We start from the raw sequence: 263,168 nt of genomic DNA, 5'->3' as shown, positions 1-263,168 counted from the left end.
TATATATATATGTTGCCATTTAAGTTAAGAAAGTTTGAGTTCTGGAAAAAAATAATAAAGAATGTAAATTGACATAACCTAAACTAAAGTAAACTACAAAATTTCAATTATTTTTAGGGAAAACGAGTGTCTTATCAACCACCTTAATGAATCACGCTGTAGAAATCTAAGAGCATGCCATTTTTGCTATGTTATGTACGGGTGAAATCACCTATGGATGTGCGACTATAACTCAAATTGTTTTTTAATTTACAAGTTTAAAGTACACATAATTAGAATTTTAACTGTGCAGGTTTCATGTCTCTACCACTATTGGCGGTTAAATTACAGAGTAGGGAACATGATGTGTTTTTTTAAAACAAATTTATCATTAAGGACTTATAAAGAATGTATGATAAACATTTTTTGAACTATAGTCGCTTACTCATTAGGACTACACGTGGAATGACCCGTGCGCAACACAGCAAAAATGACACGCTCTTAGGTAGGTGTGTGTACTAATAATGAACGAAGGCGGTAATAACTAATTATGACCGTGGTACCGTTGTTATTAAATAGGAATAGTTATAATTGAATGGCGCTTAAACTAACCATTGTGCGTACCACGTCGTAAGTGATAATAAAGTTTGAGCTTACTCGCGTGTGTAATGATGTGTTTACCTGTTATTTCACTCTAGAAAATTACCCCAAAGTTCAAAAACTTACCGAGTTTGGAGTTTAACCGCAGTAGGGAGGTTGAAGATCAAGTCGGGGAACTTTATCGTTTGCACAGTACCTGGGCAGCCCGGTCGACCGAAAATCCCTTCAATCCTTCTCGCCCACCAGAAACACAAACTTTAGATATAGCCATATAATATCGTCCGAATCCAGCAGCAATTGATTTTGTTTTGTGTTGTAAATTGAATTGGTAAAATCGGGGTGCATTAAACCTAGCCTAGATAAATCATATCGACTCATAAAGAAATATGTTAAGTATTGCGTTTCAATTATTTATTGAGTGCTTTAAAAACAGTTTCACAGGAGAGAAAAATAAAAATTATATTTTCAAAATGATAATCATTGGCTTTTTATTTTATATCTCTAAAAATGTTTGAAAAATTGTAAAACGAGTACAGATAGAAAGATTAAGAAACACTTAATTGGAAAACCTTGATACTTGATTCTCCTAACTTCGATTATACAAGTTATCCTAACAGTAGTTGTAATATTTTTCTAAACTTATTCATCAGTCAAAATACTTTTCAAGTAGGTACCTATGTTTAAGCAATCCATATGATAATAAACTTCTTTGAGAAGTACAAGTGTGGTAAAATAGTAACGTATAAAGTAACTTACCAACTAAATGAAGAATAATTTGTTGAACATTTTGACTGATCGACACGATTTATAATAATTGTATTATTCAGTTGCATAGCTTCAATTTCCACATGGACATGTTTTCTTTCATCTCGCCGTTCAACGGACAAATTAGTATGTTGTGTATACTTACAATAAACTTGGTTTCTCATTATAACTACGTGTGTCTGCTGACATTCGGTTAATTACCGTCAATCGTCGACTTGTCAACTACACACACGCGTTTATGGTCTCATCCATCTTGGCCATAAATATAACCAGCGAAAGTTCGTAAGTAACATTAGTAGGCTATGAAAAGCATGCAGTCCATATACTATGTAAAAGTAATTATAGTATATAAATAATTGATATAATATTATAATAGATATTGGTGCGTTTTCGTCGAATCGATACGATACTAGGTTATATCTTCATCTTACTAATGACTGTTATCAGTCAACCACACAAATCGAAAGTAAATGAATATTTTAAAGTTTTCAACTTTTTTCCTTTCGTTTCCCGTGGAAGTCATATTTTTTGTTTACTTTATAAATCATTTTTTATTTACTTTTTCTTTTACCAAATATTTGTTTGTCAAGTTTTTTCATTAAACCGCCCGAAAAAGAGTATAATACCATATTTATATCTTTTGTATTTATTATACAAAAGACTTCCGTCATTTAAAAATTATAATGATAAAAAAATTCATCTTTTTTAAAATATGTTCATATAGGATGTATAAGAATTGTCCGGTACCATTTTACGCATCTCTACCATACAAATAATTAGGGGTAGTTTATAATGTGTAGTGAATAACGTCGCTACTGACAAATTTTAATAGTGATAAACTGGATACGATGCCTAGTGGAAATATTTTAGAACAGTGACAAACAACAAATGCACGCCGTTACCATGTTAACTATACTGATAAATAAAGAAATAATCACTGCGTTATATCTAATTGTATACATTTGTTCTTGAATGCACCCAAGTTTGCTCTTAGATGACCTACGGCCTACCTAATATATTTTCCGTTCTATGTGTGCGAATAAAGTTTTTTAGTTGAATACGTCGTTTAGTCACATATATTATTTAAACTCTTATAGCTAAAAATACATATTATAGATAACAGACTTTTTAGTATAACAGAGAGACTGAATATTTATTAAAAAATATGGACGAAGCTTTATAATGAAAATGTCCAATAATTCCAATGAAATAATGGTAAAAAAAAATTACTTTTTCCGAAAGACAATTTAATATTAGGCCGTAGGACAAAGGAATATGTACAAAACTGTGCATACTTATATAAAACAATTACAATTTTAGTAGATGTAATTAACAGTATTGTTTGATAGAAATTGCATTATTAACGATAGAAATCAATCAATAGTCTGCTATATCTGTTATAGGTTAATATCTCTGTTGCTATATTATAATTTATACTGTTTGGTTAGTATTATAATTGAACGCGACAGCCGTTTAACTATATATTATATTCGACCAATTATCGTTGTATCTTCGAATCTGTTATTTGGCATCGGTGCTCGCTGTAACGACTATTACTTATTAATTATACAATGTAACCGTAGTGTAGCGTGTAAAATAACACACAACAGCGGGTTTGTGCTCAATACATTATTTACAATAATTGATTGATTAATCAGATAATTTATTCTCCCCCTAACACGCGATCGCATAGCCCGGGTACCTACTAAGCTGCGGTGTACTTTATGCCAGAATAACATTATGGGTACATTTGAATCTTGATTAACATAATACATAAGTAATTGAGAAGCATTTAAGGCGTGCGGGTAGATGCAAGGAATTATACATACTTAATTTTATATTTTATATTTAAGAAATACACATAATTTTCTATATTTAAAGGTTTCACGTTGTAAGAGATGTCTTTTTATGGTATAATAAACAATTAGATATATATAATATATACTTTCAGACGTACTACAAAATCGGCCTATGTTGCTCGCAACTTCGGTATAACTTGGTAATTTTTTTAATGAACGTCAATAATTATAATCGATACTTAAATTTCAGATTTCTGCGTAGTTGTAAAAATATAGCTTAAAATTTACTTTCTAAAATTTCAGCCGGGTTTAATTTATACACTATTATCTAACATTATTGCAGTATATTTTAAAGCGTTTGTTATTTCGGTCTGGTGGAATTTTTATGTAAGAAAAAATTGTTAACATTTAAAAGAAAAATCCCTAAATTTGCTTATATTTTTATCTTTATCCATGGCTCTTGAAATTTGCTATTTAAAGTACATAAGTATTTTTTGGGTATTTTATTATCTCACATTTCTTATGGTCTAAAAAAATCTAAGCCTATGCGATTCTTTTTCAAATAGGAAGGTAAATATGAAGGAATTTGTAAGTACATTTTTATTCGATCTCTAATGTGAAAATTGCATTGATAATTTTAGCCGCTATTACGTTTTTCAGGGAAAAAACGATGTGAAATTGCCAATAGAATTTATATGGTTAAACCACATACAAAACATTTTTATCTAACTTTACAGCTCGAGCAAAAATGTGCCTTCGAATATATTCCTACTTAAAAGCGATTCGTAGAGATTCAGATTTTTTTTCATGTAAAGGCATGCGAAACAATACAAACCAAAATTAAAAAAAAAAACTCCCTTGTATTTTTATTGGAAAATGTTAAGAGCCGTGGGGAGATAAGAGGAAGATAAAAATGGGAAAGTACTAAGGGATTATTTTAAAAATATTTTCTAATCAGTTTTTCCTATATAGAACTTAAAATTCCATTAGACCCAAAATAACGAAGTACGAACATCCTAATACACAGATTTGTTTGAAAAATATAAATATTCATTGATTCACGAACATTCGTTCAACTTTTACAACAGTAGCACAACAGTTTCTCATTAAATAATAATATTGACCTCGTCGATAACACTGTCACCGTCAGGCGTCACTGTGTTTGAATAGATAGATAAGGTACAGTGTCCAGTTGTCTTTCATTATCTTAAAATATTTCATTGTGTCTGGTTATTGGTGTTCTCACCTATCGGACAATGCGAACATAAACATGAATTTTATGGGCTACAAGAATTTGGAAAACCGAAGACATATGATAATATTATAAGGTGAAGTGTAATATCTTTGCAAAGTCTTAGCAACCGAACAGGTTGATGAAAATTAAAAATTACAAGACCAACATTTTTTAAAAAAATATTGTCTACATATTAATGGATTAAGAACATATTAATTATTATGCTCTTATTAAAAAAAAACGAAATCTATACTTGTTTTACGTTTAAGGGATGAAGATAAAAATGTCAACGTATTATAAATATAGTAAAATATATACCTACAAGAACACGATAAAAATTATTTTCAAAAAATATTCATTAACAATATTCATATTTCCTGAGAAAATGAGTGTCTTACTTCAAATGGATCACCCTGAATATAATAGTGTATTGTTTATACACGACTGCTAATTTTTGTGCTTGTATATACTCTATTCAACATAAGATCAGTACCGGGCGGCTTACGAAGACTTGTTAGAGTTTAGATTGCCATCGGGGGTATTTTATTTGACCTAAGGATTCAGTAGATGTTTAGTTTTTGAAATATTTATTACGGCATAAGCTCAAAATTGACATATTTTTAATAAAAAGCGTTCTTCTTATTATTATTTTGTATTCGTGAAAAAAATATGAATCGGCTAGTATGGGAGAAATGGAGCTTATCGGCTTACTAACGTTATGTAAATGTTTTGCTGCGAACGAGAGGATTTGGTTTTGAAAACATACAATATATTATAATAAAGATAACCGTCAAAAAACAAATATGTACTCAACACTCTGTACATATTTTCATGGTAATTTATTCGTGCACAAATAGCGGAGTTAATAATAATGTTACAAATAAAAATAATTTGTTGTTGTTAAACTGTTGGTATCTTGGAAAACCCATTTCAATGCAACCTATTATTACCAATTTTTTAAAATTTAATATGCTTTTAAAAATAAATTATATACAAAACATTACATAATTCGGTTAATAATTCCTAATTATGAAGTTTGATGCCAAGCTTAAAGCTCTATTGGTAGATATATATTTTAAGACGTTGTGCAAAGCTAAGAAAATAGGATGGTGATGATGTAGTTTGTTTTTGTGTGTGTAAACACTAAACACAATACATTTTCCCCTATGGACTGATTTACTTGAGTGGCAACTCTGTCGATCTGCAATTGAATCCGATTAGTACTTAAGTGGATAAAAAGTAGAAAAGTTCACCCCTCCCCTTTAAAATCAAGAAAAACGCCCAACAAATTTACATACATTTCAACTTAAAGATACGGCACGCTATAACTTTTTATATATAGACGAATTAGTTCTAAATTTGTATGGAATATTCTTTAAACATATTACTACCGATAAACTTCATTAAAACAAAAAAATATCATAAATGATCATAATTTTTTTATTCTCCTAGAAGGGATAGACATGTTTTCTTTATTTGATATTTCACTTATTCAAACAAAGTTTTAGGGATTTAGGTCTCAAAATTAGGCCGAAGGAAGATCTAGAATGGAACTATAATATATACAATTTTATCATCCACAGATTCTACAAAAATTTGTATCCCTCCTTATACTAAAAATAAAACTGTGATGTGTAATTTAGTTTAGTAATCAGGTCTATTTTATAATAGTTAATTTATTTTTTCGGACTATCACAGCATCCTTGGTAGCAATTAAAAAAAAATCATCTAAACATAGCAACGCAGAATGCGTTTTACTCGGTTCATATAGTAGCTTTAGAGCTACAACACCTATTATAAAATCGAAAGATAGTAACATTTTTGAGACAATGTCATAACCAATTTTCATAATAATAATAACGTAAAAAAGTAGTTTGAGTTATTTAATAAAAAATAAAGTCAGTCCAGGTCAATCCAACCAGTTATATTTATTTTATTGGACTAGATCGGTCCGGGCTGGGTAGAGTCAGACTGAAAATATTTTCAAGTACTACCTTAACACTCCTCTACATCGATAAATTTAGGAATTTCAATCTAATTAGAAATGCATATAATTTTAAAACTAATCGAATATTCGAAGATTCAAATTTAAATTACAACCCTACTATAAAGTCAAAAACAAAACAAGCGTAAGAGTTCTGACGCTTTAACCTCACTCTTGCCTTTTTATGACATCATTTATCACCAATGACATTTATGATAGTATCCTATGGAATTAATAAGAAATCAAAAATCAATATTTTAGGTATCGGCTTATGCTGTTTCTAGGGTTAAAACGGTTTCTCTTATTTTAGTAACGCAATGTAAGACGGACACATCCATGCTTTTATATCTGTAAAAAATTTCTAATTTTAAATGTTATTAGTTCATTAAATTTCCCAATAAATTAAGCCACTTAAATATAATACTTTATGTAGCCCGGTTAAAAATATTTGCATGCAACGTACAATTATTTATTGATATTTTAATCATCGCTTATGATAAGCTGTCAGGTATCAATAATTAAAATACAATAGAGACAAATGGATTTTATGTATACATTTTAAATTTGATTTTAGGGATAGAAACTTTAACAATGAATTGTTTTTGTTTACCGGCATTAGACATCGTTTTATATTTTATTAATTATTATGAAATTTAAAACGATATAGTTTATTGAAAATTCAACAATATGCATAATAATCAAACATATTTGACAAACAAATGTTTATTTTCCTATAATGTAATAAATAATAAAAAATTTTCTATTTCATAATCACATTCTTCACACAAATGGCCCATGCAAAAACGTGACAGTGTTTGAAATATCGTTTTTCTTAGGTTAATGTTAGAGGAATAAAGTGAGCTGACGAACCAGAAATAATCCCATTCATCACGAATTTCAGGATAGCAAAGTAAGAAGTTTGTTATCCACAGATTCGCATCGAAGCGTTGCCTTGAAAGTTATTTTTTAATTACTTCCAAAGTATCAGCCACATCTGACTTATCTGAAGATTTTGACTTGTTTAAATTTATATTTTATTATAATCTTATAATTCTAAAATATTGAAAGTGCTTTACATTTTACAATACAACTACTTTATTAGCAGTTAAACAAATTACTGTGTCGCGTTCATGTCATGCTATATTGGGCTTAACAATTTAAGTGTAGGAATAAACAGCTTAATTATTTTTAACATATTGGTAGATTTATATACATCGAAATTTCGGCCTTAAAACTTTATCAAAAAAATGGTCAAAATGTATAAATCGAAATAAAATTCTTAAATTTCTTAAATTATCTGTTTTACTATAATTATTTTCTTTGAGTTAATAGGGTCAATTGTTTTATTTTTTTTTTAGAGAAAGCTCAGTAAGTTAAGAATGATTTGTCGTTTTCTAAAATAAATTAATCTTGAAACTCTATTAAAAATTAAAATTTTAACATTGTTATTTTGTTACAAATTTCTCGCAACATCATGTCGACCTGATCATTATTATTTTTAAAATATTGAATGCCGTACATTGATATTCTGCAAGGAAATATATTTTTCTTAATGCTATACCTGTGTCAGAGCGCTTTTTTTATAGTCTCCATTTTGTTAAAAGCTTTCATCCATTTGGTTGGTATTAGTTATTTTTTCAAAAAGACATAAAGAGAATTCCCATTGGGTATTAAAATATAGCTATGCGAAATTATTAACCACGAATATTCAATGGTGCGAAATTGTATATAATAATCACCGATATGTGTATAAAACACTCTTTTGTTCTTTATTATTACATTAGATGTAAATTCAGTATAGCTTTGGCAATTTTTTTTTTTTTTTTGAAATTGAATCTTTATTTAAGACATTTTTACAGAACCTATATAATTTTGTGCTATATTTATATATATATATAGGTGAAAATATCATTATATTAATATTTAATAGCACGTACCTATATCGGTTTAATAAGAAAGTTTAAAGTTAAATATTAAGAAAATATAAATATAATAATACAATTTTCAAATAGTAAATTATAAATATAAAAATATTAATGAGTAATAATTTATATGAAGTAATAATATTGGAAGATTTTTCATATGTAAATTGTAATATTAAGTCTCGTTTCTCAGCCTCTCCTAATATTTATAATTATGCGTTAGTCTTCCTTTTCTTCTTCTTATGACATACAAATAGGTTCGACATTTTATCACTTTAAAGTTCAACTATCAAATATTTAATCATTCATAATATTTTAATAAACATTTTTAGTAGGTTTATAAAACACATATTATGTATCTTTGATTAAAATTTAGACTCTTTGATATTTTTGGGAAAAAACGAAAATCGTGTTTGCATTTCAAATCGTTTCTTCAACGATAATATATTTCGTATTGTGCCGCCTCAATATTCTGTAGACTAATAGATGGATTTCTTAAGTTCAGTTCGCTTTATAGAATTTTAAGTAATGACAGTCATCCAGAAATAAAAATTATTTTATAGCTTAACGCACAAACTTTCAAATTGCTGCAACAGTTCAACGTTGTATATTTCGGATGTTTTTAAAGACAAACGAACAAAACTCTCAAAAAAGGCGTTGTCGATAAGTGATGAAGAATAAAATTGAACCTTTTTTCCAGTGCAACGTCGGTAGGTTAAACTGTATTGGATCATTGGTTAAATTCATTTTTAAATTACGGACCAATATTTAAAAAAAACACACAAACTGGAGAATAGGAAGCAAAACAAGCGTACGAGCTAAAATGAGAACGTGTTAGTTTCCTGCATCCTAAATTGAAAAGGTATTGATTTTACAATGATATGTTTTTTTGTACCTGTAAACATTATTTCGCCCTACTTCTTTGAAACAATTATTTTTTATAAACCTTCTATCAATTAGAATTTGTATTAGAATACAGAAGAGAAAATAAGAAAATGTATAAAAAAAAAACGGTCTACTTCCATTAAAATATGCAACAATCCCTAACAAATGAATAAGTTTATTATTAAATTGCTACGTAAACAAATATTATTTCTAATAAAAAGATACAACAACCAATCAAAATATATTTTATGCCAATTTTTTTAAAAATATTTTTTGATGGGACATCTTAACGGTAAAATAACATAAGTTTCCTCCTAAGGAATATTTTTTAGGATTTGTGTAGACAAATCCCTAAAACAATTATACATAAAATCGTATATCAATCAGATATCAAAATTAAGATATTATTTAAAGCCAAAAGAAAACTAACATAAACATTTGAAAACGACCATTTTTTTAACATTTTTGTCTATGTACTTAAATTTGGATTTTATTACCTTTACTCCGGATAGATTAGATTAGATAATTTTACTAGGTACACTTTGGTTCTGTAATATTTTATTGACACAATAAATCTGTCAATTTTTATACCAAAAAACATGTTAATAAGAACGCTATTTTTTAACAAATATAGTAACAATAAAAATGTATTCTAATTATTTTTTTATTTATTTTTTTTTAATTAAAATATGGCTTTGAAAACTAGGTCATTGGCCTTTAGTTTACATTTACATTTACATTTTTTAGTACAATATTGAATTTTACAGTTTATTACATAAGTTAATTAATTTAATGAATTTTAAAATGTTTTCTTCGTTGTTTTCTTTTAGTGCGTTTTGAATGTTGTTTGGCTGGTTGAGTATGTGACGTTCGTTGTTGTAGTTGTTGCATTCTATGATGATGTGTTTCATGGAGATTGGTTTATTGCAGGTAGAACATATTGGCTGAGGTTCGTAGCTGAGTAGGTGTGCGTGGATGAAGTGGCTGTGTCCAATTCGGGTTCTTGTAAGTATTATGTCCTGTCTTCTTGTCAGTGATACGTTTGAAAACCATTTTTTGGTTGTTTTAATTTCTCTTAGTTTATTACTGGATGGAGTGTCTTTCCATATATTTTGCTATTTTTGGTGAAATCTTTATTCTAATTATTGTAACTACTATTTTTAGTACTTTAGATTCGATGCGTTAAATTTATAATAATGTGTTTGTTTTAATCTTTTTTCTTATTGAAGATAATTTATTTTTAAACTGATCAGTTTAATTTAGATTATTATTAACGTCTTATCAACTAAAATATGTCAATAAAATGACGCCATGAAAAGTTATGCAAATAATAAGATTGTTTTGTATGCCATAATTAAGTGGTGAATTTAAAAAAATTACCTATTTTGGCCAGGCTTTTATAATTTAGAAACACTGTGGCAGTTGCTACGAGATGGCCACCGCCGATATGAAGGGACGTTTTTTAAAATTCTTATATTTTATTTAATTCGCTTTCAAAATACATTGTGCCTAAAAATATTTTCAATATTTTAAATTGAAGTTTTTACCTACAATATTTTTTAATAATTATAACATTAAGTACATAATTTTCCTAATTTTTAAAGGAGGCGCCTCACAGTGGTCTAAAAATAAAATGTTTTCACAGTTCATTCCCTAATATTGTAAAATCATTATCTAAAGACTAAATTAATGATTATTGTGATGTTCAATAAGAAAAACTACAAATTGCAATTATTTTTGGAGATAATAAGTGTCTTTATGAATCACCCTGTACATAAAACAAAATTAATTTTATTTAGTAATTTCTGAAACTGTAAAATTAACTATCTAAATAAAACTAAGGTCCTTTCATAGTTTAATTACCATTATTAATAATACATGGCAAAAAAAAGCGCGGTCTTTGAACTTAACAGCCTATTAGAGGCTAATCAAATTATTATTTGGTAATATTTTAGGCTTCAGTCTTTGACTCTAGTTGTTCATACTTAGAAGTTCATAGTGTACAAAATTATATATTCTTGAACACTTTTAGTAGCCTATTTTTGCCACCTAAATTTCATTCTCAGACTACTGTGGCGCTCCCCTCCCCCCTAAAATTAAATTTTTTCAATATTTTTTTACTACGTTGCCTTAAAACTACACATCATAACAAATCAAATCATGAAAACTAGATCATTCTTAGTTATTTATTTTGAATAAGAATTATGATATTATTATATTGAATTTTGTGATCTTTTTCACGGCAGATGTATAAGCCAACTACTTTCGAACCGGACGACCAAAATAATTTTTCGTCCAAGTATCTGCAAATATTTGCTTTATACAAACAATAAAAATATTGAACCAATAAAAGGTAAGGGGTTACTTTGTTGTTAATAATGAAATACCCCTTATTTTTGTTTGTTTTTAACACACAGCACAAAATAAAAAAAATAGTAAATTTATGGGTAGTTAATAACTTACCGTTTAAACTAGATCGAGGTTTTTTTTGTGTGGAAAAAAAATGTCGTTATGGATCGAGAAGTTGGTTTTAATTTTCTTTTCTTACTGTTATCCAGATGTCTTTGCCAATTTGTACAATTTAAATGTCCACGATTTTTGCCACAAACACACATTTTTTCCATACTATCCGACATTACACAATTAAAAATACAAATTTAACCATGAACCACCAAATGACAATTGAAAGCTAACAGTTTAGCTTTAAGCTTGTTTCATTGTTGATCTATTTTGTACATAGGCACCCAATAGAACTGAAAACTCATTCAAACCCCACTCCCCAGTATCCGCCAATGCTTGTTTGCGCCGCCGCAAACATTTCCCCCCAATATCAGTGTGGCCATATATTTTAAGAAATATACCGAATGCATATTACGTATGATAATGATTTAAATTTGATAAACCAATGTAAAATTTTCAGTGTAGACATCAATTCAGAATAATGCTATTTTGATTCCTTGATTTGGGAAACACTGTTATTGGGAGGGGAGGGGGAAATTTCTGAGTCAATACAAATTAACATTGATCCTCCGGTATTGTCATTTATAGTCATAGATATATATTTTAAACTAGATTGCTAACTGTACATGCCACCAATAGAGAAGATTGAAGCAGCCACTTTCGGCCATCTTGGTGGGAACCTTATCACGCGAGAATAATATATGTTTATAACAATCACATATATATATATTTATATATAATATTGATATAATAATGTATACAGATATTTATATTATATGCATTGATTACACACATAAATCCCACCAGAATGGCGGACCGTCGGTTTCAATTCTTATCGCTACTTAGCAATCTAGTTTATTATATATATCTGTGTTTATAGTATTTTATTTGCGCCATTGTTAATATGATAATGTCCTAATTCCCACAAAGATGGCGGAAAATGGCAACTTCAATTTTCTCTATTGGCTGCATGTACAGTTAGTAATCTAGTTTATTATATTATGTATCCGTGGGGATATGATTGACAAATTAAATTTTTTTTAAATAGCAGTATATCATCTACAATCGTACATCATGTACGACTAATTTTAAAGTTGAATGAAAAAAATGCCCAACAAGTTTTAGTTGTGTTTTCTAGAATTCCGAATTTAATCGAATACAGCAAATAAATTGTTTCTTATTTACTATGTGTACAGGTTATAGCTCGTTAGTTTTATGCCATACCTGTAGATAAGTAGCAAAGCGTGTATAAAACGACAAAAAGTTAATGCGGTTCAAAGTTATCAAACGGGTTGAACAAGACGTTGTGTATCGTTACAGCGCTACTGTTGAAAAACAATTATACTAAAATTATTTTTTGGAAAATCGAATATTGTATCGAGCCCACCTTGTAGTGATATTATTGTTACGGAAAAACTTTCTTTCGGATTAGGTTTAAAGTTTTTCTACTTTCGTCCCATTATCGTGCGATAACAATGGTTGGCCATTAAAACGAGCCAGTTTGACGGGCTTAGGTCGGTAAACAAATTTAATTGGACGTATGGGCAAAAAACTACCGTTTGTTCATACCTACGTGTGTGTGGTTTTTCTACATTTTTCCGTCTCCTCTTCGGGTCCTTTTTTTTTGTGATCAAAATGCAATGCCCGCACATGAGCCGTCGCCTCGTTACAGTATTACACAATATTGATGGCGAGAAGTCGTAGTAGAGAACGTATTTTTACAACCACCACAATATAATGAGAACGACAACCGAAAATCGTTTGTTTATTGAGAAATATATTCTGTACACATAATATTATGCAGGGTGTACCAGAAAAAAATGTCGCGGTCAACAGAATGATTCTGTATAAGATGCCTTAAGAACAGAGTTTTTGGGTTTATTTGTAAAATTTCTGTCGAAAATAAAAATAAACCGTAACGTGGAATTTCCCAAAAAAATCTTTTATGAAAAAAACACTTTTTGTTTCTGTTTTGTGAGAAATTTCCAATTATCAATTAACCCTTGAAAATGTCTTAAGATAATTATGGTTGGTAAAAATATTCTAGAACCATGCTCATTTTCTTGTTTTTTACCTGTGTCTTATTTTTTTATGCAGCATATTATCCAGAGAGCCAAGGTTTTGAATCATATTTAAAACCTGTACAATTAGGGTTTTAACACATTTTTTTGTCAGCTTTGAAATGAGCTATGTAATAAAGCTTCAGTGTTAAACTTTAAGAGGTATGCGCACTTGAACACAAGTAGTGGCCTTGTCGCATACCCTGTGTTGTTTAAATTGGGAATAAACAATGTCTTTCAAAAGTCGTAAAAATATATTTTGTTTTTAATTATTTATATTTTGAGTAGGAAGAAAATATTTTTGAAAGTTTTGTTTTGTACTTCGTCTATTATTTTTACTTTTTTCATTTTTAAGTAGACGTTACATGTTTCTTAGTACGGTTAGTGTATTACAAGAAAAATCAACTTTACATAAAGATCATGTTCTGTCAATTTTTGGTGTTTAATTTTGTATTCTTTGTTAGTACTAACTGATAACAAAAATATCAAAACGTAATGGTTTTAGTTAGTACTCTGATATCTCAATAAAGTGTTGGTACATGAATAGTGTACATACAGTAAAGTTATTTTAGCTAAAACTACAAGGTAAATCCTCAGTATATGAATTGGAAAATCAGTTTACTAAGAAAATATGCATCATCGTTGTGCATACTGCTTTATTCTTTTGGACAAGCTACTGTGTTTGTTCCTAGTATTTGACAATATTTTTGTCAAGTCACATTTTATAATCATTCTTAAAGATATTTCAATGGACTTACTGCGTTTCACCTTAGAAAAACAAAACATGTAATTATCCAGTTACTACCCGGTTTATGAATAAACTTACATTTTTTAAATTTGGCGTTTACTGCTTGTCCATACTGTCTATAATGTGACAAATTGAAACAGCGTACTTTAACCTCTAAGAACAACAACTACTTAGGATGTTTCAAATCGATAGTAAAATATAAAATTTTTTTTTGTACATGTATTAGATTTTGATTTTAGAGTTAGGGGAAGATATTTCCTATTTTCGTGGTATTAGACCCCTTACAATAAATATTATTCTGTTTGATATCTTGATAATTCGAAAACGAAATAGCTTGATTTATGTTATGTATACATATTATAAATACATATAGGGGACGTCGACATTGTCGATTTATTAATAATGGCTAGAGAGCTGCTGATCACAATGCCATGTATGTTTTACGTTATACATAGATGTATACTTAAATATATATGAAGGGCACAGGGGAAAACGGTAGTAAACACATTATGACAATTTTTTTTTCAAATAGTTTTTTTCAATTTATGCCATTAATTTTTTTTTATGTCAATAGATTGTTTAAATAAATTATTATTAGAGTAGCATTTAATGTGTTTTTTTTGTTCTTATGTAAGAGGGAGAGTAATTCGCGAACTTTGTTTTTGCTTTACTCTAAAATTTTCATAATGTGACTACTACCTTTTTCCCCCTGTGCCCTTCATATTCTATATAATGCCATTATGCCCTCGTGGGATGGGTTTAAAGGTATCGAAGGAGAGGAAAGGAACGGGTGAGCGAGAGACAAATGGAAGGAAAATGGCCAAGATGACATTTTTAACAAGAGAACTCGAAAAGCTGGTAAAACACACACACACATCACATCTGAGTTCATGTATGTAATATCTGTGTAATAGGCGTGTGTGCGGTGTATATTAAATATATTATCGATACACACATTAGCGATAACTGAGCCCGGTAAAATCCGCTTTTATAGCTGAGCCAGCATTTTCTTTTTTGTCGCTTATGTCAACCCTTAACCCGGCCTTCGCCACCCGGCATCCGCTCAAAAATAAATAAAATAATATAATACAAACAACTATAATCTACCCTTAGTTAAAACCACCGCGCAAAGGTCGGTGTCGGTTTAATCTAAATAGTCTATAACTAGTTAATAGTTGAACTAAGATGGGTGAAAAAAAGAAGTATATTACATAACTTATGAAGAATTCAAATTAAACCTGATATACAGTTTTATTTCAGTACTTCAACATCATGCACAGTTTTGAGATTTGATGCGAAACTGAGATATTAATTTTACAACGTTATATTTTTTCGGTTAGTACGATATTTCTAAAATAGTCTCACTGCCAACTGGTCTCATACATCATAATCTAATCGATCAGAATTGGTAGCCAAAAAGTACTTTTGGGATGAAAATGTATAAATGTAATGTTCAATCTTCACCCTCTCAAAAACGGAAAACTTCACTAATACAATGTTTTTCATACATTAAAAAAAAAAATATATATATATATATTGTAATTTTAAAAAATAATATATACAATTATCTATTATTGTGAAAAACCAAATTATAAAATCTCGTTTTCCTAGTAGATATTAGTAAATTTTTGTAGGACATCTTGTTTATGCTACGTCCAGGTCATACTTTACTTGCTAGTATTTTATACAACGATGTAAAATTTAATTGGTTTTAAAATACAAATTCGCTTCATGTATCCTAAATAAACAACCCTTATATCCTCTGTTTAGGACATTTGATAAGGACCAGTAACAAATGGGTAATAGAGGTTATTAATGGGAATCCAGGGAAGGGGAGATCAAGATAACTCCACATGAAACAAATAGAGTCGGACATCAGAAAAATGTTCTAAGAAGAATTACTGAAAAAGTAAATAGTAATAAAGATCAATTCACAATTGAGAAACATGTATCCATCACCAGTCTGATTATTAGAAGAAAATACACTCTAAACAACAAAAATATACCTATCATATTTTAACACACATTGTTTTGAATCTTATCCTCGAGTTTCAGTTATGAAAAAATGTATGTACATACTATTTTTTAAATAAACGATTAAATTTACCGGTTTGTTTCTATTGATTTTATTTATTTTAAAGTTAGTTATCAAGCAAAACAGCATTTAGCGATAAAATCAAATTTCTCATAACGAAGAAAATTAATAAGACAGTGAAAATAAGGCTGATAAAAACATACATTTGGAGCATTATTACCTATGGATATGAAACATGGATTATAACAAAGGGAGGAGAAAGCATTGGACGCTATGGAAATGTGGTGCTGAAGACGAATGGAGAGGTCGGATGTATACAACTGTAAACCAACCTATGGGTTGAATACACGAAGAAGGTATACGATTTTTCTTTAATTTTTAATACAATTAAAGCACTTGCTAGGTATTTATTATTATGATAAACATAAGTTATTTTCGTTTTCTGATAATACAGAAAAAATTCAAGTTAATTTTCAGTTTTTATTCTGGTTTTTATAGAACGGCCAGACAATGGATTTAAGAATTTTCTTAAATTGCGGTTTGAGATAATATTGTTGTGATAGCTAAATATTAAGTAATGAGTTTTTTTGAAATCGTATCACAAAATCATGAAAGTAAAAGAAACACGAGAAAAAATGCTTTATAAACCAGCGTTTTTTTAAGTAAAACTATTTTTGGGAGCAATTTATATTTTATAGATTATAGTATTATACTAAAATAAATAATAATAATACACAGAGGTTATTGTTATGGAGAGAGAAACGATATGGGCGAGATAGTACTTGATCTTACGCAGCGATAGAGTTGGCAGTTGCGAATATTTTTTATAGGAAGAGAGAAGAACATTATATAATTTACAAGAGTGGATGGAATAGATTACAAATAGATTGTTTAATATGGAGGAAAGAGAGTAGGTATATGTACTTAGGACCGGTGGTACAAAAAAATGGTAGGTACGAGGAGGACGTGAAAAAAAGAACGAATTGTGGATAGATGAAGTGGAGGAGTGTGTCGGGTATTTTGTGTGACAGGAGGATGCCTATGAGATTGAAAGATGAATTGTATAGGTCGGTAGTGAGACCAGAAATGTTGTATGGGTCGGAATGTTGGGCAGTAGATAAGAAAACTGAACAGAGAATAAGTGTAGCGGAGATGAGAATGTTAAGATTAAAATGTTGGGCCATAGTATATCATTCAGGTACGATTTATGATCCATAGAGTTGCCACATAAAGAAATCGGTTTTGCGGTTTAATAGATATCGTGAGTCGGCGCACAAAAGTAAATAAATAAAAACCCATTTTTGTAAAAAGTTTCTACTAAAAGCAATATCATCTCAGTTTCGCATGGGTGCTTAAAGTAGTTTTAACAAAGACAGTGAGATTTTTTACAAGAGGGGTCTTGTGAAAATGTATGTTACGTCTAGCCTGAACAATGTATAATAACACATAAATACATATTTAAAAAAAAAATGAGATTATAAACGACCATTTTATGTACTACATAAAAATTAAAAATATTAGTTATTACAACAATGTATAATTTTTAATAGTAAAATGAGTAAGGTACAATAATTATTATAAATCGTATATTGTGCTAATCACTATAAAAAAAATCAACGCTGTAATGTATTATATTATTACAGAATTGTATTTGCCTCGCTTATTGAAATATACATGTCAATCCATGAATTAAATTTTTCTTCCATGAAAGTACTGGAGGTACAGTTTCAACGACAGCGCATCTGAACGAAACGTTGCGCTGTTTCGTTTTAGGCGTTGCGTCGTCGAAATCGCCTATTGGACGGACGCATATTATATTTTTTAGCTAAGCAATCGGAAACCGATGATAAGACATGGCATTGAATTTCAGCTATGCCTATTGTTTACATCGCTATGTAAATAATGTAATATCCGCGAACCGTTTTTCCTCGTTCAATTGTTATTGTTGGTGACGGAATCCGAATTATCGTGACCCAACAGCCGAGTTCCAGTTGTGAGTGTACCCACCTACTTGATTGTTTTATGATCATATTATTAATATACTGAGGATTTCGCCATGTATTCTGAAAGTTATGGGTGAGTACCAAAAAATTCAGTACACAAAAAAAAAAGTGTGTACGACGCCCAGTTGATGAAGTAGTGTTCGGTGGTATTGTGGTAAAACCGTTGTGATCATTCGTTTTTGACATACATGTTGTAGAACAACCTTCTGATCAAGATAAAACAATGGTTGCTAGTCTGCAGTTGAGACGCAAGGCTCTGGAAGCCAAAATCATCGAGAAAAACCGTGAACTCAAGCGGTTATGTATACAAGAGGCAGAGTTGACAGGCACTCTACCCCCGGAAATCCCCTTGGATCCTGGGGAAACGCCACCTACGTTTCGTAGACGCATTGGCACTTCATTTACTTATCCTGAAAATTTGATAAACAAATTAAAATTTAAAGATGTGAGTTGTTGCCCGTACAGTCATTAAGTTATTGACACATGTTTGTGTACTTACAATATATTTATGCTCATATTTAGGAAGAGACGTTGGCATCGCTTGAACTTGAGTTCAAAATTCAAAAAGGCATTGCAGAAGCGGCCTTGGGGTTAGCTAATGATGAGACGGCTAACAAATCGGTTAGACGTAAACATCGCATGATGTACCAGCAAAGTCAGCAGAGATTAACAGAACTTGAGATGAGAATTAATTTATGTCATAATCAAAAAGTAAAAAAGAAACCTCGTCCAGAGAGCAGTTATATACCAGGTATTATTTTACTAAATATAGTTTTCGTTTAATGAATTAATTGAGTTGTCATAATAAAAAAAGTATAATTGCCTTAGAAATCAAAACGACTATTCATTTTCAAAAATAATATCTAAAATAAAATAGTAAAAATTCTTTAGTTTAACTTTTCTATGAAATGGAATGTTTGTTTTTTAAAATTGCATAAAGTAAAATTCAAGTGGTTTTCATTGTTTTTGGTTTTGTGTCACGCTAGTATATATATACATATTTTTTAAATAATAGTATTTTTATTATTAATTTTTAAATCAAATTTACGTTATGGTAAATACTGTATCGAGTGATAACAATTTTTTCACAAAATTCACAAAATAAACTTCGATTTATGAAAATAAATTAAATAAAATTTTTAAAATGTATTGTAATTGGAAAAAAATAATTTTCTTTTAAAATAATCTTTTATATACTACATTGTTTTATTCTACGTTTCTTAATTATCTACTTTATTAGTACATATAATTTTAAATGCATGTAAATTAATTTAAAGTGTTATTCATTTTTTGTTTAAAGTCATATTTAGAGTGCTTTTACTGTGTTATATGTTTTTTTGCAATTTTTATTATTATTAGTGAATGCTAGTTATATTTATATATTTTTTATCTTAATTTTATAATAAACATTTCTATTTTAAATTAAAAGCTATAGCTATAATTTTGACATTACATTCAAATCATAGACGCTAAACCTATAGATACATAAACTAAAGCTTTGTAAAATAATAGTTGTGAGTGAAACGTTATCAAGAAAAACAATATTATTAAAGTCTATAACTTAAGAAGAATAAAAAGAAGTTTTGGAGCTAGGGGTTGTTAAATTATTAAAATTTGTATCACTTAAAATTATGATACCTACTCAAAGCTACTGTTCAAAAATGTATTTTAGTTACTTACTTTATTTGTTACAACATTCGCTGTAATCTCACTCCCAAGTCTCTTTAAAAATATCAAGTTAAATAACAGAATATAAGTTTTTTTTTAAATTTGCTATTTTTTGTATTTAATATTAAACACATTAATGCTTTAGATACAGAAAACCATTGTGATTTGTTTTGTAATGTATAATTATAGTTTGTGTTGTGTGTGTTTTTGAACTAGATTTTACAAACAATCATAGTGTATCTGATGGTAATTTTGTTGTGCCTAAGGACCCCAATGTTCAGTCCATAAAAATGTTATCTCACAAACCTAATTTAAGGCAGTCTCACAGTTACAATAAATTTCCAAGTCAAAGAAATTCACATGATCCAAGGTAAATTAAGTAATAATAATAATAATAATACATTTTATAATAATATGTGAGGAGGAGTGGCCGAGTGGGTAAGGAGGCAGTGTATTAGCTCTCACTGTTCGACACTCGGTCACGGGCGCTCTGTTTGCCAGGCGAGCAATCGCTTGGTGAAAAGGAACTGTCATTCCTCTCTCCCGCGACGGACTTACGACCCGTCCCGGATAGCAAACTCATCAAGAAACCATCTCATGATAGCAGCGTTGGCCTTCAAGGCCCGTTCAGCTACTAGTTGATGGTAATATTATGTAATCCACAATAATACCGGATTCTTTCACATTTTATTAGTAAACTATTGTCATTTTTTTTTTTTTTAAATAAACCTACTAATAACATGTTATTAAAGTATAAAGAGTTAGCATATTCTTTTAATTTTAATAGTTTGAAAAATTACAGCTATGAAATTATGATGTTGCATGTTTTAATTTTTTAAACAAAGTGTATGCATTTTTATAAGTACTTAAATTTGTATATGAGCAGTTTATTATTGATTATTTGTTGTATAATAGTTTTATTAAATATGCATGTATATGTATTTATATATATAAAATAATGCATTTTGCTGAAATGTTTTGTAGTTAATCTCAATATTTAATATTAGTATAATATAAAACTTTTTCAATATTTTAGAATTGGAAATGGTATACATAACACATGGAATTCGCACGAACCCATCACAACATCTAGTATTCAACCTATATTATTACCAAGATCTACTATTAGTATGGATAAAGACCATGGTAATATCTTTAAATATCAGCTGTTGACTATAATATCAAATATGATAAAAATAATTTTGTATTCAAACATTTTTAGGGAATTATCCAAAAGACAATGGTGTAATTTATAATAACAATTCTGCTCACGTATCAACCATCCACGACATGCCATGTAAAATGCCTGAACAAGATTTTACTTCAAAATATAGAGACAGGTTAGTGTAATTGATAACAAGAGTAATGAGTTTCTTTTTGTTATAATAATTGTTTTTATACTTTTTTGCATTAAGATTTGGCAGTTTGGATAGAAGACACACAAGAAGTTCTAGTTCACGAAGTAACAGTAGTGTTGATCACGTTGACAGCAATGTGCTATCAATGCCACGATATTCAAACTCGCAACATTTTACAAGTACAATATTATTACCCAATCAAACATACCCAGAAAATAGTTTAATGAGAACACACTCTTTGGGAAACATTAAAAATGAGAATCAACCACAATCGGAAAAGGTGTTACCCGAGGTTACCCCTCCAGATAACAGAAAAGTATCGGAAAAGAAATGGCTCGAAACTTCACTTGACAGCAGTAGTGTGGATTCAATACCACCACCAGCAAAGCATGAATTGCCACCTCCTCCAAGGAAAATGGCTACACCCCCAGTAATAACTCAACAACTTGAAGTGAAGTCCTCAACGTTTGATACACAAGTCAATCAGTTTGATACTGTAAATAAAATTTGACATTTAATTTCATATGATAATTTTCAGTTAATCAATTGTTATTTAATTAGGTACCATTCGAGTCTCCTAAAAATCATACAGTAGTCCAAGTCGGGAAGTGGCAACCGTATCGTGAAGTGACTAAACCGTTTGAAATGTCAGATTTCTATAAATACAGTACAAGATATAGAAAAACATCTGGCAATTCCAATAGCACTTCTTCAGATGTATCTCAGACTCCTAATGTTGCTGAACCTGCTATGCCACCGCCTCCTCCCCCTCCACCTTTACAGAACAAAGGAATATATCAGCCTCTTAAACCGCTTAATTGCCAACCTCTGGCAAACCAGTAAATATACAATTTGTTTTAATAACACACTATTTTGTAAGAACTATATTAGAAACTAGGCGATTAGTAACTAAATATGATTATCACTTAAATCATTAGTAAACCGATCATTTAGCAAGCTCTTAATTTAGTTTTTAATTTTCAGTTAGTCATTTTGAGCCCATATCAAGTATTCAACAAATCCATTAAGTGTTTTAACTGTATATAATTGTTTTTTTTAGAACTATGTCATTGATGGAAGAAACTGTTTGTCCTATGGATAATTTTGAACCTAATAATGGAGTTTTGGACGACAGCGTGTTTGCTAACGAAATGTTATCTTGGTACCAAGACGACGCTACTCCTCAGACTAGAACAGCGACTCTGGTTTAAAGAATGTAAATAGGTAGGATGTTCATACCTAAAGCTTACTTATCATGTATTATCATTGTAATTATATTATATTATAATGAGCAACTTATAAGTTGCCTAACCTAACCTTGGGTACTATAACTGTAGATACTTTGTTGTAATTATTAAAGCTTGCCCTTTAGTTATAGTTATATTATATAAGCATGTAGAGTTATGTAAATGGATTTATCGGGTTTAATATTGAAGATTAATTGTGAATAAACTTTTTAACATTTCTTATACAAGTCCATGTAAAATGATAGACCAAAGATTGACACCAGTGATTTATTGTATTGGTTAATCTGTGAAAACCATTATTATTTATAATTGCCGTCTTTAGAACACAAGTAAATGTTACAATGTTATCGTTTTTGATTTTCATTTTGTAATATCCTTTTTAACTTTTTATTGTATTTTGTATTAAAAAAATAATATTCATTTAAAATTAATTTTAGGATTATAATTTCTGGTATTAATAATATAATGTTATATTTTATACTTTTTTTAGATGTGTACAACTAATTATTGTGTACTCGGTATTTCTTTGCTAAATTACATTTTATTATCAAACACATAAAATGAATTCCTGTTAAATGCTATTAATTGTATTTTTAATGATTTACTTAAGTATTTTACACGCGTTTGAGATCATTTTGTGTAATTAGAAATTAATTTACGAGTTTACCAAAATAAAATTTTAATTAAAATTAACATAATTAGAATATTTAAACTAAATTTTTTATTTTATAGATATTCTTTAATTATACAAGATTAAATTAATTAAGTAAGTTATTGTAATTACTTACATTTATACAACTGTATCCATCTTATATAAATAGTTACAATCAATTACGCATGCTATTTGCATTATATAAGACTGATTTTGTTGTGCAATTAAATTAAGTGGGTTTTTTCTTAAATAATTAAGTTTAATTGATTTTAAGTACACATTGGAAATAAATTTTAACTTAGTTAGTTTTTAGATTTTATGTTGATCAAATTATTTTTCCTTTATAGAAATTGTGTATCCATGAATTATAGGTTTTTAAGAAACACCTATTTCTATTAAATATATATGAGTGTTGTGTAATTAGTTGTATGCTAGTAGTATGCTTATGTCAGAGAGTATAGATTTAATTTTTGTATGAAGAATATTTTAAGTTGTATTTTCTTTATTTCAGAATTAATATACGAGTATAGTATATACAGTGATTGTAATATTATTGTTGTACTTTGTAACATGTATATAGTATATTACGTTTGTTTATTCTAGTTATATATATATATATATATATAAGTATCTTAACATATGATTTTAAATTATAAATTGTAGTTTACTACATCACATTAGCTAGCATAATATTATAATTTCAATAATATTAAAGCGTTTTATCGCACATGTCTTTTTATTTTAAAAATGTATTTAAAAATAATCGTTAACCACTAAAAAAATATATAATACATTTGATATCTAATTGTGTAATTTGATAAATAAATTTTCACTTCAACAAGATTAAGGAGATTTTGTGATGTACACACACGAAGCCAATTATATAACATAGGATGAATATAATACTTATAAAAAGCTATTTGGCCGTCATACACGGTGGTTGTGGGTTGTGGCGAGTATATTTTTACTCGTTTAGTCGTGGGCGTAAAAAAGAGGGGTTGCTTGAACACCGATAGTATAATAAAATGTTAGCTCTTGTATACATTGATATAATATGTAACGTAGATAATTGCTACTGTTCTACTTTCGAAACTAGGGGTGCCGAACACACACACAAGTTCCTTTTACTGTGCACTTTGTTGACTATCGTTATAATTTTTATTTTATTGATATGAATGTCTTATGGCTGTAGACAATAATTGCATCATGAGTTTGACCTAATCTATTTTAACCTAAATATTTGACAGGACGGGGAGGGTAGGGGAAGGTTAAGAGTGGAGGGCGGAAAGGGATAAGGGGTCGAGTAGAGAGAAGATAATAAGACAATTGGCTGATAAGAGATATGTTTTTCCTTCAAGGGAAATATTTTTAATTACCGGCGGCGCGTACGGTGTGATGTAATGAAATTTTTTTGGGGGGAAACGATAGAAGGACCTATGCATACCGTCTTACTGTTGGCGGACGGTCAACGAAAAACACTTGGTTATTTTTAAACGGCCATAAGTATAAATAACCGTGGTTGGCGGCGATGCTCCTCGCCATAGTGTCACATCACGACGGCTCATTGATAGTTAAAGCGTTCGGATAATATGATCGACGGGTCCGACCGGGGAATCCGATGCCCTAAGACCCTTCTCGGTCCGGTTACCGTGAGGGGTGGGCGATGGCGACGGAGAAGACATTTGTACTGATTTTCTTTCGCACCTAACCGCCGCCAGCCGGCACATTAACGCCGAGCACACAACAAGTACACACGACAATATATTATATTTATTGTTCAGGAAAAAAAAAAAACAAATTATAATCGCGAAAATCGGCGCAAGCGCGACCCGGCAACCGCGACTAAAAATATACGGCCGATGCGTATAGAGTTACGCGGGCCATCGTCCGGTGGACCGGGGCCAACTTTCGGTCGACGGGACTAACCATATTTGTACGGCTCTCGATAATGAAAATGACAATATTATTTTTATAGAATAAAAGCCGTTATAGAAACGTCTCGTCGAGCATTTACGGTTTGGATAGCGAGTCGGTCAGGACACCGGTTCCCTATATAGGAGGGGCAGCGTTGGCCCTACATGGACCGCTAGGCTGTTTCCGTTGATTTTAACTTGTGGTAACGAAATCACCTTTCCATAGGTATCGAAAAACAAAAGAGACAATGATATAGTATAAGTATAAGCATAAGTTTTAACTATTACCTATACCCTACGCCTCATCTACCAGGGATTGTTATATCCTATTGTACCTAATCTATCCTATGTGTGTGTGTTAGGCGCCATTAACGAAGTTTCGTCGTGAAATAATATAATAAATAAATAATACATAAATTTCTTTATAGGTCTATGGGTAATGGCGTTCATTTGCAATTAAAAACAAATTAACTTAGTTTTAAAAACATCAAACTTATATACATAATACCTAACAAGTTTATTGTTCGATTTCAAGAAATAACGAAATTTCTAAACTTTCAGTTCCAAAGATATTTCAATTCTCGCTCAGTGGCCGCAATTCCTTCCCCTACTTCGCCAAAAACATTGTGGGCTGTGGCTTATTTAACTTTAACGTGTTGACTTGACTAAAAAGTCTCATTAATAGAAAATCTTTCAAAACAAATTTTATAAGCTCTTATAAATACTATAAGTTTAAAATTAGTCAAAATGTATTATACAAATGAAAGAACTAGATATGAATATCATTTAGAAAAAATTAATTTGCAGTATGATTGTTTAGCTAGTTTAATCATTTTACTGAAATTTCTTAAATTGTAGCCTCGATATGAGGTCAAAAAGGTTAATAGCTTTAGAATATTTTTTTCTATCTATAAACACGACAACTTGTTTTCTCTAGAACCCGATTACAGTTTATTGAAATTGCATTTCTATCAATCAGAACCTTACGTCATTTGTGTATTAGTAGATCAAAACTTTTAAAAAATATTTCATAACACGTTTGTTTTTCACATAATATTATGTACAATTATAACAACCAATGCTTTTATATTCGATGAGAGAAAATATTTTAGCAAAGGATAAAAAATGTATTGCCCACCCAGATCATCTTGAGCTTGAGCGGCGGTTATTTTTCTAAATTAATAAAACTATCAACAAAGAAACAATTTTTCCAACCTTATAGTCTTTTAAATGCCTTTTTTAAAATTTATTTCAAGCTTGCAAACATTTGCTCGTTTTACGTATAACATTTCTATTATAAGATCAACAATTATGCACGAGTTTTAGCTTTACGGCCCCATACTTTGAATCAACCTAAGTCCACGTTGATAGGGTTTTATAGCCGAGTATATATTATGAGGGAATGACGGTGATCATCGGGAATAATATTTTACTGCAGTTGTACTGCATTAACCCGGATACACTAGCTAGTGTATAAATATTTACAAGATGCTACATAGGTACTTCGTAACATGACAACAGCTATTTATATTTTCTATGCTAAGTAAAAAACGATATTGTTATTATTGTAATAAGTGACACTTGGGCACGCGTGTTTTCTATCATTCGGACTTTTGAACACCTGTCATTTGTCAAACGTCCGACATTTGAACAAGGACCTTCACCCATATTAGCGTTTAGGAAAATGTCAACAGATTGTCGAAAACAACAATCGGACTGTTTCAAATATGCCGACAAGTCCTTTCAAAATTAAAACTTAAGCCTACCAAAAATTATTTGTAAATGTTTATTAAATACCTAAAATAATAATTAAACAAATTGTGCGTGTCTTTATTTTAATTATAAGACTCGGATAAAATCAAAATATGAAATTAACTCTACATTAAAAAAAAACAGGTTTAGCTAATAATCTATTAGCTGTATATTAACATTTTATCAAGTTATAAAATTATTGAATTTTTTTTAAATGAAAGACGATTAAAATTAATTTTGGTGTTCCTCATTCAAACATATAATTAGTCACTATTTTATATTTTGTTTACCTAAAATAACTCCTATGTATATTAATGTTGAAAACAAAAATAACTGCCAAATATATTTCTAATTTGCTTACTTTCTTGTTGATAGAACATTTGTAGCAAAATATATGCATATTACCGTCTATGCAAGTTATTTTATACTATTCATGATTTGACGACTTTTTGGATTTATTATGTAAACATAGGCCAAAAGTAATAATCATAATGATTATATTTCAGTTTAAAACAAAACAAAACGGGTATACAATATAATAGTATAAAAACACTAGATTGAAATAAGACAGTTGGCGATGTTAGTTTAGTTTATACCACACAAAAATGACAGGATGGTCAGAACCGGTCACAATTTTTCGATCCGTCGCCAATTAAATAGGCGGAGAATTAGTGTTAGGTATCATTGTATAAAGAGTTGCTGCCATTAAAAATGTATAAAACAACTACCTACTGTTTTAGAGAACTTGATACATTTAGAACGTTAGCTGTAAACACTGACTTGTCATAGCTGTTATAAAGATGTTTTACTCTATAGGTAGCAGAATATAAACTAGGCATTGACATTGTACCAAGAAACAATTTTCGTACTACAGTCTACAGTATTTCTTATCATGAGTCATAATTAAAACATGAATGTTTTTGAAATATACGTGGACATATCGATCTACATAGAGATTTTTTTAAAGTGATCCACTCAGTATTTCAAATGGTTTAATTAGTAATTACAGTTCTCTTTTTCACAGTGTTTCTATACAATGCGATCACAATTTCTCACAAATTTACATAAATTTAACCCCACCCTAAACAAAGTATTTTTATATTAACTTTTGAAACTTAACTAGTAACGTATATTATATTTAATTAACTTTTTAAACTAAGAATAAGGTACTACAAATTTTGACTGGTCAATATCCGGTTTTGGATAATTATTTTTAAAGTTATTAAAGCTTGAAGATTAGGACAAAAGGAAAGTTGGAGTATAGCGTTATTTTTGTCTGCGCGTAGGTACTACTCGACCGCCTTTCCCCTCCCGCCCTAACTTTTGAACTCTAATTACTTTAAAAATAGTAGCTCAAAACTGGTTATCGACTAGTCAATATTACTAGTGAAATATTCTTTATTTAAAAATTTAATGAAATATATACGTTAACGTTTAAGTTTTAAAAGTTGATATAACAAATATTAGTTGCGAAGGGGGTTAAAAATACAAGTCTGTGAGTAATTGAGATTACAAACACCATGAAAAAGAAAAATTAAATAGCTAATTAAACCCTAAGAGATATTAAGTGGATCACTTATAAAAAACAAATTGTATACTGAAACTGTTGGCTTTATATATATATATGTTTACGCCGTTGTTTTGTTTTGTTTACATAGTTGGTGTTGCCACGGCCGCACAACATTCTCGGTATATACTATTGTTACCTACAGCAGACTTCAGTTAACTTCAGGTGTCCACTTATATTAAGAAATACGCAACATTCGCCACTGACGAAAACATTGGTAGCAGAGTGTGGTTTCGGTAAACACAAAATATGAATTCCAACGAAGGAAAACTAGCAAGAGCACGAATAATCCGTTCTTGGGCACAGGCCCAAGCTTAAGGCACTCGAGTCATTCCTCACGGAATACCTACTACTCCCTCAACTAACTTCTATGGTCACTCGAGAATTGGAAGTACGTCTGGATGACTTAGACAGACAACATACGCATCACCTTCCAAGATGCTCATCTACAAATTGAAATGCTGGCCCCTGATGTTCTGAATCCGAAAATTCAAGAAGGTTTCGACAACCTATATTTTTGTTTATACGCAAAGGGCCGGGAATTAATTGCAGCCTCAACCCTAGACAAACATTCAGTAGGAAGTGAACAGGGAACGCACACTAATTCACGATGACTTACAGCTGTGAACTTGCCCCATTTTAGTGGGAAATATGAGGATTGGCTATCTTTTCGAGACCTATTCAACTCACTAGTACATGAAGACCAGCGTTTAAATAGCGTCGAAAAGCTGCATTACCTTAAGACGTATTTATCAGGTACATCAAGTGGCATTGTGCAACCTTTGTCTGTCACATCGGACAATTGCGAAGTTGCGAGATCACTGTTGAAAAACCAGTTCGAAAACACGCGCAGACTGGTGAACCACCACATGAACGAGCTGTTTACATTAGAACAAGCGCAAAGGGAATCGTCCTTTGCGATAAGGAAATTGATGGCTGGCTTTAACCTACATTGGCAATCACTCAAAAAATTAAACGTTCCAGTGGAATCTTGGGACATGGTCGGCATTCATTTTCTCGTCATGAAACTCCCTGACCGGTCAAGGCAGGAATGGGAGAAATCATGCACTTCCAATTCGCTACCGTCCCTTTCCCAACTTATATGCTTTCTCGATATGCGAAGCACCTCACTAGAATCCATTGAAACGAGCAAACTTGGCAGTCACAGCAACACAAAGAAAGAATTTGGTAGAGGGATTAAACGCAGGGTAACATCAGCCACAGCTGAAGTACACAAAAGACAAAAACCTATCCGAAACAAAAATGGAGGTTGTCCTGTCTGTCTTGGTGAGGCTCACAAAATTAATCGGTGCTCGAAATTCCTGGCCGCAAAGCCAAAGACACGTTATAAAATTGCAAAACGGCACGGTTTATGTATTAACTGCTTGGGAATTGATCATCAATCAAAGGATTGCAGGTCGGGCAATTGTCAACAGTGTCAAGGCAAACACAACACGAAACTACATTTTGACCCACCATCTTCATCAACATGCTATGTGGCTATGTTGAGGGATTTTTTTTCAATCCAGACTTTATGTAAGAACTTTATGCAGAATTCATGTAAGAAATTGACGAGGAAGACTTAGATGAGATTTGATTACAACAGGACAGCGCTACGGCCCACACGATCAATGGGATTGGTGCGCGAGCTCTGATCGGGTGGTATTTGTTTTCTATAAAATAAAAAAAAACTACACATTATATCAAACACGTTTAAAAGTTCTCATGATGTTTTTGCGTGGAATATAATGTTTCACAAATGTTTTGTACATAATATACATTGTTGAAAATAATTTGCTGTTTGGAATTGTAATAATATATTTATAATTATTTACCTACTTAACCTATATAACAAACACTTTTTAGATTTAGAAGCGCTATAGGTACCAAAAAAATTATATATTAATATCGTGGAAAAATAATTGAATGTATTAATAAAAAACTATTTTAAAATTATCAGTAGATAGTAACCCTAATGTATATTTTACATGTTACCTTATACGTTCTACGTGCACCTATGCCCTGTGGTACATACATTTAATATAATTAGATGAACTCAACTTTATCATTTAAACCAAGCAATAATTTAAAAAACAAAGAAAAACAATGCTAAAACTTAAAAATCAGGACACTTCACTTGGTTGTATTTATTATTTACTGTACTTGTAAATTATGCTACAAGTCACACGAATCAAACTGTACATTCCTATAAAATAACGGTTTTAAATTTTAGTACCTAAAACCATTAAAATAGGTAGTTCAATATTTTAATAAAATAATAACCATTGAATAATAACTGCACATTGTATCCCCACTAGTGGGACTGACCACTGACCAGCCTAATTGATAATGTTGAAATCTTAATGATTAACGTAGGTACCCGTTTATACGTATGTATGCATAATATATATTATGTTTTAAGTATTATTTATTCGTATTGTTTTTATAAAGACTGCAATTCAATTGACAAATCAATTGAATTAATAAGTCTTAACCCGTAACTAGAACAGTAATAAGATGCCTATACATTTAAAAAAAAAAAAAATGTTTTTGGTTAAAAACATATTGAAAAGATCCGTGTTTCATTTTGTAAAATACGACAATGCTGGTTTAGAAGCACAACTTATAACAATATTTACAATAATACGGAAATGATTCATAGACAACCAATACAATTGCACATGTTCGAAAATCGCTCGAATAGGTAAGTATAACATTTAGTAGTTAGTGAGTACGCGATTTTTACAGTGGGCTCTTACCGTTTAACTAGGTCAAAACAAGTTTGAGTATCGACCGAAAATGTATCCGAAACTGTTTATCTATTTTGTTGGGCTATGTGCGGTAAATCAGTTGGTTGTGGCCACGGACGAACGAGTAGATCAGATGGAAGCACTTCTAAACTTTCCCGGATGGACCGCGTTGTATAATCAAGAAATCGTAGAGGACGGACGACGTTATAGCGTCAACAGTTTGCTTGCACGGATCCCGAACAGCCATAAAGTAGTAAGTTCCGAAAACTTAGAAAAGAAACTTCAACGAACACACCAGTTATTGAGCTGTTCTTACGCCAGATTGTTAATTAATTACGACGATAATTTAAAAGAACTGGGCGTTTTGTGTAGGAAGATGAAAAATCCTCCCGAAACGTTAAATTGTCTGAACTATTTGGTTTCGTGTATAAAACGCAGCAACACAATGGTTGTTGTGATGATCAGTGCACTAGAGTATTTCTATCAGCTGTCCCAGCAAACCCTATACAAGCGGTACGTTACCAACATCTTGTATTTTCGTATGCGCTTCTTTGAAAACAAAGAATTCGTTAGAGAGGCATACGTCGATGAAAACAACGTGATCGTCAAAACCCTGGTCTACGCGGAATGTATATTTATTAAAGACATATTATCATTGGTCGCCAATCTTCTGAGGGATTTTTTAAAAACTAATTGTTGGTTGTGTCCGTCGCACTCGCAAAATCAAGCAGATACGATAAACTCAACGCCAATTCCTGAAAATGCCAGTTCCAATGCAACAATAGAGGCAATCACTAAGATAAAAAATAACCTTAAACACATTATTGAAAAATTCGGCCAAGTATATTATACAAAACTTGGATTAAAATTTGATATTACAACCAGAATAACCAGTATCAAGCAATAAAATATATATTATTTAAAGATAATCAAAGGTATATTTATTTAATTTTTCATTAATTAATGTTTTAAAAATGTTACTGATATTTGTTCGTTAACGAAACGAACGTTATTGTTTATTCAATTATTTTGTTTGCATACAACCTAAATTATGGAATGATTTATTTAAACAATTTTAATTAAACTTTTAAGTTGTAATAAGTTTTTTTTTTGTGAGGGGGGGATAAATATTTAGTTTATTTTTAAGCTTTACATATCATAGATTTGTTTGAACACACTTATTTTGACTTCTTATACCGCCCTAAATAACAAGATTTTTTGCGAGGTGGACTAAGTCTGTTTCGCAATATTATGTAAACACAAAAGTTGAAATGGATACATATAGGCAAAGAGCTGCCAGACGTCGTACGCTGCCATTTTGAATCTTATTAGACTGTATTGTTGATTTTATACGTATGGCGTAAATTTACTTAAGACTAAAGTAAATCGAATGCACGTACACAAACATATTTTAAAAAAATATGTACAAATTTAAAAACAATATCGAAAAAATAGGATTCCAATAGAATTTTCGAAAGATTTAATTTTATTGTTACAAAAAATAACCTTTGAAAATATTAATACAAGAAAATAGATGCTAGAAAATCTTAGAAAATTTTAAATTGATTTATTTAAACTTGTAAATTTTTGCTTGTAGAGTTGTATAAACTTGTATAAAGTTCTAAGCAACACATAAAATACACAATACAAATTTTGTAATTCTGCTAACCAGTTCTGAACTCAAGAAAAATAACTTGATTTGAAATATATTTTAGAAAATGATTAAAACGTGCAGAATACGTTGAATGTACAACAAAGAATTTTTTTATTTAAATCTGGAGGCGGCTTAAAAATAAAGCCAGTTTAGAAATATCCAAAATAAATGAGTATAAATTGAATAAACACTCAAAAAAACTTATGTGTTGAAAATCGTGGAAGTTATTTAGTATAATTTTATAGTAAAAAAAAGGCTTTTAACATTTAAGGCGTATATAATTTTCTTTAAAATTTATTTTTTTAATTAATTTGTAATGAAAAAAATAATTATGGTTATTTAATAGGTTATGACATAAAATTATTAAAAATAAATATTTTAAATTATAATTTTTTTTCATCGAAACATAATTTATCGAAAACTTAATTTGTATCTAAACAACTAAATATTTATTTTTGTTTAACATCTTTTATGAGATTTTGCAAGACAACATATCGTTAAAGTCTTGTTATTTTCCATTCGATCCATATTAATTAATATAATTCTAGAACTGTAAATTTGTAAATACTAAGATATATTATATGTTTAACAAATAATTTCACAATTTAACAACAGCTATACTAGTCATCATATTTTGACTCTAGAACCACATTATTTGTCGAAAAAAATCATAAAATATTAAATAAAACATATAAAAATTGAAAAATTAATTTTTAAATTCGGGAGTTGATCTACCAACAGCGTCGCCAAAAACTGGCTAAGTACGTGTAATGTATTAATTAACCATTAATAAATTATGTGATTTCGACTAATAATAATGCTTATGGTTAAATATTTAATCAATAATAATATCATTAATGTATGAATTAGCTCAATCGAGTGGTTGTTCAACATAATTATCAAATCAAAAAACAAACATAATTATCAAACAAAAATCAAATCTCAGGTAAGTCGCAAAGAAGTAATATTTTGATCTGCGTAGTTACAAAAAAAATAATTTATATTCCGATGCTTCTGGTAAATGGTAATGCTAATGCCAGGCCGCCAGATGTTACAATTGTGATGGTCAAATGTAACATTGATAAGCTATCACACACTAATTTCTTTAGGAACGTTATGTGAAGTGTTGTAACTTCTCATGGGTGTTTAAAAAAGACTATACTAAGAATATATATGTATATATATAATTAAACTTCAAATAGAGTTAGTTTTTAAAATACACAAAACAACATTTTTTAACATACTTTCCTATTAAATATAATAATTTTTAAAAATAATAATCACACAATTAAATAAAATACTATTAAAAAAAACATAATTTAGATTGATGTGAAACATTAACATAATAATTAGTTGGTTTCTAAAATGTACATCGAACAAAATAAAAAATGAATAAAATATAACTCAATTTTAAATTAGATGACATACAAAATTATGATTCCTAAATCTTTTGGCTGCATGTATAATAAAGTATAGCTTTGTCTAACTATATATTCAAATGTATTTAATACTTTTATACTAGTAACTTACTTTACCAGTATACACAACAAAATAAGTACTTATAATACATAAACAATAGGGTGGTCCCAATTTAGGTTTCTTGTTTTTTTAATTTTAATACACATTCATATGAATAATGTAAATTGTGTTTAAATAATTGTGAATAATTTTAATTGTGTGACTATTATCATCTTTAGTCACTATTTTATTAACTAATAATATAATATACTAAACTATCGTCTACCACCTTTTTAATTCACAATTATATAATTCGTTTTAAAGTCTCGTTTTTTATATATTATATTTATTAAGATCACGAAAAATAATATGGATTTTTTTATGATTGAACCATTGAAAAAGCGGCAAATAAAATATTCGATGAGACATAAAATAACATGACCACCCAATTTTAATGGTATATCGACGGATTCATCTTTAGTATGGGATAGCCGCCACTGATTATAATAATAAATTAAAATTTATTGTTACATTTTTTAATTTTTATATAACAAAATAAAAGATAACTAAAATATCGTTATCTTATAAATCATGTACAGTAAAAATTAACTAGCTACAAATAAGTATTTATCAGACAGTATTTATCAACGTAATCTGAGCATAGTAGAGGCTAAAGCATAAACAAGCACAATAGATATCAGGTACTATATGAAGTAAGGTAAGAAGAGTATGACAATTATTAATCTGGAAGTATTTTAATCCGATAAAACGTTTCGACGCGAATATGTGCACATTAAAAAAAAACAAGCCTGGTCAGTCCAAACCAATCATATTCTGCATTTAGTACAGTATAAATCAGAATAGTCCAAACCAAGCACAGTTCAAACCAGCACAGTAAGAAATTACCAAAGTGGGGTCCAGTATTCACAGATTCACATCGAAGCGTTTTTTTGAATTTACTTTTACTACTACGTCTAAATCACAGGTCTAAAAGAACGAAATAATATACCTCAAATAGTTCTACATAATTTAGCATATGACAGAAGTTTCTATAAATATGCACCAGTCTTTAACCTTGTAGCTCGTATACAAACTAACATAATAACAGGTTAGTATAATGGAGTTGGAACACCATTCGACACCATCTGGTTATCTGGTTATAAGACAACTGCCCTTATAGTATAATCTATCTAACAAAAGTAGTCAATAAATGCAACTACCAAAAAACCACCCTCAAGAAAACGCTCCGATGCGAATCTGTGGATATTGGACCGCACTTTGGTAATTTCTTACTGTGCTGGTTTATACCGTGCTTGGTTAAGACTGTGTTGGTTTTTTTTTAAATGGACATAAATATTTTTGTTTTGAAAGAAAATTGTTGAAGATTAGCATCCAGTATTCATTAAAAAAAAAAATTAAGCTTATGGTTTTCGACTTGTAGATTAGTTTCTAAATATAACGTACTTCAATGACGGCCAATTAAAATCCACAAGTTATGCTTATTTATAGTAGGAACTGTTTTTTAATTGGTTGTACCGACTAACCGCATGATGATTATTATTGCTTTGAATTATCGGTAATGGTGTTGATAATAATTTAATGACATAAATAATTGTGTTCGTTGATTTTGCTACAATATTGATTCAATTTTATGACGTAGTTGTTTGTTGATCATACATAATAATATTTCTACTTTCTAGTACAATTTGTTATCGTTATACTTTTTTAAATATTTAATTGATTTTTTAAAAAGAAATGATAAAATTAGAGATAATAACCAGTTATGAGCATAACTGTTATGACAAATACTGAATTTAATAAAACTTTACAGTTGTTATTGCCAACACATAAAAAATTAAAAGACTGAAATATAGAACTAATTATAATGCATTGAAATAAAGTAATACATTTTTAAGCGTAATTGGAAACTTGTTCTTTTTAAGGATTTAAAGATATAGCAACATAAATCTAAAAGCGGTAATTTTGTAATTTGTTCCTTCTCAATCAGTCAAAGTTTTAACTAGAAAAAAAAATTATATTTCAAGGATTTAACACAAGTGAGACACTTTCTACCTTGTTGACATCAACTATAATTTATAACCTGCGTTATTCTATTTTCAATTAGCTATCTTCTCTGGACTGTTTAGCTGTTAAATACTCACCAACTTGTGATTTATCGATATTAAAATTATAATGTATTGTATTGTGCTGTAACTTTCAACTAAAATTATTGTTAGATCGTTTTCAGTAATTAAACAATAAATCGTATTTTTAATTTCTATGATCTAATTATTTGGCTATTGTCTCAAATTACTAAATTTGATCTAAAAATTATTATTTATTATCATTTCTAAATTTTAACGAATTTGCATAATATTATATTAAAATTGATTCTATTATATTATTTACACATATTTATTTTATAAACTAAATTTTTATTTTACTATAGTCAATAATCAGAATAGTTAATGATAGTCTTGATCCTTTATAATATTTAAATAGCCCTTTCAAAACGTTTTAAATATCTTCTAACGACTTTTAAATACTTTTTTTTTGTTGGCTTTTGTGTTCCCTGCACTTTTTTATTTCGCCAATGATTCCAAAAACTATAATTTGCTTAAAAATGATATAATTTTGTTTTAAACAAAATTGAATAATTATAGATACCACGGTCTGCACTATATAACATCAAAACGTTTGTATTTTTAGATTACATTATTTACAACTTGCCTTATTTTACACAGCTAAAAAAACAACATGCTGTTCAAGCAATTTAAAATTATATTGGCTTCTTAAAAATCCGTTCTGGCTTACTAATCACATCATTTCCTCTGAATAACAATTTTAGTTTTGTATGATTATTTATTGTGGTCTATCATCAAGTGCGCAGCTGTCAAAGCTTGACTAATTCTTTAACAAAAAATACCAACATAGTAAATTAGTAACACACTTTAGTTCCATTCGAAAGCAATGTGTTCTAAAGAAATAATGAAAACAAGTTATATGACTAGTTTTTAAATGTAAGCAATGCCTACTGCTGGCATATTTAATTTGAACGATGCATTGCCAGCGGTTATGTAAGCAACGATGATTTTAGACGCTATATAAAGGGTTTTAGCATTTAAAAAGGTCGCCATTTTATTTTTGACAGAATTGTTTTTTTGTGATTTTTGTTATCTGTTATTGAGATTTTGTATTGAGAGGGATTTTGTTGTCTTTAGTGGTTTTATGTGTTTTATCGCCATTGGAAGGTACAGCAAAAAATAGCAAGTTTCGATTGTGAAAATTTACTCATGAATACCTTCGTTATTTCTTGTTATTTTTAGAAACGTCTTTATTGCTTACTTTCAGGTGTTACAAGATACAAATTACAACTTAGATAACAAGGTGGGCGTTATGTATAGCATGTAGAATAAAGATGTTTAATTCGCTTGTTTTAAAAATGTTGTCTCAGGTTATCTTATATTTTGTACTCTGAACACTAATTCTCATGGTCGTAGATAAGTATTCATAATTACCTACCCTAAAAACTTAGCAAATTACTCTATGGGTGCTTTAATAAGAAATCCCATACATTCTAAAGTATATTATACCATCAAAAGTACTGGGTGTTTTTTTGTGATGATATACCTATATTTATCTATACTATATTAATTTTTATTATTTCAACTCGGTGTACTATTAATAAGTATTAGAAACGTGGTTTTCATTTACTATTATAACTTTAATTATAACATATATATTTTATAAAATGTTCAATTATATTATTTAATATTATTGTTATTTATTTATTATATTATTATTAATTATATAAATTCAACTATTTTAATATAACTATTAATTTTACAACTCGTTCATTACAACATTTTTTAAATGACATTTTTACAGATATGGTATTTTTAATGTTACAATTATAAAAAAAAAAAAAACCAAGCACAATAAAAATCATGAAAAAAAACGAAGTACTTAGTTAAGAAGTGGGCTTGAATCAGTAATTTTGAAAATTATTGAAGTATAGTCAAAACAACAATGCAAAATTTTTAAATTTATAAACACAATTTTTTTTTTTAATTTGTAATTTTTTATCAAAAACTATATCCTTATACGTCAAAGCATTCAATAGTATATTTTATAGAATGGTAAAACATTTTATTGACAACATTAATTTTCAAAATGTCTTGTCTATTAAAACTTTATAATTTTATTATTTGATTTTAGACGCTACGTTAATGCAACATTTTGAATATTATACTTTACTCCAGTAGAAAACCAATTAGGCAGTGTCCAAAATAAATACCAAACATTTACATAAATAACTAAAATAATATTTTGTTACAATGTGCAATGTTGTGCAATAACAGAAAACATAATATAGGCCGTTCGACGGCCATCTTTCTCCACTTTGGCGAGAGTTTAATTCTTATATTGCACAAATTATGAAATACTAATAAATTTACACGCTGCTTGGCCCACAGTTATCATTCATTGATAGAATATTTTTGATTAATTATTTCTTGTTCTCAATCCAACAGCTGTCTATCAAATCCCATTGTTTATGTTAGTTGGTCATTGCGCCTGTATAAATTTGGCTCGATCGATTTATTTAAATAAAATATATAACTATGTATGTATATATATTTATAGGTATAGAAAAACGTCTAGGCAGTCGATTGGTAAAAAAAAAACTATTATTACTTAAGGAGTGTCAAATTCGAGATTCTATCGCCTTAGCTATTTAGTTAATACATCTGACGTCAGAAAAATGTGTCCTATTCTTTGGTTTTTTTTTAATTTTTGTGCCCGACTCACGTTTCTCTCGGTAGATTCACATGCTAAAAATATCTCTCTCGAAGAACCGAGCAATGGACTGCCGTTAGTGCTAGCTGAGTTGTGGTCATGTGCTGTGTTAGTGATTTTTTTTATACATATTATGGAGCTGCTTATTCGAAGGTAAAATTCTATTGGTGTTTTGCAATTTAACGCTTATTATACAATACAAAAACTTCATCAGCATTTATTGATTTTTATTTGATTAACAAAAATCAGTTTTTTAAAATTATTCACATGACGGCCATTATTATATCAATTTATTTTACTATTTAATCCGTTTCTATTAATGTTTGACAAACTCGCAGTATAAATATTACACGTTAACAGTCAGTGATATCTGTTTGGATAAATTATATGAAATGCCACAAGGGTAATTATTATTTTATATCACATCCAAAAAAATATCCCATCCAACATTCCCAATATTTTTTGGAAATTTCTAACTTATAAGTAATCGTGTTCAAATTAATAATATTTGTCGTTGTCAAGGTACCTATTCATTAGATACCTAATAGTTTTAATGATAATTTTGAGATCTATCGATATTTTAATCAGCAATAATATTATTCCGTTTGTTACGTTAAACATAATAACAAAAATAATCGATTTTTTTTTAAGAAAATAATTACCATTGCTAAACCAAGCGAGTAATCGCATGAGAATACAGTTAAAAATATGCATTTATTTAAAATTTTAATGCCGTTTTGCTAAACTTATTAATAATGCTCTAATTTTTACCAATGCGCTAAACGATTTGTCCGTGTCCCTGACAAGTTAAGTAGGTAGTGCCTAATGTTGAAAACCTATTCGAAGACATTTATATTGAAATTTTTATAAAACGGAAATTGGAACGATTTTTCGTCTTTCAATATTACTGGTAAAAAATACACAAATTAAACTTTGCGGACGTGTTATTATATTTTTTATTTTTCTATGCTCCCAGTCTTGTTGTTTGGCACTTGGCTTATCCGATTCACTTAAAAATAAAAGCAGCATACGCAGGCTTTATCAATGTCCTTTAATAGTCTATCCGGGACGACCGTGCGCCGGCGAAGGGTGAGTCACAGCTGCACACTGGCATTATAATGCGTTAATTGCGATATGATCAATTTTCAATTAATAGTTTTAAAGCCATAATTGCACCGAGTGTACGATTGCATGACATAAACTATTTTGGACAGTGTCCACGCCCTAAATTAGTGTAAATATTATTAGTCATCTTTATTTTTATGCTCACTCTCGCTACATTGGTTTTGGTCCAATTCTCACATGTAGACGTTCTATTTTAGATAACTTAGTAATAGTAACACTCGGCAATTTCAAAAATTGCACTTAAAAAAAAAAAATCTCATTCGCCCGTCTTGTCCAGCACTCCTGCGTGAAAACTAGTAAGTCCACTATAGGTCCTAGACAAAATCATAAATGACAGTTGTACTAGCAAGAACCTAATTTTACACATGAGGTGAATTTTTTGTTGTAACTGTAGTTCTGACAAAATTATGTCGACTCACACGACGAAATTCAATCCACAACCATACTAATTTGTAAACTATGTACAGTGTTGAATTTTTTTTGTGTATTTCAAGTATTTTCATCAGACCAGATTTGCATTTGAAATGCATAAAAAATATTATGACAACATTATTTTAATAATAATATAATATATTATATTATAATTTGTAAATTAAGTAGCTCCATATTACCTAATAGCTAGATACAATATGTATAACCGATTACGATATCGAAAATATTATACAAGTATTATTGTATTTTACATTGTTTAATATATTGCACGTTTGTTAGATAAATAGATAGATCTTCTTCGCCTTATCTCTTACAAATATGGTCATTTAGCGAAGTACGCGCTCTCTCCCATTCTCTCTACTGATTTGTATTCGTCAAAATTTCTTTATTCAATCCAAACATGTCTTTATTTATTAATTATTATATTCTCCCACTCTTATTTTGTTTACCTTTACCTCTAAATCCTTTATCGTGATCTCTCTTATTTATTTTACAATTTCTCATTCCTTCTTTCAACTCAATCTGTTTTCTTTTATTCTCCTTGCTGTTAGAGCAACATTGAAATATCTTCCTACAATATACTCATTCCTTATTTTGTATCACCTAGTCATTTTATACATCCATCACAATATTCTCACTCTATATGTATTTATAATATAATTAATATTAATATTAATTATGGTCATTTTAAATTTTCCTTGTACATTAAACAGTTAGAAATATTGGCGATTGGTGAATAACAGGTTTATTTTTCAACTACGACTGATAACTTCACAGTGTTTTTCAATGTAACGTAAATGTTTGAATGTAATTTATACAGAGTATATAATAATTGGATTAGGGGAGAACAGAAAAAAAAATTCTACTCAAAGTTATTATCTAAATTTACAAGTACAATTTTATTAAAAGTAACCAAACCTCACACTAAAAAAATGAGGCACCGAACTATAAACACAACGTACCTATAATTAACATTAAGATATTATTATGTATTGATCGATAAACAGAAATATTTTAAAGAATTAACAGTAAATTCAAAACCCTAATGTAATTTTTTAACCTTCCCTGTGGTTGTGCCACTTAGTCTAGTCTATATTTTGGAAGTTATTAACTTGATTAATATAGTTGACACCAATCGACTAAATATTGAGTTCGTTTCTTTCATTAATGAAACTTACAATTTTCTTATTATGAAAAAATACGCATTATAATTATAGCAAGGTGAAATTTAAGTTGTAGTTATACTAATGTAGTTTTATAGCAGACATGTAGTCAAAATAAGAAAATTATATGAGTAATTAAAATCTGATCAGAAAAATAATGTTTCAACAAAATAATAACCTTCTGATCATTAAAACAAATGGTGCAAAAATCTTACATTAACAATAAGAAAAAAAAATGATATTAAAAATAAAAATAATTAAATGTTTAATTTTATCTGGAAAGTTTCTTAGTTGGACTGTTGCATCAAAACCCTGTATTATGAGCTAATATAATAGTGTAAGTAGCATGTAAAATAACAAATCTAAAAATAATATCAAATTCTAGTATTGTGTTTCAGTTTTAAAATTAAGTTTTTAGCAAAATAGTTATGTATACTTAAACTTATCCAAAAAAGTCGTTCTCGTTATTCTATTTAAATTTTTCTATATGTTATAATTACTACATAATTCTATAATGTTTAGATATTATTTCATTTTCAGTGTTTCAAATTGTATGTTAAATCAAATATATACCTAATAGTAAATGTCACGCACTGACAATTCTTAATTAGTTAGTAAATAGTCTAAACATAAATTAATCGTAGTGCGTGGCAATTGAGATTTTACTATAGCATTTGTGTCATCTTTTAGCTACAATAATACTATTTATGGATGGATATAATACATTTTTATAATAAAAGTAAATTTGGGGGAATTAATTTTATTGGCTATTAAGAGTTGTCATTTATAGTCAGTTCAAAATATAATTTTTTTCTTCCATATCATTTTCAAATCCAAAATAGAAATACATATAATTTAAATAAATTTAATATGATTAAATCAAGTTTTTTTTATGATATTTTATTTTCCACTTTGCATAAGCGAATAAGTATAATTTTCTTATATTTTAAATTTTATAAAATTCATCAAACACATAAGCGGTTGTTTATTGTCTTGCCAACGAAATAGTTGTTTTTTATTGGCCGTTATAAAATTATGACCGAGACGTGTTCTCTCGATCACACAAACAAGCCTTTAACAAGATTACACGTATTCGTTTTAAATATAACACGAACTTGCGTTGGTTTAAAATAGATTTTAATAAATACTATACACTGTGGTGTACGAGGCGTTAAAAAAAAATCTAAAAATATCATGTCGCGGTCTAGGCTTTACTCGACCAGTGTGGCCCACATTTTTCATATTTCGATACCGATGACCATAAAAGTAAGATTGCTCTTTAATAATAATTGTATTGTAAACAAGTGGCACCGCTAAGAGCAACTGTGTTTATTGACGAAAATAAAAACTTTGAAACTACCCGAATTTTTTATGAAATCAAATTAACAAGTTTGCATTTGTCTAGCTAATCTATATGTCTATATCTATCTACATGAGCCTGATACGAGAGAACTATTTCATATACCACAAGTTAGATAAACTATTATTATCATATCCAGATGTTGTTTGTAATGCCTGTGACGCTTAAGTTTTCCAAATTTTGATGTTGACATCTGTGTCCGCCTAGCAAAAAATAGTAAATATCATCGATCAATGTGTTGGCCAGTTTTCTAATGGAAAGGCTATCGAAAAAGTGAGAGATTTTTTTTAATCGATTTAAAACAAGTTGAAATATAAGAATCAGTCCACTAGCCAAAATGCTTTCAATTCTAAAAAATCTAAATTATAACGCTTGTCATATTGGAGTGTGAATCCTGTTTATCGCTGAATCCGTTTTAGAAATTTTTCGTTTATTAATAACATAACGTTAACATAGTGTTGCATGTAATACTCATATATTATATTCACATCCTAGTATCAATCAGTTAAAGTTTTAAGTAGTTTTAATCATTGCATGATTGGTGATCAGTATATCCTAACCCCTAATTAAGCATAATTATTTATAGGCAGAAAAATTACAATACATCCTATCAAAACACAAATACAAACAAAACATTAGTTGAAAATTCATAGTATTTGAAATCAGTTTTATTTTGATCATTAAGTAATAATATAATAATTTCCGACTAAATTTTCCTTTAATATTTTACTCTCAATAGATTTTTTTTAATAAATAAGTTTTAAATCATAGTGTATTTATATATTACTTTACAATTACTTATCTCCATTACTTATTCAAAAAAAAAAAAACTACATAATTCCAACTGTTTATTTTTTTTTAAGAAATGTAGTATCTTACGTTAAATATTTTCTTTCGGTGTTACCGACCATTGCAAGTTCTTAACGCCTAATAAATAACCTGATAAATTCGATTATTTTTGTTTCATGAATATTTTTGGTTTATTCACAAGTGATCAGATTACTTCGTATAAAAAGAATAATGTCATTCGTATCAAAAATCTTTGCCCCGAAATGAGGTTTTACATTAAAATTACTAACGCTAACTTAAAGAAAAATCTCACATAAAACTACTAGACATGAATTTACCTTTGAAACCAATGAACTTGTGTTGTTTACTCGTTGAGACCGGCTGTGAGTGGGAAGCTCAGTCTTTCGGGTAGCACCGTGTACTCCAAATATAGACTTGGGCAAAAACATAATTTGTTTTTCTAATTATAAAGAATGAGTAAATTTCACAACTTAATTCTAGACAAGTATTTTTTTCACAAGTAGTATTTTCTCATTACATTACTGAATTATACACTCAAATCTTTATCACACAACATGACAGTATACAAGAGTTATACGGTGTTGTATTGAATTTAATATATTATTTATATCATCAAAGGTATATATCATTGTAACTTATTATTTCCACTCCTTTTTTAATTAGATTTTTTAGATTAAATAAGTACCATTTAACTGAAAAAAAAAATATACGCATTGCGTATACTGTATATAGAAGAACGCCTATTTAAACCTTCTACGCTACCAAATTAATTTTGAAACAACGCTAAACTAATTTAGTAAATATAAATAAAAAACAAATTGTTTCATCAAAATCTTGTTAAAGGGTAAAAACAAAAAAAAAAACAATATAAAAAATTGAGGTCCCATTGTACAGAAACAACATAAAAAAAATGTAATTTCTTATTAAAACCCTATGAGATAAAATGATTTATTTATTTATTACGATAAAAAGTAAGAAACATAATCATAGTTACGTTAGCCTAATAGTTTTACATACAAAATAACTAAGCCGAACCTACCAGTTATGTATTGTAGTTGGTTATGCAGTTAACCAGGGGCAAACAAAATATATGTGTATCTCACGGAACGATAGAAATGATTTAAGTTTACAAGTAGATTCTTATGTTTTTGAAAAAGTAGAAGCGTTTAAATATTTAGGGATAAATATAAACAACAAAAATAAATTACACGAAGAAATAAAAAAACGAGTATCTAGCGCGAACAGATGTTATTACAGTTGATTAAAACTATTCAAACCGAAGTTATTATCGAGAGAATAGAAGGTAACTTTATATACAAGTTACTTGAGACCAGTGTTGACATATGGGTGTGAGACGTGGGCTACTACAAAAGGCGACTACTCTAAATTAAGTACAACAGAAAGAAAAGTGCTCAGAAAAATATTTGGCCCAGTTTTTAATATAGAAACGAGAACGTACGAAAAAAGACATAAGAATGACTTACAAAATTTATATGGAAGACCAAATATACTATCGTACAGCAAAAGCAAGAGGGTAGAATGGGCTGGACATGTTTGGAGGGCAGAGGCAAAAACAATAAAACGAGTTACAGAATGAAGAATTGTGGGAAAAAGATCTTTAGAAAGACCCCGAACAAGATGGAAGGATGAAGTAGAAAAAGATTTAAAAATGATCCATGAAAACGTAAAAATAAAGGATGCGAATGATAGGGCCTGATAGAATGAAATAGTGTGGCTGCGATGGATCTACATGGTCCGCTAAGCTGTTAAGAAGAAGAAGAAGAAGTTGGTTATGCACTAACATAAATAAAACTTTATTAATTTACAACATTTCTTTGAATACTTTATCAAAAATCAGTAAACAATTCACACTTTTCCAGAATTGTCACTGTTCTATTAAGTTACCGAAAAAAGAAATATTAATCCTAGGAAAAAGATTCTCCTAAAAATGTTATCCCATTATTGTAAAACCAAGGTATGAATAATCTAGGCAAGCAAAATCATCCCTAAACGCCTAATAAATTGTTTATTTTTTACATTTTTAAAATTAAATCAATGTTATAGTTATACTAATGTAATATAATTATAATTAATGTAACATTTATTTATTATAATAAAATCAAATTTTTATCTTTTCCTTGAGAGGTTTTGATAGGCACTTAACATATTTGATGAGAAAAAAAAATTGTAATTAAATTTAAAATAAAATACTGAAAACAACGCCAAAACATAAAAAAAAAAATTATACAATTAGTGGAAAAGCTAAGCATATACTTTTATAGTTAATTATTATTTTTATACTAATTGAAATCGTTTTATTTCAGTTAAGTGGTAAATATATGAATTTTAAATAGAATATGTTCCAAGTTGGAACTTTACATCCCTAATAAACTGTTATTATCATAAAACTACTAAAAACATAATCATTATAGAAATGTTTTTTAACAATTTTTATTTTTATTACTAAACTACTTATTATATTTTTATTGCAATGTTTTTTTCTATGTAAAAGGAGTATTTCTCATGTTTTTTTTATATGCGGATTAGTTTTATAGTATTCAATATTATCAAATCAATTGTTTACGCCGAATTTAAATAACTTACGAACTCTCAAAATCTCATATTTTTTACCATATTATTAATTTATATTTATTTGTTATTACTATTTATTATTATCTTTCTACTAAATATCAATACTATACTTATATTATACTGAGTACTATATAAGTAATCTGTGTACATAGGCAACCAACCATTGGTCAATAGAAAGCTCGCCCAACTGACTGTAAATAAAAATATCATCACCATAAACAAATTTTAGTTTAGATTTTATATGTAAAGTAAAAACAAAAATGTTTTGAAAATCATATGATTTTTAATTATACGCCGTTTTAATTTTAACACTACTATAGAATAGTATTTCATTAACTAAGTCTATATCTTATTAATTAAAAATGCATATAAAAATGTTTGAATTCAGTAATATAAGAGTTATTATTATGTGTTTTTTGCAGACTTTTATAATAACATATTTTTTAAATTTATTTTGACTGGGCTCCAAGTTTTTATAAATACATTTACAATAATTAATAAACGTTTAGAATATTAAATCTCGTAAAAATGCAGTAAAAATAATGTCACTCGAGTACTTGCCAAAAATGTGATATATTGTTATAATTAATATAGACAAAAATAATTAACTGTATTTTTAATTATCTTTCCTACATGGTATATAGATACTAAATTGATTTCTTTAGATTTGTATTATACTACTGTCTATGAAATCTACTTGTCAGTTGTCTGACAATAAATTACACTATTGTTACAACAAACATCAAAACTATGCTATATGGGAATTCGAATTACCTCTATCCAGTATACATTCGTAATACCATTACACATGGATATTAATTTTTATAATCGGTCAAGTTAGAACCGAGTTGTCACTTATAGCCTTTTGTCCATAAATTATTTTATTTAAACTACTACCAAAATATGTTTACATAGAATTATGTTGTATGATGGTAACATTTATACAATTTTTTTATGAAATAAAATCACTGTAACAAATATAATATGTATGATACTCGTGTGGCTGCATTACCGATTAAAATATTATAATATATATTTTTGTAAAATTATGTTTGGTTTTTTAATTAAATAGAAAAATAAATTAGATTAATATATTTGTACAGCATATTGTCCTTCAATAATAATATTATAATGAAAATACTTGTATGTAATACTTTTAAATGTAAACATTTAAAAAATTCAATATACCTCATAATTTACATCCAGTTGTCAGATGTCACTGATATAATGTTTTATATACGTTTAAAACATACACCCTATTTATACTTATAATTTATAAATATATTTGATTAAAATCACTGAAATCTAATGCTTAAAATTATTTCGGTGCGTTTGCATTTTTCATAATTTTTTTGATTTTGAAGATGTTAAACTATTTTTTTTATGACAAAGTTTCTCTCTTTTTGACCTGATAAGACGGTCAGGTTAAATTCAAAAGTTTAATTATTCACAATTCTCTATATTTTTCTTGGTGTTGCTAGAGTTAAAATAGTATGACTGCATGCAACAAAATTAAATTTTGACGTACGCTGTGATCGTAAATTTAGTGAATTTTTTTCAATTAAAATGTGATTGCCTTCAAATATTTATCTGTAGAGTTTATTTTACTGACGATTTTCTATATGTATTCAATAGACAATTATATGAATGAGATTATAGATTTGTAATGTATTGTCTTTTTAATATTATTTCTTCGTTAGGAAATACTTTTTAAGAATTTAGATGGTCAACGTATAAATTCTATTTGAATCTACCTCTGTTTAGAGTTTAATCGAGTTCCCAAAAGTTGTTGGTTGTACTTACACTATTCCACCCCACTGTAGCATGTGGGTTTAACTAATTCGTTTGTGTGTTTTTTGTTGTTAGAATGTTATTATGTAGGAATCTTCACAAAGGACCGAGCATGAATTTCACGTGTTAAACGAAATTCACCCAAATACCTCTTCTTCTCTGCGGTAATAATAGGATAGAATTGTATTACCAATAACGAGCGGCGGCCATGGGCGTTGCCGAAGATTTTGCCCCGAGTTTCACGCAGAAACCGCAGCTGCGACAGGAAGACGAGGGCAACCGATTGATATTCGAGTGCCGACTGCTAGGATGTCCCAAACCGGAAATATCGTGGTTCCGAGGGGAAACCCAGCTGGCCGAAGACCACAGGACAGTAATGAAAATCCAGGCGGTGGCCACCAACACTTATGTGGTCATCCTGGAACTGGACGACGTGGTCGAAATGGATGCCGGCTTATACAAGGTTAAGGCCAAAAATAAGATGGGCGAGGTGGCGGCTTCGATTAATTTGAATTTCAGCCGTAAGTATTTCATTTTTTTTTAAACTGTATAGCTATAGTTGAGTGGTTATCCAACATTTTTGTTTATACCTGTATCTACCTAAATTGATATCTTGAGCATTTTTAAGATTTTTAAAAGTTGCAACAAGAGCGTAAACAATTGCTATTGTTATCTGTTTATAACGTTTAAAAAGACCAATATTTTTATTATGTCTTGTCTAGTGGTACTATGGAAATATTATGGAACCTTCCATAATAAAAATTATATTGTAGATATGTCATTCTTAAATATTGTCACTAAAAACAAGTTTAAATTTATAAAGATATAAGCTGTCCATATCCGGTGTTGCCCGGGGTTTAGTTTTCCAGGGCTGAGTAAAATAATAACAAATAAGATAAAATAAAGTCAGTAGTTCCAATCGTGAAAATGTTTAATAGCGTCCCCAGAATCGCGGTATATGGAATCGGTCTGTTCCTTTAATCATCACCTACCATTCGCTCGAGTACCTTGGTCACCATGGTTACAAACCAAGTGTTTATTTTGGGTTAGAGTTTTCGAAAAGTACTATGCCAGTTACCTTCGCGGGAGTGTACTCAACAACTTCCCAAAGTTTCATGGCAATCGGATGAATGGTGTACTAATGCATAAAGAACAGACAGACAAACAATCAGACATACATTCATTTTTATATATATAGATTAGTATTATGGTAACTATTAATTTGAATGAATATTTCGCTGAGATTTCAGCTCGATTTTTGGGTTCCCGAGAAATAAGTATTTTTTGTTATTACTACGTTGGTCACATATACACATAGGGAATATGATCATAAACAATGAACAACTCTCTGTCAGTGCCAAATTTTATGTTTATACATACTTCACATAAATACATCTTAAGTACTTCACATACTTCCATATGTTTTCGGTAAAGAAGGCTTAGTAGTATTGATGTTTGCAGATGGTATATGACTATAACAATGTTAAAAAAAAATATCTATTAAAAAAAAACCTTTATACTTAGCACATTGTTTTCATCGCAATCATGAAACTAAGACGTGTCCAGCGTTTGATGTGGCTCAGACAAGGTAGCGGCCACTAGGGCTGCGCCAAATTCACTTCTAGACATGGGTCTGTTCAGCCGGAGATCAAACGATATTCGGCCTTCGGTCAGTTTCTTAGCTTTCTGCCCCACCATCTGCGGATACAAAGGGCAATACTGGAAAACTGAACCGTCCACGGCCACCACGGTTCGTTCGACGGGTTCTAGGCGCCGGAGAACGCTGGCTAGGCCGGCGGCTACTAGGTAGGCGGATCGTTTGGTGACACACTCGCAAATGTGCCGGAACAGCGCGCAGTCTATGTCAGAGGGGTTTTGCACTCCTAACACAGACTCCAACAGATAACGAACGCCCTTAAACGAATTTGGTTTGTCCGATACCGCTATGGCCATGTGACGGGCCTTCAGTCTGTACGCTAACAGCATTTTCGGCGTGACTCTGCCGTAGAAAATTGCGCCCTTCTGGACCAAGTCCAATAACAGTAACCGAACCAATTCTCCCATATACATGCCTAAAGCGGCAGAAGTGTTTTTATCAAAACGAGGGACAGTCTTCGTCAACTCAAATTCACTTACCCGATACCATTTTTTCGAAAGTCTGCGTTCCAGGATGAGACGAATGGTCGTCTAAATAGTGATCGTGTGCGGTCAGATACCACTGGAGGGCAGCGTCTTCGCCAAAAGCTCCCCACTCCGTGTTGATCACCGTCTTACCGGTGTTGGACGTGCCCGTGTACGTGCCAACGTTGCTTACGTTCTCCACGTAACAGCAATTGCATCCGTCGCCCACGGTCACCGCCACCCGCGTGGCCGGTTCGTCGACCACACTGGCCACAAGCGTGCCACTGGTATTGTTCACCGCGGCTACCACGTCTGCAACCATGCCGGTCCGTTCTATGGCTTCGCGTAACATGGTCACTACGTCGCGGCCAACCACGCCGGAGCAATTAAACCCTTTCGTCCACCTGACCAGCTTAGCCTCGTCCGGAGCGGTGTGTTCCGTTGGAAAGCCAAAGGCTAAGGCCATGGGTAGTCGATCGTTGTACACGCCAAACTGTTTGCTAAAATCAGCCAGTCGCCGGGCCGCGTGATCGAAAAGCTCGGGTCCCGAGACGGTCTTCAGACGTTTATCGATGTACGTGTGTGAAGACCACTTCGAACTGTTATCCAATTGTCCAGTCAATGACACTAACAAAACTCGGAGCTTGGAACTGTCCAAGTCCAACGCAAGGAACCGACCTGCTACGTTGCTTTTTGGCATTTGGTTGATGCACGTATTCCAGCACTTGACCGACGCCAGGTTTTGTTTGCTTTTAGAAAGGCCCATGTCCATTGCTTTGGTCATCTCGTGCATCACATCAGTCAAGTCATCATCCGATAGGTTGAAACGGCGACATGTCTCTTCTGTGACCAACCTTTTATGTAATAGTTCTTTTTCGTTGAACGTAGACCCGCTCAACCAACGAGCGTTTTGAAATGGCCTCAGAATTCTAAAGCCATTGATAAGTGTTCTTTTCAACATAAATCCTTGTGTATGTGTATTGGTAGTGTGGTTTGTGTGAGGTTTAAAAAAATGTGTTATTATTCACTAAAACCTGATTGTTGATTATAGAAAAATTGCCAAAGACAATAATTATTCTATCTAGCCAACAATTAAATAATTTCAGTTAGCAGACACCAATTACCTATCAAAAGTCGTTATCAATGAATCTGCAGTCTGATATTAATGGGTGCGGAATGTAAATTCGAGAAATTAATAAACGGTGATTACTACGTTGCCAATATTTGTTATCATAAGTCTCAATTCTTTACTTGAACAAATATTTAACCCTCGGTTATTAAAACATGTCGTACGTCGAAGAACCAGTAGAAATAGGATTTTTGTTAATGATTCTAAATGTAAATTCAAGTATAGATGTTTTTTTACAAAATTAAATTATGATACTGTACTTATTTGGTGGTTATTTGTTAGGGCATTTTTTAAAAATAATTTCTGATAGAGGACTATGGTAAATGGTTAATGTTCATTGATTGTTTGGATATAAATTTCTAACACTTCATGGGTCGTTCGATATGTTGAGTCGTTTGAAACTTTAGTGTGATATTCAATAAAAAAAAAAATGAATACAGTTATTGGTAACCTTTTTTACATTTTCTTTTAAAACTAAAATAATTTAAAATTAATATTTTTTTGGGAAGTTGTGTATAATTAGAAACATTATTAATTGTTTACGTATTTTTTATGGTATTATAATGTCATAATAGTTGAAATTATGAAAATACTTCATTATTTGAACTATGACAATTTGAAATAAATTAATATATTTAACAATGCTAAATATTTCATTTATTAGACATAAAATAAACTTTATAAGTTTAAGCCACGTCCAGCGTTTTTATTTTTCTGATTTTTAATATGATTTTTTAATGGTATACTTTATTTGAATGTTAGTAAGAATTATTGTGATTTTATTTTATAGCCTTTTTATTTGTTGTCCTTCTCAATACTAGCTATTATTAAATTTTATGAGGTCTTTCTCTCAAAATTAATGACATAGACTATATTATGGCTAAGCTAGACGTTGGCGAATTTCGTATGCGTTCACCTATGACTGGCTAAAAATTTGCCGCCAAATTATTTTAGTTAAGTATTTTAAATCTACGCAAGTGTGGAATAAATCGTTGTTTATTGTTATGACTCTTTTTTAAACCATAGATTTTGATTTTACGTGGGTCGTCACAAAAAAATCACTACTATTAAACACTATTTTTTTTATATCTTTGTTTTATTTTTACAATACTATAAAATCATTTTTTTTTCAGCTTCTGATGAACCACATGATAAGTAAGTAGAGTATTATTATCTACTCATTAATTTACAGCAGTATATTTGTACGAAATAATTTATTAGTTTAAAATGTTAGAAGAGCGTGATTCAGCTTGCATTATCGGGAGGGATAGATTAAAACAAAATTATGTATAAAAACGATTTTCTTATTTAATATTAATAGTGAATTCGATTCTTTTTTAAAAATACTTTTCTAAGTGCTCTTTTTTAGGTATATTTTTTCAATATAACCATATTTTTATTTTTTATCAAGAAAAATGATTATTATTATTATTATTTGGGGATCTTCAGTGGTATTCAAACAGCTGTTAATTAGCAAAATAATTCATTTTTAAATTTAAATTTAAAAATAATGTTATTTTCGTCGATTTTGGATTAGAGCTAAATTTTTTTAATTGACTATCAATAATTGTTTCTATAAACTCACAGCTTAAAGGTTAAAAATTGTTTTTCATTTATAGTAGTCAATAACATTACAAATATGGCTTTGCTCATTGCTTACCAAAGTCTTCTTCTCGAAATAAAATAACAACCCGATTTTCGTTAATAAAATATTTTTATTTACTATTAGACAAATTGACGGTTTAGCACCGACGTTTTCTAAAAAACCGTCCATCAGACAAGAAGACGAAGGCAAGAGGCTTTTATTCGAGTGCACTATACAGTCTGATCCGCGACCTACAATATCGTGGATTCATGGCGGAAAACCAGTGATCGATTCGCCTAGACACAAGGTACATTACAGCCCATGTATAGCTTTTCCAATTATTAAACTATATATTATTATGATTATTATAAGTGAAACTACTAGTTATTCCAAGTATGCCTAATAAACCACGTAAAATACTTAAATTATGTAAATTGTAGAATCTGAAATCAGTTTCTTTTATTTTGCTATGAATTTCATAGTATAAAATTTAAAAGACAAACCCGTAAGCGTATCAGTAACCTAAACGCTATAAACTTAAAGTTCTGCCACACAAACAGGCTTACTCCCAGTCATAAAATCCCTATACGATATAATTTACTAAATGACCCTGCATACCCTGCTGTAATACAATGCTATACTATACTATACTATGCTCTATACCTTTGTAATATTAAATATTTCATTTTCACAGCAATATGTAGATAAAGATGGACATTCCTATTTAGCAACTCTAGAAATAAGAAACGTCACTGTCGAGGATGCCGGCAAGTATAAAGTCACGGCAAAAAACGAATTGGGCGAGAGCAACGCAACTATCAGTCTCAATTTTGACAGTTAGTATATGTTATGTAATTTAAATTTTATGCATTACGGATAGTTTAATTTTTGATTGGTCACGTAGTAATTTTATAAAAGTTTTGCTGCCTAGTGCGTACCGCTTATACTTATCGTAGAAGCTAATAAAAATAATTTAAAAAAAATACAAAAATCTCATTAAATACCGTTTAGAACGGATTTTTGTTGAGATAACATAAACGAACATCCTACATTTTCGTTTAACCACCTTCAGCCAGTAGTCTAAAGCAAATTGCCCTTCATAAAATATACGTCAACGCTCTTTGAAAAGTATTATTAATTTTATGAATAGTATTGATTGACACGTATAAATGTATCTATTGAGTTGTTATATGATTGAGTTTTTGTGTAAGTTGTATGTATGTACGTACTTTGGTAAAGTATTGCGTTGATGTTTTGTTTGTTTGTAAGATTATGCGTGTAGTACACATTATAGTAGTTAGATTTGCAAACTGTATAGTTGTAATTACCTGTTGAAATCTATTCTTCTTCGCCTCTTGTAAATAATATTACACTTTGCGTGTACTCGTGAATGTATAATGATTTTTGATAGAATTCTATCGAAATCCAATAAGTGTTTCAAGTCTTTAATTCATTTATTGTTTTTTTGTTGAAACATTTTGAAACACATTAATACTCTGTTTTGGTGGTTTTATCGACAGCGTCCAGTCGGTAGTGTCCAATATAGTGCTATAAGCTAAAAACTCTATAGATTGTGTAACGGATGTCAATTCGAATACGACACGGAAATCTCATTGAAAATGTATTTTCAAATATTACAATTTGTCAATTGGTTATTATTACTCTGTTGAATATGGGCACTCATGATCGTGTAATAATAGCATAGCCCCGTAACGCTCAAGTGTGTGTTTGTGGGGCAAAACAAGAATGTAGTTCTAACTATTCGAGTGCATTTGGCCACCTCAACGAAACGGTCATTGCATAAGTCTCTCAGTCTCCAAACTAAGTATAGAATTTCAATAATCATTACTCTGATTAATGATCACCAGAAAAATTTATATTATTCAAATGTACAACAAAATTTCACATAATGTTTTTACGGTTTTTCATTTTTCCTGATAATTTGATAATTAAACATTTTTAGTTGACTTGAATATCTATAAGAACAACTTTTTTAACGTATCAACTTAACAAAGTTGACATGGCGTAGATCGTCTCGCTGACGGGGAAAAATTTTATAGAGATAATATACTAACACAATAATAACTTAAAAAAACGGTAGTTTTTTTTTTGTAGTGGTTATAATAGAATGTATCTTATTTCTCGTGGACCGCTACTAATGCCAAGAATAGCACTACTGGCAATTGGCGTTCATAAGCAGACTATAAATGTTATTTTTAAAACACTATTGGATTTTGTGTAGAACGTCTATCAAAAATAGAAAGTCAAAATGATAATAATAATCCCGTTAATTTTCTTTAAAAACAACACTAATAATTTATAAATAAATTATTTAACCTAATAATATTATTACTCACTTATTTAGAAAAGTTTTGACGTAGATTTGTAATTTTTTTTTTTGAGTTTATATTTGAATTAGTTGTGTGTGTGTGATTTTTGAAGTTGTCTCGAAGTCTGAATTTAATTTTAAATATTATAAATGTGAATGATCGTTTACCATAATATGTAATAAATATCACAAAAATGAATAGAACAAACGCGCGACTCTCCATTTGGTTAAGGACCCATTCACCCACTTTTTATTTAATATTATCAAAATGACATTTATTAATGTTACAAAAAAAAAAAATAATAATGATAATAATAGTACTAAGACTATTGATGTTATAAACCTAATCTACGATACTACTATACAATTTTAAATATAGCGACGTACTGTGTAAAATTTAAGTACAACAGTGACGAACCGTAGGTTTTTAGTAAGTTTTCACTTTAGGTGACGAAGCCCCTGTACCTGAAGATGGGATTAAACCCACGTTTACCGAAAGGCCCATAATTACACAGACTGAAGATAGTAATAATGTTATAATAGAATGTCGTTTGGTGGGAGACCCTAAGCCGACAGTCCAGTGGTGAGTACGACCGAAACAGGTCGTTTTTCTTTTCCAACCGACAGTTATGCTTTAATTCTTTCGTATTTTTTTTTTTTTTTTACATTTAGGTACCACGGTAAAAAACCGATATCGGGTAGTAAGTATTCCTCGTCACTGGATATAGACCAAAAACTGTACTATCTGGCCAGGCTACAGATAAAAAACACCGAGGTGGCCGACGGTGGAGAGTACAAAGCCGAAGCAAACAATAAGCACGGAAAGTGCGTTGCTGCAGTCATATTGAACTTACACGACGAAACGGGCCAGCTCAAGTAAGTACAAACGAATTGATTGGCATTTCAAAGACGTAGAGATATCTACTGTCTTCTGTTTTATTTACTTATTTACTTACATACTTACAATAATAACATCGTTGATAGGCAGAGAAATGTTGACAGAAAAACAAAGGGTTGTTAATCTAGTATATAATTTGCATTACAATTATAATTTTTGCAACAATAACTATGTGCATTGTTTGTGTTTCTTTAATTTAACCCCCCCCCCCTCCAGGATTAATTATATTTAATAACGCGAGTTTGTTGCGAAAAATTGTCCTCAACAAAACTTATCCTCAAATTTGTATTGTACATTACTTTTCATTTTTATTTTAAATAACTTCTTGTACTTCAAAGTTATAATGATCTAAAATTCTACTTACTAACGTTCTTATAGCTAAGTATTTTAATGTATGTGTATGACTATTTCAATGTGATATCAAGTTGCATGTATACTAACGGTTAGTACCTACTGTTAAACTATGTTCAATGTGTAATATATTTAGACTCAGAAAATGGTGTTTATATATGTTTAGAATACCGGAAGAAAAGCAACCGAGATTCCCGAAGAAACCTGTAATACACCAAGAAGGCGATGTTCTGGTTATGGAATGCGAACTCGAAGCCAACCCTATTCCTGAAATCAACTGGTATCAAGCGTCCAAACTTTTATTGGATACCGGACGCATTAAAATGTCGAAAAAGACTATCGGCAAAGACGTATACTTACTTAGATTAGAAATAACCAATCCTACCAAAGAGGATGGTGGAAATTACCGCTGTAACGCTTGCAACGTATACGGCGAAAGCAATGCAAACATATCATTAAACTTCCAAGGTATTTATATCCCCCCGAAAATATTGTGTTTGTGACGAGCACCCGTAGGATTTAACTGTAAACAACACATCACTGTTTCACCCATTAACTCCACCCGAACACCCTGCGCATGCTATCCTAAACTATACCTTAGACACGTCGTATAACATAATTCAGGTATAATAAAACGATGTTGTGACCATTTTTTAGTGGTAGGTAGAGACAAACGATGACGATTTTCGAATGATATCCGAACCGCTCGGGTCCGAGTTGTTTGACACGTTTGTTTTGATTTTTTGTTTACAGGTGGTGATGCTGGTTCTGGGATGGCGCCATCGTTTATCGAGAAACCTAGAATTATTCCCAACGAGTCCGGTACACTGATCACGCTCAGATGCAAGTGCCAGGCGAATCCTAAACCAGAAGTAACGTGGTACAAAGGCACAAAAGTGGTAACGGAGACGTCCAAAATCACAATGAAAGTAAACGGAGAAGACAACACATACGAAGTGCTTTTGCTCATACAGGTGAAGTCAAAACACCCATGTGGATTTTACAAATCAATAAATAACATTACCGTGTTACAATTTGTTCAGGACCCGATTGGCCCTGATAGCGGTACCTACAGGTGTCATGTTCAAAACGAACACGGCGAGAGCAACGCCAACTTAAACTTGAACATCGAAACCGAACCGGAACAGGAGGGCGATCCTCCTACATTCTTGGTGAAACCAAGGATTCAGTCAAAGGAGAACGGTAAACTTATCGTAATGGATTGCACGGTGAAGGCTAATCCCAAACCTGAAGTTGTATGGTACCACGACGGAAAGGTACTCAGCCAGACCTCAAAGATTTCTTGGAGAGTCGAGGATAGAGCGGATTCGTATTACATTTGTTTAGAGTTAAAGGTATTATCGCTTTTGCAAACGTGATATAGTTGTTATTGAGTTTGTTTTTAAATGGCGAAAATCGATTTGTATTTCCTAGAACCCGGGTAAAGAGGATACTGGTTTATACAAGTGTAGTATAAAAAACGGGAATGGTGAACTGAATGCGAATTTAACACTCAATATTGAAAGTAAGTGAAAGATGATTATGTGGCACGACGGTCGTCTCTTTGCTGTATATCTACTTGGATTAAATATTGTCTCATTTAATATTGTTCCCTAGTAATACCTGTGATCAAAGAAGTCCCACGTGTTGTCACAATATCAAGAACCAAAAACGTTGTCATTGAGTGTCGCATCCAGTCCATTTTCGAGCCCCAATGCACTTGGAAGAAAGACAACACCGTGATCAGAGACAACGTTTCAAGGCAAACGATAATCGAACGTGTTAAGGACGTAATAACGATGACTAAATACTTCCAAGCGTTAAATGTATTTTAAACACAATTCGTTTTTTATTTTTTTTAACAGGGAGAGTACGTGGTCAAATTGGAAGTGAAAAACGCTTCTACCACCGACAAAGGTGTATACAATTTGATCGCTAAAAACGAGAAGGGCGAGGCAGTATCCACGCCTATCGAAGTCAAAGAAGTCGCTGAAGACAAAGAAGAAAAACCGACTATTGGTCAAAAACTCCAGCCCATTGTAAGTCTATTCATTTCTTCGCATGTTTGTGGCTCTGTTAACGTACTTAAAATAACACAATGTGTAACGTCCAAAACCATTTGCCAAATATATACCCTAAAATCTAAATCTGCACTCTATTTCCTCAAAACCTAACATTGAACACATCAACGTTAATAATATTTCCATTCAAACCCCTACAGGAACGTCAGGATGCTATCAGGTAAAATATTAAAATCATTTTTTCTCTTATGTTTCTCTGGAAACATAGATGGATTTCAGGATGGATATTATGGGCATTATCCTTCAACACGGGATTGAATTGGATAGGTCTTTTTCGGGCTCGTACAAATTTAATATTACAGAGACTATACTTCACCCAAGAATCAAGTGCGGTTCTGGCTGGAAGATGAAATAGAAGATTAGAGTATATGGTAGAAATGTCCTGCGCACACTCGGCGAACGAACTAGGCCCTAATAGAGCCTACCTCGGTCAAAACGCCCTACGATAAAAAAATAAAATAAAAAAAGAGCGTTATTAAGGAGATGACATTTTTAATTTATTATTGTTTTCGTTGATGAATTTTGCATTTCTCTATTCGTTTTTGTCTTTTGGCGTTTTATTTCTGTAGAACATAAACGGGCCTACACGAGGATATTGACCATCGTACATAGACCAATCGTCCACTTCCGGGTTTCTCTCTTGGTCTTTTTCCAGTTCGTCTTGAAACATCATCCACTTGAAATCTGCATCTTTGTTCGGTACACGCCTCATATTTTTCACATTCCTTAGAGTTTCCTCTCTAGAATTCAAATCATCTGCTACGTCCTTTTCCATTACTATTTAGTTTTGATACTATTTAAGAGGATACGGCACGGTTCAAAATATATTCATGAGCATTTTTCAAGGCATATTGCGAGTCTGCTGCTCTAACGTTATTTATAACATGTTATTTAAGAAACCGTAGTAACGCGGTTGTGGCGTGAACAAATGTTATACAATCGTACAGATGTGATAAGCACCACTATCAATAAATATTAGGTATATGTCATTATCGTTCTTTAATAGTGTATTTATTATGATAAAATATTATTATCTGCTACAATTTTGGGATACATTCGTTATTCAATATCAATAATTTAACTACTCCTTTTCCAAACGTATCTCCTAAATAATATATTTTGCAAATGGCTCTTTCTCAGGTATAAGGTACTAAAATATTGCCGCCAATAAACGATTAATGCAGTAAATAATTGTTGCATTACTTGTAATTTGTTTGTAGTGTTTCTATCTACAACTGTCAATAAATGGCAATGCAATGTTTTGCCATGACTTAAATTTAAAAAAGTCATATTAAATTATTATATTATTTAACGCTTAATTTAGTTAAACTAGTTCCGTTATATTTTTAATAATAGTATTGTGAGTCAAATTGTTCGCTGTACGCCATTTTATTTCTGTGAGCGGTAAATTAGGTCGTACAAAATGTGTATGTACAAAATGCTTATTGAAGAAAAAAGTTGTTTTTTAGCTATAATAACTACTCACATTTATCGCTGTTCTAATGCTATATTTTGGAGCTATTTTCGAGTGAGTATCTAATGATTAAAATATTATACTGTTATAAGCGTCGAACGTTAATTTTGACAAGAAATTTTTTTTTACAAAGACTGCTGTATTAGGAGATAGAATTGAATTCGTTTCCACATTAACGAAAATTGACAAAAAGGTCACTGTCACGTGGTACAAGTAAGTAAACTAATGACTAAACTAAATAACCTTATTGTAAACACCATGTGTTCAAAAACTTAATACAATTGTTTTTTGATAACTAGAAATTCGGTCGTAGTCAGAGAATCAACGGATACAGTTATTAGCTTTGATGGCAAACGAGCGAGCTTGGTAATTACCAACACGAAATTATCACATAGTGGCAGGTACAAAATTTTATTCAGAAACTATCTGGGAAGTGATGAATCGTATGCTGAACTTGATGTCTCAGGTATATAAAATAGAAATTTTCATCATTTTTCATTCGATATGTTAGCATTTGACTACTATACTGTTCGTTGTTTCTTATATTTCTTTAGAAAAAATGGAAGTGGACAAAGAAGAAGAAGAAGAGGTAATATAAAATTAAAACTAAATAATAATCTTATTGGCATTTCTAAAATCCGTATTCGTATTTCTAAAATTATAGAAAGAAGAAACCAAAGAAAAGACTATCAAGCGAAAATCTTCTATCGCGGCATCTAAGGTAATACAAATATTATGCATTGTACTTCTTATAGATGATTAGGGCACTTGCAGTTTTGTATAATACACCAAATTCATCGGACGAATTCACGATTTGATATTTATTGTTTTGTTAGAAAACGTTGGAGACTGAAGAGAGTGAAGATGCACCACCAGAAGAGAAACGTAGAGCTTCTATATTAAAGGTAACATTTTTATAAAAAAAAAATGACTACTTGAAAGCAACTCAGCTATCTGCCATTGTAGGCAACTTCATTAACTATAATTAATTAATAGTTACAGTTAACTATGGTCAATTAATTGCATGTGTTATCGAATCTTTTTTAACAAAAAAATATCTTATCCCGGCATCTCGTCAGGAACCTAACCTAGAGACTATTAGAGACTACTTGTCTACTAGATTCAAGAGTTACAATCCTGGGGAAGTGGTTATGGTGCGGTGGTTTCCCGTTGCTCTAGTCGGGTGGTCATTTCTCTCCCTTGACGGTTGTCCCACCCAGCTATAAAAACGGCCAGCAACCGAGATTCGAACCACGGCTAGAGCGTAGAAACACTGCCGCGGTACCCTCTCGGCCACGACGTCTTGTCAGGAAATCACTTGATAAATTATTAGATTAAAAGTATTATATTTTTGAAATATTATTGATATTCCATTACATTTTCAGAAAATTAATGAGACTTCTTCGACAACAGAAGTAACGGAGACAAGAAGACGCTCTTCGATTTTAAAGGTACAAAATAATTAATACTATCTATTATTTATTTATTAGTATAAAAATATATCCACTAGACAGATTTAACTAAACAAAATTTAAATCTTGTTTTTTCAAAGAAAATGGAAAAAAAGGAAAGTGAAACCTCTATTACGGAAGACACTGAGAACAAACTTCAAGAAAGACGTCGGTCGTCAGTGTTAAAAGTAAGTCAGTTCATTGATATATCTAACTACAATATGCGAGTTACACAAATGTATTGCAAAATAAAATGTTGAGTGGGTATAATGTGGGTTTCCAAACTCTTTCAAAAAATTGGAATTTCAGCACTCCTTGAACAATATATAGTTAACTGTATCAACTGTTTTTATGTGTAGAAATCGGTTAAAGATAAATCGGAGAATAAAACAGGCGAAAAGAAGAAAATATTAAAAGTAAGTACAAACCGTTTATTTGTGAATCAAGTAGGTTATTAGTTTTTTGTGTTTCCTCTGTACATACTCGGATATTTCTTGTATCCAAACCCTACTGTACATATGTATGAATATTTTGTGTATATATCTTTTTTTTTTTGTGCTATTCTAATCTGTATATAGAAAAAAACTGACGACGATAGTATTGCTTCACCCGAAAAAGAAATACAAATAGGATCACGTCGCTCATCTGTTTTAAAAGTGAGTGTCAACTTAAAAATACCCAATAAAATGACTTCGAATTGTATATATTATGATTTTTATAAAACATTAAGTTTCGGTATTCTAGTGAAAGTAGAATTTTGTAAATATTTATTTGTTTGTACCCGGCGTGTCATTTTTAGAAAACAACCGATGGCGAAACGGTCGAACCAGTTGAAGAAGAACAGACATCAGGTCATCGTCGGACCTCAGTTTTAAAAGTAAGTACAGTCATAACTTTTGTCTTTAGAAATTTTCCACTTTTTTTTTATTAGTTAATTTGTTTTTTTCATTCCTATCATGTAGAAAAGTTCTTATCCTAACATTCGCTCTCCGTTGTGTTTAACATTTAAGCAAATTTTGATTTTATTTAGTAGTTAGTTGACATCCGATAGAAAGTAGATAATTATACATATTTCACAAAATAAGGAAAAACTTATAGTTAGCATGTAAAACCATAAAAAGTAACCGTTTATCATCGTGTAATAGTATTCTCAATATCTAAATCAATAGTCCCGCCATGTTGTTTAAAAGTTAGATCATTTTTATATACTTAATTTATTTTTAATAACATAATAGAAAACTTCTAAAGAAAATACTATTAATAACCACGACGAAGTTATGGAAGTAGACGATGATGATGATAACAGTTCCTCCTCTCCCGAATCGAGTATTAACGAAACTCCGTTGAGGAGAAGAAACTCTTCGATGAAAGTATGTTTAGATTCCAATTCTTAACGTCCTTGTAAATAAGTAAACTATAAACTACAGAAATATGTATGTGTGTATTTAGACGACCTCCGAAACTATTGAAACGTTTGAAACTAACAAGTCAGATATTAAGAGACAACCGTCGGTAAAAGTAAGTTGCTGTTTTGCATGAGTTTATACATGAGTTAATAGCAAATTGTTAGCATTGAATTTCCAGTACAATATCAACATAACACTGTAAAAGCGGATAGCTGATTTCCGATTTTTCTGATAAACAATCACTTTAATGCATATTTGGTCATGATTACTAGGAATATTTTTATCTGGATCATATTAGACTCATCATAGCTAAAGATTAATATAATAGAATAATAATAACAGTTAAGACATGATCAAGCTTTTACTTTCCTATTCTAGCACCTATTACTCTCTAAGAGTTTTTACCGCCATCACTCCAGGTTCCTCTATTCTTGATCTATTACCTACCAATCTTGCACTCCTAGCGTTTAAGATATTTTTCTACTACATATCGTGGCCTCTTTTCTTTGGGTTTCCATTCCATTACTATACTTATTATCTCATACTTAGTTACCATCTTTACATGTCCCTCGAAGTCATCTTATTTGTCATATGGCATTTTATGTAGCTAGTTACTGGCGCTAATCCCATTTCTTTGTGTAGTTATTTGTGAACTTCCTTCTCAATTCATTTTTTCTATTATCAATGACTGGTCAAAAAATGTTGTTCTGTAGTCTTCTTTATGTTACTTTTGTCGTTTTCATATTTCACATCTATAAGTGAGAGTTATAATTGCTGGTTACATCTTATTCAAGATTATTATATTTTAGTCCACGTAATACCAAACTCTAAAAATGAGTTATAATAGTTAAAAATTAGAGATTAATAAAACACTAATGACAATTAGAGTATCAGTCATAATCTTTTTAAAAAATATGAATTAGATAACGTTTGTGTAAGGAAATCCATTTTATTCTTACGAGTATGTGCTTAAATTTTTTTTCTGTAAATATTGTTGATGTTTAACTTTGCATACTTATATTTAGAAACCCAGTGATATACTTGGCTCAGTCGATGACGAAAATCAAGAAGTTAAACGCCGAACATCGATCAAAGTAAGTTTGCAATTACCTTCAACAAATGTAGATATGTAGTATTGATATAATTTGTATATCATTAGAAAACCAGCGACACGTTTGGAACGGTTGAGGACGAAAAGCTCGAGGTTAGACGACGATCATCTGTGAAGGTAAGTAAACAATTTACTTATTTTACGTACAAAGTAGTCTATACATTGCATGTGTCTTTAGAAAACCGCTGATGCACTAGATAATATAGAAGACGAGGCGGTAGAAACTAGGCGACGTCCATCGGTAAAAGTAAGCACTAACATTACCTAATAAAAAATGTGTACATACAATATATATATATATATACAAAATATATATCAACCCCGTTGATGCAAGCCCAAAATCGTCATTTTCGAAAATGAGAGTTTAAAAATGAATAACTTAAACATTTTCCTTTATGAAATAACTTTTTTCTTCATCTTAAATTGCTATTTCGTTTAATTGCAATTCAAATTTCTTGAACATAATTTTTACAACAACATTGATACTATATGGTGATATCTACTTGTAGTACTTGTCTGTGGTTATTTATTGTACTCTAATAATCTTGAAAACGACGACTTTGGACTTAATGTGTTTTGCATGAACTGGGTCGATTTATCTCATAACAAAGTACCTAGTCTAAAATGTAAAAATGTATATAATACAGAAACCTAGTGATACCCTAAAATCTGTCGACGAGGATAAACCCAATACTAAACAGCTGTCGTCAGTAAGTATAACCAACCTCTTGAGCACGCTATTTAATAGATTTGATATAATTATAAATTATGTATATATTTAGAAAACTACTGACACCTTAGACACCACAGAAGACGATGTACCGGAAACTAAGAGACGACTATCGGTAAAGGTATGCTGTTATACGTTTTTAGTATTAAGTGGCATATATAGTACAGTAGAGTATAGTTAAAATATGTGTGTTTAGAGACCTAGTGATACTCTGGGACTGGTTGGCGATAAGGAACCTGAAGTAAGAAGGCGAACTTCAGTAAAAGTAAGTTAACAAACCGTTTACGTGCACTTGTACTCAGTAGTTCTTATACCTTTGTGTACCTTTAGACAACCAGTGAAACACTGAAATCAAATGATGAAGAATTAGCAGAGACTAAGAGACGTGCTTCAGTTCAAGTAAATATTAATCTTTACTTATTTCTATACAGTAGTCAGTAGTATATAGATCGCTTGTATATTATATATTTAGAAACCTACTGATACCCTTGAATCGGTCGACGAGGAATCATTTGTAAGACGACGAACATCAGTAAAAGTATATATATTTATTTAGCTTACTCTCTGTAAATTAAGTAGGTAGTCTATAGTTTGGATATATGTATTTAGAAACCCAGTGATATACTGGAACCGGTCGATGATGAGAAACCTGATGTTAACCGTCGAACATCAGTAAAGGTATGTACTTTGTATATTGTTCTGTGTATCCAGTAGCTTATAGATACAATGTATTTATAGACATCTCGTGAAACTTCAGAGACATTGAAAGACAAATCTCCGGAAACTACGAGACGTCCGTCGGTTAAAGTAAGTAGTATTATTTAGTTAAATCCTGTGCACAGTAGTCTATAGCTAACATGAATGTATCTAGAAACCTAGCGATACACTGGAGCCGGTTGATGATGATAAACCAGATGTGAAACGAGGATCATTGGAACACCAAAGGCGTTGGTCGAATGCAGTAAGTATTACAATAAATCGTTGAGTATGCATGTACAGTAGTTTATAGATAGCATGTATATATCTAGAAACCCAGCGATACTCTGGGACCAGTTGGCGATGAGAAACGACGAGCTTCAGTAAAAGTAAGTACTGGACATGTTTGTTATTCAATTCCTTAGTGCACAGCAGTATAGCTTTCCTGTATGTTTAGACGACCAGTGACACATTAGGAAAGGTCGATGACGATACACTAGAATCTAAGAGACGTCCGTCATTTATAGTAAGTAATGAATCTATTCACACATATAGAGTAGTTTATAGTTAGAATTACTTCGTTTATAGAAACCCAGCTATACACTGGGACCGGTTAATAATGAGAAACTAGAAATTAAGCGACAAATTCTGGTCAAAGTGAGCTTATAGTCTGCAGGACTCGTTTTATAACGCTATTAATAGTAAAGATGGAAAATAGATTTTGTTGAAATGAAAGTCATTATTATTAAATTTAATTAAAAAAACAATATGTCTAAAAAGTAATATACCTATTAATAAAATTATGAACTTGGCTTTTGATTCCAACTTGGTTGTAATAAAACATCTGTACAAATATTCAAAAATGATAATGCAAAATCTGTGTTGTTCCATAACATTACTGACCAATTTGCAGTAGTATACAGTTTTGGTGTATTTTGTAGAAACCCAACGATGACGTAAGATCGGTCGGAGACGAAACACCGGATATAAAACGACGTTCATTGATAAAAGTAAGGTTATAACTCATGTACTTAGTAGTACAGTAGATTATAGTTTGTGTGTGTGCCTTTAGAAAAATACTGATACAGTAGAAACAGTCGGAGCTGACCAAACATACCTGACGACGTCGCCATCGGTTAAAGTGAGTATGAAAAGTTATTCGGTATCATTAAGTAGTCTATAGTTGGCATTTATGTGTTTAGAAACCTACCGACTCCCTAGAACCGGCCGTTAGCGATAAGCCAGAAGTTAATCGACGACAATCTGTTAAAGTAAGCTATGGCAAGAAATCATTGTTAGTATATCATGTAGAATACGCTAGACTATACCTTCAATGTGTGTATTTAGGAATCCAGTGACATTCTGGAAAATATTGACACTGATAAAACCGATAGTAGGCGAAGATCATCTGTAAGAGTAAGTGTAGTATTTAGTAGTCATTAGTGATGGGAATATTTCGATTAGACAAATTTATATATTTTTTTAAAATCTTACATAAATAATAACATTGCTGTTTTAAATAAGCGTTATAAAAGTAACAATAGTTGTATTACTTATTTAGGACTAACCTGCATGTGATATACTGCATGTAGGTAGAAGTATTGAATTTTTTGTGTTTTTAGAAGGCCAGTGATGCAACACTAGGGTCTGCTGACGATGAAAGACCAGCAAACAAAAAACAGCCATTAGTCAAAGTAAGATTTCGTTTAAAGATGCTTAACAAAATCACAACTTTCAAATTATATTTATCAATCTATTATTCTAAAAGTATTTTAGTACTAATTCTCAATCTAGTATTCTAATATGCTAATTATTCATGTTAAAATAAATTTTAGAATAACTATTGTAAACTATAACGTACAATAGCTTATCATTTTAAAAAGCCCTAATATTTAAACAATATTTAAAATGTCTGATGCAATGGTGGTTAGAAGTCGATAAGCCTGCAGTAAAGTAAGTTTTCTATGTAGCTAGTTGTAATTTGTAATTTGAAGATTTGTAGGTAGTTTAATATGCAATAAATCTTTACTTATGACAAAGATATAATACAGTATCTACCATTAGTGTAATTGTATAGTAGAAATATTTCGTGTGATATTATGTAGTTTAACCAGTTGTTACAATGTATTTAGAATGCCAAAAATGAAATACTAATACCACACAGAGACATGGTAAAACTTCGGCCGGTTTTAAGAGTAAGTAATAGATTTTAAACTGTCAACGTTATTAATATGTTTACATGCATAATAGATAATGTAACTATTTATACTGAGCGTGTGCTAGAGTAAAATTGTAGTTAGAAAAAATGCATTTATAACATATATGTGTATATATATATTTAGAAACAACCTGAAGCTAAGCCAGTAGAGATTGTTGAAATCGGCGGACCTCGACGTTTGTCTGTCTTAAATGTAAGTTTATTGTAGCTATTTTTGTATATAAAAAAACAAATACAATAAGAAGATATATTTTTAAAAATAAAATGTATATGTGTATAAAATATAATCATAACATGTTTTTCTAATAACCTATATTCGTGTTATTGCTAACTACGCATTTTCTTATAATTATTTAGAAATCAACCGCAGAAAACAAAACTTTAAAAACAGATGAGAAGAATGTTGAGGCAAAAAGACCTTCTATTAAAGTAATTATTATACTATCATGTAACCGAAACGTAAATAGAAACAGTAAATAACTGTTTAAATGATTTTATATATTTTCAGAAGAAAGTACCGACACCAAAAGAAAATGTTGAACCTGTTCAACCAGAGAAGAAAATGCGTCCGTCAATAACAAATGTGAGTACTCTTACCTCTGAGCTAACTGATTATGTTAAATTAACATGTGTAATATTGTGCTCTAAATAAAATAATACAAATCTAAAAATAATGTAACTTGAATATTCTGTCGATTGTATAAAATATTCGTTTTTCTCAGGGAACAAGGTTGACAACTCCGCAGGATTCGTTCGACGATACAAAATCTATCGACGACCGAACGCCGGTAAGTACCTACCATAAAAAAAACAGCACTAATTGCATCTGTATAACGAATAATTTGTTCAGGAGGTGAGTGTCGCCGACTATTCCGTTATGTCTGAAGATGAAAGTTCAATTCAAGAACAGCCGAGCATCACTTTTGATGCTCCGGACGACAAACCGAAAACTAGAGTAAGTTACAAACAAAATCATTCTTTCTTCCTATTTCTAATCACAGGCGTCAAGACGGGGACCGAATTCAATTATGTATCGAATAGAAATATTGTGTGGTAGTAATCAAAATAGGTGTCGAGCTTTTAAGGGATAATATTGTTAATTTCATATTTTTTACTACGACTCGACTGCCGATTCGAGTATTCGAGTACAGCTCAGGTAATAGGCATGGCTTTTCCAGTTACAGCCCAACATCCAATACTTCCATCACCCGTGACCAGCACTTATATTCGATGTCTCACATGATTTTATTAAACATGGAAAACCATTCGGTTATCGTTGAGCAATTAAAAATATCATCTATTTTTTATGTTTAGCACGGTCGTGTACCGGAAATCAAGGCGCCGGAAGCGCCTAAGATTGAAGTGATTCGAGACAAATCGCCAGGCGATTCCCGAAAGAGTTCTTTGGGACTCTCTGGATCGACGAGTGGTCGTCGTGGATCTCTGATTCCTCCACCTGAGGACAAGGGACGTCGTCCCAGTTTGATTATCAGCGACGAAGTAAGTATGGGCTGTCCGGCAATTCCAGTCACCCAGGAAAATACATTTATTTCTCTATTTCAAACACAAACTCTTTATTTCACGACATCTCGCCCTTTGTTTTCTTTCTTTACCACTCTAAATCTATTAGTATAAAATGAATTGTGAAATTATTATAATATAATGAACGAAACATTTTTCATTTTGTTTTCCAAATCGTAATGGTGCTCTAATGAACGAATTGCGCCAACGATTAGGTATCGCAAAAGCTTTTTATGCATACTACATTTATTTTTTTCATTATTAGTATAACAATCAATAATCTAGTGTTGAATCTTCGTAATTGCAACCTTAGAGTAGATAGAAATATGTAGTATAATATAGTTCACTGTAGCCGAGTTACCTATACCGAATACATAAAAGAATTACACAACGAATGTAATGCTACTACGATTAAATCAAAACCAAACGATAAAATATAAATGTGTAAAAAAATTTAAACAATGGAAACTGTATTTGCAATATATAAGACTATAATAATTGTCGCATCTACAGTGAAAAGAAAAACTGGTATAGAATAATAATTTTCACGCGCTATTTGAGGATTCCTTAGAATTGTTTGTGAATTTGTAAGAAAACCGAATTTGGGATTAGAAAAATACATGTTGAATATTGTCTAATTTTAGGAAAATAGAAAATTACGGCCCGGAGAGGTCCTGGAAGAAAAAAAGGTGAGGGTGTTGAAAATCCAATTTGTCTTTTCGCATTGCGTCTCTTTGGTGGTATTTTAATTAATAAAACTGAAACATAACAATGGTTTTCTACCCTCATCGGCTGTTTTGGCATTTGTTCACCACGGGTGTTATTGGCGATGTCAAAAACAAACAATAACAATAATATCATATAATTACAATAATGTTATCGAACTTCGATTGAAATTCCAAATATAATTTTTGTGTCTCGTTGTCTTTGTGTCGTCTCCCCCGGTTACTTCTGGTTAACCGCAATTGTTGTTTAAAGTGCTTTCAATTACATTATGTTTATGCAGGTTGGAAAATTGCGGCCGGGTCAGGTTATTGATGAAAAGGTGAGGTTTCATTCACACTGTTTCCTCATCACAGTTTTATCACTATATCCGAAATTGTTATTTGTTTTTTGTACCGTCTAAACCTTTTTGTTTTTATTTTTTGTGTCGTCGAGTTTGGATTTATTTTTTTGTCCGTCTTTGGTAAGTCGTGTTGGTCCTGTGCTCGTTTGTTTGGTTATTACCGGTTAATCCGCAAAATCCCTAACGACACTACTAATGAAACTAAAAACATTAAAATCATAATTATATTATATGTAATTGTTACTGAAGTATAAATATTATCTATTATATGAACTATAGAATAAAAAATATAGTGTTCTATTTTGTAAAACATATAAACTGTATCATCTTTATTTTACAAATTTTTATCAACCTTGTCTTTTGATGTATATGTATAATATCTAATATTATCTTTGTATTACCTACGACAAAAATCAGTTACCAACGTTAATGATGAAACCCAAAATACATTTATCTAAACATGGAAAATAAAGATACAATAATATTATAAAAATTAAGATTTAACAGCTATCATCTCGTTCGCTGATAATATAGAAATTAGACATGCAAGTGTGCAATAGTTTGTAGTAAATAGTAATGATAATAATAATTAGGCACAAATGTGTGATTCTTAAATTGTGTACCTAACTAAGATTATAACTTTGAAAATAACACTTGTCTCTAAACTACATTATATTTCAAAACAATTAAAGGATACATATTTGTAAGTTATCTACTAAAATTCAAGTAGTTAGTTTATATTCTAGAGTATTACATTTTACATTATTTATATAAATATGTAATTTATACATTTTAAGCTTGCAATGTTTTAGTGAATATAGTTTTTTTTAAATTTTCAGCATATTATAGATATTAACTCATTATTTATTTTATTTATGTACATTATAAGCTATCTTTTTACACACATGTATGCAATTCTATCCTATTAGTAGATTAGTTAATCAAAAGACCGTTGTACATAATAATAAACGCGCACCTACTTGATTGCTTGATAGTATTCATTTATTAGTTAGAACGCATTAACATTTCGTCCAAACGAATTGTATATATATACAAATTGTACATAATAATCATATTAATAATACTTTATGTTATACTATTTTATTGTATTAGTCTTTAAACACAACATTAATTTTTGTACATAATGACATAGCCGTAGTTAAATAATTTTTTATTAGCTTAGCATTATCTTCTAAGGTGTCTTGAACATGTAACATTGTGCTGAGAAAACGGATGTAGTGGGTATACAATGTGAAAAGCACCACGTGAATGGCAATAAATTGGCGTGACTTAAAACGTTTGTTTTTCTAACTTGTTTTTTCTTTACATTTAAACTTACAGCGTCGTCGACCTAGCACGGAAATGCGACGTCCTAGCATTGCGGAGCTCGAAGAAAAAATCGACAAACCTTCGACTCCTCTAAAGGACGTGGGCCCCGTTGGACCGCCAATGATTGTGGACGTCGCCGAAAGCTACTCGGCCATAGAAGATCAGACCGGCTACATAACCGTGCAGGTGGAAGGCACGCCAGCGCCTACGTTTAAGTTCTACAAAGTAATATATAATATTACTTTAACAAGCAACCGCGTTAATTGCTATGTGTGTGCTTAGGGCATTACCGAAATCATAGAAGGGGGACGGTTCAAGTTCCTCACTGACGGCGAAACCAACACGATTACCCTTTGCATGCGCAAAGTCAAGCCAAACGACGAAGGAAAGTACACGGTGACCGTGACCAACAAGCACGGTTCCGATACGGCCGAAATGCAATTATACGTTTCAGGTAAACGGCGATAATAATGAATTGCATTTAGAAACGTTTGTTGACACGAACGACGAATATTGTATTTTGCAGACGCCAGCGGTATGGACTTCAGGGCCATGTTGAAGAAAAGAAAGTACGCCAAATGGGACAGAGAAAAGGGAGATCCTGATTGGGGCGAACTCAAGGAAACGGAAATACCAGTGCCGGCATTAAAGAAAGTAGAACGGGTAAGGACGGAATGCCAACTAAAAATAATATTATCAGTGATTATTAAAATATAATATGCGATAATTATTTGTGTATTCGCTTGTTCAGAAACAAGAATCGTTCTTGAAGCCGCTGGTCGACCAGTACGCTAAAGAAGGCAAAGACAAAAAAGTGGTTTTCGAAGCCGTGTTCTCAAAACCTAATTCGAAACCTAGATGGTTTATACGCAAAGACGTAAGTCCAATAACGAAAAGTATATGATTTTTGAATGAAGTACACAACATTCATCGAGATTTTTTATTCTTTCAGGAAATATTTATTGGATCTAAGTACAAGTTCAAAAACGAAGGGGATGTGTACCAAATGATTATAACGGGACCCAAAGTAGATGATACTGGAAAATATACAATTGAAATAGGCGGAATAAGTTCTACCGCTTATCTCAACGTTGAAGGTACTTAAAATGTTTAGGAAGTATGTAAATTTGAATTGTTGAACCAATTGTATAACGTAATAATGAAATTATTTTTTCAACGAGTATTTGCTTAAACAAATTGCATTAGTAAATAGGTTTTAAGTTTTAAAAGCTATGGGCCAGGTTAATAAGAATTTATTCTGTATACATTAACTTTCCCAGGCTCGCAAGTTCTATAAAAGTTAAAAGTAGAATAGCTACATACAATAATTAAAATACAAATTATGTCATATCGTGAACATGTTAATCTTATAGAACCGGACCCGGTTTACACGTTTATCCGGCCATTGAATTCGACAACCGACGGTTACACTAGACACGAGACCAATATGGAATGTACGGTAAGCAGCAGTATGGCCATTGTCGGATGGTACAAAGAAAAATTGAAACTGACCGAAGGCGAAAAGTACAGTATTTCGAAGGACATGAGTGGCAATTGCCGCTTAACAATAAAGAACTGCGAACTCACCGACAGCGGCAAATATTATTGTCGCATAGAAAAACAAGACGACAAGACTTCTACTACAGCCAAAATCGTCGGTATGTATCGATTCTTACATGATAGACCACCAGGTGGTGGGTTAGGTTTTTTTTACTTAAGCCAATAAAAATTAGACCTTTTTACCCTTCTTACTGTTTTATCTGCTTCTTCATTTCCTCGATCTACCTATTCTCATACATCTCTCATTATATTTACTTTATATCATCAATCAGACTTAATAGCTTAGCTTGATCCCTCTCTACTGTCATATTATTTTGGCTCAACTCCACATTTTTTTCATTAATCTTAATGCTTTGTATAGTCTAGTAACTTCAGGCGTACATTTATCTGATATTTTTTTTAACTTAATAACTATATTTGTCTCTCTTCTCGAGAACATACATATTGAATGTTCAATGGACAGCCCCAATATCTAACACTTCCGTTGTTTTGGTAGATTATCCATATAAATTCGTCAAAGTGTTGAAACACCAGCAAGTAACGGAGAAGGATGCTGTGACGTTGATTTGTGAGCTAGACGATGCGCTTGGAGACGTTAAATGGTCCAAGAACGGACAAGATCTTAAAGCAGACAAAAGGTAAACTTATAGTAATGCTTACTGTTTTTTTTTTCGAAGATATTAAAATTTCGACTTCTTCGTGTTAGGGTCCGCATAGTAAAAGAAGGTAGAAAGAGAAAATTAGTAATCAACGAGGCAAAAATCACAGATGCAGGCTTGTACGCATGCACATCCAACGCCGACAGAACCGAAGCCGAACTCGTTGTTAAATGTAAACAGTCTTCATTTCGATTTGAGTTGACTTTTAACTTACCTGGACTATTTAATATTTACAGACCAAAACAAATTCAACAAAAAACTCAAAGATACGACAGGCATTGAGCGGGAGAAATGTATCTTCGAAGTCGAACTTCAAGATCAGACGGCTCCAGCCGAATGGTTCTTTGATGATAAACCCATTGTGCCATCGGATAGGTAAGTCTAGTAGCAGTAGTTAGTACTTATCTGTCTGTTTTTATTGACTAACTAATATGGTGTTTCGTTTAAGAATCGAAATAAAAAATCTAGGCGGTGGAAAACATCAGCTAATATTCAACAAGTTGGAGATGAAAGACGCCGGTGAGATAATGTGCAAATCCAACGACCTGACATCCATATGTTTGTTAGATGTGAAAAAGGGCGAAGAGAAGCCTGTAATATCGTTTGACGAAAATATAGAAGGACCCGTGACGCGTCCGTTAACCTTCGAGGTTCCTTACAAAGGTAATCATGAATCCCGTACTATATTCACAGTTTTTATATAAACGAACAATTCCATTTTTAGTAAACGGTACAAGACAATCGACTATAGATGCAAAACTCTTAAAGGACGGCAAACCGTTGTCACCTAAAGACGTGGAGATCATCGTGCATGACGATAAAATTATTTATAACATTAAAAAACCCGCTCACGAGCTCTCTGGAAAATATCAGATAAAACTCAAAAACGACCAAGGAGAAGATGTCAAAGATGTTAATATTAACATGCAAGGTATGAAGAAATTAGTGTTGAAAGCATTTTTGATTAGAGTTCTAAAATTAACGGACGTGATTATATTGTATTATTACAGACGTTCCCTCACCACCATTGAACTTGGAAGTATCTGATATTATGAAAAACAGCTGTAAACTCAAATGGCAGCCAGCTGCGGACAACGGCGGTTCTCCTATTGTGCATTACCTAGTCGAAAGACAGGACTTATCTGTTAAAGGTATGTAACGGCCGCCTTTTTTTATTTTCGTTGACATGCTTTTAATCGGAAAAAATGTGTTTTAGGCGGATGGCACAACGTTGCTGAAGTTAAAGCTGACTCACCGCTCACATTAGACGTAACTGACTTAACAGCGAAAAAAGAATACAAATTCCGCGTAAGAGCCGTTTCGAAAATTGGTGCTTCCGAACCAACACCGTTGGCCAAATCCATTTTGGCTAAAGACCCATGGGGTACATAGTCCTAAATTATACCTTTACTGTTGAATTTTGTATAATCGATGGTGTAAATGACTCGTGTTTCAGACGAACCCAGCAAACCGAATAACGTTGAAGTCGTTGACTGGGATAAAGACCATGCGGATTTAACTTGGACGAAACCGGAGAACGATGGAGGTGCTCCCATAACGGGATACATTATAGAATACAAAGTAAACTCGTGGTGCTTTAAAAATGATAAACAAAAATAAATCAATAATGTTTCAATTAACCAGGAAAAATTCGGAAAAGATTGGGTTAAAAGCAAAGTCTACGAAGGTGATATAACATCGGCCACGATTGAAGGCTTAAAGGAAAATACCCAGTATGAATTCCGAGTCAGAGCCATCAACAAAGCGGGTCCAGGTGAACCTAGTATTGCTACGAAGCCTATTATCGCCAAATCGCGTTTCGGTAAGTTTCGATATCTTTACTGCTGTTATAAGTGAACCACTTACATCTCCACTTTTATCATGTGCAGTTAAACCGTGGATTATTGGTGACGACTTGAAAAACATAATCGTCAAAAAGGGACAAGTGATCAAATACGATATCAAATATGGAGGTGAACCTGAACCAGAAGTAATTTGGCAAATAGGTGAAAACCAAATCAAGCACGACGGTGACAGGTGAGAGATCGTACAATACAATAGTTACAAACCTTATATTAAAAAAATAATTACAAAACTGTTTGTACTGCGTAGAAGAGTTTAAAATGTTCTATCAATGATTTAAAATCAATTTTTCTTAAAATACCCTATGAAAAATTTGGCTTTAAACTATACTAAGGCTTCAGTATCTTTTTTCGTTCTATCTAACTTGTTCTGTTTTTTTTACAGAATAACGATCGACAAATATGAACGCAATACTTTATTGACGGTCCGAAGGGCAGTGAGAGCCGATAGCGGAAAATACAAGTTGATACTGAAAAACAGTTCTGGTACAGCCGAACGGACTGCCGAAGTCATTGTTTTAGGTAAGGTTACAAACAAAGTTTACCGGTTGCGTATTAAATAACAATATTTATGTTTTTCATTACGCAGACAAGCCTTTGAGACCCAAGGGTCCATTGAAAGTCGAAGAAGTTAGGGCTGACCACGTTACCGTGTCATGGCAAAAGCCATCAGACAACGGGGGTTCAGAGATAACAGGTTACATCATCGAAAAAATGGACATAGAGACCGGTCGATGGGTGAACGCAGGAGAGGTAAGACGAACAAAGCATTAAATCTGTCAACTATTCTAATATCGGTAACCGTATTTTTAGTCTGGTCCAGATAAAGTAGAATTTAAGGTTACCAATTTGACTCCAAAAAAGAAGTACAAGATCAGAGTAAAGGCGGTAAACAAAGAAGGAGAATCCGAACCTCTCGAGACCTCTGAGGATATTGTTGCAAAGAATCCATATGGTATTTTAAGGTTATACGTATATTGTTTTCAACTCTAAACTAAATATTGTTCGGTTATAGATGAACCCGGTGAGCCCGGAAAACCAGAAATAATCGATTACGACAACAAGAGCGTAACGCTCAAGTGGAAGAAACCGGAATCGGACGGTGGTCGACCGATCACACACTATGTGGTCGAAATGAAAGACAAATTTTCGACGGACTGGAGCGAAGTGACTAAAACGGCAGACGGCACTCCGGAAGTGAAAATCGAAGGACTTAAAGAAAAAATGGTGTATCAGTTCCGCGTAAAAGCGGTAAACAAGGCGGGTCCAGGATCTCCCAGCAAGCCGACCGAGCCACACGTGTGCAAACACAGAAATCGTAAGCTGGCTAATTATTATATAAACATATATTTGCTATACACATATCCGCGTTTGACCACATTTGGTTTTTGTTTCAGTAAAACCGAGAATCGACCGAGAAGGTATGAAAAACATCACGATCAAGGCGGGCAGAAATCAAAAGTGGGTAGTAGACGTATCTGGAGAGCCGACGCCCACTCTGACGTGGCGACTGAAAGACGAAACAGTCGTCAACAACGAGAGGGTCAAGATCGAAAATGTCGACCACCAGACAACGCTGACAATAACCGGTGCCTTGCGCAAGGACACGGGTGTATACACTTTAATAGCCGAGAACGCGTCGGGCAAAGACGAGGCAACTCTTGAATTTACGGTGCTGAGCAAGCCTGGTGCACCGAAGGGGCCGCTAGAAGTAACGGAGATAACCAAAAAGAGTTGTAAAGTCAAGTGGAAGAAACCGGAAGACGACGGCGGATGCCCTATCACCGAATACGAAGTGGAGAAAATGGACACGACAACTGGCAAATGGGTGCGAGTGGCCAAGGTGCCGGCTAAGGACAGTGTTAAAGAACCCGAATGTGACGTGACCAATTTAGAACCAGGAAAGGAGTACAAATTCCGAGTGACGGCCGTCAACAAAGAAGGAGATTCGGAGCCCTTGACCACGACAAAGACCATAATAGCTAAAAATCCATTTGGTAAGTATAAATTCTAGACTATTTTGTTGAACCGGTCAATAACGACCGGTTTTTTTGCAGACGAACCGTCGAAGCCTGGAACACCAGATATCGTTGATTACGACAACCAAAGTGTAACACTTAAATGGACTGCTCCTGAAAAGGACGGCGGTGCTCCCATTGAGAAATATATAATTGAAAAAAAAGACAGGTACGCAATTTTTGAAAATAATGCCAATCAGAGATAACAAGTAATGACAATAATATCTTGTATTTTGTGCTTTTATTAGGTTCAAACAAGATTGGGAACCCGCATTAGAAGTGCCGGCTACTGAGTTAAAAGCTAAGGTGCCGGATCTAAAAGAAAAATCAGAACTTCAATTCCGAATTGTAGCCGTTAACAAAGCGGGACCATCGCCCGCATCAGAACCGACGAAACTACATATCGTTAAACACAAATCATGTAAGTATAACATACAATAATAGTATTGGTATTTGGCTAAATTGAACGTGTATATGTTTCGTTTTACAGTGAAACCTAGAATTGATCGAACAAATTTGAAAAACGTTGTGGTAAGAGGTGGAAAGACAGTTAAGTATGACGTCAACATAAAAGGCGAACCCGCTCCAACAGTCAAATGGGAGCTGATTAACAAAGAGGTTTGTGAAATTTTCGTTTTTTACACATTTGTAACAGTTATTACAAATACTGAATCAAGTTAAAATATGTATGAAAACAAAAAGTTGTAAAAAAAATTAGTTATAAAAATAAATAATATAAAACACATTATTCAAAAACAAATTTTACATTTCAGACTGAACAAGTTTTAAAGGCTGTGAGTAAATAAATATTTATTAATAAAGCTATAAGAGCTTTAATTGCGGTTTAGTAGATTTGTGAAACAAATTTTTTTTAAGACGTCGGTTTTTTTATATGATAATATATTTCTCAATAATTAAAGTACCTCGTAGTTAATCTAATATAAATTTATAAATTCCTAATTTTAGGAAATTTTAGATTACTAAATCAGTAGATTTGATTACTTTTTTAGTATTAATAAAATGTTGAAATCTTTTAGTACTTAGTGTTGTGTTTTGTATAAGTAGTTATGATTAGTGTGCGTACGGTAGATTTAATGGTAATAAAATGTAGATTTGTATTTTATTCACTACTTGAACCAAATAATGATTCAGTGAATAATAATAACACAATGTAAAATTATTGTTATGTTGTCGCTTTGATGAAACAATCTGTAATTTTGAATTGTCATTATTCAGATAGTTTTCTGACGACGAGACTTGCGTTTTCTGTAGTTAATATTGTTGTAGATAGTACGAAATCCAAAATAATAATTACTTTTTTTATTGTTTGTTAATTTGTGTAATTCTACGATCATCAGGTCGTATCAGAAAGAAACGTGCAGATCGTGAACGTTCCGTACAATACGAAAATCACATTATCGGACACGGTCCGTAAAGACTCTGGCGTATATAAAATCATTGCCGAAAACGATTTTGGAAAAGACGAAGCAACCGTGGAAGTTACGGTTCTTTGTACGTTTGTAATAGACGGTAACGTTAACAGTCCAATGAATTTTAATCAATTCACCTTTTGCTTTACTCAGGTCCACCGACCAGACCGGAAGGTCCGCTTAAAGTGAAAGAAGTAACAGCCAGCGGCGCTAAAGTAAAGTGGGACAAACCCAAGGACGATGGCGGCAAACCAGTGACGGCTTACGTGGTCGAAAAAATGGACGCACAGACAGGACGTTGGGTTCCGGTTGGCCGGGTCCAAGAACCGGAAATGGATATAAAAGGTTTACAGGAAGGTCACGAATACTCGTTCAGGGTGAAAGCCATGAACGAGGAAGGCGAGTCTGAACCTCTGGAAACGGAAAGCACCATTGTCGCCAAGAACCCTTACGGTAAGTGTCAAAAATCCGAGACCTAAGTATAACTAATAATCCGTTGGCTAATATTCTTCGTACAGAAATTCCTGGCAAGCCAGGCACGCCCAAAATTGCCGACTGGGACGTGGACAGAGTTGACCTAACATGGACCGAACCGAAAAACGACGGTGGCGCGCCCATTACCGGGTACGTGATCGAGAAAAAGGACAAGTTGTCTACCGTTTGGGATGAAATTTTAACTACTAAAGTATGTATTTATTTCACCCTGTATTCTGGTGTGTATTTAATTTTTTTCCCCGTTTTCTTAGACACCAGCGTGCCAAGCAACAGTAAAAAACCTAAAAGAAGGCCACCAGTATCAGTTCCGAGTGCGGGCAATAAATAAAGCTGGACCGTCAGAACCCAGCGACGCAACCAAAATGCACACAGCCAAGGCCAAGAACTGTAAGTCATGTGTTTTTGTGAATTGACAATAATAAATATAACTGTGGTGGTTTGATTTTGGCTAGTGAAACCATTGATAAACCGCGAGAAAATGCAAAAAGTCGTCGTGAGGGCTGGACAAGTAGTGAAATTCGACGTGGACGTCCGTGGCGAACCTCCACCGACTATGACGTGGTCATTCGGAAACAAACCACTGACGCCAGAACGTACAGTGAAAATAGAAAACGAAGACTATAACACGAAATTGGTGCTGTCCGACAACACCAGAAAGACCTCTGGAATTTACACATTACGGGCTGAAAACGCGTCCGGTTTCGACGAAGCCACAGTAGACGTAGTTGTTTTAGGTAAATAATGATTATTTTTCGAGCACGTTATTAAACAAACTGGGAAAACCTTTCTTAACTTCGCTGTTATGTTTGCGCAGACAAGCCGTCTCCGCCGGAAGGTCCTCTTGAAGTTACTGACGTGCACAAAGAGGGCTGTAAGTTACACTGGAACAAACCAAAGGACGACGGTGGACTGCCGATCACTGGGTATTTAGTCGAAAAAATGGATACGACTACAGGCAAATGGGTGCCGGCCGGCTTCGTGGATCCAACAAAGACAGAACACCAAATCAACGGTCTCGAGCCGAACAGAAAGTACAACTTCCGCGTAAAAGCAATGAACGAAGAAGGAGAATCGGCACCGTTGGAAACGGATGCTACCGTACTCGCCAAAAATCCATACGGTACGAGAGATATAAAAAAAATTTTTTTGTATGCTGTGTAGGCCTAAAACATTGTCATGATCCGCAAAAATAATTTTTTATTTACATTAATTTTTATACGATTAAAAGTAATTAAACACTTTTTTACGTTTTCTTATAAACAGATGCTCCCGCAGCTCCAGGATTACCAGAAATCGTAGATTATGACGAAAATTCAGTAGATTTAAAATGGGACGCACCGTTTAGAGACGGTGGAGCACCTATAACTGGTCAGTACACGACGCCGTTCACTAGAACCACTCATATGATAAAAATACTTTTGTAATATTTGTTTTTGTCACAATAATTTAAAAAAAATAAAAAATTTAGGATACATAATCGAAATGAAGAGTAAATATGATCCATCTTTCGTAAAAGCTGTTGAAGTGGTTGGAAATGTTTGCAAGGGCAAAGTCCCAAAATTAGAACCTGGACAACAGTACCAGTTCAGAGTGCGAGCGGTTAACAAAGCCGGACCCGGTGAACCTAGTGAAGAGTCTTTGCTACACACGGCCAAAGCGAAATTCCGTAAGGAACTCGGTCAACTAGTTATGACACAGCCATAACTTTTGTTTGTCTTTTACAGTAAAACCAAGAATAGATAGGACTAATTTACAAAATTTGGTTATGAAAGTCGGACATACAAAACTGATCGACGTCAATATTAGTGGCGAACCCGTTCCAGTTGTTACTTGGACGTTTAAGGAATCTGTAAGCAACGTTTAGTAACTACCTCCATAATTAGCGCACCGTTTTTTTAAAATTTTAATATAAATTGCGAGCTTTCCATTCAATCTAATTTAATTTTAATTACTCAAGTTACTTAGTTCTATAAGTAACAATTACTGATAACTGGCTTGAAACACTTTTAGATTTTGTCCACCGGCAATTCGCTGGAAATCACCAACATGGACTACAACACAAAGCTAATGATTGTTAAGGCAAAGCGCGCTCATAGCGGCGTTTATCTGATCACGGCTAAAAATTCTGTCGGCGAAGACACAGCAACATTCGACATAACAATATTAGGTATTATTCCAATAACCACAAATATCTAATAGGCACCGACTATTCAATTTTAGCTTGAAAAGACAAAAGAAATAATCGCTGATCTGAAAATCTGTTTATCCAGGCAAACCGACAAAACCGGGTGGACCTCTGGAGGTAACGGACGTGACCAAGAACGGTTGCAAACTCAAATGGAATAAACCCGAAGACGACGGAGGAACTCCGATCGAATACTACGAGATCGAGAAGTTAGATCCACTAACTGGGCAATGGATACCGTGCGGTAAATCCAGCGAACCCGAAGCCAACATTACCGGGTTACAAGAAGGTAAACAGTACAAATTCCGCGTACGGGCGGTCAACAAAGAAGGCGAATCAGATGATCTGGAGGCCGACAAGTTCATCGTGGCCAAGAATCCGTTTGGTAAGCAAATCGATTGGAAAGTGTTAAAGCCTTTTTGTTAACAACCGTTTTCTTGTTGTTCTCTATGTTTTCTCACAGACGAACCGACCAAGCCAGGCAAACCATTGCCGACTAATTGGGATAAATCATTCATCGATCTCGAATGGTCTCCCCCAGAATCTGATGGTGGAGCACCTATTGAGAAATACATTGTGGAAATGAGAGATAAGGATGACAACAGAAATTGGGTACCAGTTTTGACCGTCCCTAATAAGTAAGTAATTTTATATTACTCAGATTTCGCAATAATCATAAATTCTGAATATAAATTTTTTTAAGGGTACGATGGATAGTTGTGCATTGTTAAAAAAAAATCTTAAAACAAATCTTTTAACTAACACATTATATTCAAGTGAAAATTATTTAAACTATTTCAAAAATAATTATTCGGAACTTTTTAAAAATATTATTTGTTTTAAATTTGATATATGATTCTATACGTAAAATATAAATACAAAATAATATCAATAGAAAAATAAATATTTTTAAGAAAATTTTTAAAAAATCGATTTTTTTTAAAAATACCTTATTACTACAAAGTTGTGATTTTGTGTATAATACAAATATCAAATTGATACGATTAGATACGATTAATTGGCAGATTGTCTATGAAATTTAACATTTACACATTTTAAATGGTCAATTTTAGCTTTAGATTATTAATGCCACTTAACATCGACACATGACTATTTTGTTTCACTTGTGCACTGGTTATAAGGGATATAGCTTAGGTATATAACTAAAATATATGTAAATTAGATTCTAATGATACGGAAAAATAAATACTGAGTTTCAATATTATTATACCATATTTAATATTATAAAACAAATATTCATCTTATGTATTTAGAGTATTATTTGCTATTTGCTATTAATGCTATATTTGATTACACATTAGATACACTTTATAAAAATAGTTTGTTATTTTTTCCTTTTCCTATTCAATTTAGCTATGCTAGAATAGTACTAATCACTTATTATTTTTATTACAATTGTAAAAAAAAAGCCAGTTCAGCTGGGTTCGAGTCCAGGGCAGAGCATATATCAACGGAGGTCACAGATCTTTAGAATTTTTTTAACTGAAAGTGATAAAATCACTTTAAAAAAAAACGCTTCGATGCGTATCTGTAGTTATATATAAAATCATAGTCAATAATGTACTTAAAGTTGTATTTTTAATATTAGGGTGGATATGATATCGTAAATAACAAAATAATGAACATATTTTTTGGATACCCGTTGATTCACTTTAATATAGCAGCCTAGAAATATATTACCGTCAAAGTGTAATTTTTCCCGTGTTTTCAGTTTTTCCTTAATAAAAAAATGATGACTTTACATTTTTGAGAAAATTGTTTATGATACGCCTCACACTAGATCTACTTTCAGTATAATTTTCACATATAAAGACCTAAAACTAAGCTCAAAAACAAATAATTAAGTTTAGAAAAAGAGGTTTTTGTAATATTTTTTTGGTTGTCAACGTTTTTCAAAAGTATTTTTAGTTTTGGTAATGAATATTCCATTAAATTCTGTAATTTTAAGTTGAAAAATATGTACATTTTTTTGGGCTTTTTTCTAAATTTTCCTCTGATCTATAAAGTTGCTACATAAAAAATTAGGTTCAGCGGCTTAGAAGATATCGTGAGTCCAGATACAAAAAAAAATAAATAAATAAAAACGCGTCTTTGTAAAAACAATACCTTCTCAGCTACGCATTAAAGATAAAATAATTCAAATTCATTTTTTTCGAATAAGAATTTGCACAACAATGCCAATCCCATAAACATATTGTATAACCTTCCATAATGGTAACCGGTATAACCCAATACCATAAAACGACTATAACCTTTTTATTATTTATGTTTAAACTTAATTTTTAAATATGCATTATTTTTGTATGTTGCTAAAATGCTTAATGTACTTATTTTTAACAGAACTGTTGGTCGTGTGACGGACGTTGTTGAAGGCCACGAATATGAATTTAGAGTGGTGGCTGTTAATAAAGTCGGACCCAGTCCACCAAGTGACGTTTCAAAATCGGTCGTTGCCAAACCTCGATTTAGTAAGTTTTGTCATAAAGTTTTAAACTATTTAAACTTTGCTCATAACGATTTGCGTTTCTTTATTTCCAGTGGCTCCTAAAATCGACCGTAAGAATTTGAATAAGAAGGAAGTTCGTAGAGGGAAGTTCTTGAAGTTTGAGGCAGACGTTCAAGGAGAACCCGCGCCCACTATAACTTGGGCGTTCAACGGGCAACCGATACTATTCAATGATAGGTAAATACATACTTACCGTGTACAATTTATCTGTTTCTCATTATTGACCACAAATTATTTTGGCATCTAGACTGACCATTGAAAGCGAAGACTACAAGACCACATTTATACTGCAAAAAGCTAAACGCACCGACTCGGGTATTTACACAATAACGGCTAAGAACGATTCTGGTACTGACAAAGCCGAAGTCGAGATCATCGTTCTCAGTAAGTGTATTAATGACTGATAAAAAAAAACCCCATCTAACTAACTGAAGCTGTTGCAAGATTCTCATTTAACCCATGCTGTGGTTTCTAACACACCTAGACTATTATTTATTTTTCATTACGTTACAGCCGCTCCTAGCAAACCAAAAGGACCGCTTAAGGTATCCGAGGTGACCGCCGACGGATGTGAACTAAAATGGGAGAAACCGGAAGATGACGGTGGTGTTCCAATTGACCATTATGTTGTGGAGCGAATGGATACTGAAACAGGCAGATGGGTTCCGGTATGCGTGTCTAAACTGCCTGAGGCCGAGGTGACAGGCCTACACGAGGGAAAAGAGTATTTGTTCCGTGTTAAAGCCGTCAATGCTGAAGGGGATTCCGAACCATTAGAAACCGACTTTGGAATCGTGGCCAAGAACCCATACAGTACGAAATCCATAACGAATTGAATGCTGGTCCATTGAAATTCTTAATTGCATGTTTTTTTTAATTTATAGATGAACCCGACCGTCCAGGGAAACCTTACGCCAAAGACTGGAACAAAAACAGTGTGCACTTGAAATGGACACCGCCAGCTTCCGAAAACGGAGCACCAGTCACTTCATATATAATTGAAAAGAAAGACCAATACAGGTAAAACCATTGCAATGCAACAGAAAAATGCCGAGAAATTTCTTGTTCACAAATGACACTTTCTGTGTTTAGCTCAAAATGGCAAAAGGCTACGGAGTTGATTGGAAACAAATGCGATGGCCGAGTTCCCGACTTGGCAGAAAACATGAAATATACTTTCCGCGTGATCGCCGTAAATAAGGGTGGTATGAGTAAACCCAGTGAGCCTAGTGATCCAGTAGTCACTAAAGATAGAAATGGTAAGATTTTACAAGACTTATACAGTAGGACCCTAAATACAATAAAACAGTTGAAGACTGAACAATTATGTAAACAATACAATCTAGTAAAAGATATAAATTGGCAAATTAAATGGTTAGCCAACGTAGACCAAATGAGTACCGATCCCTATAGTATACAGTTATTTATACTTTATATCGTTTGAGTTAACACCACCGTACCGTGTAAGAACTAACATAATTCAATTTTTCTACTATATAGGAACTAACTTATCTAAAAAATAACCGTTTAGAAACTTACGTTCGCCGAATTACACCACTACTATTACGCTTACTATGTAATAATCTAACCTTTTACAATAATTAGAAACCCTACTGCTCAACTCTAAATACAACAAAATATTATTTACTTATTGTTAATTTCAACAAAACCAAATCAGTGGATGTCTAATATTCGAGATATTTTATGAATTATAAGAAAACAAAACAAAATATGGTGTACAGCCTCAAAGTGACATTATTATGGTTTTAATCGGTTGAGCCTATTTGACTGAATTGTTTGTAAAAATAAAAACATTTAAAATAAAATTTCATTAACGTTATTTTTATGGTTTTTTTTTGCTATTTAACGCATTTTGCATTGTCTCGTTACAGTGCCACCTGTTATCGATAGAAGTACGTTAAAAAATTTAACGTTGAAGGCTGGACAACACGTGAAAATTGATGTGAAAATCAGTGGAGAACCGCCTCCAACTAAAGTGTGGTATCATAACAAAGCGCGCTTAGATAGCAAAGATAACTTTAACGTGGAATACGAGGATTATCGGACTAAAGTATCAATATCTGTGGCGGATAGGTCTCACACCGGGTCGTATGTGATCAAAGCGGAAAACGATTCCGGCAAAGACGAAGCCACATTCGATATCACAGTGTTAGGTATGACATTTTTGTTAAGTGCACGAAAATTCGTAATGTATAGTTCGTATAAAAAAATTGAACTATAAAATTATATATTATGCTTTAAATAATGAAGTTTGTTTACATTCTATGTACAGACAAACCAGGAAAACCGGAGGGACCAATAAAAATATCAGATGTGCACAAAGAAGGATGTACGTTGAAATGGAACCCACCGGAAGATGATGGCGGAGTGCCGCTCAGTCATTACGTTGTAGAAAAAATGGACGCCGAAACCGGTATGTTTGCTGAAGAAACCGAATATCTACGATATTTTTATTTTAATTATTTTGTTCTCTTATAGGTCGTTGGGTACCGGCCGGAAGAAGCAAAGAACCAAACCTAACTGTGTCAAATTTGATACCTGGTCAAGAGTATACGTTCCGAGTATCTGCGGTCAACTCCGAGGGCGAATCTGAACCATTAACTGCCGATCACTCGATTATTGCCAAAAATCCGTTCGGTAAGCCATTCTTAGAAAGCACGTTACTTGATTTGTGCTTTATTCATTTCTATTTTTATTCATTCAGACGAACCAAACGCACCCACTGCACCGAAAATTACCGACTGGGACAAAGATTTTGTCGACTTAGAGTGGGAACCGCCCATCAACGACGGTGGAGCCCCCATTACTGGTTACGTAATCGAGAAACGAGAAAAAGGAACGTCACGCTGGATGAAAGCAGGCGAGAACAAAGAACCTGTGACCAAAGGACGAGCCGAGGACTTGGAAGAAGGAGTAGAGTATGAATTTAGAGTGAGGGCAGTAAATAAGGCCGGACAAGGAGACCCAAGTCCGCCGAGCGCATCCATAGTGCCCAAACCAAGAAAATGTACGTTTAAAGTAAATTTTACATTTGCATTATATATTTCATGCCATTTTTTTTTAGTGGCCCCAAAAATTGATCGTCGCAATCTCAAATCACTAACCATCCGTGAAGGTGAGCCAATATCTTTCGATGTAAAAGTCTCCGGAGAACCGGCGCCTGACGTTGAATGGAGATTCAACAACTCAAAGATTCGTACAAACAGTATTTACCAAATCGATAACGTGCCTTACAATACCAAGTTTTATCACGCTAATCCCACGAGAAGCGATACGGGAGTTTACAAGATTATTGCTACTAATAAATACGGAGAAGATGAGGAAGAAGTGGAAGTCACTGTTCTCGGTGAGTACAGCGAATTTAAACAAATATCACAAAAGCGTATTAATTTATTATACTTGTCATATTATTCTCAGCTAAGCCCAGCAAGCCCGAAGGTCCGTTAGAAGTGTCAGACGTAAATAAAGACGGATGCACATTGAAGTGGAAAAAACCAAAGGACGACGGTGGAGAACCGTTGGAAGGCTACTTGGTGGAGAAATTCGATCCTGAGAACGGAATATGGTTACCAGTAGGACGCACAAAAGACCCAGAAATGCAAGTTAATGGTCTTATTCCGGGACATGAATATAAATTCCGCGTCAAGGCTCTTAACGGTCAAGGCGAGTCGGAACCCCTTGAAACCTCATCTACCATCGTTGCCAAAGACCCGTTCAGTAAGTATCTCATTTCCAATTGTTGAAACAGACCATTTTATTCAATTTTTTTTTTATTTTAGCAAATCCTGAAACACCTGGTGCTCCAGAAATCAATGATTGGAGTCAAAACCACGCTGAACTAATATGGAAAAAACCGTTTAGCGATGGCGGAACTCCGATCACTCATTATATAATTGAAAAAAAAGATAAATACAGGTACTATACTTTTAAACGAAACTATACGAAATTGTTTAACGATTAAACATTTTATTTTAGTCCTGTATGGGAAAAAGCTGGAGAAACAATCAATGAAGAACCACGGGGAACTGTTAACGGATTAGTCGAAGGAAACGAGTACCAGTTCCGAGTTGTTGCTGTGAACAAAGCTGGTCAAAGTGAACCGAGCAAACCATGTGCAAACTTCATTGCGAAACCCCGATTCTGTGAGTACACATTATGAACATAACATATTATGATTAAGATGTTTATGAAAAAAAAATTTTTTTCAGTGGCTCCACATATTGATCGACGTAACTTGCAGGATGTAAAAATATCGGCAGGGTCGTCCTTAAAGTTAGATGCAGTAATTACTGGTGAACCGCCACCACATGTCGACTGGAGATGCGGAGCCATGCCGTTAAGGTAAATGTGACAAATAAAAATTGTGGTTAATAAATGAAGAAAATAATTTAACGATACGTTTTTTTGTAGATCCGAACCACACGTCCACCTAGAAATAGTGGATTATTATACAAAACTAGTAATTCGTCCTGTAAATCGGGCTAATAGCGGACAATACACGGTTTCGGCAATAAACAGTTCTGGCAAAGACACTGCTACCATTAACGTTGTAGTAACTGACAAACCAACTCCACCAATTGGACCTCTTCAAGTTTCCGACGTACACAAAGACGGTTGCCAACTAAACTGGAAGAGACCAGAAGACGACGGTGGTACTCCTATCGAGTACTATTTGGTAGAGAAATTCGATGTGCAGAAAGGTAGTTGGATACCGTGTGGTCGGTCCCCTGATACTGGTAAATATTCCAAAGAATCAACAGCAGAATCCCCATTAACAAAAGTATACTTTAACTCGATCTGTGTAGCACTTGCGGTGAACAGCTTGACGCCGGGTAAGGAGTACAAATTCCGCGTGACGGCAGTCAATGCAGAAGGTGAATCTGAGCCGTTAGTAGCAACAGAATCGATTATCGCTAAAAATCCTTACGGTAAACTACAGTTACATTTCACTAGTAAATGATAATTTAAAAATAATATATTTACACCAATTTTTTTTTTATATCAGATGAACCCGGTAAACCGGGCAATTTGGAAGTGACAGATTGGGACAAGAACTTTGTCGATCTTAAATGGATACCACCAAAGGATGACGGTGGTTCACCCATTACGGGATACGTAGTGGAGGTGAAAGACAAATCTGGAACGTGGGAGAAAGCTCTTACGGTGCCGGCTGGCCTAACTACGTGCACGATTCCTAGCCTAATGGAAGGCGAACCGTATCAGTTCCAAGTGAGAGCCGTAAACGCTGCTGGGCCTGGAGAGGCAAGTGATCCGACCCAAACTATCGTTACCAAACCACGTAACTTAGCCCCTCATATTGACCGCACAAACCTGAACGATATCAAAATTAAAGCAGGACAAACCATAAGTTTCGATATCAAAGTGAGTAAACTCAATAATATATCAGAATAGTATTGTAATTGTTTTATTTATCCATTTAGGTTACTGGCGAACCTGTTCCGAAAACCAGATGGGTTAAAAATCATAGGGACATTCGGACGGGCGATGGGGTTAAACAAACGCATGTAGACTACAATACCAAACTGATAATTCGTAATGCTACCCGAGAAGACTCTGGAACTTATACTCTAACAGCTGAAAACATAAACGGAAAAGATACCGCATACGCTGAAGTAACTGTTCTCGGTGAGGAAAAATCTTCAACATTTTCTCCACTTCATTGGAAAACATTGACCCCTAGCCCTAAAACATATCCCAGTTAAAATTATATTTATAAAATAAAAACGTGTCAGTCACTTAAACATATTATTTTGCAGACAAACCCAGCCCACCAGAAGGTCCATTAAAGGTGTCCGACGTAACCGCAGAAGGTTGCAAACTCGCGTGGAAACCACCGGAAGACAACGGCGGTCAACCTATTGAGAACTATATCGTAGAAAAAATGGACGAAGCCACAGGACGTTGGGTGCCTGCTGGAGAGACCGATGGACCAGAAACAAACTTTGACATTAAAGATTTAATACCTGGACACAAATACAAGTTTAGAGTAAAGGCTGTAAACAAACAAGGCAAATCGGATCCGTTGACTGCTAACCAAAGCATTGAAGCTAAAAACCCATTCGGTAACATTTTATTAATAGATAATTTATTGTACAATTTAAAATTCGTAACGACTACTTCACTTAAATCATTTTACTTACTATTTCAATGCTGAAATATGATTTAAGATGCACCTAGTCGTCCGTCAAACCCTGTTGTCAAAGATTTCGATAGTGATTTCGTTGAGCTTGAATGGGACAAACCAAAATCTGATGGAGGATCACCAATCACAGGCTACATCATTGAAAAGAAGGACAAATACAGGTAAAAAATTATTTGTTATTTGTAAAAACTAATTTAAGCGTACATAAGTACATTGTCATTAATAGTGTTGTAACGGTTTTTAATCCTTATAATAGCCCTAATTGGGTCAAAGCGGCTGAAGTAGTCGAAGACAAAAATAGTGGAATTGTACCCGGTTTAACAGAAGGCAACCAATACGAATTCAGAGTACGCGCAGTAAATAAAGCAGGTCCAGGAGAACCGAGTGAAGCGACTCCGACTCACACGGCAAGACTTAAAAAACGTAAGCTAAAATTTATAAAAAATGAATGATTTCTATTAACGGATATCGTTCTGACGAGATATGCACGTTTGAACAAATGAATTTTTTCAGTGGCTCCCCATATTGATCGAAACACTCTTACGGATATCAAAGTTCGGGCTGGAAACATGTTCGAATTCGACGTTAAAGTTTCTGGAGAGCCTCCCCCAACAAAAGAATGGTCGCTCAAGGGAGACGTGCTGCTAAAAACAGACAACATAAGTATAAGCAACCAAGACTATTCGACAAAACTGAAAGTACTTGATGCCAAACGATCAGACGACGGAATCTACATTTTGGTGGCCAGAAATATTCACGGAATGGATAAGGCTCAAGTCAAAGTAACCGTAATCGGTACGTTGTGAACAAATAAATGTGTTTTTAAAATACACTGTAGTATACACTGCTAAATGTTAAATCGTTACGTAGATGTACCACAACCACCAGAGGGACCACTACATCCTACTGACGTGACAAAGAACTCATGTGTTCTCAAATGGAATCCACCAAAGGACGACGGTGGATCGGAAATAACGCATTACACGGTTGAAAAAATGGACGCTGACACTGCTAGATGGGTCCCGGTAGGAGAAGCTGTTGGAACTTCATTAAGGTATATTCCTGAATAAAATTTTGGTATAAAATATTTACGACACTTGACGGTTACTGACGACGTTATCAATACTTCAGAGCCGACCACTTGATTGAAGGACACAACTACAACTTTAGAGTAAGGGCTGTCAATAAAATTGGTGAATCCTTACCACTAAACACGTTCGATGGTATAACTGCTAAAGACCCGTATGAAAAACCGGACAAACCGGGCACGCCAGTAGCCACGGGTAAGTTATTTTTAGTTGTACTTACATTTTTTTGACATTTCACAAATCTTTCGATTTAAACAGATTGGGGCAAGAGCTTTGTCGACCTTGAATGGACACCACCAAAGAAAGATGGTGGATCTGAAATAACGCAATACGTCATTGAGAAACGAGAAAAATACGGGTAAATAAATAATATAATTTGTGTATACCTACGTTTACCTTACGTCCACTCGACTATGGTCCGACTCTTACATGAGATGGCGACAGTTCATGATTGAGTATCAATAATCGATTTAATAACTTAATTGTTTCTCTCTCAGTTAAAGTTTGATTTTAAAAAAATGTAATTGTTTAATGTAGCTGATGTCTTTAATGTAGTTAACAGTGCTTTAAACACACTGAATATTAAACCGACTCTTTATTGTTTTACTCTCGTAGACCATGGGAGAAAGCCGCTACTGTGAACGGAAAGAAGACCAAGGCTTCGATACCAGATTTAAGCGAAGGTCATGAATACGAGTTCCGAGTTATTGCCGTTAACAAAGGTGGCCCCGGTGAACCCAGTGAGCCATCAGCCGTTATCACGTGTAAACCAAAATTCTGTAAGTCAATGTGACATTTTCTTGTGAATTTTTTTTTGTTATCATACCGATTTTCTTGTTTTATTTAGTGGAACCGGTTATTGACTCGACATTCTTACCTGACCTCATCGTACGGGCCGGTAACAAAATCAATTACACCGTTCCAATCGAAGCGGCTCCTAGACCATCGGTCAAATGGAGCATCAATGAATTGCAAGTGACCAATAATCCCAGGATTGACATTCAAATTTACAACGCTCAGGTCATATTCGAAATACCGTTCTCGCAACGCAGTGACACCGGACGATACACGTTAACGTTGGAAAACGATTTGGGAAAATGTTCAGCGTCTGCTAATGTCACCGTACTTGGTAATTATTTACTACACAACAATTGTCAACTGAAAATATTAACAATGTTTTATTTTGTTCTTAGACCGTCCGTCACCACCTGTAGGTCCATTGGATGTCTCCAACGTTAGGAAAGACGGATGTCGTCTGACGTGGAAACAACCGGTCGATGACGGTGGAGCACCAATTTTGCATTACGTCATCGAAAAAATGGACATTTCCAGAGGTACTTGGTCAGACGCCGGAATGACGACTTCATTATTCCACGACGTGATCAGATTGATCCACAAGCGAGAATACTTATTTAGGGTGAAAGCCGTAAATAATATCGGCGAGTCGGATGTACTCGAAACTGACAAATCTACAATAGCTCGTAACGAATTCGGTAGGTGGTTAAACTACAGTTATATAATTAAAACCCTAATAATTTGTAAGAAATCTAATGATTATTTATTTTTTATTTATACCTTCACATTCATTCTTCAATTTTAACCAGCTGAAAAACATCCTAAACTTTTAGAATTCATCATTTATTTGTTTTATGCTTCTAATAAAAATCTAATTTACTTTCGCGTATTACTCCTATTATGTTACCGTTTTAGATGAACCAGAAGCACCAGAAAAGCCAGTTGTTACGGATTGGGATGAGAACTTCGTCGAACTCCAATGGGAAAAGCCAAAGAATGACGGTGGCAGCCCCGTTACAGACTACGTAGTACAGAAAAAAGAAAAGGGTAGTCCGTATTGGGTTAATGCTCTTACGGTGCCAGGCAGGGAAACTAAGGTACGGGTAACCGTTGTTGTGATAGTTTGGTTTATTCGATTATACGGTGTTGATGGTTTTGTTGCAGGCCACCGTTCCCGATTTGTTCAAGGGACAAGAATACGAATTCAGAATTATTGCTAACAACAAGGCTGGCCCTAGTCCGCCTAGTGATCCATCCGATCCAGTTATCGTTAAGCACAGACATTGTAAGCAGTTTTTTGTCAGTACATTATCTAACACTTGATTAATAATACTATAATTATACTTTTTAGTGAAACCCAAAATTAAGACGCCGCTAAAGGACCTGTTTATAAGAGCCGGTACAGTGTTACACGTCGACATTGATTTCGTCGGCGAACCGCCTCCAGATGTAACATGGACGCTTAATGGTTCAGAACTTAAACCAGATAACCGAACTACAATCACGTCCATTGGTTATCATACGATCATGAACAGAGTGAATTCAAAACGATCAGATTCTGGAGTTTATAACCTACTGTTGAAAAACGATTCTGGTACTGATGAAGGGTCGTTTAACGTTACCGTTTTGGGTAAGATTATTCAAAATAATTAACTTCAAACCCTTGTTTTATTTACAATATTTTTGTGAACAGATCGGCCAGGACCGCCCGATGGACCCTTGGCCTACGAAGATATTACCGCCGGCTCGGTTACTTTGTCTTGGAAACCTCCAAAAGACAATGGCGGAAGTGAACTGACGTACGCAATTATTTAGCTTAATAATTCCAAACGTTTTATATTTAACTCAAGTTGTTTGTTACAGAGCTTACGTAATTGAAAAACGAGATCTAACACATGGTGGTGGATGGGTACCGGCTGTAACATACATTAACCCAGCATTCACACATGCTACCGTGCCAAGATTGATTGAAGGCACCCGGTATGAGTTCAGAGTTCGCGCAGAAAATTTACAAGGAATGTCCGAACCACTCACAACACTTGAACCGATCATCGCTAAGAACCAATTCGGTTAGTTGAGCCACGCCGAACTTTTAGTCAGTTTTCGGGCAAATTTTAAACACAACAAATTGTTTTATGTGTAGACGTTCCTGGTAAACCAAGCAAGCCTGAAGCATTAGATGTCGACCAAGAGCACATCAAAATCGTTTGGACTGCTCCAATGAGCAACGGAGGTTCGCCAATTGTTGGATACGATGTGGAAAGAAGGGAACGCTCTTCGGCCGGCCGGTGGGCTAAGATAACCAGGTCTCCGGTTAAGGTAATTGTATCTAAAAATATTATTTTACAAGCTCGTATTAATTATGAATTTTCACGCTCTTTATAGCAAACCGAATACGACGACACTCACGTGCACGAAGGCAAACAATACGAATACCGTGTTAGTGCTGTGAACGCCGCCGGTTCTGGAAAGCCTAGTGACATTTCCGATGTTTACACGGCAAAACTAACCAGAGAAAAACCAAAATTGCACTTGGACGCTTTAATGGGTGGTCGGTTGAAGGTAAGAGCCGGTGAACCGATCAACATAAGCATACCTATATCAGGTGCACCGACACCCAACATTGAATGGACCATAAACGGCGAAACACCACCCGTGACTAACCGTATACTCGTGAGTGCCTTCTGATTTGTTTATAATCTATTATACGATTTTCGACTGTAACGAGTTTTGTAATCGTTAGTCCGTAACCGGAAGCAACTTGACCAAATTAAGAGTGGACAATTCGACGCGCAAAGATGCTGGAAAGTACACAGTGACGGCTTCCAACTCGTCCGGTAAAGACTCGGCAGACATATACGTTTCAGTAGTCAGCTGTCCCACAGCACCCCAAGGACCATTGCACTACGCTGGAACAACGCATGACTCAGTCACGTTGGCTTGGAGAGCTCCTGAAGACGATGGTGGTAATGACGTTACAGGTATTGCAATCTTGTACTTGTCTACAAATAACATATGAATTATGTGTACAAATAATAAGTATCTAAAGAAATACCTCATGGAATAAAATCGGGGTAACGTTTTACAGGATATGTCGTTGAAATATCCGAATTTGGGACAGACAGTTGGAAACCAATACCCGGATTTTGTCCTAATACTACATTTACAGCGAAGGGTCTACATGAAGGAAAACGTTATGTATTCAGAGTGCGAGCAGAAAATATGTATGGTTTGTCAGAACCACTAGAAGGTCTTCCCGTTGTCGCCAAAAGTCCATTTGATCCACCCGACGCTCCTGGACAACCAGAAGTCACTCATTATACTCCGAACAGCTGTAGTTTCTGCTGGACACCACCTTTAAATAACGGTGGAAGACCAATAACAGGTAAAAATAAGTGCATTCACTCAATAATGAGTATTATTCTATACGTCAATATTTTTTTCTATAGGTTACATTGTTCAAAAACGTGAAAGAGGTGGCGACTGGGTGAAGTGCAACAATTTCCCTACTTCGAACACTAGTTTTACTGCTCAAGACCTAAGAGAAGGTAATCGCTACGAGTTCCGTGTGATGGCAGTCAACGAAGCCGGTACCGGCAAACCTAGCAAACCCAGCAATCCTATGACGGCTAAAGAACAAAAGAGTAAACATTACTTTTGCTTTATTATTCCTATAACACAACTATTAACGGAATTACTTTGCTTCTGCAGAAGTACCAGAAGCTCCCGAGGCTCCAAAACCAGACAGAATCACGAAAGATAGCGTTGTACTATCGTGGCGTCCACCAAGGTTTGACGGAGGGGCAAAAATCAAAGAGTACGTGTTGGAACAGAAAAATAAGGGGGATTCCAATTGGAAGGAAGTAGACTGCCCTACGATTTACTCCACTTTATGCACGGTAATACACTATTTTACTTTTTAAATGCACTGACCGTCGTCTGAACTTAAATTTTATTTTAGGTCGGAAACTTAAAAGAAGGTGACGAATATCAATGGCGAGTAATGGCCGTGAATGAAGAAGGCAGGTCAAAACCTAGCAGGCCTAGCGTCAACGTTCTCGTTGAAGAGCAAGCCAACAAACCCTGCTTGGATTTGTCGAGCGTTAGAGATATCACGGTGAAGGCCGGAGAAGATTTCTCAATACATATACCGTACGTTGGATTCCCTAAGCCTACCGCCGTTTGGTTTAACAACGATCAGAACATAGACGATAGCGATTCTAGAGTACACTCTCAAGTAAATATTTTAAGTTCAAAATCGTCTAAATATTAATTTTAAAACCAAATATATTTTATCTTTTATTTTATTTCTTTATAGTTGACCGACAACTCCGTTAGCTTAGTAATTAAAAATTCTAAGCGAACAGACGCGGGTCAATACAGATTGCAACTTCGCAACCAGTCCGGATTTGATACGGCCACTCTGCACGTAAAAGTCTTAGACAGACCACAACCACCAGAACACTTGTACGCCGACGAATTGAATGGTGATTCATTGACCTTGTTCTGGCGTCCACCTGCGGACAATGGAGGAGCAGCAATTTCCAACTACATTGTTGAAAAGAAAGAATTAAATTCTACTACTTGGCAAAAGGTAAAATTACCTGTTTAATAGAAAAAATTGTTTTCATGTTTATTTAAACTATCTTTTCAGGTAAGTAATTATGTTGCATCACAACAGTGCAAAGTACGAAACCTTATTGTGGGAAAAACTTATCAATTCCGCGTAATGGCTGAAAATAAATATGGAGTATCTGAGCCGGCGATCACCACTGATCCAGTAACTGCTAGACATCCATTTGGTAATTTCATTCTATTAGTTTTATACTACCGAACATTTTTTTAACTAAGCTTGTATTTTATAGACGTACCCGGAGCCCCAGGAGCGCCAAGAGGCATTGATACTTCAGAAGATTCGATTACAATACAATGGACGAAACCCCGAAACGATGGCGGATCACCGGTTACTGGGTACATGGTGGAGAAACGCCTTATCAGTGATGATAAGTGGACTAAAGCTTCTCATGCTATAATCCTTGACACAACATTGAAGTAATACATACATTTATTTGGTTCAACCAGCATTACTCAAAACATTATTTTTAACTAAATTTGTTGTGAACAGAGTACACAACTTGATTGAAAATCACGAATACGAGTTCAGAGTTGCAGCATTGAACGCAGCTGGTCAAGGTCCATGGAGTTCATCTTCAGATGCGATTAGATGTTGTGCACCAGCGTGTAAGTTTATTATATAATTCTTACTTTTTTTCAAATAATTTTCATTTGTATATGCTAACTATATTTAATATTTCCTTATAGCTGCGCCAAAGATAACTAGTGATCTGAGCATCAGAGACATGACAGTAATAGCCGGTGAAGAATTTACAATTACCGTTCCGTTTACTGGAAGCCCATTGCCGAAACCGGTATGGAGCATAAACGGAGAAGAGATCATATCTGATTCGAGGATTAAATTTGAGACATCACCTACAGAAACTGTTTTCAAAAATAAATGTGCTAAGAGAAAAACTGACACTGGTAGTTACACAATACATTTGATCAATAATATCGGTGCTGATTCTGCATCGTGTAAAGTACTTGTAGTCGGTAAGTATTAATAAAGTTAAAATCATAAATTTGTTGATTCAATTAAACAGTTAACTTTCAAATGTGTATTTCTTCGTTGTTTCGAATAGATAAACCATTACCACCGCAAGGACCACTTGAGGTATCCGACTTGACGCCAGAAGCTTGCTTGTTGTCTTGGAAACCACCATTGGATGACGGAGGCTCACCAATCACTAACTACATTGTAGAAAAGTACGAAGTTTCTTCAGGAGTAAGTTTGCCATTTTTTTACCATCGTACTCGTATAACTTGTTACCACGTAATATGTTCATGACGGTACGATTGATTTTACACAGCTATGGTCAAAACTCAGCAGTTTCGTCCGACCATGCCATTATGACGTTATAGGTCTAGAACCTAATAGGAAGTACAACTTCCGAGTCAGAGCCGAAAATCAGTACGGCGTGTCTGAACCGATCGAAATGGACTCCGTGATCACGGCAAAGTTCCCATTCACCGTGCCCGATCCACCTGGTCATCCACAAGTACTGGAATCTGACGAAATCAAGGCCACGTTAACGTGGGAACGACCTGTGCACGACGGTGGAGCCAAGATCCAGGGTTACAAGGTTGAATACAAGGACTTAACTGAAGGTGGCAACTGGAGGACGGCTAACGATTACGTAGTAAAGGAACCGCTATACGTCGTACACAATCTGTTAAATGAGCACGACTACGAGTTCCGTGTGTTGGCCAAGAACGCTGCTGGATTTAGCAAACCTTCGGTGCCTACGTCTACGTTCCGTCTAAAGGGCAAAGCCAAGCCACCTTCCAAACCGGGCACGCCTATTGTGCTCAAGGTGGGTAGAACTTATGCCGACCTTAAGTGGGAACCACCCCTATCAGATGGCGGTAGCAAGATAACCGGATACTTGATCGAAAAACGGCAGGTAGGCAGCAGTGCCGTGTGGGTTAAGTGCAATGATTATTCTATATTTGACTGCAATTTCACTGCGATGAACCTCGTGGAAGGCGCTGACTACGAGTTCAGAGTGTACGCTCTAAACGCGGTTGGCAAAAGCGAACCTAGTTCGTGCACTACTCCTGTAAAGATTTGGGAATTCGAGGGTGGCGAGAAACCCGATTTCATAGTTCCGCTGACGAACAAAGTGGTTCAATATAGCAAACCAATTACGTTAAAATGCGAAGCCGTCGGCAAACCTACGCCAAGCGCTAAATGGTTAAAAAACGGCCGAGAAATCGCATCTGGAAGTCGGTACAAGTGTGAGTCGATCAACGGTGTTTTTAAATTACACTTCCCTGAAGTTTCCGAAATCGACGATGGTGACTACACTTGTCAAGCCTACAATTCTGTTGGATTCGTTACGACATCTTCTCGCGTTAAAATAGGACGTGAGTTATAAAAATAAATCCTTTTTTGTAACTGATACTAATTACATAATTGGTTTTTGTGTTATTAGACCCACCTAAAATCGAACGTATGCCAAATGAGATCAACGTTCCCGAGGGCCAAAACACCAAAATCAAAGTATTCTACAGTGGCGACCCGTTGGAAGACGTTGATTTGGAAAAGAATGGAACTGTTGTGCCAGAAAGCGACCGCATTAAATCGACAATTTTCGACGATTATGTTATTATATTCTTGAAGGAGGTAAAAAAGAACGATGCTGCTAATTATACTGTAACTCTTAAAAACCCCAGTGGTAATGCTTCGGGGACATTTACCGTCAACATATCAGGTAATTACATACTTATAAAAATTATTAACCTCTTGAATCATATGGTCACATATGATGCCTCCATTAATATGTCAATAATTAAAGACATTGTGTATTTATCTTACTGCTTATATTTATAAATGTTTTTCTGCTTTAAATTACAAAAATTTCCTTATATAAAATTTTTACTTTATTACATAAAAAATAAACAAATCAGATCAATAAAACTTACATTGAGAGATAAAATTTAGATTAGACATTTAATTTTAATTAAATTTCAAAAAAAATGTTTGTTAATCATTGTTATTAGGATTACCGGGACCCCCGATCGGACCTCTGGCCGTATCTGAAGTTACCAAACACACATGTGCACTTTCATGGCACGCGCCTAAATTTGACGGAGGCTTAAAGATCACAAACTACATTGTAGAACGTAGAGACATCAACTCCAACCATTGGATATGCATTTCGACCACGTGCAAAGACACCAACTTCCTCGTTCAAGGCTTAACCGAAGGAAATGAATACGTGTTTAGGGTAATCGCTGTCAACGATAACGGACTCAGTCCTCCGTTAGAAGGAGTTAATCCAATCAAAGCCAAATCGCCATATGGTATAATTTATTTTATTTTATTTTTAAAGAATGTTATTTTGACATGTTTGCACTTTTAAAATAGATAAGCCATCGCCGCCAGGAATTCCCACCGTTACCGAAATTGGCGGAGACTTTGTCAACCTTAGCTGGGACAGACCATTGGACGATGGAGGTTCGAGAATTCAGGGATATCTGATCGATAAAAAGGAAATCGACTCCGAAACATGGCAGAGAGTGAACGCATCACTTTGCGCTCCCACCCAGATAAACATTTCAAATCTAATAGAAGGCCGACAATACATGTTCCGCGTGTTCGCCCAAAACGAAGCCGGACTAAGTTTGCCCAGTCAAGCTTCTAACACCGTAACGATCAAAGATCCATTGAGTAAGGATTAAAACGTGATTACACTACGATAACATGTTTATACTGATATCTAATTTTCTTCTAAAGCCGCTCAACCACCAGAAATTGTCAAACCACTGCGTAAGATTCAAGCTGTTCAAAATCAAAACGCTCAATTCCAATGCGTTATCACTGGTGTACCTAAGCCCACAATTACTTGGTAAGTATTTAATATTCTATCTTGTGTGCAATTCTTGAATTAACTTATAGTTTTGTCTTGGATTTTATACTGCAGTATTTATTACCATGTTTTCTGTTTCGTTTTATTTTTCGTATTCAATTTTGATTTATGGTTTTTAATTATAGGTACAAAGGTGCTCGAGAAATTACTCCCAGTGCTCGTCACCACATGTTCCATGAAGGAGACACCTACACTCTTATCATTAACGGAGTCTATGGTGCGGACTCTGATGAGTACGTGTGCAGAGCAAGTAATAAGGGTGGTATAAAATCAACTCGTGGAGAACTATTGATAATGAGTGAGTAGATGTTTCTACCTATATATTTTTAATTGAAAAAACAGGTATTATTAATGGAGCATATTGGGCAAATATAAAATAAAGAAGAGTTTCTACTACTTCTAGGGGAAACGATTTTTTATATTTTTTAAATTGTTGTCAAGTTTTAGTACTTTATCTAAAAAACATTCCATACAAATTTAGAAAATAATTTCACTTTTTTTTAAAAAGTAATAGCACCTTATGGTTTTAAGTTGAAAGATATTATGTAACATTTTTGGCGTTCAATACTTAATATTGAAGGAATGGGTTCTACGGGTTGGAAGATATCGTAGTCCAAACAAAAATATATATTAACACATTATTATAAAAAAACTGATTTATTTTTATTTTTTAGCACCACCGAAACTGAACGTTCCACCGAGGTTTAGAGACACTGCGTTCTTTGACAAAGGTGAAAACGTCGTTATAAAAATACCTTTCACCGGATTTCCCAAGCCAAAAATCACTTGGTACCGTGAAAACGAGGTGATCGAATCGGGAAGTCATTTCGCCGTAGAAGTGTCAGAAAGACACGCAATATTAACTATAAGAGACGTAAGCAAGTATGACACTTCACCGTACCGCGTTCTAGCAGAGAACGACTTGGGCGTGGACAGTGCAATCATCAAGATACAAATTAGTGGTGGGTAAAACAAAGCATTATTGTGTTTTTTAGTCACAAAAGTGTATGAGGCCTTCTCAGTTATCATCTTTTCCTCTGCAGTTATCGTCACTAACAACTTTTTGTGTCTTCATTATGTTCAATTTAATTATTCACTCGAATATGTCCTCCTCGCTTTCTTATCACAATGATCTATTTTCTAAACATTTTTGTTATTTCATTTTACTCGCTTCGTGTAATTTCATACCATCTCATTGGGCTTTGAATTCCTTCTTATATATTCGATTTCCATTATAGAGCTTCATTTATCAATAGTTTCGTCACGACTTATGTGTTTTATTTATCTAGACCACCCCGATCCACCGACCAATTTATCTATCGAGGACATTGGCCAAGACTCCCTGGTGCTAAGCTGGTCACCTCCAATGTGGGATGGTGGATCCAACATCACCAATTATCTAATAGAAAAACGCGAGATTCCAATGAGCAGTTGGATACGTGTGGGCAACACGCGATTCACTTCGACTGCTGTGACCGGTTTGAGCCCCGGACACGAATATGAGTTTAGGGTGTACGCAGAAAACGTGTACGGCAGGAGCAAACCTAGCGACGTATCAATCATGATCAGAACCAAAGAGTTGTTGAAGAAACCGCCGAAAACTCAACGCTACGAAAGTAAATACAACTTTTCTTAATACGTATAATTTAGTAATAAAACATTTGTTGAGAAAAACTTGATAGTCAATATTTGTGTACTACGCCTAATGATAATTTCAATTATGTTCTAGTCGATGAAAATGGCAAAAAAGTACGAGGCAAAGCCGACGGACATATTAAAGACTACGATCAATATGGTAAGTAGTGGATATATTGTATACTCTCAATAAAACTATGTTCTATGGATAATGTTACGGTCTGTTGTTTCCACAGTGTTCGATATTTATTCGAAGTACATACCACAGCCAGTAGATATAAAATCGCAGTCCGTCTACGACGACTATGACATCTTAGAGGAAATCGGTACTGGAGCTTTCGGCGTGGTGCATCGGTGCCGCGAACGCAAAACGGGCAACATATTTGCCGCCAAGTTCATACCTATAGCACACAACGTAGAAAGAGAACTCATCAGGCGCGAGATCGACATCATGAATCAACTACACCATCCCAAGTTGATCAATCTGCACGATGCATTTGAGGACGAGGACGAGATGGTTTTGATTTATGAATTGTAAGTGGTGTGCGCCTTCCAAATACCTAATGTAAAATTAGTACTTAGTGAAAAAGACCTACTAAAACTTGACATACCCAATTGCGCAAAACAAGTATTTTATTTTTATTTCCAATTGTCTAATCGATTTTGATTAGCAAGAAACCACGTTTTAAAACACACGTTCGTTTACTATAAGCTCTGAGTTTGGATTTAAGCGAAATAACGCTATTTTTTTTTTTACTAGTTTGTCCGGCGGTGAGCTATTTGAGAGAATTACTTCAGAGGGATATAGCATGTCTGAGGCGGAAGTAATTAACTACATGAGACAGATATGCGAAGCCATTAAACATATGCACGAGAAAAATATCATTCACTTGGATATCAAGCCCGAAAACATTATGTGCCAGACCAAGAGGAGTTCAAACGTGAAATTAATCGACTTTGGTTTAGCCACCAAATTGGACCCCAACGAAATTGTCAAAATATCCACAGGAACGGCAGAGTTTGCTGCACCCGAAATCGTTGAGAGGGAACCTGTGGGCTTCTACACGGATATGTGGGCCTGCGGTGTGCTTGCATACGTTCTGTAAGTATTCTGTGCATTTAATTGTAATTCATTAACTTCGAGATAAAGAATACATACGATTTGATTATTCAATGGCCTATAATAAAAATATGAATAACTAAGTAAAAGCCTCTTTAGTCTATTGGTGTTTATCAAATGAGGCACGACCGTTTGGAAGCATTTTGACATAAAAATGTCGTTTTTTCAGCCTAAGTGGTTTGTCTCCATTTGCCGGCGAAAATGATGTGGAAACGCTGAAAAACGTCAAGGCGTGCGATTGGGACTTTGACGAAGAGACGTTCGCCCATATTTCCGGCGAAGGAAAGGATTTCATAAGACGACTTTTGATTAAAAACAAAGAGTTAGTTATAATATGTATTCCTTTTATTGATAATTTATCTAAACGTTTTCTAATCTTATATGGTATTTGAATCGGTTCAGAAAGAGAATGACCGCCCACGAGTGTCTGATGCATCCGTGGTTGATGGGAGACCATTCAGACCGAACCAGTATCATCGATAAATCCAACTACATCAAGATGCGAGACCAGATCCGACAGAAGTATAAGGACTGGGATTCATACGCCCTTCCGCTGGGTAGAATCGCCGAGTACAGCGCACTCAGGAAACTTATGGTGGAGAAATACAAAATATTCGAGACCTCATTTGGTGAGTCTACTAGGAATATTTACACAATGGTCACTTTGTTAAGTTTTTGTTAAATCATATTGTGTTTGTTAATTGCATCAGACCGACGACAAGCTGCGCCTCGTTTCGTCATCAAACCGCAGAGCGCTTTCTGTTACGAAGGACAAAGTGTAAAGTTCACGTGCCGCGTAATCGCCGTCGCCCAGCCCACACTGTCGTGGTACCACAACAATGACGAGCTAAGACAAAGCGTCAAATTTATGAAACGATACGCCGGAGACGATTACACGTTCATCATCAACAGAGTGAAATTGGACGACAGAGGCGAATACATAATCAGAGCAGAAAACACTTACGGATACAGAGAAGAAGTTGTGTTCCTCAACGTACAACGTGCGTGTGCTCATAAAATCACGATTTTTATTAATTTATACATTTTACAATTTTATTCTTAACTTTAATTTAATCTATTATTACAGCCATGCCCAAAGCAGCTCCGACTTACAGGCCAGAAGTGACACAAGTCAGGAGACGCGAACCACTAACTCAAACGTATTACATAGAAGAGAAAGAGAGCGCGCCAAACTTCACGTTCTTGTTACGTCCTCGTGTTATACAAATACATCAAACTTGCAAATTGCTGTGCTGTCTCAGTGGAGCGCCCATACCGACCGTAAGTGTATTTACAACACGAGTTCTCGATTATACTTATAATATAAATTTCTACTTGAACCCATCTGCATGGTGAGTGGGACATACCTTTTTTAAAAGCCATTGGTCATAGAAGTAAAATTACTAAACAAAAACCAACGAGTCTATCATTAGAGTTAGAGGAAAGAAGCAATTAGTTTTATTTGTATTTTTATTTTTATTTTTAACTACCAGTTAACAGGCTTAATTTACAGTCATCAAATCAAAAACTGTGGTCAGAAAATTAACAAGAACGGATATTTTTTTCTCTCTTTAAAATAAAACAGTTTTAATAAGGTTCTTTGCAATTACCTTGGCGTTTGTAACAAGAGTTTTCTCGGATTCAGACGTGGAAGGCCTCTGTGGATTTGATTTAACTTTTAATATATCGAACGATTGTTTAGATACAATGGTACAAGGGGTCGAAAGAACTGTCGAAACGCGAGTATACCATCACGCACACGGACGGAGTAATCACATTGGAAATACTAGACTGCAAACCGGAAGATTCGGGAAAATACCGCTGTGTGGCCATTAACAAGCACGGCACCGACGAAACCAGCTGTGTAGTGATCGTAGAAGGTACCCCAGGCCGCTTTTGCAATTAATTTTCAATTGAAATGTACAAGAATATACATATTCTGTTGAGGCTGTATGCCGAGTTTTGTCCCTACACCTATTTAATACATAGAAAACCAGTATTTAATTCCCAATGCACACTCTTGTACGCTTACAATATCATATTACGAGTATATTGAGTGATATTTACTCACGGATTAAACACATTGTTTTATTGTTATATTAACACCTCATTTTAGTATGTACACATTTACAAGTCGAAATAAAATGTATTTTCGCTTTAACAAAAATAAAAAATGAACGTTCTAAAGCAATCCTTTCAACATTGTATATCCTATAATCGCCTGTCTATAACAGCATGCTACCTGGCTCCCCGAATGAGCTCATATCAGGAGGGAGGAGGGTAAGCCAAAAATTATTTTTAGTGACCAGAACGGATTTCTGACAAGCAAGTCTTAACCACTAAGCATTGGACGGTTTTAGTAATTAAGACCGACTCACTCCAGAGACCCGATGCCGACCAACTTAAGTTCGTTAAACACCCTGACTTCGTTCACCGAAACTCAACATGTTCTATTCCCATGCTAATAACCTACACCAATAATTAAGTCATTTGATGCATAATATATTATGGTACTGACTTTTAACAGTAGCGTGGTCCAATATAACAAAATCAATGTTTTTCGAAAATACAATTGTATAAACAATTAAAATATATGAGTTTGGTCTAACAGCATTATTTTGCTTACAAGTTTTACTAACATCACTGTAAAAACAAAACTTAATTTAATTAGCCCAAAAATAATTATCTGAGAAAGACTTTTAGTGATTTACTCTCTAAAACAAACATTGTATTAAAAAATAGCTGTTACGATAAATAACTGTTTTAAACAATGAAAAATGTCTTAAAATGATTTTTGACTTTGGTTCATAATTCATGGTAAGTATAGTACAAGGGGGAAAATGCTAAGTCACTTTTTATTTTTTCTTATTGTAAACATTTAATTACTAAATGAGTCCCTATAAGAAGACATAAATTTTGACTACTTTTTTTAAGTACTTCAAAATTGTTTTTAAGTGTTCGTTTCTTAGCATATAATCTTAGATACTCGTTTATAAATCTTAACAACAAGCTGCATATTTTTAATTATAAAAAAGTCATCTCCTAACTTTTATCCTGTGTTGTTATAAAACCAATATGGCTAATTTTATATATTTTAAACTATAGTTCAATAGGTACGTATTAAGTAAGGTAAGGTATATAAATCTCGCTTACCAAATTACCTAAAAGCAAAAATTATTGACATTTATTCTATAAAAAAATTAACAATTTATCACTTAAATAAATTCGATAAGTCAAATAATTGACTATAAAGGATTATTTTCAAACACTTAAAAAATATATATTAATATATGAATATAATATACATATATATTAAAAAATATATATGTTTTAATAAAAGACCAGCTGGCAACTAGCTATTGGTTGTAAATATCTTATTTATCATAGTTCAATTAATATTTTTATTTAACTAACAATACTACCAATTTCATAAAAATGGTTTAACTTTAACTTCATATTAACATCGATTGGCCTGTTCAAACAATTTAAGATTGTTATTTACATCATTTGATTACTCCATTTATTGTTGTTACTGTTAATCCGATCTTGCACACAATGTATCCGTAACACGTATGGCTATTTATCTAATAAACTTCTATTCTACTGTTATTTTCAATAGGTAGCGACCAAACTCAAGAACAGGCCGAATTATCGCATAGCTTACTTCATTCAGGAGGTACGGTACACATAATAGATATAGAAATACGGTTGTTCGCCGATCGAACCCATCTGCCGGCCACGTGACCTGGCGTTGGGAACTACGCATTAGTTTCTTTTCCAAAGTGTATAATATAGTAAAACCCGTGTTTTTTATTTTTTATTTGTATACATCAACAGACCGCAGGTATCATCAACAAAACCACCGGGACCCGCCAAAAGTGATCACCACTCGTACGGCCATCACGTCCAACGTACACGGCGACAGTTCAGTATCTTCAAACAAAACGGTCGCCACAAACGTGTCAACTAAGATTAGCGACACGGTAGGTCTGGGCGCAGTGGTTTTTACAATCAATGTATTCGCAATGGTGTTAACGTTTAATTTCATTTTTTTTTTTTACAGACCTTTAGTTCTTCGGACAGAAAGAGCATTAAAAAATATGGTAACAAATTGGACGCCGTCGGCAGTCCCTCAAGATCGCGCAGTTCAACCAAAGAATTAAGATGTAATTATCACTTGCATGTTTATTGGTATAAAACTTTTTGTTGTGATTTTCAACAACTTTTCTGGAATTTATATGTTCGCAGTATCGCCGGACGAAGCCATGTGTCCACCGGACTTCTCGAGTCGCCTGGCCGACACGACGGTTAACGACGGTCAGTCTTTGGAGCTTGTTTGCAAAGTAACCGGTGACCCCGAGCCGCAAATCACTTGGCTCAAAAACGGAAAGGTATAAGAAAAAAAAATCATCAATTTTTTGTAACTTTTTGGTTTACATGAATTAAATTGTTGTTTTTATTTTTCATAGACCATCAGTTCGTCGAACGTTCTGGACTTAAAGTATCGAAACAGAGTGGCCACGTTGAAAATCAACGAAGTATTCCCCGAAGACGCCGGAGAGTACGTTTGCAAAGCGACCAACTCTTTGGGTACCAAAGAAACGTCTTGTAAACTAACAATTAAAGGTTTGTATGACAGTAATAGCGATTTCACTAACGGTGTCGATTTACTACACCCTAACCGTGATCTTATCCGATAACACTTCAAAAAAATTTAGCAAAATACTTTTCTGACCTATTGTTTATCGCCCAAGTGAAATCCTTCTGAATGTTTCTATCCACCTCATTTCTACCTACTGTACACTTTTTTCTATCTTTGTTCCTAGTACCCAAACCATTTACTCTCCGGTCTACCTAACCTAACAGATCGCATGCCTTACTAATTAATTATCTTGTAATGTTGCAATGTGCACAAGCAACCTCAGCTCATCTCTTGGTTTTGTTCTCAAATTGCTACTCTCAAATTAATTCACTCTACACAACTAACATTATCAATTTAGCTACAAGTAATTAGCCTCACATCTCTCAAACCCAGTGTCCGTTGTTCATTGCATACATCATTGGTAATATTACTAACGATTAAAGTTTTATAAAAATATTACTTTTGTCTCCAATCACTAAATTTCGAGCTTCAAAATATTAATTCAAATAATTTGCGATTTGATAGCCAACTTCACTAATTGTTTTACAGCTGTAGAAATATCGAACAGTAAAAACAAAACCGATTCTCCACCAGTGGTCGTCAGCCATTTGACCTCGGCAGTGGTGACCGACGGCGACGGTATAACACTACAATGCCAGATCATCGGTAACTTTCTTTTACAATTCAATACTGTTGTACAAAGACAATATTATTGTTTCGACTCACTGAAAATGACTTTATTATCTAGGATCAAATAAATTCGACGTGGTTTGGCTGCACAACTACAAAGAGATAAAGCCCAGCAAAGATTTTGAGTATGGCAACGTAGCCAACGTTTACACTCTCAAGATTGCCGAGGTCTTCCCCGAAGACTCTGGCACTTACACTTGCGAGGCGTTCAACGACGCCGGGGAGGCATTTAGTAGTTGCACGATTGTCGTTCTAAGTAAGTGGAAACAGAAATAAAAGTTTCATCACAATCACTCATCGTGTCAAACCTTGTTTACAGCGCCCAACGAAAAACCCAAGGGAATCACGTTCGACAAGTTCCCGAAATCGGTTACCGCCCAAGAAAAAGAAAGTATCGAAGTAGATTGCGTTATCGAAGGAAAACTTGACGAAGGTAAATAGCTGTTGATGGACAATTCCTATAAGAAAATAGTTTTTAAACAACAGTCGCATAAAATGCTACAATGATGGTTGAGTTTCCTTAGGAATCTAATATTTCAACTAGGATCCCAAGTTCTATACAAAATTACAATTTTAATTTCTATACGGTACACTTAAGTTTCACATAGCACCTAGATAGAAGCTACTCTGTTATAGTAAAATTCTGTTATTTTATTATTTTGTGCAAGCTCAAATCTTTGCAGGGCTGACAAACGTGAATCAATTTACAAATTATTGTATAAAGATAATCATATATTTTTTTACAATACATAAAAAAATTGATTTCAATACGTTCCAAATAAAACATAAGCAACCTCTAGAAAACTATGAATTCGTACAACATTTGTTTAATAAATATTTAATTTTAAACTCCAATAAATATACTAATTTAAGGCGACCGCGAGCGTCCATTGAAGGGGTAGAAGTTCGAACTATTTCCCGGTATTAAACGCCAATAATTATTGAATAATATCTAGTAATACATACGGCCGTCTTGGTTGCTTTGTCCACATATTATTTGACATGCAGATGTTGGAAATATATGCGACTCATTCCCTTCGAGAGTCGTTGTTTTGCATTCGTCTTAACCGTGCCGATCATGTTTGTTATTCAGTTGTTTGGTACAAAGACGGTGTGCCCATCGGCGACGACTCTACTATCTATCAGACGACAAATGCCGGCAACAAGTACAAAATCAAAATCCTTAGAGCCGGACCCGACGACATCGGCCAGTACGTAGTCGAAGCTAAAAATGCATCAGGCGAGCACGTTGCAGCAGCGTTCTCCGTCAACTTATCCGTTTTGTCCGACTAACCATTCAAGCGTGCAATACTAGTTACTACAGTATGTATGTACATATATATATATATGGACTGTATTGAAATTCAGAATATTTATTTTTTAAATGTACCATTCTAGTGGAACAATAATTAAAATCAAAACAATCTCAAATTTCCAGTTGTGACTGCAGACCACCGCGCATATAATATTATAATAATAAGTTAATTCGACGTGTCATCGTGTTAAGTAATTTTAAATGTATATTACACTAATTGTGTATGTATAGCGAACGTTATTTTACGTTTAGAATATAACACAGTTAATAATTGTAATATTTTAAGTTATAATTATTTATTTTCTTCGCGTTTTAGATACCAGAATTATCACTGTATTCGAATAACATCGTGTTTAACATATTATTTTGATTACATGACAAAATAACTTGTATCTCATAAGTGTATAGTCATTATTTTGTTTTTGCTTTTTGAAACTAATTTATATCTACAATCAATTTTTTTAAATAAAAAAAAAAAAAATACTTATCAAACTCACACTTAAACGAGGTACAATTTATTGGTAGCTCAACAAATTAGATTTAAGCAAGGTTTGTTAAAGTTATATCACCGACTAATGTATGTTTGTTTGAATGATTTATATCCACTGTTATTAAACATATGTCAGATGCCCATTTCATCCCTTCTTATTTGTATCGAATATTATTTATTGTTGTTTATTTATTCTATAAATTAATTTAAATCTACCTATAGAACTCCGCTTAATCAGGAGATTTTTCTGCAGCTATTAACTTTATTAATTCGTTAAGTTATGTTGCAACATAAGAATTTATTTGTTAGTTTTTAATCGTTTAATGTGCTCTATTTATTTTAGGTTATATTAATTAATAATAACGTGTTCATCAATTCAAACAACCTTGTAATTTTTGTTTGCCTTGGTTATTGCACTAGTCACTACGAAATCAAACATCGCGTAGTTAGTGTATTGTTCCAACTTCCATTAAACAGTTCATTAATCTATCAATACAAATCAAAACTAACTTGTCGCCTGCTGATTGTAAGAATTTATTTTCAACGTTCACGGTTTTAGTTATTGTGGTTAGTACATACTACACAGGGGAGCATAGCTTCAATTTCCGGGCGTACCTAAACATTAAGAATTGTTAATTGTTAAATAATCCATGTTTACTGTGAACATTGAATGTGTTTAGTGTAAAAACTGATTTAAGATACTTATAATAGGTAAATGAACAAAAAAAAACCTTAGTTTAATAATAATCTAAGCTAAAACGAAGGGCCTGCCTGTATTTACCAATTTGAATTTCGTTTATCCGTCTCATCAACGATCAAGAACCATGATTTTTACACTAAACCGTTCAGTGTTTTCGTCAAAAAAATATATAGGGTGATCATTTATCAATTAAAAATTATCCCTTATAGAAATTTAGAGGTTAGTAAAGAATTTTTTTTTTAACATGTTATTTTTGATTGAAGCCGTTGATATGAGTTTTGAAATAATCATCATGAATTGTATCTTCACATTTTACCTAACTATACCAAGTTGTTAAAATGTATTTTTACAATTTCGATTTATTGTGGTTTTTAACTAGGGCGTTCATTCATCTATTAAAAAGTACCTATTACATTTTAACCCAACGACAATTATTTCCCCTAGTCATATGCCAGAAGTGGTTTATCACACATAAATTGCACACCTATGGAATATATATCAAATATAAAAAATATTGAATTCTAGTAAGTTTTCGTGATTTTTATTGAACTTTACTTTCGTGTGATATAGTCATAAACAACTACATCATTATACATCTCAAACTTAAATAAAAACGGCTGGACTGGCCTAGTGAAATAAACTCCAGCCGATATATCCAGAGCCTATCCGGCTATGTAATAATCTAAAATGACAATGAATACATTATTGGAAGAAAAAGCTAGGTCACCTGTTTTTATTCATTTACTGTACCGATTTTTAAGATATAGTATCCGAAATAAATTTTAGTGAATAATTATTCATTAACAGATGTTTAGCAGAGAAGTATTATATAATACCAAAGTAATTTAGATCGAAAACATTTTTATTCGAAAATCACATTAACCAAAAATATACATTTGAAAATAATAAAAAAAGAAGAAAAAAATTTTCCTATTATGTAATAAAAATTATTTTACTTTCGCAACATATTTTGTTTTGATTTAATGAACTTGTATTTATACAACCTGTGTACAACGTAGAGCAATAAGCATAATAGATGTAATATTTAAAAAGAGCAGATTGACAGATCCACATATTTTGTTTCAGAAACATGTAAAAGACAAACCGTTTTTTGCCGATATTATAATTTCGATAAAAATTGAAATTTTTAAAAAATATACCAACTACATTTTATAAGTAATACAGAATTATAATGTATGCCGTTGCTTCCTTTTTTGTGTAACTTTGCAGCCTTTTTAATATTAAAAAATGTGTAATAATGATTTTGTTTTGACATACTATGCCAACATGACTCAATACAGGTAAATTACAAAGAAAACAAGATAGGTATATATTTAATATATTTTCAATAATCGTTTACTCATGTATAAGTATACTAAGATGCATTTTTCTAGGCGTTTATTACAAATGAAAAAAAGACATTTGATTATTCTACAAACGTATTTAGGGACAATAAATAATCTAATAAACTAAACATAATCACGTTAAATAGATTTAAAGCTATCTTTTTCAATATTTTTTGTCATGTTAACCATGACAAGCGCACACTTACTCTATAGCCACACATGACTTTGGTAAGTTTTCGAGATTCGTAGGAAGCCAATATGGCTCTCTAATGAAGCAGTCACTTAAAATAAAACAATTTTTTTTTTACAATTGCCATTGTCATTTGTGAGCGACGTGGGAACCGACGCTGAAGATGATGAAGATGCGCTCGCTAAGTTTTGACAGTCATAGGCATTTCGGCTGATGTTGTGCGGCTAAGCGGATTATTCGCAGTATTTAAACGCTCAACGCTGTGATGAAAACCGTAGCCTATGTAGATCGATAAACCGGCCACCAGCCATAACGCCAATCTCACCCATGTTAACGCATCCAATTTTGTCATCAAATACACGTTTAGAATGATACTCAAGCATGGCAGGAGTGGTACTAACGGTACCTGAAAATAAAAAAAACAAAAATTCATTTAAAAAATTCATCAGCATACTCTAATCATAATGCGTGTGATCCGTACAGGTAACTTTGAATATATTAAGTAAGTTTGTACTATATGCAAGTTTGGTAGTTGCAATAATAGCAGGAAGATTGAGAGAGTACATATACATAAGTTGAAAATGGTTAAGGTGTGTTAAAAGAAAGCAAGAAAGTGAAATAGTTAATTAAGTTGGAGAACGATTTGCTGTTGACAGAGGACTACAGAGGATTTATAAATATATAAATGAAGAAGACGCGTGCAGTGAATAAAGAAATCGCGACAGATGAAAATGTGAGTAGAAAAAAACTTTGACTGGACAAAGCAGTTCCAGTGATCACTTACTAGTTATTTAAATAGATCTGATAACAAACTGACTCACCACTGAATGCGGATGATGCAATGGAACAGGATAGTAATAATTTCAACGGTGGACTACAATATCGATTGATACCAATTATACTATAGTATTATAACACGTGAGACAATAATTATTATTTTTATTTAGGAACTTAAAGAGATCAATAGCCAAAATAACAGATTTTAATTTTGATGCGGAGCTATTATAACTGTTTTTACAACGATGTATTTTTTATATATTTTTTCTAGATATGCGATTGGAACCACAATATCTTTTAAACCGTTAGAAAGATTTTTTCATACAGCAGGTGTTTTAATCAGAAATCGTACAAGAATAATACATTGCAAGGCGAAAACTAAAAAACATTTACCCCTTCAAAATTGAAAAAAACGCTTAAAGTTGAAATATTTTTTTATTTAAAATTACGGCGCGCTTTAACTTTCAAAAAAATTTGGAAGTAAAACTATATGTATCCTTATCAAACATAGAACAACTTGGCTTTATGTTAATGTTGTGTATGCTATTCATATATCTATCGATAGCGTCATATATACATATAAAATACATACATATTCTTAATCGTATTATCATTAATGATATATAATCATTATTGTAGTAGTTTAATTATTCAAATAGGATTTATATTATTTACTAAAAGTGTTTATTATTAATATTTCTGTTGTCTACAACTCTAATTATATCAACAACAATTAATTTACCACAAATATTGGACGATTGCTAGATTGTGGTTGACGTGCTAGGAAGCATACTAGCACTACTAAACAAATTCCCATCATAATAATCGCCATGTATGAAATGTTGGAGAATTCGCCTAATTGTTGTACCAAAGTAATGGTGCTCGTAAAACATATGGATACCAATACTGCAAAAATGTAAAAAATTTAGACATAAATCAATATTCATTGTATAAAAAGAATCCATCCTCACCGAAAAGTATTATGATAGCAACAGACACCCGCTCTGTCCTCTTAGTCGGTGTTTCGGCATTTGTCAGATTAGCACAAATTGAAAATATAGTAAACGGAGATGTGCATATATTTCCATCATCTTTGACTTTGATGAAGTCGGACATCTCGTCTGTATATCTCAAGATCAAAACACAAAAGCACACCAATGTGTAAGCCATCAACGTGCCGATAGACATCATGTTCATTAATTGTTGCAAATCAAACAAGCTAGAAATTGTAGCTAAAATATCAACAAAGTAATGTTATTTCAGAGACAAAATTAAGCTTTATTTTGTTCTATAACTTTTATATCAACTGTTGTCAGCATTTTATATGAATATTTTTTGTGAATGGAAAAACCATTACTTAAAAAAAGAGTATAACATTAAAAATTAAATTAAATAGTAGTTTAAACAGTTATGTTCCTTTTAAAAACATTATTTATCCATTTATTTAATTAATTTCGATTTAGACTAGGAAAAATAATTTTAAAACTTTATCTTAAGTTTATAATTTTCCTTTTTTAAGTATAGGATTAAGGATAGATAAAATTCATTACTCTATAGTTATCCGGCTGTTTTTTAATACATTCAATAAATGAATATAAAATAAATAAAGAATACATTTAATATATTTAGCTTAATATTTAATTTTTTAAAAAACATTTTTTCTTTTAACTTATATAATATTTATAGTTTGACTAAAATTTTTTATTTAGGATTTATCAATTATAAAAAAACCTTCCCTATCGCTTTCATGTTAGGTCATAATTTTCTAATACTATATTTTTTAATTTAATTGTTTGTACAAGTATATATTTTGTAAAAACCCTTTTTCCATCAATACAAAAAATATCATTAACTTAACGGTTATTTAAAAAAAACCGTTAAGATTTTGATTCAATAAACATTATTAAAATTAATAAATAGGTTACTTATATTATGTATCACATAAATAAATTTTGTTTTGAAAATGGTATCGTAATACAGTTATTCAATTTTTTGTTATAAATAACATAAAATTGTAATATGAGATCTAACAAAAATCTTGAATAACCAAGGATTAAAAACGGAATATAATTGTTAAAAAATAATACTAATATAGTAAAATGTATGTTATAACTTATACATATTATTTAAAGTACAATGATTACACTAAAGATATTACCAGCAAAAAGTCCGCTAACAACTGTACCCCAAACCGGTGTTTTTGTCTTCGGGTTGATTTTAGAAAACAATTTGAACATCAAGCCATCAGACGCCATAGCATACATTACTCTCGGTAATGGATACAGTGTACCTATCATGCTAATTAAATGAAATAATTAGAAATATACTAAAACAACCAATACGTTTTCAAAAACCACTCATTGAATACTTACTTTGTAAATAAAGCAAACACAGCGCCAACAGTAACTATCCATTGTAACACAGTCCAATGTAATTTTTGATAAATGTGTATAAAAGGTGCATCTATGTCCTAAATGGAAAAATTATGCATCATTACCCTAGTATATTTTTTCTATTAAAAACGAATATTTTATATTTCCTGTTTATTTGACTATAGTATAAACTCAATAATAGAATTGCAATTATTTGAGTCTAACACTCAATAAAAGTTTTTTAGCTTTCATATTAAATTTTGGGTTTGTTTTGTAGTATACTATACCTGATCATAATATGGCCACATAAGTGTCAACACCATAGCTAAACTGCAGTATGAAAAGGTAATGATCACTAGTGAAATAACAATTGAGAATGGGATATCTCTTCTAGGTTTTTTGGCTTCCTCTCCTATAATAAGTAACAAAATATAAAATTTAATTACTAATAACTATAAAATAACTTTAAACTATAAAATTAATAACACCATTTTACATGGTGCTTAACAATATATTTATCTTTCTACGAGTTATAGAGAAAGTTTGATAAAAAATTACTTTTGTAGAAGTCATTTTCTGACGTATCAATTGGACAGATTAAAATTTTTTTTATGATAAGCTTACTATCTTTGCTATAGGGGCAAATAGGCCAATTTTTAGTTTAGCTATTAGAAAATTAGTTAGATTTATTAGAAAAAAAACTATAAAAAATTAAACTAATAAATGGAAGACTGATACTCTTGAATTGTCGCAGACTGTTAACTTTCGCATCCCTGTTTGAATTACCACATTGTTATCCTTTTTCTATTCCACCAGTTACATGTTAAACCGTCCTCTTTTTAGAATGATGAAATTGGCTAATGAGGACCCATCTTTTTTATTTTAGATTGTATGCTCTTGGTGTACATTTATATTTTTCAAATTATTGCGAATTTTTATTATTATTTTTTTTTTTTTATTATTTAATTGTTTTTATGTATTTGCACTTTTCATGTTCCTATATTAAGATGTATTTTAATTTAGTTATTTGTGGCAACTCTTTGAATTGGACCAGTCCTGTACATACATATATATAAATAAATAAATAAATAATGATAATTTACCAGTCGTAGCAACAACATCAAATCCTACAAATCCATAAAAGCACGTCGCAGCTCCTGTAAATACACCGGCCCAACCAAAAGGCAAAAATCCTCCTTCGCCACCATTAGCATCTTCTGGGATATCTTCTTTTCTTATTTTCCAATTATTTAAATCAGCTGAAAAAAATAGAATATTTTATCAAATAAATATTACTCCCTAGACTTCCGGAATTTAAAAAAAAACTCCCAACAAACTATCTTAGGGCAATAAATTTCGAAAAATATTTTGTTATGAATGCTATTTTTACCAAGAAAAATTCCAGTTATAACAACTATGATTACTGTTAATAAATTTACAACAGTAAAAATTTTGTTGAGCATTGATGATTCGCGTATTCCCCAGGCGATTAATACTGGAAAAAAACACAAACTTTAATTAAATAATTTTAATAAAAAACTATAATATTTATTACATCACAATAAAGAGTAAATTTTTAATTTTAGAGTTAATCATGTTTTAAGCATTCTTTTTAGTTAAGGTACCGAGAATACATTTTATTATGTTCTCATATCTTTCAATCTAGAGGTGATCTATATTCTATAGCATGGTGGTTTAATAGTATCTGAAATATCACCGAGTGCACAGATCAACCTGTATAAATGAAGATTTTTACAAGAAATTTAATTATTAAAATTAAAAATTAAAATAAAATTCCTGTCTAATAAACTTGTAAAATTAATTTATTGCTGCTGCCAAAATATTAATTTTAACAACTGAATTTATAATTTTGCTATTTTAAAGTACAATAACTATAAACTACAAAAATATTTATTTCATTAAAAGCTTTATTATTGTGCTTTTTTGTTTTTTCTATGTTATTAAATTACACCGTTATACCATGAATTAGTGAACTATATTATTAAAATGTTCAAAATAAAAATTACCTGTTAATATGAGAATGGCACAAAAAGAAAGTACATCTGGGTATGGAGCCAAAAAGCTAACATGAATAGGAAAATTTGTACTAAGATAAGTTTTCATCGGATAACCAAATGGCTTATCTATATGACCACTCAAAGCTCTTGCTACACTTGCACAACCTAGGATACATTTTTTAAATATATATAATCTATTATTAGACACTACAACATATAATTGTAATTCTCGACTAAGTAAGAGCTTACCAATGCTATACTCTAAAATCAAATCCCATCCAATAAGAAAAGCTACCAATTCTCCAACGCCAACATAACTAAATGCATATGCTGAACCAGCTTTTGGAACACGGCTAGCAAATTCAGCATAGCATAATCCTACAATCAGTAACAATAATTAAATCAATTAACATAGATAGAAAATAGAAGAACACTTGAAATGCTTAGAATTATATTATACATTTTAATCTTAACAATTATATCCAATTATGGTTTAAAATAATTATACTTAAATCCATCTTATTTTTAGCAATATATAAATTGCTTACCCGATAGAGCAGAGGCCGCAGCAGCAAACGCAAACGACAATATTACAGCAGGCCCTGTATGTAATTTAGATACTTCTCCAGCTAAAACATAAGCACCGAGGCCTAATGTAGATCCAACTCCCAATGACACTAAGTCAAACAAACTAAGTTCTCGTCTAAGTTTTGGTTCAACTACCAAAGCTGATTCTTTTTTCCTTCTCAGTAATGATTTTATAAGGGATTGGTTCTCCTGAAAAAATTATGTTGGCAGTAATAGAAATATAACACAGACCTATTACTAAACAAACAATTTATTCTTAAAAAAAAAATTAATTAAATAAGAATAGAATGTTATACTCAGAAAACAATAAAATTTAAAAATTAGATTTAAATCTAAAAATAATGTTAACAACGGATACTTATTAAGAATTGCGATATATATATTATAAATTTACTCAGTTCACAGCCATTAGTTCAATGTTTACATTGTATGTGAATAATAGTGTTCAAATTAAGTATTTTTTTTTTTTTTTTGATAACTTAGAAATTATTTATAAACTGTATATATTATCAGCTTATATTGCATACATATATAAATATATTATTACATAGGTATGAACAAGAAACTACAAGTTATAAAATAATAATTAAATTAAATTACCAAATAATTTATGCATAATTCCCATAATAAGTTAGATAATTATTCTTTATTACTCAATGTGTATACCATTATTATTATAATTACAGCTAATACATCAGTTTGTTTAGCACTACTTCATTGTATGAACTTCGAATTAATTCACTGAACAAAAAAATTAATTTGTTTCGTTAAATTGATACTTTGTAGTTGATATTTCATCGAACCGTCAACAATCTATTAAATATAATATGTTGAACTGTTCACTGAAAGACATTTCATTTCGATAATTTTACTAAGTTTTAATTTCTCAAAATGAATCCAGTTTTTCGGGAATAAAATTGTTATTTGTTTCTCATAGACACAATAATTAAATAGATAGGTAGGTATTAGATAACAAAACGATTAAATAATCAGAAGCAGCCAACAGGTACCGGTTTATCACTACGGAACATCCACATGATAACTGACGTTATCAACGGTCTATTATCTGTTAACATTAACACAGCACGAGCACATGGTTGGAATTATGCAATTGCAATTATTTATTATCTTCTAAATTAATATTGCATAGTAGGCAGTAACTATAAACTCATGTCTCATTAGTATCAAAGAAATTACCAGTCAATGTACCAATGACAACCTACTTAAAATTATTCACTAAATACACGGTTTGGTAAATTAATTAACCTGTCTAGAAACAATAAGAAAAAAAAAAGTTATCGCTAATCTCAACTAAATATCCCCTACAATTGGTGGATACTTCAAATTGTTTAAAGGTAATTAAGTTTTAATAGAAAAAATGTTGTTCTATACTTTTTCGGAGACCCAACTAGTAATTAACAGTTTTCTACGAAATAACATACTATTATTGTTTAATGTATAATGATAATAATATTAATAAAATAATTATTATTATGTTTACAAACCCCTATATGTTTAAATAAGATAGTGTTATCATAGAACACGTTTACACTTAACTGCCCAAAAAAAATAGTTGTATAAGTACCTAAAAAAATTATATTTTAATCGCTTTAGTTTATTAATTACTATAAACACCGGAACGGATATTTAACATAACCGCTTGGACAAAATAGTTATGGTTTTTAATTTTGTAATATTATCAAATTTTTTTAATATATATATCTGCTGGAGTATCGATCCATATACACGATTTATTATGGCCTTCTACTCCAGAACTTGTTTTTCCGGTCTAAATCGGTGACGCAGTATTAAAAAAAACTAAATACTAGTTTTATATTAAGTAAACAAGAATAGTTACAATGTGCGGATACCTAAAGTAACTTGTAAATCAATCGGTTAGTGTACTTTGTATACATCACACACATCAGTCGATTCTTACCGCTTATCCCCTGAAATTCCTCCAGGTGAGCGTTTAATTAATGTTAACAAAAATACAATTTCCGTAAGTAAAAACTCGTTAATAACTAAACGGTATGGAAATATAATGAACATACTATTCTACACTGTTAGTAGTAACGAATAACAATAGATAGTACACCGGTCACAAAAGTGAGGTACTTCTTTGATATTTCCATCGCTTTCGAGTTCTGCACTATGCTAACAGTAGACCAGTGTAGTAGGTATTATAGGGGTACAGTGTTGTTTTAGGCGATTAATATTCCGAACAATCCTATTTTACTCAACGGAAGCCCACTTTCAATTAATGTCAAATGATTACGAATGCCCTTTTTTTATAATCAAGCGTGCAATAAAAAGTAATAACTTATAACAATAAAATCGAGAGATGACGGTAACTGCGAGCAGATAACACGTTCCGGATCGCAGCTGGAAATTTTTATTTTTTTTTTTTAACGAAAAATGTAACAGCTATACAGAATAACGAATGCCTATTGTTTAATAATATTATTGTAATGGTTACCTGTCTTGGGGCCGACATGTTGAAAAGCCAACGGTTATTACAGGTAAGTGTTAACCACTTGTGTTGCCGCCGTTCAAAACGTAACGTGCATACAGGTATACAATTTTTCTTGCAACGGATATCGACGACCGGTGGATAGGCGCAGCCCGCAGGTAGGCGTAGAGGTAGATAATCTACGTTGCACTTGAAAATTGTATTATATAAAATATATATATATATATACGTTTAACTTTAAATACCAATATATATATATATATAAACTGTATGTTTATCCACGACGGTTTATCATGCGCACTGATAAGATACCGGTGCAAGAGTAGTTTTATTTCTGAACGAACGGCCGGTAATGCGTTAGGACGGTTTCGGTGACTGTATTGATGCTATTGTAATATCACGACGTCATGTGGATTTTACGCGAAACTTGCCCCAAGGAATGAACATTAATATAATATTACGTTTGAATAGTTATAACAGAAAAATACAATACAAATTACTCGTCTGCCAACGAACGGCAACAAGGGCACAGCCGGACGAGCGGCTCGCTCTTTGAATCGAACATTATTATTCCGGATAATAATAATATGTATTATGCACCTATATGTGTTTTAAAATATTATTTAATTAATTCTTCTCAGTTTATAATTAATAATAATCGACCACCGAGTATTTTATAATTTTTTTTAAACGCCAGATTTTTCGTGACACGAATGAGAAACGACCGCGCGCGTACCACTCGCGTTGCCCACGACGGTTATGGCAATAGTAACGGCCAAATAACAGCGGTGGCGGCGGCGGCTCTCGCGATACTACGACCAACCGACGCGGCGGACAAACTTTTGCGCTGACTACAGTAGGTATATTATTATTATTTTAAGAAACTAATAGTTCCCCCAGACCGCGCCGATTTGTACCTATTAACCACTGATGGCGATCCGAAAATCCGCCGACCCGTGTGATTAACTCTGATTCGCGAATATTATAATTCCCGTTTGCAAATCGCATCCTAGTCTGTCATACTGCATACACCGCCTGAATCACAAATGACTCAACCGCAACCGAGTTGGGAAGGTACCGCCTATTGTTTTCGCCACAAAAACGCTCTTATTTTTTTAACATGAACTCGCTTTTTAGCATATACCTATTCACCCATGGAGGAAGACTCCATATACCTAGTGCGAGTTTGGCAAATGGTCGTAACACGTATTATACAAATTCCAGTTTAAAAGTCTGCAACACATGGACCGGTTAGTAGTGAACCGTACTGTATGTGTGAGTATTAAAAAAAGTTTTTTTTTATCTCAAAAATTTGTGTTTTACCAAATTTATTCATAAAATAACGATAAAAACAAAAAGTATATAAAAATTGTAGTTCCAAGCGAAATGATTTTACAAATTCATATGTCATTCGACGGTGATATTTATTGCCAACGAGAAGTAAACATTTAACTTACACGTTCAGAGACGTATTTCCCATTAGACACAGTAGGGCGGCGGCATTTTGTGTAGTGCTTTTTTATATTATATTATTATCCAAAAAAAAAGACAATTCAATATTTGAAAATTACGAACAACAGTCGTGAGTAATAGACTATAAATAATAGTCTTCATAGTTCATATTATTTTAATTTATTAAATATTATTATAAAAACTAAAAAGTTATATTTTTACAATAAAACTATAAAATTAACTACTCCATTTTATTACTAACTATTAAAACAATGGCGGACATTCTTTGTCATAATTTTTGTGTTTTAAGGCGGCTTAATACCCAACTAAAGGGTAAAAAAGGGCAGAAGAGTCGGGTCGGGTCATAGTCAGGCGAGGGAGGTCAGAGATCTACAGAAATTATTTTAACTAAAAGTGATTAAATCACTTTCAAATTTTGTTTGCTACAGGGTTTTTGGTACTCAATGTTACGACACTGTTGACTTCCCATAATATTTCAATATTTTTAACTTAAAAATGCCTTGGCTTATAATTTTTCTATATCGCACGTTCACATTATGTTATTAAATCGCCGAACATCCCATCATTATTTGTAACATGTATTTTTCTTTAAAATTTGAAATAAACTAGCTATAACTCACAAAAATATTTAAAAAGTAATGATTCTGTATAATTAAGCATGTGATCTCTATTTTGTTTTTATTAATATAATTTCAATTGCTTGAAAACAATACATTTATACCTTATTCCCTAGTGTATTGTAAGAGCAAGGCCATCTAAAATTATTATTACTCTTTTAAATTTGAATGCTGTTTCGCTGGTAGATACTTTAATGAAAAATATAAATCCCGGGGCTGTGGAGAAGCAGTATTTTTAAACTAAATTAGTATACTGCTGTGAATTGAGGAAAATATAATTTAATTTTTATTCATACGAAATTATTGTTCTGACCATGGCATTAAGTAAAATATTGTTTATTGTATATATTTGTGTAAATTAATAAAATTTGTTTCAACTATTTATAATATAATGACTACCTAATCTATTACTAATAGATTATTCTAACCTATAGTTAATATTATATACTATTAATATATTTTATGTCTATATTAAATACTATTGATATTCGAGGTGTTTTTTTATGTTAGTTTGGATATTTTAATTTAGTTAATTTGATTAATAAGGTCACGATATTTTGTTAATAAGTTTGTTTGTTTTTTTGATAAATTGTGTTTATTTGAATTTTGATTTTATTATTTTTCCCTCCTATATTTTTGTCACTAAAATTGAATATGATGAATAGCGCTTTAATTCTCTCTAAAAGAGGCTGTTACGTTCCATAAACTAAAGTGAAACTAAATCTAATTAATGGAAAAACACGAAATGGTCTTAATTCATAAATCGTATACATTTATTAAGTTTGTCGTTATTTAGACAGGCCCGCTATGAACAATCTCTGCTAAAGTATATTTCATGACGTAGATATCTCTGGTTTCTCTCAGATTTACACTAGTAATTTAAATCAAATTAAAACGTTTTAATTATTAATTGTATTACAACGGGAAAATAAATAAATATGTTTTTTTCTTGTCATGACAATCTTGACCATTATGTATGACATTTCACTGTTATAAATTATCAGGCTTATTTTCCGTACGTATTTATCGACTGTATAAAATAAAATATCTACTACAATTACGCAAATTCAATGTTTGTATATTTCATTAATACAATTTATGATTTTACAAGTCGCGTAGATTTTGCGTCATTTGTGTCTTAAACAATATTATCGTTTTCGCTGACTGTCATCTCAAGCCTTATCCATTGTTTTGTCATAACATAATATTGCATTTGTTTTGAGAACAAACATTATTAATGATTTTGTCATTCAGCGTTAATTTTGTCGTCCACTATTATTTGTCATGTCAATCTTAACTAGTAATATTGATGTTTAAAAAGTCTTATTCCAAGTAATTATATTTATAAAAAAATAATGTATTAAAATATTATGTAATAATAAGCTTCGATGCGTAGATCAAAAAGTATTGGTTTTACAATGATGACTTTTTCTCTTTTTGCCTGTGTATGGACCCACACTAACATATTTTTAACTACTAATATCTTAATGTAGAAAGTATTTAAATCAGAAATTAAATTAACATAAACACATGTAAAATGTACAAATTGTTGTTTACCATAAATTACGGCACACTATAACTTATTAAAAAAATAGTTGACTTACTTTAATACATACAGCTAAAAAACAAAAGAATATCTACTTTCTCTATTCGCTATTGTAGTGACTCAATGCTATTGTAATTCTACAACATATTTTTTTTTTTTCAAATAATTTGAAAGAAACCTTTCAAGATTTTATCCTGGAAGTATTTTTTATCATATTATATGTAGGCACAAAACTTGTTTACACCAGGCGCCTTCCTAAAGGGAAAACTGGGGGGGGGGGGAATATCAAGCGTAGAATTCCAATTATAATACTTTTTATGAAATGTAATATTTATTACATGTTGGTTTAACATATATGTAATGTGTTTAATTTGACCAAAGTCACTTTTTTCAGAAATATAGTAGCATTTTGGTTTTTTGGAAATCATTTTTGTTAGTTAATACTTATTACATATTTTATATCAATAATAGAAAGTTTAAACTAAAATTATGAGTGAATTATTCTCAGTTTAAAAGTTGGTAAGGCACTGAAAAAATTATTTATACTTTATTTAAAATATCAAAAAAAATCTGTAGGTAGTCTAACGTTTTTATCGAAAATACTCAAATAATCACCATTAATCACATAAAATGTCTGTACATTTATTAATAATTTTACTTAATATAATTTACCATCTACAGTTTTAAATAATTTTGTTCAGAATTTTTCTATCACTTTTAATTAAAATATTTCCTGTTAGCTTTGTTAATACTCTGTTGTGCAGTTTTTTAGGTTATTTAAGTCCTAGCCGCATCTAGTGAATGCTAAGAGGTTTACAACTTTACTTAAACTTAAAAACTTAAAAAATCGACTATGACGTACTATGCTTTACAATCTTGATGTTTGATTAATGCTTATGTATAGCTAATTGAATTATGGGTTTTTTACCCAACAAAAGTTCGTATTACTTTGTTATAAGTAGAGATATTTATTAATTATGATTAATTATGCAAGTTATTAAAGAAAATAAAAAAAAATAAAGCATAGACATTTGTAGAGAGAGAGGATTATACTGTCCAACGACAATCCGACGAATTATCGAATCGATAAGTATACATATTTAAAATACCATAAAAAGTTAAATGTATATAAATAATTGCTTTCAAATTACATCTTAATAACTTATTGGTTATTATTGTTAAACAATGGTTTCACAGGAATCGATTGATAGCACATCACACGTAGAAATAATTAGATTAAAAATGTTTGTATAAATTTCTAAATAATAATAAACAATAAATACTAACGATTTTATCATTTTCAGAGACGCTGACCTATGATTTATCCCAATGTTGCTGTTAGAAATGCATTATTACGTATTTCTAAAATTGATAAAAAATATAATATTATGCAACTGTGATTCAAAGTAGTAAATAATACTTTTTAATTAAAAAAATATATGTAGATATGACAACTAAGTGATTTAAGCTGTAAATAATGGGCTTCGAATAATGACCGGATAATCCCACCTGACCCTATAACCTGAGTTTAGCATTGTTTAGATAATTTTTTATCTTAATAATTATTTAAATAATTTTTTTATTCGAACACCCGCTGAATAACATTTTAATTCGAATGACCTTTGATTGATTTGTTTTTTCAGTTGTTACAATAAATAATCTTAGATAATTTCTAATAAAGGGATTATTCGAATAAATTAGTTATTATTCGTTATTCGAATAAAAAATATCTAACTCTGCCTATAACAGCGGCGTATTTACGGGGGGCTGGGGGTATGGGGGATTAATCCCCCCTTGGCCTTTTTAGAATAGTTAAAAAACAGATATACTTAATATTAATATTATATTGAAATACGGAAAGCTTAACTACAAAAAAAAAGGTTAAGGGCCCATCCCTTATCTATCCCCCATTTCCCTCTCCAGTAAATACGCCACTGCCCTATAACCTGTAATAATTTGTATTTGTAATTTACTCTGTGACTAAAATTATTTGTTATTGATCAGCGGTATCTTGCAGTAACCCATGGGTTCAATAACCAGTGAGACAAAGTATAAACATCTATTTCTACATGAAACAATAATTATAGCATGTTTGAAGTTTTAATTTAAATGCTCAGCTTTAACCTATTCTCTATTGTGCAAATCAACATGCAAAAAAAATAAGGCAGTGCATAGCGTCGAAATACTGAACATAGTAGGGGCCGTGATTCAGAAAGATTACAAGTATTATGGAATTATTATAACTAAAAATACATTAAATCGCTTAAAAAAAACGTTTCAGTACTAAGGTTAGGTTAAGTAAATGTATAAAAAATCATTATATACTAATATTTTTCCGACCTGTGTGGCGTAATAACGTTGAACTTGGTACCTACTAATGGTATCGCGTTCGCGTACAATACGCTGCTAAAACAGATGTCCGTTATTTACCTCGCACAAGTTTACTTATATGGGGGTGGTGGTGGTGTTAGAATGAATTAAGTATTTGCATACAAGTATTTAGTACATAATATTATGTAGAATGTAATAATGTATTAAAAAATCACAATGTTATTAATATGTATTTATAATCTCGTTATTAGGTTTTTTACTCTTAGTTTTTGTCGATAATAAAACAAAGTTATTAATATAAATGGATAATTTATATTTTGTAATGAGTACTGCAATCAAGTTAGGACTATGAAATATCGTATTTTAAAGTTTATAAATGTACTAATTTTTTAAATGGCGTTTTTCCGATTTTAAATGTTGCTGGTTGTCCAAAGAGGGGAAATAAATTTAGAACACAATTATTTATCTTTTACTGAGATACAAACATGTTCTTTATAAATATTGTGTCGTATTTAATTTATTACCACAAGGTGCACTATGATTCTATAATTTAAGTTGCTGCACATGATACAGGGTGTGACAAATAATATAGCTTTTGTTCTACTGAATATTTTTAAGATTTTTTTATAAACCATTGATAAACAAAGTTATTAATGATTATTCTTATTAATAATACATTTGTTTAATATATATATATATATATATATATATATATATATATATATATATATATAGACAATTTTGGGTAGGCCCGGGCCTACCAGACCTACCTACTGGCTACGCCCCTGGATAAAACTAATTGTTTAATATTTTACACTCTTGTTTATCATCAGTTTACAAGAAAAAATCGATTATGTTTAACTTAATCTATAAAATGACTAATTTAGTTATCCGGAGTCATTCGTATCGACAGAAAATGTGTCACACTAACTCATCTTAGAAATGACCATACTAATTTTATATTCGTTACCCCTTATTCCCGCCAAAAAATCAGGAACATCGATCATTTTTTAACAAGTGTACCACTTTTGGCATATCTGAAATCAAAAGGTATTTTATTACTGTGGAACAGTTAACAGTACTCGAAAATACTTACCAAAGTTTGAGTAGATAAAAACATGAATATGGGTGACATTGATTGGAACATGAGCAACCAGTATGACATTTCAATTGTCAAATGGAAAGACAAACGAGAAGTTACTTTGCTGTCAAAATTCCATAATCCAACTGATGTGTCAAAAGAAAGTCTAAAGATGAAACCACACCAATGATTCCTTGTCCCAATGTACTTAAGGACTATTATATGAACATGAACTGCGGCGATAAATTTGACCAATATAAAAATATGTATCATATTGATAGAAAAAGTCGCAAAAAATCAATTTTTTTAGTTTTTAATTTTTCAACATTTATTAATAAGTAATTAAAAGTATTTTATAATAAATAATAATTTTTTATATATTTTATATAAAAAAAGTTTTTTAAAAATTAAGTTTGTGTGCAACTAGGGTTTTTTCATTAATTAAAATCTCGTGCCTCAAAGAGTTAATTTCTCATTTACTCAATGTCTCAACCCCCCCCCCCAAAAAAAAAAAATCTAAATACGCCCCTGCTTGGCGGCAAATTCAAAACTTGATAAGTGAGGTATCAATGTCGGGACATGCCTAAAATCCCCATGGTTTACTATTGATTGAATGTTAACTGTTGTTTCTCCAAAAACTATCCTAAAGCAGACAATAGTATTCGAATGTCGCTTTTTTTTCAAGCGACCTATCACTATATCAGGAGCGGTCTTTTGTGGCTAAAAGGATCAGCCATAGAACTTAAGACAATCCAGGGGCTATTAGTTAATATTTTCCCTTTGATTTTGAAGTATATTAATAATTTTAAATGACATATTTTGTTGACACGAATATCACTAAATTGACAATTTTTGGGACATGCTAAAAATAATGACAATGACTCAGTTTCAGATTGGTCTGTGGTTCCAAAATGTATAGAGATTACACTGAATAGCATAGGATGTAATGAATACGTTGAATATGACAATCGTTTTCTGTTTATTTCAATAAGTTTAAATTTGCTGTAGACAATATTATCTCAAACCCTTCTGCTAAAATGATAAAGAGAACTGCGTCATTTGAAAAAGGACCTCAAAACTTTTCGGGACATTGACTTCAAACACATTCTTAATGGGCCTGTCAAAAATACGCAGTGTAGGTATATCACACTGTTCTGATAAATTTGCATATTATAATGGATAACAGTATTGTACGAGAAAGTATACTTGACATTTGATATTCAAAAATAAGGGCTCATGACAGCTAGGGTTCATAAGCAATGAAATTTAACTCTCTAAGGCCAAATTTATTACAATCGTAACCATCTAATGTAGTAAAGGTTTGTAGAATACATCGTATAGGTATATTTGTTGTCCAATTATAGTATTATGCTCAATTATCAATAGACATGGAATATATAATTTTGTAACATAGTAACAGCTGCCATTTAACTATTTTACTAGAAAACGTTTTAGTAAGTGTTGATCCTAATTGTATAATAGTCGATAATAGTAAATAATGTTAATGGTTAATTTTCCCGGTTATTATTAAAAAGCTGCAATTAATCTTGCCTTTAACGTATTGAGTATTAGTTTAGCAACAGTATTTAAAACATATTATTCAACACCATAGTGTTAAGCTTATTTAACTACATATTCAGTATTCATAAAATAAAAACCAACATAATTAGACTAATATATTTAATGGTGGGTTGGTGTTAGAATTTTTTTGATACCTGGAAATACTATAGACACTTTTTTTTCTCCCAAGTTAAAATTTGTAAACGTACATATTACCATAGAAAAGAAAGATCTATTTTGATATTTCATTATTTTTTCAATTTTTGTAACAAATATAGGATCTATTTTCGTACTAAAACATATATTTGAGAACTTACCTAAAAATACTCCGATTTAAGTTTTGAAAAATCATTTGAATTCTTCATAACATTTTCAAAGCATCGTGACACAATTTTAAAATTATTTTTAGCCAATTAATTTTTTCAATGTAAAAATCTGTAATTTTTTTTTTTTTTTAACTGATATAATTAATTAACAAAAAATAATTTTAAAATTATGACACCGAGTGGCACCTCGTGGTGTTAAAAATAGGTGGTGCACAAAATAATAACTAACAAGCATTTACTATGATGTAACATGTTCTTACTGGTTTTAAATAATGTATCTTATTAATAATATGTAAGTCATTTAATAGTATTTAATTTTTAGAATAATAGTCAGTAGTAGTAATAAGGGCATTCACAGCAATCTTTTAACCAATGGGCATTCACAGCAACCTTTTTACCAATGGGCATTCACAGCCCACTTATAACTGATGGGCATTCACAGCCCACTTAGAACTAATGGGCATTTACAACCCACTTAAAACCATAGAGAAATTAGAATAATGGTATAGAGATATAGAATAATAACAAATTTACAAGATCAAATATTTAATTAATTTAAAAAAAAAAAAACAAAATACATATTGGTTTTCAATTTTTAAAGCAATGTAAGACTTATCTATTATATTTTTTGCTACATTAGTAAATGTTTCACTTTGTGTTTTTAGTTTCTTTTTTCTAAATTATAGGTTTCTATTATCGGATGCCCTGCTATTCCACCTTGAATCCTCTCTCCTTAATTTATTGATTTCAATTTTTAAATCAATGTAAGACTTATCTATCATATTTTTTGTTACATTAGTAAATGTTTCACTTTGTGTTTTTAGTTTCTTTTCTAAATTATCATTATAGGTATTAAGTAAATTATTTAAGGTTTCCATTAACCCCACTAGTTTCTTTTCTAAATTATCGTTATAGGTATTAAGTGAATTATTTAAACTTTCTATTAACCCATTAATGCATTCACACCTCTTTGGAAATTTACCAAAATTGTATTATTATTTAAATGATTTCTGTTACGACCAAAATAATCCATCTTACTAATAGATAGCTACCATACAAAGGTTTTAACAAAAATGACTAACTTAATATAATGTAAAGGGTTTTATAGATAAAAAAAAATGTATATGCAACGTAAATATAATAAAAATTTATTATTTTATTGTTTTTTTTAAAAGTTGTAAAACAAATACATTTCTTTAAATTAAAATATGTTAAGACAATTCATAGAGAACCCTTCACCAATCGAACATAGCCGCAAGTTGGTGACCACAAAGCATGTTCAACCCACGGATCATCATCAAGTTCCCAAGTTCTGAGACGCTGCCAACATGTAAAGCAAGCGACAGCGTCGTTCATCCATCACCGATATACACAAATCCAGCTTCACTCAAAATTCCCCGTTTTGAAAGGCATATTTCATTATTACACATATCAAATGTTTTGTTACGATTTAAACAATTTTTATAGTCTAAAATCTTATGAAAATCACCACACTCATCAACACAATTGTTCATAACTATAGCGTTATTATAAATTTAACTTTAATACATACAGTTTAGCGTGTTGTTATAAAATGAGTAAAATTTGCTGGAGAAATGTCTTTATATAATACAATTTGTCCTCCCACTCCCTACATAGTAAAAACTATACAAGTTTACGAACTTCTCTTGTAAATGGTACATACTCTACAACACGATCATGTATTAATACACAAAATGCGCTAACACCTGATAAATTATCCCATCCCTCAATTTCTAATCTCAAGTCAATTGTAGAAACGTTCTCAGAGTCACTCTGTTTGCTAACATCTAAAACAACAATTGGAGCTTTAGTTGAAAATGATGATGGGCTTAAAATCGGATTCCGAAGACCATTTTCATAGTATGATTCTTGAAAAGATGTGTACATATTATACAACAAAGTGAAATTATTTTTTGTAAAATCTAAGTTTAAATTATCGTATGGGTAAACGTTCGAGTTTAGAAATACTTTTATGTTTTTTAACTTAGAATGATCAAATTCACTTCTATCCTTGTTTAGTGTATTGATACGATCTTTTTGTAAGCCCACAATAATAAAACGAGGCTTTTCCAATTTCGACGATGTTTTTAAATTCCATGTAACATTTGTTGAATTCCCGAGTTCAGGATAAGTATACGTTTCCCATGTTCTGAATGGTAAAAACAAACTCTTTTCTTTTTCAACAACCTTCATTAACTTTAATCGTTGGCTATCGTCTACGCTAACATGAGGAATTTTCCAAACAATATTATTTATTTCTACACTTCCCGTTGTTGTTTTATCATCTGTATCAACTGCTTTAATTAAAGCATTCAAATCACTATTTGATCTTGTTAATATTAGTTCAAGTCGAGAATTTAATATAATTTTTCTGAAATCTTCAAAGAAACCCATCCAATATTTCAAAGGAATACAAGCAGTAAAATGACCGGATGTATTTGTTATAGTTGTATTATTTCGATAAGTCCATCCAGCATTTTCATAACAAAAATAATTATCTGGGGTACTAGATAAATATCCTTTGATTGAACTAGTGACACCCATCAAACGTGAGCTATCGATTTCAATCCCATTTAGCTCTAAACGAACTTGTTCAAAAAGAAATGATAATCCATTATTACCTAGTTTTACTTTACTAGCATCTGTAATATTACCTTCAATATATAAAAAACTTTCATGTAAATATGGATAAACATCAGTCTGCTGTACACATATTCTTATCTCATCATTATTGTTAAAGGCTTTTGTAAAGGGGATATAAGAATGAAAATCAAAATTAGTTATTTTTGAATCGGTTATAAAACCTGTATCAACATCTAAAATACTGTTTTCAGGCATCTTTTACCAATTCAAATCCTAATTGTCTTAAAGTATTTCGGCTTTTAGAGTTTAATTTTATAAGTTTGTTTCCTGATGCTCCTTGTTTGGACTTCTTTTTAAGAGTGATAGATTTGTTAGCTAGTGGTAACCTTATATCTGGAATTTTGTAATGAGATGTATTAAACTTCAACCCCATTTTATGAACCGTACCGTTTGATATGTAAAACTACTGTAATTTTTTCACCTAAATGCTTTAGCGGTCTTTGATCTTGATCAACTAGAGTTATAGTTATATTATTGATCTCGTTTGTTATTAGTGGATAATAAATTAAGTTGTTAGGTGCTTCAACAAGTTTTGAGCCATGAAGCGCTGTAGGGTAGAACTCATAGACTGAGTGTGAAGGCTTGTTACCATTAAATGATCCTTGAGCAATACTGCATAATACTTTTATTGAATTAATAATATTAATATTAACAGTTCTTTGAGATTCATGTAATATATGTGGTTCTAGTTTTGCTTTATCAAATCCTAAAACATGTCTTAAACTATTATCAATAGTAAAATCGACTGCTTCAGAACAGTAGACATAAGACCTAAAAGTATTAATATTTGGTAGTATGCTGAATACAATATCACGATTAGTTTTTTTAATTTCGTTTTTGATGTAGTCATTTATTTGACTTAGTTCATAACACCCCGATTCTATTTCAATATCTAACATTTCTTCATCTGAATTTAGACCTTGTGTTATTAACAATAACGGGTCATGATTATTAGGTTCATGCAAATGCTTAATTTTATGGAATATATCAGACGATTTATCAATATTAGCTACTTCAGATATTACACCACCGATATGACGAGAACTACTATTTTCGGTTGCTAAAGAATTATCGATTATATGTTTTTTATTATTTTCAGATGTATCAGTTTTATTTTTACTATCATCAATTGTATGATCAAATGAGGTATTATCTTTAGGGATAATATCTCGCTTACTGATTTTGTTTTTATTTATAATTATTCTTAATCTGTTATTGCTTTCGTTAATATTAGGAAAAGAATTATACGTCTGAAGATTCAATAACGCTATTTCCGAATCCTCTGCTACAATTAGTGTTGGGAAAAAATTTGTTGATAACTCTGTCGTGTTACCTGATAGACTTATAGTTGTTGATTCATACATTGTAAAAAATCAATACATAAATGACCACAAATAAATGTATTAAAGTTTTGATAGTTTGAGTAATTATACAAAATACGATATCCTTTAAAATGATTTTGGAGTTCTATTGGTGGTGGTAGATCACCAAAGCTGTCAAAATACCAAATGCTATTATCTTTTTTAATGAATGCTACCCAATGTGACCCTTTTTGACTTACTTCGGAAAGGTTAACAACCGCACACTCGTTTTTAAAAATGTTTTTCGGTAAGCTGTCGCGTGAAAATACACCACGGAAATGTGGAATTTTTAACTGTGCAACATGTTTTATAATGTCTTGTGAAGAAAGAGGTCTGTTAGGTAGCATACTAATTAGTTTTTTTTCTTAATATTTCTTTTTTTCTTTACACCTAAACCTGATTTATCTAAGTATAAACCTTTACCATTACGAACATTCAAATATAAACCTCTTCCAACTTTTTTCGTTTGACCACTTTTAGAATCTTTAATTTTACTGTAGATATTCACAGCGCTAGATGCGAGACTACCGAGAGCTGAAAGGCCTGCAAAAATGGGAATTAGGGGTATAGCAGAACCCCTTTGATTTGGTACTTTAATTTTCCTAGTTTTTTTAGTTTTTTTTCGAGTTAATTTCTTTCTTACAACTCCAACTAGTTTTCCACCTTTTTTAGCATTACAACAACCCATACCAATTTTGCGTTTAGCTTTCATAAGATTTGTTACAGCGTATGCAGCAACCCACTCCCCAAATGAGCTGTTTTTGGCTTTTACCCTTTGTCAGACTTGTTGTTCTAATATTTTATCAGCCTTATGACGATTTATTAAATCTTTATTTTTCAAATATGATATATCATGATTACGACAGGCTTCACCAAGAAGGTTTTTAGGCTTATCTCCTCTAACAAGTCTTTTCTCAAGTTTTGTACCAGGTCCACAGTATTTATACGTTGGAATATGCGCTTCGAAAGGTAGTTTATTTATTAGCGTATTCAAGAAACCTGTACCACTCAACTTTTTTTTTTTCATCGAACTCTTTGCATTTCATATACATACTGAGGAGCGTCTAAGATTGTGCTTACTATTTATACACAAAGATGCGTTTTATTGAACAAGACAACAAATTAGATATTAAGAATATTGACACACAAATTTTGGAAAAACCATCCCGACATGGGCCTTTGTTACCCGATAGTATTCGAGGGATCCTAGTTGGGGCAAGTTCTTCGGGAAAAACTAATGTTATGATTAATCTTCTTACACATATAAACGGTCTAAAATTTGAAAATGTTTACATATATTCAAAAACTCTTAATCAAGAAAAATATGTTTTACTAAAACAAATATTTGATGGTATAAAAGAAGCTAATTTGTATACATTTACTGTTGCTAATGATGTTATTAAACCACAATTAACTAAGCCAAATTCTATTTTTATATTTGACGATATTATATGTGATATACAAACACCTATTCGAGAATATTTCAGTATGGGAAGACATTTCGGAGCTAACTCTATATTTTTTTTAAATCAATCATACTCCAAAATTTTGAAGCAGCAGGTGCGTGATAACTGTAATTTCTTAATTATATTTAAACAAGACGATCGAAATTTAGGACACATTTTTCATGATCACTGTTCAACAGATTTTTTGGATTTTTCAGAATTCCGGAAATTGTGCTATTCGTGTTGGAATCATGATAATTATGGATTTATTGTTATAGATAAAACTAGAAATATGAATGATGGACGGTATAGACGAGGTTTTGATGTCTATATAAGCTTAGATATAGCCAAGTAATCTCAGTTTAGCAGTATGGAGCGAGAAGAAAACTTATTAAAGAACTTAATAGAATCAAGAAAGAATATCAAACTTAAAATTATGGAGTTAAAACGTGGAGTTTTAGACTCTGAACATACATTTAATGAAACATTTAAACCAATAATAGAACCACTTAATAGAATAGTTAATAATAGTGACGCTAATAAAGGCAGTCGTATGTTAGATAATGAAATGTCTAATTTAGAAAATAGTCAACACGATGTAGAAGCTACTTCAAACAGTCAATTAGAGGAATTTAATAACTTTGTATCAATTTCCCCCAATAAACGAACTTATGATCAATCATATGGTATGCATTATGATAAAGCCGACAAAGAACTGAAAATTGGGTCTTATCCTATATCAATTGAGAATGATAAATTAAGAGTGGTAGACCAAGTTTATGATTGGACTCCTGGATTATGGTCATTACTATGTGAAAAAGAACCAAGATTAGTAAACAATGAAGACTTAAAATCTTACTACGCAATATTAAACACTACGAAAGTGTATCTAAATGCTAAAGGAAACCCTAAAGCTAATAAATATTATAAATGGAACTCAATCGTAAAACCTTTTTATACTGATGTAAAGTCTAAATCAGATCCAATAGCTAAAAAACGAAAAATTGGTGAAGATTTAATTATCACTCCTAAGTCGGCGGATGCTATATTATTAAATAACCCTTTCGATTTTCAAAAGGGGAAAAAAGCTGAAAATTTGAATTCTAAATTAGGTATGGGTTTATATAAAAACGTACTACCCAATACACAAATCATTTACTACGATAACCCGAACGAGTTAATTACTAGACTAGCTCTACTAATGTCTTCTCAAGAGGCTGGAAACACAGGTCTTAATAATGAAGTTATTTCAATTGTTGAAGAATTAAGAGAAAGAAAAATTATTGTATAGCTTAATCTCTATATTAGTCATCACTACCTACATCAGTTTTCTTACCCACTTTTATATATAATTTCATATTATCAGATTACATATTATCAACTATGATGTCCACAATGGAGGGTATAGCCAACGAATTACATAGACCAGCTAGAAAAATATTTCAAAGACGTAAAGTTATTACAAGATTTATGGATGAATATTGGCAAACAGATTTGATTGATATGCAACCACATTCGAGAAAAAATAATGGTTTTAAATATATTTTAGTTGTAATTGACACATTTAGTAAATACGTGTGGGCAGAACCTTTAAAAAATAAGACAGCAATATCTGTAAAGAATGCAATGTCAAAAATATTGAAAAACAAGCAGCCTAAGTTATTACAATCCGATTTTGGTGGTGAATACTATAATAATGAATTTAAAAAATTAATGATGAAATATAGCATTAAACATTATTCAACATATAGTAGTATTAAGGCAGGACAGGCTGAACGCGTAATACGGACTTTAAAAAATATGGTTTATAAGCATTTCACAGCTAAGGGGAGTTGGAACTGGGTAGCAGTCTTATCGAATTTAGTTAATAATTATAATAATAGTAAGCATAGGACAATTAATTGTACTCCGCATGAAGCTAGAATAAATCCAGTTTTAATTAAACGTAATAATTTATTTAGTGACAGTAAAAAAAGAAAACCGAAATTTCAGCTAAATGATAGGGTTAGGATATCTAAGTATAAACATTTATTTCATCGGGGTTTTACACCGAGTTGGACGACGGAATTGTTTACTATTACCAAAATTCTAGATACTAATCCTATTACTTATAAATTGTCTGATGATAAAGGTGAGACAATTTTAGGATGTTTTTATGAACAAGAAATTCAAAAAACTAAGTATCCTGATACATATCTTATAGAACGTATTCTAAAAAGAAAGAAAGGAAAAATGTTAGTAAAATTTTTGGGGCTAGATACGACACATAACTCATGGGTGAGCACAGAAAGTATTTTAAAATAATTTTTATTTAAACATTTATAATTTTACATTATTATTTAAATAAAAAATAAAAAAAAAACAGTACAGTGGGGTCGGGGCATAGTGGGGACGGAGCATAGTTGGGTCGGGGCATATTGGGGACGGGGAGGTCACAGGTTTACAGGAATTTTTAAATCTGAAAGTGATAAAATCACTTTCGAAAAAACGCTTCGATGCAAATCGGTAGTTAGTATTTTCAAGCCAGTACAGTCCAAACCAAGCACAGTATAAACCAGCAAAGTTAGAAAGTTTTAAATGAAGGTTCTGTATTTACAAATGAGCATCAAAGCGTTTATTTGAAAGCGATTTTATCCGAGAGGACTAGTACAGTAGAGTATTGGCATAATGTAATCAAAGCAATGAGGAAACGGAGAGGTCACAGGTCTACAAGAATTATTATAAATAAAAGTGATAAAATTGAATAAAATCGCTTTCAAATAAACGCTTTGATGCTCATTTGTAAATACAGAACCTTCATTTAAAACTTTCTAACTTTGCTGGTTTATACTGTGCTTGGTTTGGACTGTACTGGCTTGAAAATACTAACTACCGATTTGCATCGAAGCGTTTTTTCGAAAGTGATTTTATCACTTTCAGATTTAAAAATTCCTGTAAACCTGTGACCTCCCCGTCCCCAATATGCCCCGACCCAACTATGCTCCGTCCCCACTATGCCCCGACCCCACTGTACTGTTTTTTTTAAAGATTTTAGGTGTTTTTGTTAAAATATACGCAATGTGCGAAAACACGGTTTTCCGGCAATTAAAAAAAAACTGTAGTGCCGAATTTTTCACCCGCTTAATATGTTATGGATACATATGAGTTCCAACTACTGGCAAATTTTCAACCCAAAAGTTTTAAAATTACGGCTAAAAACCCCGAAAAACAAAAAAACTTGTACCCCCCCTAGGGGGGCGGGAAATGGGTATATTTTGAATTTGACAAAACTGACGTGCGCGGGCATAACAAATAAATATTTCTTATACATTTCAACTCGATCCGACTCTTTTTCTCGATACTATAGCCAGTAAAAGTTCTAACTTAAAAACTCGTACGGTTTTTTTTTTTGTTTTTTCAACTTTCGTCTGTGAAGACTTAAACTTTTTCAACTTTTACCCCCCCAAAGTACAAACTAGACAAAATTTGTGATTTATAGAGTTGCTATTCAAAGGAATTGGTCTAGTATTAAAAAAGTTACAGTGTATACAGCGAAAAAAAAAGCCCACATCAGAGTAAAACCAATACCTTCTCGCTTTGCATCGAAGCTAAAACATTTTTCTGGATTTTTGTGTAAAAGACATCAAAAGTGGTCAAATTATATGTTTTTTGGGTCGGTGATTACGAATTTAATATCAGTTCTCAATTTTAATCATCCGGAAAGAACTTAAGTAAAAAAAAAAAAAAATTTAAACTTTGTGTAAACTTTAAGTCAAGAGTGGTACTTGAGCACAAAACCTAATAGTATCATTCTGTATAGATATAAATAAAATTGTTTTAATGATTTGATCAATTTTTTTTAAAGATTTTAGGTGTTTTTGTTAAAATATACGCAATGTGCGAAAACACGGTTTTCCGGCAATTAAAAAAAAACTGTAGTGCCGAATTTTTCACCCGCTTAATATGTTATGGATACATATGAGTTCCAACTACTGGCAAATTTTCAACCCAAAAGTTTTAAAATTACGGCTAAAAACCCCGAAAAACAAAAAAACTTGTACCCCCCCTAGGGGGGCGGGAAATGGGTATATTTTGAATTTGACAAAACTGACGTGCGCGGGCATAACAAATAAATATTTCTTATACATTTCAACTCGATCCGACTCTTTTTCTCGATACTATAGCCAGTAAAAGTTCTAACTTAAAAACTCGTACGGTTTTTTTTTTGTTTTTTCAACTTTCGTCTGTGAAGACTTAAACTTTTTCAACTTTTACCCCCCCAAAGTCCAAACTAGACAAAATTTGTGATTTATAGAGTTGCTATTCAAAGGAATTGGTCTAGTATTAAAAAAGTTACAGTGTATACAGCGAAAAAAAAAGCCCACATCAGAGTAAAACCAATACCTTCTCGCTTTGCATCGAAGCTAAAACATTTTTCTGGATTTTTGTGTAAAAGACATCAAAAGTGGTCAAATTATATGTTTTTTGGGTCGGTGATTACGAATTTAATATCAGTTCTCAATTTTAATCATCCGGAAAGAACTTAAGTAAAAAAAAAAAAAAATTTAAACTTTGTGTAAACTTTAAGTCAAGAGTGGTACTTGAGCACAAAACCTAATAGTATCATTCTGTATAGATATAAATAAAATTGTTTTAATGATTTGATCAATTTTTTTTAAAGATTTTAGGTGTTTTTGTTAAAATATACGCAATGTGCGAAAACACGGTTTTCCGGCAATTAAAAAAAAACTGTAGTGCCGAATTTTTCACCCGCTTAATATGTTATGGATACATATGAGTTCCAACTACTGGCAAATTTTCAACCCAAAAGTTTTAAAATTACGGCTAAAAACCCCGAAAAACAAAAAAACTTGTACCCCCCCTAGGGGGGCGGGAAATGGGTATATTTTGAATTTGACAAAACTGACGTGCGCGGGCATAACAAATAAATATTTCTTATACATTTCAACTCGATCCGACTCTTTTTCTCGATACTATAGCCAGTAAAAGTTCTAACTTAAAAACTCGTACGGTTTTTTTTTTTGTTTTTTTCAACTTTCGTCTGTGAAGACTTAAACTTTTTCAACTTTTACCCCCCCAAAGTACAAACTAGACAAAATTTGTGATTTATAGAGTTGCTATTCAAAGGAATTGGTCTAGTATTAAAAAAGTTACAGTGTATACAGCGAAAAAAAAAGCCCACATCAGAGTAAAACCAATACCTTCTCGCTTTGCATCGAAGCTAAAACATTTTTCTGGATTTTTGTGTAAAAGACATCAAAAGTGGTCAAATTATATGTTTTTTGGGTCGGTGATTACGAATTTAATATCAGTTCTCAATTTTAATCATCCGGAAAGAACTTAAGTAAAAAAAAAAAAAAATTTAAACTTTGTGTAAACTTTAAGTCAAGAGTGGTACTTGAGCACAAAACCTAATAGTATCATTCTGTATAGATATAAATAAAATTGTTTTAATGATTTGATCAATTTTTTTTAAAGATTTTAGGTGTTTTTGTTAAAATATACGCAATGTGCGAAAACACGGTTTTCCGGCAATTAAAAAAAAACTGTAGTGCCGAATTTTTCACCCGCTTAATATGTTATGGATACATATGAGTTCCAACTACTGGCAAATTTTCAACCCAAAAGTTTTAAAATTACGGCTAAAAACCCCGAAAAACAAAAAAACTTGTACCCCCCCTAGGGGGGCGGGAAATGGGTATATTTTGAATTTGACAAAACTGACGTGCGCGGGCATAACAAATAAATATTTCTTATACATTTCAACTCGATCCGACTCTTTTTCTCGATACTATAGCCAGTAAAAGTTCTAACTTAAAAACTCGTACGGTTTTTTTTTTTGTTTTTTCAACTTTCGTCTGTGAAGACTTAAACTTTTTCAACTTTTACCCCCCCAAAGTACAAACTAGACAAAATTTGTGATTTATAGAGTTGCTATTCAAAGGAATTGGTCTAGTATTAAAAAAGTTACAGTGTATACAGCGAAAAAAAAAGCCCACATCAGAGTAAAACCAATACCTTCTCGCTTTGCATCGAAGCTAAAACATTTTTCTGGATTTTTGTGTAAAAGACATCAAAAGTGGTCAAATTATATGTTTTTTGGGTCGGTGATTACGAATTTAATATCAGTTCTCAATTTTAATCATCCGGAAAGAACTTAAGTAAAAAAAAAAAAAATTTAAACTTTGTGTAAACTTTAAGTCAAGAGTGGTACTTGAGCACAAAACCTAATAGTATCATTCTGTATAGATATAAATAAAATTGTTTTAATGATTTGATCAATTTTTTTTAAAGATTTTAGGTGTTTTTGTTAAAATATACGCAATGTGCGAAAACACGGTTTTCCGGCAATTAAAAAAAAACTGTAGTGCCGAATTTTTCACCCGCTTAATATGTTATGGATACATATGAGTTCCAACTACTGGCAAATTTTCAACCCAAAAGTTTTAAAATTACGGCTAAAAACCCCGAAAAACAAAAAAACTTGTACCCCCCCTAGGGGGGCGGGAAATGGGTATATTTTGAATTTGACAAAACTGACGTGCGCGGGCATAACAAATAAATATTTCTTATACATTTCAACTCGATCCGACTCTTTTTCTCGATACTATAGCCAGTAAAAGTTCTAACTTAAAAACTCGTACGGTTTTTTTTTTTGTTTTTTCAACTTTCGTCTGTGAAGACTTAAACTTTTTCAACTTTTACCCCCCAAAGTACAAACTAGACAAAATTTGTGATTTATAGAGTTGCTATTCAAAGGAATTGGTCTAGTATTAAAAAAGTTACAGTGTATACAGCGAAAAAAAAAGCCCACATCAGAGTAAAACCAATACCTTCTCGCTTTGCATCGAAGCTAAAACATTTTTCTGGATTTTTGTGTAAAAGACATCAAAAGTGGTCAAATTATATGTTTTTTGGGTCGGTGATTACGAATTTAATATCAGTTCTCAATTTTAATCATCCGGAAAGAACTTAAGTAAAAAAAAAAAAAAATTTAAACTTTGTGTAAACTTTAAGTCAAGAGTGGTACTTGAGCACAAAACCTAATAGTATCATTCTGTATAGATATAAATAAAATTGTTTTAATGATTTGATCAATTTTTTTTAAAGATTTTAGGTGTTTTTGTTAAAATATACGCAATGTGCGAAAACACGGTTTTCCGGCAATTAAAAAAAAACTGTAGTGCCGAATTTTTCACCCGCTTAATATGTTATGGATACATATGAGTTCCAACTACTGGCAAATTTTCAACCCAAAAGTTTTAAAATTACGGCTAAAAACCCCGAAAAACAAAAAAACTTGTACCCCCCCTAGGGGGGCGGGAAATGGGTATATTTTGAATTTGACAAAACTGACGTGCGCGGGCATAACAAATAAATATTTCTTATACATTTCAACTCGATCCGACTCTTTTTCTCGATACTATAGCCAGTAAAAGTTCTAACTTAAAAACTCGTACGGTTTTTTTTTTTGTTTTTTCAACTTTCGTCTGTGAAGACTTAAACTTTTTCAACTTTTACCCCCCCAAAGTACAAACTAGACAAAATTTGTGATTTATAGAGTTGCTATTCAAAGGAATTGGTCTAGTATTAAAAAAGTTACAGTGTATACAGCGAAAAAAAAAGCCCACATCAGAGTAAAACCAATACCTTCTCGCTTTGCATCGAAGCTAAAAATATATACTTTTTTAAACATTTTTTTATATATTTAAGTTTAAAGGCTAATATATATAGTCACGCCACTGTGAATTTCCAGCTTGAAAGGCTTCTCGTTCCAATCCAGCGATGTGTATTTTCTCTAGGTTTCCCCAAACACTTACATATTTATCACCTCTGGTAGCAAAATGTTTTCGGCAATCGATAATACCCAATGTTTTTGGATAACCAATATGAGAGCAATAACCCTTTTTAAAGTGATATACGTCTCTTTTTCTTGTATGTTTTTTACTTGATCTAGTAGGTCCGTATGAAGCCATTACGGGTAAAAGGATTTTGTTCTCACCTATGGCTAGTACAACTGCGGTTTCCATTTCTTTGTGAGATGGAGTCAGAAACAATTTTAAAATATCGTTTATCACCCAACAATCCGGTCCGCTCTTGATATAAAATGTGTTGCATGTGTCTTTGTTTTTCCACTTACGCAACTGAATTTTTATATTACCAACCCATATATAACCAACGTATTCAATATACTTACGACGATATATATTAAACTCTGGCTCAAACGATGGAAATATAGCTTTTAGTTCCACATCATCAACTATCACAGTATGATAAAATAGCATGATATCACAGATCCTGACGCTGTCTAACTTCCGATTAATCTCAGCGGGTGGATAATTGATAAATAATTTAGGTAGTGTTCCAGTTATTACCGCGTTCACGCCAAGTAATCGAAATGTTCTCAACACATCCAGTAAGCAGTCAAATAAACTCATCTGAACAAACAGAATTGGTTTACAATTTTAGATAAGTATAAATTGATTAATGATTTTATATTGAATTTACAATTTTCTCAAATATTTAATGTTTAAGTATTATAAATGTATAGAAATATTTGTTTAAAACCCTCTTTATGAATAAAACTTAACTACAACTGTAAAGCTAATAATATTTAAAAAAAAATAGTATATAAAATTAAAAAAACTATTTAAGCGAATTATTCTTATTGTTTATAAAATGACCATGAGCTAAAGTAGAAATACCATTCTCTAATATTATCCTCTTATCATCACTAGCACTGAGCGCAAGCTTATAAACAGTTTTTGAATATACGCGATGCTTTTCTGACTGAATCGTATTCATAAAATGATATGCTTTTGAATTGTCTTGATCTGAAGGTAAAATTCCTGACATTTGATTGGTGTGTGTATTTAAAACATCAATATAATGCTGCATTTTCATTTTTTTTTCAACTACATATTTTTTCACTCCTTTAGCCTTCTTTATTTCTTTTCCGCCAACATTAAAAGCATATAATTTAGGACGCAGAGATACAAACTCCAGTAAAATTAAACCTTTCAACTCGTCTTTAAAGTATCCTGGAATATTCTTTCTTTTATCTGAAAAACATGGGTGATCTTTTGAGTAATTTGATGTGTCGAAATATGGAAATAAAGTATTTTTAAGATCATCCATAAAATTATCTGTGATAATCTCATATATTAGGGAATCAGTATCTGAATAACACAAACTTATATTCATACCATACATAGGTTTCATCACATTATAATGGAAATGATACATAACAGTTTTTGATATATCTAAAATAGATAGTCCTACATATATAGGTTTGTCAAATTTTAGTTTTTCTTTGAATAAATGCACAGCCATTAGTCTATCAGAGTAAATCGTACGATCCTTAAAACTAGGCCTCATCATTAAGCGGTGTGCTTGTCGATCACTCGTAACTAATTTCATGTTCATTCGTTTTCTCACATTTTCCATACATTTCCCAAAAACAGAATTAATAGCTAGTTTCCAAAAATTTTTTTCAAACTCGTTAGTCGCGTTTTTTCTCATTTTAGTACAGAGTTCTACATATGAAGCCATCCATTTTTTTTGTCGAAATTTGACAATTCTATGTACTTTTGTTACTATTAAACCATGTTTCAAGGCTTGTTTCAGACTACGGTAATGCACAATATAATTTTTCTTGGGGTTAAATGTGGTCATCAATTTTTTTACCTTTGAATTAGGTGGATATGTAAATTCAGGTAAAAACGGGAAGTCATTGTGTAATTCGTGTAAATTTTCTGGATAATCAACGTCAACTTCTAAAATATAGCCATATTTTGCATTATCTGGTATTGTTGTAACATCTAATGACAAATCGTCTAACCATTCGAAGTTTTTGTAAGGAAGTGTTGATAACATAGATTTCCCGTAAAGGTTAACGCAGTCAAAATATGTTAGCCAAGTAGTTGGTTTATTCGAATCATAGTTAATACCTTCAGTATTTGGAATATTAGCATGCACGTGTCGCTTAACACTTTGACATATTCCTCCGCGAATTCCTCTCTCAAAAAAAAGTTGCATATCGTAATCTTTTAACCTTTCAAGATGTACGTTAGTATATTTTAACATTGCTTGAAATGCAAAAGCTGGTGCTGTTAAATAATGAGATGCATCTAGATGCAGTGTGTCCAAACAAAGGTTTCGGAAGGATTCAAAAACATCAGTTAATATTAAAATATCAGTCAATAGATAGAGGTTAGAATATTCACCTAAATTAGTTATATTAAAAGTTTTCCAAACAGTTTTTGCATGATTGTAATCAAGTTCGCTGATTTCTTCTTCATTTAGTGAATTATAGAAGTGTTCTTTTGTCGGTAAGCTAGTCTTTTCGAGTTTTTCCCATGAATCTATATACTCGTAACAAAAAACACCTTTACGACATACCAAATCTATTTTATCTGCTGGAAAAAACTTTAAAGTTTCTTTGAACCTGGATTTGTCTTCAGCTAAATTGTTGGCGAGTGAGCTTAGAGATTCACTCATAAAACGAAATGTATCAATGAACTTTAGTTTCATTGTTTTAGAAATTTCCTTACTAAATGAGATATATTTTTCTGTAGAGTTTGGAATCACATCAATTCTTTTATCATTATAACCGAGCTCATTTACAATGAAATGTGAGTCATAACTTAAATTGTGAAAATAAATTGGGGTGAATGCGACATTTTTTAATTTAAAATTACATCCCAAACATAATACACCTCTAAAACGTCCAGTAAAATGTGAATGATCTCTTACCTTTATAGTATCAGTAAAAGGATGGTTACATAATTCACAGTTTGTAGTAATTGCAAATCTTTCATTTTCCTCATCTGATAATGGATGCATTGGTATATTTGTTTGATACAATTCATCAATTTTTTCTCCAACTTTTATAATAGATTTCATAAAATGCTTTGCTGCATTCTTACCTCGATGAATAATCGGATATGTGGGTATTTTAAACTCGCGGATTAATTCGAGTGGTATTGTTTCAAAGTCGATCTTAACATAAAATCCATAACTCATTGGCTCATGTATATATTTTTTTTTAGTTTTGTTTTCATTAGTGTTGTTAGACTGATCTTTTACAATCTTTAAAAAACATTCAAAATCAGCATAAATTACTATTGGTACACGTTGAGTAGCTGCATAGTTCTTAAATTTAATAACTTCATCATCATTATTTTCAAACATGACAGGTCTACTTAATTTATGTTGATTACAGCGTAATTTATGTTCAGCTAAACCTTTTAAGCCCCATAATTTGCTATCACAAGGTTTTTTATTAAAAGTAGTAAAGCATCGTTTACAAATAATTATTTTTTCATGATGCTGTGTTCTTTGAGATCTAATAAGTCTCGAAAAATCGGATATAAAACAATAATGCTGACGGGTATCATTACTAATTAAAAGTAAATCAAAATGTTTTGTTTTTTCAGCGTCACAAACTATTATTGGATAAATTAGCGATTTGTTGTCAAGCCCATAAATATTGATTGATAGATTATTAATATTTGCAAATTTTTTAACCTCTTTAATTGGAGTTGGGTATTTTACACAACTAAAATCTAATTTACTACTTTTCTCCAAATAATTAAAATATTTTTTAATAAATCTACTTTTGTTACTACGTACATCAAATTTAGACAAAATAGCATATTTAAAACATTCTGCATCATTATTATGTACATTGATTACAGCTTTCTTATTTTGGAGTTTTTTTGGTAGTGGTATATACGTTGAACCTTGTAACGGATTTACATAATTAATTCTTAGTTGTAATCCATCTATACATTTAAGACTCCATCCCGACCCTTTAGTAATAAAATCAGACTCTTCAATTAAAAGTTTGTCATACATATTTTTTAATAGTTTGGATACATCTGAACCTGATGTTGTGAAAACATTTGAAGTTTTGAAGGCAATATCTCTAATTTCAAAGCTTATTAAATTTTCGTATACACAATCCAGGTATAAATTAAATTTAATTGATGTGTTTTGACATTCTTCTTTGATTTTTGGTAATAAAAAAGATGTAGCATATTCAAAAAATGTGGTGAAGTCTAAAAACTTAAACAAGTTTTTTAAAAAATATGTTTTTGAACGTCGCTTTCTAAATGATTCTATTTCCTCTAAACCATCTCCAACTATATTAAGACGCATCTGCTTCGTAATATTACTCATTTCAACTGTGAAACAAAATTAAACAAATGTGATATAGTATCAAAAAACCGTTAAATAGTTATAGGCTGACTGGCGGGATACATCATACTTTATTAAGTACCTACATACATAGAGTATTTGAATGATATTGTATAGTTTAATTCTAGTATACAATTAACCGACTGTTAAAAGAGAATAAAAGATAATTATAAAGTAGGGTGATCAACATTTATTTTATTTTTATTATTAGCAAAAAAATTATACAAATTAAAATTTGTATGGGAAGTAGTCATTTTTATTAATTGTTGCTGGAATTTGCGCCTCGTCATCCCAATCTTCTATTACACCAAAAACCTTTTCATCAAACCATCCTCCATATATCCCAGCGTGGACATTTTCCACACCATGCTTCCTCCTAAGATGCTGGTGTATTTTTTTTGCCGGAATGAGATGGTCTACGTTCAACGGACAATTTAGACATACCTCGCTATAATTTTGGTTTTTTGTAGATTGCGACATTTTGAAAACTATGAAGAACATTTTTTTTGATTATATGAAAGCTTACAACTAAATTACAAATAGGTAGCACAAAAAAAAAAAACAATATTTATTACAAATTTATATAAATATTTACAAGTATGTTTTAATAATCAACTTAAACTTAAGTACTTAATAATAACTTCTCTTAATTTTTTTATTGTAATATTACTATATAAAAAATCTCAAACCTTCTAAATATACATTAAAATTAAAAAAAAACTAGTATTTTTTTTTTATCATTTTTTTTTAATATTTTCTTCGATAGTTTTAATAATAGTTTTAAACATTCTATTTATTTTACTATCTAATTCATGTTTTTTATATATCTCCATATTTTTTTTTATAATTGCCATTTTTTTTGCTCGTCTAATTCTATTGGTATTTTTATTTTTTTTTAAATTTTTAAACAAGCGAGCTCTCTCGTGGTCTGTTAAGCAAAATGTACCGTTCGGTTGTGCCATAACATGTGAGTAAAAAAACTATGGTTAATATAATACTTACAGTGGTAGTGATAGTGTAGTACAGCGATACTATAAAAATATAAATTATAAATTATACTAGTATATATAATAATAATTAACTTAAAAAAAAAAATTCGGCTTAAGATTAATTAAACAGACATAACTTAGTATAAACTACTGTCTTCAATGCTGTGTAGGTTTAAATTAAGATATTGAAACTCGATAATTGAACTTACTAAGATCAAAGTAAACTACTAACTTATAATAATATTTAACTTTTAAAATTGGGGACACTATACTGTATTCAGCCTAATTAAATTAAACAGACATGGCTTGGTATAAACATGTTTTCTTTTTTTTTCCAGTTCTGTGTAAGTTTAAATAAATTAAACGGACATGACTCGGTGAAAAAAAAACCTATTTCCAGCACTATGTAAGTTTTAAATTTAATTAAGATATTGAACTTACTAAGATCAAAGTAAAAAAAAGAAATTAGGTGAATTAAACTACTAACTTATAATAATATTCAACTTTAAAATTGAGGCACTATACTGTATTCAACTTAAATAAATTAAGCAGACATGGCTTGGTATAAATATGTATTTCCAGTTCTGTGTAAGTTTAAATAAATCAAACAGACATGACTTGGTGTAAAAACGTATTTCCAGCGCTGTGTAAGCTTAAAATAAATTAAGATATTGTAGGTGAATTAAACTACTAACTTATAAATTGAGACACTACACCGTATTCAGCTTAAATAAATTAAACTAATGTTTCTAGTTCTACGTAAGTATAAATTAAAAACTTATTAAGATCAAAGTAAAAAAAACAAAATGCATGTGATTTAAACTAAAGAACTATCATTTTATCTACTAATAAATATAGGTATAGTTTGAATGAGTTAGTTTACTAATATTGTACTTACCAAAAAAGATTAGATGACGATCAATGGGTTTGAGTAAGTTTTTACTGTTGAAACGTTTGGACACAAACTGATAATAATGTGCACGATTTCTTAGGGTTTTATACACAAATTTTAACCTCTACTAACCCCGCACTCAATTTACCTCCTAGCCGAATTAAGTGTGTTAAGATTAATTGTTTGGAAAATAGGTTATACAGATGTGTGTACTAAACACATTCAACACCTATGTCAACACATGATTGTCATGAGTAATTATTGTAATTATCGTAATTATCGTAATTATCGTAATTATCGTGTCTGGGTCATACTTTGTTTAATATACAACATATATATATATATATAGAAGGGAGATACTTTTTTCACTTATTAGGTATAAAACACACCTGAAACTGATATTAAAAAATCACTTCAGCTCCAGTCTTTCAGAAGTCAAGCCACACGAAGAACATAACAAAATGAGTACTTACATCTCTAGTGATGACGAATCAATTGTTTCTGTAAGTAATAATTTTTTTTAAATATTTTTATTTATTTACTAACAATTTTAAAAAAAATAATAATTTTAGGAAAGTCTATTAAAAAAAATCAAAAAATCGAGGAAAACAAAAACAGAGTGTAGCGAAGATGACTCATCTAATACGACATTTGTGAGTAAAAAAATGTCTTTATACGTCTATTTCAAATTTATTTCTAAGATTCTATTTTTATAATATATTTTAGGAACAGCCGCCGAAGAAATCAAAAAAGATGGATACTGCTGTTAGCTCACAGAAAAAAAACTCAAAAAAAAACCACAGTATATACTTGTTTTCAATTTATGTAAATTATTTAAAAGGTTGTTCCGTTTTAAGGACATGTTTTTTTTTTAGTTTTCGAGCTTGTTGGAGAAAGCTGAAAAAGAAGCAATCCCGAACCGTCAGTTTTGTTACGATCGATCCATTTTAAAAGCCGATAGCGAATCACAACAAGCCAAATACGACATTTCTATCGAAACGCCAAACGCTAAAAAATATATTGTTATTGAGCAGTTTGATATCGATAAAATATCAAAAGTTTCGCCATCACTAAGGTAAATTATTATATATTATTATGTTATTTCCATTTTCCTTTATTCTAATACATTTTTTTCTAGATGGAAACACGTACAATATTCGGCTAAACTTTGTTTGACGGACACTTTAAAAAAGGATGCAAAAATACAACAACTCATCAAGCAGCTTTTTGATGAGGTAGCAGCTCGATTTATGTCCGACGAGACTAGAATTGTTAAGACTTATTCGGATAAATAGATATTTTATGTATTTTGTTATTTTTATGGTAAATATAATGTGGTGATAGTAATTGTTGTATTATTTATTATACACTCTAGTATAAATGGTTCAAAATAAAAAAAAATTATTATATTCATAAAAAAAACGTTTTTTAAATAGATATATATGTTTGTATTTTCAATTATATAAGCGTGTTAATAATGTTAAGAGGTATAAATAAGGTTTTTATAACCAAAAATCTATATTTCATCAGCGGTGGTTTTACATAATTTATTTTTGTTTCGCGATGAACAATAGGCGATGAGCGATGATTTCTACTGTTTTTTTTTTGTAAACACGTTCTGACATGAAATTTTGACGTTGTATAACTCGTATGTTAATTTATTGACATACTTTTCGATTTTTTTTTTCGCAAACACGTTCTGACATGAAATTTTGACGTTATAAAACTCGTATGAAGGTTATTGCCCTTCTCTTCAATTAAAATACAGCTATTAAAAGTTCCTGCATAATAAGATTTATTATCTGTGCATAATTAATCTGTAATTCATGGACGAAAAGCGCCGTCTCATCTGTTGTATAATACTGGAAATTAAAATTTGTTATGTAAGCCTGGATAAAGTCTATTCGACGACATTCGCTTGAGAAGTTATTTACATCATTTAATATAGACGTGTATATATCGGTGAAACACTTCTGATATAATGGTAGCTTGTTGAGCCTTTCTTTCAAGTGAGCTTGAATACATGGGTTTAACATTTGAAGTGTTAAAATGTTAATTCTTGTCAATTTCAATCGCTGATCCTCTCCATTACGTAAAATGACTGAATCGGTTTTCGGATTTGTTGTACAATAAAAATTCTCATTTATATGTAAACGTTTTGCGCTAACTGGTATAGTGTTTAAAATATTATTTAGAGTCTGCAATTGCATAAGGCTTTGCCAATTTTGTTCAGAAAGAACTAATTTATCTCGACAGTTTTTATAGTCTAAATAAATCACAATTGATAATGTTTTATCTAAAATGAATCCAATCGTAATCGAACGTTTGGGGTCGATACAGAATGAATTCTTAGATAGGATATTACTCATTTTTTTAAATATTAGAAAAAATAGTAGCACAAGTTTAAACGTCTGCACTATATCACTTTAAGCACAGTACTCACAACTTTTGAAACAATGTGGGGGTATTTATAAATAATCCTCTCCTATCCCCTCCCTCTAGTATTACTTCTTCGTAAAGATTATAATGACTAAAACTAAAAACAAAAAAAGTGTTTAAAAAAATGCAAAAAGTAAGCATAGTCATGCGGTTGGATGAGGTGTTGTTTAGTTAAGAAACTTACCACCACTACCTGAAATTAAAGATTAGTTAAGATTTACCTGCTTTAAAAAACCCTACGCCTAACCCAACTGCATGACTATGCTTACGATATATTTTAGTAATTATACTAGTATTTAAGAACTATCAGGTGGATAGTTGATAGGTGGATACAAATCAACTTTTTTTAGACTATAGAGGTGAATGTCTCTTTGATCATAAGTGGGCTGTGAATGCCCATTGGTTCTAAGTGGGCTGTGAATGCCCATTGGTTATAAGTGGGCTGTGAATGCCCATTGGTAAAAAGGTTGCTGTGAATGCCCATTGGTTAAAAGATTGCTGTGAATGCCCTTATTACTACTACTATAGTCATTGGTAAAATGACGAGTATATTGCCGAGATTTTTGTTTTGTAACTTAGCGATCCCCCACTCGTCAACCATACGTATTTTATACAGGCGTGCGGGACTGTCACAGTGTTGCGCACCGATTGGTGTGTGCATTTTGCATAACTGTTTTTACTTTAGGAGCAATAAATACGTTTACGACATAATAGTTCTTTACCGAAAAATATTGTTGAAGAATTTTTTTTTAATAGCACACCGATATTTTAAAAAAACAATTTACAACGGTTAAGTTTTAAAAAAATAAAAAATATTATTTTTATGAAATGGCATGTGGTGCGCTTGCACCTGCGCACCTACGCATGAGCCGCCACTGATGCCACGACCTATGCCTTGAAAATGTTATGAAGAATTTTAATATTTTTTCAAAACTTAAACGAAGTGTTTTTAGGAACAGTACGTTTGAAATAGAATGAGTTGTTTTCCACCAAACATATATGCAGGTGTAGAGGCCCCTTAATGGATTGCTACCCTAAATGCACAAGAAAAATGGTAATAATCACTGTGTTCTCTAGACGGTCTCAGATGATAATCTCAGTCCTTATCTGATACCGCCTTGGCCAGGTGCTACCATTTTTCTTGTACCATTCTGCATTCGGGAATTCCCTAATATAAATTCTATCAGTCAATTGTACTTTAAGCTATTAATTAATGTAACAAACTAACATAAAAAAACATGCCCTAGATTAAAAAATGTTAACATGAGAAAAATTATTTTTGCTTTTCAGGCGAACAATAGTGTACTGACATAAATTAATACTTCCAATTAACATTTTACACTCACTGTTTATCTACGAGTATACTTGTGATAATAAAATGCTATTTTATAATTATTTAATAGTTATTTCATTAATATTTGAGCTGATACATTTTTGTAATACTGACATTCAGCGGGCGGTGACGTAATCTCTAAGGTGCAAAAATGTGCACCTTCTAAAAGCGTGATTAAAATATAATGTAGGCATTTATTTATAATTGGTAAACTATACATTTTTTAAAACAATTAATTTTTTTAATACATACGGGATTTTTAACCGGGGGGGGGGGGGATTTTCAATTGCTGCTTGTTCATTTCCTTGCATCTGCTAATATTAAAAAAAAATCACGCACCTATGCTTGGCATATACCTTTTCCTGAATTTAAGGCTTAGTTCAATTCGTTTAATAAACTGAAAAAAAATTCTTTAGTTTTTATTGATCTGGGTGTAGTTAAAAGTTGGTTTCCTTATATGTTTCCATACTATAAAATTTAAATAAACTTTCTAAATGTGGTAAAACAAAAAATTACAGATACCGTTGTTTTAAAATAACATTTAAACATTTATTTCTTCAGGTTTGCTTAGCAACGCGAAATTCCGATACTCATTTGATTATGCTTACATCATTAAAACCGTTTTCTGATACACATTAATATAATGCCGTACAATGATTCCATGTTTGTGCCCCCGTGGCACGTATGGTCCGTCGATTTTATAAATAATGAAGAATGGGACCAATATAAAGATGTACGTATCAAATCGTTCGGTTTATATTTAACATATAATATATGATATATTATAAAATGTTTTTTTTTAATCGTATTATATTTGTTTATAATGGTCTAATTTTCAAATTTTTCAAACCCTTTTCGACAATAGTATGAAGTGTTCACTCACCCTAGTGGCCATGAACGTTTACCCATCGAAATCTCCAGAAAGGTCAAAGATTGGAAAAGACCAAACGAATTGTTTGGCACCGATGGATTGGTTATTCTTCCTGAGGGTGACGTTAGCAACGTACAGAATTTGTTGACCGTCAATAAGTCGTTAATGAACGTCAAAGTAATTAAAACTATCTGCTAGTTAACTCCAAAAATTATTTTATGTTCACAATTCTTAATTATCATTGATACCATTAATCGATTGACCTTCCGTTTTACTACAATATTCTTAGTTGTCATTACGTACTCATATTTTGCAGTCATAGTAAAAAATGAAATACTAACTTCGATATAATTATTACACTTTACATAAAAAAACACATTTCCGATTAAAAGATAGGATTATTCCATAAACAACTCAAAGTTTCTTCACCGTTAAATATAAATGATGACTATATGTGTCATAATATGTGCAGAAAAATTTATGACTGAAAACAGATTGATTAGAAACGCAGTATCCGCCCACGGCCATTCCTATGATGTAATAAAAATTTAATTTTCAAGCAGTTTAATGTACATGCCACGTCACGCAAAACATCTCTCACATTTTTTAGTCACCACCAGAATTTACATTAAAAACTTTTTAGGAAGAAAAATAATAACAAGTGTATGATACAATCATTTTGTTTTTATTTGTATACAATATGTATAAGATGCTATCAATGAATGCATTACACAGGCCTTTAACTAAATTGTTGTAGAAAATTGAACCCTTATATCATTATTATAATATTAAAATTATTATTCTTATATTATAATTCCAGTTATTTCCATTATTACTGTTTCTGTATACCTGCATTACTCTCAATCATAACCATTAACCTTAACATGATAACATAACTAATAGAAAAATTATGACTTTTATTATACTATGTATGTTGTACGCGCACACTGTTTCGATTTTCGCTTTAGAGGCGGTATTTGAGCAAACTATCAAAGGGAATGTTGGACAACACATAAAATACTGTATTAAAATAAAGTATTTAATTAAAATAATTATGGTAAAAAAATAGTCTATTATAATACCTGATTGTCATTTTAATAGTAGAGATAATTGTAGATATGGAAATATGATATAATTACTAGTATGTAATTGTTAGTATTATATTACTAGTACAGAAATATGTCAAGGGAGGTAATCACTACAGCGCCCTCTCTAAAATACTCCACTACCTACACCACTGTAGTATAAAATAATAAAATATAATATATTTCGTAAGTAGACGTTTGTAGTTTTTACTTTACAGCTAACAAAAAAATAAGAAAAGCATCGATCCAGTCAAAAAAGTTGAAATAATGCATATATTTTACGTAAAATAATAATAATTTTTATTATTATAGAATATTATACCTAATATTGTTATTTAAAATATTTTTTTAATTTATAAAACGCTGTGCCGGAATGGTGCTATTTAATAATATTATTTCGGGCTATGTTTTTAGCGATGTTACCAAACGTTAATGTTCTATTAATTATCATATTATTGTTAGAACTAATATTATGATGTTCTGTTATAATTTACATATCAATTAACACAGATGCTTTGCAAATCTGTTCGACTACATATTTATAATGTATGTTATAGTCCCACTTTAATCTACCTAAGTCGAATTTTTAGACCTATTTTAAGCGGGGTTGGTAAAAAATAAATTTGAACGAACACAGATAAATCATAACGAACATTGTTCGCGTACATGCTGGCACACAAGTTCGCCAACACCGGGCAACATTTCATCGAACAAGTGCGCGCACAATGTTTCCTTTTAAGCTTTAATATTTTGTTGGAAAACTGTGACGCCCGCTTATTTCGCACATTATTTAACAGGCCTACAGATGGATGTTGTATCACATCATCATATACATTCGTCGGTTTAAAAACAAATGGCCAATACCGTGGCATCCGATCAGTAATATATTTTCACGTTGCAAAGTCACCGCGGCTTGGAACAGAAGGCCAAGACCTGTGTTTAATCCGTTCGGGAAATATTGGCTAAAGCTGTATTACATGGTGAAGGGATTGTGACACATGACGCGCCGCTCAGTGCGTTGTTAATTTTCATATTACACCCATAGGGAGAGTTTCGTTTGATATGCGTAAGCGATCATCTACCTGTCGGCGAAAACGGTCAGGTTCTATTGCCACTGTGCGAAAACAACAAAGTACTATGGTTACCGTTGCTCGTCAAAGGTCTCCTGAGGATTTATGCCCTGGCTGGTGAATTCCACCAGTTCAACACCATCACTTGCTTGACCGGGTGGACATGTGTTCACGAGGACTGCCGGTAAGTGTTAGTGAGCGCTTATAATGTAAGCTGCATTATTTCTGTTGTTCCAAAAGGGGTATTTCTAAAGATGACGTTTGGTCGGCAATTATGGCGCACAGTCCACGGCCGTTAAGTGAGCTTGCGAAGACCGTTACCAAGTCCGAAAGCACAACGAGAAAATCAAAACCTGTCAAAGTGCATTATGAAGAATGTTACACCGTCGACAACAAAGGCGAAAAGTGTTTCCGAGGCAATGACGTCTCTGCTTACCGGACCAATCCTCCCAACTCTATATTCACCTCCATTATACTGTCGCCAAATCCTTTCAATGTAAATAATAATAATAGATGTTATGTGTTAATGGTAGTTCCAGTAGACCCTATTCGGGTTGTCACTATAAGCATTTAAAAACCTTCCAATTTTTAATTACATTTTTAATGTCTTATGCCATCGTGTCGTTCACGTTTATGGTCAAGGATGGTGTCGTCAACCCCTGTTAAATTCCATTTCTGGTTTCCTTCTGCTTACAGGAAGAAGGAAAAAGAGATCCGCCACTGAATCGGTCAGAGTACGACCAGCCCGCGCTTGTAAATTTTACGGAAATGAAAAAAAACGATGTTATACCCTCGTGGAAGGCAATTCGTTGGACCGATTGGGCATTAGAAAATAAGGTCGTGAAACATCACGGTTCGAACAGTATACTTAATCTAATCTCTATAATACTTTTTTCTACCACTTTTAAAACACAGTTTTGGTTGGATTGACCTGTGAACACAACAGCATATATTATACCACTAACATTAGTGTCTTTTATTCGGGTCTCGCCCGCATTGATTGCTCAACACAAAATATAACACTACAAACTTATTATCCCAACCCATATCACAATCAATCGACCAAAACTTGCATTGTAACTTCAACTGGATTACCTAGTTAAGTTAAGCTTAAAATCATAAGGTATTTAATTATTTTAGTATTATAGTAGTTCTAATTTTTTTCCTTATCTTAGTGAATAGAATTAAATGTATTGATTTAAGGAATGTATTTACTGAAAACTTCGTTATTCTTTGACAATTTCTAATAAGAGTAGAATATATTTATTATTTGTAAAATAAAATTCCTCTCTTACCAGTGTAACGGGTACATTGGCGCCCCGTTATCACTCGCACAAATGTACTTATAGAGCAGTATATCATAAGACAACTAGGTAGGGACGGCGGATATACGCGTAAATGCAACAATGTAATAATGCCAAGTAACCATAGTCACCTAAAGTAACAAGTTACAATATCTTGCCATATCTATGGGCCGCGATTATCTATTGATATTTAGTTACTTAAATTATATATTTTGTATTATTCGTGTGGGTCCGCTCAATTCAGCTTCGACCCTTGGACCAGGAGAACACTTCAGGGACAGGAGAGTGTAATATACATTATACGTATAGTATAGCTATTCGTTTGCTTTGCTTAAGAAAAACACACACTGTGAATTACTTAGTGTGTACAGAGATTAGCCACCTGTACCGCCAGGATCCACTGAGCTTAATCTTCTGAAGGCCACTTTTGTCTAGCCTAGATGTCTAGCCAAGTAGATACGTTACACCAGTTTGTTAATTTTCTTATTATAATAATAGAAGTCCACGAGTTTCGAAGAACAATTAATATGGTTACACCTTGCTCGCTTATACTGGAAAAATCATGCCAGCTGAAAGATGTATTGCAGGGATATGAAGTCACCACAGAAAACAATCGATATGAAATGGATTTCACATATTTAGAACAGTTTGTCGTGTAAAACAACACATTATGTTTGAATCTAATTTTTTTTTTAACTTTGATTTCTATAACAAATAGATCTATGGAAATTTACTTTAAAAAAAATCAAGCGTTTCCATTCGTGGAGTCCATCGTTTTTCCTGCGTTCAAAAACACTGAACATTGCGTCTACATGCGTATCCTTTAAAATTATATTTTAAAGTAAGGGTGAAATGGGACAGTTATCCGGATTTCTGAAGTCTCTGGATTTGATGGATTATCCGTGTTTTCGAATTTAGTTACTACACCTAGGTTTAGAACGTTTATTTAAAACAATCATTATTTGGATAAAAACAAAATAAGCCAGATTTCTAAAATCCGGATATTCTCATCATTAGCGATACTATAATTTAAGTCAGTTTTAACATGTAATCGATAAATCAATCTGATGAAGTAAGTACACAACTATACAACATAATTAAAGTCTTTGAATGGCCGTAGACATGTTATTATGTAGTATTTAACGTGTCGGTTAGAGATACCTTCTTATTATTTTATTAGACTTATATTGTGATGTCCATAAATCTAAATTTAGTTTCAAAAACTATATATCTAAGTAACCACACTAATATTTTGTGCGTTCGAATTTCGCTCTTTAACTCGCATGGTAACACATAGAACTTGAATCACTTTTTTGCGAATCAGCTCTTTTCACATTGTCAACTTGTATTAACTATGTCCTCGAAGATGGAACTATGGCTAGAGATTTGCGGTCATCAAATTATCACAACCAGATAGAAAATCCATTTATCGTGGTAGAACATTTTTACTGGCCTACAACGCATCTATCAAAACCCACGTTGTACATATGTTTCAAAAGTTCTTCTAAAGATATAATCAAATTTAAACCCGGGTATATATTACTTTAAAGATTATAATTAAATTAAATTTACCAATCGAAGAAGAATTGCAGGATAAACGTGCTGAAAATCTGGGGTGAGCTGCCTGATCATTATTCATTGATCGTCGAATCAACTGTACCGTTCACTATTATCCAAACAGAAGAAGGAGCCTACGAAAGCCTTACGGTCCAACCCAAAACTCTAAAGACGTTTATCTGTAAGTTCTAAAGTTCGTTGTTATTGCTTACCTAAAATTTGCACCGTCGCTGGTTCGAATACGACCACGAGCGGTTTCTCTCACTGGGTAGGATAACCTATCTAGGAGAAGAGACTGTCATCCCCCCTCTAAGCCCGCCGACTGGACTAGCTCCGAATAAGGCCTTCTCTCGGTCACATACGCCATATGCAAAAAAAGAAAGAAAAAACTTAAAACTGTCGTTAATAACGGCACTGTACATTTTACGGTACTTTTTATCGAGTTAACATTTATGCAAATATCAAGATTCAAGATGTTGGAATTCTAAAAAAACATTAACACGAGCTGCTATTGAAAATCTAAACTTTCTAATGAGGTGTTAGCAAGCGTGGAAAATGTTTTTAAATCATAATATTGAATAAAAACAAAATATTAAATTGTTGTTATTTCGGGAGTTCTCTAAAACGTAGAAAAATGTCTACATAATCCGCATTGTTTCCTTTAGCCATGTTAATTGGAGAAAAACGCAAGACGTTACAAACTCCTAATTACGCTTGTATACTGTAAAAGTCTCACAAATATTGTTGACATTTATCTATAACTGTATTACAGCTAACATACAAAAAACGTTTAACACCTTGGCTAATGCCGAATCCCATACCGGCGAACACGGTCAGGCCCTGATGCAGTTTTATTCGTCTTTTTTGTCAAAATCTGCAAGTCTCAAGGGCGCCTCAGAGAAAGCTGAAATCTGCACGGCCATCCGTAAAGTACGTGTAGTTAAGCGAAACTATAGTTAAAATGTATTTAATATAAATTAGAAATTAGCAATGAGTTTTGATTGACTTAATTATGAACTGGCTGTAATACCCATAGCATGTGCTCGAAGCCGTGTTGAAGTGGACGGAAAAAAATTGTCTAAGTGACTTTACGGCACATGTGGCGGTGGAAGTGTTCAAAGAATTTCAAGAAATGTTTCAGGAGAGGAATTTTGGAAGCGAGCGAATCACTCAACTTTTGAATACCATCAGAAAAGAACGAGAAGAACGAGAAGAACTTCAGCGCAACGTGCCTTTAAGCGCACAGCCGAGTAAACGATCAAGAGGGGAAGACAAGTCTAGCATAGGAGCGAAAAAATCTCAAGCCTCCAAGAGCAAATCCGCGGTCAAAAGTTCACCCGGTTCACCCGGGTTGGTATAAGAACACCTTTTTATCTGTCGGTTTTTGTACTTATGTATCTGTTGTTTTAGGAACACTTTCAAAACAATCGTCGTCCAAGGCTTGCATGAGAATATGTTAGATATTATCAGGTCTGTCGCTGCTGGCTTATAATTACTCACTACTAGTTTCTCTGTACACTCGCCGGGTTGATTTCTTATAGTGACGTCTTGGGACAGATAGGGGCCGACGAATATCCGTTCGAGATGCATCAGCTAAAACGAACCGTATTAATTACCCAAGAAGTGGACGTCGGTAAAGTTTCCGTCAACAGTTTGCTGTTGGTGGTATTCAAATTTGAACTGAACGCGCACTCGCTGACGGTGAGTGTTTTTCAATGTGACGTGTGTTAGGTTGGATTAGAAAATCATTTACCAGTGTCACAAACCGTTTGACCTGTCCAGGAACCCGGTCTGACATTGATATTGGTTTCGAACAAGGACGGCACGAGCAACGACTGTAGTGTGAATTTGGATTTGTTCGAAAACGGCAAACTTATACAGCCGGTCAACCAAAACGGCAACATGTATTCGGTTTGCAGAGCCGACAATGGGTACACGCTTATAGGATGGGTGTCCAAAGGAAATGGCGAGTGTTACCAGAGCGGATACAGGGTGTCGTTTTTTGGAAGGGTCGACGAAGTGCTGCATACGTGCAGCGCGCGTAAAGTCGAATTAATCCATCATTGCGCTGGGACTAATTGCGAGAAGACAGAGTTGGCCAGTCAACATGTTGTAGATGTATTTCTCGATCTCAATCCTGAAAACGTGTTGGCCAGGTGAATAGCAATAAACTCCAGCAATAATTAACGAGGATACCCCCCTACTATTTGTAACGATGCTTAAGTAGTGAACAATTCTCGTTAGCATTTAATGTGTTTCATGACACACGCGTGATATAATCGAACAGAGTGTTCCGAGCAGTTCAATTTAACAACCTATCGTCTTTGTATCGCGACTTAATTTCACTTTCCCGTTATCTTAGCTACGACACTCATTAATTATTTGATTTACTTAATTATTTCGTGTTTATTTGATTTTCGGCCACCGCGTATTTGAATTTACATTTAGATTAACAGCAGAGGACCTCCGTAAGATCCAGGTAGAAGTATAAACGTGAAATAATATTATTTAACTGCATTTCTTTATTATTATGTCTTAATAATAAGGATATTTACTGTGTCTGTTGACATGCACCGAAGTTCTTTAGTGAATTTTAACTTTTTAACTAATTGCTTTTATTTTTTTATTTTGTACTACTAGTTCATATTATTTATTTTTCAATTCACGGCTATTATTTATTTGGAGCAGATAGAAACGGAGGTTTTCTTATTTTAATCCAATTATATACTATGTTCCATTATTTATATAGACATCTTCTCTAAAACTATGACATTTTTATTATATCGTTATTACTTATTACCATATTGACCTCGTCATTATACAATTTTTTTTTATTTATCAAATATTTTAACAATCTAGTCTTGTTATATTACTTATAATTTTCAATACATCTCCATCTTATTTCTTGTTTTGCTTCCAATTCGATTCTCTATGACTCTCATAGAATTAGCTCTCCTAAAAAGAAAAATAACATAAGTTAAAGTTTCTTTCTTCTTCGTGTTGAAAACGATAACTAGATTCAAACATTTTCTTTTCTGTTCTGAGTGAAATATACTTTCAGAGCGTAATCACTGTCTCGTTTGACTTTTCGCGAATTTAACTTGCTAAGAGATACATTTTATCTCCATTAAACCTAGAAAATCAGCTTCTGTAAGTCAATATTATTAAAATAGTCGGACCACCAAACGCTGGTAGTCATTGCATGGCCACATACACATAATTAATCACTTTGACGACTGACGTTGTTAATTGCGAGTTTTGCTAACAAGGGAAGTCACAGTGATGGCGTGACGGATTTTCTTCAAATTGCGAATGAATGTTATTTATGAGAAATAAAAAGACCCTTATTCGAGCGTTTGTGCCAATGCGTCCTAATTCCAGAGATAATCAACTTTGAAATTTACATATTTTTTCGGTATATCTTAAATAGACCTATTTTACAATCGCCGGTAAAAACTAAATGTGGTGCAGTCGAGCATGATCGGTACTCGGAGCGCGCAGTACCGGGTTCAACTCTGGCTACCGCCGCAGCACTTTTTGCATTTTTTTACAACTTTTTTTTAACTTTTATGGTAATTTATATTACAAGAAGTCTAAAAACTTATAAAATATTTATATTTTATTACTACAGAATACATTTTTACCCTTAAAAGTACTCGATAACCTATATTCCATTCGGTTTTTCGTCATTTATTATACCTCTCGTACTGATGATTGAATAACAATGTTATTGCATTGTATAGTGCAATTTACTGTAAGTTGTAGACATTTTCTATTTCTATTGGTTATTACATAGTCGTAATTTCAATGAGATAAATCATCAACATTAATACACTACATTGCTAGTATAAGATTGTATAATTAATTAATCAATAACTATTATATGAACTTTCAGGTTAATAAATGACGAAAACAATGGATGTTATCAAGTACTTTTAGGGTAAAATGTATTCTAGTATAAATATATATATAAGTTTTTAGTCTTGTAATATAAATTACCAGTTAAGTTGTATATGCATCGTACCATTGAACTACTCTCCGAGTACCGATCATGCTATGCACCACAATAGTCATATATTTAAGATATACCTAAATTCAAGTTGATTATCTCTGAATTACGCATTGCACAACGCTCGTTATTTCTATAAATTCATTGCATTTGAATCCGTGCCATCACTGTGCTAAGTGTCATCCTGTTACAATGCGGTATTAAACTGTTTAACATCACATGTATCTATAGGGTATAAAGATATAATAATATCTACTGTCTATATGTTTATGGAACATGGGATGTATAAAATTTAAATTATTCAATTTGCATAATCCACTTGTGTTTTGTTTAAGAGCATCATTGAATATCGAAAACGCTGGCTCTTTTTCAATTTATTGTCGGTTAAGTGACGTTAACACAACTTTAGAACTCCGAGTGATGATAAAAAACAAAAATTATTCAATCAGAGCATTTGCTCGTAATATAGGTGATACTGTATTGTTACCGTTCGTATATCTAGATCCAATTGTTATTCTAGGTAAGCAAAAAGAAACACAATAATACAAGTATTCAAGAAACTGTTTATTTATAGAAAAATATTAATTTTTAAATGTAATCATTTTCCCAATGACTTAACACTTAAAAAAATACGTTTTCATTAAAATCGTCATAATTTCAAAACTTATAAATATTGGTTTAATTTACAAGAATATTCTTATAGCTGACACTAACTTTCAATGTGCTCTACTACACATTTCATCTTGTTTATTTTTATTGCTAGACAAACTTAATTAAATTAGATTTAAAATACATTTTTAGAAGTAGAAAAATTCGTTGTAACTAACAAAAGTACTGAGAAATAAATACAAATGTATAAAAGTATTTTAAAAGTACGAGTGTCAGCTTTTAGAATTAAATATTCATGATGGGCTTTTAAACTATAAGTAATGTGTATAAACACATGTCAGGCTTATTCATTGTCAGGGTAAATCTTTTTATAAATTCATTATATAGTAACGTTTTTAAGTTAACGTTCTAATGATCTCAGATAATACCGAAGAGGACTCGTTTGAAAAAGTATCGTTTGTCTTAGAAGTCGTTTTAATCGAGCCAAACAATGACATCGTTCAAGGTGCAAGTCCGAAACCCGTACTCGGAGACTGGTCTATAATCTGCGTTTACGACCAAAAGGTACTAATGTTATATTATACAATATACCTAATAGTTATGTACTATATTAATAACATGTATTTTTGTTAAATCATTTTAACAATCATATTTATTTAACTTCAAATATTATTCGCATATCTGTTTTAACATTACCATTTTAGAACTACACGAACCAATCCACCCAGTTTTTCTAACCCACATATCTCTGTTTCCTCTTAAGATAAGCTTTTGAAATTTAAAACATAGATTAAGCTCTAATAGTTTAGGATACTGTAAAAAATTGAACCCTTAATATTAAGCCTTTTTAAAAGAGGAGTATTTCAAAGTTTTAATATTTGTTATTGACTCACTGATTTTCAAAATGATAAAACACTTTCCGTATAGGTAGAACGTGAAATTTGCCACAAAGGTAGGTCTTTTAATAAAGGGAAAAATCTGAAAGTTGCAATTTTCTCAAAATTAATGCCGCTTTAGGGAGTGTAGAATTTGTAAATAACACTAGGCATTAATTTTTGTTGAGATTAATTGTAGTGGAACACAAAAGAAATAACAAACAAACACTTTGAGTAATAATAGAGTTAATATTATAGACACAAGTTAAACCAATAATAACAATACAATATAGATATATGTATAAGTCAGTAGTAACAAGCACATTAACAAAATAGTAGCTGTGGAACGAGTGTGTCCCCTTGTCCACATACAAAGGTATTTATATCATAAATCTAGGTTAAATCAATTCATACAAAATACTTTCTAAGATTTCACATACAATAGTGTCTTCCTCGACATACTAAACTAATTACATTAAAACTACCTTAGAATATTAATTACATTTCAACACTCTCCCTTAATTAATATTTTCCTTAATTAACTATTGTCCCAACACACTTGAAACCTGTTGTGGATATTCATAGCTGATCTGATCATCTCGAATCGTTCCTTTGGCAATGGTTTGGTGAAGATATCTGCCAACTGATCCTTTGTCTCCTTGTATTGAAGTTGAAACACTCCATCTTCATACTTCTCACGAATGAAGTGATGTCTGACATCAATATGTTTAGTTCGTTTGTGAAACTCTGCATTCTTAACTAAACGAATAGCACTTTGATTATCTATATATAATATTGGTTGAATACATTCATTATTAGTGATTTCCTGTAATAAACGTTTAAACCAAATGATCCCTTTTACTGATTCTGCCGCAGAAATGTATTCAGCCTCACATGAACTTAAACTTACTGTTGATTGCCTTTGAGATTGCCATGCTATTGTAGAAGAACCTAGCATAAAAAGGTTGCCTGACGTTGACCTTCTTGTCTGGACATCTCCAGCAAAATCTGCATCTGTATAGACACTAAAATCTGAGTTATTTTCAGTTTTATAGTACAATCCAAAATCAATCGTTTTGTTTATGTAACGAATAATTCGTTTTACTATAATCCAGTGAGCTACCGTTGGATTGGATAAATATCTACTCACGTAGCTGACAGCATAACTCAAGTCCGGTCTGGTTACTTGTGATAAGAATAATAAACATCCGACCGCTTGTCGATATGGCACATCCTTACCAATTGGTTTTGATTCTGTTTCTAATGCCGTTGCCCTGTCGAATGGAATCGCCAACTCTTTTGCGTCTTGCATATTAAAACGTCTAACTATGTTAAAAGCATAATTTGATTGATGAATTATTAACGATCCATCGTTCAATTTTCTTATTTGTATCCCAAGAAAATAATCTAAATCATTACTTTTGACCTCAAATTCCTGTTGTAAAGTTGATAATAAAGATTGAATTTTAGATGAACTATTTGACATAACTAATCCGTCATCTACATATATACCCAATATTATCTTATCATTACCGTCATGATTTATAAATACACAAGGGTCTGCTGTGCTTTGTGTTAGATTAAAGCGCAATAAAAATTCTGTAAATTTTTGATTCCAACATCGTGAACTTTGTTTCAATCCATAAAGACTCTTGTTTAATTTACATACTCGGCCTGATTTATCATCATACCCCACTGGTTGAGACATGTAAATTAGTTCCTCAAGAACCCCATTCAAAAATGCTGTCTTTATGTCAAATTGTTTTAATTTCAATTTTTCTTTGGCTGCAACTGCTAAAAGTGCCCTAATAGACTCAAAACGAACTACAGGTGAGAATGTCTCATTATAATCTATACCGTATTGCTGTCTCGATCCATTTATTACTAGCCTAGCTTTATAACGTTCAACATCTCCGTTGCTCGCATATTTAACTTTGTATACCCAAGAATTATTTAAAATATTTTTGTCTGTCGGTCTGTCTACTAACTGCCAAGTATTATTCACAGCTAGTGAATTTAACTCGTCATTCATGGCTTCTGTCCATTCATGACTGTTTTCACCATTGATCGCATCATAATAATTTATTGGTTCCATACCTTTCGCTGTACATGCGGCGTATCTGTCAGGTTTTCGTAGTTGACCCCGGTCACGTAAGTCGTAACGTGATTCTTCACGTTCTGACTCGTCCGCTACTGGTCGTTGTGAAGTATCGTGTTGAATATCTAAATCACTTTCATATAATGATACATCAACAGTATTGTGACATTCGTTTTTAAATATGACATCCCTAGAATCAATTATAATTCGTTTTTGTTCTAAATATACACGATATCCTTTCTTGTCAATTGAGTACCCTACGAAAATACCTGATTCACTTCTAGGATCCAATTTTTGACGTTTCTCTTTGGGAATATGTGTGTACACTTTTGTCCCAAATACTCTCAGATGTTTTATATCTGGCATTTTATTATAAAATAATTCATATGGACACTTACCTTCCACAGAACTTTTACCAGTTAGATTTATCGTGTATACTGCCGTATTAACTGCTTCAGCCCAAAATGATAAATCCATTTTATTAGCATGAATCATTGTTCTAGCAGAATCCATAATTGTTCTGTTTTCTCTCTCGATTTTTCCATTTTGAGGAGAAGAGTAAATTTGAGTCTTCCGATGTTGTATCCCAAATGTCTGAAATATTCTAGTTACATCATCATTTAAAAATTCAGTACCATTATCTGTCTGAATCGCCTTTATCTTAAAACCTGAACCTGTTTTAAAACTTTTTATAAATAACTTAAGTTTATTTTTCACTTCACTTTTATGTTTCAAAAAATATACCGTACGAAATCTACAGTAATCGTCTTTACATAGTAGAAAATACCTTGACCCGCCTTTCGATTTCTTTTGGATCGGCCCGCACAGGTCTGCATAAATTAAATCACCTATATTTTGTGAAATATTTGTCCTGGTTTTAAATGACTTTCTCGATTGTTTGCCAATTATACAGTCATCGCATTGAAAAGTGTCGTCTTTGTCTGGTACCTGTATATTATGTTTTAACAAACACGTTCTTACATACCCGATATTTTGATGAGCTAATCTTTTATGCCAAACACGTATTGAATCAGCCATTACTGCTGTTGCATTCGCTTCAATATTTTTAATTGAATCATTTGTATTGCCCGTCAATGTCACGTCTGTAGAAACCTGCAATACTTTTATTTTTAAATGATATAAACCGTTGTTGCGTTTACCTTCGCAAACAACTTTGTTATTCTTCAAGAAAACGCACATTTTACTGTCAGACTTCATTATTAATCCCTTATCTAGTGCTGCACCACAACTAAATAAATTAAACTTTAAGTCTTTTACATACAACACATTTGATAAATAATTTTTGTACGTTTTGTTTTTAACTTGACAAGATATATTAATTCTCCCAGAACCTTCTGCCAACAAAACTGATCCATCCCCGATTGTTACTTTTGCTGGTGAATCAAATTGTTTGTACTCACAAAACCATTCCATATGTCCTGTCATATGGTCAGTTGCTCCACTGTCGAGAAACCATTGATCCTCTTCTTTTTCCGTGAATAATAATTCACTATAGAAGGCTTGCCCTGTTGAACTTGAATTTGAAGAATCGGATTTCGCACCCTCTTGATCCTTTTTGTACTTTCTGCAGTCCCTTTTAAAATGACCTGGTTTTTGACAATAAAAACAGGGACCTACCTTTTTAGTACCAGTATTTTGTTTACTGAATTTTTGTTCAACTGACTTCTCACCACTCGGCTTCTTAGAAAATTTCTTTTGAAACTTTCTGGCAGTCAAAGCATTATTTTCTTCTGCTTCAACCCCTGAACTAACCTGTTGCATTCTGGATTCTTCTATAAGTAACCTAGATGTTAGAACATTTAGATTTTTACTCGCCTCAGGAACACTATCCCAAGCGCTGTAAAAATGTTTGTAAGTCGATGGTAGAGTCATTAAAATTTTGGTTATTAACATCCCTTCCGAGATATTTTCTCCTAGTGAGTTGAGTTGGTTCCGTAAATTTTGAAGTTTACTTATGTGGGTCGATATATCATCAGAGGAATTTTTACTATAACTAAAAAATTTATTTTGTAGTAAATGTACACTTGCCTCTGTTTTTTGCTCGTAGACACTCAGCAACTTATTCCACATTTTATTGGCGGTTTGACAATTAATTAAACATTGTAACGGTCCATCATCCACTGACGTTACAATTATCTTTTGGCATTTTCCGTCTGCCCTTCGCCATGCAGATATTTCATTAGCACACCTCGCCCGTGCTTGTTCTTCTGTTTCAGTGGATGTTTTGACTAACCTTGGTTTTGGTATTTCTCCGCTAAGTATTCCTTCCAGGTCAAAACTGTTCACAATGACCCTTATTTGGAATTTCCATAACAGCCATCCTTCTGCACTGGACAACTTAGTAATCTTGACCGAATCTTCCATGACGTCGATCGAACTGTACAATTGTCTGTACCAAGAAATATTACCTTTAGTCAGTAAGTATGTATTGGTCAGTATTCGATGTTTGACTTTTGAGTATCGTGGTCTGGGCCAATAACCTGTTGAGATTAATTGTAGTGGAACACAAAAGAAATAACAAACAAACACTTTGAGTAATAATAGAGTTAATATTATAGACACAAGTTAAACCAATAATAACAATACAATATAGATATATGTATAAGTCAGTAGTAACAAGCACATTAACAAAATAGTAGCTGTGGAACGAGTGTGTCCCCTTGTCCACATACAAAGGTATTTATATCATAAATCTAGGTTAAATCAATTCATACAAAATACTTTCTAAGATTTCACACACAATAGTGTCTTCCTCGACATACTAAACTAATTACATTAAAACTACCTTAGAATATTAATTACATTTCAACAATTTTCCAAAAGGGACAGTTCGATGTTCCTTTCTTTGGCCATTTTGAAAACGTTTAAAATAAAAAAAGACTAACGTACCCAAATGGAGGACATCACTTTGGAATGCGATTTTCCAAGATGGAGAAAAGTATCTAAGCATACATTACCATATATAGGTACAATTTTTCAAATACAGCGGTTTGTCGTAAGAAATGAAAGTATTGGCACTTTAAATATTTATTATTTATTTGGTTTTAATGGCAACAACCAGATATGAATATTTCTATTTAGGGATATTAGATTTAAAAAAAAAACTCGTTAAATACGGAACGTATGTGATCCATAGTTCTTAAAACTAATGTTTTAGTTCAGACGTCTTTAATTGAGATCACCTGACGGCTGACTTTATTTGAAACAACATTTATTTAGTAGTCAACTAACTAAAATCTGTCTGTCGTGTTAACCATATTTTTTTTTCGATCACATTTTGCGTTATTCTTCTCCTGGCACATTAAATACCAAATCACTAGGACTTCCATTTGTACGACGTAGGTTAGGTTCTTTAAAATCTGTCCATTACTAAAGAAAACAATTATGGATTTCTAAGTCGACTCTTAATAACCGTACTCACACCGCGATTGGTCATCTATATGTTTTAAAACCAATGCTAATACTGAGTGCCTACAACAGCCGACATTCTCGCCGAAATAAGAGATTGATAATCTCTAATGTAACAGTCATTCGTTCAAAGTCTAACCACCTTGTAAATATAGCTTACAGGTGTCAATCTTCAGGTGAAACAAATTGAAGAGTACACGTACATCAGTTCAATACCGCAACAAGCAATCTTCAAATCTCAACAACCTCCGGACTCAAACCGATATTATAAATCACAGAGACGTAAATACATCATACAAATATATTTCCGGGAGGGAAATCTAGATCAAAACACTAACTATTCAATTAAATGTAAAAAAAAAAATAGATAGAAACAGAAGGAAATAAATTATCAGAAACTGAAAAGAGGAAAAAATAAGTAAAACATAGCCGAGATCAAGAAGAAAGGGGAATAATATAGTATAAAACAATATCTAATATTATGATATGATGACAAAGCATGTCCTTATTGCATAACTATCAGTATTTATATATAGATGCATAGAATAGGTAATAATATTCATATTTGGAGACGACCGAGGGGCGGTATAGAGCGGCCCACGACGATGACCCAATATATCAGATATCAGTATTAGATGTTACGAGGAATAAAGATGCTATTGATAAAGATGTTGTTTAAAAACTTTTCCGAAATAACCCTAATAGCACTGGAAAGTTAGGCAGATAAAGGATAGTTGCTGTTATCTTCCCGGTATTAAACGGGATGCTAATAGGGCACTCCGCGAATGATGAATGGACATAGTTTGGAAGTAACAAAATATTGTGGCCTATTGTCATCCAATTAAATGGCGACAATATAACCGAAAGGACCTATCCATTATCTGCCTAACTTTCTGGCACTATAGGGAAAGAGAAAATCAAAGTTCTAAATTATTTCATGTCAGATAAGGGTGGAACTTTCAAAATTCAAAATTTACAAATAAACGATAGATTTTACTGTTTTTAAGTCTTAATAATATAATAAATAACCTTGAAGATGTTTTTTTTAATTATGTATTATTAAGTCCGATTATGAAAGACATACTTTTTTGATTAAAAAAAAATATATTTTTTTTTGCTAAGTAGTTAAATGTTAATTATTTTATGCGAAACATTGATATTTTCACTTATGAATTAAACTTTTTTTAATTCAGTAGTTTGTAAATAAACGATGCAATTCCTAAAGAGGGCACTAGTTTTTTTAATTGTAGTTTATTTTTTTGACATAGGCCCCGCTACGCGTATAGGTGCAAGCAGATGCATCAGTTGATTTGTTCTTTTATCGATCCCACCTAAATGTACTGCAGAACTTAATTGTTTTATTATAAATTAGCTCGGTCTAGGAAAAGCCAATATTGGATTCATACCTACTACTTATCTCTAAAAACACATGTATAGGTACTAACTAGTTTTTATTCTTAATAGAAGTCGACTTTCCGGAAGACAATGAAACATCAGCTACACTCAGTGTTGCGGGACTAAATCACAATGATATATTAAAATGTATGCTGATCGAACAGGTAATATACTATGAGGTACTTACCATTTATTTTCCGCAAGGTTTTTTTATTAGGTAGGCAACATTAAGTTATAAGAATTATAGTGGTTGTGACGTTGGTCAATATGTTCTGTGTTATTCTTGGCCAACGCCACAACCACTATAACTCTAAATACTAATTATATATACATGTGTATGGGTGTTTCTAATAGGAAACCATGACACGTCTAATACAATATCAGGATTCGAAGAATTTCCAAACGGAAGAAGAACAGGAGTCGATTCTGGCGGAAACCACGTATAGGCAAAACGTTAACGAAGACCTGACAAAAAAAATCCAAGACCTCAATGAAGAAAACCGAAAAGTATTCATCCTTATCAAGTTGCATAGTTCAAATGGTTTTTTACGTGAAATATATTTTTATTTTTCTAGAAAGTCAACGACGACGTGCTCACCCGAGTGGCAAAATTGTTCAACATAAAACCAAAATCGCAAATAAACATTAAACAGTCACGCGTTAGAAGAGTTAAAATATAAGCACGACCGTGCTTTATCTTAAAAACAGTTTTTCACTTTTTTTGTTTATTATATTTGGTACTGTTGTCCATAACCATTTAGAATTAAAAAAATTATTATACAAAAAAAAAAAAGACATTTTTTCAACAACTTAGCCGGAACTCCTAACCTTTTACTACCAAGTATTCTAAACCCCCCACTGCTCCAATACTGAAAAATAATTATTTAATTAAATAATATTTTTAAAAATAACATTGTAGGGGAGGTAGGAGGATGTTAATAAGTTTCCTACTTCCATAAAATAACACAAATTACTAATAGTGTAGGATAATGAAAACGCTCCCCTCACATACCTAGTTATATAGATTTTTAACATATAGGTACCTTAATTAAAGGTTAGGCGTTAAGCAATCAATTTGTTTTAAAAAATATATATTTCTGTGCATAAGCTGCACCGCTGTTATAACAGCTTTTATTAAAACTATTTTTGAACAAATGGTCTACAGGAGTTTGATGTGTTGCAGAATACAAGACTACTAACATAAACACATTTTTTTATGCTAGCCGAGTTAGGTACCTGGGTATTATTAGTTTATCCTAAAAATATGGATTTACACTTATACTAGGTACCAATTGGTTGTTTTTGATTATGTTTACGTGTAATCCCTTCCTATTATCACTAATAGAGTTGCTAGGAGTAACTTTATCCACCCCTCCCATTTTTTAAAATCTTTATTTGTGTAGGTAACAAGTATAGTTGAAATGGTTCAGGCGTCCCAGAGTTATGCTGGAATATGTATACAAACATGCTTTTTATTTGTTTAGATTGATGACTTACTTTTTAGTATCTTGTATTTAAAACAATGGCACAATTAGAGATGTTAAGCCCTCTCCCCTGACTCCTGTATAAGAGGGCATTAGATCATTCCGTGAGATGTTAAATATTATCCCCCGTGATTCATTATTCATTGGTAGTATACGCTCTTTCAACAATTAAAGGCACCAATTATCATACCGTGGTTAGTTGAAAAAAATTTTAGGAGTAGAAAGGCAACAATATAACATTATTTTTAAAAAAAACTTGCAAATGTGTAAAAAAAAAAACATGGTTATGTGGAAGCAATACATATTTTTGAAAATCCTTGATTACAAAACATATTAAATAATATTGGGTATTATATTAGGTACTTTGAATTCATTCGTTGAACAAAAATGCCCAATTGTAAATTACAAACATGTTTTAGGAAAAAATTATTTTTAAGTATATTACATTACTTAATATTAGGTATTCAAAATGTCCCAAATTACCCAGTGTTCATTAAAATACTTGTTTGATTAACGGTACTTAATTTTTTTTTTTTTAAACAAAAATAATTTCCTTTATTACCAACCAATTCAGTTATTGTAGGTATCCCAGACAACCATGTTAACATAAATATAAATTCTATCTAAGGTGTAACTATAAATACACCTTGGTTCTGACTTCTGTTATATAATATGCTATTTGTATAGTGTGTAATTAAATAATCTAAGCTAGTTTACAATTTAAAATAGAACTGGAATGTTTATCAATGGTGTGTTATCAAATAATAGATTTTTTTACCCCACATTACTTGTAAAATAAAACTTAAGACCATTAGTAAACATAATATGTCAATTTTATTGTAATGCTGGCGTACCTATTCGTTTTAACATATTGTTGGTGTCAAACACACACAGATAAAACACGGAATAGTATTCCGTGAATACTATAATTTTAAAGCAACCTATTTAGATAACAAATTGCAATGGATACCAAAAAATATCGTCAATTCAAATGCATTGCTGACAAAATAACAGGCGTGGTCTATCCATTTACGAATATTTTATAATTTATTATACTTCACACAATTGAATTAAACATTATAAATTAATAATATAGGATTTTTAGGAATTTAAACATAGGTGATTTAAAATAAGTTGTCACTGTTCAAACCTGTAAGGAGCAATTATTGTACAAATTTTACCAGTAATGGAATATGCTTTTATTTGTATTGTGTCAGTATTTAAAACATTACAACGCACATTATGTTTAATATAGGTACATCATATATTAAACAAATACTAATAATTAACTGTTCTTGCTTAGCTAATGATGGTTATTCGTATTATATAACATTAATATTCAATGTTTTATATTTTACATGATAAACACCTACATAAGTTTGAATTAAATATAAAAGGCAAGTTTTTTTATAGCTACAGTGGTTTAAGTTACTAGACACGTGAATTTTTTTTATAGCACACATAATTATGTAAAGAATTTTCTTCAACCAGTTTTAGTTCATGAAAATTATAAAAAAAAAAAAAAACACTACAATACAAAAATATGTAAAACATGGGTTGATTATCTCATAAACATAATTTTAAACTAAACTCTAGTTTTTGAAGAAAGTTCAAGTAATACAACGAAAACTACTTCAATAATTGTGCCCTCAATTTTTTTTTTATAAACGTTGCATTCTTTTTTATTCATATTAGTAACGATAATGATTATGCTAATAAAAAAATGATGTATATAGTCAATAAAAATGTCTTGGCCGACAGTGATGAGTAATATGAATACATTCTGAATTTAGTGTATTACGAAATATACAAAACTAGTTCTAAAAAGCACATTACTGAATACGTAGCAATAATTTTTCTTGTTAACAAATAAAAATAATAACTCACTATTTGTTTTATATTTATGTATGATAATAAAACTTTGAAATAAAATCAAAAAGAAGATTTTGAGTAGAGATCAGATTATTGTAGGTCGTTGTAGTTGACTATATGGAAGGAAACCATTTTACCCGCGAATGACGAAAAAGTTTTTCCAACTCCTGGAGCGCTTCGTTTAGTTACTGAAAACAAAAAGGCACAAAAATTAAATTAAATAATACAATTTTATCGAATTGTTCCCTCACAAAAAATGCATAGTAATAATTATCTATTTTTTAAATATAAAAATAAAAAAATAATTCCATTAAACATCTTAACATTGTTATTTGAACTACAAATCAGTGCATTATAAGCTAATAAAATGTTGAAAGCATTAAGAAAACTATTGCTTGTATCAAATTTAACACGAGCCCAAAAATATTGTAACATCATTACTTACATGACTCTTTTTTGAAGATTTATTGGACCCTGATTTTGGACAATAGACTAATAAATTAGTTATAAAAACTTGTTCACAATACATTTTATAAGTAACCATTATTTGATTACATTTTAGAAATTGTTATTTTGGCATAAGTATATTATTGGGAATACAAATTGTAGAAAGAAAACTAAAAAAACCTGTAGTTTCCTAAATTAAATTTTTTCGAATAAAAATAATAATTTCGCTAATAAAGTATAGATAGAAATAGAAGACCATGGAACTAAAATACTATAAGTACTTTCACAGAACATCTATTTTTGCTACTAACTACATATTGTTATGTAAAATGCTATATGGCAACATAAAACAAAACTTGTACATGAAAATATTTTAAATCAAGAGCCCGGATAGAGTTTTGGGCAAAAAGTATATTTTACTCGATAACTAAAAAAATTGTTTTCAAAATTAAATTTTCAGAACTGCTCATTTAATTTACACATTAAAAAAAAAGTTTTGTTGACAATTATTCTTTTGAGAACAAATTTAATCTATTTAGTTTCTAATAAGTACTGAAACTTGAAAATCTAAAATGAAAAAAAATATTTAAGATGATTGTCCAAATTTAGAACACATTTCATTTCGGAAATTATTTTTAGATAGTAAATACAATGTTACTTTTAGAACTATATCCGGCTTTTTGCTTTAATAATGACACACACACAAGCAAATATTTAGGACATTTTAGTAAAGACTTAAAATACATGTAAATTGCATACAAATAATAAGACTATTATAGCCACTAAAAAACGAAATTAGTTTAAATAATTTATTTAACCTATAAAATCAAAATTATCACACATCACAAAATATAATATAATATTTTAAACATGTATTTTTTAATTTAAAACCCTTGAATACAATTTTAAAATAGACTCACTAACTAAAATTATGTTATAAACTTAAATTTTCATGCAATCTGGTCGTCAACTAAAATAAAATAAGATTTAGTATACATGCTTGATTAAACAACAGCTATTAGCTAATAAAAGGCAAAGAATGAATATCACTTATAATATGGTTACAACAACATTACTATGACACATTATTATTTTTTAAATTACACACCTCCAGACACAATTTTTTCCAATTTATATACTGGATATGTAGCACAGTCCTTGGCCACATATGATCCATACTCCGACACATCTTTAATGGCTGGTGTGATAACACGCATGTTATGCATCATATTTTTGGTGTCTACTGAATAGTAACCTAAAAAATATATAAATATAGTTAATTTTAAATTTTACTATGAAAACGTGCTGCTGAGCACATTAAATTTCTATGCTTTTTCACTGCAACTTTGTAGCTATTTCCAGACTTAAGTCCAACTATTATTTGAGAATATAACAATGAGCTCTTCCTTAAAAATGAGGAGTTTTATGCTATATACATATACTTTCTATTAAGCTGTCCTTTATCTTAAAAATGTATAACCTAACCATTTTTTGTTATAATATAAGCCAGTTGATTTTACGAATTTGACGTTCTAGAGGCACATGAAAAGAAAGCTTGTGATGACGTCCATTTACAAAGTAACAAGAAATCCGAAACTTTGTAAGCAAAACAACTTTTTGAATAGGCAAAACTAAGTTTAAAAAATGATATCTTTTTTGGTTTAATTATTTATTATGATGCCGCAACAGAATTCTTAAAATCAAGATTTAAAAAACATATACCAATTAAAGGATCTCTTTCAATTTACTCTGTATCTATGAGAGAACCCTCGAGATCAAAACATTTTTAGTAAATTCAAATATAAAAGCTATATAATATTATTATTATATTATACAATATATAGAATTTAGAATTTTATAAGTTAACCTAAGAAATAATAACAACAACAAAGTTGGCCTTTAAGATTTGCAGATGAGTTTTAGAGATAGACAGTGTCCTGACCATTGTTTGGGGAAAATTTGTTGTATTTTATTCTTGTGACTGTGAAGACTTTCATCAAATAGAAAAATGATAGCATTTAAATGTTATTGTGAAACATAATTTTTTATTTCTTTAATGTTTATCTACAATAGAAGGCATTTATTTGAAGGAAAAAAATGAACACTACCAAGAACACATTTCTTTGGCATTAATTTTTATTTCATTTTTTTGAGTGAATGTTCTAAACACTGATCTACTCCACAAGACAGTGTTTATTAGTATGTAAATATAGATGAGAGATGAAAGCTTACCGCTTGACATTTTAAACAACAAATCGTACAATGATGTAGGTGGCAATACTGAAGTGCGGTTCAATGGCATAACAAAACAACGTTTTCCTTCAACATCAACGATTCCAGTAACGTTCTGTGAACAAATTTTTTTTTTTAGAAGTTGAAACTATTTTGGCAACTAAAAATACATTAAATAAACTACAAGATAACTTACAGCACTGAAATCATGAATGAAACGTGCAGAGTTGGCGTTTGGTAATGCAGGGGCAATTTTTTCATAGCTATCATCTTTCAAATCCAACTCGAAATCTTCCTTAAACTCAGAAATTACATCATCAGCACCCATTAATTGATGACTGTTTAATCTTTCCATGTTCAATGCAAAGTTCTGTAAAAAAAATTATTAAATTGTTTATTAGATTGGCTGACAAATCTTATTACCGACGCAAGACCTTTAGGTCAAAAAAGAAATGTACTATACCAAGTAATCTCTTTTCTTAGATTCCCCGACTCCTTATTACACAACTAAGGTAATTATGTCAACGTGGAAGTACTTTTTTATAACACCAAGACAGAAAGAAATATTGGTGGTTACCTTCATCATTTTTAAATGTAAAACTGAATTTTTAAAGTGCAACCTCTTATTTTTATATACAGGGGGGTCGCGTTAATCCGAAAGACGCTGTAATCCGAACGGGCTTGACATTTATCGCATCACTATATTTAGACATATTTTTCCATAGACCCGCATAATAATATTAAAAAGCCAGTACAGTGAGCCGGGGCATAGCGGATTAGAAGATATCGTGGGACCAGCAATAATGTACTTAAAATTTAAGGAATCATATAGGAACCAGTGTTCAAAAAAAAAAAATTAATCAATATTTTAAATTAATATGTATGTATATTATCTTTTATTACTATTATTACTGTACGACTATTTTTTGATTTTATGACTAAAAAATGTATGTATGTACATACAAAATAAGTAAATATAAATAATTATAAATAGCAAGGAAATTTATTTTTTTTAAAGTCGTAGGTAATCCGAACAAATTGGTAATCTGAACGACCCCTTTCCCCAAACCCGTTCGGATTAACGAGACCCTACTGTATTGATACTTAATCTTTAAAAATTATTAAATATTAGTTCTACTTGTAAAAAACTAGTGTACTTTAAATAACGATAAAAAAAAAGTTGAATCAAATTAAATTTAATCTAATAATAAAAAATGAATAGCATAATTACCTCTAATTTCTTAAATTCTGATTCCATATCGTCGTTATTGAACTGGTTAATATCATAATCGTTCATTTCTTGCAAAGGAAGTTGTAGTTTGTCATTTAAAGAAATTGTACCGGTTCCATAAAATGCATCGTCCTATAAACAAAATGAAACCATACAAATTGTATTGATATTTTTAAGATTAAACAACTACATGGGACTTGTTGATTAACAGGACTACCATTATTATATTATATTACATTATTCACAAAAGGTATTAAATAGGTAATAAAAAATCAGAATACAATTTATAAAAAATAACTTAGAAATATAATAGCACTAAAAAAATTAACTTGGAGTGATTAATTAATAGAAACTATATTATTAATTATTCTTTTAGAGCATTAAAATATCACCTAAACTTGAAGGTGGTATAATTAAATAATGCATTGCTGTCTGGCAATATTTTTCATCAAATCAATAATCTGTTTGTATAATAATAATTAAAATCAATAATATTTTGAGCATGACCACACGTATTTTGGTCCACTACATTTGAGTAATGCACCCGAAAAATTAGTACTACTCAGTACCTTTTCTCCCATCCTAAACTTTAAACTTAAATAACAAAAACTAACTTAAAGAATAGTTATCCAAAACTGGTTATCACTTGGTCAAAATATTCAGTAAATTATTCTAATTTAAATAGTAATTAAAAAAAATACATTACTATTTGTTATGAAGTTGAAATAAAAATAACTTATTTGGGAGGGGGTTAAAAAATATAAGTTTGAAAAAAATTGATATCACATCATATTAAACTACAGAAAAAAAATCAATAACTGATTAAACCCTATTAAATATTGAGTGGGTCACTTTAAAATGATCACCCTGAATATGAGGGATTTAGAACCATAGTGGTGTAAGTAACATTTTCATACAAAACAAGTTTTGCAGGCATATCTTAAGAGGAAGTTATACCCCCTATTTAATAAAGAGTTAGCTACAGGGAATTTTTTTGCAAAATCTTAATTTAAAGGTTAAACTGTGATGTGTAATTATTAGTTCAGTAATTAGGACTCTTTTTTGGTAATTTATTTATTTTTCGGACTATCACAACATCCTTGAGAGCAAAAAAACTATAGAGAGTAGTGATGGGAATCCGAAAATCCGGATTTTCACAAAAAAACACTTTTTAAGCTACATAAAAAATCATAACGGTTAAATAATTTTACAATATAAAGCTGTGTACCTAAGTACACATTTTTTGATAAATATGTAAAAATAAAAGAAAACACCAAAAATCCGGAAACCGAAAGCATTTTATAGACAAAGTTAAATTTTTTTTTTTTAATTTTTATCAACAAATTTTACTTAGGTACACATCTTTATATTGTAATAGTATTTAATATTTATAAGATTTTCAAGTGGATTAAATAGGTTTTTTTTTTAAATTTATATAAAACAACTTTACTTTGTTTTTACCATTTAAAATCATCAATGAGACATATTTCCTCCTAATACAAATTTCATGATACTCCTAGAGAGCGTTCGGAGAGAATCTGGTTTTTCATATTTGAAAATATCAATAAGAAAAAAGTTACTAAGATTTAAAAAATGTATTTTTGCATTCATCATATTAACCTATGCATTGTAGATAATGCAAATGAAGTTCCTCTGGAAATCTTGTCCTGTATCTTTTTTAATATTGGTGTTTTCTCTCTAAAATCACTTTGAAGGGTATCTTTTTCTGTTTTGTGGGAAGTTTGGATGCATTTTTTTTTAATCGCTGTCAAGAATGCTAGTTTGAAAAATATATGAAGACAGAAAAAAAGATTACATAACAAAGTAAACTTGAATCTCTTTATAGAATTAAAATAAGACCATCCTGTGAAGTCGAATATTTGTCTAGCTTTTTGATCTAAATTAACCAAAATGGCTTTTACGCATAGAAAAAATTAATTTTATTAAAAAGAATACCTTGAAGCTAATATAAATTGACCTGTGAATTAATTGGCATGGTTTAAATTTATTAAAACATTTTTTTTCTCTTAAATATTGCTTATATAAAACTCCTTAAAAACATACCCCATGGAATCCCTTAAACTAAGTTTAAAATTTGTTAGGTAGACAATTTAAACACAAATCCTTAATATTTTCTTACATAGAAATTATTTTTTATAGGCAAATTTAAGTAAATAAAGCTTTAGGTTTAACTATAACCTATAAACAACTGGTAAGCAGCTGTGTTGACATAGCATGACAAATCATTTTTTCCCTACGCACGTCATACATACATTGAACAGAAATGTTACCAGAAATTACAGCATTATAAACCAACAACATTTTTTATAGTATAACTTGCAAAAATAATGTACATAATTAAAATGAAAATATAACTATAATTTCAATAGTGAAGCATATACTTAGTAGAAGTTCACACAATGAAAAAACAAATAAGGCACAACCATTTGCAAATTACTTAAATCAACAGACCATCAATTACAATAATATAAAATAAAAAATAAAATTATTACAAAAGACCAACAGAGAATTATTTGAATTTATTTTAAACCTAGTCCATATAAGGATTCCTATGAATTTTTTGTTCTTAACTATAATTTTTAAAAATACATCAAGAGTACTAAAATAACAACATAAAACTGTTACTTCTGAGTATTTTGTTAACTAGGTATAATAGTTGTAAAACTATTAAAAAAGGCATTAATTAATGTGATATACATACAATCATATTAAAAGTATGCGTATCAGAAATGAAAGTTTTATTTTTTTAACTATGTCAAATGGTAATTTTCAATCTAAATACTATTTATTATGTAAAAAACCAACTGTTGTTTGACATAGGTATACTAATTGTTAAAAAAGGGTTTGTTTAAGTTAAATACAAATAATTGTTTAACATTAAATTGCAAACAATATTAAGCAGATATCAAACAATTTTGTTTTTAAAATCTTACCTCTTCGCGGAAACTATTTCCAATAAATCTGTAAATGCATCCTCCATAGAAGATCATGAAAGCAACAAACACTGACATCATCAACATGTAGAATAGAGCCAATGGAGTTGCACGGTTGTTTACTTTGAGAACCAATAATTTTGAATTGCCTTCTTTGTTGTCTCCTTTAAATCCAGCTTCAATATCTTTCCCCTGTAAATAGGTATATTATATAATAGGATATCATTTATAAAATAGATGCAAAAATAAAAGCTGTTAACTAAAATAAGTATTTAAAATATTGTTATCCTAAAATCAATTGAGATACCTATTGGGTGTTTTTTTTAATTGTTTGATTAGCTCAATTCGATTCTTCAACACCTTTCCACCTCAAGGGCCATGTTTCTAAATGTCATCTGCTATTCGCTATGAGTTGTTAATCACAGTACAGCAAAGAAAACATTTTTTTTAAACTAGCATTCAGGGGAGGTTACAAGTGGAAAATTTTCCCACTGGTAGTTAGGTCTAAGAAGGGAGCAAAAAATTAAGAACTGTTACAGTTTAAAATATACTTGCATTTTATAATTTAATTGTATATAATTTTACACAGGTAAATGTGCAACAATACAATTTAATTTTTTTTTGGATTTCATTATGTATCAGTAGCATGTAGCGACTATAACACAATACCATGTAACTACAAAGTTGTTTAGGAGACAGAAATGAATAAATTTGTTTCCGAGTAGTAATGTAGGGGTATCACAAAACCTGTTTTTAAGCAGGAAATACTTATTAAACTGAACCAAGGTACATAACTCAACGTATAGAATAAAATTATTTTCTATTTAATATATTAAATCAAATAATCAAATATCAAATTTACGAAAAAAGCGTTAGTTACGTGGTATTACAGTTAAAGTGTATATTAATCGATATATTAATCTATACAAGTTTTTTCAAAAAGTTATAACGTGTCATATATTGAGTTGTGTATAAAATCTTTTCGTGTTTCTCTCAATATTAAAGAGGAAGGCGTACATGTTTACAACTTTTGGTCATATAAAGTACCTTTCGAATATATTTAGAATTTCTTATACAATTTGTGTGCAACCCAAAAGTTTATAACCACAATTTGTAAGTTGTACTTTTTCACTACTTACAATTTTATCATAATATTATACTCTTTTTGTATTCTGATAAAAAAAATTGTAAAACCATTTGAGTAGTAACATATTATGATAGTGGTAAAAGGGTGGAATTTCTTTTATAGTCCTTGGTAGCAAATTGCATTAATACAACTGTAGCCACGCACTATTTATATTTAAAAAAAAAATAATAATAATTTCACAGTGGTCTTTAAAGTAAACAAAAAATAATTGGCGAGTAACAATAACATTTAAGTTGAAACTGTATTAAAAGGTCAGAATATAATAAAGAAATTAATATAAACATATAATTAGCAATGAGATAAAAGTACATAATATAAGCCTTCTAGTTCTCTGTTTTAATAATATACTACTATCTATATCTATAAACAATAATTATATGTTGTGTAAAATCATAATGATTTAAATTTAACTGGATTCCAATAGATTTTTTGCCATAGTAGATTATCAAGACTCTAGTTAAAAAATAATTAAATTAAAATAATTTTCAAGCTCATTTGAACTTGTAATACTGGATAATGTAATACATTATTCACATCAATAAATTGTGCATTGGTATTCTTGTTTTTTCAGATTCAGATAAAACCTATTAGTGTTTTGTACTAAAATTATTTTTAACTGATGCATAGCTAAAAAATTAATGTTAATGATTGTTTTTTTTTTTTGTCTGAACTCACGGTATTTTCTAAACCGATAAATCAATTTCTTCACGTAGCAGCTTGACAGGGCTTTCATAATATTATGTAACACTGGATTTTTTGATAATATAACTGTATTCAATTGTTGAAAAAATGTCTTATGTAAATCATTTTTTATTTTTTTCAAACAATAATGATTTAATGTTTTTGTATTTTTTTTTAGTCATAAGCCAATATTAAATGTATTATATGTTTATACATTTAATAAGTTTTCAAAATTAAGAATAGTTTGCTGAAAATTATAACCAGTTTTGAGTCTAACATCAAAAAATCAGGTATAAAATGAGAAATTCTAAAAGCCTTGTACAGATCAAAAATCTGAAATATACTTTAATAGATCAAAAATTAAAAAAGTTCATCCCTTCCTATTCAAAATTGAGAAAACACCCAAAAATATTTTAATATTTTTAAACTTACTTCTATGGCAATTTATAACTTTTTTAAAAGTAGTTTCATTAGTTAGTTTCAATTAGTTTCAAAAAGTTTCATTAGTTAGTTTAATGGAATATTCTTTAAACAAAGTACTATTGACAAAACCATAAAAAAATTGAATACCTTTTCCCTCAGAAGTGGTAGAAATTTTTTCTTTATTTCTCTTTTTCAAGCAAAAATTTAAGACTTAAGATAGAACTAGAGTGGAACTAAAACATATACAATTTTCTTAAAAATTGTGTAACCATTTTTTTTTATAAAGTTTCCTTCATAGCCACATAAAAAAAATGGGAAAATTGCACTTTGTAAATTTCAAGGTTGCTATGTGTGAATGAATCAACAAGTATTTAAAAATATTTTCATTAGATTGTTAATTACGATATACAGTGAAAAACAGCTATTATAGAAAGACAATAAATAAACCTTAATAGTACCTTCCCAAATGCCGGCCATACATGCTACGGTCTACCGGAGAGGTCTGCCTGCACAGTTTTTCGGAGCGTGTGTATACGATACGGTGCACTCGAAAAAATTGATTTTCGATCTATCACCGGTCGCCTGTGCAGATTAAAAAACTGCACAGGTATATTCCCACACACGCTCCACCCTACCTGCGCAGGTATACCTGTGAAGGTAGACCTCTCCGGTAGACCGGCATTACACTTACTCGTACAATACAATTCTATGCACATCATGGCTTTTATTACAATGTTTAAACAATTTTTGTATTTCTACTATTTACAGATTAGCAATTGAAGAGTTTATTTAAAAGTGACAATATCACTTTTAGTTGCAATTCCTGAGACTTATGACCTCCCTACCCCTAATAAGTTTCTTCTCTGCTCTGCCAAGACCCCAATATACTGGTTTTATTTTTTATTCATCTTTCCCCTTAATAACTTAAAAAATACTTTAAAAATATACATAAATATATTATTTACTGCACCACTTAAATAATTGTTCTTAATAGTTACTTGTTTATTACAGCAATTTAACTTCTACTTTAAAGTTATTTACATACCATATACATGCCATATACACAGGATATTATTTACTATTTCGATATATTATATCATTGATTATAAATACTATAGATGACCTACCGAGACAAATTTCAGTTTCCGATGAAAATTATACTACTAGCGCCCGTCAACGTTTAGAACTTAAATTTGTCTCGGAGGGCCATCTATAATATTTATAAATAATGATTAGAAATTGTATGATTTAAATTTGGTAAAATAGCATGAGACAGCAAAGGTTTTTATAAATGTAGCATAATATAACTTAAATTATTTTTTTAAAAGAAGCCTAATACCAACAATAAGTCATTAAACAACAAATGTTCATAGAAAATATGAACTAATCATAAGCGATTCATTTTATTATGTAGTTAATATTTATATTTATGAAAGAAAACATTAAATGTTTATTCAATATAAGGATAAGAATGAAATGAAACCTTTAAAGTTGAAACCAATCAGTAATGTTTTGAGTATAATAGTGAAAACATGACTATTATATAAACAAGGTTGACATTGAGTATTGTATATAATGATGAAAAAATGTATAAAATGTTCAAACTGAAATGGGAGATCCGACAGTAGATTAACTTGACACTAAATCGAATGGTTGTACAAAATAATTGAAACCGATGACATAATTTATTAAACGATATTATAAGTTTTAAAGTAAACAATATATTATGAAAAATATTCCTATGATTATTAATTACAGAATATTCATGTATATGTCACAAGTTATGAACTAATGAATTTTAAACCGATAGCAATGTTAAGCATTTAGATAAGAGAACAAGCAGCTTACAGACAATGCCAAAGTTATCTGTTGGTCAATGTTGTTAATCAACTATTTAAATTAATATTCAATAATGGCCTAAACAGGATGTTAACAAATAGATAACTTATTAAAATGTCATTATTTAAATGCTATAGAAAAAGAAACAATGACCACGAAAACAATGGTACAAAAGAGCCAATCAACACTCTCGGAACGGTTTTATCAGTTATTTGGCAAAAGGTCACATAAACTGCAATCTATCAAAACAATACTTATTTATGAGCCAACTAAAAATGTTTGTTCAACAAAAAAAAAACATCACACAAAGATAAAAAAAGAATTTTATCGGTGCATCTTTTGTTTATACGACTGTACGGGAAATAACAAATTTTAGTACCTATGGTCTACATGAGGGCTCGGGTAGAGGTGTAAAAAAAAATCATTAAAATACCTAGGTATATTAACATAATTCAAATTATTGTACAATAAAATTTCAGCGTTCAAGGTCTGCGGGTAAGTCGAAACAGGTACAGTCATCGATGTTATTGTACTAAATTTCAAACGTTCAAAAGACGGACAAAACCAATGACTATCGAATAATATTTTCATTGTTATCGTCTCACCTGTGTCAACGGATCAATTTCGATGTTAGTCACCAACGGTACGTTATCGGCTTTCTTTTCGGTCGACGGCATCGTTATTACGGTCATCTTGAATGCTGAATTTACACGATTCGAATGTCAGACGTACGCCTCGAAAACAAATAGTCGTTTGTGTGCTGGTTAAATGGTTTTGTTAAAACAGCGCTGTGATGGCGTCCGGGCAATCGCAAAAATGTCAACTGCGTAGTGCGTAGTGTAGACTGTACTATGAAGTGGCCTGTGGCGCGGCGATGACGAGTGGCGACGGCGGTAGTGCAGAGGTTGCGTTCGTACCGATGATGTCAACAGTTAACGATAGCGCCCGACAGCGACCGATCGAATGATATATACTAAATTGAAATAGTTATATATAATATATATATACCAATGTACGTACATTTAATTTCATACGCTGTATAATAATGTTATGTGTACGCCGCGTACGTGTCTGCGAGTGTGTGCATATTCATTTGTTGTTAGCACAATATTATATTTTATTGTATTGTGTATCCATAGTACTATGGTGGTGGTGGTTGCGGGGTAACAAGTGTTAGGAAAGCCAACATCAGCTGTTCAACACTTTTTAGTGCTTATTACAGAACAACGCCGTTTTCAATGTAAACGGCAAAGCCAGCTAATTGCTGAAATGTACTATAACAAAATGCTTGTATTCAAGGACTAAGATATGTTTATCTAAGGCCATGCTTGCAAGTTGCATCACATTGTTCCGATCATATTATTATGTTGTTGGACTATGATCGATAAACCTACGGCTTGTCGACGGCCAGTGGCCACAAGTACCTATGGTATACGCAGTGTCGAGTTTGGCAGTTTGATTGCTATATTTTTAGGTGAAGAGAGGGGGGGGGAACTCCCCTTAAATAGGTTTTTTCAAAATTCTTGAAAAAATACTTAGGTACAAAACTTTTCTTACAAAAGTTGTTCCTCGTAAGCTTCCTACTTGAACATTTTTTAGTAAATGCAAAGGTTAAACCAGGAAAGCAGCCAGAAATTGACTATTTTAAAAAATTGAAAAACCTTTACGCTGTTTGTTTACATTCTCGTGTCGGAAACATTTATCTTATTTAACATTTATAAACATTTATTTATGGAAACTATCCAGAACGAAACAAAACTATGATAAAATAATAATTCCAAGAAGTGTATCGACTGCGATAATCCGTACCCATATATATAATATAGACAATATATAGGGGTGTAATTATTTTTAAGGGGGGGAAAGTCGTATAAACAGCCGTTTTCCAGAATATTTTTTTTGAAGAAATGGTAAGATTTATTAAAATGAAATAAATTACATCATGAAATTGTCAATTCATAGTATTTTATATAACATTTTCATATCAAAAAAAAAATTTGGCTTTTTGTTTTTGCGAGTTTCCAAGTTTACAACGCGCGCTGTTGGTAGATCACCTCCCGGATTTGAACATTTTTTTTTGCATTTTTATGCCAAATGTTATGAGTTTTTCCGACAAATAATGTTGTTCTATTGAGTCAAAATATCAAAACGGTTTGAAACGCACCATTAGAGTGCGCCTAAATATACTATATAGGTACACTATAGTATATAGGTAAAGTTAGACTTCAAATTTAAGTTTGAAAATTTAAGAGCACATTCTACAGATGATAAATTCATTTTCTAAGCAATAAAAAAAAATGTGAAAAATTGTGTTTTCACAATACCCTCTCCCCTTAATGTACGTCGTCTAGGATTGTAAATAATTCGATTGACGGTAAATTTCAAAAATAAATAATAATATTAATAGATTTATAATTAGGTTCGATTACCTATTATTTGTTATTGAATTATTTATCTAGGAAATCTCTTAAAACAATTTCGGATTATTTTATTTCTTTTTATTTGTTGATGGAATGCCGCCCAAAACGTTTGGTACGATAATTGATAGGTACTCAATAGTCAATACTTTTCTAAATTTTATATTTTGCTTAGACTTTACATGTACAATTTACGGTGCTGATACCCGATTGAGCCCATAGTTGTTATTGGCTGACCTTTAGACTTTTGTGTTATTTATAATGTCGCTTGCACTAAAATTTTACTAAATCTCGTATTTGTTAAGACCTAGACGTGTCGTAGTTCGTATTCGTTAAAATGACAATTAAAAAAATTAACCGAAATAATTAATATTATTAACCTTTATAATCAATTAGTATTTATAAATTTGAAGGGATGCAGGGGAAAACGATCATAATCACTGGCCAATTTTTCATTCGATTTTTTTTTCTTCTAAAATTTAGAATAAATTAATAAATTTGATTATTTTGTAATTAAAGGTATCAATAAAGTTAGTAAAAGAACAATATTATTTCATGTGCGTTATATAAATATAATCATTATATTATTATATAATATTATTATCTTATACTTAATCCCCGAGTCTTTTTTAAGTTCTGGTACTTTAAAACTGCAATACTGAAAACTTTGGGTGTATTGACTATGATCGTTTTTCCCCGCAGTCCTTCATTTGTTTTTTTTTTAGTGTTCTCTTTCAATATGATTATATTGTGTAAAAAGAAAGGTAGATAGTAACTATTTTTATTAGGTATTTTGTACGCAGGCATACACGTCAACTATAGTCTATAACTATTGAAGTACTTTATTAATTATTAGTTAATAGTTATTCTATATCATTAAAATTAAGGTAGGTAATTTAACTTATTTATTTAGTAAAAAACGGAAATGGTGCCTCACCCTTGATTAATTCTTTCGTTGGGACCTTTGTTATGTTTGCGGATTGGGCCTTTTACCCCTTAAATCCTTCTCTGCTTATACGATTTACAGTTATCAAATTATTATTTTGGCAAATATGTATTTAAATTACTTATGTTAAACAATAACAATTCTGACGATTGAAGTCTACCTGATTTTGATGAGTTTTTGTTTTGGGCTACATAGATAGACATCACTCTAACATAAAAAGAGAACCTTGACAAAATTTACATTACGTTTAACATAAATAATAATTAGCGGCCGAAAATGTATAAAACAACATTTTTCAGCCGAGTCTGCAACCACGATAGAACATTTTTATGTCTCGTTGAAGTACCGAATAAATTAAGATTAGTTGTGGAATTATAGTTTAAAAAAAATATATTACATGGAGCTTCCAGTTACAGCATAAGCCAAGGAGATTAAAAAATTATGTACAATCAAGTTTCTGGCTAAAATTGTAGTGTTTATTATCTGAGTATTATAGCGAGTATTATCTGAGATTTATTGTAGTGTTTATTATAAAAAAGACAGTTTTTCAGCCGAGTCTGCAACCACGAAAGATCATTTTCATGTCTCGTTAAAGTACCGAATAAATTTAGAGTAGTGGTGGAATTATAGATAATGATATAGTAACAAGCTAGTATAATAAAACGTCAAGTTTCTGGCTAAAATTGTAGTGTTTATTGCTGGCTTAAAACAATTCATAGAGAAATTGGGCTCTTAAACTGTTTGTGCCAGAGCTAAGACATGAAAATGTCAATAAAATATTTTGTCCGTAATTCGATTAAAACTTACATAATATTAATAATGACAGCAGCCAACAAACAGTATAAATGTATGCGTTATTTAATGTGATTAAGTACTGCAATTGTGATCTCGTCTACATTCAATTACATCGAATTAACTTTTCCTTAGACAGGGGGGAGGCTGGCACTTTTTTATTATACTATACATTTGACAAAGGTCACATAAATTGGCGCTAACAATAATTGATCACTCATCCACGGTAATAGGTCCATGGACAAAATAATAAATTAGTTTGTACTTTATTGCATTTACTATTACCGTACTAACCACTTTACAATCTATACTACTACCGGCTTTTTCCAAACAATTTTAATCAATTTTCAGGTTATTAACTTTAACTTTTGACTCTTCATAAATAATTCTAATAAGTTTATTAACGAAACTTCAATGATAGTTTTTTTGTTGTTCTATAAAATAAGTTTAAAAATTTCCAAGTATTGTAACATTATGAAATATCAAAGAAGTAATAAATACAGTTGGGACGGTGAGGTCACAGGTCTACAGAAATTATAATAACTGACAGTGATAAAATTAGATTAAAAAAACGCTTCAATGCGAATCTGGGAATAGTAGGTTTAAACCAGTACAGTCCAAACCGAACACAGTATAAAGTAACACAGTAAAAAAATGAGTAGTAAATGAGTAGGTAAATAAGGAAGGTCCACAGTTCACAGATAAAAATTAAAATATCAATAAAAGAATTGTACATTTGTACCTAATGACAATTATATGCTTAAAAATTAATTTTAGTATTGGTGTGTAGTGTTACTTTAGTATTACAGTGTATCCGCCTGTCTATACAAATATATAGTAATAGTACTCGTTCCCATATATTATCGCAAATAAGAAATAATGTAAACAAATTTTCATTATCTGTTGACTACGGTCATAGTGTAATTTTCCCCTTTTTTGGGATTTTTTCCTTGAAAAAAAAAAATTTGATTACAGATTTTTGAGAAAATTATGTATATTATATCCCCATTAAAATAATAATAATAACCCTATATCAAATTTTTACCGAAGGTAGATCTAGCTACTATTTACCTAAAACTTTGTTTGAAAAAGTGAAACAAAGTAAACATTTCTATCCCTTCTAGGAGAAAGGGTTTATGAGATTTTTTTGGTTTGTCAATGTTTATCGGTAGTACTATGTTTAAAGCATATTTTATACAAATTTGGAACTAATTTGACTATTTTTTAAAAAGTTATAACAATTTTAAGTTGAAAAATATGTAAATTGTTTTTCTCGACTTTGAAAGGGAATGTGGATGTCTATACAATTAACCACTGTAAAAACATCTAAAATCGTAGCTATAATTTAATAAAAACATTTTTATTTATTAATCATAATACATTGACAGCTTAGGCCAATAGTATACAGAATAATAATACAATTATTATACTTTTTGGGATTTTTTTAAGAAAGAAATTAGGTTTGTGGTATCTTGAGCATTGGGTCCTAGGCTATACAAATTTGTTCAGAGAGATGGAATTGATTGTAGCAGTTTTCCTATTTTTGTCAATCTGAGAGTGTGTGATTAATCGTCAGAAGAATATATTGCATGAGACACATATTGGAGGTTCTTCTTTGGTCATCCGATAAATGTGCGTTAGATGGGTGTGACCTATTCGAAGATGATTAAATGACTAATTATAGTTTTTTTTTCTGCTAAGTCCAGGGTTTTGCCATAGTCTTTTACTGTTTTTTATCCTGTTGTGTTTAGTGTTGAGATTTTGCCAGTGGAAGTGCCATTTGTTCAACGTGTGTGATTTTGTTGCGTTTTTTATGTCAGAGTATGTAGAGATATTTAGAAACGCAGAAGCCGTTAAGGAAGTGGCTTTGAGTGCTTCTTGGACTGCTTTTTCATTTCCTGGTATACCAATATGCTCAAAGATCCATATAAAGTAGATTTGTATTCCTTTCTTAACAGCTCTATAGGTTTCTTCTTGGATGAACTCGGTGATGTCCGTTGTTTTGGTATTTATTATTATTATTTATTAAATAAACGCCCGTAGGCTCAAGTACATTACAGTAAAATAAAATAACATAATGAATAACGAATTGATAAAATTGATAAACATGACATATAGAAAGAAAAAATAACTACAATTAGTACAATATAAAATAATTAAAGCAAGATAACACAATATTTTAATGAGTAACAGTGCATATATATATACATAATTAAACAAATAAATCAATATCATTACGCCTATTACATACACGAGATATCAATGGGGTTGTTGGAACCATATGATGTGTGGTGAAACGGGATTGAGAAGGTAGGGATGGACCGGGAGAGGAAAGCGGGGATATGAAAGTTAAGAAGATGTAGCAATTGGATGGCATTAAGACAACTGAGTGAATCACTTAGTAATACAAACTTTGTTAGTGTTTTCGTAGTTGTTTTGAATATATTCAATTGCTTTGTTATGGCCATCGATTCAGCTGTAAATATTCAGCGTTGAGACAGGAGTTTGTCTACAGACTACAATGGTATGATTTTTTTTATTAAATTTGCTAGTCCTACCTACTCCATTTGTGTTTTTAAAAGCATCTGTAGTAATTTATTGTATAAATGTGTTCACTGTTTGGATGTTCTTGCAAGATATCTTTGAGCAGGTTTTTATATATGGTAGGAATTGTGTTATCTTTTTTGAAATTTGCTAGAGACAGGTTAACATTGAACTGCGTGGTCCACGGGGGGAAAATGTATGGCTTTTTTTTAAAGACATTTTTAAAAGTTAAATTTTTTTTTTTTTTTAATAATTTAATGTAATTGAATATGAGGCATAACTTTAAGCAATCTGCAGACCAGTCGGGATTCGGACAAAATCCCGTAGGCTTTTTCTATATTTGTATGCAAAGGTCCAACTAATTGTAACACCTTCTAACAAATTAATTTAGTGGCGGCGCCAGGGGTAGTCCAGGGTGGGCTAGAAAGTCTCGGCCCCCTCTATGGCCCAATATAAAATTTAAATAAATTTAGTTCAGATTCATAACAATAATTTGTATGATATTTAAATAAACTATAACCCATTATTAAAAATGATCTTATGATTCACAAGAATACATACATATTGTAACATATTTTAAGTTTACTACTCAACATTTAATCTTTTAAATATTATTTTTATATTGTTTTATTAAAAAAGGGATGCATAGTGTGTGAATTTTTTGTATAAATAGTAAAATATTAAATATTTTTTGTTAATTTAAAATATGTTTAGCTATTTAGTTATGTAATACAATATGACAATTAATGGTATGCCAAATAGTATGTGATTTAGGGGAGCCCGGGGGGGGGGGTAGAGCTATCCACCACGGGTTAACCATCGAGTTTGAACTTTGGCCCTCCCTTAAAATGTTTGGCCTTAATAATTGTCCACCTAATGTAAAAGTTCTGGCGCCGCCACTAAATAAATAATTGTATTGAACATTTCTTTATAAATATAAAATTTACATTTTTTTAAATTAATTTTAATATTGATTACATTTTCTAGGGTTCAACAAACTAAATTTAATTTTATGATTTAAATTCGAATTTAAAAAAATGTTTTAAATGTGCTTGTAAAAAAAAATATTAAAAGGAATACATTTTGTGTAAGTTGGGTATGAAAGGGGATGTACCTAGCGAAGCACCCATGTACTCATAAGTAGCTTTGAGCATTTTTTATACAATTTTTATCCGCCTCTGAATCTAACGTATTTTGAGTTGCTCGTTAAACGACACTATCCTACGGGTTATTTAATTCTGTGATTGAACCATTCTATAATACAAGTACAGTCGGCCTATTATTGTATTTATTTCAATTAATCAGTCTATACGACAAATCACAAAACATTTAATACATTAATTCAGTGACCAATAATATCCGTGCCTCCCTAACAAAATTGATGACGTATCAATGCTAATAATAGGCTCTCATTTTATTATGTGTCCCCTATTCGTTGATCACTGCACCCATATTGCCTATAACAAAGGCCAATTATTTGTCTGTGGAACCGCAGAATATATTAAATTTAGTATATTCTATTCTATTCATTTAGTCTATTCTGTGGTATAAGTGTAGAACCAGGTCCAAAAGTTCCAAATCATATTATGATTTTATAGTCTTGATAATACTGTGAACAAATAATTTACGTTATAAAATATAAATACTAGATTAGAAAGTAGTAAAAAATGAGCCAGATTGGAATGTTTTTGAGACATAAGTCCAATAGCCCTCTATTTTCAAATAAAAAAAAAATCGTGCTATTTTGAGCTAAATCTAGAAATGATATGATAGTATTTTTAGGATTTGTTAAATACATCTAGGATATGAGTAAGAATAATGAGCATTATTTTAACACAAAGCAAAAAATGTTTCAAAAATCACCAATTTTGTTAATTGATCACCAGCTTAAAAACATTATCATGTTAAATACTTAAACTCAACATAATGTGTCTAAAAATTATAACTACCTTAAGGATAACATCCATTTTACTAACATTGATTTATAAAATATAACCAGATTTTATTGTTCATAAGAACAGATTGTCAGAGATCATAATTACCCATCTTAAACTCAAACATCAACGTAGTGACTACTGTGGGGTAGCTTAGGATGGTCTGTGCTGCCACTGCAATTTTCAAAATAGGTTGAGCCCCCTCAAAAAAAAATATCACCTTGGGTGTAATCGATTTTTTTGGCTCATTTTCTGGCATTAGTATGTGGTAGCGCCGGTCATTAGCTAGGCTGTCACTGTGGATGAATTCCATGTAAAATACATTTTTTATAAAGTTATATCAGTTTTTCTGAGATGTACTGTAATATCTTAAGGTAAAGCAATTTGTTATTAGCATTAGCAATTTTAATGCGTTGCGAAATATCCACTTTCTTACCCCCTGCCCCTATACCATTAACTACTACCTCCTAAATTCGAAACTAATGATAAATTTGAATTCAATGATCTGAAAAACATCTATATTGATATATAACATGACATCTTTGTATAAATTGAAAAAAAAAACATACTATCCCCCTAAATTAGGGAAATTTTAATTTTAATTGAATTAGGCATATTCAAAACTGATGATAATTTTGGATCAAGTGACCTAAAAATAGATAGAACCGTGTATTGTAAGATTTTATAAACTAAATTTTAAGAGGTATTAATTAAGGCAAACTAATTTCATATTCCGACCACTGTGTGCCGGTACGCGGCCTGACGGACTTAGCGGTACTGAGGGATGCGGTCGCCACCCAGCGGGAACAGATGTAATTAGCATCCGCCACCGGCTGGGGTCACGATGCGACGGCGTCATGACTCCGTGGCTGGCGGCAGTATAGGCGGGGCGTGTGGGAGGCGCAGTCCATTTCTTTATAGGTCTATACCATTGGTCAACTATGGTAACGGTTTTGGTGGTATCGAGGTTTTGTTTGTGGTTGTTATCATATGTTTTACTCTTGTTCTTATCAACTTATTCCGTGATTAAAAATTGATTACAAAATGCATGACGTATTGATTTATTAGTTAAGTAATTAGTTTTAATGTTATAGTTTTACTTGTATTTCGAATTTTGCATATTTTATGAAACAATCGCACTGAATTTAGTGTTATCTATTAGTCATATCACTATGTATTAAATTTATCAATTTTTGGGTCTCAACAATGGCTGGGAATTTTTGGCAAAGTTCACATTAGTAAGTGCATATGTAGTATTAGTTCTTATCATTACTCAATATATTGTTATAACTGGGCCCAATAAAAGTTTAATGGCGTAAGAAATTGTCAGATCACTTTAGAAAAATTACATGGTTCCTAAAAATACTTTTCGAAAGTCTAGATTTTGTTGTAAAATTACTCGGTCTAGGTTGCAATATTTAATTCAAGAACAGAGCTCATAATATAGCTGTACAATTCATTACTTTGATTCTTGTTAGTTATGATAATGTTTGACAATAGATACTAGTTTGATTTTAGGGGAAATACAGCAAGAGTGTAAAATGACAAATTAAAAATGCATAAATTGGACACAGAAACCGATTAAATACCTATTAATAGTATTCGGTATTATCCCAAAGTTCTGTGACATGCCAATTTGTTAAAAGTTATTCAACTAAAGAAAAATTTGACTAATACATTTGTTATATTTATTTATATTTAATTATTTTAAAATAATTTGGAACTTAAATGAGTCAATACAACAGCTAATAATACTTCTGTCTGTTTATGCCACAGCCTTCCTTTATCTTCACCAGAATTATTAAATGTATCCTATAACTTTAACTAAAGGTTAACTAATAAATTTTGTTAAAAAATTTGTCTGTTTTTTTCAAATATTACTACTATTATAATTAAAACTTATGCTGTGTCTAGAGACTTGGACTCCTTTGTAATAATGCAGAAGTTTCATTCATGTTAGTAATAGAAACAAATAATAATTGTCAATTGATAAAAAATTTCACATACAACCAAAATAACAATTATAAATTATTCATAAAAAAAAAAAATGCTAATTCAATAAATAAATAATAATGTATCCATATTTTTAATTTCTTAGCCAACAATGGATGTTAGACAAACAGGATTTAGTCAGAGAACGCCAGCTAGATTTGCAAGTTTTGACTGAGGAAGAGTACCAAAAGATTTGTATTTTTTTTTCTAATTGTAAGTCTTAAATGTTTTGTGTTATTAAAATATCTTTTTAAATATTTATATGTTTTTTCCAGTTATTCAAATTTTAGGTGAGCAGTTAAAGCTCAAACAACAGGTCATAGCTACTGCTACAGTTTACTTTAAACGCTTTTACTCTAGAAACTCCCTCAGATGTATCGATCCTCTACTACTTTCTCCTACTTGTGTATTTTTAGCTTCGAAAGTAGAAGAATTTGGAGTTATATCAAATAGTCGCTTAATAACTACTTGCCAAACTGTTTGTATGTAAACTCAATTTTATTCTTCTTATAATCTTTACTTTTTAATTAAATGCTTTATTTTCAGTAAAAAATAAACTGAATTATGCATATTCTCAAGAGTTTCCATATCGAACAAATCATATACTAGAATGCGAGTTTTATTTGTTGGAAAATTTGGATTGCTGTTTAATTGTTTTTCAACCATATCGTCCATTGTTGCAACTGGTTCAAGATATTGGACAACATGAAGATCAATTGTTAGCTTTAGCTTGGAGAGTTGTCAATGATAGCTTGAGGACAGATCTGGCCTTGTTGTATCCCCCTTATCAAATTGCAATTGGTAAGCATTTGATATATATTTTGCATTTTGCGGTCATTTTTTAAAGAGTTATGTATAGGCAATATTTAAAAGAGATTCGAGTTCTTTGGCTACTTTACTATGTTATGTAGGAAGCCGATTTTCATTTAAAAATTTCATTTTCTTGTAGTTAAAAAAATTAAATTTTAAAAATTGTTCAATATTAAAACCCAATTTTTTTGCATAAAAAAAGCAAAAATCTGTTTCCTACAAAACCTAGTAAAGTTGCCAAAGAAATCTAATATCTCTGCAGAATTGAAATCGGATCATCCTAAATAGTATAAATTTTGTCTGGCTTTTTGGTCTAAAACGTCAAAACCGCATGCAATACCCTTAAAATAAATAAGTTTAATTAAATTTTTAGAATTTTATGTCATTCATTATTCATTATTGGGTTTTCTTATAGTTGGTCAAATTTACTGTAGTAGCATTTAAATTTGTTTGTCATGTATATTTTATTTTATTAGGAACCGCCATCCCCTTCTCCGGCGACGGACTGACGACCCTTCCCGTATAGCGAATTTGTCAAGCCTGTTAAGCTACATGATGATGATGATTTTATTTAATTACAAAAATAATTATATTAGTAGTTTATAATAATAATATTATTATTATTTGAAGAAACAGAATTTAATAATTTAAATTACACTAGGAGATTGTGATTTGTAGGAGATTTGTATAGACATTTATGGAACACATTGCTTAAAGATTTTAACCCTTCATTGCATAATGTTCCATATATTGAACAATTGTATTTATTGTTTGTATCTGCTCATACTATACATCTTTGTATTCACAACGTTCCATAATGTTCCAAATTCTTTAATTAGTGTTTTCCATGAAACCAAAACTCAAAAAAAATGAATTTTTATTTTTTTAAGTAGTATTAAGTACATTTATAGCATATGGTTAAAAAAAAATTCATGCAGTGAAGGGTTAATTGATAATTGAATATTATTATGGGCGACAGATGCTCAACTAAGCTTTATTTTGAGTGATTCAGAGTTAGTGAAAACAATTCATTATTTGTTTCTATTGTGGCATTGTATTCCTTCGAGTACAAAATTTTTAAGATTTCTTAAATTATTTTTATTTTTTAGCAACTGTAAGCATCACTACCAGAAAATTCTGTTTTTTTAGTTTTAAATTTTTTTAAGGTATAATTCATAATTAGACAGATGTTCTTTGTATAAAAAGTCATCAGTAAAAAAAGAGAAACTAACTATTATTATTATTTTATTTTTAATAAATAAGATCTACTATTGACACTAATTTAGGCTTTTGAAAGTAAAATTTATGAAAACTAATATTTTAACCCTTAATACTACCTTTGAATTGGTTTTTAAGGGTAAAAAAAATATTTGAACATTCCTAATTTATTTGAGAAAAACTGCTAAACTGACATAATAAATTATTCTTACATTTCATAAAACAAAATTATTTTTTGTCCACCCATAAAAGACAATTTATTTAATTATAACTATTTATTTAATATATTGTATAGTCATTAAAACGGGTATAATGTATTTTTAATTTTTGTAATATTACACTATCAATGCTTTATTCTGTGACTTTAGAACTATTCATTGAACATTAATTATGCTTTTAGGGTGTTTACAAATTGCTTGTGTTATCATGCAAAAAGACCTTAAATCATGGTTTGCTGAACTTAATGTGGACATAGACAAAATTCAAGAAATATCAAGGTATATTATTAATTTATTTGAATTATGGAAATCATACGATGAGAAAAAAGATATTCAAGGGCTTTTAAATAAAATGCCGAAACCAAAATTGCAGTCATCTCGGTAGACTTGATTATTAAAAGTTATTAAAAGTTGTGTGTTAATAATAAGTAATTATGCATTCCTATTTTAATTAAACATCGTTTTGCATGTTCTAATTACTTTTTGTTTATTAAAAAACTATATAACACAAATTTTTAATAATTCTAGTTTTGGAATGGCTTAATTGTGTATCGCACCTAATTAGTTTTAAGTTATTTTTTATTATTGTTTATTTTATTATACATTTTTATCATATTACTGTAGACTAATTTTAAAAATTTGACAGATGTTACAAATAAGAATATTATATTCTTATTATAATATTATATTAAGCTACTTTGTTTTTAATTTTTTTTATCTTTAGGTAATACTTTATCTATAATATCGGTATAATCTAAATTAATGTAATTAATAAATTTTATGTTATTTAACTTATTTATAATGAAACTCATCTTTTATTGATCTCTAGAAGATTCCTAATAATATGAATTACTAACTACAAAAAAAATGTTTTGTTTATAGATAACTAATTATCTACAATGGAAGTGTACTTGATTATCCAGCTTACAACTTTTATGTTCTAATATTGGGTTAATAGTGTTGTTTATTGTACTTTATCAGTGTTTACCTTATTGTAGCCCATTATTTATTTACTGTTTATGCTAGATAATACATTTTTCATTATTATAAAAATTGATATTTATTTAGATGTATATTTGGGTTGTCTAGGAATATATATTTCCAGACTGAGAATGTTCACGTGAATAATTATGTTTTAAATGATACTAAGTTTTGAACATATTTATCTAATCATTTCATGTTACTCTCAATTTCTATCATTTTTAGTGAACTCTGAACTTTTTAATGGCAGTTTATTTTCTAAAAAATACAATAAGAACTAAAATACATATATTTTCTATTTAGCTAAAAAAAACTAGGTTTTTTCTATCTGAAAGCTTCACTCTATTGTTTTAACCAATATTCTCCTTCGCCCCCTTATCTTTTTATTTTTTGTAATTTGATTTAGAAATTAATTGTTCATAATAATTTACTTGCATAGCTTCTATTCAACTATTCAAAACTCGTTGCCATTTTATAATAACACACCTTGAAACATTTAACCAGATTAATAAATACGTTTTCACATAATAGATTCTAGTAGGCAATTGTAAAATGCCTATAAAAGAAGTCTAGTTTTACTCTCAAAACTATGATAGCAAATATAGTTGAAAATTTAGTTTTATTTATACTTAAAGGTGATCTATAATATTGTACGGAATTATTCTATTTAAAGTATGTGATATGCCAAAAAATTATAAGTGGTAGTACAAAGTACATACTGAACTTTCTTCAATTAAAATTGTTAGTGAAAAAACTAATGCAGTTTTAAGTAGTCTTGAAAAAAATGTTAAATGTATTGTTTGTCATACCTGGTGGGCAATCAGCAAGCCCGGTAGGTTGCTTGTATATTTGAGGTGTATATCGGGTTATAACTTGCCCTTGCATATAAATAATGCGTTACTTACTGTTAGCTTAATATTCAATAGACAGACAAGAAAATTGTTTATATAGTTGAACATAAGCTATAAGAATTCCTTAAGTGGTATATGAATATTCTACCAAATAATAAAAAAATTAATTACATTTTAATTATCACCCTATATATAATTGGTTTCACTAATAAATGTATGCATTTTGTTCAACAGCAAAAACAAATTGTAATATTAATACAACAGTTGTATATTTTAAAAATATCTCATTTATCAAATTAATTATAGTTGTAATGATAAAAAAATACATATAACATTACTAATATTAAAAAAAGTAACAACTCTTATCAGTGTATAAAAAAATGATGGAAACTAGTTGAAAAGTTATTGTTCTTGTGAATAAAATAATTAACTTGAAAAAATATGATATGAAAAACTGAGTTCTATATTTATTGTACAAAGATTACTTTTCCAGACAAATTATTATATTCAAAATAATAGAACGTCAAACAGTAAAATACAATTGGTCAATCATTATATTATTATTTATTTGCCTTAGATAAAATTGTTACGTTTATCTACATAATATAACCTTGAATAAAAACTTTTTTTTTTAAATATTGGAAAGTTGTGATAAATTGTTATATCAATCATTAAGTTTTACAACAAAAGTCTTACACTAATAATTGTAGCCTGGTTATCAAAAAGTAAAATGGTAGAAGTTTTATATTTTACTATCTAAAACACTAAGAAATGATGTATGTTTTCGTTCTAAACAAGATTAACTGATAAAAACTTATATAATATTGAAAAACAATAAATGTTCTTAATATATATAACATATATACTGGTTAAAGCACAACATAAGAAAATACATGTAGATAATGTGTGTCTATTCAGTTACAGATTCATTTTTGTCTTTCTTCTTCTTCTTTTTCTTTTTCTGAAATTTGAAAATATGAATATTAAATAAATTTGATTACATTTTCAAAATATAAACAGATGAAACTATACCTTTTCTTCTCCAATTTCTTCCGAGGCTACAGCTGGTTCTTCAGTGACTGCTTCTTCAACATACTCCTTTTTGATTTTCTTCTCTTTTTTAACTTTGACTGGAGTGTCAGTATTTTCTGGCGTGCTTACCCGTTTCCTCTGTAACAATTTACGTGCATTAATTCTATTTACATTTAACTTCAAATTATTAAATAATTTTTAAGAAATACAAAATTATTACTTTTCTACTTTCGTCATCAGCTACATTTTCATTTTCAGTCTTGATTTGAGTTACTCTAAAAAAAAAAAAACAATATGAAATTATAAATACATTTGTATTATCAAAAACGTTTAATTTTTAAAACTGTTACTCTTTCTTATAGTATATAAGGTTATTATGTCCGCGTGATTTAATAAATTAATTACAATAGTTCAGTACTTACAAATCTTTACAGAAGTTTTCTCTCCAATTTTCGGGGGTATTTTCATTTGGCTTACCATATTTATCTAATAGTCCTTCACCGACCATTTTCTTTTTTGTAAGAGCCTAAAAAAAAATAATAATCAGCTTTTCAAATAAACTTGACGTGCTGCTTTCAATTAGAAGATCCTATATAACAAGAGAGCGGTCAACCTTCCAATGCGTTTTAATTCATTGGTTTATACATTGTATGTTAGATGGGACGAAATTTTCATTCAAAAATATTTTTTACATTAATAGCATTATAAACCCAAACATGGCGACCCATGAAATTCCAAACCAAAATTTAATGGTCACTCTCTGATTATATAGGCTTTCTACTCTGAATCATTCAGACCAGTAACATGATGCACACTTCAACTTATTAAGCATTTTAAATAAATATATTATAATTATTTATACATAACTGTATATACAGCTGTGATAAAAAGTCCTATTATTACACATTAAGTTCATTTTTACTATACAAGATAAATGTAACTCTATGAAATAAAAAGCAAGTATTTTAAAAAGCTGTGTGTGTAGGGTTATTAAATAACCCAATTTAATGTCATTAATTTAAATAAAATAATGTACCATTGGTCCTAAACCCCATTTACGAGGGTAGGTGTCTCGATCCATTAATACTCGTTTAAGTTTAGCTACAATCCCATGATCACAACTAGAAATTGTAGCAGTCGTCATCAATGCTATACCTATAGACATAATTTTTAATATAAAGATAGATATTGTAATATAAAAAAAATATTATATATTATATAAATATTCAACAATTAAAACCAAATGGGGTTTTAAAAATGATTATAGGAAACAGAAAAAACCTTAATATTTACCTAATGCAATGGCTTCTCCTTTGGATGAAACAATTACAATTTCCATATTTAGTTCAATACCATCGTCGTATCGCAATATACCAGGCAACATAATTTTGGCTCCGTGACAAATGGCATTGACCTTAAATAAATTTCACAAAATTAAAAATATAAGTATGATTTGTATTTTTGTACAAATACTTACAGCACTATCCTTAATGAATATTCTTTTGTAGTTTGTAAGTAGTCCTTCGAGTGGTCTGATTACCCGTCGTAGGTACGACTCGTCTTTGTTGTTTTCATACATCCACTGTGCATCTAAGACGTCATGCAACGTCGCTAGTCCCGATTCTTCACTGGTAATACCTTTACGTAGAATAGTAAGTAATATTAACATTAAATACAGCATTATCATCAATAATATTAACCCGTTTGTTACCTGATCGATTTCTTCTAAGTTCAATCATCTGACCGCCTGTGCCTAAAATTAAGCCCAAGTGGACACAATATGTTCTTACATAAGTTCCAGCTTCACATTTAAGCCAAACAACCCCAGTGTTTGTATCTTCATCATAGTCCAATAATTTATTTTCATAAATTGTACGAATACGCAACTGTCTTTTTACAGCAGCTATCAAAGGAGGACGTTGAAATAAAGGACCACGCAATGATTCCAATGTTTTCTTAATCTAAACATAAAATTGTATCTTAACTAACTAATTCTCTACATCTTTTAATCAACTTTTGATTTTAATTCTTACGTCAAGAACACTATCTACTGGATTGTGAAGTTTAAAAATTGAGATATACTCTTTACCGCTGGATTGTTGAGACTTTACAAGTCTTGTACTTCGTTCAATACATACAACCAATACACCTATAACAGTTATTTAAGAATATTATTTATTAATTATTTAATTCTGTTAATAGTTAATCACACTTTTAACCTCAGATCGGTCGCACAAAGTAAATAATCTCTCAGCTTAATTATAGACGTCATAACAAATGTCCCAAGATAATACCCCAATTTAAGTAATATAATATTGTAAAGCTATTGTATACATGTCTTATTATTTACACTCCTCCAGGAGGAGGAGTGGCCGAGGGGTAAGGCGGGAGTGTGAGTGCGTTCAATTGTCGCTCCGTTTGCCGGGCGAGCAATCATCTGGTGAAAAGGAACTGCCATTCCCCTACCCGGCGACAGACTGACAACACGTCCCGGACAGCGAATCTGTCTAGAAACCATCATCTCATGATGGTAGAGCGTTCGGTCTTAAAGGCCCTTTCAGCTTGATTATGATTATTTACATGTTGATCTGACTTTATCAGTTAATTGTGTCAAGTTTGGATAATATTTATCCTTTGTGACCAAGTATAGTAAATAAATAATTTTTTATTCATTGTTTTAAGAAACATGGATGGATTTTATTTAAGGCGTATCAAAAAGTTAATAGTTATATAATTTTATGGTATTATTAATGTTTTAAACATCATTCCTATAAAACTTAATACAAAAATGTGCACTTAAGAAATTTATAAATTATGGCATTGATAGTCCAAAACCAAGAAAATGGAAAACTATGAAAATCACACTAAAAGTAAATCTAGTGTTATTCTTTATTATATACTATGCATATATTACATTTATACAAGGACAGCCTTAATATTTGAATGGGTCATTGCAAATATTAAGACCACATATAATCTGAAATTCAATCCAGCTACTTAATATAATTTCCAAAATTAATGTGCAAGAACAAACCGGAAGTTTTTGGGTCGAGTGTACCAGAATGCCCAGTCTTTTCAACTTTCAGTATTCGCTTAATCCATGCTACCACTTCATGCGAACTCGGGTTAGATGGCTTATCCAAATTAATAAATCCAGACCGTACATAATCCTTAATATCTCTTTGTAGAGGGTTAGCACCAAACGGTAGTGGAGTGTAATGATTTGTGCGTACATTTAATGTGTCAAAATGCTAAAAAAAAAAACCAAACAAAAATTAATACACTTTAAAAAATTATTTTAGTTGAGTTTTACAAGGAAAAATGCTTAATGCAAAATAAAAAAATAATTATGAAAATTTGTAATGGAAAATTATAAAATGGAAGAGAAAACTTCTAGGTAGTTTGAATCATATTATTAAAACCGAGGAATAATATTAACACCCGCAACAAAAATGGTAGCAACTTAACCCTTCAATGCGCCATGTTGCTTATTTGCAACAATCTTTTTTTCCTTTTTCTTTATTTAATTTGTTATTTTTCATCTTAATAGTGCTAACTAGCGGATAAATAGAGAAGTTTATGATATTAAAAAAAATGTCAGATCAGCTGATAGTTCCGTTATATCAGCCGCCGCTGTTGTTTAAAAATGAGTAAGACCTAATCAATATTTTTCCCGGTTTCTCTTAATTTAAAAGTATTATAAGTTTATTAATATTTGTATATTTGATAAAAAAAAAATTGTTTTGGTTTGTAATAAATAAATTAGACTTGTAATATAAAAGAAACAATAAAGGTTGATTGTTTTATCGAATATAGTGACATTTATATGGGCAATGTTGCAAATAGGCAATAATCTGAAAATTGTTCATTTTGCAGGAAAATATTGGAGTAAGAATTTTTTTCGTAATCTACAACTCAAAATACACAGGGAACATTTTTTTTTTAATTAAAAAATTTGCGCATTGAAGGGTTAAATTGATTTATTGCTACAGTCAAAATGAGATTTTTTACCCTTCTCTTCTATCCTCTATAAAATGGTCATCATTTATATCCTGATTTTAGAATCAATACATAATGCTCCCCCCTCTCTAATCAAATTAGCAGTTCTTGTGTTGTGGAGGGGGGAGGTTATGAGAAAAAAACCCATAATCCCTAGTACCAAATGTAGCTGACGTCTTTAGTAATACTACAATATTACGTGTAGCAATATTCAATGCTGACGCCTTATAACACACACACACATTGTTTTAATAACATAAAATAATGAAGGCTTATCCCTAACTGTAAGACTTGACCCTACCCCTTACGTTTTTCCACGTTACCCCACGTTTTGTGTCCTATTTTGCAATAAAAGAATATCTTTACATCTTATAGATATTCATTGGACATAAATAATTTCATTGATTGGACATGATAAGGATGTCAAAACAACAAATTCGTAGTTAAACATAATTAATTATAAACATGAATCTTAAAACATTAGGAATGTTGGGTTCATTAAATATGGGGTTTTACTGCCTTTTTGATTTGGATGACATACTGAATTTAAATTCAAAAACTATAATTAATGATATTTCATTAGTTTTTTTTCTTCAAAAAATTACCTTTAAAAGTAATGGCCATTTTGATGAATCAATCTTTTCAATTTTTTCTGATGGCTTTAAATAAAATGGGAGCTCCGTTTGAATTTCTCCAATGGGTTTATCATCTTCTTTCGATTTTTTTGACTTTTTCTTCTTTATACTGGACAACGGCTCTAAAACATAAGTATAATTTATGTAACCTACCGACTATTCTAAATACATTTATTTCTAAATATTTTAAATGGTCAATTTCATGATGTAATTTATTTCATTTTAATAAATCTTAACATTTTTTCAAAAAAAAATCGTCGTAAAAACGGCTTTTTACATTACCTTTCCCCCTTAAAATAGTTATGTTAGTTAGTTAAAAGTAAAATAGTTAAAAAGTTAGCTAAAATAGTTAGTTAAAAGTCTATGAGCCTGATTTTATCAGGCTCATAGACTTAAATCACAGAAAATTCAAAGATTTCCTATCTTGACTACGTTTTTAGTATAGTGTTATTATGTATCACTTAAGTACGATGGTTATTCGTAATCAGCGTACAGGAGTCTGGTAAAGTAAATTTATACTTTATTAAAATTTGTATAATTTACTTAGGGGAGCTTTTGCCATAATTATTCATCAGGCTTTAACAGAAAAGAAAAATCATAAATATAAAATAATTTGGTTGATCTATGTGGTGAGTTCGGGATAATATTGAGCTTCAATGCAATAGAATTGAGTTTGATTCCCTCTGAGACGGCTGAGAAGTACTAGTAATCGACCAAAATACTCTAATAATGAAAAGTATACCTTTTTTCAGGTAAAGGGTATTTTTTTCAAATTACTTGTATCTGTGTGTGCCAAAAAAAGTGTGCACACAGACCAGTAAATATGTTTTTTTTATAATAAAAAAGAAAATGTTGATATAAAACAAAATTACATTAAACATTAATTTTGAAAGACCCTAAATTTGTAAATCAATTTCTGTATTTTTGTTGTAGAATATTTAAAAATTGAATATAACAAAAATGAAACGTGCTAATTTAGTTTTAACCTAGTTGACTGATCAAATTAAAAAAAAATTGAATTGACAAATATTAGGTAGGATTGGATGACAGAATGATTACTGTATGTTGTACAAATAATATACATTTTTAAAGAAAATATTACAATGCACCATCGATGATTTGACTCTTATGTCAGTGGCAATATTGTTTTGAAATATAACCATCAAATGGGATATTAACAGTTATTAATTGAAAATTTAGTGAACAAGTATCTGTATATTGAGTTCTACAACCGAGTTACAATAAAGAACCCATATAATTATTGAGATACATAATGACTTAAGAAATTATAAATTTCACACGTTTCTGTCAGCTTAAAGCGGAAATCATAATATTAGTTTTTCAAATAGATAAATACAAATATAGTGCTTGAAACCTTAAAGGCAAATAATTATAAATATATTCTTTACAAACTTAGTAAGTGTAACTAAGAATTCGTACAATGTTGAAAATTATAAATTACAAAGAATAATCCACGTTATTTATTATGAATACACAATAACGTCAACAAGTTGCCGGTTGTGTCGTCAGTACATATTTTAACATATTATTATACTTACGAGTATCCTCCATAATTAAGAATTAATTGTAAATCGACAAAATAATAATATTATTATACTACAAGATAATATAAAATTTAAAAATTGAACATAACAGGACTGAGGTACCCGCGTGTACCTCTCGGCTATTTGATATTTAATGATTTAATAACACGTGCGCGCTGTAGTCTGTACCGTGAGTACCACACTCCAGTCCGTCAATATAAACAAAATATATACAATTATTTTTATAGGTTAAGTCTTACGCTTGTCGGCTGCTGCAGGTGGGCGACGTATCTCGACCGCTTTAAAAAAATGAACAGGTATATCACCAACTAGTGTTATCACTCGTTACAATATGGTGGCCAATTTTCTCTCTCTTAAGAAACACACAGCCGCCCGAGAAATCCGGCAACCATTTCCAAGATCATCACAAGCTGCTGACATACCTATTTATTTTGTTATACCTCCAACTAGCCAATTGGCGCCCTCTATTATAGAGTAGTGTTCAACTATGGTAGTTTTTAAAAAAAATTGTTATCATGTTATCAGTTATCACCTCTGTGAGCTATGAAGTATGAAATATGAATTATGCCAATATTTACATCCGCGATCTCATAATTAGGTATAACAATATTAATTATTAAATGTATTACTATACATCACAACTTTAAAAATACTGTCACTGTCCTTAGCAGGAAATAGTGAACTCAGTATTAAATCCACTACCTACGCGATTATTTTTTTGTTACACCTATTTGCTGTTAAGACACTCAGATTCAATTATTACAAGGTCTTAGAAGTTTCGAATTATGACGTAAAATCTATAAAAAAGTAAATACTGTGACATCCAATTACGTAAAATGTTATGCGCCATTGACACTTTTCTTAAAAATGTTTAATTTAAAATACTTACATTTAAGTTTGAATTTCAAATTTGTTTTAGCTTAGTGATATCAAATATTGTAAATAATATTAATTATGCTGCCATTAATATAAAAAAAAAATTACAAATTTGCAATTATTTTTTTTAAAAAATAAGAGTTTTACTTCAAACCATACACATGTTTTTTTTTATAAAGAGCATTTTAATTTCTAGAACCCACTCACCTTCAAACAATTAAAAGAATAAGGTTTTTAATGAAGGTAATAAAATATAAGTTTTAGCGTATTGTAGAATTTTAAAAAAATGTTGGAAAATATAAAATTGAGTATAAGTAAATATTTAACACTTTAGAACGCCATAACCTTTAAAAATAAACGTAAAAAACTGTTTATGGAATCATTCAGTCATGTAGGTCAAAGCGAAATAGTCATAGAGAAAAAATGTTGATACTGTTAAAAAATTGACTACCAAAAAAAGTCCTAATTATTGAACTATAATTACACATCAGTATAACATTTAAATTGATGATGATAAGGTTATTTTATCAACCATCAACTAAGTAAAAATGGTAATAACAAATTTTGTATTGTTTTACAAACAATAGTTTGACAGTTGTTTAATAATTAGATGTTTTCTTTTTTTTTTATAAAAATACGTTTAATCAATAACAACAAAATATGAATTCAGGTATTTAAAATTAGTTCATAATCAACATATTTAAATAATAAATATATTTTATTTGCTCTTTTTTAACCGTATTATAGTTTTGGGTGTTTTATCAACAGGTAAATAGGATAATAATCGAGTTCTCTTGTTACGAAATGTTTTTTTTAGATTAATATTACGTAAGCTAGAAATAGATGCTCTCTGGATAATTCTAGCTCCTCTTCTAGGCTTTCTACTCCTTGGACACTTGTTTATTTTAGAAGCTGACACGCTTCGGTTATTGATTACAGTTGATCCAAAAACACTTGTTTCTATTTGTGGCGAGCCCAAGTTAGAATTGGCTGAATTAAATATCTATAAATAAATATAAAGTTGTGTATATTGAACATCAAACTTAATATATTATGTGTATTAGAGTGGTCCTTTAGTTTGACATGGCATTAGATGGCCGTCATTAAGCTCCAAATATTGAAATATAATTTCTCTAATTTTTTCATATTTTTATTTCATTCTCTTAGTCTTCCCGTTGGTTAGTTAATATTTTTTCAAGAATTTTTGGAGCTGAATGATGGCCATTCAACGCCATATCAAACTTAAGGTCTACCCTAATATACATAGATACATAAATTTATTAAATATATTGGTATTATTAAAATTGATAAATCACCTTAGGACATCCTAATTCCACTAATAATTGATCGGCAACTTGTTCAACACTAATTTCTTCATATTTCTTGTCGATTGTTGAAGTTGCCAAAAAATCTTTTTCAATAGCTATGGCTTCTCGAATAATACTGATAATAACATTTTGAGATGGTTTCTTGGTCAGTTTTTTAAATAAATCCAACGTACGATTGTGGTGTAAATTCTAAAACACATCACTTTAACAGTTATAATAAATAGTTATATACTTTATTCGGTATAAGAAGAGTCCGGCGCGGCTGACCGCTTTTCATCAACGCCGGGTCGGCGGGTGATAGGTTTCTACCACCAAGTCGAGGCACGCGATGCAATGCTTCGGAACAAAGCCACGTCCATGCGCAACCAGGACTGTTTTCATTACGAATAGAGTATAGTTGTGAAACTTAAGATTGTGACAAAATTAAACAATTTTGATGATATTCAGATCAGTGGACCCCGGAAAATTCATCTAAACTTGGAAGACTTTGATATTTTTGTTAAAAAAGAATTGGATTATTTTGTAACACCGCAAACCCAAAACTTTTTTGAACAATTTGATATAAATGATAGGTTATTGGAGATTGATCCAGCGCTTTGGCCTCAAGATGAAAATGATCAACAGTACGAGTAACAATCGCGGAAGAGCAGTTTACCTATTTAAAGAATATAGTTCAATCATAATGCAGAAAGAGGATGAAAGTCAATTTCTCATATAGATTGTTTCAGAACTCGGGAAAGAATTTCCTGTTGCCAAAATAGAAATAGTTATTATGAAGAAGTTTTGAAGCGAGCACTCAATAAATTACAATACCTTCATAGTGATTCTACTAAAATTTTACAATGCTAGTATTTTTATTTTTTATTTCATTAATTAATTTACTAAGCCATAGTTATTGGCTTTCGATATAAAAAAATATATTTTTTTGTCTGGAAATGAGTTATAAATATATATATATTTTTTTAAATAGTTTGACCTAGCAGTAGAATAATTAATTTAAAAGTAGGAAAATTGCAGTATTTTAAACGGAAAACTTCTCCTTGTTACAGTTAATGGTTAAGATCAGATTAGAAAGTTTTAAAGTAGGCTAAATATATAAATATATTATTTTTCAAACAAACAGGGAAGTAGCATAATTCAAATTCGGAATTTGTGTAAATAAAAACCTCCCTAATATATAATATATCTAACTTTTACATATTTAACAAAAAATAATGTAAGAAAATAAAGAATAAAGAATAATGTAAGAAGAAGATAAACAGTTGATGTACAGTAATAAAACAATTAAACGACACACACAAAAAAATCTTATACTACAATAACAATATAGTAATGGTAAATAGTGTTCTATATTAACATACTATATTCTATAACTATATTCTATATTAATCACTAAAATTATAAGTGATAATCGTGTTAAAAAACTTTTCAGTGTTTTCCTCAATAAAAAAAAGCTGGCTATGGATTTTTTATTCTACACTCCTCCACATTACTTATAATTCAGATTTCAAAAACTACTATGACTAAAAGAAATAAAAAAAATTCCTAACTTTTTTCTGGGGATAATTAAATTTCTTATAGATTTAATTATAATAAAACATACATATGCTGCAGTGCTACACTTATAAAAAATGTCAAAAACCATACCTGGAATATTAAAGATCAGATACTAAAAATACATAGCAAAACATTTTCTTCTCCATATCAAAAAATGTTATGTTCCCCTTTTTTGGGGTTTTTCAAGATTTTTGAGAAAATTGTTTATGTTACAGCCCAACGCTAGAATTACCTACAGATCTTAAGCCCTAAAAGTACACCTACAAAAAGGAAATAAGAAAAAAAGATTCAAACTCCTATGGGGAAAAGCCAAAGGTTTTTTATTATGAAATTTGTTTTAGGTAATAACTATAAGTTTCACAAATTTATTTAAAAAAACTTGGTCTTAAGGAACTGTTAATAACAGGGTTGGTTAGGCCACCAATCCATGGCATGTATATTACAAGACTTGTAGAATTCCCATTTCTAGACTAGCTACTTCTTCCCATTTTGTTAGCCATAAAAACATTTCAATTGAAAATTATTATTGTTTTAATAACTAGGTACTACCTATAAATTTATAGTACCTCTTCTTTAAAAACTGTTTCGTTGACTAATTTAACACTAGGTGTTGGACTTTTTTTCTCCATTGACGATAAAGCTGCTAGATTTCCAGAAAATAATATTTTTTCTGCTGCAACAATCACAACGAGTCGTTTTTCAAATGATGCTTTAATATTGGTCAACCATTTATGGATCCAATCAATCTTCTTCTTTACAGAAGGCCTTGTTTCAATAGCATTAAACAATAGTTTCCTGATAAAAAATATTTAAAAAAAGAAAATAGTAATAATAGCAAGTATACAGTATTAGTTAAAAAAATTTGATTTATAAATTAAATATACTTTTGCATTGGATCTGTCACATATGTCGTGGCTGCATGACTATACATTTCTGATAAATTTGAATTCATGCCCTCCGTCATTGTTTGAAAGCTGTAAACATTGTGTTTTTGTTCCTTTAATTAATCATTCAAAAGGATCAACACTTTTGAACAAACTATGTTCATTTAAATTTCTTCAAAATAAAAAATACCTTTGGCTTTTTTTACCCTTCAAAATTGTGAAACTTGCAACTTGCAAGAGTGAAAAAAATAACTGTAATATGACAATAGGCGGATTTTTGAACAGTTATTTTACAGCGACATTACAAAAATCGACTAGGCGCTATAATTTTATTTAAAACCATTTGGTAATTGGTAAATTTAATGAACAGTTAAGATATAATCAACAATGTTAAGAACATCTTAAAATGGTCAGTCTCCCTGTTTTTTGTTAACAGTTAACACAAACCAAGTGTAAATGTTATCAGTTTTATCATGATAATTCGGTTTAAAAATGGAAAATAATCTTCAAGAGACCTGCAATTATCATTTATCAACTTATCTACTATCTAAATTCTAGCGTATAACCGCGGACATAGACAAACAGACAACTGTAAACATCTAAAAATTTGTATAGAATTTAATTTAAATCTTTCTACTTTCAATACCCGTAATATGTCGGATAAAGGTGAGTAGAATACAATTAATTTTGTTGACATTTTTATAATTTGTTGTAGTAGCATCGTACCATAGTATAAAAAGATACTACTTTGTATTATTTGTAACTACTTACCTATTAACTGTTTAAAAATAATTTATTTTTATTAAGTGTCCAAGAAAAAAAAGATATTATCACAAAAAGATTATCTAAAAAAGTACCTTGCCGGTGGGAAAAAGAAAAAGAAAAATGTAAAAGTTCAGAAAAGGTATTGTATACATTATTGGAACGGTTTTTATAATTAAATCATTTAAATCATTAATTAACAGTTTTATTCAATTACTACTAGAGTACAAATAATTGATGACAATATCGATTGTGTCAATGAAGAAAATGGAACATTTGATGGAGACAATAATATAGCCGGATTTGATCCAGCCGATGAATTTGCACCTCAGATTGTTGGTGTTGTCGATGAAAGACCTCAAGATATCAAAACATTGGACTTGTATAAAAACAAAAACCGTTGGAAACGAGTAGGTGAGGATAGTGATGTTGAAGAAGAATCTACAAAAATTGATGTGGATCAAGTTCAAAAATATGTTCAACAAATCAATAAGTCTACTTTAAATGAACTGTTAAAAAATAAAAAGGTTTGTGAAATGTATTTTACAGTTAGTTTTATTAAAATATAATATCATAAATAGAAGTATCTAGGTATCTGGTTTTGGCAAATTTAACTAATTTATAAATTACAAATTATTGAATGTGTTTAACATGAATTTAAGTAGAAAATATTACACAAAGTTTTCCTTATAAGGAAGGTAGTTGTTCCTTTTCACTTGACGGTTTCTTGCTTCTGACCTAGTGACAAGTGACAATGAGCATTAACACACTGTCACCTTAACCCCTGGCCACTCATCCTCAAATATACTTTAAAGTTTTAAAGAATTTTCTATGGTGATTACTGCTAGAACATAATCAATATAATTTTCCACTTAAATATTTGTAATCATTGTACAGGAAATTGTACAATAAACATATTGTAAATACATTTTCTTTTTCTTCATTTTTAACTCCTATGGATGGGGTTGGGTACTGGTCAGACAAATGTGCCATTTACATAAGTTTATCAATTTGTTTGTTCACTTTGAAGACACCTTTCTTCATTTATCACAACCACTCATTTCTTCATTGGTCTACAGCCAGCTAAATCTGTCTAACTTGTGTTACTTTCCAAGCTTTCTTTCAGTATGTCCAAATAAACTTAATCTGTTCTATCTCATTTTTCTTGCTATCGAGAACTGTCAAACTTCTTCTAGTATAATATTGTACTCATTTCTTATGTCATTTAGCATAGTCATTTCACACATTCTTGACATTCTCATTCACATTTCAACGTTTTCATTTATGCAACTTGTACTTTTATTTGAAAAAGAACTATAATAAATATTATGTTATTATATTTTGTATAATTTTTGTAATACAAATATCAACAAATAACTATAACTATAACTGTTTAGAAAAAATTGAAGTCGATTCTTTAACCATATTTGTCTGTATATATGTCTAGAATGATGATGAAATCATAGAAAATGGTCTGCCCATTAGGCGAGATAGAAAAACTGGAAAAAAACGAGACCTTGAAAAAGAAAAGAAAGAGCAAGAGAAAAAAGATGAAAAATTAAAAGAACATAAAGAAAAATATGCTGTTTGGGGAAGAGGGTAAGACAACTGTTAAACTATTACTATATAAATATTTCTACAATCGTTGCCAGTATCATCATTGCACAGCGGCGGCGGAATTTATTAGCGAGTGTATCTCAAACAAGTGTTTTTGCTCTATTGTCGTTATGACACGCGTGGTTAAGCCGAATGGAAATGTGATAAGGAAAACCATTAGTTTTGCGCTTTTGTGCGCTGCTGTTGTGCCAACTTATCTGGTAACGACATACATGTATATTTATTATTATACTGTTATTAAAAAATGTATTACCTATTTATAATAAATATTATAATATGATAATCATATTTGTCTAAGCAAACAATTGACTGTTAAAGTTTAAACGTAGTGTAATGTAATAGAAATAATTTGTTCTCAAATTATTTTTGAAGAATAATTCTCTGATGTCTCTATTAGTGTAAAGCAAGTGAAAGACGCTCATGAGCAACACGAATCGGATATGCATGAAATGCAAAAACCGTTGGCTAGGTATGCCGATGATCAAGATCTGGAGGACTTGTTAAAGTCGAAAGTGAGAGATGGTGACCCTATGCTGGACTATATTAGGAATAATAAAGCAGATGCTGATGATGATGTCTCGCCAGATGGCGTAAGACATGGTAAATATATATATTTTTTTGGATCTATACAAATGCACATTGATTATTTAAATATTTTTGCTTTATTATATTACTGTTTTTTTTATAATTATTTTATTGTAATCATTTCTTTCATTATTTTTAGAAATAAGAGTTTTCCGTGGATTCTGTCCCCCTAATAGATTTGGTATTCAACCGGGTCATAAGTGGGATGGAGTTGATAGATCAAATGGTTACGAAGCCAAATATTTATTACAACTAAATTCTAAAAAGGCATTAGAGGATGAAGCGTATAAATGGAGTTGTTCCGATTTATAAATTGGAAATATATTTAAGCATAAATTTTATGTTAATTTTAATAACTTTTGATGTTTTGTGATAAAGTGTACATAAACATGAAGTAAACATTTATTTAGTCCTGAATTGTAAAATTATAAAAATAAATTTGCAAAACTATTGAAGGAATTACATTAGTTTACACTATTAGTTATAATCCGTATTTGAAAAATATTCAATTTTTTTAATTGGCATAAATGGAACTTATGTATATAGGACCATAAGAGAAAATCCATTAAAAGTTGAGGGCGGGGGTGGGGTCTTCTAAGAGACAATATAAATCGAGTGGGACTGACATCTATTTCAAAAAAAGTTCATAACAGGAATCAAACTCAATATCAGCTTTCGTAGCAAACTTATACATTGTATTTTGTTACCGTGTAACACGAACATTGTTTACTGGTTAAATCTTTTTTCTGCTAGGGTGGGCTTAAACCCCCCTTAGATTTCCCCCATAGGCAGGGTTGTCTTATGCAGGGGCCCTTAGGCACATAGAGTTAGGGGCCCTTTAAGAAAACGGAAAAAAATGTAGATGTACAGTCGTTGCCAGATAACTTGGTACAGCTGTGGCGGCGCGAAAACGCAAGCCCAGGGGTCCTCTGTATTTTATGTTGTTTTTTTTTGTCTATGATACCTTGTCGAAGCATAGTTGATAGTTAATTTTTATAAAATATGTAATAATAACGCCGCCGCTGTGGCAACGACTGTAAATTGTATTATTCGGGGCCCCCATTAGGCCGAGGGCCTTAGGTTCATGCCCCATGTGCCCTTAGAGTAAAGATGACTCTGAATACCAACACTATAAGCATCACTACCAAGGTTAGTACAAAGTTTTAAGAATAAATATTGGTTATTTTAGGCAAATGTAATGTAAAGTGTTTTATCTAGGAATAGGTGTATTTTTCGAGACAAAATGAAAATGAACTCTACAAAGATGGTAGAGAAGAGGGTAGGGCCTAGGAGTATGTATTTATTATTAGGTAAAGTCTCGTCTACATATTATGGAATTTGCCGGAATCGCGTCCCGTCTGCGTGTTAAAGAGTTTAGAAATGCACAGGTAGAGGGAGTTTATTAGAATATAATTATTCCCTAGTCTCTTAGTTTAAATATGAAAAATTATTAATAACAGTTAGTCCTGTTAAAAATTGTTTAACTATATATATATATATATAATATAATATATTATATTAGATATTTTAAATATTAGGTATATGATATTGCGCAACTTCTATGAATAGTAAAGACTGTAGAACACTATTAATGACATGTTTCCACTAATAACATTGCTGTGGGCTATCTATTTGTAGTTAATCAATGCCTTAGATCATTTATTTTTATATGTATAATAAATATAGTGTACCGAATTCCTCAGAATAAAAACGATGCTATTTTATATTTATTAGATTAGATTAGATAAAATCATTGAGTATACATTGACAACATATACTCAATGATAAAATGTATTATTAATGAATAATGGTCCCAGATGAAAACGTTAGCTTAAATGTACTACCATATCGGTTCGCATAGGTATAAACCGCTAAAAATTGTCTGTCTGCTATTGACCCATCTCTCTCTCTCTCTCTACTACACTTGTTCAATACTGATCGATATAAGCTTTTGTATAATGGTTATTACGGTACAAGTAGTTAGGAATTAAAACGTTAAGTTATGCATGGTGATTTATTTGTATACCTTTGGTAGCCGAGGCATTTGCATGCTAATTACATAAAAACGTTAAATTGTCAGTAAAAATGTAATTAAAACTAATGATATATTATATGTTAGAACATAAATCGTAGATTTTAAAATAATAATTGCCAAAACAATAATACAATTAGTTCAATCGACGTTTTGTTTTAATTTTTTTTGAACGGGGTTTGTTTCTATGGGCGTATACATGTGGGCAAAGCAATCTAATGCGTGCAACGCTATGAACAAGACTTTGTCTTGACCTTTACTAAATTATGTTGCGCCAGTAATATTGTTAATTATGGTTAAAATTGTACTACTACAAATGTGTAACATAACAACATAATATATTTTCTTTTATACGCCCTTGTGTGTATTTGAATTTCGATTGCACTCCTTGCATTCTAACTGGTTAGGCAGCTAAATGTTCTCATATCTGGTAACCTCCTTATCAGTGTACTATGGTATACTACTATAACTTTTGATGTGTTATCTTCTTCACAAACACAATAATATTATACTTGTTTTTTGGCTTTTCACAAACAATTTCGCCAATGAAAATAAATTAACGTTTTTTGTAATTTCAACTAAATTAATGAATTCTACTTGGCTTAATAAGTCATAGTGCATTCGGTGAGATACAAAGCGCGTATAATGGGGTTGTGGCAGGTTGACGCTTTAGCTGTACATGTTCATGTCGACCACTTCGTTCATGTTAAATAATATCATCTAAACTAGTCGTATAGATTGTCCATAGTGTTTTTGTTCAGTAAAATTCTTAATTCAATCTCCTCCAAATTATCCAGCATCATGAACTCTGATATAAGCACCAGAAATCCCCAAGAAGAGTACGAGTTAATTCAAAGAATTGGCAGTGGAACGTATGGAGATGTTTATAAGGTAAAATTCGTTTTACAGATCTTTTTATTTATTTATACCTTTTTTCCTAAAATATATTTAGTCTCATTAAATATTTTATTTAACAACCAATTTCAGGCTAAAAGACTTTCAACTTCAACTCTAGCAGCTATTAAAGTTATAAAATTGGAAGCTGGTAAGAAAAAATTTCCAATTATTTAATATTATATAAAAAAAACATTTTTTCTCCATTAATGTTAATTACACACACACACGCAAAATAAAGAAAACATAATTAAATTTAAACATGGCATGATCATGTATTTTAACGGGTTGTTTTATTAAATCCGAGGTAAAGGATTGAGGCTAAATGATGGAATAAGTTACTATTGTATCATTATATATTGTTTAGTGCTATTGTCTGAAGTAATCAATAATATTATATATATATTTTTAAAATTGTATCTTTTGTATTTAGGCGATGATTTTTCTATAATCCAACAAGAAATTTTAATGATGCAAGATTGTCATCATCCTAATATTATAGAATATTTTGGTAGCTATTTACGTAGAGATAAACTATGGATATGTATGGAGTATTGTTCTGGAGGATCGTTACAAGACATTTATCATAGTGAGTTTATTTATAATGTATTTTTTTGTCTGCTAAATTAAAATTTTCACTTGGGGTTGATGATCAATACCTAATCATATGAGTAGTCATATGTTGTCCTGCTTAAGCGATAGTCATTGTCGTACAATAATAGTTAATTGTTGATTAAAAAGGATGTTGAATGCGATGTTGAATCATTGCTACAAGCTTAATAACATATACTTAATAATAGGTGTAAACAAATGTATGACAAATGGGTAAAAGGGGTTATTCATACTCATTATTACACACTAAGTTATCAGAATGATGAATATTATTTGTTTTTTTATTTTAAAAATGTATTATAATCAAGCAAAATAAAAATTTAACTGATAAAAACATTACCATTATCGTGTAATTTAACTGGTCTTGAAGGCCTAAAGCATCATGAGATTTCAGGTTTCTTGATGTATTTGTTTACTGCCAGGGGTCATCATTCTGTCGCCGTTGAGAGAGATGGCGGCTCTTTTTCGTCAGTTGAGATTTCTTGCCCATGACTAAAGTGTTGAATTGCCAACAGTGAGTTCTAAACTCACTAACGCTCTACTCACTTGGCCACTCGTCTTCTATATAATATATATCTATATTAGGATGATTCCAAAAAACCTTAATTTATTATTTCTTGTTATTCTTTTGTGAATAATATTCTCAAGAGAAGAACCAAATAATATATTATATTATTTAGATTAAAAGAAAGTTTTTAATATTTTTTTTAGATTTTCAAAATTTCTAGAGGTGGTTCATGTCGATTTTATATAGGAAGTTAAACTTTTTTTGTTCAATAAAAAATGCTTAAAAAAAAATTAATTTTATACTCTTATTATTATTATTATATACTTCCTTAACAAATAAATACGAATATTGCTTATGCTATGGACCATAATAGCTAAATGTTCAATATTTTGATAAAAATAAAAAAACTTCCCTACAATATTTTTTGAAAAAAAAAAAATGTTTAGTATATTCTATATTTATTTACGAATAACTCTACTAACATACTAAAATATATTTTTTTAATAGTAAAAAAAAAAAATGAACCAGAACTACAAACAAAATAAAACATGTAACTATGTATTTAGAAGTTTTGCTCGTCCCGTATGAATAAATAAAACTAATATTACTTACCTAATAGCTCTGCCAATTATCATAAAACAATTAGTAGTGTACGATATAAATAAAAAAAAAAAATTTTATGAGGGACCAATAGTTGTTTTTTTAAATTAAATTTTATGATAGATTATGGTTATTTATTATTAAAAATATTGTTAACTTATAGTCTATTTATATATTTTAACTTAAAGGATTATTTTTTAACCATTAAAACATTATTTTTTTAATTATGTTATTATAATCAAATTTTTAAAATTTGTATACATTTTTTAGTCACTGGACCACTTATTGAATTGCAAATAGCATACATGTGCAGAGAAACTCTCAAAGGTCTTGCTTATTTACACACTATGGGCAAAATGCATAGAGATATTAAGGTATGCATTTATGTATATGTATATGTATATGTATAAATATATTACACTTGTTTCACGAAATCTACTTGACAGATTATTAAATACATTTTTTTATATTGCATACTGATATTAATCTACATAAATATTGTTATGTTTTATTTATATTTTATTAACGCAGAGGGATATTATTAAAAATTATGTATTATTTAGATATATTTATTATTAGTTACGAAATACATTTAAAAAAAATGTTAATTCCTTACAATAAACTGTTTGCAGGGAGCTAATATTTTATTAACAGAAAATGGTGAAGTTAAATTAGCTGATTTTGGTGTGTCTGCGCAGATAACTGCTACAATAAATAAACGCAAATCTTTTATTGGGACTCCATATTGGATGGCTCCAGAGGTTGTTTAATATTTTTTGTAGTCTTTTATGGTTTTTTAATTTTATACATTAATAGGACTTATATTATTTTTAGGTAGCAGCTGTAGAAAGAAAAGGTGGCTATAATCAACTATGTGATATTTGGGCGGTGGGGATAACATCTATTGAATTAGCCGAGTTACAACCGCCTATGTTTGATTTACATCCAATGAGAGTTTTGTTTTTAATGTCAAAAAGTGGTTTTAAACCTCCGACTTTAAAAGAAAGAGACAAATGGTTAGTTTTATTTGAAATATTAGCTATGTTTTAAGTATATATAAAAAATACAAATATTTATAATCGATTGTATGCTGTTGACGGTTTTCAGGAGTCCCACTTTCCATAATTTTATAAAAGTATCGCTGACGAAAAATCCCAAAAAAAGGCCAACTGCTGATAAACTTTTGATGGTACGACAGGTTAAAAAAAAAAACTAATTTTTGTTCTTGATTTTATAGTCTATGATTTATTTTCAGCATTCCTTTTTTTGTCAAGATATGAGCAAAAGACTAGCAATAGATCTTCTACAAAAAGCAAATAATCCACAGGCGCAAACATTTGCTGAAATAGAACCTGATGATGATGTAATTAAATACAGAAAATTATTTTATTAAATTATGAGTTTAAGTGATTTTTTTTGGCTTTTTATAATTTTTTAGTTTTTATTTTATAGTGAAAATTATAGATATACGTATCTCTTATTATTGGTATAGGTATTGTGTAGTTGGAATTTTTACTAGTTATATTAAAAAGCTATTTTTTTTTCCTTATAAATTAGGTGATATCAAATGTTCCACGACGCATTGCATCAAGGGTGACTGTTGACCACAGAGGTATGTGACAAAATATAATCATATAAACGCATAGTTAATTAAGTTAATTATTTATGGGGTGTAATTCATTAACTAATCATTAGTATTATTTCAGAAAATTTAATAAGCAATAAATATAAATTATTAATTTATAATATTCGTAGAATTTAGTATCGTCCAAATAATATTATCACTAAATAATCGTTAAATTATTAATTTTTGACCTTAGCCTTTTAAATTTTAATATTGATTCACTACAAAGTTAATCAATGATTTTAACTTTTGCGTGAGATCAACCCGACAAAGGCACAGTCTAAGAATATAAAAACTGGGAAATTAAACTGAACTGAAAAAAAAAAATTTGAACATAGACACTATATAGTGTAATTTCATTTTTATTTTCTATATTTTAGACTTTATTATAGACCCACTGAAATTATTTTTACATTAAGAGTGTGATAATATAATCAATATGAACATCGTGAAAATGTGAACGATGCCTTAGATATTTTTTATAGTTTGATTCTACAAAACATTGATATCTTTGTTCCCAAAGTATTTCCATATAAGTCATCTTATCCAAGTTGGTTCTCCAAGGAACTTCGAAGTTAAATACATAAAAAAAATAAATTACATAAAAAATTTAAACGCACAGGCTCTCAAGTAATTTATAATGAATTTTCGGGAACTACAGCTAAGTGTAAATTTTTATCTAAGCAATGCTATTCTAATTATTTAAATGCTGTTCAAAAAAGTCTTATCCATGGTCCCAAGTACTTTTGGAAGTTTGTCAAAGATTAAAAGAAAAACGACTCATTACCAAATAGTATGGAACTAAATGGCAAATGGTCTGAAGATATAAATGATATAACTGAAATGTTTAGTGATTTTTTCTCTTCTAATTATGTCGCTTCGGATAATCCAACTTCATTAAACTCCTATGAAGATTTTCATCTCAACACTTTGTCCTCTTATTCTTTTACCATTGCTGAGATATTTCATGCGTTCACAAAGCTTAACTTAATCACTAAATATGGACCAGATCTCGTTCCTGATATAGTTTATAATGCATGTTTCTATTCACTTTCTCGTCCAATACACTTCCTCTTCAACTTATCATTGTCCTCTGGGATCTTTCCTAGTAGATGGAAGTCAAGTTATATCTCTCCTGTTTTTAAATCAGGGAATAACTCAAATATACTTAACTATCGATCAATATCTAAATTAAACGCTTTGCCTAAGCTGTTTGAGAAACTAGTAGAAAATCAATTATCTGTAGTTTTTAAAAATATATTATCTAGCTCTCAACATGGTTTCGAACTTCCAAATCAACTGTCACTAATTTGCTTGTCTTTTATTCTGATATAATTTCTGCTGTTGCCAGAGGTAGTCGAGTTGATGCTGTGTATACTGATTTAAAAAGGGCATTTGACTCCGTAGATCACTCCATCCTAGTGCATAAATTAAAAATGTATGGTATGGGGGAACCCATGCATCATGGTTTGAGTCTTATCTTACTGGTAGACAACAACAAGTTAAAATAAGAAATATTATTTCATCTAGTCGTAAAGTCACTTCTGGGGTCCCACAAGGTGGGCATTTGTCACCTTTATTGTTTATAATATTTATGAATGACCTTGTTAGTATTTTCAAACATTCACGATGTCTGCTGTTCGTTGATGACATAAAAATATTCATGTACATTAAATCCATAAATGACTGCTTCAATCTTCAAGAAGATTTGCACAGATTTCATGAGTGGTGTGTTTCTAATAGTCTTAGTCTTAATGTAAGTAAATGTTTCCAAATAACATTCAATCGTAGCCGATGTATTGAATATTTTTCTTATAGTATAGACGGATCTAACTTAGTTAAAGTTTCTCATATAAAAGATCTCGGGGTTACGCTTTCTTCTGATCTTTCTTTCAAAGAACACATAACTGTAGTGTATAATAAAGCTTTAAGAACTTTTGGGTTCCTTAAACGTAATTGTTGGGAATTTTCTGACCCAGTCTGCCTTAAAGTACATATTGTGCTCTTGCGCGGTCTTTAGTAGAATACGGTTCTGTCATTTGGTCTCCATATCAATCAGGGTTATCTGACAAAATTGAAAGCCTCCAACGACGCTTTTTAAGAATGATAGCATATAAAATAGGCAAATTCGGGACAGATCTAAAAGTTATTGAATCTAATATTAGACTGACTAGTTTAGCTCATTGTCGATTTATTGCAGATGTTTGTTGGATTCATGGTCTAATTAAAAATACTATAGACTGTCCTGAAATATTAAATATTGTTTCTCTTAATGCTCCTTCCTTTTCCTTACGCTCAAACCAACTATTTCATATATCCTCCTACAAACAGAACTATAATTATTATTCTCCGGTAAATCGCATGTTAATGGCTTCCAATAAAGCAATACATTACAATTACAACTTAGATTTATTTACGATTCCTTTAGCCAGGTTAAAAATGATTCTTAACAATGTCGTTTAATTATTTTTGTATAGTTTTTTAATTAGTGTTATTGTAATTATTTATAATTAATTAAAAAAAAATATTATCCTGTACTCTATTGCCCCATGGACGTTAACTATTTTTTATAGTTAAATAAATAAATAAATAATAAAAAAAAAAATATATTGTGTGAGTTGGTGTATGTTGTAGCATAAAAAGGAATTATGAACAGATTAATGAGATTAGTGGCTTACATTTGACCTAACTATGGGGAGGAGCGTATTTCATATCAAACCTGTTTAGATAACGTGGAGAGCAAAACCCTCCTGTCCATATTATGGTAAACTACAAATTGTACAGAATACCGATTTTTAAACCCTTTAAAGTTTTAAGTAATAACGATAAATTAAATTTGTTTAATTATTTACCACCATCAGCAAGAAATAATGTTAACTTGTTTTCTTTCCACCAAATAACATCTTTTATGGCTACTTACGGATGATAACAATATGATGAATCTTTACTTTTCCTTACAAAACTACCTCACTCGGCGATTAAGAATACACATCGTCTTACCCAGTGCATAAACCCTTTTATAAATTTAACACAGTTTACGCATAAAGTATTGTCTACTTTAAGAAAATGAGAGTATAATATTTAAAGATGATATGCATTAAACTGTTATAATGAATTTTTTTCAATTGCTATAAAACTTATCATCAACGTACGATTACAATGTATCTTTCCAACTACCCTTCAAAAACTGATAATGAAAATAAAATACTACACGTATAATTTTGTAATCCTAAGTTTTCTAAACTAAATTCTTACATTTTTATTTAATATATAGAATATGGCATAGATATTATAAAGTTATAATATAATATTAAATTATAAAGGATGTTATTGTATAATGTATATCATACGGGCAAGGTAAATTTTCCACATGGGTGGTTCTTATATAGATTTTAGGAGATTTTTTATGTATAAGCCCTGCAAATAGGTTTTGAAAAAAAGCTCAATTTTTCAAAATATGTATTTAAATTTATACCTTCTGTTTAAACAACAAGTTCGGTATGAACATTGCAGTTATGGCTCCAAACTATTTTAACCATTTTTTGCTCTACTTAAATGTGTTTTTTTTATGTTAAAAACGATAGTGAAGTCAGATTTTGTACATCAAAATTTAATGAATTAATTTACCATATTTTTATTTTATATTAGAAAGTGCTGATAATGATTCAAATGCCTCTCATAATATTAGAAATGAATCTGCCACAATTCTAGACACTAGAAATTTGGGAGTTAATTCTAGAAAAAGCGTATTGGTGAGTATTGAACTAATGTCAATTATAATTTATTTAAATATATGTTTTAGCTTGACATGTCTTGATTAACCTATTTAAATTAAATATTTTTTAGCGCAATAATGACTGTGATAATTTTGGAGAATTAGACTGTTTATCGACTGAAAAGTAAGTTTAACGTTTTTAATATGCATGTTATAGTAAGTCTTTACATAGTGAATTTATAATTTAAACATTTTTCAATATATTATCCTTACCATACATCAAATAGTAATAGACAGACCACAGTGTATGATTTTTGGCTACTCTGTTTTTGAGCTGTCACAATACTAAACCATGCATTTGTGGATTCCATTCGTTGTGTCGCTCAGCGCTCAATAGTTATATGCTATGGGTTTTCTATTTATGTTTAATCATTGTTTTTAAACTGATAAATCTGTTATATTATTACTGTTATTTTTATTTTTTTATGTATATTAAAACTAATTTTAACTGATCTTTTGCTTTGGTTGCTCTGCATAAAGTTTACTAAATCCTTTCAATACCCAACTGTTTTTTAATATAAATTGGTAGTGTATAACTGGGTACTATTTCAAAATGTTTAATACACACTATAGTATTTCATAATTTGCATTACCTTTTATATTTAACAATTAATTGTTTAATGGTCCGGCTTTTTCCCTTATATCTTTTTAATATTATTTATTCACTAATATATTTTTATGTTGTTTACACATTTGTATGAGAAAATATTATTAATTAATTTTTTCTCTGCAAACCACAACATTTTGCTATTTAAGATTTGAAAACTTCCAATGTTTCATAATATTTTAAGTGAACAAATTATTTGTAATTTAATTTTTCACTTAATCCCTCCCCCCCCCCCAATAATATTAATGATAAAATTTGTATTTTATTCTTATAGAAGATTTGTAGTAGGACATAGGTATGAATGTGGTAAGAGTATTTTAGTGGTTTTATAGTTTACTCTTAATACTTATCCATATTATAAATATTTAATTGATACGACAACTTACAGCTTTTCTATTAGGGTCCGTTGTACAATCTCAAATCTAGCAAATGTATTTAAATAAGTTAAAAGATCCTTTTTTTATCAGATTTTTGTACATTTTTAATTTCTACAGGAGTCTCCTGCAAAACATAGATGAAGAACTTAAATTGAGGTATGATGGATGTTTTTTTGTCATTTTCGCACCAAACAGTTATAAAAACAAAAATAAATAAATTGTAGACTTAACAATTTACTTTCAACTATTTTTTGTGAAAAAAATGAGCACATTTTACAGAATTGTTTGTCGTCTAATAAATAACTGATGCTTACTACACAACTTGGTTGAAGATCGACTAACTTGATTTTACTTTTTTATGTTAATGTAATACAGTTTTAACTGTCAAAGCGTAAAGCTATAGGTAATGCTTTTTTAGCTTAAATAATGAAACATTTTATGGTTTTTGTGTTGTGTTCTTGTATTCATGAACTTTAAGGTTGAAACGGAATCGGTATTACTGCTTAAAGTTTGAATTATCTGCCTCTTGTGCACAAGCAAGCAAATTATAAAAACATATTGTACAGCTGGCCCTTACCACCATTACCTTGCTAATATTTTTGTTTAATATATAAGTTTAATAATTGTTAATTTTTTTTTTAAGAGGAGATTATAATACTGTTTTTAATGAAGATAATAATGAAAGTTACGAAGACTTGTAAGTATTAGCTTCATTAGTTAAGTAAGTTTTGAAAAATAATATATTTAAAAAACAATTATTTAGATCTACTTTACCAATGCCTGATAACACTGATACACCACCTGTTCCTCCTCGCCGAAGAGATCGTAAACGACGTACTTCTCCTCCTAAACCAATTAGCAATGGTTTACCACCCACGCCCAAAGTCCACATGGGTGCATGCTTTTCTAAGGTAATATTAACCCTTTTAATTTAGATTTTAATTTTTGTTTCATAACTGAAATATTTAATTTATTTTGTTATTTTAGTGAATAGCTTTTATCTCCCATATGCACTATACAACTTTATACTACATTAAAAATTAATTAACATATATTTTAGCTTTCTCCAACATTTTTTTTTTATCAGGTGTTTAATGGGTGCCCTTTAAAAATATATTGCACTGCCAGCTGGATTCATCCTGAAACTAGGGACCAACATGTGTTCATTGGAGCTGAAGAAGGCATCTATAACCTTAATTTAAATGAACTGCATGAAACTGCAATTGACCAGCTGTATAATCGACGAACTGTTTGGTTGTATGTTATTAAGGACATTTTAATGTCATTGTCGGGTAAAATTTACAATTGATTATACATTTTTTTCCTTTAGTGGTGTTAACTAAAATATATTTTCTTAGGTAAGACAACTCAACTGTATAGACATGATCTCTTAGCCCTACACGGGAAGCAAAGTCATAGATTTTCACAACACATGACGAAAATCCCTGAACGTTTGATGCCTAGAAGGTTTGCTTTTACTACTAAAGTACCAGATACAAAAGGTTGTATAAAATGTTGTGTTGGCCGTAACCCATATAATGGTTACAAATATTTGTGTGGAGCTATGTCGAGTGGAATATTTTTAATGCAATGGTATGACCCTCTTAACAAATTTATGTTGCTTAAAGTGAGTTAACCCGATTTGAAATTTGATTTCACTTTTCATACATAACTTAATACTAACATAGATATAAATAAATACTTATTTTCAGCATTTTGAGTGTACTTTGCCATCGCCACTTAACATTTTTGAAATGGTTATAACTCCTGAGTTAGAGTATCCCTTAGTTTGCGTGAGCGTAAAAAAGCCAATTGGTCCTATCAGAAAATCGATGAACTTAAAATTAGAATTGATTAATGTCAATACTGGTGCATGTTGGTTTTGTTCTGATGACCAATACGATTCGGATAATACTGGTTAGTGTTATTTGATGCATGATTAGTTTTCAAGTATAATTAAGTGTGGTGTATTTATTTTCACCAACAGGAACGGTTATACAAAGAAGAGACATAATGGATGTAGTTTGTGTATGCCAACTGGACACTGACTCATTTTTGATATGCTACAAAAGTATATAATATTGTTTATTGCATTATAGTTTTTCCTTGTAATTAATAGAAAAAAATTATTTTTGCCTTCTCTATGTTTGCAGATGTTGTTAAAATTATCAACTTACAAGGCAATCTGAAGCAAGATAGAAATCAAATAAACCAATTGTACTTTGACTTCAATGTTGAATCTGTTGGTTAGTAATTCACATTATATTTAATACATTACATTTACATTACTTTTTTTAAATTAGATATTATTAAATCTTAATATACTTATAAATAAAATAATATACAATATATAACATGCATAAGTTATATTGTTCTCTAAAATCCTTTCAGGGGCACACAAGGCTGGGGCTGGGAGCATATGACTGCTTCCTATATTCAGGTTATTTGGCCTTCTGTATATAGTGTAACTTTGTTTGTTGGCCAATTCTATGTTTAATTGTTTTTTCTAGTTAGCCTCTACAACCTTTTCAGAAGCGAAATTAATGGGGTAGGGGAACGGTCAGTGTGTTAAACACTCCTAGTTTTGGAATAAACATCCACTAAATTGTTTGGGTTCCATATAAAAAGTTGGTTAAGTAGGGGGACATTATAATATTATAAGTTTAAAGCACACATTATTTTTTTAGCGATAACACCCCTGATTCTTATAATTTGTTCATGACTGAATTTTTTTTTTCAATTTGTATTGTAGTACAAAATTTTGTTTTTCAGTGCGTTTGTCTGATAGCATATTGGCATTTCATAAGTATGGAGTTCAAGGTCGTAGCCTTAAAAATGGTGAAGTTACTCAGGAAATCGTAGATAAAAGCAGAACATACAAACTTTTAGGATCCGATAAGTATGTATATCATAATTCAAAACTTGTAAATAGCTTACATTTTTTAAAATAATTAATATTTTAAAACAAAACTAATAAAAATATTGAATTACTTAGTTATCACTTATCATAGTAAATAAATTACACACTTATCAACTCATTTTTAATATTTGTTAAGCGTTAAATATATGCATTGCTTGCAATTTAATAGCACATAATAATATCTGTTCAAAATATGTATGTATATTATTTTAACATATATTTTTAGAATTTTAATTTTGGAATCTCACATGGTTTCCAAAAAAACAGATGACAGTGCGGACTTGTACATTCTTGCTGGACACGAAGCCAGTTATTAAACTTATATACAACAAACTATAATATTTTCACATGTAGTATATTGTAGTTTTTTAATTAATACAACAAAAATTCATCTTGATGATAATAATATTAATGATAACATTAGTGTTATGGTTTTATTTCGCGTCAAATGAAGTGGAACAATATCAAACATATAAATAATTATTAACTAATTTGAACTCTTTTCTTGAAGGGTTTGACAAATATTCCATTAGGCATAAGAATAGCTTAATATTTACTTTTTCCTTAAATTGACATTCGAATACTAATTTTAATACTATTACAAATTATTGTGTATATGTTTTATGCTGTTATATTGTACACATAAATAATTCGTTTAATCTATGAAAACAGTTAATTAAGGTTGTGGTCAAAATAAAGTTTATACATATTAGTATTTATATATTCTCATATTATATTATTATTTTAAACAAAATGTGTATATGCAACCGAGCCATAATAAAATGATAGTTGTGCTTATTGTAAGAATTTTAATAATTTTCTTTAATATATTTTTTTAAATGTAGAATTGCAAAACCATTAGTACATTTATATTTATGGGAATTGTTTAATTTTAAAATCTTCACGGTTAATTTTATGATTTATTATTTAAATTATAAACATATATTTTAATATACTTGTATATTTATGTAGTTTAAATTTTCGGTAAAACAAATATCACTGTTAAAAAAATTAAAGTATTTTTTTTATTTTATAGTACAAAATACTAATAATATAAATAATAATACAAATGAGTGTAACTAGATTTTACTAGATTTACGGAAATTGTTATATTATTAATTATTATGTAAATTAGAGTAGTATATACCACCTGTTCTGAATTTTTGTATGTACTTTGTTGGTTTCCAACATATTTTGATACAACTTATTTGGTAGATTTGATAGCATTTTTATCTCTACATAATATAATTTTCTATCATTTTGTCGAACAAGTCGTTAAAAAAATAAAACCAAGGATTTGTAGTGTTAGTTCAATATAAAATTTTAATTTATTTAATAATTAATAAAGTTACAAAATGTTTTATAATTTTGGCAAAGTTCTTATAGAGCTATCGATAAACTATAGAAACCTCATTGGATTGACTATTTTGAACGTACCTGATAAATTTTTTTATAAAATAAGATTACAATTAATTTTTTTTTTCAGGCACAAAACTGAAACTATTTAAGCTAAACTTAAAACCAAATGACTTATATGAATATAATGAATTATATTATTTTTAGTGTATAATACTATAATTATAAGGGGAAAAAACGAAATACATATATGGATTTTTTTGGGAAAATAAAAATATAGATCAGAACAAGCAGTATATACATACTACTTCTAATAGTCTATATTAGACAAAGCGAATGACATTAATGTATATTTTTATTATCAATTTCAATGACTTAATTTTAATGTGTATATATATAAATATACATTTATAAATATTCACTATGATTAATTAGATTGTATTTATATTGTTTTATGAATATGATCGATTGTTACCAATTTTATTATTGTTGTTATGAACTGTTAAATAAAGTAAACACCTGTAAGTTCACAATGTTTACTTTTATAATTACTACTAATAAATGCTCATATCATTATGTATATTACATTATATATAATTATGTTTATTTTATGTATGCAATGCGATAGGGCCGATACGTTTTAAATACAATTTTATTCATTTTACTGAATTATTTATAATGCTGTAACAAGTTTCTCGGATTTGTGAGATTTAGTGTATTCACTATTTTGTTATATCTAATTGATTAGTTGGCATATGAAAATAGTTCTATCTACACTAAATTATGGTAAAAGTCCCTTTCTCTCTAATCTATTAACTTTCTGTAAAACAATAACAAATAATATAAATTTGGACTCACAAGATTATTTGTATCGAATTTCTGGTGTTCTTTAAGTATTATACACGGTACAGTTTTAGAATAACTAAATTAATCAGGCAATATGTACAGAAATATAAACACCAATATTTTTTTTAATTTTTGTTACCAAATCAATAAATGACATAAGAGTAATTAATTAAAATCGTTTAATTTAACTATTAGATTTTTATCAAAAAATAGTAAAGTAACCGTTATTTATAGTATACGGTTATTGTTTTTTTATTCTCGAGTGTTTATGTTTTGTTTTGCAAGAACTAATATTTTAAACAATAAATTTTCTAACATTGGAGTTATTAGTATTTTTTGGACCGTATTATGTATTATATTCATGCATAAGTGACCGTTTCTTGGAATCGCTTTCGTTGCCCTACTGCAATGTTATAATACACAAAAGGCCAAAGCAAAAATCAATTCGATCAAACGAAACAAAATATAAGAACAATAAATACTAGCAATGCGATAAAAAAAAAAAATCTTTCTGGACAAATTTAGTTCTTCTTGATCCAAAAAAGACATAAAAAATATCGAAGGCCAACTGGGACATAGCAATATAAATAATAATATTATTATACAATTGTCTTCGCTCAACGATAACGACCTATTGCCATTTTACCAGACTCGTTTCCAAACCATTAAATATGAACCCTTCCGATATAATACGAAATAACGGTTTTCGATCAATCTCCAAACACAAATCATATATGTCAATAACTCCACTAACTACTGGGCTACCGACAAAATACATACCGAATATGTCATAGATCTTCATAAATGTACTATATATATATATAAAGATTATTATAACATTATTAATTGTGAAATGTGAAGTTAAATGAAAAAAGAAATATTACTCTACAGTAACGAATATATATCCTAGACTGAGTCTAAAAAAAAATTGTTTTTATACCCCCCCTCCCCCCCAAAAAAGATATAAGAGTAGGCATATTCAAATAAAATATTCCTAAAAATTCAAATCCGTAGCTTAACTCTTAAGTATATTTAAAATGACTTTTATTTGGTGATTAATAGGACTTTTTAAGTGGACTGGCAGTGTTGGCTAACCATGAAACATCCAAACAGATAGATGTCAAGTATGAGGTTAATAAATTGGTCAAAAATATATTTTGTGTAGAAAAAAAAAGTATTTTTTAAAACTATATTGAAAAACGTACCTATCAACTCAAAAATGCAAGGGTAGTGTGGAGGCTCACATCCACAGGTTTGTTTTTACATAATGATGCATCCTGCTCCAGAGAATAATTTTGTATACGCCTCTAGAGAAAGCAGAAAGCTAAGGGGCAAAAGTCTCCTCCTCATTGAATTGTGTTATATAATAATACATTGATTAAAAAGTGTGCATATTTAATACATTTATAATATAATGTGAATAGTTGAGCTGTTTTTTTTTAGTTTGGCATGGTTTACATTTTTTTTAATTGTTAAAAATTGTATTTTTTCTAAAACAACTTTTTTTAATTTGAAATTAGCCGCAGTATACATATTAAATCAAAAAATATATATTGTGTACTCTTAATTAAGGTCGATTGATCTAGGTAGTCTTGACCTAACTTAAGTTAGACTCCCCCTCCCTATTATTCTGACTATATCACTAAAATTGTATTTCTTTTATCCATCTAAAGTTCAAAATCATGTGGTCAAAATGTCTATTTGGGTTTTTGTTTTACTGCGCGTACACTACGGTAAAGCTTAGTGAGAAGAATCGTCTTGTCGTCAGTTTGTAAAAAAATAAACGCATTTTATTAATAATCTAAAATGGTAATAGGTGTTTTTTATCAAGCTTTACCGCATGCGCACTCTAATGATAATACTTTAATAATATTCAGTGCACTTTAAAATGAGTTTTGTTTATCACGAATAAATTAATTTTACAGCACGTGACATACAATTCGATTTTGTTTGTAAATGTAATGAAAAATGTTTGTACTGCATTTACAAAAATATTTGTAATAATACTAATTTTTATAGTAACGCGTCATGTTTATTGATCATATAGGTAACCAAAGAACTTTAAAAAATAAATAGTTGATTTATTATTCGAGTTACCGCTTTATACCATAATATACTATAAGATTTGGTGTAGAGTGTAGATCAACAACGTTTATATTTTTATTTCATCTTGGAATACCTCAATTCGATTTTTTTTTATGAAATACAGGATATAACAGTCTCAATTACGAATATAATACAGTTTAAAAAATACAAACAGTCGGTAAAAAATGTAAACGTACACTAGGTAGGTATTTAAGTATTAAACATAATATTAGTTGGTCCAACTATGTATGTTTTTTTCCGTGTATAGATTATACATTTGAAATTGTACACCAAGAGATCTAATTTTTTAAAAAAAATAACCTCTTTCACTGCAAAGTCGAGAAAAAAGCCTAAAATCGAATAGCGTATACCTACTTGAAATAGTCGAATAGTCGGAACGGTTTAAATTTGTTCTTATTCTCCCTTTTTTAGACTTCAATTTATGGCTAAAGGTTTAAAAAAAAATGCAGATCTAGTGGGCAATTGTTTAATAAATAATTTAATCAATTTAAAAATTGGTGACTTACAGTTTTTTTTTAATAAAAAACCATAAATAAAGGAAAACATTTCGGTAATACATTTTGACCGTATTATATTTCAAACGATCAAATGATTCGCTGTAATTTAAAATTAATACAAACAATTGACTGAAAAATGTTTTATTTGTTGTTTCTCTGAAATGTTATGAGTGTCAACTGTCAGATATAACTATCATCTATTTGTTTAACGACGCCTATTTTAGGTACAATAAAGTAAAAAATTCACATGAAACAAATTTATATTGAAATCCTAAATTATATTGTTAATGACAGTAAAGATAAAAAAATGGTATAGAGCCTGCTTAAAACTCTAGGGTGTTTATTTGTATACTGCATACGATTAACAAAATAGTTAGAGATTGATGATTATCCTCTACAAAAGGTCGCATACATATCAATACACAGGATGATTTATTAAATCACAAAGAAACACTTTAATTTTCTTAATAATTAATTGCAATTTTGTAGTTTTTCTTTTTTAAAACATTTTTGATTTTGTTATTTTACAATATTATAAAGTTACTAAGTATTTACCTTTTTATTATACTTCAAAACTCTACTTTTGATACTTAAATGGTAAAATTTTACTGGTCGGAATATATTTTTGAATAATTACTTTTAAAGTAATTAATGATTAAAATTTAAGACAGAAGGTATGTATTTTTATTTTTATCGGAGCGAACTTCAAACTCTAATAGCATTATAAACAAGATTGTGAACGTTATAATAATTATCAAAAACTGGTTATCGACCAGTCAACATTTTAGGTACATTATTCTTAATTTAAAAAGTTAATGAAATGTATTCGTTGCCATTTAAGTTTCAATAGTTGCTATCAAAAAAACTTTTGTTGGGAGGGGGGTTAAAACAAAACAAAATTGTAAAATATTATTTATTTTTTTATTTATATTACAAAACAGGCCGAGGCCCAAAGTACAATTTTTGTAGACACAGAAATACATATATAATTATTTAATCTAACAAGTTATACAAAAGTGAAGGTGGAGATGTTCTCATTTGCAATGCGCATTATCCTGAAAATAGGTCTATTATATGAATAATTAGTGGTGCAGATCGGTACAAAGAAAGGATATGGTGATCTAGAATGGAAGTTAGGGACTTTGAAGTTGAGTTCACTTAATAACTCAGGACAATCAATAGATCCATCCATAAGCTTTCTCAAAAAGTCTTGACTAGCAGAAATACGCCTATCAGCTAGTGTTGCTAACCCAAGTTTATTTAATACTGGCTCATAGTCGTGTGGTCGGTGAACAATATAGAGTACCCTGGCAGCAAAATACAAGAATTTTCGTTGGACCCTCTCTATCTGGTTTTAGCAATTACGGTATTAGGGTCCCATATAACCACAGCGTACTCTAGAATAGATCGAACAAGAGCACAGTACAATGATTTTAACGGAGCTAACAAGTTAAATTCCGTGGAAACTATCTTTACGAACCCAAGTGTCTTTAGCGCCTTACAGCAAGATTTTTCTATGTGGTCATGGAAGTTAAGTTCCCGATCAAATGTGATACCGAGATCATTTACTGTACTAACTACATCAAGGGATACTTCTTTTAATAAGTAATTATACATAATAGGATGTTGGATTCTGTAGAAGGTCATAGAGAAGGACATTATGATCACACTATACAAAAACATTATGAAAAAAAAAATTAAATAACTTACTAAACCCTATGTGATATGTGTACCCTATTATCACTCTGTATATAATAAAAAAAATGTGGTAGATTTTTTTTTAAAATATTGTATGGTTATATAGTACCATTGATTATAAATATTATAGATAGCCCACTGAGACAAATTTCAGTTCTGGACTTCGACACGGGTTGGGCGCTAGTAGTATCGTTTTCAATGAAATTGATACTACTAGCGCTCATCCTGTGTTGACGTCCAGAACTTAAATTTGTCTCGTTGGGCTATCTATAATATTAATAATCAAAGATAGTACTTGTATAATAGCAATAATCTAGTAGTCTTTATTTATAATTTTAAGTGTCTAAGTCCAAAATAGCTTTTAAAATCCATTTCTTTTGTGCTTATTCTAAATAAAAAAAATTTTTAACAGATTTTTTTTTACAGACTAGTTTTCAGCTCATAATTTCTAAAATTGCGCCTAAAAAATAAAAAAAACCAACAAACTTTGAACCCCACCCCCCTCCGGGGCGGGGGTTGACAAAATTTGGGTTTAAGGGCTCGCGTGGATAGAAGCATGCCTAATCAATGTTCTATACAAATTTTGAATTGACCGGAAGTTATGCATGATAAATTTGAAAGTTGAAAAACCGGCAAATTTTTTAAAAAGTTATCTTGTTTATAGATACAAAAAAAAAACTCATCATTGTAATTATTAGCCTTTTTAGCTCTGCATCGAAGCTGAAGCCTGAAATATATCAAATTGATAAGACGAAATTGTCAATGATTTAACTTTTAATAAACTTAAACTTGTAATTAACTTTTTGAAGACCTCCCTCCCATTGCAAACATTACTTAAAATAGTGGGAAAATTATCTCCCTTTGTATTATAGACATTAAAAAAAAAAATATATATATATATACATACAGGGCGATCCACTTGTCGTGAACCACTCAATATCTCATAGGGTTTAATAAGAAATTACATTTTTGTTTTTCATATTGTTTTTATATAATGTGATCTCAATTTTCACAACTTTTTTTGTTTTTACCCCCTCCCAACTTAGTTTTTTTGATAGCAACTTTTGAAACTTAAATGGTAACGTAAATATTTTATTAATTTTTTAAACCGAGAATAATGTAATAAACATTTTGACGGGTCCATAACCAGTTTCGGATAATTATTTCTGAAGTTATTGAAGTTTTAAGTTTAGGGCAGGAGGAAAGGTGGAGTGTAGTATTATTTTTATCTGCGCGACTTTCCCAACCGCACTTCCTCTTCCATCCCATGCCATATGACTGACTATGACTTTCAGTCTGTCTTCCTTTCAATGAATTTTCGTACAAACCTTGTTATACTCATTATTTTTAAGCGGTACAGTGAATCTATCTCGTATTTTAAGATACGACTGTAGTTAACTATTTGACTGACCGTCGTTCTTATACGCAAAAAAAAGGGGGTACTAGATACATTTTTCGTTATCAGCATGTGTGTCAATCCGCCGAATAGGTATGGAATGTGCATTTCAAATCATCATAGAAAATATCTTTTTGAACACTGATGTTACCGGGATATTCGTAGCCAGTTTCCAATGATTGTGCTGATTGGCAAAAAAACAACGCCAAGCCCAAAACAATTTTCGTCAGTATTTCGGAGCGTACCATATTTCTGTCTAAATAAAATTCGTTAGAAAAAAAATATGCTTGCTTGCTGGCTTCTTGAGGTAACAAAGTTTATGTTTTGGTTTTTTAAATTTTATTCAGTAGCTTATATTTGAGTCTGTTTTCGAAGAAAAACAAATAATTAATGTTTTGTCCTATTTTATTTGGAACATAATATGGTTTAACTCTTTTTTTTCTTCTCAGCCTGCCGCGCGTGACGGTTATAAGGCATGCGTTCCGTACTTACATCCTACATTTTTCGACATTTTGGTGAATTTTTATTTACATATAATGTATACGCTTCGTTTGATCTCTCAACGTAGAAAACAACACGCTAATTTTTTCCACATTTTTGTGTACTTACGTTCTATGTTAAGTTTTTAATACTCTAAAATATATTATTTAATTTATAAAAGTTACTCGCGCTGCCGTGTGATAACATCTGAACGCTGCCGTCGACGTCGCACAGTGGTCTAGAATCCGAAAAAGGCGATCGAAAATGGATTTTCAAAATGGTCTTACAGATCTAATTTTTTTAGTAGTTATTAACTAAGTACTGTAGTATGTAAAAACACCCAGTTTTAATTTTTAACTTTATTTTTGGTACTTTAATTAAAGTTGAGAGATCACCTAGTTATTTTTACCTATAAAAATACTTTATATTTAATCAAATTTTAAGATATAAAAAAATGATATAAGGAAAGTTATGTACGTCCCATTATAGCATATTTCCTAATGTTTAATTATAATATTTTGTAACCCGCATCTTTTTTTTCTGTCGTTGTCAAGAGTCAATCTCACTCAGCACTTCCGTACCGCGCTATTAGATGTTTCACATAAAAAATAATAATAAATAATAAATAAAAAGTGAGTTGATAGTGATAAAATTGTATTATATTCATATGCTGAGTTGCTCATTTTACCTATACAAAATACAAATAGAAAATTTCCTAATAAATCGCAATTAATGACTGGTATACTATAGTTTCTGTATATTATTATTAAATCACTGGTACAGGCTATAGCGCAACAGCGGTTGCGGGTATGATAATAGTCGTGTTGGAGAAACCAATTCAAACAATACCAATATAGTATTAAACAAACGCTGCACCTTAACAATAATAATTATGATCAACCCAAGTTATCCGATCATAACAATTTATAAAATCATATTACACTATATTTTATTTTTACCACAAACTGTTTTTATTTATATTGCATTTTAAATCTAAAACATTTTACAAAAGGTAAAATGTTTTAAAATAATTTTTAGAATATTATGTTTATGACAATTATTAGACATTTAAGTAAGAAACCGTCGAGTAGGAGATCTAAGACCTATAAATTCAAGCCCCCCCTCCGATTTCCGCCTATGATTATTTTATATACTATTGGACAAGTTTTTTAATTATTGCTACTAGTTTTCGGGGTTTCTTTTTGTAGTTAAAAATAATTGATTTGAACATTATTTGGTTGTGTTTTTAAGAGTTTTAGGTGGTTATAACCGTCGTCGAAATGAATATTACTATACGGACATATGATTGTTCTAAAACGAACATAAACAATAGTCGTTATGTTAAAAAATGCCAGGTTCTTAAGTTAATTGTAAATGTATTTTTTTTTACTTTTTTAATTGCTATATTATAGTTAGTATGTTTAGGGGATTTGGTAGTAAAAAAAAAACCCAAGTACATTCGGTCGAAATAAATACTAAAACAATAAAAAAAATACAAATTACAGTTAATAATAGGTACAGTTTATAATCTTTATTTTACCCACGATACCAACCGAGTTTATAAAAAGATTTACGAGAGATTACCAGGCTTATAATATATAAAAAACAATACTTAAAAAATAGATTATATTATGTACTGTAGATTCACGTTTGTTGTGTAAAGAATTATAAAGAATTATAGGGCAACGTGTGGTTATTCTGTTGTTTACTACATTGTATTTTAATCGCAATCCTTTGTCTTTGAAAGCTTTAATAATTTGTTATTATTATTATCAATAACGAACTATTAATAAGAATGCATAGTTTAATTATTTACAAAACCACTATAGTCGAGTGGAGGTACTTCTAGATGCACTGACTAGGGAAAAAACTATCATTATCTACCAGCCTGACTTAACACGTGATCGACTAGAAGAGCAATCGTTCAGCCGCATGAAAGCCCTTGAATTTTTCTTATAAGGAAAATAATAATATTATAAAATTAAAAAATTGTTGTATGCCTCTGCATGCAACACTATGTAGAGTTTATTAATTACATTGCACACGATATCATGAGGTTAGGTTATGACTTATAATCCTAGCAATGATAATTGTACGTTTTTATTCATCAAATATTAAAATAATAATAATAACATTATTATAAAATTATGACAAAAACCAGCTTAGTAGGGTTGAAGCATATTGGGTTCGGATAGCTCATAGGTCATCTGGAATTATTAGGTACAACTGAAAATGATAAAATTGCTTTCAAATAAATACTTCGATCGGAATATGTTAATGGTAAAACACGACGCAATTTTAATCAGTTGAAAAATATGTAAATTTGTTGGCTGTTTTTCTCGATTTTGAAGGGAAGGGGTGACATTTTTTAGCTTTACATCGAGACTAAAACGATTTAAATTATCCCTTTAGAATATCTGTAATATCAAATATTCTCTAAATATGAAATTACTCGTAACTAAAATATCTGTTTTATAACAATGGCTTCAACTAGTAATCTTTAAGCTGATTGTTTAGATAGGAATCTCGATTTCCTTATTAAATTTACTCGATGTAGTAACTTTTAAATTATATAATATTATTATTATAAAATATATATACTTTATACCTAGGTATATACTATTATTATTATATAATACTATTTAATTTAATTTTTTAATCATTAAACGCAATTGTTTTTAATTGTTGACTTTTGACTATTGAGTAATAATAACAAATAAGTTTCGCGTCATAATGTAATAAGATTAATGTTTATATTTGGCGAGCATATCAGGTATAATAACCTTTATTCATAAGCAACCATAATTTTTCTAAATAAAACTAAACAATATCATGAAAACATGTAATGCTAATTAGTAGATAAAGTAGATTATGCATTATTTTTATTAATTTTAACTTCAAAAATGTTTAGTTAAGTACAAGAATAACTATTCTTTAAAAAATATGGTTAAAACGTTATGAGCGGTCATGATATAATCGACCAAATAACCAAATTTTAAGCTCTTATACCATAGACTGCCTTCATAGTGGGTAAAGAAGTTGAATTTCACAAATGTTGACCCACTTTTATTCGCATATGATTTCGGATCGATGAAGTGCTACTCGTATAAACCGGTTTAAAAGAAAAAAAGTTTTGCGTTGTCACACACAAAAAGAAACATCAAAATCAACCATTTCAGCTTCGTCTATAAACTAAAAAATTATATGTAGCGACAATATTGTATTGATTTGTATAAACTTAATACATTTAACATTTGGATAAAGTCGAGGGTAAAGTTCTTACATGCACGGGTTTTTAATTTAATCAATTAAAGTTTAATGTGTTTTGTGTGTAGACGGTAGAACATCTCACTTAGTATGTAAATAAAAACATAATTAAGAAAAATATAAATTAATTCCCCTCCGTTAAAAAAATATTCTTGCATTTTTTCAAGGATACAATAAATTGATAAAATAATATTTCTCAAGAATAAGATTTCCAAGATAAGTACCTATATGTGTTACCGTGTATTACTGAGTTCTAGTTTTATAATCGGCGTACAAACAATTATGTTTACGTTTTAAAAATAATAATATCGGTATAATATTGAAGTGATGTGATGTTTTATTTTTTGATATTATCTAATCTAATGAAATGTCGTTGTCGATGCTTTGTGAGCGTGACGGCTGCGAAACGGATCTAAAGCAAATAAACAGTTTTTATCGCACGCCCAGCGCGCGTGACCGTACCTATAATAGTTATTGTCGAAGTAACGTTGGGACAACCTTAACGCTACGCGCAGATTAAAATAAGTGCTGTTGTACAATGGATGGTAGTGAAGATCACGATGGCGGGTTTGAACGTATCAGCAGTTTCGGGAGTTTCGCCGATGGTTGTTTCAGCATCAGGGACGTGCGAGTTAGCGGGGCGAAAGAGAGTGCGGTCGACTTCGCGGCCGGATCGCTGGGTGGCGTCGCCCTGGTGCTTATCGGACAGCCGCTGGATACGGTCAAGACCAAACTGCAAACGTTCCGGGGTCTTTACCGGGGCCCCATGCAATGTCTTTTGCACACGTACCGCGTGGCGGGCGCGCGTGGCCTGTACGCCGGCACGTATCCCGCCATGGTGGCCGGCGTGTCTGAAAATTCCGTGCTGTTCCTGTGCTACGGACTGTGTCAGCGGACGGTGGCCGCGGTCACAGGCGTTAGGGACGCTAGACAACTGGACGTGCTGTCCAACGCCACGGCCGGTTGCGCTGCGTCGTTTTTCTCGTCCGTCGTCCTTTGTCCCACCGAGCTGGTCAAGATCAAACTACAAGCGGGCCGCGAGCTAGCTGAGTCCAGGGGTGAAAAGTTCAAAGGAAGCGTGTACCGAGTGACAAAGGTAAAGCGACAGTGTCGTAATTTTGGCACGGCATAGAATAAAATGATTTGTTTCTCACACACAAATGTGTTCAGGCTCCAGGCCAGCGATAACTTCTTACCTATTAATTGTTTTTTTTTTACACAGGTATTATATTCATAGCTATGAAACTCTATAAAATATAATATCCCAAGACTGTAGATAATAAAATATCTTTTAGAAAAAGTATATTTTATAAGATGAAAATTAAAAATCTACATGTATATCTAATATTATATCAAATTAGTAAGCTTTAATACGAAAAAAAAAAATTAAGCGCTAAGCAGATGAAAAAAAATAATTATCGGAATTCCATATTGATATTTCATTTTTTTACATTTGTTCTCGTTTGAGAAAACCTTTTTAAAATAAATACTCACTATGATTACTTATTGATTTTAATAGTATTTTTTATTGTTTTGATTTTATTATTTTTAGTCATATTTACTTAATACTTTCTTCAAAACATCGACAGTCTGACCCTATTGTATTTCGCCTCTACCGTATTAGAGTACTTGACTGCATGTTCAATGACACAAATCAGTAAAACATTGTGCTAAGTACTAGGTACTTAAGCAAAATTTGTCTATATATAGGATATTACGACTCGGGTACTAACATTTTATTAACTTTGTAAGAAAGTGAATTAAGAGTCTGATTAGTCTCATACTGCTGCTCTATCCGCGACTACGCCTTACCATATGCTACTGGTATTGGCTGTACAGAGCGGTAACACTAGTTACAAAGTAAACGATGCGGGTTTTTTAGTAATGTTAACATCATTATTCCTTTTAAAGTAATTAACAAACTTCAACTAATTATAACAATATTTAAAAAATTAAATATGAAAGAAAATATTTTCACACTCTCATAACGTTTAGAACTATACAAACAGAGCCTAAGCAAATCGTCTGAAAGTTGAAACATAAATATTATATAATATTTCCACTCTTCGTGGATTTAATGTACTATAAAATTTAAATGTAATTGGATAAATATTAATATTGTACGTACGATTTAATAAGCGAAAAATGCTGCTACTGCTATTATTTTATCGAACCTAAAATAAACATAAAGATAAAATGTTTCTAAATTATTGTTAAATAGGTAGCTATTACATATTGTGTATAAATACTTCATAGTGGTTTGACAATTAGGTCTTGTATTAATTATTCATGGTACTGTTTAGCAATGATTGCATAATTAACTGTACAATATTATATGGTTTAGCCTTTAGGTATTAATAAAAAATAATTTATTATTCATTTTATATATTATGTAGAATTTGTAAAATACCATTTTCATACAAAATTAACTTAATGGAACATTATATTATGAAGTACGAATTTTCAACCCTTGACTTCGATCAAATATTATTTCGTCTACCTATCCATTTAGAAAAAAAGACTAATGCTTTGTATAAAATTAATTTTATTGGTTTCAAAATGAAAAAAAAACCCACAACGACCGCTGGAATTTTATAGGGTTTTATCGAGTAAACCGATTTTTGTTTAATAAAGCGATAATGAAGTTTATGTTATTATGCATTTTTCCCAAGAAATGTATCGTTTTGTTATACATTATTTTCAACTTAGCGCAAAACTTTTGACCCTTAGCCACGATGTCGGTGGTCAAATTTTATTTCAACAATCGTTAACGTCGTGTAAAACATATAAAAACACCATGTCCGGAAAATGCAGTGGTTAAGCGTCCTGCGGATGTCCGTAAAGATTTTTTTTTGTCGAAGATAATGTCGTGCCGGCGACACAGGGGGAAGCATATAAACGGTATGACAGAACATCTGCATCGCCCTCGGGGACAGGAAGTCAAATTTTGGTTACCGCAATCAGCTTTGCCACCCTCCGTCTTAACTTTCAAAACCGACGTCGTTTAAATAACAATAAAAAGCAGCTCGCCAAGGAAACGTTTAGACAGTGAAATATGTTCGACCACGAGCGCCATGTTGAGGTCGACTTCTCTCTTTTATCGCTAAAAACAATTTGCCGCTGTCGCTTATTTTTATAAATATTATAAAAATGGTTTTATTTTCCCACGAAAACACCAAACTAGAAAAATAACAATTTTTTCCCATATGAACAAGGCAGTGAATTTACGAACAGCAGTTCCCGTTATGCTAATAAGAATTTTTGTAAAAGTATTAAAATATTTCGTGCGAATTTTTTTTTCTTTAAAGTATTTTACAGCGTTCCGCTATTTTAACTGTGCACTTTTGTTTTGGAAAAGATCTTATTCTAACTTATACTTTTTTGAAATAGATTATGCAACAACTTTTTTGTTAGACCTGTTACTGTTATAGTAAAGGTTGTTTTCAGTACTTTTATGTAGAATTTCTTTATTATATAAGCTCTCTACAGAAATGTTTAGCCTTTTATAATACAATTTTCCATTATAAAATTCCCATTTAAATGTATGTATGCATTTATTCAACTGATTTTCAAAAAATTAGCCAATATTTTAAGCTCACCGGCGCAGACGTTGGATTGAAAAGTTCAGCGGTTTTTAATATGAGGAACTGTATGGATATGTGAACTTGATATGAAAATGCGAAAACTTATAATTAAAAAGTTTTTCAGTCGAGTCTGCAACCACGAAAGAGCATTTTCGTGTATCGTTTAAGTACCGAATAAATTTAGAGTAGTGGTGGAATTATAGATAATGCTATAGTATATTAAGAAGCAGTAACAAGCTAGTATATTAAAATATCAAGTTTCTGGCTAATATTGTAGTGTTTAATATCTGGCTTAAACAATTTATAGAGAATTTGGGCCCTTAAACTATTTTGAATTTATCGTTTAGTTCTGTTTAGTATACTTGTCTATGGTTCTAATTTGAACGTTGAACGTAGAACATATCTCTTATCTCTTACACTTATCTTCTACCCTCTATCTCCCACCCCCTATCTCCGTGTCCTAACGCTTCTTTGGTTACGCTTTTTGGTAACACTTTTTTCGTTATTAAAAGTAAATAACAATTTTTTCGGTTATGTGCCAGAGCTAAGACATGAAAATGTCTAAAAGTTCTAGTAGGAACTTCTATTATCAGAACTTTTATGAAACAGTTTTGGCGAGAATTTTAATCAAATAGTTCAATAACTGTTTTGTACCCTGGTATTTTCTTTTTGAACATTTTACAAGTCGTAAAGTAATAGGTATAGTGAAATTTTGATTTTTTTTTTAATAGATATTATAAGTGGCGCCTTAACTAGTTTGTACATTTTGTTTGTCATCCATCAACTGTGATTTATATTTACATTAATACATAAAATGTATTAATAAATAATTTATGGCAGCAAATTTTTAAAATTTCTAATTTAATAGGTAAAAAAACAAGTTATAAAACACAAGTTTTTTTTTGAAGATACAATTAAGAATAATCTCAACTTTTAAATTCGATTAACTATATGAAGATGTTATTATTTATTGTTACTAATTAGTAAAAATCATTAAAGACCGTAGTCAAAGTATAGAAACTCGTTTTAGATTAATTTTTCAAAGTTTTGAAGTATTTCATTGATATAATTCACAGGAAAAAAAAAGAGCGCATTTATATTTATATATTCTTAGGTTATGTTCAAATAAAATGTTTATACAATTTATTGACTATATTGCATACCTGTCAAAACATTTTTGGATACCACCGTTGTTTAGAAAATGACTTTATTTTTAAAATTTACTTTATTATCATTGTAGGGGTTATACCTACCCGAAGATTGGAGAGTGGATATATAGTTTTTTTTGTTTGCACTAGCAAACTGTGTACTATGCTCAAACCGCTTTTGGCAATATTTTTGATCGATTGGCCGAATAATATTTTTTACAGCCGAGGAGAATGCGCGTCGCTCGTGTGTGTGTGTGTGTCTATGTGCTAACACATTTTCTAGGAACGGCTAAAGATTATATAAATATTTATTTATAATAATAGGACGAACGTGGATTATAATAGCTCTGCTGAGCTTACTGTCTAAATTATGTCCGACGGCGACTGTAAATATCCTGGAATTGTTGTCAATTGGGATACCAGAAACGTTTCAAAGGCTCCGGCATCGGTCGTAAAAATGTTTTTATTATGCCATAAAACATCATTTTTTTTTTGTGCCGTATTGACCGACATTTACCGACGGTGGGCATGTACATATTATACCTATCAAGTTTCTTATTGTCATATCGGCGTCCTCTTCAATGTCTTCCGGACACATGACATATTTTATTATTACATAAAACTTAGGATCAACCCCAAGAGAATCGCAAAAGTTATATGTATAAAATACAGGGTTATTCATTAAGGATAAGACACTATTTTTCCTTAAAATAATTACAACTTTGTAGTTTTTCTTTTTGAAAACCTTTTTGTTTATGCTATTTTAAAAATATTACGAAATTACAAAGTATATATATTTTTTTAGTACCTACTTGCCAGAGCTCTATCAGCTATAAAACTCAAATGGCAATGTATACGTTTCATTAACTTTTTAAACTAAAAATAATTTAGACTGGTCGACAACAAGTCTTAGATAATTACTTTTAAAGTTAAAAATTTAGGAAGACGCAAAGGGTGGAGTGTAGTATTATTTTTATCTGCGCGCATTTCAGTAATTTTAAAACTAATAATCCAAAACTTGTTACCTGTTCAACATTTACTGCAAATTATTCTTAATTTAAAAAGTTAGTTTAATATTTACCTTACTTTTTAAGTTTTAAAAGTTTATAGAGCTTTAGGAAAAAATAGCAGTTTGAAAATTGTTCAATATTGTAAAATGACATAAAATAAAGTGTCTCTAAAAGTAAAATTATTTTAAGTGAAAATGAGTAACATAATCTTAATGAATCACCCTGTATTATACAATAAAATGTTAGCAACATTTTGATTAAGAAGACACTCAACTCCTAATTATCAACATTTTCGATGAGAACGTTGAGAGTATGAACTTACCTGATGGGAAAATTAAAAATTAGATAAAACATAGAAATACGTTGGTCGTGCTGATGAACTATAAATTGGTTACTTAAAAAAAAATCGAAATCCGCCAACATACAGCCCCCAAAATTCGATTAAAACCTATATATTGTCTTTTACATAAAAATATATTTATATGTATGCGTGTCCTCTTAAGTCTTAACAGTATTTTTTAAAATAGTATTTTTACTAAAAAAAGGTTTCAAATAAAATGCATACTAACTATATTAAATGTCGGAAAATAATTTGTTGACGATCAAGCTGAAAATATTATTTTAAAGAATGTTTTTAGAAGGTAACTTCTATAAGTCACGTAGTGACCTATATATTATATTGTATTAGTTGAATGTCAATGGTGGAGTTATAGGACTCGTATTGTTAAACCTTGAGTGCTAGTTAAGAGTTTAGAGAATTTTATAGAATATTGTAACACCATGATTCAAGTCACACTATTATGATAACTTCACTACGGCCCTCATCTAAGAAGTTAAGCTATAAAGGCAGTTGGCGTCCGCCATGTTTCCGAATTTCTTTGGATACTATGAACGTCCAACGCTCGTAAAATAGGTCAATTTTATTATATCTCTTCATGTTGGCTAGACATTACTTTGATGAAATGGAAGATGAGACATCATAATAATCCGTAGTAGCTTTTATAGTGGATAAACTGAGAGGGACTAGTCTAAGAAAATTAAACCTAAGCCGTTGAAAAAAAAAACGAAAGGCAATGATTTAGCGAAAGATATCAGGAAGATCAGAGTAGAGAGAGAAAGAGATACAAAATACACTTTAAAGAGAAGCTGTTGCTATAAGTAGTATAGTAATGATGAATGCGTTTTAGTTAGTTTTGGTAATTGTAATGGTTGTTAAATCAAAACGATTTGCTCGTTTATAGACACCATACTAGAAGAACGTTTAAAGGATTTCTCTTGGTTATGAGTTATGACTTATGAATTATACTTTGGGTATTTGTCATTTTTTTTTCTAGTTTATGTTTTTCATCTATAACGCTGAATGTTAATTATTATTATTATTTTTTTGTAAAAATACAAGTGTGTATGACGTGTAAGAATCCCTAAATACATTTATATGAATAGGGTAACAATAATGTTATATGATATTATAAGAATATTAAAATATGTGCAATGTTTCTAAGTTGGTTTGGACTCAATTAGTCATTAGCTATAGAAAACATATTTTGATTTTTATACCGTCTTTAAAATAGCCATTTTGATTTTAAATATTTTAAGTATTTTTGGCGCAACTACGATATAACAATAAATGATAATAATTTTCTGGCTATAGTTTTTCGTTTGCTTATGTCTTTTGGACCGACACACATAATATAATATGTAAGTACAAGTGTATAATATATTTTATATACATATATTGAAAACTGTATTTTTTTATTAAGGCCAACGGGGAATTGTCGTCAGCTTGGTATATTTGATTTAGCATCATTGTTTATGCGGATTATTTTTCCGATTCATTTGGCCTGTCTGTTTTGTAATATAAAATACTAACAAGCAAAATATCAAATTGACAACGGGACTAGGGTGTATACTTAAACCGTGAAAAAAACGTCGGTAAATAAATATACGTCGCTCGTGATCTAAATGAAATCATACGGGTCAACGTGTCCGCCTATTGAATGAAATATTTAAATATTTAAAAATGAACATGACAATTTGTTTCGTCAAGAAACCATCTCATGCTGACAGCGTTGGGCCTTGATGGCTACATGACGATGATGATGATTCATTAATTAGTTTTTAAACAAAAATACTTAGACTAGTAGATGGCATTACCGTCTCAGGATAAGATCACCATCGCTAATTTTGAATTAGTTATAACTTACAAATATGCATTTTCAAAATAAATTATTTTAATTAGTAGTTAATTAAAAATTGTTGTGCTCAAAATGTGGTAGGTGTAATTCACCAATATTAATTTGACTAATGACAAACTAGTATATGATTATAATAAAAATAAAAATTTAAAGATGTCCGAAGGCCTAGTTTGGACGCCTGCTTGACATAACGGGCTTGATCATCACCTGTAGATCAACACATGTTGATCAACATGTCCGATATTACACTCTTTACAGTCATAATAAAACCGTAATCCATATTTTAGGTAAACAAACAAAGTGTGTTTTAAAAGAGTAACTATATAACTTAAGTTCAAGTACACAACAGTAAAACATATAGAAGATATTTATTTATTCATTTATTTAAGAAGTCACGATACCATTTGTCCTTTAGGTGTATAGGAGCATTTCTAGGAATGATAGCGACGATAATTTTTGATACGAAAATTAGAATGGGCTTGTAGCAGATTTTCTTTAAATTTTTTTTAATATCCTCAATTTTCAACTTAATTTTAGTCTATTATAGTATATTATACGAGACACTTTTTGGTCCTGTGCCGGAAACTTCTACTAAGTTAAACGTGTTGATTAAGTTTTATTGTTTTTTTAGGAAATTGTGGCTAATAACGGCATGCAGGCTTTATTCCGTGGACTAACCATAACATTGGCTCGGGAATTACCCAGTTACTTCTGTTTTTTTGGAACGTACGAGGCCATCAGAGAGGCATTGAAGCCGGCCGGCGGATTGCGAGAAGATTGCGGTTTGGCCGTGACCTCATTGGCTGGTGGAGTCGGTGGTGTAATGCTATGGGCAGTTACCTTCCCCGTAGATGTGATCAAGTCCCGTATTCAGCTGGACGATATGATGCCAACCAGAGGGTGGATAACGCAATTACTCCAAATGTACCGTAACGAAGGGTTAGCTGCTATTTATAGTGGTCTGGTGCCTACGTTGATTCGGACCATCCCGTCTTCGGCTGTGTTGTTCTTGGTCTTCGAGTATACAAAAAAACTAATGAACGATCGCTGACTAGAGACGACCAGTGGCTATAGGTTTCATAGCCTCTTCGACGATGAACATGGATGAGAAGCTTTTGTACCGTCAACTAGACACTCATAACATCTGAAATCAAGCGAGGCCTAATTCAATTATCTATCTCAGTCTAAGCCGACCACCACACTGTGCAAGCTTGAGCTGTATAGCTTCGTGCAGCAATATTAAAAGATTATCCTATGATTTATGTGTTAGATATATTTAGTCTTAAGTCTTTATCTCCCATTAACTACTATTATAAATATTTTTCTTTTTGATATTAGCTAAAGTAAATAATTAAGCTGCAAATAAGTCCAATTAGTTTTTGTATTTTAAAATCGGGATCCCTCTCATTTTGTCAAAACGATTAATCAAGTTGGTTTTGTCATTTATCCTAAAAATGAAAAAGTATTAAAGTAATGTTATTTCATAATACTCGAGTATGTTTTAGGCAGAGTAGTAGTAGAGGAGAAGAGAGGACATTATTGATAAGATAATTAGCCAATAAGAAATTATTGAGGATTGAGGAAAATTAACATGAAATGAACCTTATAGAATTGATTATAAATAGTAATGTTTATAATCAATGTTTATAGGTATCAAAAGACATATTCATAATCCAATGAATGATGTTTTTTTTCTTCAACGGAAAACAAACCATTTGTTTTTTTTTATTGTATAAATTCACCTCTAATTAACATTATATTGTTTTCGACTATCTTAGCTCGTTAATATAATGGTTACTGGATAGCGACTGTGGTTTGTATATACGATTCTTAGTTTAAATATAACTTTTTATAACATCGCTAATACTTGAAAGTGTCATGAAGTCAGTTCAGTAAGATAACTTTTTCGCTCTTGGCCATTGACGTTTTAGGGTTTATTTCAGGCGTGTACACTTTTTTAGCATCTAGTTTGTGTAGCTTCAAAAGAAATGTTTAAATTATAGGTTGGTAAACATAAAAAAAACATTTTCGGAATATGTTAAATAAGTATATCACTATAACCAATTTAATAACAACGTATTAGGTACATTATATTTTAATTAAATTATGATTTGGTTGATGACAAAGGATCGAACAAGTACATTATTTTATTCCTTATGATAAATACAATATCATAAATGGATAGCAACAAATTTTACGGATGACTTACACCTGACTAATAGTTGCTCGTTTTTTACTCCATTTGTATTTAGTTTCGGTCTCATGCGATAACGCGCTCTTAGAAGTCTCAGAGCAATTAAGATTTATGGGGAATAATTAATTGCTGCCGAAGACTGTGGGCAAAACAATGTTGGAAGCGGCTCTAATCAATGATATCCATACTGTACAGAACTGTATGACTTTAATGCGTACAATAATTTTAAGTACAAGCAGTTTGGATGGATCGAGATTACAACTATATTTATAGTGCGTACATCCTAAAGAAACGTCAGTAGGAATTGACCTACATAAGTTAAAGTGCTTTCATTCGCCGGATATATGCGATTTTATCTTCTTACCGAATTCTACATGACGAGATGCTCTAATTACACATACATTTTTTTCATTTCATATTTTTTTTTCATTTAAATGATTAAGTATGCAATAGTTATCTGAATTATACTATGGTACGCTTACCTAACCTAACCTACAAGTCCATTGTTTTAATCTTTACACTGGAGAAACCATAGACATCTGCCTAATAATAAATAAACTACTGGCTGATAATGATTACCTTAAAAGAGGTATTCATTTAGAGAAATATTTGGTATAATTTTATCTAGAAGTCATTTAATGTCAACTTGACATGAAGCAATCAGGTCAACTTTTTCACGGGTATAGTTTTTCTAGTGACATAGCTTTTAATGATATGTGTATCTGAAATATATTGAAAGTTTTATAAATAATTACTATTGTAGACGTTACTTGTTGGCCTAATATATTGAACTGATATCAATTTTAAAAATTTTGATGGACATTTTACGATTTTATCTATAGGGGCTAAAATGACGGTTTTTGATTTGTTTGTTAGAAAATTGGTTAGATTAATAAAGAAAACCATACAAATAATTATAATTATTTACATTTATTTAATAATTTTTCATGGTAAACATATATTTTAAACAAAACGTTTTGAATATACTTAATTGTTTTTCTAAAAAAATAATTATACTTTAGTACAACCACGTTTCTTTTAATATTTATTTTATTTTATTTTATTGCCAAAAGTTAAAGTAATTGTAAACCGTGGGTCTATAATTCCATATACTTACTCTCAAGTTTTAACACAATAGGATAATTGAAAATTCGCTAACAAGAATACATATATAAGAAACGTGTTGGTTTAGGATAATTTTGTTAGTTAACCACAAATGTAAGGTCGTTTGTATTATCAATTCAAACGAACATAATATAATATACACAATGTCTAGCTGTTTGTGTTTATATTATGTACACAGAATAATTCGATGGTTCAAACTTCAAACTAATGCGGAATGCTGCGATTGGTTAATCCACCGTGACCTCGACTTAGAAATAAGTTAGACGCATATTTCGTGTGCCTTGTAGTTATGTAAACATATAGAGGTAAATATTAATAAAGGTATTTTATGAATTACTTGCCTAGTAAAGAATTAAAATCGGTATCATCCATTCTGAAATAATTTTAAAATCTTCCGGATTGTTTTCTTGTAGGTTTTAAAAGAGTTATTTATATTTATTTAAATAATATATTTATTTAAATACTATATTTACTATTTATATTTCTCTGTTCTATCCATTTCTTAACCCATGTTCTAAGATTTTCTTCATGTTTCTTGTGCAATGATAGCCATAGCGCATATAATTTTGTTTTGTTTGTTTTTATAATTTTTATAAGGTAAAACGTAAAATAATAATTTATAACGACATACAAAAAAAAATACCACGTGAGATGAACTACAAAACAAAACAGCGTACACGGTTTGTAAATCAGTTGGAATGGCAAGAAATATTTTTTACATGTCGAAGGACCAAAGGACATATTATAACCGCGGGAAAGTTGATAGGGTTGATCATATACCTACATATCTAGTCACTACACATCAAGGGAACGGAACAATTCCGGCAGATCTGAAATGACAGTGTATGTGTAGCAAACGTTTTGAACTGTGACAGTGATAAACGTTTTATTTTCAATTTGTCCTTAATCTATAAGAGATAGAAAGTTGATTCTAAGCTCACAAGAAAGAATTTGTCAAGATAAAACAAAATATGAATTAAAAACATTTAAAATAAATTTGTTAAATTTTTTACAATTAAAATAATTTTTAATCATCTATGCCTACTTTGTATGAGCTTCATCCAACGAAATTAACCTAATACTAAGTAGAAATCCGTAATGCTTGATTTTAGAAAAGTGAACATTTGAGTAAGACTGTATGTGTTTTCATCTACGCAATTCCTATGACCGTTTTTACCAATGTGTATATTCGATTGTCTACATAAACTGATTAATAATGGTGCTGATTGGTTGATTGGTTTTAATTTTGATAGGATGGTTTTTCCCGCAATATATTAAACCTAGATATCTAAAATTTACACAGTTTATGTGGTTGGCTGAAATTGATCCTTGTTAAAAAGGTAATTTCTTTAGCTAACAATAAATTTTAGACGTTATGACGGTTTTTTCAGTTATCAGCCGAATTTACCTTATACTATTTGACCCTGAGAGACGATTTTTTTTGTTATGTTTCTATGTAAGTTAGGTACCGTGAAAACATTCATTGTATTATTAAATTTAATCGGTTTAAAATTGTGTACTTAAATATAATAAATAGGTACATCGCTTTATCCAAATATATCAGTTTTCAGATATATATATATATATAAATATTATATATAGCGTGCAAATAAATACAGTATGCAAAATTGCAAAGTCTTCTAAGAATGTCATTACTGGTTGAACTTTTAAATCGTATTTGTTTGACGGTTGAAATCATGCAAAACGATATTAATGAACATTAAGTGACGTTGGCGTATGATTAAACCTAATGACATAGTGGTAATAGAATGGCACTGAAATAAATGCGAGGTCTCAGGAAACTTTCAAGTATTGCACCGACGCCTACGCGTGTTGTATTATTTTTAGGGTGAAAGGCATTAACCTCAAGGAGAAACTTACATTTGCTATAAGAGGAATTGTGGATAGTTAATGTTTGGTGCTTTTCAGTGCCTTAACTATAACGGGACGTCCCAAACAACTACAAGGAGTTTGTCTTAACTCGAGAATGACGATTCATCTAAAGTGCAATTTCTCATCGCTCTTAGTTCTGTGTTAACACATGCGAAAAATTCACAACAGAAATAATGTTGTTTCTCCGGGCTAATCGCGTTCAACTGTAAAATCCCTAATATTGTGACAAAGGACAACATTTTATCGGACTAAACTAAGAGACCTCATATAATTTATAAATATATAAATCGCACAATATTTAAATTTAGAAAAAAAAATGATAATGTATAGAAATGAATGCGAGGTTTTTTCTTTCAACAAAATAAACTTAGAAATTGTATTACATTTTCATTACCAGTTTAACATTACATAAAATATATATCTGTATTTTTAACATATTTTGTTTTCTGTTTTCCTTGTATTTGATTAATATAGGAAATTGTAATGCTTCATTAAACGTTTTTAACTTGAAAAGTAATAATATATTATTTATATAAGAAGTAATAGTATATAAAAACAAATGTCAAAACTAAAAATGATACTTGAAAATCCCTCTTTTGTTGTTTCGCGATAAAATTTTGTTTAGTAAGTAGATAATTTTATCAGTTTCAATCAACTGTAACTAGATAAAATCAATTTTAGTCATTAAATATCAAGAGAGTGATTTTGAAGTGTCACATTTTAGCTTTAAGTATCTTGTTTTAAGTTGTCAATATTTTGATTAGTTTTATATACCTATCTATTATACTTTTACAGCTCTGGAGTCTCTTTTAAGTAACTGTAAATGGCACTTAAAAAAAAAAGTTTCCTCTTTTTCAAAAATTGGACGCTAGGCTATTCAAATCCGCGTGACGAGAAAGGGCTAAATCATAACGAGATAAAAAAAATACATGTATAAATAATATAATATATGTATAATATATATATGTTTATAAACAGAACGAGGACGATCCCGCGGGATAAAAATGGAAGCCGGCAAAATAGAATGAAAAGACTGGTAGGGGAACCTAAAACCGTACCGGGTTAAAGGTCTACCCTAGCCTATCAATCTTCATCGGTCACACTACCCCGTACGGACAACAGCAGCAGCTTATTCGCGGTGATAATATCAAAATGTTTTTGCCATTCATTATGGCCGGGCGAGAAATTTTGCTCCCAACAATTGGATTAGCTATGTGCAAGGAGGGCGATGAATTCGCCAAAGCCAAAAATAATTTATTGTGTTATATTTTGTTTATTTGTATGTGCAGTGTGCAGGTGGTAGTGTGTTTTCTGAAACAATCCTTTCACGAGTACAAGCGTATCACTTGAGTTGTCAATCAATCAGTGCTTTTTTTTTGTAGCAAGGTACACAGTTTGAATAGTAAAACGTTAACCGGATCCAGCCAACCGAGAAAGGGCTGAAAGGGATTTGGAGAATTTAGTTCTAATAGACTAGCATAGGGTAGTTAAAAAGAAAGTGCACATAATTAAAAGATCACTTCTCTATTATGTTATTGGGTATAGTGTTCTTTCTACACACTTTACGGTATAAAATGTGATACCAAGTTATCAACATATTATTTAATGAGTAGAAAAATGCAAAGAAAAACATTTCTATCACTAACGGGTTTTCTCAAATTTTTCGACGATTTACAAACAAATTAAGCGTAAAAGTCCAGATTTGGTTTCTGCTAGAAAAATCGGAAATTATAAAATTAATGTGTTTTGATTCTTCATTCAAAATCGTGTTATACCGGGTGATTTTTATGACGCCCTACACTACTTACTTTACTTACACTACTTTACTTTTAACCCTTTCAGTACTACATTTTTTTTCATTGTTAATCTCCTGAACTGCAAAAAAATAGATTTTTTCCCATTTTATATACTGACTGGTTTTTGGAAGTCATTCAAAAGCCTGTGTAAAAGTAAAAAATTAAAAAAAACTATATAGACTTAGATATTAAACTTTGAAATGTTTATGGCCAGTAGTTCTTACGTCCACACAGTTTTCAAAGGGTTAATATAAATGCAACTTTGTTGAAATTGAATACAAATTGTTCGTTTTTTTAACGGTGACAACGATGTTATGATACAAGTGTACAATCGTCAACAATTGAAAATAATAACTCGTATAAGACTTTTGGTACTTTTCTGAACGAGCAAAGAACGATATCGTGACAGCTGTGACAGAGCTAACGTCGGCGAGAAGCGCATCGAGAGGAAACTGACGTGTAATTATAAAGAGAGGAGTGTTTTTGTGTTTCCACCGCAAACCATAAAAGGAACTGTGCTTTTATATCATGATATGATATATTAATATATTATTATTTTTGACGGTATTCGATGACCACGAACGTTATTAGACTGCTGCGAAAGTTATTTCTCTTTAACTATTATATATATACGTATACACAGGATGATCCATCTAATGTAAGATACTCTTTTTCTTACAAGTATGGACTTCGTTTTTTCAAATGAGAACATATTATGTGTTTAGTTTTATAAACATGTAGAAAACCAATTAAAAAAAATGTAAGCGTTTGAGTTCTTAACAATTTGTTTGTTCGCTATAACTTTGCATATGTAATACATTTCCTCTTATAACTGTTATTTGCTTAGGTTTTCCAAAATTTAGTAGCCCATAAAATTCATATTTATGTTCGCATTGTCCACACCGCATTGTAAACACCGATAACCAGACATCATAAAATGTTTTGAGATAATGATAGACAAGTACCTTAATATAATGTACCATATAAGTCCACCTGCTAGCACTTAGCCAACGGATCAGGAGAAGGAGACACCTCGAGAAGGACACTGTTAACCAACCGGTTAGGTTTCTTGACCAACTTTGGCGGCCAAACTATCGTTTATAACGATCTCCTGGCCTGGTTACATGCAACTTAATTCAACTCAATTTAACCCAAATCAACCTAATCCTAAAACGGCCTCTTTAAGGGCAATCAGACAAAGAAGCTTCAACGTTGATACCAAATATCTTAATCTGTTAGCTTAATAAAATTTAACTGCTGTTACTAATACCTACTATAAATTGTATTATATGTTATCTTATTATCATTAGGTACTATATACTATATATTCAGGGCCGAGCAAAGGGGGGGGGAGCGAAAGATGTCAACTCCCCGGGCGCAATATTTGAAGGGGCACAAAAATTATGAAATTAGAAAAATATGTTAAAAAAAAAATATAGAAAATCCTTATTTATTAAAAAAAAAACAAAATAAGTAATTTATTGTTATAAGGAAAAGTTATTTATATTTAAAAAAAAGTAATTTTATGGTTGAAAAAAAATAACGGCGTACGGCGTACCGTCTTACCAAATGGTCTTTTCGGTTGATTCCGCCGTCGGTTTATACTGTATTAAATGCATAAAAAAAATGTCTTAATGATAAAACAAAATTTATTTTTGTTTACTAAAATAATACGTTGTTGATAATCCGCTGCTTTACCAGTATTTGACACCTATTTAAAGGCATGAATAAAACTTTACAGTTATAAACTTACTATAATTATGTTTTTTTTGTTTTTATTTTTAAAATAAAATAATATTGAGCTTATAATTAAAGAAAAATTAAATACCGTAAAATGCCAATGTATTATATAACAATACAAAATTTAAACTTAAAAACACAGGGAAAATATAAACATAAAACAGTTTATTAATTTCCTAGTCGGGTGGTAATGCTGATTGCGAGTGTCTTCCCATAAACGCAATTTACTTAATGTACAAGTTGTATAAATTGTAAATAAATATTTGTTCATAAAAAACAAAATTAAAAAAAACATAAGCATATAATGTGCAATACTATATAAACGTGTAATTAAAGTTATTAATGGGATACGAAAAAATAAATTACTTTAAAACTCATAACTTTCCACTTTGTGACGAAACTAAAAGGAGCATTTTAAAATTTCAACCCAGGCGCAATGTATGGTTGCTACAGTCCTGCACAGATGACAGTATTATCGACGGGTGTCAATATTATAATTTAATGGGGATGTCACTGTTGTAAAAACCGAACAAATACTTAAATTTAAATATTTTCGTCAGATGGATCACTCTGTATATAAAAATATAAATATTTTAACACTTCAAAACGGTTTATCGAGGTCGATTTCTGTAGACGATACCGAGAGAGAATTTTATTTTTACTGCTAAACGGATATGGATGAACAAATCAAATGTTTGTGTTTTATATTTTATACATCCAAAGAATACAATAAATAACACAGTTAAAAGAAAGAAAACATCATTAACGCGCGTGCATAAAACAAAAACACTATAATCATATTTGAGCAATGAACATTTTTATAGCACAAAGATAATGCAACGCTATTAATGTAAAGCTTTTACTTTGACAAAATCTATTAGCGTAAGCTAATTCATGTTTTTTAGAATATTTATTTTATGCATTTTTTTATCAGTTTCATTTACTTTTTATAGCTATAAGTTAATGAAATATTAAACAAAAATTAAAACTTCACGGCTAAATTAGTTGTTCTTTCAGCACGTTTTTTGAAATCGGTTATTTCAATTAAGGGATTCTCATAATTTATATGAATTTAATTAATTGATATTTTTAACTACTTAAACTTGTATTTTTTAATTAACATTATATATTGTACCAGTATTAAGTGGTCTGACCCGAAAAAAATATTCATATTTCAATAAAAATGTATTTTTTTCTTGGCTTTTAAGAAGTATACAACTCACACAGGTTATGAGGTCTAATAATGTAATTTTTAATGGAAAACACCAAAATTGAGGCGCATAGCGCCAAAACAACTTTACCCACAAATCCATTATTTTTAGAATAACCAATTAAAGTCATTTGAATGTCATTAATTAAATGTCAGCTATAAACAAATAAAGTTCTGATATTAATAGCGGATAATGTTTTTTTAGAGTTAGCCAGTTTGGTTTTGAAATATTATATCATTCTAAAATGTTTAACGTAATAAAACGAAATTTGATTTTTGGTTGGTTAAGTTATTTTGGCGCTATCCAGTATGCACCTAATTTGGTAATTAGTTGAAGATCAAATCGTTGAAGTTCATGCCCTGTGATACCCAAAGGTGGGTAAACTAATGAAATAAGTCAAGTTAAATTAACTTTATTATAGTCTCGTGTTAAAGATTAATGGATAACCAAAACTAAATTTAACCTGTCAAGCTTAATGTCTTTTTACAAAATTATACTAACTTTACTCAGCTTAAAAAAGTTAACTTTTTCAATACTGCAGCTTAAAATGACAGCATAGTATTGGACATTGGCACAATTTTAAGGGGATCCAAACATATTCAAACACCCAACACTTGAAGTTAGAACAGTCCCCGAAAGTCTAAATTTTTAAATTAAATTTTTTCGTTGAGAAATTTATTGATGACTAAGATTCGTTTAAGATTGCTGAGTTTCGAAAATAACTAGCGCTCTTTAAAATCGCATCAATTAGGCAAAGCACCTATATCCTAATCTTATTATTAAAATATACATGTAGGGTTAGGACTAGGTGAGAAATTAAAAGTAGTATAGGTATTTCTTAAAAAAATATGAAACCATCTTAGTGTTTCATCTGATTTTGTAGTGCATTTTATCTTTTAAGCTAGTTTTGTCTAACTTTGATAGTACCTGCTTATAAGAACTTGATTTATGTTATCAGGTCATAATTCATAGGTACTCTATTTACTTCGGATTCATCAACGTGTAGACATTTCTAGTAAAGACCTTGTATACTACAAAAACGCTTTTCATCGTCAAATTTAAATATATTTACTGTATAAATTTACATTTAGAAGTCTAGAACAATAAAACAAATAAAACGTATCTTAATTGTTTATGGTAGTAGTTTTTTAAATGATATCACTTTATTGATGTAACTATAAAGTTTTATATGAAATCTAGATTTTAATAATTTATCAAAACAGTGATTTACTGTTCAAATTAGAAATATATTTTTAAAGGTCAGTTTTTAAAGTGTCCATCTCTCCTGTAGACTTTATAAACTCACAGGTGTTTTAAAAACGTAGCTAAAAATGGATATCATTATAAATGTGGATTTTTATTAGACAGCACAATAATTGAAGAGTGAAAGTGTCAAACGTTCCAAGTGCCAAAGTATAAAAATTGAACTTTATAATTTGATTTGTATTTTATTCATTACCGAAAACACTTTAACATATTTTTGAGTTTTAAATATGATTGTTTTTTTTTATTAATAACTATTCTTTACTTGAAAAATTTACAAAATTGTTTCTGGTAATGAATAAAATACACTGTTTAAACAGCAAATAATAGCTCTAGTAACTTGGTTAGTATACTTCTCCAGATTTGTGTATTTCTTCCAACGAGCTGTTATTATATATTTAAACTTGTATAAAAATAACAAAGACAGCAACAAATGTATTCATTTTTTTATACTAAGAAAAGTTCTACACAGACGCCGACATAAGTCCAGAACGAACGTGACAATGGGCCTTAGTGGATTTTACTGTGTTTTTTTAACTCTATTTCAAGAACCTAATCTTTCTGTGACAAAACAATAGTGCATTTTGCGCAACAGAAGTTTTCGTATACGTAATTTAATTCACTCAAGTTGTATATTCGGTGTTTGCAAACATTTTTTTTCTGATGGTATGATAGGGATCTGACGGCAGGCGAAGCGGTAAAGAAACAAAAAATAAAATTTAAAGTGCGAAGACAAAGTATGAAAAATAAATGTCGAGTAGTTGGAGAATGAAATACGTCCTGTCCCAAGCAGAACGCAGAGTCCAATGTAAATTTCAAGGACCTATCTAGGTGGCAGCTCGAGCGTGTAAAGCACACACTACTCGAGCAGGATAAGGTTTTTTTCCCGTTTTTTTTTTATTATTTATTATTATTATTATTTTATTTTTGCATGTGAAATACTGTCAAGCTGATAAACCGATGGTAAAGTATTACACAAAGGCTTTTCCGGGTTCCACGCGCGCTACACTATTATAACGCCAGAACAAAAATATATATAGTCAAAGTTTTAAAAGTATAATTTTTTTATTTCCATCGCATCTATCGGAACGTAACTGAAATTATTTACAAAATATTGACAATTTTTTTCTATTTACCTACCTAAATTATGAACATCACAAATGCTGAGCAGCGAAAACTCTCATTTAAAATGTCAAACAGCGCTATTGTCACTTGGCGATAATATTATATGAAAGTGCACTTTTGATTCTAGAAATATTCTTATTCTGAATATGCTAACTATTTGCTAATGTACATACAGATAACAAGTTAGATGAAATATTTGATGACCCAGCTTATGCAAAATCACTAAGACAAGTTTTGTCGGTTAGTGGCCAACGAACACTGCATATTGTATGCATGTACTGCATATTGCAATGTACATTGCATAATTATACATGTATTTATGCGTCATAATAATGAAATTATGATATCTGCATGGCTATAACAATCCGGGGTTCTGAGTAATAATTCACATGGTTATTTCTAACCGGGTGCGCGCAAATCCCGCATTCCTGTCGTGTTTGCAGTGCAAATTATAATTAGCCAGCGACCGTGTAGAAGTACCTATACCATACAGTAAAACGGTGTCGTCCGTTTCAGTGGGGTCAGACCTTTGTTCACAGATAATGGATTAACTATTAACATATCAACTGCAAATGTGCAAATGTGAAATATATTTGACAAATTCATATAGTTGGTCATTAATAAATATCTATACAGCGTATAATTTTTGGGCGATTGCCAATTAAGCTAAACGTTTTATCGTTCAATAAAAACGCATTGCTATTTTAAGCGATCATAATTAACTGTTTATGGATCAATTTAATGTAATATTACGTTAATAATATCGAATTTCCCAAAATATAAAACTTCCCCTCCGTTAAATAAAATTAAAGTCCATGACAGTGGAACATGCGTTAAGCGGTGTTACGACAGTTACTGGGGTTTTTTCCATCAGCATTTGATTAAATACAATTTGTATAGCTTAATTAAAAATAAGCACAACTCAAAAAAATTAACGGCATATAAATAAAAAATAAAAAATAAAATGATATTATAATATGTAGTATAATAAAACATGAAGGTATAAAGTTATCGTAGGATTCATAATTAAGTACAAAAAATGTAACATAAATATCCCTTTCAGCCCTCCGTGCCATTTAATTTTTTTTTTGCGTCTTAACTAATATTGTGATTATCATTTACCGTTATCATTTTATTGTACCTTCAATAGTATGTCAAAATACAATGGC

At 31.0% G+C, this 263,168-nt stretch overlaps 11 protein-coding genes across 48 annotated transcripts; 7 read left to right on the top strand and 4 right to left on the bottom strand.

Moving 5' to 3' along the window:
• The first annotated feature begins 18,304 nt into the window (after window positions 1-18,304).
• LOC126844333 (FERM domain-containing protein 4B) lies at window positions 18,305-23,210 on the top strand. Its single transcript, XM_050582460.1, has 9 exons — window positions 18,305-18,547; window positions 18,672-18,919; window positions 18,997-19,225; window positions 20,359-20,512; window positions 21,179-21,288; window positions 21,365-21,482; window positions 21,558-21,996; window positions 22,062-22,339; window positions 22,561-23,210. The coding sequence occupies exons 1-9, from the start codon at window positions 18,544-18,546 to the stop codon at window positions 22,709-22,711; spliced, it is 1,731 nt and encodes a 576-aa protein (XP_050438417.1). The 5' UTR covers window positions 18,305-18,543; the 3' UTR covers window positions 22,712-23,210.
• Window positions 23,211-39,329: 16,119 nt separating this feature from the next.
• On the top strand, window positions 39,330-111,599 carry LOC126844212 (twitchin). Of its 26 annotated transcripts, XM_050582183.1 has the most exons (163): window positions 39,407-39,443; window positions 39,629-39,693; window positions 48,639-49,084; window positions 52,947-52,968; window positions 53,543-53,705; window positions 54,093-54,234; window positions 56,175-56,310; window positions 56,400-56,603; window positions 57,143-57,444; window positions 57,730-57,950; window positions 58,020-58,331; window positions 58,411-58,501; window positions 58,594-58,766; window positions 58,842-59,015; window positions 60,665-60,744; window positions 60,831-60,997; window positions 61,086-61,120; window positions 61,196-61,252; window positions 61,368-61,436; window positions 61,917-61,982; window positions 62,084-62,170; window positions 62,342-62,398; window positions 62,561-62,638; window positions 62,782-62,859; window positions 63,218-63,352; window positions 63,432-63,500; window positions 64,414-64,482; window positions 64,548-64,616; window positions 64,678-64,746; window positions 65,147-65,209; window positions 65,282-65,350; window positions 65,426-65,494; window positions 65,560-65,628; window positions 65,702-65,767; window positions 65,839-65,907; window positions 65,968-66,036; window positions 66,101-66,190; window positions 66,258-66,314; window positions 66,383-66,451; window positions 66,867-66,935; window positions 66,998-67,066; window positions 67,128-67,196; window positions 67,273-67,341; window positions 67,548-67,619; window positions 68,058-68,120; window positions 68,268-68,336; window positions 68,501-68,572; window positions 68,652-68,726; window positions 68,866-68,931; window positions 68,994-69,098; window positions 69,458-69,643; window positions 70,309-70,353; window positions 70,671-70,709; window positions 72,072-72,284; window positions 72,342-72,513; window positions 72,586-72,722; window positions 72,811-72,936; window positions 73,012-73,156; window positions 73,433-73,717; window positions 74,116-74,257; window positions 74,326-74,450; window positions 74,515-74,653; window positions 74,727-74,941; window positions 75,003-75,209; window positions 75,289-75,429; window positions 75,495-75,662; window positions 75,735-75,859; window positions 75,923-76,100; window positions 76,168-76,315; window positions 76,526-76,662; window positions 76,730-76,893; window positions 76,954-77,095; window positions 77,156-77,458; window positions 77,538-78,137; window positions 78,198-78,327; window positions 78,407-78,579; window positions 78,649-78,776; window positions 78,932-78,952; window positions 79,517-79,670; window positions 79,742-80,041; window positions 80,107-80,273; window positions 80,335-80,470; window positions 80,536-80,817; window positions 80,898-81,203; window positions 81,347-81,451; window positions 81,552-81,749; window positions 81,808-81,932; window positions 82,094-82,250; window positions 82,354-82,653; window positions 82,732-82,906; window positions 84,630-84,757; window positions 84,828-84,972; window positions 85,043-85,179; window positions 85,309-85,608; window positions 85,680-85,815; window positions 85,888-86,054; window positions 86,688-86,969; window positions 87,089-87,229; window positions 87,295-87,453; window positions 87,521-87,823; window positions 87,881-88,162; window positions 88,234-88,533; window positions 88,596-88,731; window positions 88,792-88,958; window positions 89,025-89,157; window positions 89,227-89,552; window positions 89,622-89,744; window positions 89,822-90,198; window positions 90,258-90,462; window positions 90,594-90,899; window positions 91,005-91,140; window positions 91,236-91,402; window positions 91,493-91,774; window positions 91,850-92,033; window positions 92,111-92,262; window positions 92,326-92,425; window positions 92,683-92,846; window positions 92,915-93,196; window positions 93,261-93,560; window positions 93,778-93,959; window positions 94,027-94,147; window positions 94,214-94,492; window positions 94,556-94,661; window positions 94,726-94,931; window positions 95,006-95,181; window positions 95,248-95,535; window positions 95,606-95,843; window positions 95,951-96,247; window positions 96,312-96,506; window positions 96,574-96,761; window positions 96,824-97,099; window positions 97,181-97,456; window positions 97,517-97,664; window positions 97,728-97,914; window positions 97,988-98,103; window positions 98,185-98,472; window positions 98,562-98,704; window positions 98,790-99,846; window positions 99,915-100,193; window positions 100,483-100,785; window positions 100,850-101,152; window positions 101,219-101,330; window positions 101,477-101,649; window positions 102,026-102,313; window positions 102,641-102,967; window positions 103,081-103,146; window positions 103,223-103,520; window positions 103,747-104,088; window positions 104,276-104,428; window positions 104,509-104,735; window positions 104,817-105,107; window positions 105,194-105,387; window positions 105,809-105,986; window positions 107,726-107,782; window positions 107,944-108,089; window positions 108,170-108,272; window positions 108,355-108,497; window positions 108,576-108,732; window positions 109,298-109,414; window positions 109,497-109,694; window positions 109,758-109,871; window positions 110,532-110,765; window positions 110,837-111,599. In XM_050582183.1, exons 3-162 carry the CDS (start codon window positions 48,772-48,774, stop codon window positions 110,729-110,731), a joined length of 27,621 nt encoding a protein of 9,206 aa, XP_050438140.1. In that variant the 5' UTR covers window positions 39,407-39,443; window positions 39,629-39,693; window positions 48,639-48,771; the 3' UTR covers window positions 110,732-110,765; window positions 110,837-111,599. The 26 variants fall into 26 exon arrangements, with proteins under 26 accessions (XP_050438141.1, XP_050438140.1, XP_050438142.1 ...); XM_050582184.1 differs by lacking the exon at window positions 39,629-39,693 and having other exon boundaries at window positions 39,330-39,443; XM_050582185.1 differs by lacking the exon at window positions 39,407-39,443 and having other exon boundaries at window positions 39,527-39,693; window positions 110,532-110,761.
• Window positions 111,600-113,266: 1,667 nt separating this feature from the next.
• LOC126844891 (cationic amino acid transporter 2-like) lies at window positions 113,267-122,522 on the bottom strand. Of its 2 annotated transcripts, none has more exons than XM_050583359.1 (12): window positions 121,714-122,522; window positions 119,195-119,423; window positions 118,896-119,024; window positions 118,656-118,811; window positions 118,019-118,123; window positions 117,732-117,887; window positions 116,916-117,040; window positions 116,629-116,726; window positions 116,415-116,554; window positions 115,228-115,488; window positions 114,999-115,162; window positions 113,267-113,885 (listed from the first exon to the last, which is right to left on the bottom strand). In XM_050583359.1, the coding sequence occupies exons 1-12, from the start codon at window positions 121,729-121,731 to the stop codon at window positions 113,661-113,663; spliced, it is 1,806 nt and encodes a 601-aa protein (XP_050439316.1). In that variant the 5' UTR covers window positions 121,732-122,522; the 3' UTR covers window positions 113,267-113,660. The 2 variants fall into 2 exon arrangements, with proteins under 2 accessions (XP_050439316.1, XP_050439317.1); XM_050583360.1 differs by lacking the exon at window positions 121,714-122,522 and adding an exon at window positions 119,901-120,429.
• Window positions 121,993-173,015, top strand: LOC126844889 (uncharacterized). 9 transcript variants are annotated; one of them, XM_050583354.1, is made up of 23 exons: window positions 122,583-122,781; window positions 122,845-122,982; window positions 154,527-154,698; window positions 154,831-155,013; window positions 156,719-156,901; window positions 156,967-157,175; window positions 157,232-157,487; window positions 157,688-157,844; window positions 158,794-158,950; window positions 159,014-159,111; window positions 159,620-159,827; window positions 159,888-160,033; window positions 160,625-160,782; window positions 160,889-161,202; window positions 161,263-161,322; window positions 161,394-161,553; window positions 161,635-162,008; window positions 164,197-164,381; window positions 164,892-165,034; window positions 171,028-171,154; window positions 172,337-172,446; window positions 172,622-172,774; window positions 172,843-173,015. In XM_050583354.1, the coding sequence occupies exons 3-23, from the start codon at window positions 154,609-154,611 to the stop codon at window positions 172,945-172,947; spliced, it is 3,576 nt and encodes a 1,191-aa protein (XP_050439311.1). In that variant the 5' UTR covers window positions 122,583-122,781; window positions 122,845-122,982; window positions 154,527-154,608; the 3' UTR covers window positions 172,948-173,015. The 9 variants fall into 9 exon arrangements, 8 of the variants coding, with proteins under 8 accessions (XP_050439313.1, XP_050439311.1, XP_050439309.1 ...); XM_050583352.1 differs by having other exon boundaries at window positions 159,593-159,827; window positions 172,337-172,431; XM_050583350.1 differs by having other exon boundaries at window positions 159,593-159,827.
• A 2,513-nt stretch (window positions 173,016-175,528) lies between these two features.
• On the bottom strand, window positions 175,529-187,477 carry LOC126844469 (uncharacterized). 2 transcript variants are annotated; one of them, XM_050582689.1, is made up of 7 exons: window positions 187,183-187,477; window positions 182,488-182,679; window positions 179,534-179,665; window positions 178,499-178,672; window positions 178,303-178,417; window positions 177,179-177,325; window positions 175,529-175,811 (listed from the first exon to the last, which is right to left on the bottom strand). In XM_050582689.1, exons 1-7 carry the CDS (start codon window positions 187,267-187,269, stop codon window positions 175,714-175,716), a joined length of 945 nt encoding a protein of 314 aa, XP_050438646.1. In that variant the 5' UTR covers window positions 187,270-187,477; the 3' UTR covers window positions 175,529-175,713. The 2 variants fall into 2 exon arrangements, with proteins under 2 accessions (XP_050438646.1, XP_050438647.1); XM_050582690.1 differs by lacking the exon at window positions 175,529-175,811 and adding an exon at window positions 176,866-177,040.
• Window positions 187,478-196,247: 8,770 nt separating this feature from the next.
• LOC126844284 (cyclin-C) lies at window positions 196,248-200,243 on the top strand. Its single transcript, XM_050582364.1, has 5 exons — window positions 196,248-196,448; window positions 197,309-197,415; window positions 197,478-197,684; window positions 197,749-198,003; window positions 199,631-200,243. The coding sequence occupies exons 1-5, from the start codon at window positions 196,417-196,419 to the stop codon at window positions 199,831-199,833; spliced, it is 804 nt and encodes a 267-aa protein (XP_050438321.1). The 5' UTR covers window positions 196,248-196,416; the 3' UTR covers window positions 199,834-200,243.
• A 1,573-nt stretch (window positions 200,244-201,816) lies between these two features.
• LOC126844283 (H/ACA ribonucleoprotein complex subunit 4) lies at window positions 201,817-208,691 on the bottom strand. The gene is made up of 12 exons (XM_050582363.1): window positions 208,506-208,691; window positions 206,917-207,068; window positions 205,347-205,563; window positions 204,346-204,461; window positions 204,024-204,273; window positions 203,790-203,950; window positions 203,606-203,726; window positions 203,349-203,467; window positions 202,735-202,838; window positions 202,533-202,587; window positions 202,313-202,450; window positions 201,817-202,241 (listed from the first exon to the last, which is right to left on the bottom strand). The coding sequence occupies exons 1-12, from the start codon at window positions 208,516-208,518 to the stop codon at window positions 202,191-202,193; spliced, it is 1,497 nt and encodes a 498-aa protein (XP_050438320.1). The 5' UTR covers window positions 208,519-208,691; the 3' UTR covers window positions 201,817-202,190.
• Window positions 208,692-210,090: 1,399 nt separating this feature from the next.
• On the bottom strand, window positions 210,091-213,572 carry LOC126844849 (ribonucleoside-diphosphate reductase subunit M2-like). Of its 2 annotated transcripts, none has more exons than XM_050583279.1 (5): window positions 213,347-213,572; window positions 213,157-213,269; window positions 212,839-213,067; window positions 210,704-210,904; window positions 210,091-210,390 (listed from the first exon to the last, which is right to left on the bottom strand). In XM_050583279.1, exons 2-5 carry the CDS (start codon window positions 213,234-213,236, stop codon window positions 210,106-210,108), a joined length of 795 nt encoding a protein of 264 aa, XP_050439236.1. In that variant the 5' UTR covers window positions 213,237-213,269; window positions 213,347-213,572; the 3' UTR covers window positions 210,091-210,105. The 2 variants fall into 2 exon arrangements, with proteins under 2 accessions (XP_050439236.1, XP_050439235.1); XM_050583278.1 differs by having other exon boundaries at window positions 213,157-213,246; window positions 213,347-213,571.
• A 94-nt stretch (window positions 213,573-213,666) lies between these two features.
• LOC126844848 (BUD13 homolog) lies at window positions 213,667-216,579 on the top strand. The gene is made up of 6 exons (XM_050583277.1): window positions 213,667-213,822; window positions 213,964-214,060; window positions 214,142-214,445; window positions 215,366-215,517; window positions 215,933-216,135; window positions 216,260-216,579. The coding sequence occupies exons 1-6, from the start codon at window positions 213,810-213,812 to the stop codon at window positions 216,430-216,432; spliced, it is 942 nt and encodes a 313-aa protein (XP_050439234.1). The 5' UTR covers window positions 213,667-213,809; the 3' UTR covers window positions 216,433-216,579.
• Window positions 216,580-218,656: 2,077 nt separating this feature from the next.
• On the top strand, window positions 218,657-230,871 carry LOC126844574 (mitogen-activated protein kinase kinase kinase kinase 3). 2 transcript variants are annotated; one of them, XM_050582863.1, is made up of 21 exons: window positions 218,901-219,043; window positions 219,140-219,197; window positions 219,480-219,635; window positions 221,037-221,140; window positions 221,399-221,527; window positions 221,601-221,782; window positions 221,874-221,955; window positions 222,022-222,129; window positions 222,324-222,378; window positions 226,039-226,142; window positions 226,237-226,289; window positions 227,267-227,305; window positions 227,793-227,846; window positions 227,913-228,060; window positions 228,237-228,441; window positions 228,508-228,776; window positions 228,862-229,066; window positions 229,137-229,220; window positions 229,303-229,395; window positions 229,922-230,048; window positions 230,296-230,871. In XM_050582863.1, exons 1-21 carry the CDS (start codon window positions 218,954-218,956, stop codon window positions 230,384-230,386), a joined length of 2,436 nt encoding a protein of 811 aa, XP_050438820.1. In that variant the 5' UTR covers window positions 218,901-218,953; the 3' UTR covers window positions 230,387-230,871. The 2 variants fall into 2 exon arrangements, with proteins under 2 accessions (XP_050438819.1, XP_050438820.1); XM_050582862.1 differs by lacking the exon at window positions 227,267-227,305 and having other exon boundaries at window positions 218,657-219,043; window positions 230,296-230,868.
• Window positions 230,872-242,142: 11,271 nt separating this feature from the next.
• Window positions 242,143-252,620, top strand: LOC126844782 (mitochondrial ornithine transporter 1-like). Its single transcript, XM_050583191.1, has 2 exons — window positions 242,143-242,811; window positions 250,284-252,620. Exons 1-2 carry the CDS (start codon window positions 242,254-242,256, stop codon window positions 250,701-250,703), a joined length of 978 nt encoding a protein of 325 aa, XP_050439148.1. The 5' UTR covers window positions 242,143-242,253; the 3' UTR covers window positions 250,704-252,620.
• The last annotated feature ends 10,548 nt before the right edge of the window (window positions 252,621-263,168 follow it).

The sequence above is a fragment of the Adelges cooleyi genome, unplaced genomic scaffold, assembly GCF_023614345.1.
Source record: "Adelges cooleyi isolate 19-005CV unplaced genomic scaffold, UGA_ACOO_1.1 ACOO_flye_CR_arks_rails_tigmint_CR_PRNA_651, whole genome shotgun sequence".
NCBI classification, from domain to species: domain Eukaryota; kingdom Metazoa; phylum Arthropoda; class Insecta; order Hemiptera; family Adelgidae; genus Adelges; species Adelges cooleyi.
Note: the sequence above shows the minus strand (reverse complement) of the source record. Positions and strands in the feature narration are given on the sequence as shown.

Excerpts from the sequence above, each read along its gene's own strand:
- LOC126844333 (XM_050582460.1), top strand. Across the intron at positions 18,920-18,996 it reads ACAAATTAAAATTTAAAGAT|GAAGAGACGTTGGCATCGCT; the intron begins GTGAGTTGTTGC and ends GCTCATATTTAG. Across the intron at positions 20,513-21,178 it reads AGAAATTCACATGATCCAAG|AATTGGAAATGGTATACATA; the intron begins GTAAATTAAGTA and ends TCAATATTTTAG.
- LOC126844212 (XM_050582184.1), top strand. The coding sequence starts at position 48,772 with ATGGGCGTTGCCGAAGATTTTGCCCCGAGTTTCACGCAGAAACCGCAG. Across the intron at positions 81,750-81,807 it reads CACGGCCAAAGCGAAATTCC|TAAAACCAAGAATAGATAGG; the intron begins GTAAGGAACTCG and ends TGTCTTTTACAG. Across the intron at positions 103,521-103,746 it reads ATGGTTTTGATTTATGAATT|TTTGTCCGGCGGTGAGCTAT; the intron begins GTAAGTGGTGTG and ends TTTTTTTACTAG.
- LOC126844891 (XM_050583359.1), bottom strand. Across the intron at positions 119,025-119,194 it reads TGCGGCCTCTGCTCTATCGG|GATTATGCTATGCTGAATTT; the intron begins GTAAGCAATTTA and ends TACTGATTGTAG. Across the intron at positions 117,888-118,018 it reads TATAACTGGAATTTTTCTTG|CTGATTTAAATAATTGGAAA; the intron begins GTAAAAATAGCA and ends TATTTTTTTCAG.
- LOC126844889 (XM_050583350.1), top strand. The coding sequence starts at position 154,609 with ATGCCGTACAATGATTCCATGTTTGTGCCCCCGTGGCACGTATGGTCC. Across the intron at positions 159,112-159,592 it reads TGAACATTGCGTCTACATGC|AACTTGAATCACTTTTTTGC; the intron begins GTATCCTTTAAA and ends GGTAACACATAG. Across the intron at positions 171,155-172,336 it reads ATATTATAAATCACAGAGAC|AAGTCGACTTTCCGGAAGAC; the intron begins GTAAATACATCA and ends TATTCTTAATAG.
- LOC126844469 (XM_050582689.1), bottom strand. The coding sequence starts at position 187,269 with ATGACCGTAATAACGATGCCGTCGACCGAAAAGAAAGCCGATAACGTA. Across the intron at positions 182,680-187,182 it reads AAATTGATCCGTTGACACAG|GGGAAAGATATTGAAGCTGG; the intron begins GTGAGACGATAA and ends ACCTATTTACAG. Across the intron at positions 175,812-177,178 it reads GGAAAAAATTGTGTCTGGAG|TAACTAAACGAAGCGCTCCA; the intron begins GTGTGTAATTTA and ends TTTTGTTTTCAG.
- LOC126844284 (XM_050582364.1), top strand. The coding sequence starts at position 196,417 with ATGGCTGGGAATTTTTGGCAAAGTTCACATTA. Across the intron at positions 196,449-197,308 it reads TTTTGGCAAAGTTCACATTA|CCAACAATGGATGTTAGACA; the intron begins GTAAGTGCATAT and ends TTAATTTCTTAG. Across the intron at positions 197,685-197,748 it reads AACTACTTGCCAAACTGTTT|TAAAAAATAAACTGAATTAT; the intron begins GTATGTAAACTC and ends CTTTATTTTCAG.
- LOC126844283 (XM_050582363.1), bottom strand. Across the intron at positions 204,274-204,345 it reads CAGTAGATAGTGTTCTTGAC|ATTAAGAAAACATTGGAATC; the intron begins GTAAGAATTAAA and ends TTTTATGTTTAG. Across the intron at positions 203,727-203,789 it reads TATTCATTAAGGATAGTGCT|GTCAATGCCATTTGTCACGG; the intron begins GTAAGTATTTGT and ends AATTTATTTAAG.
- LOC126844849 (XM_050583279.1), bottom strand. The coding sequence starts at position 213,236 with ATGACGGAGGGCATGAATTCAAATTTATCAGAAATGTATAGTCATGCA. Across the intron at positions 210,905-212,838 it reads AAACAGTTTTTAAAGAAGAG|AATTTACACCACAATCGTAC; the intron begins GTACTATAAATT and ends GATGTGTTTTAG. Across the intron at positions 210,391-210,703 it reads TGGAATTAGGATGTCCTAAG|ATATTTAATTCAGCCAATTC; the intron begins GTGATTTATCAA and ends ATTTATTTATAG.
- LOC126844848 (XM_050583277.1), top strand. Across the intron at positions 214,061-214,141 it reads AATGTAAAAGTTCAGAAAAG|AGTACAAATAATTGATGACA; the intron begins GTATTGTATACA and ends AATTACTACTAG. Across the intron at positions 216,136-216,259 it reads GCCAGATGGCGTAAGACATG|AAATAAGAGTTTTCCGTGGA; the intron begins GTAAATATATAT and ends CATTATTTTTAG.
- LOC126844574 (XM_050582863.1), top strand. The coding sequence starts at position 218,954 with ATGAACTCTGATATAAGCACCAGAAATCCCCAAGAAGAGTACGAGTTA. Across the intron at positions 227,306-227,792 it reads GATGAAGAACTTAAATTGAG|AGGAGATTATAATACTGTTT; the intron begins GTATGATGGATG and ends TTTTTTTTTAAG. Across the intron at positions 228,777-228,861 it reads ACAAATTTATGTTGCTTAAA|CATTTTGAGTGTACTTTGCC; the intron begins GTGAGTTAACCC and ends ACTTATTTTCAG.
- LOC126844782 (XM_050583191.1), top strand. The coding sequence starts at position 242,254 with ATGGATGGTAGTGAAGATCACGATGGCGGGTTTGAACGTATCAGCAGT. Across the intron at positions 242,812-250,283 it reads GCGTGTACCGAGTGACAAAG|GAAATTGTGGCTAATAACGG; the intron begins GTAAAGCGACAG and ends TTGTTTTTTTAG.